The 277,819-nt window shown below is 46.7% G+C and overlaps 3 protein-coding genes and 5 long non-coding RNA genes across 16 annotated transcripts; 5 read left to right on the top strand and 3 right to left on the bottom strand.

Annotated features, from left to right (window-relative positions):
- Window positions 1-25,564: 25,564 nt before the first annotated feature.
- NSMCE1 (NSE1 homolog, SMC5-SMC6 complex component) lies at window positions 25,565-57,441 on the top strand. Of its 3 annotated transcripts, none has more exons than XM_006201224.4 (8): window positions 25,565-25,628; window positions 32,090-32,236; window positions 49,376-49,497; window positions 50,472-50,549; window positions 51,732-51,878; window positions 55,631-55,747; window positions 56,605-56,725; window positions 57,223-57,441. In XM_006201224.4, the coding sequence occupies exons 2-8, from the start codon at window positions 32,101-32,103 to the stop codon at window positions 57,300-57,302; spliced, it is 801 nt and encodes a 266-aa protein (XP_006201286.1). In that variant the 5' UTR covers window positions 25,565-25,628; window positions 32,090-32,100; the 3' UTR covers window positions 57,303-57,441. The 3 variants fall into 3 exon arrangements, with proteins under 3 accessions (XP_006201286.1, XP_015092315.1, XP_072798914.1); XM_015236829.3 differs by having other exon boundaries at window positions 25,577-25,715; XM_072942813.1 differs by lacking the exon at window positions 25,565-25,628 and adding an exon at window positions 26,043-26,128.
- A 3,002-nt stretch (window positions 57,442-60,443) lies between these two features.
- KDM8 (lysine demethylase 8) lies at window positions 60,444-80,297 on the bottom strand. Its single transcript, XM_006201223.4, has 8 exons — window positions 80,166-80,297; window positions 71,595-72,074; window positions 68,869-69,035; window positions 67,565-67,697; window positions 64,785-64,829; window positions 62,908-63,057; window positions 61,940-62,032; window positions 60,444-61,850 (listed from the first exon to the last, which is right to left on the bottom strand). The coding sequence occupies exons 2-8, from the start codon at window positions 72,060-72,062 to the stop codon at window positions 61,686-61,688; spliced, it is 1,221 nt and encodes a 406-aa protein (XP_006201285.2). The 5' UTR covers window positions 72,063-72,074; window positions 80,166-80,297; the 3' UTR covers window positions 60,444-61,685.
- On the top strand, window positions 80,280-86,996 carry LOC116284219 (uncharacterized). Of its 5 annotated transcripts, XR_012061187.1 has the most exons (8): window positions 80,280-80,543; window positions 81,370-81,490; window positions 82,440-82,492; window positions 82,868-82,935; window positions 83,162-83,323; window positions 83,797-83,919; window positions 84,341-84,957; window positions 86,394-86,996. It is a non-coding gene; the product is annotated as an uncharacterized lncRNA (long non-coding RNA). The 5 variants fall into 5 exon arrangements; XR_012061190.1 differs by lacking the exon at window positions 82,868-82,935 and having other exon boundaries at window positions 86,398-86,996; XR_012061186.1 differs by lacking the exon at window positions 82,868-82,935.
- Window positions 86,997-112,273: 25,277 nt separating this feature from the next.
- LOC140686953 (uncharacterized) lies at window positions 112,274-113,454 on the top strand. Its single transcript, XR_012060958.1, has 2 exons — window positions 112,274-112,565; window positions 113,183-113,454. It is a non-coding gene; the product is annotated as an uncharacterized lncRNA (long non-coding RNA).
- An 11,396-nt stretch (window positions 113,455-124,850) lies between these two features.
- LOC140686952 (uncharacterized) lies at window positions 124,851-126,760 on the bottom strand. Of its 2 annotated transcripts, none has more exons than XR_012060957.1 (3): window positions 126,643-126,760; window positions 125,894-126,010; window positions 124,851-125,194 (listed from the first exon to the last, which is right to left on the bottom strand). It is a non-coding gene; the product is annotated as an uncharacterized lncRNA (long non-coding RNA). The 2 variants fall into 2 exon arrangements; XR_012060956.1 differs by having other exon boundaries at window positions 126,680-126,760.
- Window positions 126,761-132,880: 6,120 nt separating this feature from the next.
- LOC140687097 (uncharacterized) lies at window positions 132,881-181,764 on the top strand. Of its 2 annotated transcripts, none has more exons than XR_012061192.1 (3): window positions 132,881-132,980; window positions 175,948-176,072; window positions 181,640-181,764. It is a non-coding gene; the product is annotated as an uncharacterized lncRNA (long non-coding RNA). The 2 variants fall into 2 exon arrangements; XR_012061191.1 differs by lacking the exon at window positions 132,881-132,980 and adding an exon at window positions 158,525-158,670.
- Window positions 154,228-156,398, bottom strand: C18H16orf82 (chromosome 18 C16orf82 homolog). The gene is given in 2 exon segments (XM_072942814.1): window positions 154,228-156,358; window positions 156,360-156,398. Coding segments are annotated over 2 exon segments (648 nt in total). The 3' UTR covers window positions 154,228-155,749.
- A 20,978-nt stretch (window positions 181,765-202,742) lies between the features above and the next one.
- On the top strand, window positions 202,743-256,796 carry LOC116284220 (uncharacterized). The gene is made up of 4 exons (XR_012061193.1): window positions 202,743-202,782; window positions 203,593-203,705; window positions 210,522-210,626; window positions 256,614-256,796. It is a non-coding gene; the product is annotated as an uncharacterized lncRNA (long non-coding RNA).
- Window positions 256,797-277,819: the final 21,023 nt, after the last annotated feature.

The following is a 277,819-nucleotide window of genomic DNA, read 5'->3' as shown; positions in this document are numbered from 1 at the left end:
CTGTTCCCTCCACCTATTAGCTTGGTTGTGAAGTGGTGGTGAAAACACACTGAAAAGACAGGAAAAGGTTGGAGCAGATGTGGTTGGATGTGAAGACACTTGGGAAACCTGGGGGATCGGAATACGGGAATTCTTTGTACTCTACTGCCACTTTTCTGTAAGTCTGAAATTATGTTAGAATAGAGAGTTAACGAAAATAGGGCATTGTCCTGAAGCCCTAGAGAGATAATAACTGTAAAGTTTGCCATCCTGCATACAGTTCCATTATTCAGGTTTCTGCCCCAGTTGTCCAAACTTTTACCAGTGGCTACTCCGTGTCAGGCCTTCCTTGGAGAGGGGCTGGAGGCCCCAAAGTAATAAAAACTCAGATCCTTAACCCAGGGGGTTCCCAAGTATTGCCTCAGTACAAGCTCAGCTCACATTACATCAACACATCACTTGTGTTCAAGCCTATCTTTCAAGCTTTCAGGTAAAAAAATTTTCTTTTTAATTTTAGGTTGTAGGTTCACTGAAAAATTGATAGTCCAGAGTTCCCATATACCACCTCCCCAAGCGCATAATTTCCCCAATTATTAACATTTTGCATTAATGTGCTACATTTGTTAAAATTAATGAACTGATCTTTATACATTACTATTAACTACAGTCTGCTGTTCACATTAAAGTTCGTGCTTTCTCTTGATCAGTTCTGTGGGTTTTGACCCATAATGACTTTAATCCACCAGTACGGCGACATAAGAATACTTTCACTTTCCTGAAAGTCTCCTTCACCTGTTCATCATCCTCCTCCCGACTCAGCCTTGGGAGCCACTGATCTTTTTACTGGCTCTATAGTTTTGCTTTTTTCAGAATGGCATATAGTTGGCATCTAACAGTATATAGCCTCCTAAGACTGGCTTCTTTCACTTAGTAATATGCATTTAAAATTCCTCCGTGTCTTTTTGTGGCTTGATAGCTCATTTCTTTTTAGCACTGAATACTATCCCATTGTCTGGATGTAGCACTGCTCATTTACCCATTTCCCTACTGAAGGACTCCTTGGTTGCTTTCAGTCTTTGACAACTATGAATGAAGCTCCTCTAAACACTTGTATGCAGGTTTTTTGTGTGGTTTTCTGTGTTTTCAACTTCTTTGGGTAAATAATGAGTGTGATCGCTAGATCATATGGTAAGAATACATTTAATTTTATAAGGAATTGCCAAACTGTCTTCCAACGTGGCTGTACCATTTTGCATTCCCACCAGCAATGAATGGGAGCTCCCGTTGCTCTACATTCTTGTCAGCATTTGGTGCTGCCAGTTTTTTGGATCTTAGTCTAGTAGTTGTGTAATTCTATCTCACTGTCGTTTTAATTTCAAGTGCCTTGAAGACATATTACTTTGAGTATCTTTTCATATGCTTATTTGTCATCTGTGTATCTTTTTTGTCTGTTGAGATCTTTTGGCTATTTTTAAATTAGGTTGTCTTCCGGTAGTTGAGTTTTTTTTAAAAAATCATTGTATATTTTGGAGATAAGTCCTTTATTGGACATGTGTTTTACACAGATTTTGTCCAAGCCTGTGGCTTATCTTTTCATTCTCTTAACAGTGTTTTTTGTGAAGTGAAAGTTTTTGCTTTTAGTGAAGTCCAAGTTATCATTTTTCTTTCCTAGATCATGCTTTTGGTATTATATCTAAACACTCATCGCCAAACCTAGATTCTAGATTTTCTCATATGTCACCTTCTAGAAGTTTTACACTGTATATTTAGGTTTGTGATCCATTTCAGGTTTGTGTGTGTTTGTGTGTATGTGAAAGGTAGAAGGTCTGTATATAGAATCTTCCTTCTTTCATTCCTTCCTTCCCTCCCTTCCTTCTTCCCTTCCTCCCTCCCTCCTTTCTTACTCTCTTCCTTCCTTCCTTCCTTTTTCTTTCTTTCTTTCTTTCTTTCTTTCTTTCTTTCTTTCTTTCTTTCTTTCTTTCTTTCTTTCTTTCTTTCTTTCTTTCTTTTTCTTTCTTTCTTCCTTCCTTCCTTCCTTTCTTTCTTTTTTCTTTTCTTTCCTTTCTTTTCTTTCTTTCCTCACTCTCTTCCTTCTTTCTTTTTCTTCCTTTCTGCCTCTCTTTTTCTGTCTGCCTGTCTCTCTCTCTTTCTCAGCTCACACTTTGGGATTCCTTGAGCTGACATGTGAGAAGTCCAGCTACCCTGAAGCCACTATGCTGGTGAGAGCACATGGAGAGACCACAGAGAAATAAAGAGAAAGGCCTGAGGAGCCCCAGCTGTTTGGGACTTCCCAGCCCATGCCTAGATGTGAGTGAGTAAGCCTTCAGATGTTTCCAGCTCCCTACTCCACAGCTATCCCAGCTGACACCAAGCGGGGTCACTGACCCTGGTCTGAACCCTGACCAAATTGCAAAATAACAAGTAAAATAAATGTTGCTATTGTTTTAACTTGATACCAAGTAGCATAGAGACAAACTACACCCACGGAGCCCTGCCAGATTGCAGAGGCATGAGCGAAATAAACGTCACTAAATTTGGGGATAGTTTGTTTTGCAGCCATAGTTCCTTGACCTGCTGCAGACCCACAAGACTCACCTCCCGGGTTCTTCCTCACCAAAACAACCCAGACTTCATCGGGGCGACAGCATACCCTTCCTGAGGCAATGGGGCATGATTTGTTTCAGCCAATCATGACAATCCTACTCCAGCTTTCCTAGCCCCCTTTGTCCTAGGGGTTCTGCCAATGAAGCACAAATAGAAGTCTGTACTGGGGAGGGGGGTGCTTCAGGGCAATGTATGCCTGATAGAACAGGCCTTCCTGCTGTGAACACAGACCACCTCGCATTAACGAAGGCCAAGACAACCGCAGTGTGGGAGCCCTGACGTCTAAGAACTACGAAAGCAACTCCAGCCACAGCCAGTTATCTGGGATTCCTGTAAGGTGAGAAGGCTTTTCCAGACAATGGGAGCCCTGATGTCTTTGAACAGCTGCGTCATATCAGCTGCAACCAACCTCCAGACTCTCTTTCTCCACAGCAGAAATTTTGACCTCTGTTTGGACATCTGTGACTTGGCTTTTTGTCATTTTGCAGTTTAACAGAAGAGATTCAGTGGACTCATTCCAAGAGTTGGAGCCATCTGGGACCTTCAGGCTGGCTTGACTCACTTGGTTTTGATGGGTGGAGACAGAGGGATTGGTAACAACCCTACACAAATGTCTGTGGACGCAGCCAAGAGACTGTGTCAAAGGGGCTGAGGGTCGATCCCTTTTGCTGCCACCCTTGGGGCAGAATGACATCCAATCAAACCTCAGGTAAGACAGGTTCAGTAAACAGGCTTTCCCTAAAAGAAATGATGATGATTATGATGATGATGATGATGTGATGGTTCTGGTGGTGATGATAATTGTGTAAGGGGGGGAGACAGGTTCAATAAACAGGCTTTCCCTAAAAGAAATGATGAAGATGATGGTGATGATGATGATATGATGGTTCTGGTGGAGATGATAATGGTGGTGATGGGGATGATGATGTTAATGGTGATGGTGGTGATGCTGATGATAGCAGTGGGGATGCTGACATCAATGATGTTGATGATAGCGGTGGGGATGCTGAAGTCGATGACGATAATAGTGGTGGGGATGATAAAGTCAATGATGACGAAAATGATGGTAGGGATGATGATGATGATGATAAGGATGGTGGTGGTGGTGGCGGTGGATGAGAGGATGATAAGAGCTGACACTTACGTAGCAGTGTGGCCCTATGTGCCAGACCCTGTTATAGGCCCATTCCATATATTAATCAATCCTTACGAAAACTCTAGGAATTAAGTACTACTCTTAGGCCCATTTCACAGATGAGGAAAAGGCACAGAGAAAGTAAGACACTTGCTCAAGAGCACATAGCCAGTAAGTGCTGAGTGAGCACACTTTCTCAGGAGAGAGAAACTTCTCTCAAGAACCTCGTAGGTGTTACGGACTCACTGTGCTTTGCACGATTTGCCATCTGGGAGGAATGAAGCCAGAGCTTAGTGCTTCTGGCTGAGGATCAGTAGACTCCTGCCTGCTTACCTCACAGATTTCCCAGGAGAACAGGAAAAAAAGTCCTGAATTACACTGTCTCCAGGCCACCACTGACTCAGCTGTCAGAATTCCCAACGTTGAATCTCTCTCTTTTGGTTGAGAATCACCCTGTAGCTCCCCACTTTCTGAAAGAGTTTCTCAACCTTGGCGCTACTGACGTTTTGAGCTGGAGAATTCTTTGTCATTATAGGGACCGTCCTGTGCATTGTGGGGTGATTAGCAGCATCCTCGACCTCTACCCACTAGATTCTAGAAGCAATCCCCACCCCCACCCCCCACCGTAGCAAACAGAATGTTTCCAGGCTTTGCCAAATGCCCTCTGGGGTGGGAGATGGGGTGGCCACTGGTTTATAACTACTGGGTTTGAAGGAAGCAGGTTTCCGGTCTTTAGAAGGTAATTTGATCACAGGGCTCTCAGAAGACCCTCCCACCAGGCAGTGGGCTCCCCACCTTCCTGGAGTGCATTTCCTAAATGGAGTGGCCTCCTGTTTGCAGACTTTTCCATTAGGTCTCTTGCAGCCTCTGCACAATCAGTGCTATTTGTTCTTGGTGGCATCCTTTGCTGGTCCTTTAGTGCCTCCCAGGTCTTCGGTCTTTAACTCAGCTTACCCCTTGTTAGGTCTTCCCTCTTCTTCTTTGGGACACTAGGACGTACCTCTTGGGAAATGTCATTTCTCTAGAATGGACTCATTTGTTTTTCTTGGAAAACAAGTGCCCAGTGCCATATTATCAATTGCCTCATTTAATCTTCAAAAACCCCCGTAGAGTCCCATCTTCTAGATGAGGAAATTGAGGCTCAGAGAGGTTAAGTAACTTGCAGCAAGCAAGTGGTAAATACTGACCACACCCCATATGCCCCTTACTCCACAGCCTGTGCCCTTAACCACTCTGCTATACTTCTTCTCTGGGATCTATTTGGAGGCTGTATCTATGGGCTTCCTTGCCTTGAGGGCAGGACCCAGACCAAAATGAGCCCATGTCCTGACAACTGGTTAGCACCGTGACTTGTTCTTCCCACTGTAGTAGACAACGTCGATGCCACACGCATATCCTCTCACTTACCAGTCCCATCTTCTCACTGCAAGCACCTGTGACTCTGCCCCAGGACGTTCTCTGGACACAGGAGTCAATCTGACCCGTGCGGAAGGCAGGCAGATGTGACAGAGAGTTAACATCCACAGGGGCAGGTCTCAGCCAGTGATGACTGGAATTGTTGGATAAATACCCCAGTTCCCTCACTTCTCAGGGTATGTGGCTGGTGGGGGAACAGCCCTGAAGCAGGTTCCGCACAGTCTCCCAGAGGTCCCAGAGAGACTGAGTGCCCCACCCCCAGCATTAATCTGCTCATGAATGCTCCTGCAGTGGCTTCCTGCCCCTCCTCTCACTCGCAGCGCCCTCTGCGATCACCTCACCTGTACATGAATTGCACTCCAGCCAGCCCCCCAGTCTCAGGGACTTTTGTGACAATCTAATCGGACTCAGCCACCTCCTGTAGCATCCCTGATATTCCTCTAATGAACCATTCTCCCCAGCTCTCATTACATGTAAATCAGGTAGAAGTGGTCACTGAGGAGTGGCCAATCAGAACACTGTGGTCCCTTAGCCTTAGTGATTTGGTCAGAGATGGACATGTGACCCATCAGAGCCAAAGAGACTCTCTGAGATTTTTCTGGGTTGCTGAAATACTCACCTGCCCTCTTCATAGGTGTCTCTAACCTGTACCTCCTGGAGGATGTAGGACTGAAGCTCTGGCAGCCATCTTGCTTGAAACCAGCTTTACTATTTTTTCTAATTACAAAGATAGGACATTGCAATGATGGAGATTTTGTAGGAGATTGCCACGATGGTCCCGGCTCTTTACGCCTCCCTGTACCCACCCTTCTTGCCCTGTACCTTGTAAGTGTCTCCCACTTGGATGCTGAGCTCAGCCACATGACTTGTTTTGGCCAACAGGATGTTAACAGATGTGATGGGGGCTGAAGCTTGAAATTCACTTCCAAGATTGGGCTTACTTGCACTTCTGCCCTCATCATGCAGGCGTCTCGGGGCTGGGCTCGACCCCTAAGGGTAAGAGATAATGCAGAGCAGAGATGCCTCAATGGTCCTGGCTGAGGTCAGTCTAGATCAGACACCAGCCAGCCTGAAAGAGCCCAGCCAAGATCAGCAGAGCCCTGTGGCCGACCACTGAGTGTGACAGTAAACGCTTAGAGCTGCAGGCCACTGAGAGCTCCGGCAGTATTATCACAGCAGTAGGTAATTAACATTGTTCTCAACTAGCAAGCTGAAGCCATGCAGAAAAAGTATAAAAAATTAAGTGAAAATCATCTGAAATCTCAGAGGCAGTCACTGATGACATTTGGGTGACCATCTCTCCAGGTACGTGTGCATTCACACCATACTTACCTGCTCCCATAGCCACAGTCACAGAATTAATATCACTTGGCCAAGATGGGGGCAGGAGGAGCAGTTCTGGGACAAAGGCCATAAAGATAAGAATACAGTATCATCCTCATATAACAATTGTTTGCCTCTGCATGTCTGGGAGGAAGTCACAGTGATGAAACAGTCGCACTGGGCGTGGAGGGAGGAAAGTAAAAAGACTAAGGTCTCAGGGTGATTGAGGGAGGTTATAAAACATGATGGTCAAGAAATCAGAGACATATAGGACAAAAAATACGCAGGAATGGGGGCTTGGGAAAAATGTAGCTGGTTTATTTAAAACCCTGTCACCCAGAACCCTGGGGTTCATTCATTCATTCAATGAATATGTATTGATGCCTGTTATGTGTCATCACATCCCCAGAGCTAGGGACTGCAAAGGTGACTAAGATATGGTCCCTGTCCCCACGGATCTGGTGGTCAGCTAGAGGAAAGAGTAACCAAGTAATTAGGGTACAACATAATATCAGTTCTGAGAGGGAAGCATGCAAACAGAAAATGTCTTCTAGAGGAAGGGCCAACCATCTTGCATCTGATGGGTGAATAGGAGTTCTCCAGTTTGCGCATCAGTGGGACGAGGTGGGGAGAGTGACTGAAGGGGAGGAACAGAATCTGTAAAGGTATGAAGGTGAGACCAGTCACTGGGGTAACTGATATGCGATCAAGGAAGCTGAGGGAGCAGAAAAGTGACAAGACAGGTAGAAAAGAAACCCAGGGGCCTGATCCAGAGAACAGTAGCTTTTAAATCTTTTTGATTACAACCCATAGTAAGAAATGCATTTTCCATTTTGGCCCGATACAATCACACACACACACACACACACACACACACGTGCATGAGCATTTTTTCTTTTGTTATTCTGATATTTTCTATTCTGTTCTATTTTGTTTTTCGAATGTTGGTCAGGGACAAAATAAGCTGATCACAAAATACTCCACATCGGGTGATTTAATTTACATGAAATTCTGTAACAGGCAAAACTAATCTACAGTGGTATAAATGAGATCAGTGGCTGTCTAGGGTACGGATGGGGTGGGGCAAGGTTAAAAGCAAAGAAGTGAAAGAGAACTTTCTTAGGAGATGGAAACATTCTATATCTTGATTAGGGTGGTGGTTACATGGGCATATGCATTTGTCAAAAATAAGTACATAAAAATAAATGCAAGGGAGGGAACTTTCTGGGGTGGTGTTGATGTTCTATATCTTGAGAGGGAATTTGCATCGTACAGGTGAATGCATTTGTCAAAACTCATCAAATGGTACACTTAAAATGTGTGTGTTTCATTGTACATAAATGTTACATCAAACAGAAAAAAAAATGTGGACAAACACTGAACTATAGTTAATGATATGTGTGCAATGAGTATTAGGAGAAAGTATTCTGCTGTCTGCAACTCACTTTTTGAAATGCATCAAAAGATACAATAGATCAGTGGATGGATAGAGAAGTGGAAATATTTACAGATATGCAATAAAGCAAATATAATAAACTGTTAATGCGTGTCAAGACCATTCAATGAGGAAAGAGCAGGCTTTGTAGCACATGGTGCTAGCATAACTGGATAGTCTCATACAAAAGAATGAAGTGGGAGCCTTAGCTCACATCATATATGAAAATTAACTCAAAATGGATCTAGGACCTAAATGTAAGAACTAAACTATAGAACTTTTAGAAGAATACCCAGATGTAAATCTTCCTGACCTTGAATTAAGCAACGGTTTCTGAGCTATAACACACAAAAAAGCACAATCAACAAAAGAAATAAGAACATTTGAAATCATCAAACTTAAAAGCTCTCATGCTTTAAAGGGTACCATTAAGAAAGTGAAGAGACGATCCACAGAACTGAAAATTATTGCATATCCCATATTTGATAAGAGACATGTATCTAGAATAAGTAAACAACTATTACAATTCAGTAAGAAGGATACAAATGACCCAATTTAAAAACGGGCAAAAGACAGTTCTCCAAAGAAGATACACAAGTAGCCAAGAGCACATGAAAAGATGTTGAACATCATCAGGGAGATGCAAATCAAAACCACAATGAGATACTGCTTCACACCCACTGGGATGGCTACTAGCAAAAAGGCAGACAGAAGCAAGTGTCTGCGAAGATGCAGAGAAATCGGAACCCTCATACACTTGCTGGTGGGGATGTAAAATGGTGCAGCCTCCTTGGAAAACTGGCGGTTTAGGATCCAGCAATTCCACTCCTAGGTATATAATCAGGAGAATGAAGACATGTGTCTATATAAAAACTTGTACACGGCAGCGTTCTTCACAATTGCCAAAAGGTGAAAACAACACAAATGTTCTTCAGCTGATACTGGGTAGTTAAAATGTGGCAATCCATAGACCTGAATATTATTTGGGAATAAAAAGAAATGAAGTACTGATACATGCTACCACATGGACAAACCTTGAAAATATTGTACCAAGTGAAGGAAGTGGCTGTGAAGGATCATATGTTGTGTGATTCTGTTTAGTATATGTAGGTTGTCCAAAACAGACAAATCTAGAGACAGAAAGTAGGGTTGCCCAGGGGTGGAGATGGGAATGAGAGAGCAGGAGACTGATGGTTAAGGAGCACAGGGTTTCTGCTCGGGGTAATGAAGATGTTCTAAAATTGACTGCGGTGAAGATTGCACAAATCTGTGAATATACTAAAGCGCTTAAACTGTACACTTCAAAAGGCTGAATTGAATGGTTTATAGCTCAATAAAGTGGTTAAAAATGTTAACGTAAGACAAAAAGGAAACAACTGATGAATCGTGCTTCATTATAATTAAAACACTTCTGCTCCTCAGAAGATACTACTAAGGAAATAGAGGCAAGCCACAGACTGTGAGAAAATACTTGCCAATCACATACCTAATTAAGGACTTGTAGCTATCATACATAAAGAACTCTAAAAACTCAATAAAAACAGCCCAGTTTTTAAAAATGAGCAAAAAACTCGCACAGCTATTTTACCAGTAAATGTCGACATTGAGCAAATAAGCATATGAAGAGTTTCAGCATCATTAGTCATTAGGGAATTGCAAATTAAAATTACAATGAGATACCTCAACACACACATTAGAATGGCTCAAATTTTTAAAATATAAAATTTTATATTAAAAAATTGTAACTCTATCACAATACCAAATTGGAAACACCTGGAATTCTCATCCATTGCTGGTGGGGATGCAAAACGATACAGTCATTTGGAAAATAGTTTGGCAGTTTCTGATAAAGTAAAACATGTTTACTATACGACTCAGTTTTCTACTTTGAGTTATTCATCCTAGAGAAATGAAAATTCAGGTTTACACAAAAATCTGTGCAAATGTTTACAGCAACTCTATATTTGTAATTGCCCCACAACTGCAACAACCCAGATGTCCCCCAGCTGGCGCATGGATAAATGAACCTCAGTACAGCCATATGGTGGAATGCTATTCTACCATAAAACTAAAGAATCTTCTGATACACAAAACATTACGGGAAAATCTCCACAGCATTATGCATTATGAAAGAAGCCAGACTCAATATGCAACCTACTGGATGACTCTGTTTATAGGACAAACTCTAGGGAGAGAAAATAGACCAGTGGTTGCCGGGGGCCAGGGGTAGGAAGAAGGGTCACTGCAAAGGGACAGGAGAGAATATTTTTGGATTGAAGGCATTACTCTGATTCATGATTGTGGTGGTGGCTTCTCAACTGTGTTTGTCAAAACTCATAGAACTGTACACAAGTCAGTGAATCTCACTGTAAGTAAATTATACTACAAAATTTGTTTTGTTTGTTTTTGTCTCTTTTTCTCAGTAAATTATCTTTTAATCTAAAAAAATTTCTTAAATATCTATTAACTGTAGGGAGAGGTTATAGCTCAAGTGGTAGAGCACATGCTTAGCATGTAGAAGGTCCTGGGTTCAATCCCCAGTACTTTCTCTAAAAATAAAGAAATAAACCTCATTACCTGCCCCCCAAAAGACTAAATACATAATTATTAAAAATATTTATCTATTAATGGTAGAACCTAGATGGTAGGAATATGTGTATCCACAGTACAACTCTTTCAGCTTTCGTTTGAACTATGCTGTACACCAGAAACTAGCACAACATTGTCAGTCAATTACAATAAAAAAAAATCAGATGTTCGGCCAAAAAACATCAAAAAGATTTAGGTGGTTGATAAAAATAAATAAATGTATGCATGACCGAAACAAACAATTAACTGGAAACTAGTGAGTCATTTCACCCTTCATATCTTAGATAATAATAAATAATAAATGTAATCATTAAAGCATTAGAGGTCATGACCCACAAAATTGATTTTATAAGCTATTGATGGGCCATGACCTTCAGTTTGAAAAACACTGCTTTAGACCAGGTGAAGGCACTTGAACTTTAACCTGAGAGGGCCAGAGGTACTGGGGCCTCCAGAAGTGGGCCGAATTGGGCCAATTCCCCACTCTGGGACCAGGGCTCACCGGAGGTCCTGGAGAGTTAGCTGGGGCCTGTGTCCGGTTCAGAGGGAAATGGCTGCCTTGGGTCCCCAAGGGAAGCTGGATCAGGGAAAAGATCCTGTGTCCTGCATCAGGGAGCCAGCTTGGGGTGACAGCAGAGGGCAGTGAACATTCTGGAAGCCGTCCGTGTGGGTGAAAACCACAAGACCCTCAACAACCATCTGGGCTGGATCTTGGACCTTGGATCTTCATTTAACTCTGGATAGGAAGGGGTTCTCGCATTAAAACAGAAATTAGCTTTCTCACCAGCCTGGTCACTGGGCACACAGGGTCGGGCTTAATTCATTAGTAAAATCGTGATTCTTACCTTCAAGACAATTGCAGTCAAGGAAAAATTTATCCCTATCATATCTGATTTGTGTATTGGAGTTACAGTTCATTTCAACGTATAGAAAAAAATGTTCTGTTACTTAAAGAACAAGTTTGGAAGCCTCTCATTCAAACTCATTTCTGCAATTTTAAGAGCTGGGCTTTCCTACCCATGGTCTTGGAGCTCAGGATAAAACCCCAGTGTCTTCTTTCCCAGGTCCATTCCCTGACATCTGTGCCATTTGCCTACTGCTCAAAATACTCACAGTTCCAAGGAGGAGCAATGTCTTTCATACCTCTTTGCCTTTGCATAGATCTTTTCCCTCTCTTGCCCCCCAGGTAAACTCCTATTCACCCTGCAGTACCCCTGCTTAACCTGTGCCTCCTCTGTGGAGATTTTCTTGGATTCCTCCTCTTATGGCAGCAGTGGTGATTCCTTTTTCTGCCTTTCCCTCTGCACATGCAGCTGTAAAGTCAGGCTGGCTTTCTCTTTGGATGTACGAAATGCCTCAGAAATTTGCTATTCCAAATAAAATTGTCTGTTGCCAAGCTCTTATGCTTTAGGGTCTAATAAATCACTCTAAGTAGTTGCTGAAGACTCTCCCTGCCTCCAGGGTAAAACAGCGGGTGGATATTTTGTATGAAGTGCAGACACAGGGAGACACCTTTGGGTACTGATCTAAAAGGCACCACCAGGAGGCTATTGTCCAGTTCTGGCATCCCTTGGAAGGTGGGTAGCCTCTCTGCTCCTTCCCAGCTTGAGCATGAGTGTCTGGCAGTGGCTGCGTGAAGCTTCCCCTCAGAGCATCACATAGTCATCCCTGCTGGGGTCCTGTCTCCTCCCTGAGCACCGTGAGACAGCATGGCATTGTCACACAACCCCACAATGCCCAGATTCCCTCTTCTATTCCCAGTTTGAGGAACTCCCTGCTCCTGCCCATCTCCCCCAGTTTCTTCCCTCTGATCCCTTCCTCCCTGGGAGTTTTCACTGGAATCACAGAGCGGTCTTGCTTGCTGAGGGTGGGGAGGGGGGATGCTGAGGCCAGACAGTTTCTTACTAACTCACACCCTGTTATACATCTATCAGCACTTACCTCACCATGTTGCAGTGATTTGTTGCCTGGACTGAACCTTTCTCTCTGAGTCTTCTGAGATCAAGAACTGTCTCATTGACCTTGGTCTCCAAAAGCCCAAGAGTGGGCTTTCTAATTGTGTGACAAGGGCAAGTTTTTTAAACCTCTTTGAGCCTCAGTAAAATGGGATCAATCTCATGGCAATTTCATTGGGATAAACAAAGATAATTCATTTGAACTCCTTAGAACCGTGCCTGTCATGTACCAATAGATCAATTAATATAAGCTGCTATTATCACTTGTTATTCTCATTATTGTTACTTGTTATGGATGTGTGGTTGCCTACCCAACAGTGATTCCCAGCTCCTTTTTTTTAGCACTATACTGAAAATACAAAGTACTCACTTTCTCAGCCCTGCTTGCACCTGGGGCACAGACATGTGCCCCAGTCTTGGGCAACTGGACTTGAACAGAAGGGTGCAAGAGGCTTCCGGGAAAGATTTTCCTCTCTGACTGAAAAACAGAGAGACGAGACCATGGACACTGTCATGGAGGGAGGTGATGCTTGGAGCTGTCGCAGCCATCTTATGACCAGGAGGCAGAGCTAAGGGTAAAAGTCAACGTGCTGAAAATATCAGAGCAGAAAGATACAAGGGTCAGGGGCCTTGATGACATTGTTGAGTTGCTGCCCCAACCTTGGAAACTCATATCTTAGACACTTTATTAAGTTAGATCCAAAATGTCCTTTTTATGAAGGCTTCGGTATTTAGTATTAGCATCTGAAAGTATTCTGTTGAATACATTACTACAGAAATTTACACTTAGTAACTGTTGAAAGGAAGTGGCAGTGCCAGGGTGGAAATCCTGGACTCCTGAGGCCAGGTTAAGTGGGCTTTCAATGGGTACTCCTGGCCCTCCAGTCCCCATTCCCCGACCTGGATTCACATTAGCACAAGAGCTGGCTGCCAACCGAGGTCACAGATAGGTAATGCTTCTTGGTCCACCAATACGTGTGTTAGCCTCATGGGCAGTTCTGCAGTATGTCCATGAGATAGCAGGTAAACACACAGCAAAAGGAAATACAAAAGGATGGGAGAGAGAAATCAATTACAAGAGAATAATCCAAATTCCTCGGGCTTGGTATTCGCTCAGTCTTATCACACAGCCTCGTTCATTTAATCCAGGGCATCTCATAATCTAAATGGCAACAGTGGGTTCAGCTGGCCATTGACTGGCACAGAACCCATTACCTACCACCCCTTGTTTTGCTGGTATTTCTAAATTAGTTTTGGTACGTTATTCATTCTCTGGTATCGGAGACTCTGTCTCTCGGTTGCTGAGAAAAGGTGGGGGCAGGGGTTATGCTTCTCTTGTTTCTGGTTAATTTTGTGGCTAGAGAAAATTTCGTGGGAAAGACAAATGCACGACGTATTTTGACCACAACAACCGGTCCCATGGTAATGCAGGATGTCGCAGGAATAACTGGCGTGTGCCTTGCACTGGTTCATGTAACACTGAACACTCCTTGGAGGGGGTCGGTCCTACGGCAGGCCAAAAATTAGCTCAAAAGCGAGGAGTGGTGGGGCAGTGCATTTTAAGGATATGATTGATCTCCTGCAGCCCAGAAAGATCATTTCTCTGCCCCAGTGCTCTCTTGAGCTGTTGTGTTTCTCCATATGTCACCACGGTTCTGTGTATTTGACTGTATTTCATCTCCACGCTCACAGAACTCTCTAGGGTCAACAATGGCAGCTTCATTAAACAGAAAAGTCTCCTTTTTCTGGTTCCCATCCAGCCTCATCCACCTTTGCAGCTGCCCATCCTTCCTGAAATGTTCTCCTGCGTTGATTTACAAGACTCGGTACGACCCTCTAATCACCTTTTTCTCTTTCTTTCCATCCTGCCCTCTAAGTGGGATCATTCACCATATCCTCTTCATTTTCCTGTAGCATTCTCCTTCCTGTTCAGCTCATTTATAAGCTTATTTTTCCCGTATTGGATTCCTGCCCGTTATCAAAGTTTCAACGGCGCAAAAGCAGGTGAGGTCAGTGAATGTTTTCTCTTGTTCCTACCTGCTGGCCGCCCAATCCCTCCTCTCAGAAGGAACCTCTATGACTATTATACATATTTTTAAAAATTTTTAGTTGAAGTATAGTCAGTTTACAATGTTGTGTCAAATTTCTGATGTACAGCATAATGTTTCAGTCATACATCTACATACATATATTCTTTTTCATTATAGGTTACTACAGGATATTGAATACAGTTTCCTGTGCTGTACAGTATAAACTTGCTGTTCATTCATTTTATAAACAGTAGTTAGTATCTGCAAATCTCAAACTCCCAATTTGTCCCTTCCCACCCTCTTTCCCCGCTGGTAGCCGTAAGTTTGTTTCCTAAGTCTGTGAGTCTGTTTCTGTTCTGTAATTAAGTTCATTTAGGTCTTGTTTTTTTAGATGCCACATATAAGTGATATCATATGCCATTTTTCTTTCTCTTTCTGGCTTACTTCACTTAGAATGACGATCTCCAGGTCCATCCATGTTACTGCAAATGGCATTATTTTATTTTTTTATCCCTCAGTAGTATTCCATTGTATACATATATATATATATATATACATTTACCACATCTTCTTTATCCAGTCATTTGTCTATGGACATTTAGGTGGCTTCCATGTCTTGGCTATTGTAAATAGTGCTGCTGTGAACATTGGGGTGCATGTATCTTTTTGAGTAAGAGTTCTCTCTGGATATATTCCCGGGAGTGGGATTGCTGGATCATAGGGTAAGTCTATTTTTAGTTTTTTAAGGTATGAGTATTAAGATGGCATTCTTTTAGACCTTGTGCAAACAGAGACATAATTTGATAGTGTGGTTTTGAGCACAGCTCTCTGTTGATCATGGCCCTGCTGGTCCTCCCATGTCTTAGTGGTTCACGACCCACACCTTGTACGCATCTCCCCCTTGCTGTCTCCCAAACTCCAAATGCCCAAGAGCAAACTCAGCGTCTTTCTCCAGATTTACTGCTCCTTCTGTGTTCTCAGACTCAATTAACGGTGTCACCATCCATTTAAGCAAGCTGGAAATGATGTCACCATCTTTAACTTTCCTCCGTCTGCCTGTCTCTTCCCCCTTCTCTCTCATGAATGACAGCTTTAGCCGCCACAGTCTGTCCACTCCTGTATTCATCCTCACATCTGGCCTATTTCCCCCTCCCTGCGGCTTCTGCCCTGGTCCAGGCCCTAACGCCCTCTCATCGGAACTAAAGCAACACCCTTCTGTGCTTTTTGCTGCTGGCGGCAGCCCCTGTAGCACAGCCTACGCAGCACCATGGTGGCCCTTCTGCCCTCCCACTTCATTCAGGCTGCCATGGCTCATGCCCAGAGAATGAATCGTGACTGACCAAAGCCCAAGCAGACATCCTCATCCTCTTAAACAGATTCTCCATGCCATAGGCTCCTTAGCAGCAAGGGGTTCAGTTCTGGCCAGCAAGACATACGGGGGAAACCTGGAGCAAGGCTCATGAAGAGATAGACCTCAGGACCAGTTTAAATTCTTTTTAAAAATGTTTTACTTATTTAATTATTGTATTATCTATTTTTAAAAAAATTTTTGCAGTGGGGGGAGATAATTAGGTTTCTTTATTTTTAAAGGAGATACCAGGGATTGAACCCAGGACCTTGTGCATGCTAAGCATTGGCTATACCCTCCCCCTCTAGAAGTTTAAATTCTTTAGGCTGGCATTCGATGCCTCTCCAGGCTAGCTCCCCCTTGATCCTTCTTGCAACGTTCCCCACTTCTCACCACAGATCTCATGCTGGAGGCTGGGAATCAGAAACCCTAGAGTAAGTCTGTCTTCCATGGGGACTGGTATCCAAAGATGGCCCCAAGGAATCCCATCTCCCCGGAGCCATATCCTGTACAGTCCTCTCCCACTCTGAGTCTGCACTGGTCCTGTGAACTACTTTAACTCTTAGATGGCAGAGGGCCTGATGCTATGCCAAGACGACCCAGAAGATTCTGCTGTTATACCCTGAGGCGCCCTGAGCCACAGGATGAACAGTCCAACCGCATTGAGACCACTGTGCCTGAGGAAGTGTAAGCTAACCACAGGAGAGGCCACGTGGAGGAGGAGTGAGCGTCTCAGCCAACAACGAGGACCAAGGCCCTAAACTCGTGATGGGGGGTGAGCCATTCTCACCAGCCCCCACCTGCTTGTGACCCCTGAGCTGGTGCCAAGCACAGTAAAGACAAAACGGGTAAGTTGGGGTGAAAAAGTAACTGAAAATCACTCTTCTAGTTAAACTCAGCTTGTCTGTGTCTTGCAGAGGATGCATTTGTACTTTGCCTAGATTTGGTTTCCTCCTCAGCAAATTTATCCCATCCTCAAGGCCCATCTTGAATGTCACCTCTTCCTATGAAACCTTCTGTATTATGTCAACCCTGAATCCTCAGGCATTTGGATCAGCTTTGGAGAGAGAGGTGTTTTTGCTCGCATTCACCCTCCCTTTCCATTGTAACAGTGCACCAATTCTGTTTGGATGGATGAGTCCTCCTTCCTTTTTGGTGGAACTGTCAATCAGGTTGTCCACTTACCTTGGTTTTGGGTGGGACATGAAATCTGATGGGGACAATCAGCTGCTCTCTCCCTCCAGTGTGAATCCTGACAAACGTGACAAGAAGCTGCAAATAATGACAGCCTGACCGCACCTCCATAGCTCCTGCTGCCTGGGTCCTCCAAGCTGCTCTGATCCCCATTCAATGTAAGAGCTGATTCTTCAGCTTTTCCTTTGAGACTCTGAAACTTCCTATAGCAGAGACAGTAAGATCACCAATTATTCCATTTTCCCCTTACATTTTCCAGTCCCCAGCAGTTAGGGCAGACGATGTGACTAGTTCTGACCGATGACAATAGAGTAGAAATGACACCTGTCACTTTCAGGCTGAGGCAGTCAAAAAACCCCTGTGCAAATCTCTAGTCTCCAGATACCCTCTGCGCGGTCACGGAGGAGGCTACGTGTTCCAGGTGATGTGGCTACGAGTTTGTGGTGCCTCCGTTGGCCTGAGTCCCTGAGTGAGTGCAGAGTAGAACCTCTACTGACCCACGTGGGCTATGCAGCATGACCTAGAAATAACAATTTGGGGGATAGTTGTTACAGCACCATAATCTAGCCTATCCGAAATAATGTATACCCAACATCCTTCCAATAATTTTTTTTAATTTAAATTATCCAGAGTCAGTTTCTTAACCTAAAATAGCTTAACTAATAAACACTAAAGCACTTAGCAGTTTCTTCATTGATTACACTTACTAATGTGCATCTCTTTCATTTATTTATTTATTATTATTTTTAATGGAGGTACTGGGGATAGAACCAGGACCTCGTGCATGCTAAGCATGCACTCTACCACTGAGCCATTACCTTCCCCCTTCTCTTATTTTCTTTTTTAAATCAACCTGACTGTAGGAACTACTCAGATTTCATCTTTGCATCCTACCAGACTGCTTAACACATATAAGGATCTCAATAACTATTAAGATGAATGCAAAAGTTGAATGAAAATGAAAAATTTGATGAGTCAACTAGACACTTTCTTTTCAACCTTGATTCCCAAATCCATTGTCAAGTGAGTTTTAATTAAGAGATTTAAAATATGATTATACCTCTATTTCTATGTTGATGGTGGCTACAAATACATGTTTTCAATCATATTATAATTGGTTGTTAAAACTTCAAAAAATTTTATTAAATGCCAAAGAATAAGACACTTCTGAAACACTGGAACAAAAATAATGTTCTCTAAGCTCCTAACTCGTGATGGATGCTATATGTAGGGTTCTTAGTTTTTCATCTCCCCATCCCCACCCTCCCTCTGTCCTGATGTTCAACATCATACTGCAGACAAAGAGAGAAGCAGCAATTTGGAACTATTCATACTTTTCAAATCTGAAAAAATTAAAAAGTTGGGGAAGCTGCTGAACCAATGAAGAAGAACCATGGAGAGTAGGGAATTCTCTGCTTCTGTTCATTCTAAAAGAAACACATGTAAAGTGAAAGCGATTTACAACCTGCTACCAATAACATATGTTATATTGGTAAAAAAAAATGTGTGTGTAAACTTATAAGTATATGTAGTCCAATGTGGATGTCCAGGTATTATAAACTTATGAAACAGCTAAAAGCCCAAATTGGCTGACAGATGTAATGGAACCCCTGCCAAAGTTCTGATGGCCACCAGAGATTTACTGTTTGAACCATGTATGCTGTGCCTTTCTGAGAAGGCTAAGACTATACCATTCTGCCATTAGCATTGGAAAAATAAAAGAGCAAGAGAGAAAAGAGAGAAAATGCTTTTGTTAGAATAATCTTAAAGAACGTGGGACATGGGACATGTGAATAAATTTAAATCAGTCCTTCTCAAACTTTGACATGTGATTGATTCAGCTGGGGATCTTGCCAAAATGCAGACTCTGCTCCAGTAGGTCAGGGCCGGGCTCAGTCTTATCCTGTGGGATGTCTCACAAGCTCCCAGGTGATGCCCACGCTGCTAGGCCATGGACCATCCTTGGACAAGCGAGTGTAGAATGCCCCTTACATGAGCAGAACAGTCACTGTAATTCAGGAGCTCTTAAATGGCCCACTTGGGTCCGCACTAAATTTGAGGTTGTGATCAGCTTGCCCTGAATTCAACCTCTGATAAGTTTTCTTTTTAAGTCAGATAGGAAATCACTGTGACCTTGCATCTTATCTGGAAATCACTTCTCTGGTAATTTCACTCTTTAGAAAACAGTTGAGAACACAGAAGGAGGCAGAACAGAGGCTGGAGAAGTGAAAATAGGTGTAACAAACCCTATACACTAAAATGTGTGCTCTTGATTCATATTTAGCTTTATGATTTCTTTTTGCCACTTTTCTAATGAGACTGGTCATTTATTTGCTTAGGCCAGGGGACACTAAAAGAAGACAATTATAAGAAGAGATTAGGACTGCTGGAAGCTTGAGAGAGGGAAGTGGAAATACCATAAAAAAAAAACTGATGTTACAATTAAAAACTCAGGGTATTCCATGCAAAGGCAAAAAGCTCAAAGAGTAGTAATTGTCCACAAAGACCTCCTTATACTCACCAAGAAAAGTCATTGTTTGCTTAAGAGAGCAATTAAGTGTTTTAGAACTGTTGATACAGAAATAGAAAAACTTTAAAAAATGTTATTGCTTAAAGGGATAATCTAGTTGTAATGAAAATTCCCTTCTGTATAATAATCCTCTGATGATTCTGGATAAATATGACTGCAACTGTATCCAATTATTTTTTACGGTGTCAATTTCATTATATCTAAAATCTTTATGATCACATGGACTCAATTTATTTTGAAAAATAATAGTTCTTCTGAATATAAAATAAGACATGCTTTTGGAGAAAAGTTGGAAAATATGAGAAAGTGACAAGAAAAAAACTTGACCTATAATCCCCCCCCATCAAGGGTATCCATCAATAATATGTGAGTATATATTCTTCTAGCTTTCTAGTTTTAGTCTCTGTCTCCTAAAATATTTTGCGTTATGTTTTTTTGTCTGACTGAAAGTATTCTTTGCAAACATGATTTTCAGGCTACATAATGTTCTGCTGGATTTTAACTTATGCCAACCATTCTCCTTTTTAAGTAGACATTTAAATCGTTGCCATGTTCCCCTAATGGAATTAAGGCTATGATGCACGTCTTTGTACATTAACTTTTGTGTGTGTCTCTGATTATTTCCTCAGAGAGATTCCCAGAAGTGAAATTACAAGGTCAAAGAATATGGTATGTCTAGGCTCTGGGTGGCAACGCCCAAATGGCCCTTTACAAAGATGGAACAGTCTACCCTGCTTCTAGTGGCGTGTGTATTTCTCAGTTGAGTGTCCAAGTCTTCCTCGGACTCTAAACAGGGATCGTTTTTAAAACTGACTTTCAGGGCCTGTCTTCATCCCTCTAAGATGAGGGATGAGTACAGGGAAATCACTTTCTCTTTCTGCTCCACCAGTTCATACCCATCACTTCCACCGGATCAAACTAAACATAATGAACCCCAAATTATGTGAGAACATGGAAGCTAAACAAGACAATCATGAAAAAAATGAAAAGGATTGGACCTTTCTTTTCTCTTCTGTTTATTGCTATGTGTTTTTTTTAAAATAAGAAATATGATTTTCATTCTTTTTCATATTTTCATTCTTCCTACTGGAAGTTAAAAAAAAAACAGAAAAGTGAAAGTGAAAAAAAAGGACAGCCATCTATTGTCCCACCATCCAACATTAACTCACTGTTAACATTTTGGCACATTTATCTTTATCCCCCCTTTTAAAGTTAATGTTTGGAAAGTTTTACAAACATTATATGAATATATGGTTTTATGATTTTTTAAAAATATTTTTATTGAAGTATAGTCAGTTTACAATATTGTGCCAATTTTTGGTGTGCAGCATAATGCTTCAGTCATACACGCACATACATATATTTGTTTTCATATACTTTTTCACTATAAGGTTTTATGATTTCATTTTAAAATTAGTATATTGCAGATAAACCTCAAGGTTTCTTTATTTCTACCCTTATTCCAATCCCCTTCCCCTCTTTCTCAAGGTCGTCTAGTCTTTTGTGACAAGATTTCCAACCCTTAAATAGAAAATATTTTTATATGCATTTATTTATCTATTGAAAATATAAAATACTCCCATGATGCATTTCACCAATTTTGCATATGTGGTTAACCTGCATTATCGTTTGTTTATCTTGCTTTTCCCCTAACTCCATTCTATCAAGATTCATCCACAGAGATTCTCGTGAGTTAATTTATCCCTTTTAATATTACACAATTATCTGTTGTACATGAATATTTTGTTTTTTCATTTCCCTATTAAAGATGTTTCCAGTTTTCCCTCTCTTGCCAACCCTGTGACAGTAAACCTTCTCAAGAGAACAAGGACAGTTTTCCCCACTTAAACTCCTAAAAGTGGAGTTGCTAGATGAACTTTTTCAATTTCAATAACACCAGATTGTTCTCCAGAGAGGCTGTAATATTTACAACTCCACCATAGACGTATGGCAATACCAGTCTCCTCTCACCCTTGGCAACATTTTGTCATTTTTATGGGAGAAAAATGGTATCTTTTTGCTTTTATTTTCAACTAATACTAAAGTTGAACATCTTTCTACACCTTTTTCAGCCACTTGAATTTCCTCTTCTGGAAGATACACCGGGAGATTCAGTTTTTGCATTCATGTTTGTAATATAGCCGGAGCTGAAATTCTCTTTAATCCTGCTGTTCTTGTTTTGGTGTCAAGATTAGACCAGCCTCATGGAACGTGTTGGATAAACTACTCATCTTGTCCACATTCTGGTGTAGTTTGCATAATAGTTTTGTTTTTTTGCATTCTTTGTATATGCATCAAGCAGGAAAACTCTTTCGGTCCAAGCATTTTGGAAGTTGGAGTCGATCTGACTGACCACGTTTACAATTTTATTGGTGATTATTGGTTTACTTCTCTTCTTTTGGGGCCAAGATTTATGATTTGTATTTTTGTCAAAAATTGCCCCTTTTATCTAGATTTTCAAATGTATTGGCATAAAGTTGTTCACAGTATACTCTTATATTTTCTATCGTTTTTAACTCTAACTGGTATGTCTTTTTTGCTGTTTATAATATTGCTATCTGTGTCATTTTCTTGATCAATCTTATAAGAAGGTTGTTTATTTTATTTGTCTTTAACAGAACACAGACTTTTGGTTTCCACAATCAACTTCTTTTTGTTTTGTTTTTCATTTTACTCTTCTTTTTGCTTTTTTTCATTATTTCCTTCCTTCTATTTTCTCTTATTTTTCTACCTTTTAAATTGAACACTTAAATTTTGTTTCCTTGCTTTGTAATAAGTACACTTCTTAAGACTATAAATCCCCCTCTAATTATTGTTTGAGTTGGATCCCACAAGTTTTATGTCAGGCTTTTATTGTCATTAATTTCTAAATATTATGTAATTTCTGTGTTGGTTTTCTTTTCAAGCTGTGTGTATTTTGCAGTTTCCAAAAGTATGTTCTTTAGCTTTTAAAGATATAAAGTCTTTCAACATACAGAGGTATAAAAATTAATATATTGAATGCCCAACTTACAAAATAAAGCTCAAAGGTAGGCTGATTAATTTTCCATTTTATTTTTCATAAGTAATAAATATACAGGATAAAAACCAAATTCTCCTATCTTCCCGGCCCCCTCCTCAGAAGAAAGTGCAGTTACTAATGTAAGGTATATTCTATGAGTTGTATGGGTATCTTTCTGGCCCTCTTTTTGTTGATTTTTAATTGTACTTCATTGTGGTTTGTGAATGCAGTCTACAGATTCTTTGGAATTTACTGAGGCTTCCTTTGTGGCCGGTATGTAGTCAGTTTCTATGAACGTTTCAACTGTTTGAAAAAAAAAACAGATGTGCCAACGTTCTTTGTCTAAAATACAAACCTGATCTTTCTGATAGCCGCTACCGTCTTCAGGTTAAAGACTGACCACCTTAGCCTATGACTTGGCCTCAGTTCTTCCTCTTTAGCCATGACCTTAGCCACCTCCCTTATGTACAACACATTTATGTACATGTAGCTCTTGTACCTTTTAGGGTCAACTTTTAGAAGAACACTTGAACTGTCAGAGTTGTCCTGTGGCATCCAGTCTGGCACCTCAAAGGTCCTGATAGATACTCACGGTGACAACTAGAGAATGGGCTGTCTTCTAGGGGGGTGGAATCATGCTGAGAGGGGACAGACACCCTGTGGTGGGTCACTTCTTCATCATGAACTCTAATCCTTAATCACTGCTTACTCCTACTGAACCCAATCCACCTCCCTGAGACCTCTGGATGTGGTACCCTCCATGACAATTTATCAGCATCTCCCCTCCTTCCTACCTCTGCCCTGCCCACCCCATGGTGGATCATTTCAAAGGCCCTCCCACCCACACCCTCCAGCTGCTTTGGTTTTTAGAGTCAGCTGCATATCCCCAACCAAGATCCACCCCAGGATGAATCCACACTGAGCTTCTGTTCTGAGGCCCCTGACATGGGGATGGGAGGTGGTTGGGTGGTGACGGGAATCAGATGAGTGACTGTCTTCTCTACACACTCATTGTTTCAACCTTAGCTGGAACCTCACTCTTGCATTCCCTTTGGCATGTGTTCTAAACCTTTCGATGCTCCTCAAATCCCCGAGCATCTCCCCAGCCCCTTTACTCAGCAGAATGATTTGCTAATTTATGAAGAAAGTAGAAAACATCAGGGTGAGCCTTTAACTAGCCACCTTCACCTCCTTTCCTCCTGTTTCAGAGTTCATGGGTTTCTCCTCCTCTCTAGGGTAAGAGTAATCCTACCTCCATATCCTTGACCCTATCCTCTCCAGTCTCCCCTGTTTTTATTCTATTTTTTTCCCTCTGCTCTCAAGTCTCCCCTTCCCAAAGCACCCTGCCTAAAAGTAGTCAGCACTCCCTCAGCTTCCATGCATCCACTCCGCTTAGAGGTCGATTTAGCCTCCTTCTCTCTCTATGGCTCCTGTTGGCCATCAAATTCTAAATTGGTGTCACATCTTTCTTGACCTCTCCAGAGCACTGACAATCCCGATCATGGCCTGCTTCCCAAACCCTCTCCTACCCTATTTGCCCCTGATACCACTCAGTATTGAATCACTTCTCTACCTTTTTTCTTGGCCCTTTGATCCTGAAATGTCCCCAGTGTTTTCTAGGTTTGTGGTTCTCCGTATTTCTCCACACACCAGGAAAGCAAATGATTCATTACAAAGTGGTGGAGTCTCTACCAAGCTCTGAACATGCACTGCCATAGGAGAATGCTGGCTTATTGTCACCACATTGCCCCATTTTTCAAGAGCTGTCAGATATCCTGGGGTTTTCTGTGAAATACCTCAACTTTAAATATAGATTATGAGTTGAAACTTTGCCAAAACTGTACAGAGGCTGTTCTTTTCTTATTCGATTGCCCCAAGGCAATTTATAAAATACTTTATTAATGATGGAATTTCACATTTATTGAGGGTTTACTATGTGCCAGACACTCTTCTAAGTGGTTCACATGTATTACCTCATTTAATCTTCACAACAATCCTATCAACAAAGTGCTAATATAATCCCTGCTTTCTAGACAGGCAAACTGAGGTGGAGAGCTTCAGTACTTTGTCCTGGGTCTCAGAGATTGAGTTTAAGAACCAGGATTCAAATCCAGATGGTTCAGCTATGGAACTCAAGCTATTAACCACTACACTCTGCTTTCTCCCCCCTCCCCCTTCAGCAGATGAGGAAACTGAAGTCCAGAGAGATTGAGAAGTTGTCCAAGATCACAGGAGTGGCAACCTGCCAAGTAGGGGCATGAAGCTGTCATCACACAGATAGATTCTCGCACTCCTACTGGTCTATAATTAGTTATCTGTTACCTGTTGACCCTGCTAGACTGCATGACCAGCTCTCAGACTGGGGACAGGAGTACGTTTTTAAAATGAGTGCCCCGGAGACTGAAGACAGTCCATTCACTCTTGTTAAAAACTTCATTTACTTCTCACAACAATGCCCAGGTAAGGCAGGAGCTAACATTTAATCAGCCCTTCCTCGTGCGTTCTCTCTCTTAAACCTCACAAACACATTATTTCATAAAGACTATATACCCATTTGACAGAAGAAAAAACAGGCTGGGCGCAGCTAAGTGACTTGCCCAAGATCTGGCAACTAGTTAAACGGTAGAGCCATGATTCTAGCTCAGGCTAGGCTCAAGTTCTTGACCTTGACGCCACACAATCAGTTCTACAGGTGGGGAAATTGAGGCCCGGGACAGGACACTAATCTGTGCCCACAGAATCGCGGCCATTGAGAGGGGCACGCTGCACTCCTGCTCTTCCTCCTCTTGGGTCGCGGGGTGTCACCTGTGGGGAGAGAGGCGGAGGACGAAAAGTGGAAGCCCTTTCCCGTAAAACACCCAGAGCCGCGTGGGATGCACTAACTTGGGAACTAACTGAAGGATCCTACGGCACCATGGCAACGGCGCGGGCGGGCGGGCGAGCAGGAAGTGCGTCACTCCGTGGGAGGGACGAATCTGCAATTTCCACCAATGGAGCGCCGTGTCCGGGTTCGCCCCGCCCTAAAGGTGAGGCCGAGCCCGCCTTTCTGCCATCGCCGTCGGCAGTGTGGGCTACGCTTGGGCGCCGTGGTGGGTAATCCGGGCCGCGGGGGAGCGAGGCTGACGGGGAAGGCAGAGGGCCGTCCAGGAAGGCGAGGGGCGGACGGAGGTGGAGGGGTAAGGCCCCGGGGATAGCCCGCCTGGTGTGTCGCAGTGTGGCGCCAGGGGCTCGGGGGCTGGGGCTTCTCAATTCCTGATGGGGAAACTGAGGCCCCTAGAGGGGCAGCAGAGGCATGCAGACCGGATCCTGGCCCCTCGCACACAGACAGACGTTTTAAAATCGTAATAGTGGGTGAAAAATACTTTAGTTGAAAAATCATAATATTAGTTGAAAAATCAAAATAACAAAATTCTGCCTAAACTGAATACGTAAAATACGGCCTTCTTTGACCACCCTCTCAGTCCTTGCCGTTCTCTCTGCTTTCCCCTCTGTTTTGGGTACAGAACTTTTGTACAAGTCCGCAGCCCCTTATTTTAAAGCCCTGAGGCTAGATGTATTCAGAATACCGAATTTCTCGGATTTTCGAAAGGTAATATGGTCCATATATTCAGTGTTCTGTAGAACCTTCTGGGGGGGTCTGGGGCAGCGTCCTGTAATCACATACTATTTCCACAGCTAAATATATGCATGTTGACACCAAACGGGTAGGCAGCAACCATAAATAGTCTCACCTTAGGTCAGATCAGGTGTTCAAACTTAAAATATTTGACTTTGAGAACTTTTTACATTTGAGAATTGCAAATGAGGGACCTGGATCATAATTTTATTGTTAACGCATATGTCTCGCTTATTTGGACTAAGGTTGCCACAGTTCCTGAAATACGCTTTTGGACCCTTAGTCCCTGTCTTCATCACTAACTCTGCCACCTTGTGCCCTCTCACCCTCAGTTTCCTTATCTGTAAAATGGGGTCAGTAATGCTTTCCTCATAAGGTTCAGGTACACATCTAGCACTTGGCACAGATGGTGATGTTTAAAATTTGCTTATTCCACAAACATTTCTATTTTTAAATTACTTGGGTAGGTGATACATGTCCATGGTTAATTTCCCCCCCTTCACAGAGACAACTAACTTCTGTGCATAAACAGTCCTATATATCTTTCACCCTCATTTTCCCACCCCTTTTCTTTAATCCATAGCAGTCTATACTATTCTGTTCCTGGTTCTTTTCATTAGCATTTATTTTGGCTGTTACCTAACATATTTACATTATTTTTTTCTTTTTTTAAAATTAAGTAACACACCTGTTAAAAATGTGTGATGTAAATTTAAAGGACCAAAATACAATGGATACCCATCTACCCACCACCAAGTTAAGAAATAGAACATTATTGTATTCTCAAAGCCTCCATTGAATCCCTTCAGACCTTCCCAAAAGATAACCCCTGCTCTGAATGTTGTGTTACTCATTCCCTTGTTTTTCTTTGTACTTTTTACTATCTTTGTATCTCATGAATGCAGTGCACAGTTTTGCTAGTTTTTGGATTTTATACAAGTGGGACTCTGAACATACATTTTGTGTGACTTGATTTTCGCACGTAACATTACACTTAGGAGATGCATCCATGTTTCTGTGAGTAGTCTACTTCATTACTGATTTGAATTCTGTGATATGATTAGAAATTCTTTACGTAGGTGATCTTCAGTTGGTTGGTACTTAAACTGTTGCCAGATTTTTGCTATTACATCGTGCGTTGTAAACACATTTCTTGGGGGTAAATGTGGAAGTTTCTGTGAGGTGTATACCTAATAGTGGATTTCTGGGGATATCCAGAGTTGCTAGTAATATCAAACCGTTGTCTGAAGTGATTATAAGGGCTTATGCTCTACCAGCAGTTGGTGAGTTTCAGCCTCAGCCATTCTTAAGAATTTATGCCTCTCTGACGATGGGTGAGACATTAATCACTATGGTTTTAATACTTATTTGCTTAATGACATTGAGATTGAGCATCTCTTTATGTACTTATTAATCATTTGTGCATTCTCTTGGTAAAATTTCTCTTGCTCTTTTATCTCTTACAGTGGTCTTCCCCTTAACCGATTTACGTAAGAGTTCTTTATATGTTCTGAATATGAATCTTTTGTGGCTTAAATGTGTTTCAAATACCTTCCAGTTTGAGCTTGTCCTCTCTCTCTGTCTCTCTGTCTCTGTCTCTCTCCCCCACATTCTGTGTTTTTGGTGAGCGGAGGTTCTTAATTTTAACAAAGTCGAATTTGCCAGTGTATTCTTCTGTGATTTATACTTTTCATATCTTTTGAAAAAATCCTTCCCTACCTTTGGGTCATAAAGATAGACTCCTATATTGTTTTCTTTAAGTTTTATGTTTCTTTTCTTATGACCCTAATCCTCAAGAATTGATTTTTGTGCATAGTGTGAAGTAAGGGTCTAGTTTTATTTTTATTATTTTAATTTTTTCACATATGGATAAGCGGTTGTTCTGGCACCTTAAACTGGAAAGTCTGCTTTGATCTGGAGTTCCATTTCTCCAGCATATCAGGTGTCCATATATGCAGACGTATCTATTTCTTAGTTGCCTGTTCTGTTCGGTTGGTCTTATGTGTCCATTTCTGCACCATTATCACATTTTATTTGTTACTCTAGCTGTATAAGTCTTGGTACCTGATAGGACAGTCCTGCCTTTATCATCTCCAAAAATGTTTTTGCCATTTTGCCTTTACGTTTTCCATGTGAATTTTAGAACCGTCTTGTCAGATCACACACGGACATGTGCACAGAGCCTGTTAGGATTTTGCTTGGGATTACATTGATTCAGTTGCATTGGATCCGTTTGGATTTTAAAGTGATTACTTTTTAACATTTCATCCTTAAGTATTTGCTGTGGGGTTTTGTAGATGTCATTTAGTAGAAAAAGGGGGTTTCCTTTGATTCCAAGTTAATTAAAAAGTTTTTAGTATGAACAAATGTTGAATTTTATCAGTTATATTTTCTGCATTTGGTCAAGATGATTATATGCCTTTTCTCCTTTTTTCTATTAAAATGTGGTGGCTCTGTCAGTGTGGTGGCTCAGCATTGTTTGGTTTTCTTTTTTTGCCCCCAGCTTTACTGAGATATTACTGACATACGATATTTGATTGATTTTCAGATGTTAAACCATTGCTGGGATAAACCCAACTAGATCACAATATATTGTCCGTTTTACACTGCTAGATTTGATTTGTTAACATTTTGCTTAGGACTGTTGCAGCTATGGTCATGAAAGATATGAGATTTTCATGTTCCTTTGTTTGGTTTCAGTGCCCAACTTATGTCAGCCTTATCAGATGATTTGGGGATGGTTTGCTCTTTTTCTGGCTTTGGGATAGTTTGTGTAACATTTGAAACAATTTCTAGAATGCTTGGTAGAACTTCTTGATAAATCCATTGGTACTTGAAATTTTCTTCAGGGAAAGATAAATTCCTCATAAAAAGTCTTTAATAACTGTTACAAAATTGTTCAGGTTTTTAAATAATTTTTTGTCAGTTTTTAATGAATTTCCTGTGACTTCGTACATATGTAAAATGTCAGATAATTTTAAGTGGTCTGTCTTTTTAAAATGTTTGTATCTTCAATTTGTTTCCCTTTTTCATTTCAAATATTGGTTATATATAAGCTTTCTCGGAAAATCTTCCAGAGGCTCATCACTTATATTAAGTTTTTTCAAAGAATTATTTTGGTTTCACTGATCTTTTCAGATATACACTTATTTTCTATTTCATTGGTTTCTGGTCTTTATTATTTTCTTTCTTTAACTTTCTTTGGACTTAATTTGCTGTTATTATTTTTATAGCTTCTTTAGATAGATGTCTAACTCATTAATTTTCATGCCCCCCAATATATAAACATTTAAGTCTGTTTCTCTCTACTGCTTTAGTTGCCTCCCACTAGTTTCTATGGGTAATATTTTGCTATTTTCAGTTCAAAATATTTTCTAATTTCCATTAATAATTCCTCTTTGATAATGTGTTACTTAGGAGTGTGTTTCTTAAATTCTAAGCAGTTTGTCTAGTTTTCTTTTTGTTTCTGGTTTCCACCTTTACTGTATTGCAGTCAGAGAACATGTTCTGTATGAGACCAGTCCTTCACAGTTTGCTAAGACTTGCTTTGTGGCCCACACATGGCAATTTGAAAGATTATTTTGGGTATGCTTGAAGTTTTCTAGATTCTGTAGCTGTTGGCTGCAATGTTTAATGCATGTCCATTGGATTAAACTTTTTGCTGTGTTTTACATGTCTTCTCTAAACTTACAGATTTTTTGGGTTCATTTTACCAGTTAATGAGAGGGCTGTGTTAAAATCTCCCACTGTGGTTATGGGTTTGTATGTTTGTTTTTGTAGTTCTGATGGTTTTTGCCTTAACTGTTTTGAGGCCCTGTTATTGGATGCCCAAAACACTTAAAATGATCATATCTTCTTTGGAATTGAACCTTTTTATCCTTTTATAGGGACCTTCTTTATCTCTAGTAATGCTTCTGCCTGAAAGTCTACTTTGTGTCATATTAAAATAGCCACACCAGATTGCTTTTGGTTAGTTAGCAGAGTATATATTTTTCTGTCCTTTGAATTTTTTGGCATTCTTATGTTTCAGTGGTAACTTCTATATCATATAGCTAGATTTTATTCATTAGTCATTTGACAAGTTTTTGATCTGGTTTAACAGCCTGTCTGTATCACCTCTTTAAAGAACCTTAGTTTGGTGAGCCTGAGTCTCCAAAGTTTCTGGGATAAAAGTCCAAATTCCTTGGCCCAGCACATTCTGTTCTTGTGCCCAGAACAACCACTGGCAAATACCCAACAAAGTTACCAAATACCCAAAAAGGGTACCAAGTACCCAAAAAGAGGTACTTGGTACATTAAAATAGAATGGATGAATGAAGATCCCTGATCCTAGTGACAGGAAAAACACTTGGCGGGACTTGCGGACTGGCTGGATCTGAGGCTGAGGTAGAGGAGGACCAGAGTTTGATGCTCAGGTCTATGGTGTCTCTATGACTGGTGGTGTCTGTATCACCCAAACCACATGATTCTCGAAGAGGACTTGGGAGGAAAAGAGTTGAGGATGTTGGAAGAGAAGATGAGTCCAGTTTGAGGTTGAGATGCGGGGAGATGTTCTTGAGGATATCTTAGCAGGCAGAGAAGCTGGTCATGAGGCAGTGCAGCTTCCCAGCTCTGAGGCTCAGATGGTGATGCCGTCTAGAAAGAAAAGTAACCAGCCTTTTTGTGTATCTCCTAATTCCAGGTTCTTGGCAAACCCTTGGTAGTCATTTCTCATTTAAACTGCATTCTTTTGCTTTAAAGACAGTTATTATTATCCCTGTTTTATAGATGAAAAGACTGAGGCTTCGGGATGAAGCAGGTTAGCTAAAAATGTTTCTGTGTTATATTTACCTAAGGTAACAGTGAATTTCTTGTAAAATCATGACATCACCTGAAGTGAACGTTAAAACCTCAGAATTCCATGCCCCTCCACAGTCAGAACGTCCAGAAAAGGCCTGGGGATCTGCATTTTTTATACACAGGTTAGCTGATTCTTAAGATCAAGAGGGTCTGGCAAGCACTGGTCTCAAAGCCACCTGCCTAGTTCTAAAGCCATGGTCTTTACCCCTGCACTGTGCCACCTCTCTGTGGCAGGAGCAGGCTTTTTGATCAGGGCTGGTACAATCCTTTTGTCAGCTCTGACCTTTGTGGCTTGTGGAAAGATAGCATTTTAGTAGAGAGCAGGAGATTTTAAAAACACCCCGCAGTCCTATCATGACAGTTGTTTTATTAGTGGTTTGGGAGAGGAGAAGGAAACTTAGCATTTATTAAATGTTTACCACCAGCAGTTCTCTAAGCAGTGAACGTTATTCTAATTTTGTAGTAAGAAAAGGGGCCTCAGCTAAATTTATCCTAGGCCATAGATCTGGTAGGAGGCTGAGTCAAGTTTCAGACCCAGAATTGTCTCCTGGTAAAAATAGCTAACACTTTTTCAGTGATTAGTCTGTTACTAGGCTCTTATATATGTGTTTGTATGTGTGTATTTATTTATTGAGGAATTGTTGATTTGCAATATTATTTAAGTTTCAGGTGTACAGCATAGTGATTCACAATTTTTAAGGGTTATACTCCATTTAGAGTTATTATAGGCTTTTATGTGTATTAACTCATTTAATCCTCGTAGTAACCCTAGGGAGGATGTTTCTGTCATCTCTGACCAGAGACTGAAGCGCTTGGAGGTTAAGTTTCCCAATTTCACACACCTGAGTGGTGGAGCCGGCTGTGATTCCAGGCATCCCGGCTGCCTCCAGAGTCCACCCTTCTCACTACTGCCCAGGACTAAATCACCTAGCCCCTGACTTGTGTCCTTTTCATTTTTTGTGCTAAATCAGCATGATGAACTTGATTATAAAAACCATAACAAATTTCTGTTTGTTCATGTCAGTTGGTACGGAGCATGGAACATTGCTTTTGGTGTGCCCGGAGGTGACTGGGTTTCTTTGACTTCATTTTCAGCTCCCCCAGGCATGCAGGGCAGCACGAGAAGAATGGGCGTCATGACCGACGTCCACCGGCGCTTTCTCCAGTTGCTGATGACTCACGGAGTGCTGGAGGAGTGGGACGTTAAGCGCCTGCAGAAGCACTGCTATAAGGTCCATGACCGTAAGTGCTGCTTCCTGTTCCCGGGGTGCGCTGGTACCGTGTGACCAGGGACTATGACGTTGGAGTAATACCATGTAACCAGTCAACCCATACTCCTGATCTGGGCTTCAAGTCTCTCACGATCTTATACCAGCCCATCTTTCTCATCTCATTTCCAACTTTTAATTTTTTAAAAATAAATCTGACAGTTCACTCTGAAGCTGGATAGTCATGGTTCACACCAAGGCTCTAGTGCCTTCTCCAGTTCGAGTTTCTTCATCTCTAGAATGAAGATAATTATTTGTAGTTGACTGGTTCAGAGGATTAAGAGACGTGATACATACAAAACACCTGGCACAGGGATGGGACTCTGTCAGCTGTAGAAAGTAAGAGGGCAGCTTAAGCACAGGGGTGAAGGGCACAGCTTTGGACTTGGCCAAACCAGTAAAGTGCCACCTCTGCCCTGTGCCATCCAGGGCACTGGGCATGTCTTCTCAGTGGCTTGTTGGGAGGGGTAAATAGGGTGATAAGCGTGAAGCACTTAGAGACAGGACCTGGTTTCAGTAACTGGAGGTGGCAGTAGAAACAATTAGGATCAACTTTGAAAGATCAGTAAAATCAATATTGGTAGATCTTGTTGAGTGTCAGTATGCGTAGATCTTACTGAGTGAAAAAGAGAGTTGATAAATTATACCTATCGTACGATGCCATTTTGTTAAGTTTTTTGTAAAACTTAGTGCCCTTTATTGTTCATGAATAAATACATCTGCATGTAAAGATATGAAAATGGATTCTAGAAGGATGTGCGATACACTGTTAGCTGCTTGCCTTTGGGGAGAGGTGGAGTGGGGCTGTTTTCTTACTAGAAATCAAAGGACACTTACTTGTTACCCTATTTTGTTCTTTAAAGAAAAATAAGACTTGAAGCAAACATGGCGTTATTAGCATAGTCTAATGGTTGTCCTTCGATTAACAGGAATGTTAAGCGTTCATTCTTTATTCTATGTTTTAGTCTTTCTGTATTTTTAATTTTCAAAAGAAGAGTGGAAGGAACATACAGGGGAACCAAGGCAAGAGGGGTGGCGAAAGGTACGGGGGTGCCAGTGAACGGACAGGAGACAGGGTACCACGTTGAGAGCTGCAGTTCATGGCGTGACAGAGGCAGAGACCTGCTCCTAGGGAGCTGAGGGGGGAAGGGGAAGGGGGGAGACAGCGAGTATGGAAACAGCATCCTTCCATGACATGCAGAGGACAAGGAAGGAGGGTGGCATATAGAGAAGAGGCAGGTTTGAGGTGGCTGGTGCAGTGAAATTCTGGAGCTGGATGGGGCACGTCAACAAATTAAAAGTCCTACAGTAAGGAATCCTTTTTAACTTCATTTGATGCCATGTGTCTAAACTTAATTGACCTACAAATAACGTAGCTTGGGAAACTTTGGACAAGAAAATAAGATGTGTGGGAAGAGAATAAATTCCTTTGGTGTGTAGGTTTACAGATGATGAAGAAGCCATAATTGTACACCATAGTCATTTTTTTTTTAAACTTAATTCTGTGGACATTACAGACTTCTAGAAGGATTTGAGGCAGGAGAGTGACATGATTATTGCTGGTGAAAATATATCTGCTCTGATTGCGTGTACTGGGGTGGATAGGGGTCTTTGGTGAGACCCTCCTTTATGAAAAGGGAATATTATTCCTGTCAAGCTACATTTTCTTGCTCTTCGAAAAGCACAGCAAGACTTTGAACTTGGCCCTCAGTGTCCTCCAGTGATGGGCAGTCATGCTTTTCTTAATCTGATCTATGTCACAGTTCCGTCTCCATTTTAGTTTCTCATCTGAGTCCTGAAGGTGAGCTTTACTGTTGATGGGGAAGTTTCAGAGCTCACTGTAAGAAGCTCCGTGATGCCTGAGTACTAAAAGTGAAAGTGTTTTTGCCTTTATTTGACCTTTAAAGTTGTCATGACCTAATTTAGGAAAGTCCTGTAGAAGGTGTCTAGGAATTGACTTATTCTTCACACTTTATGTACCGTTTCTGTGCATCAAGATATGGTGATGGCTGTGGTCGTCAGGATTAGACTGTAGTTTTTCTCTCATCCTTCATTAAAAAGAAGAGAGAAAAGCTTGTTTCCAAGCATTAATGTTATTTGAGAGATTTTAAAACAAGGAACGATGGAGTGAAATGATCTGAAATTAAGTCAAAACTTCTAAGACCAATATTATTAATTACCTATCTTTTGAAGAGATTCCCAGGAAATTCCCCTTTTACCAACTGGAAAAATAATTAAGAAACAAAGGAGTGATTGAAACTGGAAGTTTTTCTGATTGCAGGTTCCCACGTTTGTCCTGTTTATCAGAGCACTTCCTATTCTGGGTTCTTGTTTGGGCTCTCTTCTTACTGTCATTAGGGGAAAGCAAATTCCCCACATCTCCTGGCCAGTAAAGAATTTAGATTTTTTTTTTTTCTGATGTTCTGGTATAAAGCCTTAGCCTTTCTTCGTGGCCCTGGGAACCTGTGTTCCTAGAGCACCTTAGGTTTTGGTCCAGGGCTTGCATATGTGTGTGGCCACCTGGCACCACTTCCTAAGATTCCTCTATGCAAGGACTTGTGATACAGAGATGAACTTTTGCTTCGCCTTGGGTCTTGTGAGTCATACAGACACGGAGTCAGATGATTCCAGTGTAAGCCCCCTTGATGGAAGTTGGTACAGGAGGCCTAGGGAGTAGTGGTTAAGAAGACTTGGATTTGAGGATTTCCACTTTTTTCCTGGGGGGGAGGGTAATTGTGTATATTTATTTAGGCTTAGGGGAGGTACTGGGGATTGAACCCGGGACCTCATGCATGCTAAGCTTGTGCTCTACCGCTTGAGCTATACCCTCCCCTCTGAGGATTTCACATTTGATCATGATAGAGTAACAGGGACTAATTTACCTTCCTGTCTAAAACAGTCAAAAAGTGGACAAAATAAACGCAACATTGGACATTAGTCAGTGGAGGACAGTGATCTCTTGAGAGGTGGGCACTGAGGGTTTTTTTTTTTCCCTCTTGACACCAAATACATGTTTTCTTTTTCAGCGCTACCTTTCCAGTTCTCTGGACACAGCTGGGTGTCCAATAACTCAGTTCAGTTCTGCACTGTCTACCTGGAGTTAGCGTCAGATCCCACCAGTTAAAGGGGCTCAGTCCCAAAAGACTGCCCCTACTTCAAGATGCTGGTCGCAAGTCCCCGGCCACCCTGTCTTCTGACTGACCGGCCATAAATCAGGGGTTCTCATGACCCCCTCCTCAGGTTCAATAATTTGGTAGAATAGCTCATGGAACCCAGGAAAACGCTTTACTTGCATTTCTGGTTTATTACAAAGGATACAACTCGAGAAGAGCCATATGGATAAGACGCACAGGGCAGGGCCTGGGGGCAAGGGTGGTTTGGAGCTTCCACGCCCTCTCTGGGTGCTCTGCCCTCCTAGCACTTTGATGTGTTCACCATCCTGGAAGCTCTCCAGATCTCATCACTTGGGGATTTTTTAAATGGAGGTTTTATTACACAGGCATGATTGACTGAAGCATTGGTGATCAGCTCAGTCTCCTCTCTGCGTACTTGTGGGATAAAGCTGTAAGTTCCAAGCAGCTAATCAAGGCTTGGTCCTTCTGGCAACCAGTCCCCATCCTGAAGTTATTAGTCACTAGAACAAAAGACGCTCCTGCCACTTTATCATTCAGGAAATTCCAAGGGTTTTAGGAGGTCTGTGCCAGGAACCAGGGACAAAGATAAAGTCTCTTACACCACAGGAAGGAATGGGGTGAGCACTACAATTGCCTCAGCTCACTGCCATGAGAGAGTTTTCCAGCCACGGCACGGGAGAAACCCAGGCAGAGCTAGACAGACTCTCTGAGTTGGGGAGATGGAGATGAGCGTTCAAAGAGACAAAAGCAGCGAGGGTTTGCAGGACAGAGTAGGGGGGGAAAGAGATGCACAGAGAGAAAAGCAAAGATCTGTAGAGGACCCCTCCAACCCATCAAGGATCCAGCCGACAGCTGATCAGCAAGGGAACTCCCGGAGGCGAGGGCAAGAACCAGCTGGAAGAATCAGGGAAACAATGTGGGATATTCCCACAGGGCTGGGTGTTGTGCCTGTTCCAGGCCCCATGGCTTCCCTGGTGAATTCTACCAAGCATTCAAGGGAGAAGTAATACCAGTTCCACCCAAACCCTTCCAGAAAATTGAAGAGAAGGAAACACTTCCCAACTCATTCTGTGAAGCTTGCGTTATCCTGCTACCAAAGCCAGATGAAGACATTGCAAGGAAAGAAAACTGAAGACCAAGATCCCCATGAACATAGATGCGAAAATTCTAAACACAATGTTAGCCAATCTAATCCAGCAATTAAAGAGATATTAAAAGAATCGAACAAAAGAAAGAATAAAAAAGAAGATATAGTATGACCAAGTGGGGTTTATCCCAAGAGTGCAGGATTTATTTAGCATTTGAAAATCAATCAATGTAATTCACCATTTTAACAGACTGAGAAAGAAAAACCATATGATCATCTCAGTAGGTGCAGAAGAAGCAATAAACAAAATCCAGTATCTACCCTGGCACGATGCAGCAGAAGTTTCTTACGGAAAACTAAAGAGATCCTCAGTGCATACTGTAGTGACAGAAAGTGGGCCAGTGGTTGCCTGGGGATCGCCTAGGGGAGAGTTGTGAGGGGTGGGAGACAGGGATTACAAAGAGCCGAGAGGAGACTTTTAGGGAGTGATGGTTATTTTTATTATCTTGACTATGGTGATGATTTCAAGAGTGTGTATGTATGTCATAACTTACTAAATTGTACACTTTACAATTGTCAATTATATCTCAACAAAGCTGTTTGAAGAAAATCTGCATCTACTTTGCTACTTGGTAGCTGTGTAACTTTAGTCAATCACTAAACCCCAGAGCTTTAGTTTTCATGGCTGTGAAGTGGGACTGGAGATACCTGCCACTCAGGGCTGTTTGTAAAAATTATGTATGTGATCTGTGATAGGTGCTTTGTGGCCTGTAAGTGTCCAATAAATGGAAACAGGTCTCCAAAATGTAGGAAATTCTCTTGGTCTCATAAGGCCCTGCATCATCTGTGTGGGACCCTAAGAAAATAGATGCAGCATCCAGGAGAAGCATCCTTTCTATCCTGTATCCAGGGCTTACCTGGAGAGGCACCTTCCTTGGGGTCTGACTCACAAGAGAGTTGGCAAGTAGTTGTAGTATGTTTCCTAAACTATTAGTTCAGTTTCCTAGAAACAAAGCAAGCACGGTAGCCTGAATTCTGAAGCCTTCGCAAGAGGTCCAAGGCCTCTTGGGAGGAAGTGCTTGGTCCTGATGATGTTGTCGGAAAGTGGTACTGCCCAGTGCAGAGCTTGAGGGGGCCCTGAACCCGAGACTGACTCTTGGTTGGAATGTGTGTCATCGATCACGCGGCTTTACTGGGCAGAAGCAGAAGGTGGCCACAGCCCACAGTTTCATGGCAACAATTGTCTCAAAGTTATTTGCCTTACTAAAATGTTTTGGGGCTGATATTTCTGATTTTCTTTTTTTTTTTTTTGGTTGACCAAGTTGGATTTTAGAGGATCACTAGGTCCAGCCTCCTCATCTGGCAAAGCAGGAGGCAGAGGCCCCTAAACGCCTGTGCGCTGTGTAGCTGCTTCTCACGCTGGCTCCAGGCCCCCCACTGCTGAATGCCGCCTTCCAAGTAGGTGCCAGATTCACTGAGGGCCTTCCTTGCCTGAAGCTGCTAGGGTTGCTTTTTAAATTTATTTTTTATTTTGAAAGAGTTCCAAACTCACAGGAGAGTTGTAAGAATAGTACAGAGAACCTTTCCCTCCTGAATCATTTGAGAACAGGTTAGCAGTTTGAAGTTCCATCACCCCTACATTTTTTAGGGTGTGTTTCCTTCTGGCAAAGACATTCTCCTAAATAACCACAGGCTAACCATTAACATCGGTGTTAACATCGGTTCATCACTGTCATCTAGTCCACAGACCCCACTGGAGTTTCTTCAGTTGTCTCAGTGTTGTCTTTTTTAGCAAAGGATCCACCCTAGGGTCATGTGTCACATTTAGTTGTCATATACGCCTCTTTAGGCTCCTTCAATTGGGAATAATTCCTCAGTCTCTCCTGGAGTTTTATGACCTTGGTATTTTTGAAGATTACAGGCTAATTACTTTGTAGAACAGCACTGTCTGAGAGAAATACGATGCCATATGTCATTAAAGTTTCCTGATAGCCACATTAAAAAAAGCAGAAAGAAACAGGTGAAATTAACATCTGAAATGCTATCATTTGAACGTGTGATCAATATAAAATAAATTATTAATGGGGTATTTTACATTTTTTAATGCTACGTCTTTGCAGTCCAGTGTCTGTTTTACATGGACAGCAGACCTTAATTTGGACTAGCCTCACTGCCAGCGCTCAGTCCCCCTGTGCGCCAGGGGCTGCCGTACTGGGTAGCATAGTTGTAGAATGTTCCTCAGTTTAAGTTTGTCTGGTGCTTCCTGCTGATTCAATTCAGTTTATACATTTTATTTTTGTGGAAATAATACGGAAATGGTGTTGTGTTTTTGCATCCTGTCTGGTGGTATACAGTGTGGATTCGGATGGTATCTGCAGGTTTCTCCACTGTAAAGTTACTCTTTTTCCTGTCATTAATAAGTATTTTGCAGGGAGGGACTTTGAGATAAGGTAAAAATCGCTTTGACCCACTAGTTTTACCATTCATTGGTGTATCGTCCCTAAATTTGTTCATTCTTAAATGGTTACCAGAATGATGTGAGGTCCTGTTCTATACTCTCCAGCAGTAACATTTTATAATTAATTATGCTATATTGTTATGCTTTAAATTTTAGTGACTTTTAAAATTATCTGTTGTTCTCAGGATAAATTAAATAAAGTATCTAAAGTTTAGGTTAAAAAATTAAGACGACATTATTTCAGTGAGCAGAATAAATAATACGATGTTAAGGCAAAAAAAGAAATAGTAAACTGAAATGCATGTACCAAAAATAGATGAGAGACACAGTGTCAGAGTGTCAGAGGAGCACTGGGGATGACAGATATTTTCCGTTTTTGTCAAACCTTGCATCAGCCCTCATCTTAGCTGTGTTTTTCTCACTCAGATTTGCACGGCTGTATCTGCTGCATTGTCTTGGGGCCTGTCTCAGGGCTCAGGCACATCGCTGGGTGGTGTGCGTTAGTGGCGAGTCAGTGATGCTGTTGACTTTTTGGTTTAGTATTCCATCTTGTATCTGCAGTCACTTCTGTACGCACCTCCTCTTTCCAAGGAGGACTTAGCGATGATTAGAGGCTGGTTCCAAATAAGTTTTCCTCCTGCTTGTAATGATTTCATCGTACACTTCTCCCCTTTCGCCATGATGAACAGTTAATAAGCTTGCTAACGACAGCCCACTTGCCTTTCCAGTTAATCAAGGGGCATTAGGCTTGTGATCATAACTGAAAAGAGGCATAAAGTTAGCATGAAAAGGAACATCTCAAATGTGGCTTGATGAAGTCTTCAGCTGTTTCACAGCAAGCAGTCTTACTTGGGCAGGGGTCTTTGGGTTCTGGAAGCTCTGCAACCACAAGGATGTGAGTGTTGTTGCTTTCAGGTCTCTGGCTCTTGAAGAGCTCGCTGTGTCCGAATCGCAGCCAGCCCTTGATGGCTTCATGCAGCACAGCAACGCGGGGCAGGGCGGGGCGGTCCCCAGCAGTCCTTTCAGGCCCGTACAGGCTTGCTGAGCCGGGACTTGTGTGTGCTGCACACTCTCCTGGCGCGGGCCTCCTTTGGTTTGGAACGCATCTTGTGTTGGAACCCCGCCGCGAGGGGAGGGGCTGTGAGGGGCTGTGGGAGGACTGCGGACGGATTCCTCTGGAGGGTCAGTACATGCACCACTGGCAGGAAGAGTGAAGCCATTTTTTGAAGACACAGATTCAATCAGGGACTTGGGAAAGGTCTTTTTTTTCCCCACTTTCTGAGTCCCAGCTTCCTGTTTTATAAAGGAAATCTTATCTACCCCAAGGAAAAGTTGTGAGGATTAAACAGGGAACTTATGTGCAGTGCCTGGCACAGAGCGCTTCCTGGTATGTGTTCAGTGTGTGCTGCCTGCTGCCCCTTCCTTCCTCGTGTGTCCCTTTGAGTCATCTGATCTCAGATCCCCGCAGTTGGGGGTGGGAGGTGAGGTACTGGCACTCAGAAGATCCCTAATGTTGGTAAATGGTGTGATAGCAATTATTATGTAGGCCATAAGGCTGAATTTCTGATGCTCGGATTTTCTCTGAAAATCTAGGAAGTATAGTCACTATTTCCTTGTGGAAGGAAATTATGAATGTAAGTGCTGGGATGGAGTGTGAGTGACAGAAGGAAGGCCAGTGTGATGGGAGTGTAGACTGAGGGGGTGCACAGGAGTGTGACTAAGGGTGAGGGGAACCACTGGTAGCTTCTGGGCTGTAGGTGATAGTGCCAGGACCTGGCTCCACCCTAGCTGCATGTGGAGGACAGGTGTCGAGGGCTAGAGTGGATGCCAGGAGATCATAGGAGGCCTGTTTCATACTCAGAGGCAAGGTGGTGGGGACCCAGAGGAAGGATGTCATGAACTGGACGAATGTGGCCAGAGTCATCTCTCTGGTGGCACCACCGGCCTGCACACGCCATTCAGCCACCGTCCTAACCCCTGCCAGGGACAGGGCACAGAGCCAAGTCCTGCAGGACAAAGTGTGGACACAAGCGAAGCCCACTCAAATGAGAACAGGCAAGGGCTGTCTATTCCCAGCTCGCCCCAGCAAGGGAGTCAGCCACCTTCGTGTGTGTTTTGGCAGAGACTGGATGGCAGGCAGAGGAGGGGAAAGCTGGACAGTGGAGAGGAGGGACGGCTCCAGCTGTGCCCTGACTGGAGGCTGCCGGCTCAGGGAAGCTGGGGGTGGGCTGACTAGGGGCAGGACATCCTGTGATTGGTTCGGGGAGCATACTTGACTTTTCTCTGGCTGGTCCTAAGTTGGAAGCAAGGACAAATTTAAGGAAGCTGTCAGTTATTCATCAAGCCTTGGTCATTTTGAGTCAGAGGTTATTGTTTGGCTTCCTGAACTGGTTGCTAGAGATAGTGGTCTGACTCCCTGCAAGTCTGACTTACAGGAAGCTGGCTGGCTTCCTGGGCTGGTCCCTCCAGATGACGGGCTGGCTCCCTGGGCTGGTTGCTGCAGTCTGTGGGTCAGAGCCCTGTCTTCACGTCTGGTCTGCCCACTGTCCATTTGTATATCCGGTCACTCGGAAGAACTTATGTGACACAGTCTGTTCCTTTGTGTTGCTCACTGTCCAGCTTCTGTGAGAGACCATAGCCACCTGTCTGTTGGGTCACGGGACAGAGTGGGTTGCGCTGTCACTGGGCCTCTGTTACAGCAGGGTTCCAGCCCGCATCAGAATTTGAAAACTGGTAGAATGTCACTGGGATTGAGCTCACAGGCACGGTTTGTTTGCCCCACAGTATTTCCAATTTAAAAAAATTAATTACCATGTTAAAAACAACAACTAGGAGATTTCTCATAAAAATCCGTATATTGGGCATGTGGCCAGAGCAGAAGAGCCCTACCTCTTCTGATGGGACTCGTGCTCTCCACTTCACCCTGTGTCCGCTCGAGCCCACATCTGTGCTTCTTGCGTGGCCTCTGTCGGCATCTGGTTTGTCAGTGTCCACAGGCTCTGCTCCGGTGAAGCCTGGGGGAGATAAAGCGGAGCTGCTGTTACTCAGCAGGGGCGGCGGCTGTGCCCCAAAGGCCCCTCCTCAGCTCCCTGAGTCTCCCTGGGGTGGGCGGGGGTGGCGCTGCCGTGCGTCTCGGTGACAGATGGACCACCTGTTTTCAGGGGGCGAGTTGGAAGTGACATGCACATTAACATCATCAGCAGTAAAGTGCTGCTGAAGGAGGTTTGGTTTTCTGTGACTGTTTACAGCATCATTTGGACTTTGCCCTGCCTGGGCACCACCACGATGAAGAGTCGGTGCCGCTCTGTTGCCAGAAGTACCGACCAGTAGACCTCTGGCCAGGGGACTGGCCGATGGGTAAGTTTATGGTGCTTATAGGGACAGTAGGCGTCAGCCCCTGTTGTCACTTCAACGTTTTCATGGATTTTAGGGCACCTGATGCATGTGACTGAGATGCAGGAGCTGTGCCACGTGCTGTAAAGTAAGTTTTATGCCCTGTCATTTGAAATAAGGCCAAAGAGGAGACTTTCTAGCTGAAATAATCTCTTGACTTTGGAAAAAAAGGTCTCTGTATACTTGGAGACAGATCTCTCAACAGTAGATTTAAAAACAGCCCATTATTAAAAAAGCCTGTTCCCCCGGTACCATCAGAGCCCTGAGCGAATCTCCCTTGTTCCGGGACACTGTCATTTTTCTCTTTGTTGTTTCAGACTCCTGAGGGTTAAGGCATCCAGCTATGTTGCTGAGCACTGACATATTTTTTTAACCTTTTATTATGGAAAAAGTCACAAAAGTAGAGAGAATAATACAACGAAGCCTCATGTACTCATCACCCAGTAAAAATGATAACTCATGACTAATGTTTTATCTGTACTCCTAACTACTTACCCCAGTCCCACTCTGATGTAATTCTCAGACCTCATGGCCTATCAGAGTAAGAATTTTTTTTTTTTAATGGATGTTCAAGTCCTTTTGTCACTGTGCCAGACTGAAGGTCAGACCTTTGATTTCTGGTCCAGACTTTGTCACTTGCTGGCCTTGTGATCTTGGGTAAGTCCTTAACGTCTCTGACAGTTGGCGTTCTCTTGGAAAACAGTGACTGTCCCGCATCCCGGCCCACCTTGGCCATTGTTCGTGAGGGTCTGATGAGACCCTGGGGGAGCAGAGCTGCAGTGCTTGGCGAGTTGACGCAGGGTGTAGAGAACTGCTTGTCTAATGTATCTGCCACATACAGCTGCGCTCCTTCCATCCCCACCCTCCTCAGCCTTGTTCACCAGCCACACTGTGGAGGTGCCACTGTGAGTGCCCATCTTTCCACTCACATATCTGAGTGCTGAGAGGCTCATCCTCCTCAAGCAGTTGAAGTGAAAGCCATGGGCTGAGACGTGATGCTCACACACACTCTGGCCCAGTGTCCCTGCCGCCTAGCCTCTCCCAGCCTGGGGTCTGCTCTCGGGCCCAGTGTGCCCTAGAGCCCACGTCTGGTCCAGGGCCCGGGCTGCGCCATCCTCAGCGCCGTGCTCAGGAGGACCACACAGTGGGCCCCATTGGATGAGAGGGCTGTCATGGGGCAAGTTGGCCTATAAGTGGTTTGGTCCCCTGGGGTCTTATTTTTTACTGTTATTTCCTCTGCCTAAAATAGCATTTCCTCTGCCTAAAAATTTCCTATCTGTGGTGCCTAGTTTGTTGCCCAGTCATTAGGGCAGCAGACTTCCTGCTGTCCAAGTACACCCTCGGTCTCCACAGGCTTCTGGGAAGGAGGGACTCCAATTAACAAGAAGAGGTTTGTTGGTTAAATTAAAGTTTAATTTTAAAAGAAAAGGAGATGATATATATATAGTTGTGGCCAGAAAAAACAATCTCTCAGAATGAATTGGACCAGCTCCCGCCCCTCAGAAAGTGTCCCCTCTGTTCAGTGCTGCCCCAGCCTGTCCATCGCCCCAAGTCCCATTTTTCAGTTGCCCCAAATGAAAGGCATTTCCTGCTAAAGAGAGAGCTTGTCTGTCCTCTCCTGAGTCCTTGGCCTCTAGTTGAGCTCCTCCCACAGCAGTGTGTGCTGACTAGTCAGGGCTGGACCACCTTTCTTTGCCAAGGGATGATGAGGGTTGGCCGGGCCCAGCTCCCCGTAGTACCCCATGGGCACAGCCCTCTGTCATCAGCACTGCCTCTGGAGTCCTGACCAGGCACTGGCCAGGCTCTTTCCATCTTTCTATGTTGGCTGAATCCCTCTTTGTGCCCTTGAAGGCACAGTGCTAGGTTCTGGAGAAAGGTCGATGGGACCTCGGTGGGGTCTGGGATCGAGAATGTTCTCCGAGGACATTGCTCTGCTCTACAGAGTCTGAGTGGCTTCGTGCACAGGAGTGTGGGCTCTGGAGTTGGCCAGGCCTGGGGTCCATTTCCATGACGGGGAGCTCTGGGCAAGATACCTCTCCAAGCCTCTGGTATGGAAAGATGGCAATTATAGCTCACCTCATGGAGTTAGCGTTCTCACAGTGATGAAGCGAGCCAGGCTAATGAGCAGTGCCAAGCACGTACTAAGGTGATGACAGCCCCACATATGCAGGCCCGTTATTCTCAGTCCAACAAGGGCAGCTTCACCCTAGCCCATAAGAGAGGCACAGGTACACCCTGCTTACAAGTAGAGGGAACAGCTGGCCCCAAAGATCTGCAGACCCTTTCCTGGTCCAGACACGGTGCTCACTGCCCTGGTTAGGGTGTCTCCTTGCTCTCTGAGAAGAGGCAGTCATAGTAGGTCCAGGGGCTTGTTCTTACTTCTCGTAGCTGGTCTTCCTGTGTCGATGACTGCCGGTCATTGGTGTGGACGGACCCAGCCTCTGATCCAGCTCTACCTGCAAAAAACCGATCTTTTTTTCTCAGTTGGCTCAGGATTCTGAAGGGAGGAGCACAGTTACTCATTAGTTGTCTGAAGTCCCTCAGAGTGGTAGACCCAAGACTGGAGACAGCTGCCTCAGAGTCACGGCATGTGGTCTGTATCACATATAGTTTATCATGACCATGAACTCATAGGATACTGGGGCCAAATGTATTCTTGGACACTCCTTCAGTCCAGTTAGTTCCTACAGATTTGCACACTGTAGCTTTTTCATCATGGGCTCCAGGAACAAGGGAGGGAGAGGGGCAGAACAGTGAAAATTAGCTGGTTTGAAGACTTGGTTTGGGGAAGCACTGATCTGGTGTTACCTTGACACTTAATGGGCATGTCAGGGATCTTGGTGGCCAACAAGAGTTCCCAATTCTGGACAACTTAAAAAGAAATGTATTGGGAGGCTCTTGGGAAAGGGACACACAGGACTGATTATGTTTAGGGGCCAGGCTGGGGAACAGGCAGGAGCCAGAGGGCACAGGAAGTATGGCAGCACCTCACGGCCAAAGCCACCTTCCCTCTGTAGCGGCTGGGCTGGAACCGCCTTCAGCCATCCCTTGGTCCCTTGCTTAGATTGAGAACGTGTCTGACAGGCTGAGTGTAGGTTCTGGGCCCACTCCTGGCTGACCTGAGATCTGGCCCCCTCAGCTTCCTGCCCTCTGCTTCTCTGGATGTGGGTTTATTCTCCCACCAAAATCACACTTATGGGGAAAGTAGGGCACCGGACTTGGTAAGTGGAACGCAGTATGATGGGGAGGAAGTGCTTGAGGGCTGTAGGCGGACGGAGCCAGAGCCCAGGAGCCTCATCTGGTGTGGTCAGGGCAGGCCTGCTGGCCAGGGTGCCAGAGGGTCAGGAGCCTGGCTGGCTGGAGCAGGGGCTGGTGGTTGACAGGGGGTTGGAGGAAGTATTCCAGACATGTGCGAGGTTGGACATGAGGTGGTGGGTAGCCTTCAGGGATGAGAGAAAGGGAGAGACTTGCCTGGGGTCCCACCGAGGGGCAAGGTGGGACTGCGCTGGCCCTGCTTGGTCCTGTGGCCCCGGCTGCCTGTGTTGCCCCTGAAAGGTCAAGTGGTGGGGAGTGTTGCTGAACATACGAGAAGCTTCTTCCCTGCTTGTGATTAAGACAGAGATGGTCCAGTGCAGGCGTCTGTGGGGAACCGTGCAGTGGCAGTGGTGGAAAGGGACGTGGCCGGGCCCCTGAGTGGGACACTGACATGGCGGGAGGAGAGGACCAGCACCTGAGCACATGGCGGGTTTCCACCATAAGGACAGTGGTAGAAAGTGGGTTGTTGGCTTTTTTTCTTATGAAAATACATTGAAAACATTCATGTTTCTGAAAAGTGAGGCTGGACAACAAACCAGAGGTGGTGGGAGAGGGGAGAGCTCAGGGCGGCTATTAGGCTCACCTCCATGCGGACGAGGTTTCTGGAAAGTCCAATGTAGTAGGATGCTTTTGATCTGCCCACAGAGTACATTTTTCTGAACGACACCCAGGAGAGGCCTTTTCGGTGGAAAATGTGAATTCTCACTTTCAGAGGGAGGTGGGACTTGCCACTGTGTGTGGGGTTGGGGGACGGGGTGGTTCCTGCCCGTGAAGCGTCCTGTCAGTTGGCGGGAGGTGGTTCCTGAAGGCCTCGTCACCACGCTCCCATCTCCCGGGGTTGAGTTGGTGGCCATGCAGGGAGGAAAGGGTTCCCGGCAAGCCAGGGGCACAGGCTCAGGCCTCACAGCCAGGCCCACGCGCCCTGAAGGGATGTTTCGCATGGCGTGGAAGAGGAAGAAGGGACAAGAGCGCTTTGTGCCGGGGCAGCAGAGAACATCTCAAGAGAAAAGGGCCGTTTGAGTTGGCTTTCGCAACTAGTAGACAGAAGTGGGAGTGAGAGGAGGGAGGGCATTTCAAAAAGAAGGGTGCGTAAGCAAAGGCACGGGGGCAGAAAGTATCACTGTCTCACTCTGGTCGGTTTTTCAGCAGCTGTGGCCTTTTTTTTTTTTTTTAAATTGCAGTATTGGCCTTGTTGCAATGGTCTGAAACTGAACCCACAGTATCTCCAAGTTATGCCTGTAATGGCTCCCCAGGATCTGTGAAGATGTTCCTTACTTGGGAAAAGAGACTTTGCAAACATGATGTAGTTAAGGATTGTGAGATGAGGGGATTAGCTCGGAGCATCCAGGGGAGCCCAGTGTGAGCAGGGAGATCCGGATAGGAAGGAGGCAGGTGGGACAGGGGTGAGAAGGGGCTATGAAGGCGAGGCTGAGGTCAGTGTGAGGCGGGGCCACAAGCTGCAGAATGCGGGGGCCTCCAGAACCTGAAAAAGGCCTGGGGAGCAGGTCTCTGAAACTTCCAGCAAAGATGCCACCCTGCTGACCCTCTGTAGTCCTCTGGCCTTCAGAACTATAAGATGATGTGTTATTTTAAGTCACTAAGTTTGTGGTACTTCATTCCAGAGGCAATAGGAAGCCAGTGCACTTACAAAGGTAGAAATCTAGTTTTTAAAATTGTTTGCCCCAGATGTTTAGAAAGAAGGACGTAGTAGGGAGTGATATAAAGTGGAAAAGAATATTTGGTTCAGAGACTTAAACATAAATAACAATTTTCATTTTTAGCAAAATTATACAGACACAATTTTAGAACTAAAAGCAGAAGATTATGATAAAACATGGTGGTGTGGAGCAGGATTGCTAGGGAGAAACGAACCGGAAGGGGGTAGATACATTTGTTTGACAGATGCACACGGTGCTTACTGTGCTGTGCATCATTTCAGAGCCTCTGTGCTCATCTAAGGGTCTCTGTGACAGTCCTCCTTAGCCGCCGAGGTGGACCAGAACATTTCTAAGGTATCTTTCAGCTCTAAAGTCCTAGATTAAAAACACTGTGGCCAGATTTCATCATAATACTCCTGTCAGGATTTTTGCCATATCCACATACCAGCTGTTTGATACTAACTTTTTACTTTACTTTTTTTTTAACTTAAACAACTTTACTTATAATGGAAGATTAGACCCCTGCTGTGCTTTGCATATTAGTATTACTGTCCTGGTCTTTGTCATTAGCTTTTCTGGGTCCCCTCAGTAGACACCATGCCTGTGTCATGTCCGTGACCTCCACTGCCACCAGCGTGATTTTTTTTTTAATTTGATAATATTTAGGTGTAAGGGAGCTTGCAACTACCTTTCTCTGTAAGCAGCCAAACAGATAAATGTCAGGGGTCCTGGGATGACCCTCTCATCTTAGTCCCCTTCCTACCTATGGCCTTGGTCATCAGCATGGTGGGTAGCCTTCCAGGCCTTTTCCCTGCAGTATTGTTTTGATGGTTTTCTTATTTTTTTTTTAACATAAATGTCATATTGTCTGTTTTTCAGCTGCTTTTTCTTTCTTAGAGTGACTTTTTTAAGGCATAGATCTTTTGAAATTACTTATTTTAATAAATGAAAACAGTAATACATACTCTTGGTTTAAAAAGTATCACAGAACAAAAGGGTAATTTCCAGACACAAGGCTGCCCATTCCTCCTCTGCTTCTGACTCCGCTGTCCACAAGAGAAAGGTCACGCTCCCCTTGCCCGCAGATCACTTGTGTGATCTGGCTCCCACTTCCTGCTGCAGCCTCATCAACCCTCCTGCTAGTCCGCTGTCCTTCGCCCCGGGCCCCTGCAGTGCTGGATGGGCCGCCCCTCCCTGGGCCCTGTCCACACCCCGTCTTCTGACAGACTGATGGCCCTAGAGAGTGGTGCTGGCTTCCTGGTGTGTCTCCAGGCTGTGTGCCTCCCATGGAGACAGAGGCAGGGTGGCGTACAGGCCAGAGCAGAGGGGCTGTGGCCGTGCTATTGGGGCTCACCACTGCTCACCGTGCCTGGTGAAGTAAGGCCACACTGGGCCAGGTGAGTTGGCCCCTCTCCGCATCACGCATCACGGCCTCCTCACCTGAACTAGGAGGCTGCCAGTGCTTGCCTCGGGGGCTGCTGGCAGGATGGGTTCAGTACTGTGTGAACAGCGCTCAGACAGGGCCTTCCCTGGGGCAGGTGCTCAGCGTGGGCTGCTGGTAGTTATTCTTCACTGTTGCGCCCTCAGATCAGCACACTGGGCCTGGCGTGTAAATGTCCAGCGTACATCTGGATGTCGAATAAAGGGAGGAAGGAACCGAGGTAGACCTGACACGTGTGTTAGGACGTGCAGGGGCAGCGGCTGCAGTGGGAGCACACTGCAGGTTCTGAGCACACGAGCGGTGCACCGAAGTACCGTGTGGGGGACAGTGACCAGGCAGCAGGGAACGGTGGCAGCAGAGGAGGCTGGGGGCTGCCGGCCAAGACAGGAAGACCACGGCAGGCTCAGCTGCCTTTTCCTGGGCCTCTCTGCTTTGCCGCACCCTCCGTCTCTTTGAATGCTCCAGGAAGAAAGAAGCCACAGGCACTGGCACGCGCCCAAGGCCGGGGCCTTGGGCCATTTCTGGCTTTGCTGTCTTGTGTTTAGGTTGATGGGAGGATTGAAACAAGCTACACTTTTTTGATGAAGCACCACCCCCCGCCTTTTTTTTTGGCCTGTTTATTTCTAGGTAATGCTACTGTAGAGAAGTTGGAGGACTTTATCAACAACATTAACAGTGTCTTGGAGTCCTTGTACATTGAGATAAAGAAAGGAGTCACGGAAGATGACGGGAGACCCATTTATGCGCTGGTAAGTGCAGAGCCCCCTGGTGGACGTGTGAGGGCCTGTGGCTGACACAGCGCATCGTGCCAGGTGCGTCCTTAGTGGGTGAAGGCGCACCTGCCTCATCAAGGGCCCGGCCCGCCTCCCTAACTCTGCCCCACCTCCATCCCCGTGCTCGCTGCCCGCCCCGTGGTCTGCAGCGTCCTCTGTAGTCATCAGGGCTGGGGGTGACAGAACCTCAGCGCTCACTTCACTGCCCACATGGAGCCCTCACCCAAGACTTGGCAGCATGCATTTATTTTGGTTGTTGCCAGTTCTCTGCAAGAAGTTATTCCACATGAATGGAATATTAGGATTCCAAAGGAATAAAATGCCATTTCATTTGGAATAAGACATAGAAGCTCTGAAAAGAAAAATGCGTGGAACCCCTAAGGATTGAGACCCATTTGGAGCCTCTTGTTGTTTTCAAATTTTCCCTCCTAGCTAGGGAACGAGGTGAAATAGAGGGGAGGTGACAAGCCCTTGTCCTTGGCTAGGGGACCGCCGGAGGCCATCAAAGGAGATCAGACTTCTACCAACCAGGCCCACACAGAGAGGGGCTCTAGCCCAGGGTTTCCCAAACTCTGTCCCATGGCAGGAAGGGTTATGGAGTCAAACAACATGGAAATGCTGGGTTAAATCGGTAAATCAGATTTCCTTACCGCCAGACTTTTCAGTGCCTTTTGTGTTTGAAGCTCTGTTAGCATGCAGAGAAGTCTCCCAGAGTCACCTGAGTTTGGGGAGATGCTGTACAACCCAGGGATTTCTGAAATCTCTGAGAATTAGATACACTGACTGAGCTAAAGATTTAAGCCTGTAATACAAGACTGGTTACAAATTTACCCCTGTGGCCCACAGTGCCCGGACAGGTGCTCGGTGACTGGTGAGGCAGGGTGGCAGGGAGAGCCAACAAGTGAACTGACAAGTGACTGGCCTGAACCTCATGCTGACTTATTTTTTAGGTGAATCTTGCAACGACTTCAATTTCCAAAATGGCCTCAGATTTTGCAGAAAATGAACTGGATCTGTTTAGAAAGGCTGTGAGTACAGTAACTCCCATTCCCCATCGGGTGGGCTTCTTACGGGAAACTTCTGTCTTTCATCAGAAATCAAAACTGCAGTCCTAGAGGGTTAGCACTGCTGCCTGAGAAAGTCCTTTGCAGGGGATGGCACCAAGCGCCTGAGCCAGGTGCTGTCATAGCCACCAGGTGTTTGCTGGGGATGTTGCCACAGCTGCCTGGGAAAGAAGGGCTGGTCCAGGTCTGACCCCGACTGACTGAGCAGCAGTGGGCCCCGTGGGTGTGTGACGCGAGTGAACAAGCGTTACTGCCTGGTACTCCCAGTGCGGCCAGGACCAGCAGCAGCACCACCCAGGAGCTTGCTAGAAAGGCTGAAGCCCAGGCCTCACACAGGCTGTTGGATCTGAACCTGCATTTTAACAGTGCTCCATTTACGGGTCACACTTGAGAGGTGCTGCTTGGCCTACTCCGCTTTGGAGCTGTTCATCTTGTCACCTGGCTGAACATCTGGCTAAGACAGTGGTTCTCAGCCCTGGATGCACAGTATAACTGGAAAGGTAAAATTAATGCAGACATTCTGGCCTCACTCCAGGTCTGTGTAATACATCTATGAGGACCAAGTTTTAGAACCATTCCTTTCTAAGCAGCCAAGGTTGAGAACCAGGTTCTAAGACGCCAGACACACCTGTGTGTGCAAGACACCTGTCTTCCCAGGGGCTCCGCCCTGCTGTGTGTGGGTAGAAGTGTTAGGGCAGCTTGCCTGCTGGCCTCTCCCCTCCCCTGGTCCATGTGCCTCTGCAGCTCCCCAGCGTCCTCTCCTGCTGGCCCGCCCTGGCTCTGCAGTCCTGCGCTTGTGGCTCCAGCCTGCCCCTCCTCCGGCCAGCCTTGCCGGCCTGCCCACCTTGAATAGGAGGGGCGCCGTGTCATGTTCCTATTCATTCCTCAGCTTCTCCATCAGTAGGACATGGATTCCCCCTTCTTGATTTGAGGGCGTCAGGCTCATTCATTTAGGATGGTTAAAGGTCAAAACTGAACATGTCTATGGCTTTTTGTGCATATTATTAAGTTGTTTTCGTAAAAGAGCTTGCGCTTCTGCCTGTGACAGGAGCTGTTTCCCTGCAGCCCTGTCAGAATTGGTATTATTGCTTAAAAGTTGTCTTTGCTGATTTAATAGATGGACGTGGTGCCTGCTGTTTCTTTCAGTTGGAACTGATTATTGATTCAGAAACTGGCTTTGCGTCTTCCACGAATATTTTGAACCTGGTTGATCAGCTTAAAGGCAAGAAGATGAGGAAGAAGGAAGCGGAGCATGTGCTGCAGAAGTTTGTCCAAAACAAGTGGCTGATTGAGGTACTTTGTCCTGTGACTTCTCCAGCCTGGCTCACTCTTTAGAATGAATTACAGTTTTTCCACCAGAACCGTGTTGTATACAATGGATGTCTACTGAGCCAGGCTCTTTCAGGCCCCTTATCTGCTCCGATGCCCACACATGACCTGTCCCAGGAGCCCCAGGCAAAAGCAGCAGAGCCCGGGGCTGTGTGGGCGTGTGGGCCCCGGGGCTCCGGTCTGTGGGCCCAAGGCAGTGTAATGCAGTGGTTAGGAGCGGTGCTCTAGCATCAGCCCTGGGCCTGAATCCCAGTGCAGGTACCCTTGAGTTCCCCATCTGTAAGAGAGGAGTAATGGCAACCACCTCTGGGGGTGTAGGGAGTGTGATGAGGCCGGGGGTGTCAGGTGCGGCTGCTGGGCCCCCACGGGAACCGCTGTGGTGATTATCGTCAGTGGCACGCTGTTCAGGACCCACGCTTCTCACTTTTAAGGCTCTTTCACTTAGATGGTGGCCCTTAAAGAACAGAGGATGCACAGCAAAGCATCTAGAGAGGAGCTGTGCAATCTGTGAAAGGTGCAAGTTTCTAGATGCCCCGTTTCTAGTTCTACTGACAAGCAGCCAGAAGTTTCAGTTCTTTTTCCACAAATGCACCAGTTTCCAGGAAACCCGAGCCGGACAGGCTCAGTGCTGTCCAGTTTACCACAGCTCTGCCCCTCTGTTGTCTGGTCGGGGCAGGATGTGCTCACGTCGGCCCCCAACTTCCTCACTTGGTGGTCAGACCCGTGGCTGGAGGCTGCTGCTGTGGCAACATGATGCTTCACTTCCTTTTTGGGGAGAGCTCGCCTCTGGAGTCGAGGTGACAAGTTCTGAGTTACTGATCTCTTGTGGGGGGGTGGCCCTGGCAGTTTGACCAGAAACACAGTTCCTGAGGTACTTTCCTGACGGGAGGAAGTGTCTGGAGAGGCCACAGTGCCGAGGGCAGGGGTGGCAGGAGCTCCTGGTGGGCTCCAGGATCTCTGGGCGTGTCTGCACGTCACGTGCTGGGACGACAGGGAGCCCCTTAGCTCTGTGTTGTAGCTGATCCACTGCAGCTCTGGGATCTGGACAAAGTCAACACCTGGGAACTAGCAGGGCCATATTCAGGCCCCAGCATGGGTGACTGCAGGTCCCCATCAGTTGCTTTGTCAGAGTTTTTCTTCCTCTCTGGGGTGGATTTGGCAATATGGAACATTCTTGGGCAGCTTGGGTCATAACTGACTGTGCTCTGTCCTCGGGCAAGCTCTCAGGGCTAAGACTGTGACTTCATCCTTGTACCTTGTCACATACCTGGAGGCGCTCAATAACTGCTTCCTGAATGGTGACTGGGCAAGCAGATAAAGTTCCAGAGGGACAGAATTTACATGAAATTTACTGGAAAAAATGATGCAAAAAAGCCTCGTAGATAAGGCAGTATCTGTATTCACATGGGACTATGCCGGTCTGCACACCTCTTCCCCTCTGAGCTCACCCTCTGCACCCAGGTGCACCCTTTGCACCCAGCTTTGGGCCCGAGAGTGGCCGTGCACATCAAGCACAGGCCGCCGCTGTCCTGTCACAGTGCAGGGATGTGAGCCCATCTCTGTCGAAGACTGTGCTTTACTGCCCAGGGCAGGGGCGACAGAAGGAAGGCACATGCTCCTGGGGTCTGCAGGGCGTGCACTGGGCCCAGGCTCCCGTCATCTCTGCCTCTTCCTCAGTAAAGTGGGGGCGGCCCTGAGCTCTGGTAGGATGGCAGCCCTGGGGTTCTGTGAGCTGCCGAGCCAGCGAGCAAGCTCTGCGTGAACAGTGGCCTCCTTGGCCCCATGGTCCTTGTGGGAGCCCCTGGCTGGCTGACACCTCAGGCCTTGTGTGGACAAAGGAACAAACCCAAGGCATGCTGGTGAGAGGCACCCCCAGGGCCTCCTCTGGCCTTGCCACTACCTCTGGCAAGTGGCGTCTTGGTTCTGAGCCCGTTTCCCATCTGAAGAGCTAGGATATTGATGGCTCTCAGGGGTTTATTTTGGGAGGGTCAAGTGCTTTCTGAACTGGTTGGCACGGGGCAGGGTGGGGACTGGGTTGCTGGGAGTTCTGTGGCCCTTTGCAGGAACAGCTGCAGGTCCAGCCGGTCCCCCTGACCAGCCTTCTGGGGACAGCACCTTGGTGGGAGGGACCACATCTTGAGTCTGTGCCTCGGCTTCTCAGAAGCGGGACTTTGCCCGGGAGCTGCACTGTGCAGCCCTTGCCCCAGCGGCACTGTTCACTACGGCGGGGCCTCCCCAGTGCATGGGGAGCCCTGCCTCTGCGCCCGTGGGAAGCCCTGCCTGGCGCGGAGCTGCAGCCCATCAGGAGGCCTTGGAGTGGAGAGTGGTCGGGGTCAGCGGGGGAGGCCCCAAGATGGAGGAGGCTGCAGAGAAACTGCGGGTCCTCAGAGCAGGGGTGTGACTGCCAGCTGCATGTCTGCACCTCCAGGACCACTCCCACTGCAAGATCCCAGCTCCGGGGATCTTTAATGAGGCCTGGGAGATCACTCGGGTTTTGATCTGCTTTGGAGTCGCCAGGGTACCCCGCCTGCCCCTCCCTGGGATAGCACCCTGAGGACTGAGGGGGATCATGAACAGTAAGCACTGGGCAGAGTTCCAGGCATCTGGTGGATGCTTAGTGACTGCAGCTGGATCCTGACTCTGAACTGGAACTTGCTCACCCCAGGCCTGGGTATTCCTTGAGATGAGGTCCACTTAGTCTTCCCATAGACGTTTCTCATGGCACTGCCAGGCGCTGGGCCTCACGCACATCAGGTGCTGCGGACAGAGTGAGCAGAACCAGACCTGGTCACTGCCCTCATGGGGCTCAGGGTTGGAGAGGTCAGTCCCACATCTCAGTGCAGTGGTGTTTCAGATAGAAGGGCAGTGGGGTTGTATGACAGCTTTAACAGAGGAACGTCCCCTTGACGGAGGAAGGGCCACTCAGTTGAAGGCTGTGGAGTTGGCAGCGGGGGTTGTTGGGCGGGGACAGTGGTCCAGGCGGAAGGAACAGCCTGCGCTCCAGCGGCCATGATGGGCTCAAGGAGCTAAGGCCGGGCCTCTGGGGAGATGGGGGCAGGGGGAGCCTGGAGGTGGGAAGTAAGAGATTCGATTCTTCAGTCTGAGAATGGTGGAGAGTCTGAGGGCTGGGCCTCACAGAGGTCAGGCCACTGGAGAGGCATACAGAGGGGCCAGGGTGGGCTCAGAGAGCAGCTGCAGGGTGAGGATGGATGAGGTGGTGGCCGTGGAGGTGGGGCATCGTTACGGACTTGGGGGCTTTTGAGAAGGTACCAGCCACAGGGCCAAGGACGGCCTGGGAGCCAGGAGCTGCTCTCTGGGGGTGGGGTGGGGTGGGCGGGCTGTGGGAAGGAAGGAAGGAGTGGGCACCTGGGTATGGGCAGTGCAGTTCACCCCGCAGGGACACTGCCTCCCTCTCCTGGCCTCAGTGTGCTCATGGCAGTGGGGCTGGGCAGGGCTCGCTCGGGTGACTGCCGTGCGAGGTCGGTGATCCCGCCTGTGAAGATTCAAGGTGCTAATAAAGAAATTCGGGGGTGGCGGTCCTCACCTCGACTTCCTTTGGGTCTTGCCTGAGTTTTCCCCACTTGAGGCTCTGCAGGGGGCCGGCGTGGACGCCTGCTGCGCTGGGGTGGGTGTGCAAACTTCTGCTCCTTTCTGGGCCTTGGGCCGTGGGGGTGCCAGTGTCATCCAAGAGCGCCTCTCCCGCCCGGCCCCTGCAGAAGGAAGGGGAGTTCACGCTGCACGGCCGGGCCATCCTGGAGATGGAGCAGTACATCCGGGAGACGTACCCCGACGCTGTGAAGGTCTGCAACATCTGCCACAGCCTGCTCATCCAGGTACCGCGGGGCAGGGCGGCGGGCGCCTTCTACAGCTCTCCTTCTGGGCCCAGGCCTCTGGCACTGCCCTGGCCTCCTCCGACACAAGCAGATGTGGGGCGTCTCCTCAGATGTGTCCGAGGATGAGCACGCAAATGCCTGCGTCTCCTCCCTGGTCCCTCTGTTCTAGCTCCAGGGCTCTTTTTATTAATTTTTCTCCAGGAAGGCTCTCAGAAATCTTTGGTGTAGCCTGTGCTATCTTGGCGGCTGTGTGGCGAATCTCTTCCTACGTCAGCTGTGGTTTTCCCGTCATGTTTTACCCTGTGAACTTCGTAGGGCTTCAGAGCAGCTGGGCCAGTGCTGGACATTTATGTTTTCCTCCTTTTCTCTCAGTGCAGTCGCCACCTGCACTGGGGTGGGCCTCTCTGCGCATCCATCCTTGGGCCCCCAGTGGTGGTTTCCTTGGGTTGAATTCCTAGGAGTGGAACTTCTGGAACAGAGCGTGCACACAGCTTTTTAAAGCTTCTGACCCACATTGCTGAACAGCCTTCTGAAATGTGGCAGCCATCCTCAGGCCCACTTGCAGGGCCCACGTGTGCGGGGGATTTGGGGCCGCCTTGCTGCTCTGCTGGGCCTGGCCTGCCACCCCCGCCGCCGTCCTCTGGCCATTGGAGTCTTGAGCTTTTCCCCTCTGTGCTCATTTGTCAGAATTCTTTACTAAAACCCACTGCACTGAAGACTTTGGGGTTGTTCTGATTAGCCTGGGGCCTGGAAGACAAAAAGTCAGAGCCTGCAGGACGTTTTCCTTGCAGCTCCCTGAAGGTTTATGGACACGGGATGTGTGCCAGGCGCCCTGGCCATCGCCTTTCTTGTTTCAGGGTCAAAGCTGCGACACCTGTGGGATCAGGATGCACTTACCTTGTGTGGCCAAGTACTTCCAGTCCAATTCGGAGCCGCACTGCCCCCACTGTAATGACTACTGGCCCCATGAGATACCAGGTTCGTGTCCCTGAGCCCTCCCTCTCCTGCTGGCCTCCAGCGGGAGCTGGGCTGGCAGGGTAGAGCGCGTGCCCGCGTGCTGGCTGAGCAGGGACGGGGGAAGGAGAGGACAGGGCACTCTCAAAAGGGCTCCACACATGTGCGGGACCCGAGCCCCACGCGGTGAAGCAGCTTCTGCAGTCAGGGGAGGCAGGCTTGCTTCCTCAGTTCCACAGGGCTGTCTGGAACCCAGTAGAAATCCAAGGCCTGTGAGGGAGGGTCAGGTGTAGACAAGACTGTCCCTGGCAGCTGTCTTGGGGGTGGGGGAGGAGGGAGCAATGAAAGGGGCCTCCCCAGCTCCCTCAGTTCATTCATCTGTCAGCTGGGGCTACTCCTGCCTCCCTGGAGTGTTAGCAGTGAAGGATGTCCCACAGGACAGAGTCCTTGGCACACGAGTGTGGCTGTGGATGTCAGCCAGCCCTGCCATTCACGGTACTTTGTGGCTTTTTTGTGTACAGAAGTCTTCGACCCCGAGAAGGAGAGAGATGCTGGCATCTCCAAGTCCAGCAAAAAGTCCTCGCGATCCAGGCAGCACTAGCTGGCGCTGCCATCAGGGGAGTGACTGCGTGGCCTGGTGGGACGAGGCATCGTTTTCCTGTTGCACATGAATCACCTCCTTTGTTTTTTACGTTCCCTTGTTAACAGGTTTGGAATAAACTTACTAAGTAGCTGCTGCATCCTCCATCTGTGGATATACCTGTGTAGGGTTCATGTCGTGGCCTTCCCCTCCTTCCTGGTGCTCCCCAAGAGCTGGGAAACCCTTGCTCCATTATGAGGCTGGCAGAGCCCCTCCTGCCCAGCACGCCTGGGAGGCCACTGGCTCAGGACAGCTTTGCCTTTGGCCACTTGTCCCATCCTCACTGGCTGGCCCGACTTGGACTTGTGGGAGCCTTGGCCCCCTGCCTCCATGCCCCATGGGCCACACTCTCTTCTGGTCCAGGGTGGACTGGCCTGGCTGGCCTGAACGGCCTGAGACCGATGGGCAGGACTGGGGGGTATGCTGTCCTCACTGGGCCCTCTGCCCCACGTGGTGACCAGCAGCCCCGCCCTGCAGTTGCCCCAGTCAGGAGTTGGCCTGGATCCCCCGCTCCTTGGTCCTCCTGCATCAAGCCTGTCATCACGTCTTAGGCAACCCACCTGCCAGATGGCCCTCAGTCCCACAGCCGCTGCCCTAGGCCAGGTCACCTCCCCATCCCTCGGCACAGCTCACCTCTGCTCCCGGCTCCAGCCTCCTCCACCAGTGACCCTCCCACAGTGCCTGATGCGCTCCTGCTGAGATCCTGCGTATCTCACCGCCTCTCCCCTCCCACTTCTCAGGGTAGAGCATTTCTTCCCGTTCCTGAATGAACCTGTTCCTCACCTCGAGCCTTTGCGCACACAGTTCCCCCTGCCTGCCTACTCTCCCCTCTCCTTGTGTCCTGCCCTTGCCGGCTAACCCCTGTCTGCCAGTTAGGTCTTGGCTAGGCTGTCACCACCTCCAGCTCCCAGTCCCCCACTGCCCTGCACTCCCCTGACCATCACACTTAACACACTTTTAAGTCCCTCTCTCACCTCCTTTCCAATTCCAGGATCAATCAAGACCCCTTCAGTCATGATGGAAAACCCAACGCAGACTGACTTAAATGAGGAAGGACTTCCCAGAGAGGGTCCTGCAGGAGAGGCTTGAGTTATTGGTTCCAGCGATGTCACCAAGCATCTGTAATTTCTGTCGCTGCCCTGTTGTCACTGAGTTCTCATGTTGGGGCCTACAACACGGTCTCCCAGCACATCCAGCCTCTTTCTTCATGGTAGCAAAATGGCTGCCATGCTTCCAGGCCTCACCAGGCCCCATCATCAGGAGGAGGAAGGCGGGTCTCATTTAGTGGCTCCCCCATCCCAGCAAACATCCAATCTGGGCACTCATGGAGGTGGGGATGGGAGAGTCCAACTGGCATTGGCAACCTGGGGCTCACCTCTGAGCTGAGGGTGGGGCAGCCCCTCCCAAGCCACATGGCTGAGTGACGAGGGTGATACGACCAGGCAGAGGGGAGATGAGCTGTGGGCGCCAAAAGGGTGGGGTATCCCCCACCTGTGCGGCCAGGGATGCTCTGCTGGTTCACTTCCGTCAGCCCAATGTGGCGCAGGGTCCAGGTCTGGCCCGAGCCCTCAGGCCCCCCTCCCCTGGCAGTGAAAGGCATTTAGCTGGATCACCAGGAGCCAGCCCAGACCCCAGCCCAGCGTCCTGAGGGCAAATAACAAAACTTGGTGCAGCTCCGTGGGAGCCCTGACCAGGAGGGGAGTTCAGCTGTGTGTCAGAAACCATCCCCAGCACCCCTCCACCCCTCCTGAGAAGAGATTTCTCAGAGGGGTAGGAGGAAGCTTGCAGAGAGACGGCAGGGCAGGAGAACTGATCTAGGAAGACGGACCTTGGACTTGGGGGTTCTGGCTGGACAGACCCATTCCTGTCACCAGGGCACTGCTGCTGCCATAAATCGACTCCAGCTGTTCCATTCTTCCTCCAGACACACCTCCGAGATGCAGGTGCAGGAAGGACCGGGCTGACACGCCCTCCGACTGCACTCACAGGGGCAGGGGAGGATGGAGGCCAAGGGGCCAAGAGCAAACCAGCACACCACCACCAGGAGGGCAGGACACTTCCCACAGCCGGCTTCCTGCCTGTCCCAGCGAGTGGTGGGGTGCTCAGGGCGAGGCAGGGTCTTACTGCGCAGGCTCGAGCACCTTGCCGCTGGGACACTGGCCTCCTGCTACCAGTCTCCCCTGTGCTGATACCACCGTGAACTTCCTGCGGACCCCTTCACACGGCCCAACCAAAACCCTTACCTGAAATTCCAGGCTTGCCCAGCACTCAAGGCCCCTGTGATCCAGCCCTGCCCACCTCCCAGCACAGCTGTCTTCCAGGGCTCTGCTCTCCCCTGGTGCCCCTGACTGTCCCTCCAGGAATGACTGGATCAGGGACACTCACTGCTCTTCCCATTTCCAGTCTCCTCGTTCTGGGCCCTTTGCACACAGCAGCACAATCGGACCGTGTCCCTCTATCTCCTCTCCAGACTCCCCAAGAGTGTGAAACATGAGGTGGGCAGGGCCCTCATCCAGCTCGAAGCCACGCTGTATCTGACACAGGACTCTGGGTGCCGAACAGGCATCTCAGTGGGTGCATCTCCGACAGGTGGGAGGTGGGGTCCTCGTGCCTGCATCGCTCCTTGGCTCTGTGAACAGGTTGGCCTTTTGATTTCTAGAACCTTTGGTCCACATCCCTCAGCACTGAGCCAGCCCTCCAGCCAGGACACCAGCAACACTGGAGCCTTGCCTGCCTGACAGCATATGAACGTTTCCTCTTCTACTGTCTTCCCATCTGACAAGGGGCGTTTGCTCGTGGCAGCCTGGCCCTGAATGTTTTCAAGAACGGTTCCTCTGGTCCCTGACTTCAGCACTACTACATCACAGAGGAACTGCCTTTCATCTGCAGCGGCTCAGCCGGAGTGGGACTGGCTACTGGGATGGATGGGATGGCAGAGGCTGGGCCACTGGTAGGAGCTGAGCCAGGGATGGTGTGAGCTACGCAGGCCACCCCTTAGGTATGGCTTGTCTGTTTGTCATCAATGACACGGTCGCATTCCTATTTCATGCCTCACCACCTTCAGCGGTGTTGAGAGTTGGAATAAATTCGTCATATGAAAAATTAGGTAAATAACTATTTATAATGCCAGAGAGGGGAATAAACGACCTCACAAGCAACTGCTCTCAGAGCCCCGGATTCCACCTTCTAAATGGCCCGTCCTACGTGTGCACTGCCCAGGCTGGGGCTCACTCCCGGCCTCAGTCTCAGCCTCCCTGAAGCTCTGTGATCAGACCATCCTCCTCCCCCAGCTGAGAGCCAGCTTTCTTATGCACGTATGCTGATGGTCTGTCTGCTCAAAACTCTGAAGCCCCAAGACCTACATGGTCAGGTTCAAATTCCCTGGCCTGGTTACAGAGGACACGAGAAGCCAGTTCCAGCTGCCCATCAGGGCTTCCCACGCCCTCTTCTAGTAACCCAGGAGGGGCCTGTGGGCCAGGCTCCACCACAGAGCAGCCCCCCACCCAGCACTGCCCCTCCTGGGGGACAGGTCCCAGGCCTGCCGGTCAGAATCGTCCCTCAGGTTTCCACGCCTGTGAGTCGTGGTATTAGGATATGGAGCTGACCTGCTGGGGCTGTCTTCTCCCCGTGGGGAGAAGGCTATCTCAAGAGGAGAATGAAACCAAGGCCAGACCAGCAGAAGCGAGGTGGCCGGGGAGGCAGAGAAGCCTGCTGGGTAGGGGCCTGGCTCTGGGCTTCTTCCTGCAGGTCTCACAGCCCTGCCCGCGGCTCCTTACACGCTATGGAGCTGACAGATCCAGCTGGCTGTTGCGTTTTCACTTAAACTAGCTTGGGCTGGGTTTCTCTCCCAGCCAGGTGGCCCATCAGGCCCGCACAATCTAGACTCTTGCCACACCTTGAATTTCACCCTGCGAGATGCTGGAAGTGGTTCTGTTTCTCGATTTGGGAACTGGTTGCTGGGAGGATGCAGAGTAGAAAATTTCCCAAGCTTGAAGGTCTATGCACTGCTCTGAAGACAGGTTCTAATTTGGTAACCAGAGCAGAAACCAGATGGAGACCCACACACAGTGGGTCTCTTGCCCCAAATCACACAGCACCTGAGAGCAGGGCAGGGCTAAATCCACGCCGTCAACCTCAGAGCCCAGGAGCTTCCATGTGGATCGTGAGCCTGCAAAGTCCTTCTGGGGCCTCACCCGCCTGCCTCTAACGCACTCAGCAGCCTGGCGCTCCTGGGCCCGGGAGGGCGTCCTCAGGCGCAGGCTCGGGCAGCCCGTCTCCAGACTCCGGGCCAGGAGAAGCGACTCCATGGTCACCCCTGCATCGCAGATCTGCCCTCCTCTCCGGCTATGACCACCAGAAGCTGACCGAGAAGCTCAAGTCCAGCGCCCGCACATAGTGCCAGTACTTCACTGGGATAAACAGGATCTCTCCGGGAGACAGGATGCAGGACAGGAATGGGGCCTCGGCAAACCTGGGGAACTTCTCCAAGTCGGGATTCTCCACGTCAACCTGCAGAAAGTGAAAGAAGTCATCTGCTTGGTCTCAGGGATGGCACAAGTGGGAGAATCCGTGAGCCCCACGGGTCCCCGAGTGCCCACCTGGCTTGTGTTATGAAGAAGGTGCGTGTCATGAGGATATAAGGCCTCCGACTCCTGCGGGGAGTACAGCCGGATGTACTTCCTCCCCATCACCTGCGAGGGAAGAGCAACCCACAGCCGTCAGCAGGTGCTGGCCTCCACCGCTGCCTCCACGTCCTCCTCACCTCCTTGCGCCATTCCTAATGCTGTTCCCTGCGCCCCGTCTGCCCTGTGCCCAGCACACCAGCTAGGTTATGAGTCACTGCCTTCGTTACTGCAGTGAACAGTCAACAGGCACTTGACTGGTAACCGCTGTTTAAATGCTTTATGTGTATTAACTCTAATCCTCACGACAACCCCTGGAGGTGGTTTATCATCACCCCCATTTTACAGATGAGAAAACTGAGGCACAAAGAGGTTAAGTGAGTTGCCCACGTTCACAAAGCTGAGAGGTGGCAGAGCTATGTTCACACTAGGCAGCCTGGTCCTGGGCCCCAGCTCCCGGCCTCCCGGCTGCCTCTGTGGACTGTCCCTGGGCTGGAGGAATGCTCTCCTTTGTCAAACCTCTCTGTCTATGACAGAGAAGGTGCTTTTATGACAGATGCCCCTCCTCCTACAACAAACACACGCTCCTCTGTCTGGGTCTCAGGAAAACTTATCCAGTGGCTGACAGGCCTCTTGTATTTCGAGAGAGGGTTCTGACCGGAGAAGCTGGCCTGCTTCTGGTGAACAGCAGAGGAGAGGCAGCTGTTGAGGGTACTTGCTCTGTCCACGTGAGGCATCTAGGATCCCAGAACCACATCTGGAAGCAGCCCCCACCGGGCAGAGGGCCCCACCCTGAGGCCTGCCACCGTTTCTCTTTCTCCTTTTGTCTGCATTGCTGTCAGTGGTCCATCTCTTTGGTGTCTAGGGTAAACACCGATAATTTGGCCAGGCCATAGGTGGCTGGGCCAGGAGCGGGGAGGCCGATGTTCTGGAGCAACTCCAACCTGGGCTAGGAAGTTCTGCTGCGGGTCCTGGTGGAGTGGGGAGACTGTTCCCTGGGGGCCGAACCAGGCGTTGACGGTGATCTCCTCTTCCTCCCCGTCACCCAGGCAGCAGTAATCGGGGATGCTGATGTCCTGCTTCAGCTCTGGGATCTGTGGGTAGCAGGGCAGACGTGGAGGGTCAAGACCAGGCCTTCGGGACACAGCAGCCTAGAAGTCAACTGGCTATCACACAGAAGCGCCAAATACACACTCTCTTCTTGTGTAATAATACAACTGTATCCACATCTTACTGTATAGGAATTTAAAAGTCAATTTAAAAAAGCAAATATATAACTACTAGGGAAGGGTCCTAATTTTACTTTCAAGTTTGTTTCCACGTCGTACGCATTTTATCTGTTTCCTTTTCTTAAAAATCTGATGCCACTACTTTGTACTTACAAATAAACTAGCTTATAATTTTCTAAAGCTTTATAATACTTTAGAAAATCAAATTAAAGAAAAACAAAAACAAAATGAGATGGAGTATTTATCAAATCTCTGGAGGGGAAGATTTTCCAAAATTTACTAACATAACAGTAAAGCAATTGCAATTGGTACATTTAAGATAAGTTAACTAATATAAAGACCAATAAAGTAGGAAACTTATTCGAACTGTGGTAAATGAAGGTTAATAGAGAGACTTCATACAAGGTAATAAGGAAAAATAATAAGGACCCCAATACATAAAGTACACAAGTGAACCAAGGACAAAAACCAGATGATACATAAAAATGAATTAGACATCAGGAAGGGCTTCAGTCCTATTGGCAAAGAACCCAAATTAAACGTTGTCATCATCTCCCACTAATCAAACCAGCGAAGACTGAAAAAGTGATAAAATCCAGTGCTGGTGAGGATGTGGCAGAGGGGGCACCCTCCTGCCGGGCTGCTGGTGGCATCAAGTGGTAAAACTATTTAAATAGTGACGTAGTCACAAGTGGAAGTCTTAAAACTGTCCACAGACTTTGACCTGGTGGGAAATGAACTTGTGCTGCTAGTTTGTGTAGAGGTGTTGGGGGCCTCAGGGTGGCTCAGTGAGGCTAGGGCCCCCAGGGTCGGATGAGGGCTGTGTGAGAAGGAGGGCATGTCGGCTCACTGGCCCAGGTACCATCAGTGAACATGCCTGACAAGGTGCACAGACTCTCCCTCCACTTACGAGGGGGTTGTGTCTGGATAAACCCAGACGCCCTCTTTGCCTTCCCGCTCTGCTCTTCTGGACCGAACCCTCCCAGGCTGGAGGATGCATCCAGTATGTGGGGCTCGTCCTGCCCTGAGCCCTATTCCTCATCTCAGCTCCTGCCTGCATCCCCTCCTCTTTCAGTCTTTGCCCGGTCTGTCCTGAGGGTCTTCCATCCAGCCAGGGGTACCCAGGAGAAGGGAACCAGGCCCCTGCCAGAGCGCCCAGGCCCAGCGTGGGGACCCCGCCTTGTAAGCAGATCATTGAGGGCCTCTGGGACCTGCCCAGGGAACTCTGAGTCAAAGTCGCCAGCAGCTCGCTCCTTCTGGGTCAGGTCAGAGCCACTACCGTCGCCTGGCTCCCCAGGACCTGTTCCTCAGTCCTGACCATACCTGGGCTTCTGACTCCATCCACTGGGGGCCACCCTGACTCTTGGGGCCTCCTCATCCCCCGTTCTGGTCCAGGGGCCTGGCCTGCTCTCCTGCTGCTTGCTGGTGAGGAGGGCACAGGGCGCCTCCCTGCTCCCTGCAGGGGGGCAGCACCTGTGGGGAGTAAATGAGGCTGCTACCTACTGCTTCCTGCCCTCTGGGGCCAGTGCCCTGGATGGGAGGTGGGAGGAGATGAGGGGGTGAAGGATGGAGGGGTGTGGTCTCAGACTTACCTGGTCAAAGAGCTGGTGCTGAGCAAGGTACCCGACGTCCCTCGGCTAATCCACGGGAAAAAAACCAGAGGCGACAGAAAGCCCTGTTAGTAGTGATGGAGGACCCCCACCCCTGGGAGCTGCCACTGATTGGCTGGCTCTCAGCACCCGACGTGCTCCCGCCCCTGCCCAGGCAGCCACTCGTGTTGGGGGGACCCTCCTCTCTGTCCCCCTCAGGATCCATCCTCCAACCCAGGGGCAAATTGTGATCAGCAGGCCTGCCTCTGCTACTGACGTTGCCCTGAGCAAGTCACCCTGAGCCCCAGGCTCAGTCACCTCAAATGAAACACGAAGGGGCTACACCCACAGAAGGATTTCTTTTTAACTGAAGCATAGTCAGTTTATAATGTTGTATCAATTTCTAGTGCACAGCATAAGGATTTATTTTTTAATAATAATGGACCTCTGTATGTATTACTTTGAAATCTGCTGTTATCATTTAACGATACATCATGAATATCTCCTCAGGTCAACATGTGCACATCTGACTCTCTTTGGCCGGAGGCACGTTTTATAGGCAGGTGTTATTAGTAATTCAACCTTCGCCCGCTGGTGGACGTCTGCCTTGCTCTGCCACAGTGTTTCAATGAACGGCCCAATACTCTGGTCCTCACATTCATGTGCTTCCAAAAGCAGAACAACACAGTCAAGGGGCATGCACATTTTAAACTGTAGTTGCTTCTGCCAGGTTGTTTTCCCAAACACTGACCATCTACACTATTCCCAGCACTAACGAACACAACCGCCCACTTTCCTACATCTTTGCCTGCCCCGGAAATGATTTTGTGAAAATTTCTGCCAATCAGATGGGTGAAAAGACCAGTGCTCTTTACAAGCTGGGCTCCCCCCTGCTCAGCAGTTCTCTGAAGACGCCCGAGGGCCCTGTAAGGGTCAGACAGGGGAAGAGCAGGTGGGACTCCGACCCCACCTGAGGCCAGAGTGGAGCTGGCTTTGGTCTGACAGGCTCTGAGGCTACAACACTGTTGAAGTAGATGAAAGGTCCTCACTAGGGTCTGTCCATCATTCCATCCCCTCCTTCACTCTCTCTTCTTCCTGACACCCGGGATCTGATGAGCTCTCTGCCCTCACAGGTACCCTGACCCAGAGGACACTGGAGCTTATGTTAAATGGGCACCGATCATGCTGTGCTTGGACCTTTACGGGTTTTAGGCCTTAGTAACCTCTAACTAACCCCAACTAACCCTCAGTAACCAGAAGTCAGGGCACCGACGATCCGGGAGGGTAGGTGACCAGCCCAGGCCACACAGCCAGCGAGGGCCGGGGCTGGACTCAACGCTGCCCTGCTTGGCTGCAAAGCCCCCTCTCGCCCACCCCACGGCCCGCACTTCTGGTTCTCTCTGCTTCAGGGCCCGGGCCGCCTCCTGCAGAGGCCACGCGAGGCTTCTCCAGCTGGCTTTACTCTCCCAAGCACAAGTGGACATGGCCATGAGGTACGTCTCGAAGCCACAGTTCCCTTTTCCAGGTGACAGTGAGCTGAGCAGGGCTGGGTGAGGGGAGAAGTGCAGGAGAAGGGAGAACAGAAAAGCGCCCGAGGGCACTGAGGGAGGGGCCTCCGCCTGCAGAACTGTGCGGAGTGCCTGGGAGCAGGCGGGCTGCACACTCAGCGGGGGAAGAGATGGGGCAGGAAGGGTGAAGGTGGGGGGTGGCCTGGGGGGGCCCTCGGGCATTCACAGCTACCATGCTGGGAAGGGCAAGGAAGGCAACTGCCGGCCAGCGTCATCACCGACCTGGACTCTGACTGAGCAGATCCACCAGCAAACCCGAGCAGAACTTGACAGCGGCTGGGCCTGGGGCTGCCTTGGCCTGTGGGTCGCTGGAGAGTGAGGGGAGCAACTGCAGCCCACGGATGCTGAACTCTCACCCCGTGTGAAGAACTCTGCTCTCCGGGCCCCCTTTAAGGCTCCCCTCATTCTCGGCCCAGAGGAATGGTTCAGGCCCAGGGCAGACAACCTGCAGCCTCTGCTACCCGGGTGTCAGGAAGAGGAGGACACCCACTGTCAAGAATCCGAAACAACAAAATGCTTTGGAAAATAGCCTCCTCAAAAAGTTAAACCTAGAGCCACCATCTGACCTGAGCAATTCCACTCCTAGTCTACACCTAAGAGAAATGAACTCATTTACCCGCACAAAAACCTGTGCGTCACTGTTCACAGCAGCACTTTCCATACTGGCCAAAAAGTAGACACAACCCAGATGGCCATCAGCTGATGGACGGATAAACAAGATGTGGTCTACCCATACGAAGGAACATTATTCAGCCATAAAAGGGGATTAAGGACTGACACAGGCTACAACAGAGATGAACCTTGAAAACATGATGCTAAATGAAAGAAGCCAGACACAGGAGGTCGCATACTGTATGATTCCATTTATGTGAAATGTCTAGAATTGGCAAATCCATAGAAACAGAAAGCAGATTAGTGCTTGCCTGGGGATGAGGGCAGGGGATACGGGTCTCTCTGGGAGTGATGAAAACGTCCCAGAATTAGATAGTGACGATGGCCACCCAATCCGTGAATATACGAATAACCACTAAATTGTACCAACTGCCCCCCAAAAAAGTGTCTGAAATGGGTCCCGTATGTCCTGTCCTGCCTGTCTTCCTTAAAGAATGGCTTTGACTCCTCCAAAACCTCTCCCGGCAATGCGTGGAGGTAATTTGCCCACATCTAATGTGTTCCCCGCCCTGCAAGTATCAGGGGAGGAGTCAGACGACATACCTCGTTCACGATGTATTTGCTGATGAACTCACTGACCGTCATGAGTGTCTGGGACCATTCCTCGTCCGTGTACCTGGAACCGACCTCCACCGGGACAGTGCGGCAGCCAGCAACCTCTTGGATATACTCCAGGCTGTTAGGAAAACAGCATCAGCGTTGCCATCATCAGGCTAACACTTGCCGGGCACCCTGCCAATGCGCTTGCCCTGGTCTCCTTCCATCCTTACAAGAGCTCACCAGTTGGAGACCCCACTTCACTGAGGAGGAAATGCAGGTGCAGAGAGGTGAGGTCACTGGCTCACCTGGCGCCAGGCAGCTTGGCAGATAAAAGCAGTGAATCTGGTTTTTGCTGGGCGGCTCTGTTTCCCTGTTTGCCAAGAGCCTTCCAACTTCTCTCTTCACTGGCCCCATCACAAGCTGAGGCCTTCTCTGAACAAGTGGCAGGCAGTACAGGGTGGTGAGGTGCCTGGGTCCCCCAAGCCGGTAGCCTGACAGAGTCCAGGCCCTGTCACCCACCAGGGGACCTATGGCAAGTTCCTTGACCTCTCTGAGCCCTTGTTCCCTATTAGTAAAATGTGGGTGACGGCAGTGCCTGTCCCATGGGAACCGGGGAGGGGAAAAGGAGGTAAGATGTGGCTAGTGCCTGTCGTGGCGCACGGTACATAGTTGAGCACATAATGAGTGTTTGCCAGGACAATGGCCCTGCAGTCAGACCTCTGCCTCACACAGGTCTCAGTGGGGACCACTGAGCCACCACAAGACAGGCTGGCTCCCTCCACCTGCCTTAGATACATCTTCTCATTTCAAAATCACACACAGCAACATCACAGCCACTGTCCAGCTGCCTGATCTGACCCCTCCACTGTGAATCTTCCGAGGGACCAGACGCAGACGGGAGGTGGGCGCCAACACTGGAGCCCTGGGAGCCCCGTGGAGAGGGGGCAGGGCTGTCTCTTAGGTTCTCATTTCTACTCTTAAGCCTCAGGGACTCCTGAGAAAGTCTACAAATTCCTGAGATCCTGAAAAATTGCATGTAATAGACTTAACATCAGACCTCCATACGCACTTATTAAAAACGGCTTAGGGCAGGCAAGCTGGTAAGACTTTGATAACCTCCAGCATCAGTTCACAGCCCTGGACTTCTGATGTGTGTCTCACTCCTTGGCGGTCCACCCCACCGCTGGCTGTGAAGTGTCTGTGGGGCTGTGTTCACCTGGGGGTGCTGGGAGGAGGAATTCGGGGGCATGGTCTCTGGGGATGCTAAATTGGGATGAGGAACCACACAGCCGTCAGCAGACACCCACCTCCACTTCTTCATGCATGGCCAGTGGTCAGCCACGCCTTCCAAGATCACAGGCCTCCCTGGAACCAAAAAATGCTTCTGGAAATACTGGAGGGATGGACAGTGAAGCCGGGGCACTGCTCTTTCTGACCCCACATCTGGAATCGAAATGTGGTCATTCCTTGCTTTCTGTTTAAAATCAAAAGAGAACAAGATGGATACTAACTACTACATATAAAATAGATAAACAATAAGGTCCTACTATTAAATTATATTTAATATCTTATAATAAACTAATGAAAAAAGAATACGAAAAGGAATATATATGTATATATATATATCTGAAACACTTTACTGTACACAAGAAACCAACAAAACATTGTAAATCAACTATATTTCAGTTAAAAAAAGAACTGAATAAAAGAAAAAAATAAAACCCTAAAACCAAGATGGTAACAACTGCAGCAAGTCCAAATTCGAGGAATTCCACTATGAATCTGAATCAGTGGCAGGAGTGGCAAAGGTCTGACTGCAGGGCCATCATCCCGGCAAATGTTCATTTGTCATTGGTAACAATAATAATATTATCAGTGTTACTGCTGCCACTACTACCACTGACGTCTCATGAGATTAAGATGTTTTTCCCTCCACCAGTTCATTTAAAATGTCTGTTCAATTATAAAAGTAATACATTGCTTTCACAGAGGAAAATTAATTATCCCAAACCCCACTGTCTAACATAAAAGTAGTCTCCTGGTGACAAAGTATGTTCCTTTCCCATTTTTGTCCCGTACACATCTGATCTACTGGTAGGAAGATTCATGAAGAAGAAGCAACTCTGCCTCTTGAAGCCAGTAATCCACCTGAAACAGTCTCCAGTGTGCGCAATGTCTTGAGTGGCTGCACCACCCTTTACTTAACCATCTCCTGGCCGAGGGACCTGGACAAGTCACCATCTCTGATTCTCAGTTTCCTCATGTGTTAAACTGCCAGGAGATGAGCTCTCATGTAAAGTTCCCAGGACGGCCGCCGGGCACGTGCCAGTCCCCTGTGCTGCCCCTGCTGGACCCCAGACCAGCTCTCAACATCCACAGCAGTGGCGCTAACATTCTCACCCGCGGGCTTATACAGGCCTTTTCCTCTCTCACTGTCACAGCTCTCTGCGGGAGGCTTTCATTTCCCCAGATTCCCTCGTCAAACAGGACTTCCCTGGTCTCCCTGCGTGAAGCAACCTCCCCCACCTGTCTCAGCACCTGGGAGAAGACATTCTTTTACAGCCTCATCAGAAAGGAAGCTCCAGGAGGACAGAGTCTAGGCCGCACCCTTGGTGCCTGGCACATCTGGGCCACCACTGGAGTTCAATAAAACTGCTGAGCAAATCCACTCCTCCAGGCAGAAGGAGAGCAGCCAAGATGCTGGTGGGTGGCAGTGCAGGAACCTGAACCCTGGCAGCGGACTCCAGAGCCGAGTCCTCACCCCCTTAACTACATACATCACCCCAGACCATGGGTACCACCTTGGCCCTGAAGCCACCGCCATATTCCCTCGGGAGACCCTTGGTCTGGGAAAGGGCAGGTGTAATCCCCGGGTCAAAGGGGACAAGTATCTGTCTGCCCTGCCCTCTGAAAGGTCCACCCACGCCCCGTGCCCTTGGCCCCAGGGCACCCTTGGCAACACTGGGTGCCGTATAAAACCGCATTCGATAGTTTCAGAGCCAAGAACCGCTGCCTCACCATTGCTGCATTTCTTTTTTTTTTTTTTAACCAGAGGTGAGGCTGAACATTTCCCACAGGTTTTTTAGCAGATCTGTTTCTTCCTTGGGAACAGTCTGTTCGTGTGTCTGGTCTGTACCTCCTGGGGCCCAGTTTTTTTCCCTGTTGATTTGTTGATTTGTATAATTCTTACACAACAGAGAAATGTGCTCTCTGACAGCTTTGCTGCAAATTTCTCTTCCCTGTTTGTAGGATCACCTTTTATTCTGGTTACATGCATGGTGTGTTTAATGACATCCATTTGTGTTACTCTCATAGAAAAATAATACTCATTGTCAGGAATTCTGAAAATGAGAAAATATCTAGAAAAATGTCAAAAACACCCCATAACCCCACTACCCAGGACAGTCCTGGCCCTTTCCTTCTAGGGGTCAGCACTCTAAGTGCTATTTCACAGATGAGGAAACTGAGGCTCAGAGGTGGTAACTGGCTTGCCCAGAGGTATTTTGGGTGAGGTCTGCGCTGGGATCTGAAGCCTGAATAAACCACCTTGGCTCAGTGTCTGCGGGGTATTCCTTGGGCACATGCACTTAAATACCAGTGAGGACACAGGCAAGGATCTGAAGGGCGGGGCCGCTCAGTCAGGTGGACGGAAGGCAGGCAGCTGCAGCATCTCCTGCACACTCAGCGCTGAGGCAGAGGCAGCAAGCAAAGTGGGTGACACTTCAGCCAAGGGACCAGGAAAAAGCTGAAAGAGAAAGGCTGCCCCCACTGCCTGCAGCCCTGCCCACACAGGCCCCCTGAGCTATTTCGCTCAGGAACCACAAAGCTTCCACCCTCCCGCTCTCAAGAGTCACTGCTTTTGCGGAAACTAGGGGAAAAAAATTGAGCTGCTCCATTTCCAAATCAATGGAAATGCCATTTTCACCCAGAGGGGCTGGTGTGCCAGGGGCCCGTGAGAGCTGATCTGTTTCACTTTAGAAAACCTGGGCTGATGGACTGTTAGGTGTGGTCAGTGACAGCCCCACGCAGGTACCTTGGTGCTGGGTGGCTCCTGGCTCGGGCTGGGGGCCGGCCTCTTTCTGGAGATGAGGTGCGCCTGGAGGACGGCAGCAACTTTGAGGAGGATGTCCCCCAGGATGGCCGCCCCCATCAGCAGGCCCAGGTCACAGACTCTCAGGGCGGCGGCCACGGCGGTGGCGTCGGCCGGTGGGGCACACAGACACACAGCTTTTAAGAGGCAGCCACAGGTGTACACCCGCCGCCAGTCCTTGTGCACCTGCTGCCAGGGCCCTGCGTTGAGTTTCTCCCAGGAGTAGTCGAGGAGCACCTCGCAGGTCTGCAGACACGCGCTCATCTGGCCCCCATAGAAGAGCTGGGCGGCCTGCTGCAGCAGCAGCACCACGCTGCCCTCCACCTCCTCCCCGAGCTCCAGCTTCAGCTCTTCCTTGGTACCGGGCAGGAGTGCCCGGAGAGCCTCCCAGAGCACGTCCGGCTCTGCCATCGGTCCTAAGTGCTGGGTTGGGGCGGGGGAGGAACATCAGTTAGAGCAAAACACTGTTGTACGTCTAAATAGCTACAATTCTTCATTTTTATAAAATAAAACTGGGGGACAAAAAGCTAGATCTGATGACAGTGACCAAAATGCCTGCTACTGAGATCTGAAAAAAATCTGAAGTATCTTCATTACAATTAGAAATAAAATTTTTTAAAAAGAGAGAGTGACCACCTACAGGCTTGGTCCCCTCTAGGTTTCCACAGCTTCCGGACCTGTCCTGTGTAACACACATCTCATCTGTACTGGCTCTTCAACAATGGTGTTCTCTGCTGGGCATAATAAGCTCTGTGTGCGCAGGGCTCCCATCTGTCTGGGTCATGGCCGTATCTTCGGGGCCACCGGCATAATACTAGGCACACGGTGGGCACCAGAGACATATTTGTTCAGAGGGGAACATGTATTGTCCTTGACTGGAATGCCTCCAACCCTCCCCCAGCAAACTCTTATCCAGTCCTTAAGGCCCACCTTAAATGATCCCCAGTGTGAAGCCTGCTTAATCTCTCCAACAGTGTTTTGTGTTTTGATCAGCCCTTGAACTTCTTTTACAGCACTTGTCACAATGTACTACAAACACCTGCTTACACGTCTGTCTATTCAATCCTAGCTTATGAACTCCTCCAGGGCAAGAATATGTCCCATTTCTCTATGTTTCCCTAGAGACGATAAGCAGAATCTAGCTCATTGTAGGCATTCCATTAAGACTATTGAAAGAATGAGATCTTAACTTCCCAGGAAGGAACCTGGAAATACGTAAAACATATACAGGAAGGATAAACATCATGGTTGGTGCCTTTGGTGACGTCAGCCTGGACATTCCATACGGTTGGCAGGCCAGTCCTTAGGAATGAGCACTAATATGGGAACAGGTGCTACTGCTCACAATTACAATTATTTATTTGTACTACACTATTCCAGCTATTACAGCTGTTACACCCCTATCTCATCTGATGCTAAGGAATATGGACCCTCACGGTTTTTGCAGAGACTGCTCTATGCTGGGGGTCAGAAAACTCTTCCTGCAAAGGGCCAGATAGTAAATATCTCAAGCTTTGCAGGCTAGTCACTGTTGCTACCCTTCTGCCACTGCAGCGTGAAAGCAGCTGTACGCAGCATGTAAACGAATGGGCGTGGTGTGTCCCAATAAAACTGTATTTACAAAAACAAACTCTCGCTTTACACTCACCAAAGTCCATTCCATCTTGCACACAGTGAGACTCCATTTCTGAGTCTCACTTGCAATTAGATGTGACCATGCCACTGTGTTCTCGCTGATGCACGGAAGTGATGTACCTCACTTCCAGGCCTGGGCCCTAAGCACCTCCAATGTGATTCTCCACACTCCCCCTCTCCACTGGCTGGAAGGGAAGGACTCTGAGGCCGTAGGGGATGGCAGAGCCACAAGATAGGTCCCCAGCCAGGAATATCCATGCTGCAATGCTTCAAGAGCAAAAAATAAACTTATAGTGCATTTAGCCTCTACAGTCTTAATGATGCTTGTTACCAGTTATCCTGACTTGACTGACCCAGTAACTTCCAATTATTGAGAAAGCAGATGCAGAGTGTAGAGGGTAGTGCAGAGTGTTGAGTCTTGTTGGCTCAGAATAGTTTTCTCTTTCTTAACAACACACCTCCACATCCTTCTGAGAAATTCCACACACCCACTGAGATCAGTCTGGTGGGATGCTGCCAGGGGGCGGGTATGTGATACCTGCTCTCCCATCAGTTGCCTCCCTTGAATTTGAACTTTAAGGAGATCAGAGACCAGCGACAGCTGACATCTTTTGCTGACATTTCATTCTGCCCTGGTGGCAGCTTCTGGACCGGACTGTTGCTGCTAGAGCCTTACACTCATTGTCCCTAATTCCCAGGCTGCAGAACCACTTTAGTGCTTGTTCTTTTCCAAGTCCAGTTCTCCAGATTTCCATTGATTCTGTGGGCCCCAAATGGCCTTCCCAGAAATTCCCTCTTGCTTACATCAGCCAGGATTGGTTTCTGTGGTTTATGATGAACCCTCCTTGACCCATAAAAGTAACCGACACTCAAGATCCCTGGTGGATGGGGAAGGTGAGAATGAAGACTTGCCTGTGATAAAGCCCCATCAGATGCCTCATTTCTTGTGACAGAAGAAAGCCAGTCTTCCTACAGCAGAAGAAAGCCCAATGGTCCCTGTTACAACACTCTTATCTAATCTACTTCTTTTGAATTTGGGCAGGATCGGCAATTTGCATGGTAGGCAGAATAATGTCCCCCAAAGATATTCATACCCTAATCCCCAGAACCTGTTACCTAACATGGCAAAAGGGACTTTGCAGATGTGACTAAGAACAAGGACTGGGAGATGGGAAGTTATGCTGGATCATCTGGGTGGGCCCAACCTAACACAGACTTCTTGAAAGGATCTTTCCTGGCTAAAGTCAGAGCCAGAGGGAGATGTGATTACAGAATTGTCAGAGAGATGCATTGTTGCTGGCTTTGAAGATGGAGGAGGGGGTCTCAAGCCAAAGACTGTGGGCAGTCTCTAAAAGCTAGAAAAGGCAAAGAAATGGATTTTCCCCTAGAGCTTCCAGAAGGGAAGGCAGCCCTGCTGAGACCTTGATTTTAGTTCCATGTTGAACTCCTAACCTACAAAACTGTAAGCTAATACATTTTTATTGTTTTGAGTCACTAAGCTTGTGGTAATCTGTTACATCAGCAATAGAAAAACTATTATTACTTGCCTCTAGCAACAGGCTTGTAGGTTTGGTATGTGTAGCTGTTTACTTTCTGGCCTAAGATGGAGAAAGTGATGAGATGCCACTTCTGGGATCAGGTTCCACAGGTTTCATCTTGCCAACAGACTCTCTCTACTGCCTTCTTGGATGGCATGCACTGATGAAGCAAGTGGAGAGGCCCATATAGCAAAGACCTGAGGGTGGCTTAGAGCCAACAGTAAGCTGGGAGCTGAGGGCCTCGGCCCAACAGCCCTCTAGGAACTGAATTTTGCCAACAATCTCAGGTCAGCTGCTTAGATCTTTGTCCAGATCAGCCTTAAGATGAGAACTCGGCCCTGACACCATGACTGGAGCCCTTTGAGAGCTCCTGATGCCGATGACCCAGCTAAACCATGCCCAGACTCCCAACCCACAGAAACTGGGACAATAAATGTCTGTTGTTTTAAGCCACTAAATGTATGATTTGTAATGCAGCAATAGATAACTAATAAACACCCAAACTTCCTGGACATCCTGGGGCTCAATCTGCAACTCACACTAAAGAACAGGTGGAGAAAGGGCTTCCTTTAGCTCTGATGTGTATGAAGAAGTCAGCAGTAGACTGAGAAGAAAAGACATACGAAGGATGCTAGAGATATGGTTCCTGAGGGCTCGCTAGACAACCTTATCCTACCCCTGGACTCCCTTCCAGCTCATTTCCCCACCAGCTCAGGAGTAACAGTAACAGCAGGGAGAATACTTAAGAGCGTCAGGTGGATTGCCTCATATAATCCCCACAATGCCCTACAAAGCTGAAAACGCATTCATAAAGCATTTACTGTAAGCCAGGAATGCACCAAGCTCTTGATACATACTCTTAATTCTAAAAGAAAAGTATTATCATACCCATTTTACAGATAAGGAAGCTAAAGCAGAAAAGTTAAATGACTTCCCAGAGCAATTCAACCAATTAAGAGGTGGAGCAGAGATTAAAAAACTCAGGCAGCCTAGCCCCAAATCCAGTACATTACAGATGAGGGAACGGGGCCAAAAGATCACGAGCCAGCAGGTGATGAAGCTGGACATCTAGGTTGTTTCACTCAGGACAACTCTGAGGAAGGAATGATGATCACCCCCGTTCTGCAGGTGAGGAAATCCCGTCACTTCGCACACGGAAAGGGCGTATCTTTCCCACTGGTTATGATTTTTGAGGTCCCTCTTCCTGGACTTGTCCTAAAGTGAGAGCAATCACTTAGAGTTTTCTCAGTTCTACAGTCTACCACGGTTTCCACGGTAACCGTGCCTTTCTCATTTCGTTTGTTCCTCACAATCCTGGGAAGTGGACGGGGATGAATGTGATCATTTTTCCTACAACCCCACCTTCCTATTTTGCTGTTGAGGAAACTAACGTCCAGGAAAAAAAAAAATGAAGTGACTTGACCAAAACACCAATCATCTGTGCAGAAACAGGACTTAAATCCTGGCCAACCTCAGTGCCCTTTCCTAAGTGCCATGTCCAGGCTCCATGTTTAGTGTACGTCACCTAACACATCCCTCACAATCCTACGGTGCGAGGTTTTACAGACGAATGAAATGGGATTTGGGAGATGAAGCAATCTGCACAGAACTACGCAGTGGGTGGCGACGTCCACTTACAGACTCTTCGGGTTCAGGCACGAGGGCTGCATCAGCTTTTGGACCTCCAGACCCTAGCTCAGGCCTTGGTCACAATGGGTGTCCTGCCCAGTTGGCTTGCTGTGTGATGGGACTCAAGGGAGCTTAAGTGGCCTGGCCCAAGCCTGCCAGGATGACTTCTACCTCCAGCCTTCCAGAAGACTCCTAAATGTCCTGTGCTGGCCTCATTAACAGCCTTCTTGGAGAGCATCACAGTTCAGCCTTCCAGTGTGGTCACACACAAAACAGCATGTGGACCATCAACTGGCCTCCCTGGGTGGCCTTGGGGCTCATCCCTGAGTTGTCTTACATGAGTCTTATAAACCCATTTTGAAAAGCCTCATCCTGAGCATTCAAAAGACCTCAGAGGCCTCATATTCTGGCTTCTCACAAAGGTCTATAAAAAGGCCTCCCAGAAGACCACTTATTTGCCTTAATATAAAAATGACTTCCACTGGGGCCTATGTGCCAGCTTTGTAAATTGGCTTTTAGTGGCCTTATAAAATGGCCTCCCAGAGGGTTTCAAATGGCCTAGAAACTAGTTCCACGGGATGCAGATTTTGGACTTTGTAAACTGGCCTCTGAGGGTGACTTTACAAAGCCAGCCTCTAAATTAGCCTCATGTGCTGCTGTGCAAACCAGCTTCCCAAGGTGACCTCATGCACTGCTCTAACCTGGGTTCCCCAAATGGCCTCCCAAGGCAGCCATGTGCTGCTCTGCAAAATGCCCAAGGAGAGGGTTTCATACTGATGGCCATGTGAGGCAGCCTTCTGGGAAAGAGGGCCACAAGCTGGCTGTACAAATGTCTCCTCTTGGCCACATAAGAATCTTAGTAACTTATTTTGAATCCAGAGTTCCTCAGCGAATGGCCTTACAACAGAGCCTTCAGAGGTACTTAAGCTGGCACTACATAACACAGCGTTCCAGAGGCAGGGGCTTTACGATTTTCAAAATGGTTTTTCAGATTGCGTCTGTATTAGCCACGTGAAATGGCCCCACAGAAAGCCTCATGATTGATCTTAAAATCCTAGCCTCCCAGAGAGCCTTACTTTGGCAGCATGAAGCAACTTCCCAGGGTGAAGCAGCATGCTGGCCTTTATCCATCTGAGGAGTGTTATGGCTTGGGGCCATAGGCCTCCCAGAATCTTTCATGATCTGGCCTTTTAAGTAGTTGCTGTATCAAATAGCTTTGAGGGGAAAAGTCACCTCCTAGTATATAAAAGGCTTCCAAAGTGGCCTCATGACCTGTGTCTTTACATATTGGGCCTTGTCTAAGGGCCAGGACTTTGCCTTAGTTTTGCAAACCTATCTCCCATGTTTCCTGTCAGCCATCTTAAATGGCCTCATTGGAGAAAGGTCCTGCGCTGGCCGGAACACCTTCTTGTTGGCTGTATGAAAGCCTTCCAGGGGAGCTGGCCTCGTGCGGTCTGAAAGCTGCAGCCTTCTCACAACCATCTGATACGGCCTTCCAGTAAAGGTGACGTTTAGGCTGCATCCAACAGCCTGTCTCAGTGGCCTCATGTCTTGGCTTTACAAACCAGGCTTCCAGCATTCCCCAAGTATTGGTCTAAGAAAAAGGTTTCTTGATAATTGTACCAAGCAGTTTTCCGGAGGAAGGTATCAGCTTGAGTAGCCTTGGGGCTGGGCTTTCCTGATTTCTTTCCCAGAGTTCCTCATTGAATTGCCTTTTATGAAAGGTTGTATTAAATGAACAAAACTTCCAGAGGGAGTTAAGGACAGACTGTGTTGAGTCCCTCAGAGTGGGACTGTAGACTGGCCTTTAAATTGGCCTCTTACAGCTCCGCATAAAAGTGCAGAAGCAGGCAGTATAAACAGCCTTGCGGTGGTCAGGTATAGGGGAGTTAACTACAGAATGTATCATACAAACCGGGATGCTATAAATAGGCCTTTTATTTATTTATTGAGCTCGGTAAAGAATATTTATTTTTCTTTTGTAAAACTTCTTATTCTCATCATTTTCTCCAATGTTTGTTTTTCACTGTTTGGAACTTTCATTTCTGCACAGAGAAATTTCATCTTACACCAGTCAAATACTGGGAGACCTGATAGCAGCTTTTAGGGAACTATGCATGTATTTCAATATTTATGACTGGACAAATCATAAACTGGCATTACTCTAGTTAAATTGAGACCTCTGGTCACCCTAAATATAGGCTATATAAAAAGCCTGAGTGCCCTTGTATCTTCTCTTTAGTCAGTCCCCTTAAAAGACCCCTGTTGGTCACAGAAGACTTTTTTTTGAAAGGGATGAGGGTGGAGGTGTCAGGTATAGAAACAGCCTGAGTGGTTATAAAGCTTGTGTCTTGGCTTTGTAAACTGGTCTTCCACAGGGCCGCATGTATTGGCCTCACAACATGGGATGGCTCTTGGGGGAAGGTCAGGCACAGGTTGCACAAAATAAGACTTTCTCAGTGGACTGTGTCTTGGCTTCTTACATAAAGGGCTGTCGTTTGTACATGAAATAATCTTGAAAAGTGGGTCTGACAATGGTCACAGGAGCTAACCTCTCAGAGTGGTTTTTGTCTTGGCTTTATAAATCAACCTAATGTAAACTTTCTAAAATGCTTCTTGTTGGTCACTTAAACAGAAGAGCCAAGTATAGGCTATACACAACAGTCCAAGGTCCTCACTTCATAAATCACCATCCAAATGGAATGTATTATGTAAGCTGAGCTCTGGCTGGCTGTTAGTCAAGAGCCCAAGTGGGTTCCTGTCAGTTCTAAAATAGTCTCCTAGGAAGAAGCCACCGCAGTCATCCCAGAATTCTCTTACATTATCTTTAAAACCCTAAAACTCCTCCCAGAATATATGGGTCTCTAACTGGCCTTCTGGGAACAGCCTGTCCAGTTTTGTTATGTGCAGACTGGCTCGGGCCGTCGATGTGGGCCCAACACCTGCCCACCTCCTGCCCTTGGACTTGCTCTAATCCTACTGAGCACGGTGATTTACCCTGACCGGATCTCGTGGGGCAGAACGCGATACCGATGCTCAGAGTTAACTCCTATCGAGTTAGACACCCCTTTCCATCCGGCGGCCACACGCACAAGGCGCACAGGGTCCCCTGGGACGCGAGGGTTGGGCGGGGTCTATGTACCGGGTCCACCCCAAGGCCTCACACCATTTCCCTCTCCAGCGCTTTCCCCGAGGTTTCATTTCCCGCGTCCTACATTCGGGACCCGATGGTTCAAGTGTGACCTGTAGGTCTACCTCCAGGCCAAAAACACAGGGCGACTGGCCCGGGAGACACAGGCGGCATGCACCTGCAGGTACAAACACTTATGAAAACCAGACGCCGCGCAGGCGCACTGGAGTGGCACGAACGGCACCAAGACCCACGCAGGCGCACAACAGCCTAGGCGCACGCATGCACAAAAGGAAATGACTGGCCTAAGAAGAGTACCAGGCACGCGCGGGACTTCCGATCCGGAAAGCGCAGGAGAGTTGAACTACTACACTGTGTTCTCAGAGCGCATGCGCCGGCCCTGCTCCCCCTCCTCAACACCACCTCTCAGTTACGCGGCTTTCAGGGGCCGCCCCCGGGCTTTCCGAGGCGCTCGCGCGAGACCTCTTCACACGACGCCTGCGCAGTCCTCCGCTGCCAGCTCGGTCCCTTCCGCTTCTAAGTAGCCAGAGCTGCCCACCCTCTTGAGTTGTTCAAAGTCACCTGTCTCGAGTGTGGACGCCGTGGAGTCGCCCGGGGGGCCGGCGACGAGCTGTCCCTTTGGACCGCATACCCCGGCTTTCTCCAAGTAGTCAGAGGCTTGCGCGAGGAGTATCGATCACTCACAGCTCGTCTGATCACCAAGGAGTGCCTAGAGGAGCGCCGAGTGATCGATGTCACAGCCCCGCCCTACCCCGCCCCATTTAAAAGCCCGGAGGGTGGAGCGCCCTCCTAGGGTTGGGCTTTTCCCTGGGTTTCTGCTTCCACGTAGGTAACGCCTGCGATTTCCTCTACATCGATACCTTCTTGTGCAAAGCAGCTTCCCGTCCACCATTTTGTCTAATCCTACCACTAGGATTACTCTTCCTCTTTTACGGAGAGGTAAATCGAGGCTCAGTGAAATAAAGTATCTTAGAACTTCTGTAAAGTCGTAGGTATCGAGTTTGAACCCTCAAGGGCTGCATCCTGTGGGAGTGAGAAGGACCTGAGTTTCAGGAAGGAGTGTCAGGCAAGGGATCAGAGACTTCACCACTGTTACCTTAATGCTGAGTGGTGTGGGTGTCACTGGGGTTTCTTTTGAAGCACTGAACAGAGGCGATAGAAAGTTATGGTCAGATTAGGTTTGGAGTCGGAGGGGAAAAGGGAAGGGAATTCACTTACGAGTGTTAAAGAAAACGTTATTTGTGACACTTGTTAAAGGCAGTAAGGCAGACTTTATTATGCTACAATGAGGGAGTTGTGATGGGGAACAGAGATGGGGCACAACTCGGAATACACCAAGGACAAGTGGAGATTTATAGCCAAGGAGCAGGATCTGGGTCAGTAGATGGAAAATTATTAGGAAACTTCAGGGGTAAGGGGAATTCTGGCTAAACGAACGTCACAGGATTTTTTGCAGAAGGCGGTCCAGGATATCAAGGGTGGAGGATAAAGAGTTTAATCAGATATGAAGGGTGGGGGATTTTTGCTAAATTGACCCAGCAAAATTCTTGCTAAAACTAGACTAAACAGGCCAAGGGCAAACCCAAGGGCAAGATCTAGTCACAGAGAGGACTCAGAAGAGTCTGACTAGAGTTAAGTTGATGAAAAAGTCTTTGTCACTGATCACAAGGGACGTATCAGCATTGTCTGGGCCCCTTAGACTCTTCAAAAATACTTAATTCTCTCAACAACCCTGTGAGTGGAGATTATTACATCTTACTTACAGACAAGGAGACGAAGACTCACTCATTCAGTGGAATTCAGCCCAATTCAATCAGATCAGTGAATTTGGGTACTGTACTAGCACCAAAGAAAACACGCTGAATAAACTCACCCCTCTCCTCAAGGTAAGTGAGATGCACAAATATTTATTGAGCATTTACTATGTACCCAGCTCTTCCAAGGCTCTTTAAAAATATTAAAATCATAGATAACTCATAATTATCACCCCCAGCTGAGTGATGACAGCTTTGGGTTGTACCTGAGCCCTGTGCTCCTGGGAAACAGTGAAGGTTAAAGGAAGTCCTTTCACCCTTTTGTGTTCTGGAAAACTACTTGCTGCAAAGAAGCACCCTTCCCTTTGTGACTTGGGGAAGACTCATGGATGCCTGCTTTGTTTACCTTGACAAGACCAGTCATAGAGCCTCCAAATCCCCGTTTTTTGCCTCATAAATGATTAGCTGAATTGCTTGTTTCCACCAATCAATCTGAGTAAAATTGTGTGGACAAAAAAATATTGTCCGACATCAAGCCGTCAGCCACTGCAGCTGCCCATGGGTCAGCCCCGAGGGGAATTCAGGAAGGAGAAAAACAAAGATACTGGTCCTAGAGAGTTAAGGTGCATTATCAAAGGAAAAATTTCAGTAAGTCCAGACTCTTTCATCTTCCCAAAGATAGAAAAGCATTACAATCACTGACTTGAGATGTGTGTTTTTTTGTGGTTAGCAGTAATATTTTGATGTTCTGCTACATGTTTTATTTGTTTGTTTTCAGCAAAAACTCCTGTATGTCCTGTCTCCTCCCTTACCTCTTTGGAACAGCTCCTCAGAGCTGCCTTATTACCGAGTCTAAACTCGTCCTTCTCACTGCATGACAGGCCAGTAAATTGGGAGATGAGGTGTTGGGGCAAGGAATAACAACTTTATTCGGAAAGCCAGCAGACCAAGAAGATGGGGGCCTAATGTCCTAGAGAACTATCTTCCCCAAGTCAGAATTCAGGCTCCTTTTATGCTAAAAAGGGAGGGGTGTGGTTGGTTGTTGCAAACTTCTTGGTGACAGAATCCTTTGTTCTTGCAGCTACCCATATAGGTCAGGTCATGATATTCCTGTAAACCTCCAACAAGACAAATGTTAGTCTCTGTTCTGCAACTTTTTATCTCTATATGAATGAAAAAGTATTATACCCTTAAAGGTCAGAGCCTTAAGAATGGGCTCTCCTGTATATTTCAGGCTACGGGCAACATTCTTTTGCAGAAGGTGCAGAACCAGCATGACTTAGCACAGGAAACACAGCACAGGGTTAGAGCTAAAGGAACAGATCTAATATGGAGTTAGGTTTGTTATTTCCTACTACAATCTGAGAGGCTGCCTCCCAGGCTATAGTCCTCAGTAGCTCAGTAATGTCCCTGAGTAAAACATAGCTCTCAACTTTTGGGTTGCGCTTTTTTTTTTTTTCAGTAGACACTTGTGAACGAAACTTTGGTTCAATTCCCTCCTTCTTCCAGGCCCCTGAACTTTGGCCCATTCTCAACCTTAGCCAGCAGACAGCTCCTCCTGAGAATAAAACATTGGGGTAAAATGTTCCCTGACCTACCCTTTCATCCCACCTCCCAGTTCTTCCTTGCCTTGCTTTCCCCTCCCTGCAAAAGAAAAATTCTTTTTGCCCCACCATTAAGACACTTGTAGACCCGATGGTCCTAGGGTTCTCTCTGTTGGAATAGCCTCCTTCCCCACTTCCAATCATCCTTTCAAATCAAAGTCTCCCCTCACTAAGTTTGATTTTGTTTTTTATTTCACAGTGGATGGACAGACTACAGTAAGGGGGGCACTCGGCCCCTAGGAGCCCACACAGGCCCCCCAGCAAAGGGCCAAAGGAGATTCGAACTCAGCACCCCCTGGTTCTAGCAGGACACCCGATTCTCTTCTACAATGATCAAGAAAGGGGTTCTGGCCTTTTAACAGTAAGTGCAGGGTGCTGCCAGCCAGGCAGAGACAAACACCCCTTTGCCAGCTTGTTTGTGTTTTCAGAACTGGCTGGTTGAGATGAATTATGGGCGCAGATGACATGTTTTCAGAAAAGAAGAGAACCACAATCTTTCACCACAGGGTTCCACTTTCTGTGGTCCCGTTGCCAATCCCCCACCCCCACCTCCCCACATTCCCCGCAGCCTTGGAATTGGCTGTCAAGGTGACAGACCCATTTGAGTGCTGCAAAAGGCACAGAACGAACAAAAGACATCATTTATGTCCGTGTTTGTGATTTTTCTCCGTTTGATCAGCAGCCTGTAATTTTAATATATCCAAGTGTGCTGGGAACGTTTGTGGCTTAATTATCACATTTATTTAAAATACACACGTTCAAGCAAAACTCCAAACTGAAAAACATTTAGCTTGACAATGGAAGAGATGTTTAATTTACTTCAATTGTTTAAAGGTGGTGTGAAAACCTCCTAGACACTGGCTCTCCCATCGATTGACTGCGTGACCCAGGGCTGGTCACTTACCAATTCTGTGCCTTTATTCCACATTGGTTCATCACTGCCTCAGCAAGGAGCAAGTGAGTCTAAAATGATCTTAAAAGACTAGGAAGGGAAAATCATGGAGTTCTGTTGAGTGGTCTCCACTGGGATGGAGGCAAAAAGTCCTTGAAGCCGAACAGACTGGAACACTTACTGCCTTTCTGAGCCTTAGTGTTCGCCTCCATGAAATGGGTATGAGAACCTGTGTCCCAAGGTGGTGGTATTAATAAGACCCCTGTACATCTCAAACTATAGTTCTCATTCTCCTGCCTGTCCTAAAATCCGTATATTCCAACCTCCCATTCGCCTACTGGTCCAGGTCCCGCTTCCTGTCCCTTGTTTCTGATAGGCTTGTGACTACTTTTATCAATAGAATATGGCAGGGGTGATGTCGTGGGCCTTCTGGGGCTGGGTCTTAGAAAGTGATGTAGCTTCTGCTTTGTTCGCTGGAACTCTCAGAAGCCTGGAACGACCATAGACGACATCTGACCACCCTGAAGCCCAGGTACCGGGCACCTGAGTGAATGAGCCTTTAGAAGATTCCTGCCCCAGCCATCCACGTCTTCCCAGCTGAACCCTGGAAATGTTGGAGCAGAGACAACTGTCTGCTATGCCGTTTCCCATGCCACAGAACCTGCCAGCACGTTATCACGGTTATCGGATGCTACTGAGCTTTAGGCTAGCTCAGCATCGGATAACCGGAAAAGGAGTAACTCAGATAACTTCCGTGGGGAGGGGGGTGTTCCAGGCGGAGAAAACAGCCTGTCTTCAGGGAGCAGGGAGTGGGGAGACCACAGGGGTGACTCATAGCCAAGATTCTCAAAGTGTGGGTGCTCCCACCGGTAGTACAAGGGGTGCCTGGGGAGGCGTTTTCTTCCATGCCGGGGAACACTGCAGCGTCGCTGACGCTTTCATTCTGACCTGTGTTGCCACCCAGTTTGCACATGTGTAGGCAGTAACATCTTTGTCACAACGGCCACCTGGTCTACGGCGATTACGTGATGACAGTGTCTGCAAGATGCATCCTGACCAGATGTTTCAGTGTGGAAAGAATATGTGTCTTGGAATAAAGAGGGGTAAGAAAATAGTACGAATATTAGGGGTTGGCAGAATATGGGAAAACTGGCAAGGGGGGTTCATGAATAAAGGCCGCTTGGGAAGAACTCGCAGATGCTTGGCTCCGGAGAGGGTACGTGGCAAGAGGCCAGGAGCGGTGGCATTTTCTGGCCATTTTGCAAATGGCTCCGTGGCCAGTAAGCACCCAAACTAGGTCTTGCCGCCTCCAGGCTTAGCCCTGTGCCTTTTCCATCTCCAGGGCTCATGGGGCTCCTCCAGAAAACCTGAACAGGCCTGGGGTCTAGGAGGTTCTGCTGCTCTGTCTTCCTCTAGGAATTTCGGTGCAGACTGCAAGCGGGGGAGGGAGGGAGCTTGAGACTCTGGGCTGTCTTGATGAGGAACAGCCTGGGCTCTGCTCCCCACAGAACACTCTAGTCCCCGTTGCCAAGACATCTGGGCCTGGCTGCCTCTTAGCCCTGCTGTCCCCCAGCTGCAGGAGGTTTCCGGGAGCTGTACCCCACCTGGTGTGTTAACGCTTCTGAGGATAACAGAGGAGAGGACAGGATGGCCTGTCCTCACCCTGTGTCCATCAGGAGAAGCCACCAGTGAGCAGTGAGGGAGTGAATATGGACAAAGACCTTGGCTGAATTTCCACGGGGGGACTGGTGGGGCCATTTGGCCTCATCGTCATTGGAGTTATGATTACCATTGTTTTCAACAGTGGAAATAGTTACCATTTCTTGAATGTTTACCATTTTTTGAGTGTGCTTTGTATACACATTGTCATATTTTATCTTTGCTTGTGGTTCTGGAGACACTGATACTAAAATTCCATTTTAAAAATGAAAAGGGGAGGCTCAGGCAGTAACCTGCCCAAGGTCACACAGTTGTTGCAGCACAGTTGTGCCCCAATTCTCTAGTCCTGGCTGCTTGCAGAAACTGCAGGAAGACATTTTAATTGCTCAGAGCCTTGTCTTCCTGAAGGAATCAAACCAAAGCTCAGGTACCCCCAGACCTTCAGAGGGCTTACATCTATTGAAGGAGCTGGAGAAACTTGGGGTGCGAGTGATTAGTGGTGCCCATCAGTGCAATTCTACAAATATTTTTCTGAGTCCTCTGATGTGCCAGGCACAGTTAGATACTGGTGGGGGTGGTGGAGATGAAGCTGCAAAGATGAAAAAGGCATATTTTATGTCCCTGGAGAGCTTAACATTAATAGGGAAAATAAAAATGAGGACAAACTCCAGCCCATATCATCATCCTTGATTTGTAGTAGACATATTTTGGTTGTAAGTTACAGAAATCCAACTCAAATGATCACATTTATTGAATGACATGACAGATAATCCCAGGGATTGATTTAGCTTCAGGCAGGGCTGGACCTAGGTGCTCAGATGATGTTGCATCCTCTCTTGGCCTCTCTTTTTCCCTCTAAACTGGTTGGTTTTATTCCCAGGCAGACTCTCTTCTCATGATGGCCCTTGGCAGCTCCAAGTTTGCATCTTCTGCTTAACAACTCCCGTGGAGATAGAATGCCTCTTTCCTAAGAGTTCCAGCAAAAGGTCCCTGAGAGGACTCCATTGGCCTGTCTTGAGCTCCCATGTCTGTGCCTGAGCCGATTGCTTTATAAGGTGTTTGCGATACTGTGATTGACCAAGAAGGGGTATTTGCTCCCTGTTAATTGAGAATGGAGGTTGGGTAGTTCTGCTCACAAAACCTGGGGAGCTGTTACTAGAAGAAGGGGAATAGATGCTGGCCAGGCAAACCCCACACGTAACAGCCTCAGAGGCAGGAATGGCCTTGGTGTGCATTATCCAATATCCCCATTTTATAGATGGGAAAACTGGGAGAACCTTCAAATCCCACCTCTGCCACTTGGCAGGCCCTAACCAGCCTCTTCACTTCTCTGTTCCTCAATTTCCTCATCTCTAGAGTGGTTATAATAACGACATCATAGGGTTAATTGGAAAAAATAATTCATATAAATGTTGTGACACATTTAAAACAATGTAACATTTGGTGCTCAATAAATACTTGTTCTTTATTCTCTTTTCTCACATCCCTGGGGTCCCCCAGCATCATTTCATCTCTTCTCTGTGTCTCTAAAATGCTGCATCTATTCTTTGCCCAAAAGTACTGTCATCACTTGTTCTTAACTCTCTTGGGGTTCAGTTTCTTCCTCTGGAATGTGAGTTCTTCAAGAACAGGGACCAGGTCTTGTGAATCTCTGTTCCCACTGTCTAGCATGTAGCAAAGGTCAGCTCCTATGCACAGAAGAAGCCAATCAGTCAATCACTCAAGTTGGTTTTGCAGACCAGTGGTTCCACTTATCTGATGCTGCAAACAAACCACCACAGTGTGTGGTGACTTAAGATGACCTTTACGTTGTGCATGAATCTCCAGTTTGGGCTGGGCATGGTGGGGACAGCTTGCCTTTGTTCCACTTGGTGTCAGCGAGGACAGCTAGAAGGCCAGGGGCTGGAGGCTATCTGGAAGGCTGATCACCCACATATCTGGCCCCTGGGCTGGGAAGGTTCAGGCAGCCTCTCTGCAGTCTCTGCACCAGGATGGTGTCTGAGCTCTGGACTTCCACATAATGCAGGGTGTCTTAAGTTATATGCCCCCAAGAAAAAGGGTACCAGAAGGAAGCTGTATCACTTAAAAAAAATTAAACCTTAATTTTACAATAGCCCTAGATTTACAGAAAAATTGCCAAGATAATACAGAAGTTTCCCATGTAGCCCACACCCACTTTCCCCTATTCTCTTAGGTTAGCATTGCACATTTATCACAATTAATGAACTGATACTGATACGTTTTTATAACTAAGCTCATACTTTTCTCAGACTTCCTTAGTTTTTACCGAATATCCCTTTTCTGTCTGAGGATTCCATCTAGGATACCTAGATTTAGTCTTCTTAGTCCCTGGAGCTGTTTCTCATACTTTCCTTGTGTTTGATGGCCTTGACAGTTTTGAGCACTAGTGAGTACTGGTGAGGCAGTATGTAGAATGCCCCTCCATGGGGACCTCTCTGATGTTTTTGTCATGATTCGGCTGGGGTTACAGGTTTGGGGGAAGAAAACCACCTTGGTGAAGTGCCTTTCTTACCACATCATACCCAGCGTACATACCAGTGATCACCGTTGATGATAATCTTGATCACGTGGCTGAGGTGGTAATTGTTAGTTTTCTCCACTGTGAAATTATCCGCACCCCCTTTTTCATACTGTAGTTTTGAGAAGAAAGTCACTAAATATGCATAGCCCTCAAGGAGTGAGGAGTTACACTCTGCCTTCTTGAGGGCAGAGTATCTGACACACATTATTTAAAAGTCTTCTGTGTGGGAGATTTGTCTGTTCTTCCCCACTTATTTCTGTATGCAATCATTGATTTCTATCAGAATTAACTCATGCTTATTTATTTGTACTCTGGGTTATATAATCCGATAGTATGTTCTTTTGTTGTTATCTGAATTGTTCCAGCTCTGGCTATTGGGAACTCTTTCAGGCTGACTCCTGTGTGCCTTTCATTCCCCACATTGTGTGTTTGTGACTGTGTGCGTGTGTTTGTGTGTATGCACTTCCTTACCTTTTGGCACTGCGAGGTGCACTAGATCATGTTTATTTCCTACCTCTATCTAGAATTAGCCATTTCTTCAAGGAGCCCTGGTTCCCTTTATTGGGGAATGGTATTAGAAACCAAGATCTGGGTGTTAGGTGTGCTCATTGCTGCTGGGGTGTATCACCTTTTTGAACATAGCCTCGGAAGTCATGGAGTTCACTTCTGTCGTAATCACAGACCCTCTCAGAATCAAGGGGAGAGAACGCAGATTCCCCACCTCCTGGGTGGAGGTCTGCCATTGTCACCTCATAAGAGCTGTGTGATGGGATATATTGGTATCATCTGTAGAAAATGCCATCTGTCACATCAGCAATGCTGTGCACACTCAGGGATTCTTACTGCATTTAAAACATCGTTCATCTGTGTCTGGTTTCTGTTTTGCTTCAAAGAAACTCTTTCCATGGTTTTTCTTAAAGATGGTTTTAGCTGATACAGGGACATGCATTAAATTACACTGAGCCACCTTGGGAGGCAATCATTGCCTTCCCAGTGCTCTCCTAGTTCTTTTGTTGGAGTCGAGGAGAAGGTCTCAGTTGGGTGCTACAGGTGCCTTGAATGCATTTCTAACACTCGCTAATCTCTTTCCTTTTTTAATGTTCTGATTTGGAGCATCCTTACAGCACAGCCTTATGGGTAGAATTTAATCATATTGTATTTGTTTGTTTATTTAACTTTGGCGGTTACCCTTTGCAGCACAGACATTCACTACTTAACCAGGACGCACACACAGCCCCCCAACGTGTCCCAGTCCCCTGCACTTAGGCAGAGCCATGTGATTATCCATGGCCAACGGATTGTGCCTGAAAGATTTAAAAGCCTATTTAAAGAAAGCAACCCTCCTGTTCTTGCATTGCCTGTTCTAAGACGACATTCCTTCCCTCTGCCTGAGACTCACTGACTGAATGAAGTGGACCCTCTGCCGGCCCACCTGGGAGATGTACCATGTGTTGTGGGAAACCTTTGAACTTTGGGGATCAACTGTTCCTGCTGCATCATCTAGCCTTTCCTAACTCATACACCTTGCATAGGGCAAGTGATACTGGATTTTCAGTTACATAATGATGCAAAATTTACTCCCCCAAAAGTGAGTTAGTTCAAAGAAAAATAGGTGAATCGTTTGCTAGGTGATACTCAGACATGGTGGAAATCAGGGCAAGGACACTCAGATGAGTAGCATTTGGGAAAATACCACCACTGTGTTCTCATCTTGCTCTCTGCATGGGAACGCTGGCCTTTATTGGAGTTGGCCAGAAAATAAATCTCTGTTAATTCCCATTTGTTCCCTGTGTGTCCTGTAGCTTGAACAACAATCACTAGAAGCTCTTCATTAAAGCTGATGAGTCAGAGATGACATGAAAAGATCTGAATTTTCTATTTGATTTTAAAGTCAAATAACTTGCCTGTGCACACTGTGTTCCCCAGACACTAATCAAGGGTATAAACCTGGTGAGAGGGAGCTTTTCAAGTCTTTCTGTTCATGGGGTGCTCTTTAGAGGCAGAAGCAAATGCAGACTGACCCCGCATGAGAGACCACCCAAACACCGCAGCCGGGAGGGGGAGGATGGAACTCATCCGTTCCAACTCAACCACCAACAGCCGGCCATGTGCCGATTAGCGAGTAATTGGGTCTTGGCACGGTGATTTGCATGCTAGAAACTGCTAAAATATTCATGTACTTGACTATGTCTCTTCCAATTAGGTGTAATAAATGCAGATTTGGGTGGCCATATGTTTTATTTTGATGTAATGGTTTTAACCTTTATGGAGTGTGTGTGTGTGTGTTTCTAGTTCTCTAGGGCTGGCCTGATTTGAGGTAAGCTGGTATTTTAAGATGCAAAGCGATTAGCGTTTTAGAAACTTCTTGGGATTGCAAGAACAGGCAGTATTAGCTTGTTCAGCCTAGAAAGTCTGAATCCTACTGCTTTTGTTTATTCCTTCCTTCCTTCTTTCTTCCTTCTTTTCCTCCTTCTGTTCTCCCTCCCTCTCTTCTTCAAGCACATTGATTAATCTCTCTAAGCCTGTTTCCTCATCTGTAAAATAAGAATAATAACAATACCTATGAGAATTTTTCTGAGGACCAGAGAAGAAACTGCATATGAGGCATTTAGCACAATGTTTGGCACATACAAAGTGTTCCCTAAGTGATTGCTGTTGTTACGATTATTATCAGCTGTGTGTCTTTTAGCAGGTTACTTAACCTTTCTGAACTGTAGGTTTCTCCATCAGAAAAGTAAGCTCACATCATTCATTGCACCAGACTGTTCTGGTGTCTGAAGGAGATAATTAGATATTATTTTTATTTGTGCTCAGTGAATGAATAAGTGAATGAATGAATTCTGAGACTCGTGTCTTAGTCAGGGTAGGATCCCTGCAGTAACAAACTACCCCCAAGTTTTGGCTGGACACAAGTTTATTTCTCCCTCTCACTGCATCACAGTGTAGATGGACAGGAGGCTCTGCTCCACGCTGTCATTCAGGGACCCACTGCTTCCAGCCGAGGCTCCACCCCCTGCAGGGCCCTCAGAGTCCTCACCCTTCAGTCCACGGATGGGAAAGATGGTGATGGATCTCATGTGGGAGATTTTTATGGGCCAGACCTGACCAAAATCACTTCTGTTCTGGTTCCTGTGGCCTCTCAGTACAAACCTGGTTGCAAGAAAGGATGGGAGATGGTCTAGCTGTTTGCCCAGGACAGCAAAGAGGATGACACCTCACCCTGGACTGAGGGTCCTAGAAACCTCAAAACTGAGGACCACCAGATGTGTCTGAGACTCACAAATAATAACAAATGAATGTGACTTGATAATCACAACAGGTTAAAGAGGCAGGGGAAGGTTGGAAGAGGAAAGAAGGGAAGCATGTTCAGAAGAGCATGGAGCCCTGTGGCTCTGGGTCCCGCCTGTTGGAGCCACAAAGTGGGTCCATACCTCCTCCTCCCTCCCTCCGTCCTTGGCTGTTTGCTCCTTGGGAATCCATTAGCGAGCTCCGCCATTGTTTTTCTGATTTCATTATAAATGCCACCAAGACACATGCTCTGCAGTCTGCCACTGCAGTCCTAAGTGGGGCATTTTTGCTAGATGGATCGATTTTTTAAATGACAGCATCTGTTTGCTTGTACACATTTATTTATAATTCTTCCCTTGGCAATTAGAGCGGAGGAATCGGTGAGCGGTAACCAGCTGTTTGAATTAGCGGAAAGGCGGACAGTGATTTGATCTGTGAAGGAGTACCAAAGCCCTGGCCAGAAGCAATAAAAACATAACAGATGCCCCCAGATACACCATCCCCGGGGGAGGGATTGTAAATCACATATGATGCTGGCCCTAGAGATGGCAGCTAAGCTAGAAAAGCCAGGAAGGTTAGGGGGCTGTGTCTAGCCCTCCCTGGGACTCAAGGAGGTTGGTGGGTATAAGGGGGAGGCAGCAGAGTAGCTGAAGGGAGTGGACCTCGGCGAGTTGGACCTTCGGCTGAGTCCCCATTTCACTCAGAGTGAAGCCCGAAGTCCTTACCATGGTCCACAGGGCCCTGCCCATGTGGTCCTACTCTGTGCTCTTAGTCCTGCCTGTCTCACTCGGTCTGCTCCAGACACTCCAGCTCCTTGCTGCTTCTAGAATGAGCATGTGTGTGTTGGGGGGACAGTCCGGTGTCCTCAGAGTCACTGAGGCTCTGGCTTCTCCTACCTGGAGCTCTCCTCCTCCATCTCTGATTTCCCATGCTCACTGCTTTCACCTCTGGGCCCCTAAGTCCTTTCTCGGAACCTACTAGTTAACACGGCAGCTCTAGCCTTCCTCTCCCCTGTCCGCTGGTTTGGTTTTCTCCCTAGCACTCACACCTTTCTCACGTAACATGCACTGTCAATCGGTGTTTATTTTCTGTCTGTTCATAGAAGCTTTCTGATGGCAGGGACCTCGCTCGTCTTGTTCTCTGCTAAACTGTGCTTGGCACATAGTAGGTGCTCAGTAAATATTTGTGACTCAGTGAGAGGATTTTCACTTGTGGGAACATATGGCTGTTTTTCTCACTCCCTCGCTGCAATCGGCAGGGAGGGGATCATAGAAAACCCAGGTCACTTAGGGTGGCTCCCTGGGGACACCAACCCTGTAGCTCTCCAGGGCATAGCGCACAGCCTGGCACACAGTAGGTGTCCAGTAAAGTTGCTGAATAAAGAAATGACTGAATGGCCCAAATCAACAGTTAACAATGCTCAGGGCAAAAAATAAGGCGTCATCCAGATTCCTTCATTTATTTTATTCTTTTATTCTTGTTATTATTGTTTTCTTCCTTTGTCCTACACCAGTGAGTCTGACAGGCAGCACCTCTGAAATACACCTTGCGTGCAAGCACCAGTCCCCAGATCCTCTATTAGTGCCCTGGCCTGGGCCACCTTCCCCTCCTGACAATGGCTGCAGCTTTTAACCTGGCTCCGCTGCTACTCTTGCGCCCCCTACTGTTTGTTCTCCAAACGGCAGCCAGAATGAACTCAGAAAAAGGCCAATGAGATGCTGCTGCCCTTTGCTGTCTCACCGCCCTCCAAAAGGACCTTATAAGAAAATCCAAGCGACCCTCTGTGGCCACCTGGGGTCCTGTACACGTGTCTGGCTCTTCTGCCCTCCCTCACTGCTGAGCTGGTCCTCTTTTGAATTCTGTTGGAGTCTTTGTATTTGCTGTTCCCTCTTCCTGGAAGGACTTTGCTCTGGTTGGTTCCACACTGGCTCCTTTATCAGTCAGATTTCAGCTCAAATGTCACCTCTTCGGAGAAGCCTTCCCTGACTACCCCATCTAAACCAGTAATCCAGCCCATCCCTTTGCCCCACGGAGAGGAATGGACTGAATCCCAGTCGGGTCCCAGTGACTTAACTCCTCTTGGCCCCACCCTCCCCCACCTCCTCCCATCTGCTTTTGTACCCAAAGTAGCATCATATTTTGATATATTACTTTATCTCCTTTATTGTTCCTCCTGCCTCCAGTTCCAGTTTTCACTTCTCATCAAAGCAGACAGCTGTTGCCTCAGGGGAGGGATGTAACAGAAGCAGAGGAAGAAATAGCCTTTAAGTCTTCCCTGGCTTTTCTTCTCTTTCAGCAGAACTTAGAGTGTTCTCAGAAGAACTAAGAGGCTGCAGGGGATTTGTGGCATCATGGAAAGTCCTGGAATAGCAGTGGGGAGAATGGACCCCCTCCCCAGACTGCAGAGAGACTTTCCTGGCTGGGGCAGGGGATAGATGAGAGGGGGAAGGCTGGGGCCTGAGCAGTTGGTGCTGGGCTCTACTCCTCGGCATTTCCTGGGCAAGGTCCCAGAGAAGAGGCTGCCTCTAAGGCCAGAGACCCCAACTCAACCCTGCCTTGGGTTGAATCCTGCCCACAACTGTGCTTGGTTTTAAATGCATTGTCTTAATTTTTTTTTTTAGTTATTTGTCAACATTTAAGAGATTGGATACTTCAAAATTCTCTTGAAAATTCAGGTCCAGATTTGCAGTTTGTCTAGCAAAAGAGATCTGGCCCTGTGCTCCCATGAGGCTGCCCCACCCTCATCCTTGTGGGCCTGACATGAACTTGCTACTTTGCACTTGGCTCCTTTCCCACCCTAGTCTGACCCCTGTGGACATCTGAATTCTCCAGCTCCGGATGATGGTGCCAGAGACAGCTTGAGCGAAGCTTCTGGGGATCCAAAGCATGTTTTGAAAGCAACAGAGAGCTGCTGCTTCTGAAGGGGTCGTGCAGACAGGAAGGAAGCAAATCTCTGTGGTAACCCATGTGGACAGTGACCCACAGCCCGTAGAAACTGACTGTAACATCACGGCACCGTGTGAAGCCTGAGAGCTGGAACCCCGTCCCAGAAGGGAGTGGGACAGTCAGGAAGGACTGATGTTCACTCTTATGCTGTTAAATGGAGCAAAAAGGAGGGCAGGAGTCAGAGATCCAGTAGGTTACAGAAAGTTAAAAAAAAAAAAGGATCTATTTCTTGAGCAACCCAATTTGTGGATGAGATGCAAGGTTGCTGTCACCCTTCTCCAGGGTCCGGTTGTTTGCCCCCAGAGACGAAAATCCCATTCTTCGGAGGGCTTTCTCACATAATGGGCATGGAAGTGAGCCCTTCATTTCAGCCCTCCATATTCTCAAACTTGAATGTGCATCAGAATCATCTGGAAAGCCTATGAAAACACAGCCACAGAGTTTCTGATTCAACAGGTCTAGAGTGGGGCCCAGGAATTTGTCTAACACGTTCCCTGGCGATGCTGATGCTTCTGGTCTGGGGACCCTTCCTTGAGAGGCACACCTTTAGGGAATCATCTCAATTCGTTCTCACAGTGTTACCGGGTAGGGTCTATCATCTTCTTTTTTATTTATTTTTATTTTATCAGTGTGGACAGTCTTTATTGGCAGGTGTTAAGAGTGCAGAATAGTAACAAATCCAGAGGGAGGGGAAAGGAAGTGGAGCATGGCTTTCCTCCCTGCCGTGAGGACCCTATAAACAGGCCAGTGGGGTAGGAGCACTTGACTGTTTCCACTTTGGACCCAGCACCCTTTGGAGAACAAGCTCCCAGGCAGGAGGGCTCCTCACGACATGGGGGAAGGGAGCAGCACCCCGGAATATCTTCTTTTTTAAAGAAAAACAACAACAAAAAAGGTTAATTTGCTCAGGGTCACAAGAGTTTGGGCCCAAGTCTGCCTACCTAAGCCCTTAACCACTGCACACTCCTGTAAAGCCAAGTCCGGCCACAAGCAGACCTACGCCTGACCTTGGAGGGGTGATATATTTGAGGGGGGAGGGGTGGAAGGGAGTGTCTACGCCTGCCTCCTCCCTCGGGGGTAGAGAATAATAATAATAGTGTACAGTGTTCACCATGTGCTGTGCGTCATTCCAAACGCTTTACATGTATTAACTCCACCAGTCCTCATGGCAGCCCTCTGAAGTACATACTGAGACCCTCATGCTCCCCATTTTACAGATGGGGAAGCTGGCTCCATTCCTTCCAGTCAGCAGGCTGGGGAAGCAGGTGTGCTGACTTAGGAGGTTGTGATGGGTGGGGCCTGGAAGTAATGACATCACTTCTGCTTGCTTTCATTGGCCAGAACTCAGTCATATGATCACACCTGACTGCAAGGAAGGCTGGGAGATGTAGTCTATTTCTGCACCCGTGGGAAATGGGAAATGGGAAATGGGATTTGCTGACTTCTAGGCAGGGCTCTGCCTCGGCTCTTTGATGCATTAATATTATTTAAACCTCAGAAGGAGACATTATTAGCAGAGATGCACAGTGGCTGGACTGAAGGTCACTCCCAGGCTTCCTGGCTCCTAAGCACAGTGGTCCCCAGCCTCCCATTGAAACTGAGTCCCCATGCAACTGAGTTCCTCTATGAGTTTATGATTAACTTCTCTATCCAAAACTTTATTCCCTTTCTTCTCTGGTACCTGTTCCCCTCGGGATTGACACAAAGCAGGACCCTGTGGGGCCGCTCTTCATGTCTCCCATTCCTTGTTTGTAGAAAAAAGGCTTTAGTCTCCCAGGCCTTCCCTGAGCACCAAAGAACAGACTCAAGCAGTTAATGATTAGGACAATAGAGTCACAGGACTCCTAGTCCTCCTGAAGGGCTGTACATAATAATATGATGCATATCTTTTGAGTTATTCTACAGAAATTAAGACTCCCACCTGGTGGAGGGTAGTGACTCCAGGCTGACCACAAGCAGGTGAATCCCAGACTGGTTGGAACCAAAAGGTTGATGATGGAGATCCCAAAACATCACCCTGTTACCTCAGCATCAGCCAATCAGAAGAAGGCCCATGCGTGGATCACGCAACCTAAGACCCTCTTCCTTAACTGTCTTTAAAAACCCTTGCCTGAAAGCCATTGGGGACTTTGGGTCTTCTGAGCATGAGCTGCATATTTTCCTTGCTTGGTGCCCTGCAAATAAACCCTTACTTTGCTGAAAAGACCTGCCATCAGATTCTAGCTTTCTGTGCTGTGGGAACATGAGCCCTTACTCATTACACTACTAAAGGAGAGGGAAAGGCAGAATGTGGAAGCTGGGGACAGTGAAATGAACATTGTCAGCCAGGCCCCATAATCCAGGCACCAGAAGCTACATTAGAGGGACAGTAGCTTCTGGAATGGTAGAGATGGGGCCTGGAACCTGAAGATGGGGTGTCAAGACCTTTGCTGCCATTTTTAGCTGTGGGCTTTGGGCAACTCACTTCTCTTTGAGCCTTGGTTTATTGTAATACCAGGATTATTTACCAGGTTATTTGTGAGGGTGAAAACAATAAACAGCTAGCCTGGGAAGGGACTCAGTACATATTAATTCAATCTGAATTAAAAATGTGCATCTGGGCATCAAATTTACTGCACATTTGAATCATCTAGGGAGTTTTATTTTATTTACGTATTTTTAAAAATAAGATATTTTTCAAGTTTGGTAATATCAAGAACATATAGTAATGTGGGAAACAGGCACTCTCAACTTTTTTTTAAATGGAGGTACTGAGGATTGAACCCAGGACCTTGTGCATGCTAAGCTCTACTCGTGCATGCTCAGCATGCACTCTACCACTGAGCTATCTTCCTCCCCCATTCATCTAAGGAGTTTTGAAAAATGTCCAGTGCCAGGTTCCTACCTTAAGAGGTTCTGATTCCTTTGTACGAGGTGAGATCAGGGCATAGGTATTTTCTAAAACTCTCCCAGGTCATTTTAATATGCAGCCAGGTTGAGAACACCCTTCTATGATGCTGACTTTTATTCAGAAAGGACCAAACTCATACCTTCTCCTTAAATAAGGAGGGAGGGGGTCCAAAGTCTCTGGTTGGGTGAAAGCCTTTAGGATTGGGCTGGGGCTGACCTTGAGACCCTGTGAAGGAGCCATCAGCCGGGTGGGCGGGCCCAGAGCAGGAAAGGCCTGGTACATTTCATGCTTCATTTGGCTAGAAGGCCGCACAGAAAAACGTCTGTGCTTCAATACACCTGCTCCCGGCCCTGGATTTTTCTCTTCATCAGCTCTGCCGAGACCGGCAGGAGCCCAAACTGATAAATAGCCCGGCCTGACTTCCAAGTAGAACAGCAAAGCATCATCATTTCTGGGCTATCACCAAGTGGAACAACTTTCCGCCAGCTAAGGTGACACGTGGAGGTTGGCATTTGAACAAGCTGGTTCGCAGGACCAGCAACAGACAGTAAGTGCCACCTTGGGGCTATCACTCAGAGAGAGTACTCGCTACAAGCTCATGACTTTGGTTGTTCAATTGGTGTTTCCCTCGAGGTGAGGGGAAAGGTGGGTTATTTATTCAACAGGACATTTGCTACACAATAGGCACACTGTCCTTTACGTACTGCTTTACATAGTGCTTTGCAAATGTTAACTCAATTAAATCCCCACCGCCACCCTGTACAGTTGGAACTATTATTATCCCCATTTTACAAATGGGGAAACCGAGGCACAGAGCACTAAGTAAATTGCTCCAAGTCCCATAGCTGGTGTGACCTGGTGAGTGGCAGAGCTGGGATTCAGTGGATGCCGTGGCCTGGCTTCAGCATCTGGGCTCCTAACTGCTGTCCTGTGCTTAGTGTGACCATCTGTTTTGGTTTTCCTGGGACTGAGGTCTATCCCAAGATAGATGTGGGACTTTCAGTGCTAAACCTGGGACAATCCTGGATGAATTGGGACCATCTGTCATCCTAAGGGGGATGCTTCTTGAAGTTTTGTAGTAGATGAAAGATGGTGGTGAGGATGGAAGCCCCCTACTCACCAACATGCCTTCCACCTATATTTCTAGATTTTCCCCAGTCCTGTAAATAAAATATGTCCGGCGCCGTGTTGGAGGGTAGAAAAGACAACCGTGGCCCTGCATTCCTGGAGCCGACATGCCCCTGGAAGAATAAAGATGACAAGCAAGTAGATACATAAATATATTGGATACTTTCAGATTGTGATGGTGCTTTGAAGTGAAAGACATTTTTAGAAACGGGAGTTAAGGAGGGCATCTCTGAGCAGGTGGAATTTGAAGTTTGCTTTACGGCACTTTTACGCCCCTACTTTCCAGAAGTTTGCTTTACGCCACTTCACTTCTACGAAGGACCGACGTGAGTACCTGTTTTTACTAATGGACAGAAGTCCGAAGAGGATTTACTTTTACCGAAAAAAAAAAAGGCGAAAAATGAAAGTGTTATTCAACATCTGTTTTGCAACGAGCTGAGCTGTTACAGAGGCGTGGAGCGGCCCCAGCAGCCAGAGCGGCACCGCCACGCTCCTTCCCCGGGAACCACGCTCCGCACCTCGGCATCCAGCCGCCACAGCTTCGAACTGTGTCTGCGAGTATCTGTGCGTTATCACCATGTCCTAAGGTAAGTGCTGCTTTGCTTTATGCCATTTCGGCCTACGGAAGCTTTTGTAGGAACGCTCCGCTTTCTGATAGCTGGGGACGTGGATATTCCAGGGGAAGAATGATCCAGGCAGAGGGGATAGCAAGTGCAAACGGCCTGAGGTAGGAACCGGCTTGGCTTGCTGAAGGAATGACAAAAAAAAAATGAGCAAGAGATGAACATGAGTCGAGGCTGTGACAAGAAATCTGGATAACAGACTAAGAACAATGGGCAGCCACTGGAGGATGTTGAGCAGATAAGTAACTAGATTTGAGTTGCATTTTGCAGTAGTGGTTCTGGCTGCTGTGGGGAGAAAGGATGATGAGGGGTTGGGGAGGAAGCAGGGAAGCCCATTAGGAGGTCCAGGCAGAGGTGAAGATGGCATGGAAATGGAGGGAGGAAGGACATCTGTGCATTTATGAAACCTAATGTGGATCAGTCTTCCCCCTAGGAAGGGAATTCCAGGGCAGATATCATGGTTGTGCGTTCCAGCTGAAGTGGTAGTGTGGGGTGGGGGAGGGGTCCCTATCCTGGAGGACAGTGAGCTTTTTGACCTCCAGTCACCAAAGGGAATGGAACCAAGCTCCTGTCAACGAGGCTGATGATATCGATGCTCTGGGATTCTTCTTTCCTCTTCTCCATCCTCCTGTATCTTCTGTCGCTGACGATTGTCACCACCTCCAACACCACTACCATCCTAGTATAACCAGCTCCGTTCACCAGGCTCTACCATTCACATCACTGGCCTACTGTCCTTGTTACATTGTGACCATAGCGATGACCATCACCCATGATATCACTACCATCACCATATATCACCATCACCAAACCACTGCCACATCACTAAACTATCAGCACCACCATGTCTGCCATCAGTATGACACCGTCATTACCATTCCTGTCTCCGTTATCCATCCCTCCAACACTGCCCCCATCACCATCACAATGCTGTGAGCCTAGCTGCCATTATCACAATCCTCCACTGTCACCAGCACTTGACTATCCTTGTCGCCATATCACTGCTGTCACCACCACCTCTATCTCTGCCACCACTGCTTTCATTGCCGCCATCACCCATATTTTCATCACCACCAAAACAACTCAGTACAAGTTACAGTTACTTTACAAATCTCCCCTGTATTTTAAGCTTGTGTTAAATGCCAAGGTGTGAGCATGACTAAGAAGGGGACTGTGATTCGTGCTCACCATCATTACTGTCACCAGTTACTAGCGGAACCCCATTGATGCCATATTAATCATTATCCCTGGCTAAACAGTTGCTTTGAACAGAATAGCATCTTGTAAAGTTTGTGTGCTCGCCTGATACCAGAACATGTCCTGGCTCCAGCTTTTCCTCCTGCTGTCCCCCAGCCCAGTCTAACCCAAAGATTCATGTTGGCTTTGCCTGGGGGTCCCCAGATAGCCAGATAGGACGCTTCTCTCTCTCCCGTCCTTCTCCAGGCCTCTTCATGCCTGTCTGACCAACTTGCTACTGGACATTAATGCTTCCTAGCCCCAGTAGGGTGATACAATTACTACCATGTTAGGTGAGTTTTATAAGCCTTAATTTAATGTCGCTTGGCTGAAAGCAGAAGGTAGGAGAAATCTGGTTCCCATCACCAAGGTTATGCCTCTGGAAGGCTGTTGTCTTTTGGAGACAGTGTGGGGATTCTGAGGAAAATGATCTTTTGATGAGGTGAAATGAGAAGGAAGAGGTACCTGGGGGCCTTATTTTGGCTCCAAAAGACCAGTCAAAAGGAGATTTCAATCCATTTGAATAGTCTCTGGTTGAAGAACTGGCATGCTTCACAGGCTTCTCTTGGCTGTCTGCACCCTCACCCAGGCCCCTGGCCCTCCACCCTCATCGTGCTCTGATGTGTGACTTCCCAGCTGTGTGATTGTGGGCAACTAACTTGACTCTTGGGTGCCTCAGTTTCCCCAGCTGTAAAATTGGGATAATAACGCCTCTTCTGCTTATAGTGAGGGTTGCATGCGATCACTCACCTAACCCAACACAAAGTGACTGCTCCGCAGTCATGGTTGTGGTCATAGTAATCGTACTAGCACCCAGATTCATGCTGCTAATTATAGTGATGACTAATGGATTTAGGGGCTGATGACTCAGTAGTCCCAGGGCCATTCTAAACACCTTGAGTGAGTTAAAAGTGATCATTTCCACTGTTCTGTGGCTCTTACAGCCAGGCTACTGCTGGAAGGGGGCTTGGAAGAGGCAGTGCAGAGATTTGGGTCCAGTTCCTGTTCTGCTACTTCATAGCTGTGTGACCTCAGGCAAGTCCCTTTACCTTTCTGAGCCTCAGAATTTGTAAAGTGAGGATAATCACAGGGACAGCCTCATAGAACCGTGGTGCTGGTTAAATACCCAAGTGTTTGGCACAAGGTCAGTGTGTGGTGTTTTTTGGTTGTCATGGTTAATTAATCGGTCCACCAAACAAATGTGTCAGTGATTCTGGTGGATTCTAAGTGGATTCAGACATGTCGAAATGTGCCAGGAATGCCGGTGTAGGCGGGGCACCCAGCTTTGTTTACAGGAAGATAGACATCTGGAGAGCAAATCTCTCAGGCTGAACAAGAAGCAGGGCCTGGACGAGGGTGGCAAAGGAGGTACCATGACACCCAATTTAAGGAGACCTTCATGCCCAGGTGCCGACCCTGCACTTCCACATGCCTGAGAGTGAGCGCCTCCTTAACTTTTATCCTGAACCCTACGCTTGCCTCACCCCTCCTGACCCTGGAAAGAAGCCAGGCTGGTCCCAGTTGCTCCAGTGGTAAAAGGGGTCCAGGATCCTGAGTCCAGAGTGTCATCATGACCTTGTAGAAGCCACCAACAGGAGCCAAAAAAAAAAAAAGATATTACTACAATGATGTAGCAGACACCTGTCTTGCTCTGTGATTTCTTTTGATCACCTTTGGGAAACTGTCTTCCTTCGTAGCTCTGCCTCCTGAAGACAGAAGCCAGGGGTGCTTCCTGGCAGCCCCCCACCCCTTGCAACTGAGGTGCAGACTCCACTCTCAGGACAGGGAGAGGAAGGTTCCTGGCAGGAGTGCCGCGGGCCCAGCCCCGCCGCGGGAGGAGGCGCTGCAGGGTCTTTGCTGTCGTATACTTGCAGGGGCTTCTGGGGACTCTTCCTGGCTCTGTGGGCTCCAAGCTCAATTCTCCTCCAGCTCTTCTGGAGACTCAGTGACTGTTGCCTGATAAATGCCTTTATTTCCCCAGCCAGCTAGAGTGGAGCCTTTGCAGGCACCCAAGAGCCCTGGTGAGCGTAGAGGATACGGAGGCCTCTGGAAATCCTGACCTCATGGAAAGGGCAGGAAAGGCCTGGAGCTGGGAAGTGGACCTGCGTCAATCTGCCTCTCATCTCTGTTTCTCTCTGTCCGGTGTACTGATGCGGTTTCTCAGATTTTTGGTTCACGTGGGAGCCGTAGTTATAAGTTCCAGCCCTCCGGGAAGTAGACCCCATGTCTCTTGGCCCCAGCATCCAATTCTTGTGCGGGATACATCTGATGGCCCAGTGCGGGTCAGCTGCACATGCACCGGCCCCCTGGCTGTGGCCCAGGGAGGAGTCACATGGTACACACGCCCTTGCCAGGGCCCTGCCCTTCAGGAGCTCTCGGGAAGGGGAATTCACTGGGAGGTGTACAGAGATTCCCCAGGATCTCTCGTAGTCAAGAAAGTGTCTACGGCGGGATTGAAGGAGGCCACTCAGATCTTTTTGGTGGCTCTACCTGTGGGAGCCTGTCTCTGTGCAGGGTTGGAGATGGCTGTAACTGAAAACAGAAAGAACTCTTTTCTTCTGGAACACACTAGGCCCAGGTGGCTTGGACAGGAGGCTGCTGTAACAGTGAATTTAAAAAAAAAAATTCTATTTTCCTCCATGGCTTCTCCCTCTCCATCACAGTGCGCACAGCAGTGATGTTTGGAGGTCTGGGGAGATGGGGACATTGGTGCCTGGTGGGGCAGCAGCTACTTCTGATGGGCTCAGATTTTTTGTGAGTATATGTGAGGACCTTAGGAGAATCCATAAATACTGCTGATGGAAAAACAAGACTCTTGAGGCAAAAAGTTCTTGTCAAACCAGGTAAACCCAAGTCACTGCTGCTTATTAGGCAGATGGGCCTGGGGACCCCCAGGTTAGCTGATCATTAGCTCAGCACCTGTTGCATACCAGCCATGAAAGGGGGATGCCTGCCGTCTTTCTTTATCCATGGGAGCGTACTGGGCTCTGAATAGATGCAGAATTCAGAGCGAGAGGACCGAGAGCCTTTGGGTCTGTTTTATAGAAGCAAAGTGAATGTAACATTTCATAGAATCTAGACTTTCTGAGGGAGAAAATACCATGCTCTTATGAAGAGGAAGCTTGACTCAGAGAAGCTCCAAACACACCCACGTGGGGATGGCCTGTCCCTGTGTGAATCCAGACAGGTGTGAAGAGGAGCACAGGCCCCTTTCCCTTCCCACCCAGGGCCCCACCTGCCGGGGATGGGAGAGTCTGGGGACGTCTCCTCACTGTGGCTGCCCCAGCCTTGTCTTCAGGCTGGTTCTCTGTCCCCAGGCCCCCTCTTCCGTATCTGGGTCTCCAAGTTAATAACTGACTTCTCCTGCCTCTGAATGTTTAACTTTGCTGAGCCTTTTGCCTTTTTCCCTGCCTTTGTCCAACTGGAACTTCCCTTTCATTCTTCCAGACCTTTACTGAAGCTTCCTTTCGCAGGAGACACTGTGGGTTGCCTCCCCAACATCCACTCCTTCTTCTGATAACAGAAGTCCCACATGTAGCTGTATCTTTCTATATCTATATCTACATATGTATGAGATGGGAGGGGCCAACAGGGTACTCACTAAATGCCTTCCCGACCTCCCTTGCAGTGGGGTGGCTGTGTCACACAGGCATTGCTCCTGTCTCCAGCGCTGACCACAGAAGTCTGATCACAGGACCCATGACCTCCCCTATAGACTCGTAGTTGAGATGAGATGGGGTTTGGCCAGGATCTGGGATCCCCAAATACCCTCCTCCTCAACCAGCAGACGGAATGATTATTTTGGAATCAGACAACCTGCGTTCATATGTGGCTTCTGCACAACTTACTCGTTGGGTGACCTCAGGCAGAGCCTTGGTTTCCTCATCTTGAACCGGGAGCAATAATAATAATGCTGGCATCTCAGGCTGTTGGGAGGGCTGGTCCAGAGTGTCAGCTCCACAAAGATGATGCGACCACATTGCCAGAAGGGCACACAGTAGGGGGCTTAAATGATCTAGACTGAGTGAATGAGAGCACAGGTCTCAGCAGAGTGACTGGTGCAGGACGTCTTAGCTCAAAAGCTGAACGGACACCCTAGCAGTGCCCAGGCCCCAGCTTCCCATGGGAGACAAAGGGGAGGGAAAGAAAGGGTTAAGTGGTGGGATTCACCCCCCCATCCAAGCAGATAGACTTGCATCAGATTTATGCAAGAGATTCATTCCTGAAGCCATGCATTATTCAAGACTGAATTTCCCACAGGGATGAATGTAAAGCAAGATCTGCATTATTTCAAAATCTTAGCATACGGCGAGTCTTTATTAATATTTTTAAATCGCCTGATTTCCAAGTCACATAATGAAAATTTGCATGAAATGTGACTCACTGTTTCAGGGTTCTGGACAGGGTTTGGTGGGCAGAAAGTTTGCTGAGGGATAAAAAGTTGACACCATAGATAAACAACAAGGACGTACTGTATAGCCCAGGGAACTATACTCAACAGCTTGTAATATCCTATAACGAAAAGGAATACACACACACACACACACACGTGTAACTGAATCATTATGCTGTACACCAGAAATTAACATAACATTGTAAAGAGACTATACTTCAATACAAACAAATAAAAACATACAAAGAAACAAAGTTTGTACCCTACTACTGGCCTCCCAAATTTGTGATGAGGGGCTGATGTTGGTTCTAATCATTTGATATTAAAAGCAGTTTAAGTACCAGCGTCGAGAAATGATTTACTTCAGCAAAATTCAAGCTGGCTCAGTTATGCCTAGCAAGCAGTGTGAATTATTGAAAAATTAATTGGGAATCTATTTTCCCTTTTCTTCTCATTGCTTGAGGCTCATCAGAAAGGAATGAAAGGGATCTTTCCTCCGTTTCCCCAGGGCCTGCTGCACATTCAGAGGTTTCACAGCCCTGACGAGCGGAAGTGCTGAGTGCAGGGTGCTAGCAGCTCTGAGGTGGGCCCCGGACTCTGCATTTTTAACAGGTACTTCCGGAGACTGTGATGTGGGTGATGAGAATGCTGGGTGTTTGAAACTCCCTGCAGGGGAATTTAGCTGACTCATCCGGAAGGCAGAGCTGCAAGGGTCTGGTGCTTGGAGGGGAAAGAGGTTTTTTAGCTTCTGAGATTGGGTGAGGATATGCTGAATTTCTGAAGGTGGTGGCCATGTGGGTGAGTCCCCCTGCTCAGGGCCCTCCAAGTGGCAGGTCCTCGGTGGGGTGACTCCGTGAGGGCTGTGGATGCTGGTCTGTCAGTCCTGCAGCCTTGGGAAGTGTGATCCATGGTGCCTGAAACAGGCCTGCATCAGTGGAGAGGACCCTTGATGGATATCTGTCACCCACCCCAAAGGGCAGTTATTGATGGGACATTGTGCGTGATGGTGACAGTGTCAGTAGCAAACAGTTATCAAATGCTCACTAGTGCCAGGCACTGGTCTCATTGTATTTAATACACTAAGTCATAGGTCTCATTATGACTCCCACTTTACAGATGAGGATGCTGAGTCACAGAGAAGTTTAGCCATTTGCCCAAGGTCACACAGCCAGTGAAGGGGAGAGCTGGGATTGAAATATAGGCAGTAAGCTATAGTGTCAATTCTTGGTTCCTCTGCTCTACAGTCACAAGCAGCAACTGTGAGAATGATGATTGCAAGAGCTGAAAACTGAATTGTTTCTAATTACTTTGGACCAAACCCTGGGGTCCTTGTATGATCCACAGAAGGGAGAAGACTCCGGAAATTGATTAGTATTGAATTTACTGTCTAATGGGGGTATGACTTGATGTAGAAACCTAAAGAAATGGGACATATACTTCAGGAGTTATGGAACAGTTCATACCCGTGACCCCAATAAGAATGTCACAATCACTTGCTTGCCTTCTCTATATGTTTTCTTTCTTACTTTAAGTTTTTGAATAGATGCTGTGTTGTGTTTACATAGTTCAAAAATCGAAGTAACATGAAAAGATATTTACAAAAAACATCACTCTTTTTCTTGTCTCTGTGCATTGTATTCTCTGTCTCTTCATAGCACATTTGTTACTTTTGTGTCTTTTTCTAGAACTTCTTTATGCAAACGCAAGCAACTGTGTGTATGTGTGTGTGTGTGTGTATTTGTACCTCCCTCCTTTGTTACACAAAAGGTAGCAAACTATATATACTATTCTGTCTCTTGCTTTTTCCACTTACCGGTATATTCTAGCGTTCTTTCCGTATCATACAGAGAGAGCTTCCTTGCTATTATAAACATATATATATTTTACAGCTGCATAGCAGGGTGTGCTGGAATCAAAAGAACTGACTGCTAAACTGTCAGAAATTTGTGAGCTGGTTGACGCCATGTTGGTAGCTTGAAACTGGCCCTGGAGGAAGGGTTTGCGCAACAGAAGTGGGCAAACTCTACCAATCAGGGCTTCCCCTCTCAGAGGGCTGGATGTTATAAGCATTCATGGTACTCCACCCGTTGTATGCTATACTAAGGTTTGGTTAACTGGTCTCCTAGACATGGCTACTTGAGTTATTTCAAATATATATGTGTTTTAAATAAATGATGCTTTCTGTCCAGAGAGAGACAGAGAGTACAGGGATGCTGCGGCAGTTACGAGGAAGAAAGTTGCACGTAAGCCCCCACCCTTTCCACTCAGTGTGGTCTTGGACCAGCTGCATCAGCGCATCCAGGAGCTGGTTAGAAATGCTGACCCTCAGGCCCCTCCCCGGAACTCCTGGGTCAGAGTCTGCAGTTTCACAAGACACCCAGGTGGTTCATATGCACCAAAGTGTTTGGGAAGCTTCCCTGGATAATCTTTTCTATGTCACAGCCTAAGGGGGGTGTGGGACCATGGGAGGAGTCTCACCTGCTCCATCTCCATCTTAAAAGTAGGAAGAATCAGCTGCCCTTTCTTTAAGGTGAGGAGGGACCACATTAGGGCATAGTAGTGGAAAAAGGAAGCCCCAAAAAGGAAGACTGAAAATTGGTCTGTATGACCCAGTAGACCCTCCCAGGGTGAACATCCTTCAAAAGTCAGAGGAGACGCCAGGTTACCTCTTACCATGCCAGCCCTGGGGCCAAGACTTTTCAAGAGTAAGAATGGAGATGAAGATGGAGGAGGAGGTGTGTGTGTGTGTTGGTGGGATGTGGGACCTTGTCTGATCCATTAACGGGAGAAGGGAGGGAAAAGGAGCATTGAGAGCCCCCTGGTGGCCAACTCAGGTAGTGACTGGAATAGGGTGCCCAGGCTGGGTAGTTAACAAGTAAAGGAAGAGTAAATAATTGCAGCATTGCAGGTGGACTACAGATTTGGCGGTAGAGACCACTGCCTGTGCACGCGAAGGCTGAGAGGGCAGCAGAATACTTTCTGTGATGCAGACCTTCCATGCTTGGACCGACAGCCGGGGAGAAACCCCCAGCCACCTGGGCACTCCATTAAAGGGCTTCAACGGTTTTGGCACCAGGCTCACTGGTAGTGAGGTTGCGTCCTTCCCCGGGGGCAGAAAGCAGAGCTGGGACCCAGGCTCTCTGGAGCAGTGTGTCCACCCCCACCTGCCCAGGATGCAGGGGAGTCCACCTCTCTGCAGTGATGGTGGTTCACAGGTATGGAGAGCTTAGTGGGTGCCAGGAACTGCCCTCACTTTATCTGACTTAATTCTCACAGCAAACCTGTCTGGTGTGTGTATTAATTACTCAGGAAATACCGGTTGAATGAATGGATTAGCTCTTCAAATTGGATCTTTTTATTCCCTGGTTAGCACTCTGACTTCATCTCTGGACACATCAGCCTCCTTCCTGCCTCAGGGACTTTGCATTTCTTGTCTCTCTGGCTGGATGCTCTTCACCTGATATCCATGTGGCTGGCTCCCTACTCTCCTTCGGGCTCTACTCCAATAGCCCCTTCTCAGTGGAGCCTTCCCTGAACACCTTATTTAAAATTACAACCCCCTCCTTCCACTACCTTATTTTCCTCAAAACACGAATTGCCTTCTCCCAGTCTATACCTACTGCTTCCTGATTGTTTTCATTGTCTGTTCCTTCAGGCAGAGATTTCTGTTCGACTGGTTCACTGCTGTGTCCTGGGTACCTGTGAACGGGCCCAGCTCAGGCTAGTTGCTCAGTACATATTTATTGACTCTGTGAAAGAATGAGTTTCCTTTTTACAGAGGAGGTACTTGAGGCTTTGAGAAATGAGCCCCAGGTCACATGGCAAATAGGTGGCAGAGGTGGGATTCAAGTCCAGACTGACTCCAAATTTGGAATGTAGGGTTCAATCCTGGAGGAAGTGCTGGACTGGTCTTTTTATGTGGGTCACACAGCAAGTTGCCTTGAGGTGTAGGGGAGGAAGAAAGTGCTTTCTCCTTCCACCCATCTTAGATTCACCGGGTGTGAATTAGACCCACAAGAGCCAGATTCACAAGTGAAAAACAAACAAGTTCATTGATGTGTACATCTAGCATACGCATGGGAGTATCCAGGGCTGACTAACTCGAGGGGGTGGTTATAACTCGGGCATACATAGCACCTTAAAAAGGCACGGTGTAGTGTTAGAGAAGTGTCATGAAAAGGAAAAGGACTTTGAGTTTCTAAGGCAGCAAATGATGGGAAGATAACTAAATGGGGAAACCAATGGAAGATGAGAGCCACTGAGTACAAGTTATTATGTCAGTTCCTCTGATGCCATCTCTACCCTGATGAGAGACTAGAGTGGTGTCCAGTGATTAACTTCTGTCCATCCTGAGAGAGAGGAGGCACATCTTTAAAAATTTAGGTTCTGCTTTTAGGCAAACAAAGGGAGGATGGAGAGCTTTTCTTGAATCTTTTTTTTTTTCCAATTGCCTTCAGCTCAAAAGAATCTTTATGCCAAAGTGGCATATTTTAGGGTGGCATATTCTGTTACCCTTCAGAGGCAAAGGGTTTTAGTGGCTGTTTTTTGCAGCTTGCATACAAGCGAGTTTGAAGATGCTCCAGCCATCCTTCCAGGTAAGGCAGGCAGTTGCACTGGCAGGTCACAGCAGGTGACCTCAGGTAGCTGCGGGTAATGGGAAGACGCTTTGAGATGGCAGCCTGCCTTGTCCATTATCTCTGCTGTTACTGAGCCTGTGTGCATATATAGCCCCCTGTCTGATAACCCCTTTGCACACAGACCTGTGGACTATACAGCGGAACCCTGGGAATGAGCTTGGGGCTTCGTCCACACCAGGGCAATAATGTGGTTAATTGTGCCTGTGTGCCCATTAGCTGACATAATCAGGGAGTGAATTAACTTCTGCTTTTCTGGCTGTATTTTCAAGGCATTATTTAAATGCTCTTTTTTTTTTTGAGCCTATGCACTCTGAAGAAATTAAATTTAGACTGTGATTTTATTACCCTTTTTATTTAATTTATCCTAACGGTTGCATTCAAGCTGTGAACCAGCTGTTGACTTTGAAAAAACATTGTTCAATTTGAAGGGAGCACTTTAAAACTTAATGTAATGGCTGTAAGTAATCACTATGGCAATTACACTCCCCAGCGCCATGTGTCACAAGGGGCATGGGGGGATGTGGAAGGTGGCTCAGGTGGGCAGAGGGATGGCTGGGACAAGAGGCAGCCATGCAGATTTGGGCGAGGGGGCGGGAGGAGGGTGGTGCACAGGGACCTGCTGACCACACAAGCACATCTCTCCTCCCTGGGGCTAGCTGGGGACCTGCGGGAGGAATGTTCGCCAGAGTCCAGGCTCTGCCAGCACGTGGACCTGCTCAGCTCCTCGCTCCTGCTGGCCTCTCCCCAGCCACTTCATCTCATCTGAGGGCCATGTGCGCTCTCTGTCCCCTGCTCCTTGCTATGGACAGAGAAATAAAAGAGGTTCTGAGGTCAGACAGAGTCCAGGGGCTCCGCCTGGACAGAACCTTTTTGTTAGTTCCTCTCAGCTTTCTATTTATTCATTGATTTGTTTGCTCAATCCCTGTGGGAGGTTGTGACAAAAATGGGCCCCAGTTCTTCCTATCCCTGTACCCAGTCCCTTTGTAAAGCACTTTTTCCACTAAGAAGTGAAGTCTACTTCTCCAAATCTCAGACTTGAGCATGGTTATGTGATGGCCTTTGGCCAATGGGATGTTAGCAAACGCAGTACCAGCAGACGTTAGTCCCCTGCTGCTGCCCTCGGACTCCACGTGGGCAAGCTGGGGCTGGCCTGCTGGGTGAGCAGAGACTGCGGGGGACACAATGGAGCCCCCCAGCTGATGGTACCCAGCCTGCTAACATGTGGGTGAACCACCTTCGACCATCCAGCTCCACTGAGCCAGCCCAGCAAACCTACTACATGCATGAGCTAAACACGCTGACTTGTTTTGAGCCACTACGTTTAGAGCTGGTTCTCCATGCAGTAAAAGTAAACTAAAACAATCACTCAACAAGTATTTTGCGGGTCCCTAAATCTATGCCAGCGACTGCGCTCAGCCCTGGGGATGTGTAGCCCGGTGATGGACATGAGATCTGGCCAATATCAGACCACTCCATCCCTCTGATCACAGCTTCCCATTGGCCAGTTGCCTCTTGCCTGGGGTGGACCATCCTGCTCTCTTGCCTTCCCCTGCTCTGCAGACTGCAAGATCTCTGCATCGGAGACCCAGCTCCAGGTCTCTCCTTAGCATCACCTTCAGGTGGGCAGTGGGCACTGCCAGTACAGCTTGGTGATTGAGGGCAGCAGACTAACCGGGGGTTCAAATCCGAACTTCTCTATTTACCATTTACCATCATGAGCTGGATGTTAGAGTCAGACCATCTGGATCCCAGTCCTGCCTCTGTGTCCTTAGGTCACAGACACAGTGTCACTGAGCCCCGAGTTCTCTATCTGCCAAATGGGGTGCGAAACTACCCAACTCGTAGGGCTGTTGTGAGGATCAAAAGACATAGAACCTGCCGCTCCAGGAGAGACGTAGTGCTGTTGCTCCCTGAGTTTCAGTGTCTGTATCTTTGAACTGGACAGAGCCCATGGTACCTATTGCTAACAACCATCTGAGGATGGTGTAAGGATGGGAAATGATAAATGCATTACAAGTAGTTACCACTGGGCCCCACACATGGGATGTGCCCTGAAAATGGCAAATATCATTGTTTTTTGCTATTAGTTATTAGCTACCAAGCAAGGTGGATTACTGGGGAAAGCTCTGGGCTGAGGCTGGCTTTCCACTTCCTAGCAGTGAGCACTCTGGGTGCCTTAGGAAGACTGTCCTCTGTCATCCCAGGACACATGTCTTTGCTGCAGTGACAGTGCCAGACTGACTGACCATGTGTGTGGTTTATGAACTTTTCTTCTCTGGCCTCTGTTTCCTTATATTTAAAACGGAGGATTTCAGAATGGCAAATGGTTTTAAATTATGCGTGTCCTCTGATTGATTGGTAACACCTGTTTGGAGCCATGACTGGCGATCTCAGCACATCCAAGCTTATCAGGAAGAAGTGTCAGGATCGATTAGTGATGTCTGCAACGTATGTGAGGTAGGAGGATGGAGTGTATTTGCCGACCTAGACTTGTGGTCTCTTAGGGGTCTCTTGGGGATACTAAGATTCATCCATGTGTGGATTTCTGACCTGACAAGTCTGTGTATCAGCTTTCATGTTGTGGATGCTTCAGAGTGGAGCTCAGGGTGGGGAATGAATATTACTCATCTTCACAGTCTCAGGACTTAGCAAGAAGATTCAATCCTCATACAGCCTGGAGGAAAGACTATAGTTTCTCTGTGGTCAGAGAAACCTGGAGTTCCATCTCAGAGCTGCAATTTTCTAGTCATGTGCCTGCAGTGGTAATCCCCAGTGCTGTTTGCCAGGTGTTCTGGAGCTCCCATTTTGGGGAACGATATAGGATAGTTGGGTAGGAACATGTGATTAGCTCTGACCAATGGCTTATGAGCAGAAGTGAGTCCCTTCAGAAATATCTCTTTTCTTCCATGATGACCAACAAAAATGTTCCAGGTGGTGCTGCTCCCTCAGCCTGGACCCTAGAGTGAAGGCTGGGCTCCCTGGAAAGCAGACTCTGAGATAGAATTTAGAGTACCTGAAGTTTACCAGGCCGTGCTCTTGGGCGAAGGGAAGAAAGCAGGGTTGGGCACATGGAGAATTTGGCTCTGCAAAGAGCTCTGAAGCTGGGGATTCAGTCAGAGGTATCCCAAGTTGGGGCAATGGTCTGACATTTTATACCCCCATGTCAATCATTCATTGGATGTAAGTTACTCCCAGGAAGGGGATGTGAGCTTGGATGAGACGCAGCTGTTCAGCTGAGAGCAATTCCTGGAGCGGAGTGACAGCTGCGGGCTGAGGGCTGCATTCCCAGCAGCTGGAGAGTAGCAGACGTGAGCTGGAGCTGGCTTCTATCAGCCTGTGAGAACTGATGATTAAATGTTCTCGAATTTGGTGAGCCTGTTTTAAATATAGTCATCATTAAAGATTAAATTATATAAACTTACAGTTAAATGCATTTTATTAAAAACAAAGGTAATAAATACTTGAAACTCATCACTTCCTAATTATTTTGCTGCATTTTACTTTACCTAAGCGCTTGAGCTGATTTGCATCCATTGTACAGTGGAAATGCTACATAACGGTGTGCTGTCACACATCCAGCTCTGCGTTCAGTGGCCTTGCTGGCTTGAAATACGTCATACTGGGAGTATTTATACCACAGAAATTTGGCAAATGCTACAAATCAGGGCTTTATCATTGGTTGATCGTCTAGACTTGAGAAAGTGATGGGAAAAAGGCAAACCAAAGTAAAAAGTGTCATTGGTAGCTGTTACATTGTGAATAGTAAGAAAATATATCAAGTCATAGTGAAATTGCCACTATAGGTGGGCTGTGGATGTATGAGTTCAATAAAAATCAATAAAAGCATTCTGTGAGAATTATTGGGCTATATGGAATTTACAATAAAGGGTATTACATATTTTATTATCTTATATAAACTGCATACTATACATTCTTTATATCAGCAAAATTTGTAATAAATGTGTATCCTTATTTTCTTCTCCCAGAGAACTGTTATTAAACATTTACCAGCATGTTGCTGGGGACCAGGTCCTTCATCCTCTATGGGCTATCTTAGGGATGGAATACAGAGTCCACAGAGGAAGGTAACATGAAGCAGAGTCACTGCCATGCCTTGATGGATGTGCAGCATGAGCAAGAGTCAATCTCCTTCTCTCTGCTGTTTTACGCCACTGGGATTTTGGGGATTGTTTGTTACCACAGCATAACCTAGCCTACACTGACTGATAAATTTGAATAAAAGCACTTAATTCTCTGACTGTGGTTTAGGTTCTTCCCAATAATACCTCCTTGTATAGTTTCAGAGAGAGTTGATGTCTCTGTTACCTTTGGTATCCTGCAGGCACTGTGGATAATGCTTTTTGGTGATAGCAGTGTCTCTTTTAAAAAATATTTTTATTGAAGCGTAGTTGATGGACAGTGTTAGTTTCAGGTGTACAGCAAAGTGATTCAGTTATACATACACATATATATATTTTTTCTTTTCAGATTCTTTTTCACTATATGTTATTACAAGAAATTGAACATAGTTCCCTGTGCTATACAGTAGGACCTTGTTTATCTATTTTATATATAGTAACATGTGTCTGTTAATCCCCAACCCCTAATTTATCCTTCCCTGCCCTTTCCCCTTTGGTAACTGTAGTTTGTTTTCTGTGTCTGTCAGTCTGTTTTTGGTTTGTAAATAAAATTTGTGTCTTTTAAAAAGATTAATAAAATGAATAAATGATATCATGATATTTAAAATTAATAATAATTAATTTAGAATTAATAAATGATATCATATGATATTTGTCTTTCTCTGTCTGACTTACTTTGCTTAATATGATAATCTCAGGTCCATCCATGTTGCTGCAAATGGCATTGTTTCATTCTTTTTTCATGACTGAGTAGCATTCCGTCTTCTTTATCCAGTTGTCTGTTGATGGATATTTAGGTTGTTTCAATGTCTTGGCTATTGTAAATAGTGCTGCTATGAACACTGAGGTGCATGTGTCTTTTCAAATTATAGTTTTTTCCAGGTATCTGCCCAGGAGTGGGATTGCTGGATCACATGGTAAGTCTATTTCAGTTTTTTAAGGAACCTCCATACTGTCCTCCATAGTGGCTGCACCAGGTTACATCCTCACCAGCAGTGTAAGAGGGTTCCCTTTTCTCCACACCCTCTGCAGCATTTATTGTTTGTAGACTTTTGAATGATGGCCATTCTGACTGGTGTGAGGTGATACCTCATTATAGTTTTGATTTGCATTTCTCTAATAATTAGCAGTATTGAACACCTTTTCATGTGCCTATTGGCCATCTGGATGTCTTCTTTGGAGGAATGTTTATTTAGGTCTTCAATGACAATGTCTTAATAAATGATTATTTATTTGATTTAAAATGCACTTGAGCCAGTTCATGCATGCCACCTTTGTGTGGCTGGGATGAGAGCACAGTCCTCCATTTCTCTGCCTCTCGGTGTCTGTCTCCACTCTCTACCCCACGTGGTGTCTTTCTCTGCATTTGTGTCCAGCTCAATCATAATCTAGGGGCCTGAACCAAAGGCCACCAGTCCCAGCTGGGAGGGGCAGCCCTTCAGGGGTCCTGGAGTGTTAACTGCCCAGTTACTGTAGCTGCAGCTGCTTTGTCCCCAGGTCTCCTGGATGGAATAAAATGCCACCCCAAGAAACACTGACAGAAGAGGACCAGCCGTAAAAGTTAATGTCCTGAGAAATAGCCAAGAGGTAGCGGTGGCTGGTAGGAATAGCAACTTTAATACAACATAAAAATGGATGGACTGATCAGCGCAAAGCCTGGCTGGGCCTTACACAGGCTCCAGCAGCTGAGGCCAGGGAGGAAGTGGAGTGTAGGCTCTTTGGACCAGAACCTCTGAGGGGCAGCCTGTCTCTCCAGGTAATTCTACGGTGTGGACAGGGTTGAGGATTTAAGATTCTGATGCCAATTCCAACGTGTGTGGTTTTTCCCCACACCAAGCAGTTATGTGACATCAGCTGGATGTCCTCCGATTCAACTCAGTTCTGACTATCTACCTGGAGACAGCATCAGACCCCACAGGTTAGGGGCTTAGTCCCACAAGACTGCCCCACTTCAGATACCAGTCACAACCCAGGTTGTCACCTGGGCTTCTGACTGACTGGCTATAGGTCAGACGCTCCCGAGACCCCTCCTTAGGTCCCGCTGCCTGCGGCTCACAGAGCTCAGAGAAGCATTCTGCCTGCTAGGGCGTAGCTCAGGAGTAGCCACGTGGAAGGGATGCCCAGAGCGGGGCGTGGGGAAAGGGGGCGGGGCTTCCATACATTCTGAGCGTGCCCCTCTCCCCAAATCTCCTTGTGTTCACCAAACCGGAAGCTCTCTGAATTCCATCCTTTTTGGTTTTTATGGCGGCTTCATTACATAAGCATAATTGACTAAATCATCGGCCATTGGAGATTGATTTGACTTTCAACCCCTCCCTCCTCCCTGAAGGTCAGGGGGTGAGACTAAAAGTTCCAACCCTCCAGTCATATGGTTGGTTGCCTTCCCAACCAGCCCCCATCCTTCGGTGCTTTCCAGAAGTTACTTCATAAACATAAACTCAGGTGTGGTTGAAAGGGGTTTGTCATAAATATCAAGACATCTTATTGCTCTCACTACTTAGGAAACTCCAAGAATTTTAGGAGCTCTGTGCCAGAAATGGGGAGAAAGACCAAATGTGTATACTTCTTACTATAAATCACAGTGTCACAGGACTCCTAATCCTTTCAGGTAGTACGAGATGGCCTCTGAATTGCACTGAAATGTTCAACAGAAGTAATGTGAATATTCAATACCGTAATAGCCTACAATGAAAAAGAATGTGAAAAGGAATATATATGTGTAGAACTGAATCACTATGCTGTACACCAGAAACTAACCCAACATTGTAAATCAACTAGACTTCAATAAAAAAGGGAAGTAACATGTATGTCTCAGAGGTAGTTGTGAAGATTAAACGTGATGTGTTTAATAACTTATTAAAGACCCATCTGAGAGGGACCCATGAACAAATTATCCATAGCTGTTTAAAATTATGAGACAGATTTACACATATGGCATATTCTCCAATAAATATTAAGTGGAAAAAGCAAGTTAGTGAGAATCTTGGTGGTGGGTTACCATTGGGAGGGGGGAGTCGGGGGGTGTACCCGTGTCTGCTTGGATACGCGTGGCTCTCTCTAGAAGGGACGCCCCTACAGTTGTTACAGTGGTCACCTCCGGGGACTGGGAGTGGGGGCAGGTGACTGAATTAGGTGGGAAAACTCCCTTTTGACTGTGTGCCCTCTGAGGCGGCTTCGGTTTCTTACCATTTACATCTCTTACTTATCCCTGTTTTGTTAATGGCAGAGAAAAAAATATCCTTGGGAGATTTGGATGCCACTGCCATCATCCAAGACACCAACCCGCTCAAGTGCAGGGCCAGCATTGAGTCTGTCAAGATCCCAGGTGACCTCGAAGTTGTTTATAAGGCTTGGAGCTGGGTTCCCATAAGGGAACTCTGAAACCCTATGCGGCAGGAATGACGCGGGGAAATGCCAGAGGTTGAGTCTTTCAGAGAGATGAGTTGCACACCAGGAGGACACAGGGAACCTACCAACGCAAGTGTTGGATTTTTCGGGCTCATTCTTCATGGAGAGGATGGTGGTGCGTGTGTGTGGGGTCCTGCCTTGTTCTGCCTTATTTCTTCCGATTCTGTTAGCTCTTGGCCTCCCCACGATTATCACCGGGTCCCTGAAACCCGGATGTGTCAAAACTCCTCCTCACAGAGCCTGCAGCTGTGTGGATGCTGACCCACGTGGGTTCCCTGGTGCCGGGAGGTCCATGGTAGTTGGGCGTCCTGACCTTAGGTCTGCTGGGGTGGAGTTGGGATGGCTTGAGGCTTGAAGGCTTAGGGGCAGTCATGTCTTTGCGACCCCTTTCTGGGCCATGCTCTGCTCTTCCTGACTCCCTTGTCCCAACTTCGGATGTCAGTCTTTCTGTCTTCCTGTCCTGACCCACCCGAGGGTCCTTCTGAAAGTTCCTCTCCCCATTCTCCAAGGGAGTTTCATCTGAGAATTTCTAGGTTGCCTCATTCAAAGCAGCCTCCTGGGCCTCTGGGAGAAACGTGCAGAGGATTTGAGGACTGGCCATCAGACCCCAGGACCCTGGGCCTGAGGTTGCCCTCAGGCATTAGGGAAGTATTCTGGGGGAGAGTGGAACTGTCTGGCCCTGTCTTGTTGTGCACGAGGCTGGCCACAGGGTGGGGCCTTGTGGCCTGTGCTGGGGAGTTTGCCTGTCTTGTCAAAGGCACCTGGTGCAGTTGGTGTCCTCAAGGCATGTCTGACTCCATCTCCTCATCTGGAAAACTCGAGTGAAACTTACAGGGGCTAAATGTGAAAACACACAACAGAGCACCTGGCCTGCCCTGGGTGTGGGGAAGTGTTAGTTGCATCTGGACGTGGGTGGGTCCTGGTAGGAGAGGGCGTGTCTCTGAGGTTCCGCTCTCCCTGGGACTTCCATCCAGGCACGCTCAGTCTTTTTCTTCTCAGGACAGTCCAGCCCCGGGAGGTGTGTGGGCTGAGGTGGGCACTTCTGGGGCTGGGAGAAACAAAGACCAGGTTTGTGGGGGCTGCAGGGAGAATAGCCCTTGCTGAGGACAGTGTACCAGGGGAGTCTGGGCACCTGGATGTGTTCTTGGATAACTGAAACCCTCATGGGCCCACTGTGGCACCAATTGCCTAGAGAGGGTCTTTGGGTTAGCCAGGTGGGTCTTTGGAGGCTTAAAAAGACAGAGACAACGGATAGACCTTTGGATGCTGGACATCACTGCAACATAACTCAGCCCGGCCCCTCCATCTTCCTTTGCCCCTTTCTTCAGGCCACAAGTTCTGGGCTGGCTTCCTTTGGGTATGCAATTCAGGGTCTTGCTGAACTCATGAAAATCCTGTAAGAATTTAGGGTGGCATACAGAAAGCCCTAGAGAAGAGTCAGCGTAACTTGAAGCTAGTCTTGGCCCTTTCCTGGACTCGGCGGTCAGAGTGGACCACTGATAGCTGATTTTCTCCCTTCTAGTTCCTTCAAACTCCATGACTTCAGGCCCTTTCCAGGACTCATGGGTAGGAATAAATTCCCAAACAGGGAAACCAGCATTCAAACTTATCCCCTTGACTGTATAGACCAGACATAGAAGGATGAACCTGGAAAAGCTCAGGGCACAGCTGCACTTGAGATGGACTCTATGGTATTACTTTTCCGAAAGTTTCTGGAGTAGGAGATGAATTGGGTAACTTCTCCCCAATTGCCTCCCCCGGCAGTCGCAGAGAGTGAAGCCTCGGTCTCACCCAGCAGGAACCACCTCATTTACATGCATCAGAAACAATTTTTGTGAATTTAATTAATCACAGTTTACATGCTTATAACCCTTGAAATATTTTTATGGGTAAATAATAGATATTCCCTGCTGTGGGGGGAATCCTTTGGTTCCAGTGCTCACTTACAATTTATTTCCCATCGAGTGATTAGAGAATGAGAGTGATACCTACCATCATGATGGGAGAAGAGAGGTGTGGTTTTCGTTTCATGGGTGAGGCTAGGAGGAGGGGGGATCTTCCCACCTTCTTGGTGTCAAGATGCGGCAGCTGAAGGGGCCAGTCCCCAACGTGGCCCCTTTTACCTGTAGACCTCCAGGTTAAAGCATCCTGATTATAATTCTGTTGTAGTCATCACCAGCGTCAGTGCTGACACCACCACTACCACTGCTGCCATTATCATTTTTTTGGGGGGTGGGAGGGGAGGTAATGAGGTTTACTCATTTATTTATTTTTAGAGGAGGTACTGGAGATTGAACCTATGACCTCGTACATGCTAAGCATGCGCTCTACCACTTGAGCTATACCTCCCCCCCATTATCACTTCTTACCCCAGGTTTTTCACCATGACGCCATCACCACTGCCACCATCACCTCCACCAGCATCATCACCACCACCACCATCACTGTCACCACAGCCCTCACCGTCAGGATCGCCATCAGTACTGCTACAACCACACCGTCTCAACCTTTGTTACCTTTCCATGCCCTGGGGATGCTAACCCTCCCATCCTTTGGTCCTGCTTCTCCCTCTTTCCCTCTCCTCACATCCTCACCCTCCACATGTAATCAATCACTAAATCCGATCCATTCTGCCTCCTGGATATCTCCAAGTTACATCCTCATCGTCCCTTACATTTCTTCAGTCTAGTTCCTCATACTTTCTCAGTTGATCTGCAAAATTGCTCTGTTTCTATCCAACATAGTGTTGAAGTATCTTTCTAATATGGAACTTTGACTTCTGTGATTAAAACTTTTTCTCATTGCCCCATTTGTTATCAGTGATAGCCCAACTCAACTACCATATAAACTGTTTTTATGGAAAACAGCCTGTGGACCTCATGTTGACTTAAACATTCTAATTTTAATGTTACTTAGCTGTTTACAAACACAACCAAGTATCAGCCCCTTCTGCAAATGCTGTGTTTCATTGAATCTAAAGAGCATTGAAGACACATTATTATTTTATGTAGCAGTAAGAGGGGAAAATGCTGTCAGTTGTCATTGTAAGAGGCTATAAATTTTAAGATGCATCCCATTTTTATAATTGTCTTAGAATGAATGACAAAGTTTATAAACAGCTAGAAGATAAAAAGCAAATTAGAAACTAAGTACAAATAAAAGTGATAAAATTCAAATGAATATTATTTACTTAATACGATACATGATGTTGTTTTGCTGGAACAGAACTGCCACTTACTAAGGATGAATTGCTGTCCTAGCACTGGTTCTTTTGAGCTCGACTGCCTTTATTATTGGGCGTGGGTGGTGGAGACTCAATTCTACCCTTTTCTCTCTAAGAACTTTAAATTGTCATGGAAAGCCATCAGTTGGGCTTTATCCAGCACAAACACATCATTTTTGTATCAAGTCTACCCCTTTTATTTTCCTCTTGTCCTGGGGCAACTACAATATTATTAGACCCCCAAAGTGATCACAGACAGGAAACATCGCCTGGTCATCAACATCCCATCTGGTTGTCATGGAGATGATCCAGAGGCTGCTGGTGTTTGGTGAACACACCAAAAATTTTACAAGTTCTTGCTGAGCACTCATATATCCCTAGGTGTAAACCAGAAGATTCTCAAGGACCCTCTAATGAAAATTTTAGACACTGGTGCTCCAGATAAAAATCTCAGTTTCCAACACGAGCTAGCCCTACCTCATTTCTGGCCCCTGTCCCACTCTCCGCTGCAGCCTTACCTCGCTCTGTGCCATTCCTGGACTCCACGCACTCTCTTAACATTCCTGGGTCTTTACTTATGCTGTTCCCTTTGTCTGGAATGCTTTTTGTCCCCTTGTCCACGTGAAGAATCGCTCTGCGCTCTTGGCATCCCCACCGGCAGCTCAGTGAAGCCTCACCTGACGTCCCCAGGGGAGTCTGGTCCCTCCATGTCGGAGCACTGACTGTGCATCATTTTACACTGTTCTTTCACATGCTTGAAAGTGAGGACTTTATCTTTGCAATGCTTAATAAGGAGATGGGTACCGATTAGGAACTGAATCTATTTAACAAAGAACTTGACTTTTTCCTTTATTACTAAGCTTATCTGTGTTGACACCCAGATTCTTCCTCCTCTTTCCCCTCAGCCTCTGCCACTCCTCTGCCATTCCTCGCTCTCCCTTCTCACTTCCTCTTCCTTCCTGTCTTCTATTTGCCCCACTTTCTCTCCTCTCCCTCCAGGTTCTCTGTCAGTTCTCTCAGTCTCTGACTGTCTGTCTCTTTGTCTCTCTCTTTACCTCAGTAAAGACGAGGAGGGACCAGATTCCCCTGGAGACATCAGGAGAGGCTTCACTGAGTTGCCAGTGGGGATGCCAAGAATGTGGAACAATTCTTCATGTGCATAAGGGGAGGAAAAGCATTCCAGACAAAGGGAAAAGCATAAGTGAAGAGTATGGGGATTGGAAACAGACAGAAATCATTTGTATCTGTGATGGAAATCAGTTATCCTTACCTGCCCACTGTCCCATGGCTTCTTCAACTCTCACAGAACCTCCGTTTTCTTTTTGGGAATCACCCTTCCCCTACTCTCAGTCATGTAGTTTGGGAAAGAGGTGGGTGGAAACTGGACTCAGGCCTGGCCGATCAGAGAACTGAAACTCCATGGCTACAGTGATTGATTCAGTGATTGGCACTTGACCCAGGTAGAACCAATGAAAGCCTGACCTAAGATTTTTGCTAGAACTGTGGGAAGAGAAGCACCCGCTTTCTGTTCAGGGTACTAAGGTGGGAGGATGTAAGCTTGAAGCTTCTGGGGCACTGTCTTAGCCACTAGGTGGAGAAAGCTTGACTGAGAATGAAGTCAACTCTGCAGGGAGCAGAGCTGAGAGATAGAGATGGAGAAATTCTTGAAGATTTTTGAGCACCTAGATCCAGCTGTACCTGAAGTTAACACTACTGATGGTCTTTCATTAGCCAGAACATACCCATTTTCTAGTTAAGTCAGTTTGATTTGGGCTGAGTTTGGGTCATTTATCACAATATAGTTTACTAACTCATCTCCTGAGTACCAGTGTAAGAGGGTTCTCACTAAAGAAACACATTAAGAGAAAAGACAGACAGGCAAACAGGCAGACAGGTGATCTCTGATGATTAGAAACTTCTTTCCACCTCTTCACAGGGCACAGCCACTCCATCCCTCCTTGTTGGATGCAGCCAGGGCAGGGCGCCAGTACCAGGCAGGCTGCAGATATTACAAAACGTCTGGGGAAAACGGCATTGTTCCCAATTTATGTTTTTTCTTCCCCTCCTGTCTCCTGCATTTTCGCTTTTATTTAAGGCTGTGTTCAATGTTGTAATTACTTTTTAAATTGGTAACGTCTGTGTCTCAGGCACGTGGCTTCTCTCTGTTGCTGGGCCTGGCCCTGTAAACAAACCCTGGCACTTTGACTGGGAGGCACCTACTGAAATATTGCCCTAAATAAATAAAAGGCAAATTAGATATTGGAAAATAACTTTAAATTACATTTGAATTCTGGGGGAATTACATCTTACATCTGCGTTCGGGACAAATGAATTCACCATGAATAATACGTCTGGAGTGAGTGCCAAGGGAAGATAAGAAATGTTGGGCTTTGGGAGGAGGGAGAATAGGACTAGGTCCTTCTGAGGGTACTGAGGTTTAAGACTGGTGGGGCTTCTTAAGGGATGGCCAGGGCAATGGGGGTGTGTGTGTATAAATCCTAGGAAGCCTTGGTATGCCTGCTGGGTCTCCCAGGGAGATACGGCTCCTCCAAAGGAAAGTCACCTGGTCAATTAGCTAGATTAATTTCCCTGTGGCTGGCAGAGGGTGCTGGCATCACCACGTCCTCACAATGTCCTGGGTGCTTCACAAACATGGAGGCAATGTAGTCACCAGCTTTGGTGACAGAGACCTGGGTACAAGTGCTGCTTTTGTCACTACCTCTGCTGACCAGCAGGTAGGCGCTTGACGTCAGGGAAATTCCGTCTCCTGACTTGTTACTGAGGAATTTTAGAGCAGGGAGCATCATGGTGGTTGTCACACACCTCTAAGTTTTGGGGTGCTACATCACGTAACAGCATATAACCAGAATAATTGGCTGTGCATCTGTCTCCCCCGCTCCCCGCCGCACTAGATTGTGAACTCCTTAATGTGGAGATGGACTGAAATTCATCTTCCTCTCCCCAGTTCCCAGCACAGCACCTGGCTCAGAATAGGTACTTAGTGTTTGTTAAGTAAACTAAGGAAATTGTGTCTGGTCCAAATGGCCCTGAGCTGGGGCTTTGTGAAGAACCTGTCCCACTAACATGGCAGCTGTGTACCAAACTGGGTTACAAAAATTATAAATGCACATACCTGAAACTCCAGAATTTTCATTTCTAGGATTTTTATCATTTGGGTACCAGTATGCATGTCGAATGGAGTCTACATGGCGTTTTTCATCACAGTGTTGCTTGAAAGAGCAAAAGTCTGGAAACAATCTAAATGTCTTCAACAGCGAAATGGCCACATCAATGGTGGGAAGAGTATATGCAGCTAAAAGAAGAATGTAAGGGTACTGAATGATTTCCAAGATGCACTGTTTAATGAAAAAGGCGAGCGATCACAGTGGGAACGGTATCTATACTGTACCCCCCAGTAGGAGGGTCCCTACTGGACATTCCTAGATGAGCTCCCTCTTCTTGGGGGAACATGGAAGGATTACACTTCCCTATCTCTTTTTCAGTTAGAGAGTCATGGGAGCATGTCAGCCAGCGGGTTGTGAGTGGGTGTGGTGTGTATCACTGGATCCATGGTGCAGGAGATGCCAGGGCTCTCGTCTCTGCCACGTTGACCAAAGGACTCTTGTGTTGCAAATGGTGTGGCTGCAGGATGATGGAGCCTCCAATGGGTCATTGGGTCACTGCCACAGATGGCAGTTGCCTGGAAAGCTTCTTGAACACACAGCAAGCTTTGTGTGAGCAAATGTATGAGTTAAACCACTAAGATCTGCTTGTTTCTGCAAGGTATATCTTGATGCAGTGGCCACTTGTGTAAAGGGAATCAGAGTGGGGCAGGGAATACATCCAAGCATTAGCTTGTATGTCTCAGATTTCTTTGGAAGGATTCATAAAAATTATTGACACGTGTTTCGTCCAGGAAGGGGGGCTGTGTGGCTGGGGAATGGAGTCGAGGGGAAGAATTTTCACTATATATACTTCAGTACTTTTTGAATTTTTAGGTATGTACCACTTCTTCTAAAATAAACATTAATATATGTGCGGCAGGGTTTGACTTGGAACAGAATTTCCCAGACTTCCATCATTCACACTCCATCTTTGACATTTTTCACCATATTCGTGTACTGCCTGTACTGTCATTAACTTAATATTTTTCTTTAAATAGCCTCAGTTAAAAAATAGATTTTTTGAAGAGGAAACTTTATTTTGCCATCCTAAATGGAAAATTGGTATCATTTGCTATATATAGGTAATATGCATGAAAATAAGTGTGATGGGGAAAAATTAACTTTGTAAACTTAGTAGAATATCTTTTAATTTTTCTCTCTTACTGTCTCTGAATCTGAGGCCAGCCCTTTATTTATCGGTAAAGGAGATTAGCAGCGTCAGAGAGGCGCGAAAGGCATATTATCACCAAACTGAGACTTTCTCATAATTACAGGGCTGTTGAGACAGTTCAACAGGGAACAATTTCTTCATTATGCAGTTCAGTGTTACCTAATGCTCTATCTATCTTCACCAAAAATCATCTCGTGTAGCATGTAAAATTATCTTGTGTTCTGTCACAGGCCTGTGTCTGCGGAGGAGAAAATTAGTGATCCCCGAATAGCTCTAACTTTCCTGGCGGGCTTTGTAGATGATGGGGATCACGTGACTTGCTCTGGCCAATGACCTGTGAGTGGAAGGGTCAGGTGTCACTTTTGGGCTGTGGCAGTTAAGTGTTGGTGTTCTTCCTCCGTCACCCTTCTGCTTCGAGGCCATATGTTCATATATCATAGCCATAGGGACATGCAGACTTCTCAGGCGTGAGGAAGAAACTTACTTTTATGATTCTAGTTAAGGAACAAGGAAGGGAACAAACACTTATAAGCTCATTCGTTTGTTTGTTTATTCTTTAGTTCCAAAACCTATTCTTGAATCCCAGGCTTCTTGCTGGACAGTTTCTTGCATTATCTCATTGAATCCCCTAATTGGACAACCCAGCCAAGGTAGGCTCACTGCTTCACCCCTGTTTCGCAGACCTGAGGACACAGAGGCTCAGAGAGGGGATGTGACTTGCTCAAGGGAACACCCCCACCCCTTCTCTCTTCCCTAAAGCATTTCCCACGGAGTGTGAGGCCCACTGGGTGGCAGACGGTAGGGAGCAGTGGTTAGAGTCATGGTGCTGAAACTGGGCTGTATTCATTTCAGTCTTGGCTCTCCTTCTATAGGTGTGACCTCAGTTTCCACATCTGTAAAATGGGGTTAGTAATGATATCTATCTGAAAGGCTGTTGCAAGGATTCATGGGGAGAAGTGCAAATGACAGAGCAGAGCAAAGGCTTGGAGCACTTTGTCACTGGGATCTCCCTTCCTGAAACCAGTATCAAGTTCAGTGCCATGAGGTAGGCTCCTCAGCTGCCCCTGGGCTCCCTCACACAGCAAGTACCATATCAGCTCTGCTCCCTTCCCTGAGATGCTCCTCAGCACCAGGGCCCTGGGGTGGGGGCGTATCGGGATGGGAGGACTGGCTGTGCCTTCAAGCTGTCACACTTGATGGGGGACAGGTGCAGCCATATGCACCTCAGAATCCAGTAGGTCCCATTGTGTTCAGCTGGGTTCAGACAAGGGTGATGTTAGCAGTGGTCCCCACTCCAGCCTCTTTCTGGTGCATCCCTTGTTTCATTCATTTCTCAGCACTTAGTATCCCCAGTCATCCTGTGCATTCATTGGTCACTTCGTTTGCCTGCCTGTCTTCATCACGAAGTGCCCAGTCCGCTGCTGCCTGCTCCCTGTCCAGTGCAGTGCCTGGCGTTGGCAGATGCTCAGGAATTACTGGTTGATTGAATGAGTTGTTGAGTGACAGGAAGCCTCACGTGTCAGTGCTCTGCCTCTGGACACGGGGTGGGGAAGTGGGGAGGAATTTGTGGCTCAGCTCCTGAGCGCTCCTACCTGCTGCACACAATCTGTGTCATCAGGGACCCGGGCAGGAACTGCAGCCGCGGGCCACCTTGGATGCTGGCTCCCAACATTCCCCTACCAGCCCTGCAGGCTGTTGGAGTTCAGCTCCTGGAATTTAAGGGGGAATTTCAGGTGTAAGGGTGAGAGGGAGGGTCTGGGCAGCAGACTGTACACAAGTGGCCTTAAATAAACCTCTGGAGGTCTTGGTGTCTTTATTGTCTGGTGTCAAGGGTGATAGTTTCCACTTTTAGCAGTTATGTGGGACTTCACGGCTTAAAACCCAGACGTTGCCACTAACTGGCTATGTGCCCTTAACTCTTCTGGGCCTCAGTTTCCTAGCTGCGAAGTGGGAATAAATATTATCAACCTCCTGGCTCCCTGCGTTTAAAATAACCCCACATGAAAAATGCCTGGCAAAGAGGAAGCCCTCAGTCAACAGAAGTCACGCCCTTTCAAAGGTCCTGGGCCAGTGCTGGCCATTCCCTCGCCCTGGCCACCGCCAAGCTTCGGTGCTGTTCGTCCCTCGGACCCTCTCTAAGTAAGCAGGTTCTCTGCCAAGGCTTTCCAAGGTCTAGCAGTGGCCACTGGGCTGCAGCAAAGAGCTTCCCTCAATGCTTCAAACGTGACTCAAAAAAAAAAAAAAAAAAAAAAAAAAAAAAAGGGAAAAACCTTTCCTGGATTGTTGCCTGCGGCAGACACAGTTTAAATTAACTTAAACCATTTCCTTTTCCCACCCCCACCTCGTTATCCTTTTTCACGGAGGAGAGAAGAGAAAACCTTTTCAAGAAAAAGCTACGGGAGACGCGTCTCTCTTCCCTCCAGCAGCTTCCAGGCCTGGAGATGTTTAAGTTTGCAGCTGGCGGCAGCGCGCCGGAGCGAGGGACGTAGCATTTAGGGCCGGTTGCTAGGGAACGCGGGCAGCGCGGAGGGTCCCCAGGGAGGGTGGCCCGCGGCGGGTGGCCCGCGGCGGGTCCAGCCGCCGCCCCTGCTGCAGTGCCGCGCGCCGCCGCTAGGGTGCAGCAGGGCCCTGTGGATGCGCGGCCGCCCGCCTGGCGTCGCGTATGCCGACCACGTCCAGGCCAGGGCGATGGGATGCAGAAAGTCGGTGCTGGGGCGGCGACCCCAACTGGGCTCCAGCTGCAGGAGCTGGAAGTCGTTGCCCTGGGACTCACTTCTCGCGGCATTCTGATCCGGAGGCTTCTGGTACCTTAGAACCAAAGCTGGCCCAAGGCAGCATCGCACAGCCTGTTCGTCCCTTTATCTCTCCCATATAATCCGCCTTTGGTATCCGCAGGAGATTGGTCCCAGGATCGCCCTCCCCGAAACCAACCCCCTCCCCTCACCCAATACCAATATCTGAGTATGCTCAAGTCCCTTGTAACAGTGAGGTACTATAGCCGTCCCTCGGTATCCGCTGGCTCAACCAAAATTTGATCCGTGTTTGGTAGAATCTGGGAATGCAGAACCCACCGATATAGGAGTGCGGACTGCACTTTACTCATTGCCCCGTCCTTCCTTCATTCCTTCAACCCCTGCATACTACTTCCCCCCCTCGTCTCTCCCTGTTCTTGGCCTTCTTTTCTTCCCTTCCTCCCTTCTTCCTTCATTCCCCTCTTCCTCCTTCCCTCTCGTTCTTTCACCGTCCACCCACCCACCCCCATTCATTCTTCTCTCCATCCATTCCTCCATTCTTCCATCTCTCCAGCTTCCTCCCTTCTCATCTTTCTCACTCCCTTCCTTCTTTCTGGATTCTGGAGTTGGACTACAAATTCAACTGCTAGCCCAAAGTTTCTGGGCAAGTTGTTAAATTTTCTGCAATGTCCCTTCCACATCTGTGCAATGCAGACACCAGGACCAGCGTCACGGGGCTGCAGTGAGGATGGAGTGACGATCCACAGAGGAATCTTGCACAAGGCTTGGCACCGACTGAGCTCCGATGCTCCCAGAGGCCCCTCCCACTCCCTCAATCTTCACTCCACCTGCTCAGTACAATCACCTGGGGGACCTTTTGAACCAATTACCTGAGCTTCTCTAGAGATGTTGGTGGGGCCCAGGCACTGGTAATTTTTGATAGCTCTGTAGGCGATTCTAATGGTCAGCTGGGGTGGTGACCTGCTAGGAATACTTTTTGACTGATGCCAATTATTGCCAGGCTCTGTGTCAGGAGAAGCTGGGGGAGCTGGGGCTGGGGCGGGGACTTAACTTGCCCTCATCCCACTTGCCTGTCTCTCCTCACCCCATTTACCGAGTGTCCCAGAGACTCCAGACCCCCTCCCATGTTCCCTTTTTCTTCAAGGAATGAGCACATTCACACCTCTAGGCCTTTGCACACACATCCCCCCACCCCCCACACCTGGTGCCTGGAAACACCTTAGCACCTGGGTGGATGTCCCCTTCCCTGGGCCTCAGGTGCATTTGAGGTAGGGAGCTGTGCTACCACTCTTTATTTTATGGATGAAGAAGGTCCAGAGATGGCTGTATACTTGGCAAGGGTCCCACAGCAAGTGGAGGCACCAGGCAGGACTGAGGGCTGTCAGATACTGGAGACACAGAGAAGGAGTGATTAGTGATTGTGAGGGCCTCTTCTGGGGAGAAAATCATGAGAAGGAGCTGGAGAAGGGTGGGGCTGGCACTGTGTCACCTGAGAGAGGAGATGCCTCGGGAGTGATGTGGGGGAAAGCACAGTTGTTTCCAGGTGGGAAGGGTGTTCTGTTGACTTTAGGAGGTCATGATAACATTGCAGCTGGTATTCACTGAGTGCTTACCCTGTATCAGGCATGATGCAGTACATGTCCCATGCATCACCCTTCACACAGCCCAAAGGGATAGGCACATTCATAACCCTCCTTTTGACAAGAAACAAAGGCTCAGAGAGGCTTAGTAAATTGCCCAGCATCACTGTGCTCGACTTTACTATCAGCATGAATATATATTGGTCTTTTCTCCTTTGTGCCAACAGGGACAAAAACATTTTACATCAGGCAGGGCCATGTGACTAGTTCTGGCCATTGAGATGTGGGTGGAAGTGATGAGTGTCACTTCCTTGCTGAAGCAGGGAAAAGCCCTTCTGTAATTATGGAGTCTCTCCTTTCCCATCCCCCACCCCCGACGGTGGACTCCCCTGTTTTAGGAAACTAGCGCATGGAGGACAGTTGCCCTGACCTTGAGTAGATTTGCATGAACACAAACTTTAATCCTGTTAAGACACTGAGATTTTGGGATTGTTTGTTACTGCAGCAGATCCCAGCCTACCCTGATTAACATAGGAAGACCTCAAAGATATTGCAGGTTTGGTTCCAGACCACCACAATAAAGTGGATATTGCAATAAAGCAAGTCACACAAATTTTTTGTTTCCCAGTGGATGCAGAAGTTATGTTTATACTCTACTGTAGTCTACTAAGTGTGCAAAAGCATTATGTCTAAAAAAGGTACATATTTTAGTTAAAAATACTGTACTGCTTAAAAAAATGCTAGCCAATCATCTGAGCCTTCAGGGAATTGTAGTAGTAACATCAAAGATCACTGGTAACAGATCTTCATAACATATAATAATAATGAAAATTTTGAAATAGCAGGAGAATTACCAAAATGTGACAGACATGCAACGAGCAAACGCTGTTGGAAAAATGGTGCTGTTAGACTTGCTCAGGGTTGCCACAAACCTTCAGTTTGTAAAAAAGCACAGTATCTTCGAAGCACAATAAAATGAGGTGTGCCTGTATGTCACACAGCTAAGAAGTGGAGTGGCTGGGATTTGAACCCATATCTCTCTGACCAAAAACTCTATACCTATTACATTAGAAGCAAAATCAGAGAAGGCAGTTGCAAGTTCCACTGACTCAAAGATACACATTTCCTTCCCTCCATGAAACCAGGTTTCATCTTATAATCGAGGGCATTTCACAATTGTTGGCCTGGTGGCAGTGTGACACTGTTGTCATTGCCTGAAACCTTTGGGCAAGACTTTAAACAAAGTGCCAGCATCCGAGCTTGCAGAATGAGTGTCTACTTGAAATAAAATCTCAGGGACACTGGTGGATCACTCTTTTAAGAAATTGTCGTATTTCCTATGCCCTTGATGCTTCAGAGGATGACAGTGTGTGAAAAACACAAACATCAATGACTCTGAGTTGAAAAGAGGCTCCCAGAAGTCAAATTCTGAATGCAAAGATGTTGAAGGATAACTTGACCAATTTATTTTGCTGATATTTTCCATTTTACACAGGCACAATAGTGATATATGATAAAAATCTACGTTTAAATAAGTCTAAGAGAGCCCTTTCAATACATATAAAATAAAAATTCTAAGTGATAATAAAGCATCGTGTCTTGGTTTAATTGGCAGTGTTTTTTCTTTCTTAGTGGTACATAAAGATGCACCGTGCAATCAATGGCATCTTAGCTTTGTTGAAATATGGTCCCTGTGGATCCCAGGAGGCAGAGTTTGCTACCACCATTAGCTGCCTTTGGGGGGCTGGACCCCCTGCAGAGTCTGCTAGAATTGGGGGAGCTGGCATCATCCTGCAGGCTGCAATCTCAGAGGCCCCTTCTGTGCCCGAGGAACCTGGCTTTGACTTTGTTTTCGGCAGATTCTCTTTCCAACAGCTCCTGTTTATGGCTGCCCAGTGGAGCTGATAGAGTTCAGGATAAACGCAGGCTCCACAGAGGGGATGACGAATCCTCCGAATGTAATAAAGAGAAAGAGCGAGAGCTCCCCAGGTCCTGTCCAGGGAAATCGAGTGAAATTTCTGGAATGAAGATGAAGACAGCTGGCTGTACTCAGAGAACAACACTATCTTTGGGGCCAGACTCGGGAGAGTGAAAAGAGAGAGGCAGGACCTACTAATCCAGTCCTCCTGGATCCCTGCTCAGTGCTGTCCTGCTCTCATCCCCTCCCTGACCACATCAGTCAGGGCAGACCGTGTACTGCTGCAGTAACAAGCATCTCCTGTTATCTCGGTCTCAGTGGCCTGGAACCATAAAAGGTTTCTTTCTCCCTCTTGCTTTGTGTCCCTCATGGGTTTCTCCTCACTTGAGGACCCTGATGGACAGAGCCTCCACCATCTGGGGCGTCCTGAGTTGCCCATTCAGAAGAGACATATATCCCTTCTGCTCACATATCATGGCCAAAGCAAGTCATGCAGCCACAGCTAATGTCAAAGGAAGTGCAACCCCACCACATAACATAAGGCAGAGAAACCGAACATCTCCAAACAGTCCTGGGTACTTTCCTGTTGACCACATTCCCATCCCTGACCACATCTTAATTTCCAGCCATGTTGTGTGTAACCACTCTCATCGCTGGTCATACCCAATTCCTGAGTCTCCACATCACTGATCACATCCCCATGAGTGAGGCTGTATTTGTGAGACTGTGAGTCCTGGCATTTGCTTCTGAAAATGTAGGCTGTGTCTGTCCTCCTCTGACACCTACCACATCTTACAGTACTGCTCACGTCCATGGCTGAGAGCCCTTCTGGGCTGGGAGCTCTCGTTCCAGCAGATGATAGTCATTCATTCTGTGCCCCTCATGCCCAGCACAGAGCCTGGCATGGAGGAAGTGCGCATTTGGAAGAAGAATGGGTAATTAACTGAATGACAGAATGAATCTTTGGAAGAATGAAGTGCTCCTTATCCCAGGGAGTCCAGGCAGCCTGATCCAGGACCTCAGTCTTTGCCCTCTGGTGCAGTCAGAAATGCCCAGGGAATGCACATGCTTGTGTGTGCGTATGGGGTGCGTGGAGATCCCTGTACTTCACAATACCCTCAGAGGCTGGGCTGTGACCTGGCTGACGGGGGCAGGTTTGGGTTGGTGGACCTCCATGTGTCATCAGCATAGCTGTTCAGGCTAAACCAATGGTCCTCAACCTCCCTGGCCCCCTCCATGACCCACAGGGCAGATGACATCCACAGGAGAAGCTCCTTACAGGCATACCTAGCCTGTGATCAGAAGCATGGTTAAGAGAACCTCTGGGTTATGTCCAATGCCCAGTGACTGGTTGTGAATCCACTGCTTTCTTCCTCTGTGCAAGGAAGCTGATCTGAAAGCAAATGAGTGAGAATAAATTTTTAGTGTTTTTTTCAGGACATTTTTTTGGCTGTAAGTGATATAGAACCAGTTAAAACAGGATTGTGCAAACAGAAAGGAGTTTATTGGCTTATTTATCCTCAAGGTCCAGGGTAATGACTTCAAGCACACCTGCATCTAGGTGCTCAAATGATGTGGCCAGGTGACCATGGATGTGGGCTCACCGTTCAGAAGAACAAACTGACATTTATTGAGCATATACTTTGTTCTAGGTACCGTGCTAACACTTTGCATCATGTACCATCATGCTTAATCCTCATAACTCTGTGAAGTAGGTTCTAGTATTTATGCAGCTGAGAAAACAAAGGCTCAGAGACATTTAGTAACTTGCTCAAGGACACACAGCCAGTAAGCAGCAGATCCAGGATTAGATTGCTGACTGGCTAACTCTGCAGCCTGTGCTCTTAATTCTTGTCATAGTCATCTTTCCAGCTTGAGATAAGTATTCTAAAAGACACTCTTGCCAGCCACCACATCCCTAACCCTCTTGCTTAGATCCCAGGAGGTAGGTTCCCTGAAGGGTAACATTTCTGTCCTCAAGAACCCCAGGTTAAAAAGACTAGAGAAGCTAATTTTCTCCTGCATTCACCCTGATTCTGCAAGAAACTTCCCTCCTCACAGCCCTGGCTACCTTAAACTGCCATCATCTGTAATAGGTGACTCCACCCCTTTTCTTCTCAGTCACTGCTGATTGGACCAACAACAGCCATGTGACCCAAGGACAGCCAATCGATAGGTTGAACCACCACCTATCACTTGTGTGGCCTGAATGGGCTTGGCCAATCAGATTCTCTCCTGGAATTTGAACTAAGACTCGGCGGGAAATTCCCAATTGGTGGTGGCAGTTGAACTTAAATGCCAAGTGGGCTTGAGGTTGGAGCAGCCATATTGGGTACCTGAGTCACAGAGGCAGCCAGATGGGAGAGAGAGGAGCTCACTGCAGCTGTGTAAGGAAGAGCAGAGATGCCAAAAGAGTGACTTTCCAAATGTGAGTACCTTCCAGATGGGCCGTGGCTGCCCCTCAGTTCTGCTTTCCCGCTTCATCCACAGCACCAGCACTTTCCAGAACTCTGGTATATTTTCCACACCCCCCCCCATGGATTTAAGCATTCCTTTTTCTTCTTCTGTTTAAAGGTGCAGAGAGTTTAGTTGAAATAAGTTAGATGGCATAAAAATTAATCCGACAAATATTTATTGAGCTTCAGCTCTATGTCAGGAGCTGTGCCAGGTTCTATGGACAAGATGGAGTCCAGCAGGAGACACGGACCCATTCCTGACTAAGGTTTCTTGGGAGGATTGTGCATAACCCAGAGTCCGTCTTGTCTGTGCTTTCATCATAGGCTGGTTATTTCCCTGACAAGACACTCCTGTGGATGTCATGTGCCCCGTGGCAGGAAGGGAGGTGGAGAACCATTGGTCTAGACTGAACAGCTGTGTTGATTTGGTGACACCCTCTCTCAGGTCTTGGTGAGGCAAAGAGGTTGGACCAGATGCGTTTGAAGGCCTTCTAGAGCAATGACTTGGGTAAGAGAGCGGGCTTCTTTCTTTACTCTAAACCCACAATGGCTAAGGTTTTCGAAGAGAAGGAGACCAGAGGGTTCAGACGGTCCTCAGGGCTCCCCGCCGGCCTGTCCTGTGCTTGTTCCTGCTGCCAGCATGATGCTGGCTCTTGCGGGGGGTTCAGTCAACCCGAGCACTTCTCTCTGTGGATCCAGAAGTAAGAAAAGTCCGTGGTCTCTCCTAGGTGGAGGGAAGAAGATGGTGGTACCCAGCTGAAGAGTCTGTCTTCTCCTTCTTTCCTTCCTGACTTTTCCTTGTTTTCAATTACACAAGTTAAAGTAATGTATAAAGCACACACAGAGTTCAAAAAGAATTAACCATAAAATAAACAGCCGGGTTGAGGAATAGAGCATTTATTAGTACCTCAGAACTTCGTAGATGCTCCTGCCCAATGGCAGTTTCCCCCCTTTTCCAAAAGTTAGCACCCTCTTGAATTTTGTGCTAATATTTTATTCATTTTTACTGCCGTCCACTGTACTGTTGCGTGGATGACTGCAGATTACTAATCCATTCTGTTGGTGAGGGACACATGACTTGTTTCCAGTTTGGGGGGACCATGGGCATTCTTGTTTATGTCTCCTGGCACACTTGTCCAAGGGTTTATCTGTGTATGTGCTGGGTCATGGGGTTTTCTTATCCAAAACTTGAGAGGTAAATCCAACCTGTTTTCAAACGTGGTTCTACCAATGTACACCCACCAAGATTTGCTAACGTTTACTTCAACAATTTTGCCCATCTGTTGGTGGAAATTGATATTTCGTTGTGGTTTTATTTTGCACCTTTATGATTTGCATCTTCTAAATTATTAATTACTTAACTACTGAGGTAGTTTGTAACATTATGTAAGTTTCACGTGTACGACGTTATATTTCTGCTTCTGTATACGCTAGAGTGTGTTCACTGCCAAAGTTTTGTTTCCATCTGTCATCGTATAGTTGATTCCCTTCACCCATTTCATCTTACTTACCCCTCCCCATTCTCTTCTGGTAACCACTACTCCGTTCTCTGTATCTGTGTGTTTGTTTGGGTTTGGTTTGTTTGTTTATTTATTTGTTTATTTAAATATTATTAGTTGTTTGAATTTCCTCTTCTGGGAAATTCCTGTTCATGTCCTTTTTTCCATTTTTTCAGTGGGTTTTGTCTTTTTCTTAATGATTTATAGTGATTTTTAATATAATTTGAAGAACAATCTTTTGCTGATTTGTTTTATATGCTGTAAATATTTTCTGTTACATGCATACATTCTTGAAAAAAATTTCAAATATGGCTAATATTAAAGTTCCACATGAAGCCCCCCCAATCCCCCAGAAAGGGGGGGAGAAAGCCCCCCTTCTCCCCAGAAGTAACAACTGTTATCATTTAACTGTGCTTTCTTTCAACCTTTTTCTGTGTATTTGTGCACACACACATGCACATTCACACATCCATGTGCACATGGACACAAACACATACACACACATTCCTATAGGAATTCATTGTTTTCTTCTGTTTGTTCCAATACAGGTGGGATCATACTGTACACATTATTCTATTCCACTCTCATTTCACTTACTATGTCCTGGACATTGTCTGTCTGTGGTCATTTGTCTGGATTTATCTCATTCTTTTTATCTGCTCCATAGTATTCCACAATATGGTTGTATTATTTTAATTTGGTCATTCCCGTATCTATAGACATTTAGGTCATTTCCAACTTTTCACTCTTACAAATGGTGGTGCTTGCAGGGACCATCCCTATTTTACGCCTCCTTGGGCCCATATATGAGTACTTCTCTAGGACACTCACTTAGCAGTTGCTGAAATAATCTCCTCACTTCAGATTTTAACAGACACTGTCAGATTGCTCTCCCCAAAGCTACCATTTTTCATTTCTAGCAACAGTGCATGAAAGTGCCCATTTCTCACACTCTCACCAGCCCTGGACACTTGTGATCTAAATTTTTTGTCCATTTGATAGGTATGAAAGGGTTTCTCTTCAGTTTCTGTAGTACCTTGCTGGTTCGAGGATCTTTCCCTATGTTAGCTGGTCCTTACTCTTTGTTGGATCTGAGTTGCCTGTTTATATACTTTGTCCATTTTGCATTTGGGCTGTCCTGCTTTTTCTTGTTGATGGATAGATATGCATTTTTTTTTGCCAGTTAAACATGCCAAAAACCATTTCTCTGCCCACTGGAATTTCAGTCGAAAATTTCTACTTACTTTAGTTCAATCTAGCAGTTTTCCGAGGAGTCTGGTTCCCAGACCAGATAAGTCTGACAGTGTTGAGCGAACTGAGCTGCCCTGACCCAGATAACCAGTGGCTGCCTGGTGAGCATGAGCTGTTGACAGCTGTGAGCCCTGACCCATGCAGGCCCAGGTGGCTTCCCAGTCTCCCCCTAGAGATGGTGGTTTAGTGTCAGATGCCTGGAGCTCAGTCACCTGGGAGGGCGTGCTTGGCATCTGGATAATCACCATGTATTGTGGGCCGACTCTGTCTGACTCACTATACATACAACTCCCCAGTCCCTGCAGCTGAGGAAACTGGGGCTTAGGGAAATGAGTTTCAGTTGTTTCAAGGCAACCATGTGGCTGGGCCAGGATCTGAGTGTGGCTCCACCTGACTCCAAATCTCACATTCTCTCCATCGCAACATGGCGCCCCCGTTGAGAGGGTCAGCAGTACCACCGCAGTATTACTGTGACTACTTGCAATTATTCTTCTTATTGCTACCACCAGTACCATTGCTATTGTAAATGTATTAATTTGGTAAACTCTCTTTAATTTTATTTTATTGTGATAAGAACACTTAACGTGAGAACTCTCCTCTTAACAAATTTTAAGTGCACAAGACATTATTGTTAGCTCTAGGTAGAATCCTTGACAAATGTCCTTCAGAAATGAAGGAGAGATAAAAACTTTACCAGCAACACAATAGCATAAGAAAAAAGAAAACGTGTTAATTGAGTCAGTTCTGCATATGCCAGGCGCAATTCTGGCAAACAGCACAGACCTGCTCCTAACTACAAAGAAGCTTATGTTTTAGTGACTGAGGATAAAACCAGTACTTTTTTGAGCTCTGCCTATGTGCTACCATGCTTGGCGCTTCATTTAGTTCTCACACACACTCTGGGAGTTAGGCACTTTTATTTATCTGCTGATCTTGGCTCAAATGTCACCTCCTCAGAGAAGCCTTCCCTGACACCCTGTATAAATGGACCCTCCCACATCTGGTTCTCTCCATCCTGTCGCCCTGGGTGTTTCCATTATTGTTCTGATCACATGTTATCAATATCTGTGTGTTGATTGTCTGTCTTCCCTGCTTGACTGAGAGCAACCTGTGACTGTTGGGTTTACCAACTGTGTCCCAGGCACCCAGCACCGTATCTGTCACACAGTAGGCAGCCAATCAACGTTTGTGGAATAAATCCCCATTTTGCAGATGGGGAAACTGAGACTCAGAGAGCTGAGCAACTTTCCCAAGGTCGCACTGCCAGAAGAGGCAGAGATAGGACTCCAATTCTGGTCTTTCTGACTCTTGTGCCCCAATTTTTCATCCACTGTACTAGATAGGGACTTCCTGACTTGGGGGCTGTATCCTGGAGATCTGGGATGCCACTGAAGATGTGGGCAGATCAAAGTGCTGCCTCTTACCTGGCTTTGTCAAAGCCAGTCACCTTTTGGAGTCACTATAGGTCTCAAGAAGCCACCACCCCAGGTTCAGACTAGCAAAAGCATGTCTGGAAAGACTCCACCAACCTCCTTGATGTGAGAGGACACCGATCACCTTTGTTGTCTTTGCCTCTCAAGACAAGAGAGAATTTTGGCAAGTAAAACCTGAACCTTGGCCAGTGAATAACTTAGCAACATCCAGCATCCGACCCATGAGGGTGGGTGCCCTGGTGCTCTTGTGGGCTGGGGAGGAAGGAGCTTGCTCTAGACACACTGACCTTTCTGTTCTTCCGATGAGCCATACTCTCTTACCTCCAGGTCTTTACATAGGCTTTATCCCCACTGCCTGGGACACCCCTCCACTGCCATCCCCACTTTCTTCACCTGGAAAAATGGTCCGTAATTATTTACTGGGTCTCAGCTTAAATGTTGCTTCCTTGGAGAAGCCTGCTAGAACCCTCCAGGTCAGGACTAGGGTGCTCTGATGTATTCTTATGGTGTCCTGCACTTTCTCTTACAGAATTGGAATTTCTCTAAATTCCAAGAGCAGGAAACACTTCTTGCTTATCAGTGTAGCTGCAGCACCAACTCAATGTCTGGCATACAGTAGGTGCTAAGTAAACACTGGTTATGTGAGCATGGGATGTTTCTAACTGCCAGACCTACCCGGGGCCAGTCCTGTTGGGATGCATCCTTCTAAGGAGAGGTGACCGAGAGCCTGTTTGCTTTTTGCTTGTTCTAACTGGAGGCATCTCTGAACCATTTGTCTTCAACCACCCTGTTATGAGCTGAATTGTGGCCTCCCCACTCAATTCATACGTTGAATCCCTAATGCCCAATGTGACTATGTTTGAAGATACAGTCCTGATGGAGATAACTCAATTAAATGAGGTCATAGGGTGGGGCCCTAATCCCATAGGACTGATGTCCTTATATGAAGAGGAAGAGGCATCAGAACTCCGCCTCCCTTTCTCTGTGTGCCGTAAGAGGCCATGTGAGGAATGGGAAGAAGGCAGCCATCTACAAGCCAGGAAGAGAGCTCTCACTGAAAACCAAGTTTTCTGACACCTTGATCTTGAACTTCTGGCCTCCAGGACTGTGAGAAAATGCATTTCTGTGTTCCAGCCACCCAGTCCCAGTCCATGTTTTTTTGTTATGGCAGCTGGAGCAGACTCAAGACCAGTGATTCCTGTTGGGGAAACTGAGGCAGCCCCCAAGTCCTTGCTCTAGGCTCTTTCTCAGGGATGGATGGCCCGGGGCCAGTGGCTGTGGCCAAGGAGGGCCAAGCCACCAGCAATTCCCACCTTTGGAGCTCTTGCGGTCTGGGAAACGCATTTCCTGTAAACCTCATTAGGGCCAAATCCACAGCAATGTGCACTAATATATTTAGCTAACTATTTAATTGGACTATTGGCAACAGTTTCAGAGGAGTCAGATTGAATAACAACAGAGTATGTCTAACTATCAAGACAAAATTATAATGTGTTGGCACGTAGGCACTGCAAGAGCCCTGCCAAGTCTATTACCAACACGGTTCTAACCGAATCACTTTCTTTAGGTGGGGACCTTGTTTTGCTTTTCTGAAAGAAATGCTGCTTTTAATTATGTTCATTTTTAGAACACCACAAAATATCAACGAGAGACCCAAAATACAGTAATATTTCTCCCCTTAAACTGCCTCCTTGACCACTGCTCTGCCACTTGTAATGGAGGCTTAGTCTTGGTTGGAAGAGCAGTGAGAGGACCATTTATCGATCCCCAAAGTGTGCCCATGGTACCGGTTAGCTGAGCCCCTGGAAACATCACCTGCACAACCTTTGGCCAACTGTAGCACACCCTACTTGGAGCCACCAGCACCGCTCCCCACTCCATATGCCATTAAATTCCAAGTCCTGTTGATTTTCCTTCTCTTTGTCAGACGCATACAGCCCACCTGATTCAGAACTGCTGTGGTGGACAGCTCCCTGCTCTGGCCAGCACCCTGTATCCTAATTGTTCTGTGAGGTCTCTGCTTTGCATTCTCCAGAGCTGTGCTATGCAGTATGGCAGCCACTCCCATATATGAATATGTAAATTTAAGCTCATTGAAATTAAGTAGAATTCAATGTTCAGTTCCTCAGTCACACCGGCCACACTTCAAGTGCTGAGTGGCCACAGGTGTCTGGCCAGTGGCTACCATATTGGACAGCACAAATGTAAAACATTTCCCTTGTCACAGGAAGTTCTCTAAAGCCTCCACAGGTCACTAGGCTGTGTGTACATACTACTTAGATGTGTTGGGGAATCAAGACCTCTGGGGGTCACTTCTAGTCAATGGGAGATGAGAGTTAATGGATAAATTCCTCAGGTTCCCTGTCCTCCACTGGGCCAATTCTGACTCCTCTGTCAGCTCTACTTGATTCTTCAGATGGTCCCCAGTGGGACTGAGCTCCAGGTGCCCAATGGGGTAATTTGCTCTTGGCGTACGTACCCTTTATAAGTCCATCTCCCTTTCTTGCCTCACTCTCCCTTCTTCCTCATGGTACTTCCTGAGTTCACCTCCCAAATAACCTGCCTGCATCCAGCTCCTTGTCTGTAGTCTGCTTTTAGGGGAGCCCTAACTAAGGCACCTTGGATTTGTAAACTTCTCCCCATGTCCAGTGCTTCTACCTAAGTGAACACCCTTGTCTTCTTTTACCTTGATGGTGGTGACAGCTGCCTGACCAGACTTCCTGTCTTCCTCTTGTTCTATCCGTTTTCCACACTGAAGCCAGAGGGCAGCACAAATAACACAGTGTGAACCACCTCACCAACCCTGTGTTTTAGCCGTTCAATAACTCCTGGTTGTGGGCTGAATTACATTCCTTTCTCCCGAATGCATAAGCTGAGTTTCTAATCCCCAGTAGCTCAGAATGGGACTGTACTGGGGAATACCCTCTTTGAAGGGGGAAAGTTAAAATGAGGTCACTGGAAGGGGGCCCTGATCCGATATGACTGGTATCTCTAATCAGAAGAGATTAGGACACAGACACACACAGAGGAAGGACCATGTGAGAACACAAGGAGAAGACAGCCATTTACGAGCCAAAGAGAGAGGACTCCGAAGAAACCAACTCTGCTGACACCTTGATTTCAGACTTCAAGCCTCGAGAACATAAATTTCTGTTGTTTAAGCCCGCTTGAGCTGACTAATACATGCCTCATTGTCCCGAGGACAGTGTCCAGATTCCTCTAAATGGCTTCTGAAGCCTGGTATTATCCAGTCCTAATTTATATCCCCAGCCCCTTTCCTCCTACCCCTGAGTAACTGGAGTATAGTTCAGTTCATTCAAAGCCAAGTCATCAAAAACAGTTTACCAAAAATCAGCCATCCTTCTAATGGCCAATTTGCCAAAATTATGAGAAAGAGATCTTAAACTGAGTCTAGTAAAGTTCATGCCAGGGCCAGACCTTGGGTGAGGTAGGGGAGTTTAGAGGGTTTTTGTTTCCTGTGATTAAAAAAGTTAAATTAACCTTTCATTTGGAGATAATTGTAGATTCACACACAAGTATGAGAAATAATACAGAGGGCCCAGGTTCCCCCAGTGGCAATAACTTCCTTAACCACAGTACAAATCACAACTGGAGCACTGGCACTAATTTGGTCCAGATATAGAACATTTCAGTTACCACGAGGATCTCTTGTATTGCTCTTTTGCTGGCTACCACTAATCTGTTCTTTGTTTCTATAATTTTATCATTTCAAGAATGTTATATAAATGGAACCACACAGTATGTAACCTTTTGAGCTTTTTTTTTCACTCAACGTAATACTCAAGATTCCACCTGAATTGTTACATGTATCAATAGTTTATTCCTTTTTGTTGCCGAGTAGTATTCCACTGTATGGATGTACCACAGTTTGTTTATGCATTTACTGGTTGAAGGACATCTGGACTGTTTCACTACTATGAACAAAGCTGCTCTGAACATTTGTGTACAGAGTTTCATGAGACCACACATTTTCAGTTTTCTAGGATAAATGCCCAGGAGTACAACTGCTGGGTCATCTGGTAGTCGCATGTTTATTTTTATAAATAACTATCAAACTTTTTCAGGGTGGCTGTACCATTTTGTTTCCACCCACAATGTATGATTGGTCCAAATTCTCCACATCCTTGCCAGTATTTGGTTTTGTCACTAATTTCTATTTTAGCCAATCAGACAGGTATGTAGTCTTCTGATTTTAATATGCATTTCTCTAATGGCCAATGATGTTGAAACATCTTTTCATGGTTTATTTGCCATCTGTACATCCTCTCTGGTAGAATTTCTGTTTATGTCTTTTACCCTTTTCCTAATTGGATTATTTATTTTTTTATTATTGGGTTTGATAATCTTTTATATATTTCAGATACTAGTCCTCTGTTGCATATGTGGTTTGCAGAAGTTTTCTCCCAATTTGTAGCTTACCTTTTCATTGTTTAACAGAATCTTTCACAGAGGAAAAATTTTTAATTTTTATGAAGTTCAATTTGTCACTTTTTTCTTCTTACAGATTCTGTTATCTTTCCTCTATTAATATCACAGGATCTTGACTACTCTCCCTATATAATAAAGCATGAGATTAGGTAGACTTATTCCTCCCACTTCATTCTTATTTTTCAAAATTGTTTGAGCTATTCTATTTCCTTTGTTCTTCCATTTCAATTTTAGCCTAATCTTGTCTACATCTCCAAAAAACTTCTTCTGAGATTTTGATATCATTTCTTCTACATTGAGTTCTTCCAATTCATGAAAATGGTATTTCTCTCCATTTATTTATATCTTCGATTTCTTTCATCAGCATTTTGTTGTTTTCAGCATAAAAGTCCTATATGTATTTTATAAGATTTAAGTATTTCATTTTGGGGGGAGAGGCAATTGTAAATGGTAATGTATTTTTTAATTTCAGTGTCTGTATGTTCATTATTAGTGTACAGAAGTGCGATAGATTTTTGTATGTTTATCTTGTGTCCTGCAAACTAGCTAACCTTACCTATTGGTTTAGGATTTTTTTCTTTTTCCTTTTTTTTTTTTTAAGATTTCTTGGTATTTTCCATGTGGACAATCATGTCATCTGCAAATAGGAGCTGTTTTATTTCTTCTTTCTGATCTAAATGCATTTTATTTCCTTTTCTTGCCTAACTGCACTTGCTAGGAATTTTAGCACTATGTTGAGTAAGAGTGGTGAAAGTGTACATCCTTGACGTTTTCCAGACCTTATACATCATTAAATATAGTGTTAGCTATAATTTTTTTTGTAGATGCTCTTTATCAAGTTAAGGAAATTCCTCTTTATTTCTAGTTTTATGAGAATTTTTTTTAAACAAATCATGAATGAGTGTTGGATTTTGTCAAATCCTTTTTCTTTATCATTTGATATGGCCATGTGATTTCTCTGTTAGCCTGTTAATATGAATTATGTTGACTGATTTTCAGATGTTGAATATGCCCTGCATACCTGGAATAAACTATACTTGGTCAAGATGTGCCCTTTTTATATATTGCTGAATTCTGTATTGTTGAATTCTATTTGCTAATATTTTACTAAGGATTTTTTCTCTCTTTTCATGAGGAATATCGATCTGTAGTGCTCTTTTTCTTGTACTCTCTTTGTATGATATTGGTGTCGGTGAAATAATAGCTTTATAAAATGAACTGGAAGTGCCTTCTCTTATATTTTCTGGAAGAGATTGTGTAGAATCTCTTATACTTTTTCTTTAAATATTTGATAAAATTCTCCAGTGAAACCATTTGGGCCTGGAGACTTCTTTAGAGGAATTTAAAAATTATAAATTCACTTTTCTTAATAATTCCAGGTCTATTCAATTTACCTATTTCATTTTAGGGAAATAGTATTTTTCAAGGAATTTTATTTTAAGTTATTATTTTATTTAAGTTACCAAATGTGTGTGTGTAGATTGTGTGTATTGTTTGTGGTATTCCTTTATTATTGTCCTTTTGATGTTTGGAGGGTCTATAGTGATATCTCTGTTTCATTCCTGATATTAGCAACTTGTATCCTCTCTCTTTTTGTTTTTGTCAGTATACCTGGAAGTTTGTTCATTTTATTGGTTTTTTTTAAAAACCAGCTTTTTGTTTTTATTGATTTTCTCTATTGTTTTTCTGTTTTCAACTTTGTTGATTTTTGTTTTTATATTTCTTCTGCTTTCTTTGGGTTTATGTTGCTCTTTCTTTCCTAGGTTCTTGAGATGGTAGTTTAGATTAGTTTTTGAGAATTTTATTCTTTTTTCATGTAAGCATTTAGTGCTATAAATTCTCTCAACATTTTTTATTTGTGTCCAAAAATTTTGTTATATTGTGTTTTTATTTTCATTCAGTTCAATATATTTTAAAATTTTCCTTGAGACTTCCCCTTTGACTCATGGGTTATTTAATAGTATGTTGATTTGTTTCTAAAAGCTTGGGAATTTTGCTGTTTTCTGTTACTGATTTCTAATTTGCTTACATTACAGTCAGAGAACATACTCTGGATGATTTAAATTCTTTTAAATTTATTGAGGTTTGTTTGAGAGCCTAGGATATGATTTATTTGGGCATATATTTGATGAATGCTTGAAAATAATGTGTATTATCTTGATGTTGGGTGAAGTGTTTTGTAAATGTCAACTAAATTCTGCTGGTCGATGGTATTGTTGAATTCCTCTATCTCTCTGTTGATTTTATGGCTAGTTGTTTTATCAGTTGTTGAGAGGGGCTATTGATGCCTACAACTGTGTCTGTATATGTGTATTTCTCTTTTCAGTTCTATCAGTTTTTGCTGCATATATTTTGTAACTCTGCTGTTTGGTGCATACACATCTAGGATTGTTATGTCTTCATGGTAGATTGACTCTTTTATCTTTGTGTGGTATTCCTGTCTCTGGTAATTATTTTTGCTCTAAAGTATACTTTATCTGACATTGATGTATCTTGCTTTTTTGGTTAAGGTTTTCAGGATACATGTCTTCCCATTCTTTTACTTTTAACCTACCTGTATTGTTATATTTGAAGGGAGTTGCTCATAGAGAGCATGTATGTAGTTAGGTCACCCTTCCAAACTCTGCCTTTTAATTGATGTATTTAGGCTACTTATATTTAATGTAATTACTGATACTTTAAGGCTGAAGTTTGCCTTTTTATTTCTTGTTTTCTGTTTGTTCTCTCTGTTTTTTTAATTTCTCTGTTTTCTTTTTCCTGCCTTCCCATAGGTTACTTGAACAATTTTTAGAAGTCCATCTTGATTAATCTATATTTTTGAGTGTATTTTTTTAGTGGTTTCTCTGGGTATATATTATATATATGTCATTTTTTACAGTCTACTGTTGTCAATATTCTATCAGTTCAAGTGAAGGATAGAAAATATATATGTATATATGTGTATATATATCCCATGCTTATCTCTATTTCAGACAAAGTTGACTGTGTATTTGATGCGGTGGTTATGTAGTTGATTCTATATTTCTATGTGTTATAGAAATACGCATTTTTCTTCTTTTTTATTGAGGACTTACTTACATATAGTAAAGGGCACTAATCTTAAGTGTTTAGCCTCATGGTATTTTAAAATATAACCATCACAAGAAAAAGATATAGAGCATTTATAACATCCCAGAAGTTTCCCTTATGCCCTCTCCCAGTTAATACTCCCCAAAGATAACCCATACTATATTCTCTATCACCATGGGTAAGATTTTTGGTAAACAGAGTCCTGTATTTTGTACTCTTGTGTGTATGGCTTCTTTTGCTAAATGTTATACCTGTGAGATTCATCGATGTTGTTATGTGTACCAATAGTTCTTTTCTTTTTTCACTGCTACCACAATTTATTTTACTGTTTGTGGATATATGTTTTTTTTCCCCCAGTTTGGAGTTATGAACATTTTCCAGCTGGAACTATGATATTTTTGTATGTTCCTTATGGTGGTTGTAGCAATCATTTCTCTTGGGTATATACCGAGGAGTGGAATTGCTGGGTCAAAGGGTAGAGATATATTTAGCTTTGGCAGATACTACTGAACAGTTTTCCAAAGTGAATGTGTCATTTCCCACTCCCACTAGCAGCATATGAGAGTTCCCAGTTGCTGCAGAGTCTTGCCACCATTTGGTATTGTCAGGCTATTAATTTCAGCCATTCTGGTAGGTATAGTGGATTCTTAGTGTGCTTTTAAGTTATGTTCCCCTGATGACAGAAGCCTCAGTCTCAGTGTTTCTACTAAGCCACTCCCTTCCCTCCCGACCATATCTGATTGGCCCAGGATGGATATCTGACATTATGCAGGGCCAGTTAGAATTTGGAGCTGAGACTTAAGTGATGCCCATGAGGTGTCCGTCTTGATCCACAGAAAAGCCAAGAAACCAGTTTTGAGAGAGAGGAGAGGGAAACAAATGCAGGAAGGGACAGGAACAGGAGACACTGGAGTTCTGGAGAAGAAGCAGTGCTTCTGGCCCGTGAGGCTCTGCTGGACCTGGCTCTGTGTCCTGTGTCTGTGAGAGACCGCTCTGTCATCAGTAAGCAGCTCCTTTTCTCCATCACCTTCCCCTTTTGCCTCAACCCTTCTGAGTGGATTTTTCCCCTTGCAACTAAAAAGCCTTGAAAAAGAGATATTTTCCCTACTTCCTTTATGTCTTTCTCTCTTACTTGAGCAAGTCTTTTTGAAAATGTCAGCCTCTTGCTGAGCCGAGCAGAAGGGAAGGGAGGCTGGCCTTCGTTGGTCTCTCGCTGTGTGCCAGGCTCATCAAGGGCATTATCTCAGATGTGGCACACATGACCCTGTAGGGGAGAGGCTGGCATTATCCCATTTCACAGATGTGGCAAAGTGAGGTGCAGAGAGGATAAAGAGTGGTTCAGCTGGGGCTATGCTCCCAGACTGGTCTGGTTCTGAAGCCTGGGTCCTCTATCTGGCCAAGCTCCAGCACCATCACCATACCCTCTGTCTGTGACTGAGTCTGAGTGTTCAAGGTGGCACACAGGCACCTTTTGTGACTGATTATGGAGTTTGTCTCCTACCCTCCTCCCACCTGCCACCAATGTCGTGGGTGCTAGATTGTATTACATGAAGGAGAGCAGTCCTTATGGGGACTCCAGTGATATCCCCCCAGTTCTACTGCCTACCTCCAGAATTTCATCGTATCCATATCTCCCTTCCATCAGTGTCTTATTCCAAACACTCTTTGAGAGTAACGTAATTTGCTTCCAGAAAGTTCTTTGTTGTACATAATAGAAATCCCAGCTGGCATCATTGGGTCAGGATGGAGAATGTACTGGCCATGGAGTCATATCCACTTGAGTCCAAATCCCATTCTCCTGAGCTGTGAGCTGTAGAACCACGGGCCTCGCTGAGCCTCAGTTTCCTCATCTGTAAAATGGGAATGAGAAACATTACCCTGTGGAGTGTTTGTAAGACTTAAGTAAAATTAAAGTGTTCAGCTTTGCTCTTGGCACATGAGACCAATACATAGTAATTGTTTTTGCTTTTATTATAGTTTCTTTTGTCCTGGGAGTTACTGATAACAGGGAAATCTTTAAGTACCTGTTCTCTGCATGGGCTTAATGGTCTCCGTCTGGCTGTTGCTGCCGCCAGACACACCCCTGACCCCTTAGAAATGCCTCACCAGCAAGTCCAGCCTCTCTCTGGGAATTTCAGGGCAGGATCACTAGCTACGAGGCCTTGGCTTGTTGCTTGATGCAGAGAAAACAAATATTGTTTTAGAAACATTAATAATTGAGAGGTTTTCAGCAGAGAATTGGCTGGCATTAGGGGAATTGAAAATTAAGACTAAGACAGTACCTCAAGCAGATTTCCTGATGAATAATTCATGAGGCCAGTGCCCACAAAGACCTAGAAAAGAAAATACCTTCTGTGTCTGTCCTCCCCACGACAGCCCCCAGCCCTATCACCTTGACTTTTTCCTGACCCCTCGGTGAGGGGAGGGGCATCTGGGAAAGTAAATACGAGCCAAAAACAAAGAAGAATTTTGATTTGGTTTGGTCATCACACTTGTGCCTACACATTGCTGTGTGACCATTGATAAATTCTGTCCCTCTCTGAATAGCAGTCCTACCATCTTTGAACTGACTAGGATGCTTTGAAATCCAAGGAATGGAGGGAACTTCAAGCATACACTGAGGCCTCTGTTCCCAGGAAGATCTATACCCCAGAGTGTACCTCTGGAGTAAACTAAAGCCAGGGAAGGCAACTGACCTAGCCGGTTGTCACTGCGTGGTCCGAGTGGAAATAGCCTGTCCCCTTTTAGCTGCCTCCCCGTCCTCCCAGACTGAGGGAGGGCCTCCTGCCACCTCCAGCTCCATCATCTGTTTTGCTGCACTGTTCACCCATCTACCTCTCCTTCTAACCCAGGGACTCAAAGGCCTATGCCAAGTGAAAAATAAGTTTGGAGCAGGGCGACCTCAGCTCCAGTTGCTTGTTGCCAGGTGAGAATGGGGCCTAGTGTGACCAGATCTCAGGCAGCTGGCAACTTGGATCTTTAAGTGAAATCTAAGGGATGATGCCTTCTGACTTCTGGCCAGGCTGTGAGCACCCCAAAGGCATAAGTGGTCTCCCTCTGATTGGATTCTCTGCCATCTAGCCCAGGGCTCGGCACCCAGTGAAGGCTGAATGAGTTGAATTCCCGCTTTCCTCTTCAAGTTCTCATTTCTTCATTCAACAAACATTTACCACCATCTGCTTTGTGCCAGGCCCTGAGCTAAGGGCTGGGGCTGGAGCTGGGGCAGTAGGGGTGGGGTGGGCAGAAAGACAGGTAAACTAGTCGGACACACCCTGAGCTGGGAGCTGTCTGAATCCACTGCAACGATGGTTGCCTTCTATTGAAGGCCTACTGTGTTCACTGAGCCAGATGCGCTTGGCACAAATGACCCTGGAGGTACTGCTTCCTCCCGTTTTACAGATGAGGACACACAGGGGTTAGAGAGGTTAGGGTGCACGTTCAAGGCATAGAGCAAGTGTGTGGCAGAGCTGAGCTCAGGCATGCAGAGCCAGTCCACTCTCTAGGTCACTGTGGCTTCCAGGATTAGAATGAGGCCACCCCCTGCTCATGCTGCTTAATGTGATATGGAAGTGAAGGATTTCCATCAGAAAGAAAGGGATTCCAGGCAAGTTTTCATAAACCACAGCTGACAATCCATTGAGGAGAGCAAGTGACCTTAGGGACTCCCATGAGCCCAAGAGGTAAGTCTGTCAATGGTCACTGTCATGACCTTGCCAGACCTGGTGTGTGCGTGTGTGCACGTGCATGCGTGTGCAACACTTTCAAGTGTTAAAACACGCCTTTCGTGTTTTAAAAACTAATATCACAGTCAAGGTCTGATGAGTTTCTATTGGCTGGCCTTGCCACGCTCGGATTGAAGTCATTCATTCAAAAGTATGTATGGAGCATCTACTGTGTGCAGGCATGGCTCTGGGTGCTGGGGACCCAAGGACGTACCAACTGTGAAAAGGCTATTCTGGGCTCTGGGGACACAACAGTGAGCACAAAAGACCCAGTCCCTGCCCTCGTGGAATCCAAGGCAGATTTTAATCAAAGAATCACGCCAAGAAGTGTAGAGTTATGACTGTAATGAAGTGCTATGGGGGGAGGGGCACGGCGGCTTGAGAGTGTGTACCAGGAGCATCGGATCTGGGCAGGGGGGCTCAGGGAGCCTCCCCCAGCGGAGGGGCACGTGAGCTGACTCAGAAGAAAGAGTGGGTGGGAACCGAGTAGCGGGGCAGAGAATAGTCTGGATGCAGGACGCACGGGTGCTGGGGCTCAGGGCAGGGGGTCTCAGGAAGTGAAGGCACCACAGAGAAGAACGCAGTTTGCACTGAGGCTAGAGTGGTCAGCAGGGGCCAGGCCTGTGGTGGCCGTGGGGGGAATTCGGTTCTTTGTCCTGAGAGCAAGGGGAGGAGATTAGAGCATTAGCAATTAGCGTTAGCTGTGTAACAAACTATCCCCAACCTCTTGTTAAGCTTGGGAGCCTGAAGGTAAGCAGTTTGGGCTCGGCTCAGTGGGTGGGAGTTCTGGTCTCGGTCAGGCTCAGCTGATCTGGGCTGGACTTGTTCCTGCATCCGTGGTCAGCTGGTGGGTCGTGTGGGGCAGAGTGGTTTATGATGGCCTTGACGGGAATGGCTGGGGGGCTTGGAGACTCTTTCCTCACGTGACAGGCTGGACCAGCGTGTTTGTGTGATGGCTGCGGAGAGTGGAGTGTGGGTGAGCAGAAGCTGCACGGCCCCTGAAGGCCTAGACTTGGAGCCGCAGAGCATCCCTTTCTGTTGGTCAAAGCAGATCACATGATCATCCCAGATTCAGGCGCTGGGGAGAAAGACTTCTCCTCTTCTGGGAGAATTTGCTAAGTATTGGGGCATTTTTGGTAGCCACCACAAAGATCTTAAGTGAAAGGGTGATTTTAGAAGGTCAAAATTTCCCTTTGGTTTCTGTGCGGAGAATGGATTAGGGGCAGTATCTACCTCAGTCTCCATTCCGTCCTCCCTTATTAGTAACAGAAAGTCAGTTTTATTTCTACAGCTTGCAGCCGAGAATAAAGACCAAATTTCCTCACCTCCTTTCTAGCTAGGTACAACCTGTTGTATAGGATTTTTCAGAAGCCTTTAAAAAAAAGAAGGGCCAAGCTTTTCTTCCCTCCTTCCTCCCCCTGCTGTTCTTGTTGTGTTGAATGGAGATGTGTTGATGGAGCTTGGGCAGCCATCTTGGACCATGAGCACGAGCATCTCATCCTAAGGATGGTAGAATGGAGATCTGGGAGGAGCTGTGCTCCTGACCACTGTCTGGAGCCACAGCAGCCTGACTACCTGCCTGGTGTTGCCACTAGTGACTCCCAGATGCCCCTTCTCTGGAGAATTGCTCTTACTTGGATGGGAGCTATTCCACCCAGTGGGTTATGTTCCCTCACCCAGGGCATGGGGATGTGGAGGGCCCTCTCCCTTTGAAGGTGAGACCAGGTCTGAGTTGCCATGGACAACCTGTCCCCAAAGCCTTCCACTGCCATGGGACCAGCCTGAGACCAGTTTCTAGAGCCTTCCCTTCCTCAGCCTGCTTCCCTCTCCCCTTCTCCTTGGAACACCTCTAACATGACTCTCACAGGAACCCCCATCCCAGGCTCTGCTTCTAGGGGACCCAGCCTCTGACACCCTACTCCCCCTCCCTGCCCATGATGAGCCGTGGACTGAGAGTTGGGCTCACCCAGCAAGCTCATGGCTCAGAATCATAATCACCAGACTCCGTCCACTTTACCCACTGGTTTTGGAGTGGGCAGCCGAGGAGAGGTCAGGAGCTTGAATCCAACAGAACAGGCAGTATGGTGTGAAGAAAGAATGAAAGATGACCTCCTTCTGGGCGGAGCCAGTGGCTGGAGGCCAAGGGAGCATTGGGGAAGAGAGGTCCCTGACTTGGTCAGCATGTGAGGCCCACCAGCCTTTCTTGCCTGCCCGCTCCAGGCCTGTTTGAAGTCTGAGGGCTGCCGCGGTCTGCCGGACAGACAGCATTTGTAAGCAACTCTCTCCCCAGCCCAGTTAATAATTCAGGAGCCAGCGCCTGCAGCCAACCCATCATTCCAACCCCGTGGCACCCCAAACGCTGGGCCCGTGGACAGGGAAGGAAAAATCACCATGCCCGCTTGAAAAATGGTCCTCACTTCAAGTGCTGGCTGCGTCCCCAGTGCCGGGGTGGGCTGAGACGTTCCCACCGTGCAGACAGTAGGAGAAGGATGGAGCTGTCCTGGGGGCTGGGGCGCACACACCGAGCAGTATTTAACGTTTGATGCTGAGCTACATTTGTTTTTGGACAGTGGGCTGTAGTCGCTGGAGAACAGGCTGTGGAGGACCCAGCTCTCTTCCTCTGGTTCAGCCCTGCGTCCTTTGCTTGCTTGCCCACTCATTCATTCATTCAGCAGTCATCGATGCCTCTGACACAGACGGGGCCTCGAGGATACAGAGCGGGGTGGGGGGGGAGTGGCACCTCCCCTCAGGGAGACACAAGTGGGAGGCATTATATTCAGGGGCCTGTGACAAGAAACAGCTGGCTGGGGGCTCTGTGTTTGGGTGTGGCCTGTTGCATGGGTATGCTGGGGGCCCAGTGAGTCCAAAACAGAGAGAAGGAGGTAGAGATCCTGGTTAAGAGCCTGGATCTGGGGCCAGATGGCCTGGGTTCAAATCCTAGCCCTGGAGATTGTCCTTCTAAGTGAAGTAAGCCGGGAAGAGAAAGAAGAATATGACATGATATCACTTATATGTGGACTCTAAAAAAAAAAAGGACAAACAAACTTATTTACAAAACAGAAACAGACTCACAGACATAGAAAACAGACTTAAGGTTACCAGGAGGGAAGGAGGTGCGAATGGATTAATTGGGAGTTCGAGATTTGCAGATACTAATATATATAAAGCAGATGAGCAACAAGTTCATACTGTATAGCACAGGGAACTATATTCAATATCTTGTAGTAACTTATGGTGAAAAAGAATATGAAGACAAATACATGTATGTTCATGTATGACTGAAGCATTATGCCGTGTAGCAGAAATTGACACATTGTAAACTGATTATACTTCAATTAAAAATATATGTAATTAAAAAATCCCAGCCCTGCCACTAATTTGCACAGTGTTAGCCTTTCTGTGCCTCAGTTTCCCCATACATAAAATGGAGTTCGTAGTGAGAGACTGATACCAACTACACCATATTGTTAAGATAATGAACTGGGAGCTAGATCACGAAAATGAAAACGAAAACCCCACACTGACACATACAAAGTTCTGGCGACTGTAAGGTAATGCTGCCTTTGGAAAACGTCTTGGCAGTTTCTTATAAAGTGAAGCACACTTACATGTCGCTTGATAGTCCCCACCTAGGTACTCACCCCCGTGAAATGATAAACTTGTGTTCGCACAAAATCCTGTACATAAATGTTTATTAGCTGCTTCATAGTCACAGAAACAACCCGAATGCCTCTCAACGAGAGGGTGGATAAACCAGGGATGCTACTCAGGACAAACAGAAACATCAGTGGGTCACAGATGCATTAGCTAAGTGAAAGCAGCCAGGCTCAAGCTGTGTGATTCCATGTCTATGACATTCTGGAAAACTGTCGGCACAGGAATCTGGTCAGTGATTGTAGGGGAGGGAGGAGGGACTGATATAAAAAGGGATAATGGGATTTTGGGGGTGATGGTACTATTTGCTGTTCTAAGGGTGGTGGTGTATACATGACTGCATGTGAGTGTTTGTCAAAAATCGTAGAACTGCATACTAGCACAGGGTGAATTCCATTGCATGTAAATTATACTGCATGCAAATTATGCCAGGCAGAGGGAACAGCATGTGCAAAGGCCCAGAGGCTTGAATTCAGGTTTGGGACAGTATGTAGAGGTCGAGGAGGAAGGAGCAGGAGCTGAGGGAGGGAAAACATGTTTAGGGCAGTTTGTGACGAGCTTGAATGTCATGGCAAATCCTTTGGATGGTGGGAAAATTTGAACGTTTTTAGGCAGTCAAGGAATAGAAGCACATTTTTGTTTCTGAGAGATTGCTCTCTGTTTAGAAGCAAAAGCCATTGGGTATATAGGCCTGATCCTGCCTCCAGAAATGTTTTCATTTGCCTCGTGCTTTTAGAATTTTTTTGAATTTGTGGCCCATGTTAAAAAAAAATTGGGACATTCTATGTAGAATTCTACATGTCTGGCTTCTTTTAGAGGGGACACATGCCAAGGTCCCAGCTGACTCCCTCTCCTTCCTGGTCCTGGCAGGTGTCTGTTTTTGACCCCAGGGGTTGACAGTGGATCAGAGGGGGAAGAGACCAAGGACAGCGACATTCCCCAGTCCTGGATGAACAGTAGTGTCACCTGGGGGACCTTAAGCACTGATGGTGCCTAGGCTAAGTCGGGGATGCCTGGGCATCTGGTTTTTGAAAATGTCCTCCAGGTGGTTCTAGGGTGCAGCCGAGGCTGGGAGGAAGATGACAGCCTGGGTTAGGGGGTCAGCGGTGCAGGTGGGTGGTGTTCAGGGACTGATGGGACGTGTGGCTAGGGCAGGGGCAGACCAGTGTGATGCATGGGCCCAGCTTGGACAATTGAGAGCGATGATGTGTGCTGAGAAGGGACAAGGGAGGAGGGTGTGGTCAGGGGAAGGCGCCGAGCTGAGCTTTGGCCATACTGTGTCCAAGGAGTCTGTGGCCTGCAGGCTGAGGGCCCCAGGGTGCAGTTGTCTGGTCCTGCTGTGCCGGCAGCTTGGCCTCTGTGGCCCTTCATTGACCTCTGAGATGGGAAAGTGGGGGAGTGCCGTCAGTTGAGGCAAGATGGGGGTGGGGGGGTGATGAGGCAGCCAAGCTCTCCTGCAGCCACCTGCAGACGGGGGGTTCCTTGGACAGGGGCAGGGTCCTTCTCTTGTCCTATGAGAGATAGGACAAGAGAAGGAGCTCGGGTCCTGCTGAACAACTTTGCCTGCAGGAAAGTGGGGGACATTGTACTCCAAAGGGGCGCTCATGCTTGAAGAGAAGGAACCCACCTGTCCAGAGACGGGGTGTCCTCAACCCCTCACCCCTCTTCAACTTATCAAAACCATCTGTGGAACAGTTTTGACTCCTAAGCAGATGCCATGACTCCAGACTCCATTTGTGCATCTGTTTTTTTTTTTTTTCATGTCAAGGACCCTCTTCTCCTTACTAGCAATCGCTGTCCTTTCTGTGCCTGCGAGTGAAACCAGGCAGAAACCACAGTGCCCATTTTACAGATGAGTGAGAAGAGGGAAGGCAGCAAACGCTGAGTGCCTGTTACTTGCCAGGTACTCAATATACATTTTTGTGTAATCCACATAACCATTCTATCTATGTATGAAATGGGGATTGGGGTCCCATTTTCCACGTGAGGAAACTGAGGTGCAGAAAGTTAAGGGATTTTGCCTAGAAGTAGCAGAGTTGGTAGTTAAGCCCTCCTCTCTCCTCAGTTCTTCAGTGTGATCGTGGCCCCCCGTCTCGGCAGCCTCACCAGGAACGCGCACACAGGCACACAGACTCACACATGTGCAGCCTCTCCAGACACCTTTTATTGTCTTTGGTGCCCCCTCAGCTTTCCTTCTGGTTCCTAGTGGATGTCTTCATGACTGTTCTCGCCTCTGCCCCTCCGTGGACACACTCACTCCCCCAAGTCTCTGTGGTCAGCCCAGGGAAGGGCAACGTTGTCCTGAGACGGGGTAGGGCAGAGGTCTCAGCCCTCTCACCCACCTAGGGGTCATTCACTAAATGGCCCAGAGCTCTCCCATCGCAGCCATTCTTGGCTGGGTTGGTCTCTGTCACCATTAAGCATTTGTTGTGGCATTGTCCTGCCACAGGAAACACTGTCCCAACAGTCCTCGACAAAGGACAATTTCTGGCCTCGTCTCTTATCTCTCTGCCTCCTCTGAGGTCCAACAGAGACACGGGTGTGCATCAGGGAGCATTTGCTCCTGGGAAGATCCTGGGCTGAAGCTGCCTGGAAACAGTGTTCAAAATGAAAGTGTAAAGCTTTGGATGATGCTCGTCAGGGATGCGGCTCCCTTGATGCAGTTACCATGAGCGTCCTCTCCAGATGCTCCCAGCTCCTGTGGGCAGCGTGTGTTACAGAGTGTGCCTGGGACTGGGCTCCCCAGGGACAAGGCTCCCCTTGACAGTGCTCGCTTCAGTTGGCTCTCGACACGGACAATCCCAGCTGTGGTTGGTGGTTGTTTCTTCTGAGCTCATCATGGTTGGTGTTGGTTGTAGCTGGTGTCACTTAGGGTGGTCTCTTCGTGGAAGGTTCTTCTAACTTCAGATGGTTCTTAATACAGCTGGCCCTTGCCTTGAAAACAGTAGTCCCCCCTGATGAGTTTTGGCACAGTTGATCTCACAGCGACGGTTCTCAGTACAGATGGTTTTGCCATTGACGGATCCTGTTAGGGATGGCTCGTCACCGGGGTTCACAGGACTGATGTTAGTGCCACTGGTGGTCTTAACACATGTGGACCCAGCATGGATGGGACTTGACCTTGTTCTTCCCAACAGTGGTTCTCAGAGATGGTCTCAGCGTTGACTGCTGATTCTTGTTGTGGTTGGTTATGGATGACCCTTCTGCTGATGGTGGTTGCTACAGATGGGGCCATCCATTGAAGATTTTGACACAGTGTGTACTTTTTAAAGGTCTTTCCTACTTTTTTGGGCAGTCACGACGTTGAGTGAGGTCTGGGTTTGTTGGGTCCTCACGCCTACATTTTCCAGTGGTCGGCCAGTCCCCTCCTCAAGGCACATGCACCTGGGCAGGCTGCTCACCCTTGGCAACCTGGTCACTAACATTCACGCTGTCCCCAGCCTTGTCTGCTGGGAGACTGGAATTGCTCTGCAGCCCACTTTGTACGTTGGCGTCCACGTTGATGCTCTGGTAGCTGCTGGCCTGGCTGGAGGGAAGGCTGCCCGTGGAACTGGCCGGCCCGCTGCTCACCTGGTAGTTCAGGGCGCTGCTGCCCAGGCTGATGAAACTGAGGCTGGTCAGACTGCTGGCCTGGCTGTCCACGCTGCCCCCAGGCAGGCTGCTCTCAGTTTTCCCCTCCAGTCTGCACGGTGCTGTCGGCTTGGCTGGCCAGCCGGCTCTTCAGCTGTTTGGGGGAGTAGGTGGCGCACACCTGGCTGGTCTGGGCGCCGCCTGCCTGGATGTGGAGCCTTCGGTTCAACTGCACGATTCGACGGCTGCCCAACAAGCTGACCTCGCTGCTCTCCTCATCCCCCGCGTACCCACTGCTCAGCCGGCTGACGTCACTGCATTCCTCCTGGCTGGAGTGTCGCAGGCTTAGCACGTCGCTCCCGCTGCTCCAGGTGTTCCCCAGGTGACCACCGGAACCTCTCAAGGGCTCCTGAGTGGCCCCTGTGACATGGCAGGTGGAATGGGGCTCTAAGCTGGATGACTGGAGGCCTGGACCTGGGCCCCTAGCATTCCAGGCGGGAGACTCCTCTTTTCTATCCTGGAGGAAAGTGGGGGGCAACTGAACTGGTTTCTCCAGGAGGAGGGGGCCTGGAGGCCTCTGAATGTGGAGTGTGGCGCTTCGGGGCAGTGGAGGCTCAATTTATAAGGCTCCCTTTTAAAAGGGAGTGTTCTGATTGGCTGGCTCGGTTCCCATGGTGATGGTGCCTGTGAGGCGGGCAGGGCGGGTGGGGAGGGAGACAATGCTGTCCTGGCACCAGATGCATCAGTAGCCGGGGCTGCCATTGGGCACAAAAGGGGCTCGTGGCCAGAAGGGTGAGAACCAGTTTTGGGGGGCCCGTGGCCTCTGCTTTGCCATGACCTGGCCGTGCGTCCCAGTGGAGACCCTCTTGAGCTGTGTTTCTTTATAGTTATCACTTCATCTTCTGAGCCTCCTGCTCCTTGCTGAGTCCTCGTAAGGACTGCAGAGATGATCCCAGTCAGGAGTTTAACCTCAGTTCCTCCACGGCCCTGCCTGGTCTGGCTCCTGCTCTCTCTCAGCCTCATCCCACCTCACACCTACCCCTTCCTCACCTCGGATGCCCCGTCACACTGGCCACTTTCTTACTCTGAGCTCTTACCCACCGCAGGGCTTTTGCACTGGCAGTTTCTACCCCCTGGAATGCTTTTCCCCTCGGTCTTGTCAGACTTCAGCTCCTGTGTCCCTCAGGAAGTCTTCCCTGTCCCCTCCTGCCCCAAGATGGTCCCTCTGTTATTCTTTGTGTCACATCCTAATTTATGGGCCTTGGGGCATTAATTATGATTTGTGATTGTTTTTATGTATTGGTTATTTATTGCTGTTGGTTCTCTCTGCTACAGTGTCAACTTTGTGAGGACAGAGATTTAGATTTCTTAGTCTCTGCTCTGCCTCCGATACCCAGCATAGTATCTGACACATAATAGATGCTCATTAAGCATTTACCAGATGAGTGAATCAATGAACTGCCCCAGGGTGTGTATTGTAACCACGTAGGGAGCTTTTTTTTTTTTTTTAAATCAGAAACAAAAAAACAAAAAACCACAGACATTTATTTTCTCACAGTTCTGGAGGCCGTAGGGAGCTTTTTATAAACGTATGTTTGGATTTTCGAGGACAGTGGCTGTCTCCCTTGGCTGCCCATGGGAATCACCCGGGGATGCCTGGGTCCCACTTGCAGAGGTGCTGAGTTAATTGGTTGAGAGTGAGGCTCTGGCATCAGAATTTTGAAAAGCTCTCCAGGTGGCTCCAGTGTGCAGTCAGCACTGAGAAGTGCTGTGCTGGGGGGAGAGGCTTGGTTATGTGTGCCTTTTCGTAGGTAATTCTGTGTGCAGTTCTGATCAAGCAGTATTGTGGGCGAGAACACCAAGCATGACACTTATTAGTAGATGCTTAACAGATGTTCATTGAATGACTGAATTAAGAAATTCATCGACTCCCTGAACGGTTCATGGGTGGGTTTCAAGGACTCAGAGCTTAAATGGATGGTCTCTTGGGGTGACCTGGGTGCCTGGCAGCAGGACCTGGGACTCTATACTTTCTTCCAAGGACAAGACAAAGAGAACCAGCTCAGCCATGGCCCGGAGGGGTGCTCTGTCCAGAGACAAAGGTCGTTCTTCCTCTAGGTGGCCACATGGTTGAGTTCCTCCCTACTTTTAAAATTACTTAAGGCATAAAAAAAAAAAGAAACAATAAAGTGAATATTCATGTGCTCATCACTCATTCAAGAAATAAGACATTGCTGACATAGCCTAAAACCCATTTACCCCTCCCCGTCGTGTCTCCCCATGGCAATCCTGAATCTGATGCACATCTTTATACTTGAAGTATCCCTAAACCAGCATGGAATTGTTCTGTGTGCTATTAATCTTGATATAAGTGGCATTCTTTATACAGCCTTCTACAACTTGCTTATGTTCAACATTATATTTGTGAGATTCTTCTGTCGTTACATGTGTAGCTCAAGTTCATTTTCACTACGCTAGAGTATTCCATTGATGAATGTCATAATTCATCCATTCTATTGATGAACATTTAGGTTATGTTCCTTTTTTTTTCCCCTGCAGTAAACATTCGTTTAAGTGTCTCTTTCCCATGACATTTCCCTGGAGGAGTTCTGAGAAGGCTCCTCCCAAACAGACTATGAAATCTTCTATTTGTTTTAATTGCACATAACGTACAGAGCAGCTGCTTCTCGGCATCCTTTGGGCCTCGTCTTCTATTGGCATGTTTCCATGAGGTTCAGCTTAGGGCTGGAGTAAGGGTTATCTGTTGCCTACATTATTTGGTCATAAAACACGGCCATTCCAGAATGTTCAGCTTCAGCTGAAGATGTGGGCACAGAGTGGAGCCACTTGGGTGGGACAGGGACCGGAAGGAGGCTGGGGTGGCTGAAAAGGAGTGAGCCTCTCGGGGAGCTGAATGTCACCAGGATGCACTCACTCTCTACTCAGAGCACGTCACCCAGCTTCCTGTGATCTGGGGCAAAAGAATTGTCTCGGAAGTTCTTCATTGTGGACTTGGTGTGTGGAGGGTGGGGAGGGGAAGGGAGGAGGGAGGAGAAGCTGCCTGAAAAGTGGGGAGGGGGATGAGGATTCCCAGATCAAGCATGGGACCTGTGCAACAGAGTCATCGACCAATTCATTCGGTGTAGGAAGCAGGATGTCTGAGTTCAAATCCAGGATCTGCCGCTGCTTACCAGCTGTGTGATCTCGGGCAAGTTACCTAACCTTTCTGTCTCAGTTTGGGTTCCCCACAAAGTAGACCTTAAGGCATGACTTGGGTACTAGTAGTTTGTTTGGGAGGTGGTTCCAAGAAACCCAGGGAAGAGATGGGTGGGAAGACAGGGAGGGAAGGAAAGCTGATGAAGGGGTGTTTATTGAGAGTGTAGCCAGCTGGCTTGGGGTTCGGGGCTGCTGGGGCCTCTCAGAGGCTGGGGGTTAGCCGCTTGCTCCTGTCCCCTCTGGGGCGCACTTCCTATTTCTCCTGAGCAGGTTGAGCAACTTCTGTGATGCTAGTGAAAGCCTGGAGGTGGAGGAGGGAGGAGGGGAGGGGATGGAGAGGGAGGAGAGTTGGGGAAGCAGTTGGGTGAGAAGCCATCAGTCAGCTCCCATCTGTACCCTGGGGGTCAAAAGACGGGTTGGGGCATCAGTGGAGTCTGCTCGCCTTGCCTCATCTGCAAATGGTGATGCGGCTTGTTCTAGGTTGCAGTGAGGATTCCAGGAGGCCAGCCTGGCATACAGTCGGCACTCCATAGATGCTTAGTATTAGGTACTTGTCTTGTGTTACCCCGGAGTTGTAGGGAAGAAGTGGAAATGGATTGATAAACTAGAAGCCCCGAGAGATGATGTAAAATGGACCTTGGCCATAAAACTCCCAGATCCGGACCCGAAAGCTGTCTGAGAGAATGCCAGGTCTCACACTCCTGGGGGCTTCAGGCCGCTGGGCCCAGAGAGGTTAAACCCCCCAGAGTGGATGTCAGACCCGTTTGCCTTGTCGGCCTCAGTCAGGGTGTGGGTCTCAGGAGAGGAGCAGGGGAGACCCTGCTGGGAGAGGGTGCTGAGCACGAAACAGGCAGGGCAGGAGCCCCACGTGGGTGTTAAAGTCTCAATTCAGCGTGTGACTGAGGGGGCTTCGGGCAGATGGAACTTTCAGTTTTAGAGAGGAACAGTGCTGAGCAAACTGGGGTGAGTCCGTCGTCTTAACCAGAGGTGAAGTCAGCTATGGGCTAAATGACCCCTGAAAGCCCGCTTCATCCGTCAGACATCCTTAAGAACACTCAAGCTTGCGAGCCGTCGGCTAGACCGCAGGACGTGGGAAGTGCACTCTCAGAAGCCCCAGTGTGCCAGTCTTTCGGCTCTAAACACTCGCAAGTCCTGGGTGCTGGGTCCCAGGCTCTGCCCCTGCAGCTCTGCACCTGGGCAGGTTATCCACACCCTCTCAGCCCAGTCTCCTCCCCTGAGAAACAGGGCCAGGAGACGTCGGCTCTCACCATCCTTGAGGTCAGGGGGCGTGTGCCTTGCCGCTGCTGCATCTCCAGTGCCTGGAAGAGGCTCAAGCGTTCCATAAAGTTCTACTGAATGAGTAGATGCGAAACACTTAGAGCCACGACTGACACTTGGAAAGCTGAGTAGGTTTAATTACTATTGTTATTCAGTTTTGGTATAAAGCCTCTTTATCGTCAACATAGGGCACACCGGAGTGGATTAAATGAGAAAGCAGAATTACCTCGTGCCCCCAGGTGCTGAGCTCTAAAGCCAGGAGGATGTTAACTGCATGTTGGATGGGGTTCTGGTTGGGGGCAGGGTAGGATGTCAGAGCAGAGGAGCTTTGGAGATCAGCCTTTAGTTATTAAGTCCCAAGCTACAGATGCGAAAACTGAGGCTCAGTGAGCAGAACAAGATTTCCTAAAACTGCACGGCTTGTTAGCGGCTGAGCTGGGATTCAGCCTGGTCTTCTGGCTCCCAGTCCAGTCTACCTGTGAGGGGCACCGGGGAATTACAGGTTTGCAGATGGGGACAGAGGTTCTCAGAGAGGGAAATGGTGCCCGGGCCATGAAGCATGGGGTGGCAGAGCTTGAGGGAGAGGCCACTTGTGCTGTGGAAGGGGGGGTGCACAGTGGGAGACAGGGAGCAGAAGCACGACCCAGGGGCCTTCCCTCCCAGTCATGCTGGGTTCAGTGATGTGACCCCAAGCGCTCTGGGTTCTGGCGCCTTGGTTTCCCCATCTGTAAAGGGAAGCAATGCTGTCAACTTGCCTCCCTCCCTGGGCTTTTGGGGTGCAGGCGGGGAGCTCCCCAGAAATCAGAGGAGAAAACATTGCTGGGGGCAGTTGATCATTACTTGGTCCGCAGACCAGCCCTGGCTGCCGGCCCTGTGGCTCCCTGGTGCTTCCCAGAGCACCCTCCATGCCAGGCTGCCCCGCTCCCAGGAGCCCAGGGGAGGGAGCCCCAATGAGGGCAGGGCTGGCCCTGAGTTAGCATAGCAGGGCTGCCCGTGGAAAGTGGCCACTGCCGATGGGTGCCGGCCTTTTGCACACTTTATTCCTCCCTGTTTGCAGAGAGGAGGAATTACTGGCAGAAAATGAGAATATAAAACCCTGTGGGAGCCAGGCACTTTTTTAGGGGGTGCTGAGCACTGAGCACTTGGAAGCCGTCCAGCAGATTGGTTCATTTTTAATAGTCTAGGACTGTAGTTCATCTGTTTAATTCAAATGAGGTGACATAATATCTTTCATTTGGACTTATTACTGCATGGCACTGATGCGGCTCCCAGCATCCTCTGGGCAGGACATTCTGTCATTACCGACTGCACAGTCCCCCTCTCTGTCCAAATTGAAAGTCCACGGGAAGGGCTGGAGCCTCGGAAAGGAGAGATCAACAGAGAATAGGTCACATCGGGTATTAAGGAATGAAAATGAATTCATTCTCTCCTCTGTTGAATAAGCAGCTGTACTTGGGTCTCTGTGATCCATGAAATAGGCTGTCAGGAAAATAGGAAATGGGATGCATTTGAACTTCACTGGTTGATTCTGCCCCGTTGCCTTGGAGACGGGTATCACTGCCCAGGGCAGGGCCGAGGGGGAGGCGGGGTGTCCACATTTACAGGGCCCTCACAGTATACCAGACGCCTGGCTTCATTGGTCCTGACAGGTGGGAAGTGTTGTTATGCCCATTCTGCAGATGAAGACAGTAAGGCTCAGAAAGAAACCCAGGGATTTGCTCCAGGCCACTTAGGCGCAGAACCCTGCTTCTGTTTGAGGTGTGCAGCGTTATGGCTGGGAACTTGGCCTGAAGAACTTGAAAGCCTTGCTCTCCCCTGGGTTCAACGTCAGGTGTCAGCTTTCCACGCCATAGAAATAGCCACTGTCACTGGATTGCAGCAAGGGTTAAATGAGGAAATGAACTTAATGAGCTTAGCACAGGGCTGCAGGCAGAGTGCGCACAGAAGTTGTCTTTGTTATGAACTTCCACCTTTCCATTCCTAGGCTGCAGAATGCAAGAATAAAGCCTGGGAAGCAAGTGACTGCAGCGCCCTGAGACCTAGCGTGGGTGGCTGGTGGGGCTGGGATCTGTCCCTCCGACTGACCTGGCAGTCCCTGTCCTTTCTCCTACACCAGGAAGTGGAAAGTCTGAATCGGGGAGGTGGTTTTGAGATGTTTACTGTGGACGGTCCCCTTCTCTCCTTTATTTCTTGCCATATACTTGCTGTGGTTATTTTGTTCATTGTCTGTCTCCCACCCACCTGAGCATTTATGTGAGGGAGGGGTTCTGCCCAGTTACTGATGTATCCCCAGTGCCTAGAACCAGGGCTGGGGCTGCAGTGAAGCAGGAGAGGCAGGTCCTGCAAGGACTTAAGTCCTTACTTAGATCTTGTCCTTGGTTAAAATTTTGCTGTTTGTTCACTATATATATTTGCATTAATTCTTGTTTTTAATAATATTGTATTGAAAAATAGATGATCTTGATGCCTGAGTTTTTTTGCTCTCTTCAATTTTTCCTCACTTGCCTCACCCTAGTCCCAGCTCTACCCAGACAGGGCCTGATACGCAGTTACGCTCCACAAAGATTTGTAGAATGAGTGATGCCCTATTATGTATCAAGACTCATTTCCTGAGTCGCCAGAGAACAGACGGACTTCCAATGGGTATTCAAGGGTCTCTGTATCCGAAGGAAGCTAGAACCGAAACTGAGCTGTTTTTATTTGGCTCCATAATTTGGCGACAGCTGAGTGTTTCCAACAGCAGTGAGCTAAAGAAGAAGGGCGTGTCCCGTCCAGGATCTGATTGTGGAACCAGTTAGAACTCAGGTCTCTAAAACTGCCTAATGGGGGAATGGAATGCAAGAAATCTGTGGGTCTCTGAAAACCTATGCAGAATTTCATGCCGTCATTAGAGACCGACCGCTGGCACCTTTCCCTCTCCTGGATGTTTCTTGCAATTAAAAGCCACCTTGGGTTGTACTGACAATTGTTAGTGTAATGAGATCTGGCTGTGCAGTGCCACTGGTCCCCTTGCCCTGCATCCAGCACACCTGGGCTGAGTCCCTTGAGCTCGGCTGTGATCCTCTGATGCTCCGTTTCAGTGAAGTATCAGATCTTGCCTCTACCTTGGCCTTATTTCCCTCCAAAGCTGAGGTTTCATCGAGTTGCGTTCTTACAATTAAGGCAGGAGTGAGAAATAACCTCCTATATAATTTAAAATGGTAAAATTATCGATAGCTTTTCCAGCCTCAGCTTTAAATCTTAGCCACCAATGATTCCCCTATTAACGGGCCTAATTAAATCCATTTCTCAGGACGTCTTTGGCAAATTCCATTTTAGCACAACTGTAGGAAGTTTAATTTGATTTGTCTCTGCTCCCCAGAGCTCTCCTGTAAAGATGAGGACAGCATGGAGGCTCATCTCTCGTGTCTGAGATTTATTAATCTGCGCGACAAGCATTTCTTGAGCACCTGCTATGTGCATTGGCATTGACTAGGGGAGGAGGGGGTAGCAGTGAAAAGACAATCAAGTTCCTGTTTTCGCTCATGAATTCATCCATTCAAGGAGCCTGTGTTGAGTCATCTAATGAAGGAGACACTGAAGGCCCTGCCATTGGAGGAAGGAAGGTTCCCCAGGAAGGCCACCACCTATCTGAGGTGGTGCAGACAGTTAATATCAGTGTGGTGAATGCCTGATGGGATTAAGCTGAGGGGACTGTGGGAACTCAGAGGAACACTTCTAGCTCAGACTGGGAAGCTGGGGTCAGGGAGGTTCCCTGGAAATGGGTTTTAAGGGATAAGGAGGTGTCACCCTACACTGAAACCAAGAAAGAGGAAGGTGTTGCAGGAGCAGGGATGGGGAAGCACAGAGTGGGACAATGTGGAGTTGTGTGGACCTCCCAGCCATTCTGATGGGTTCAGGCAGTGCCCCTCAGCTCCAGCTGCACCTGAGGGCTTTGAAAAAATACCAGTGCCTGCACCTCATCCCCGACCATGTAAATCGTTATTTCTGGGGGTGGGGTCATGCTAGTATTCAGCCAGGGTAGAGTCACTAGGCTAAAGCTTGCAGAGTGGTGAGGTGTGGCTGGAGAGGTGAACAGGAACCAGGTCACGAAGGGTCCACGAAACCTGTTAAGGGATTTGAACCGTATCTGAGGGCCATGAGATTATTGAAGTGTTTTAAGCAGGAGAAAGAGAGGCTCATATTTGTGTTTCAGAAGGAATTACTCTGCCAGCAGTGTAGAGGATGGGCTGGACTGGGGTCACTAGAGCCAGAGAAACTGGTAAGGAGGCTCTTGCAGAAACGTGGACAAGACGTGATGGTGGCCTGGGCCCGTGATCATGTCCATGGGGATGGAGAGCATGGAGATCTTATATATATATATAATGGACTACTACTCAGCCATAAAAAGAAGAAAATAATGCCATTTTCAACAACATGGATAGACCTAGGGTCTATCACACTAAGTGAAGTAAGTCAGACAAAGACAAACATTATATGATATCACTTATATGTGGAATCTAAAAAATAGTACCAATTAGCTCATTTACAAAACAGAAAGAGACTCCCAGACATAGAAAACAGACTTATGGTTACCAAAGTGGAAGAGCAGAGGAGGGGGAAAAAATAATTAGGAGTATGGGATTAACAGATGCACACTACTATATATCAAATAGATGAACAACAAGGATTTACCTTATAGCACAGGGAACTACATTCAGTATCTTCTGATAAACAGTAATGGACAAGAATAAAAAAAGAATATCGATAGATACATACATATATGTATAACTGAATCACTTTGCTGTACACCTGGAACTAACACAATATTGTAAATCAATATTTAGCACTGTAGCTCACTCCCAAATATTGCTGAAACATGAGGCAAAGGAAGGAATAAAATTTTTATGGTGCTCTTATTTTCCTGATGAGGAATTTGATGACCAGACAGAGTGAATGGTTTTATTAGTCATACAGCAAGTTGGTGGCATGGCTTCTTGTATCAGTTAGCTATTGCTGTGTAAGAAAGAACTCCAAAAGGAAGCGACTCAAAATCAGTAAGATTTCCTATTTCTTAGTAAGAATACAACAGTTTGCTTGTGTTGTCCTGCTGATCTGGATCAGGCTTGGCTGAGCTTGACTGGACTTGTTCATGGGGCTGACTGGTCTAGGATGGCCTCACCTGGGAGGTGAGAGCAAGCTTGGATGTTTGAGGAGGAGCAAGGAGGCCAGTGTGGCTGAGAGGGTGTGCATGGGGAGGAGCAGCAGTAGAGGAGATCAGAGAGGTAGTGTGGGTGGGAGGTGAGGGAGACTACCACGAGCATCTTGCAGACCACTGTAAGGACTTTTGCTTGTACTTGTATTATTATTAGACTTATTTTCTGCCTGCCTGATTCTAGTTTGGCTTCCACTGCATGGAAGAGGTTTTGTGTTTTATCTGGCCACGTTGATGTGAACTTTGCTTCTCCCCTCCCTGTGCTGACATTTCCTGCATCCTGGAGGTCAGCATCACAGGTCTAGAAATCACAAACACTTGCTCCTAAAGCCCAGTCCTCCAGGACAGGAGGTTATGGCCTGCAGGGCAAATCTGGTCCACTGCCTGTTTTTGTAAATAAACTTTTACTGGAATGCAGCGATGCCCATTCATCTGCCTACTGTCTGTGGCCACTTCATGCTACAACAGCAGAGTTGAGTGTTGTGACAGAGACAGTACGGCCCACAAAGCCTTGGATATTTATTATCTGATCCTTGAGAGATAAAGTTAAACCTTGTGGAACTTAAGAAGAAATACTTTCCATTCTCTCCTGCTTTGAAGGATGGGGAAGTTCAGGTTTGTGGTTTCACCTGTGGGCAAATCCACACTGTGCTCTGATTTCCAGCATCTTGCCCTCCTCTTCTCTGCTGCCCTGGGCTGCCCTGCAGCCCTGCTCTGGGGTATAGTGCTACCTGTGATGTCTTAATCTGCTCGGGCTGCTATAACTAAATACTGTAGACTGGATGGCTGAAACAACAGATTTTTTTTTTCACCGTTTTGGAAACTGGGAAGTCCTAGATCAGGGGGCCAGCATGGTCAGGTTCCGGATGAGGGCTCTCTTCCTGGTTTGCAGATGGCCACCTTCTCACCGTGTGTTCCATGGTGGAGAGAGAGAAAGTGTGGACATGCTGGTCTCTTCCTTTTCTTTTAGGGACACTAATCTCATCTGGGGGCCCCATCTGAACCTACTAACCCCCAAAGGTCCCTCTTCCTAGTGCCATCACACTAGAGGTTAGGGATTCAACCTATGAACTTTGGGGCACACTATATTCAGTCTATAACACCTAATATCTGTTATCTTTCTGCCTGTGCCCCTCTTGGTGCTAATGAGGGTGGGTAGCAGAGAACCCACTGTCTGAAGTTAGGCATACCTGAGTTCAAGTTCCCTGAAATCAGGGGGAAAGCTCAGAAAATCAGTTTTCCCAGCAAAAGAACTAGTAATACTTCCCACCCCTTTGGGTTGCTGGGAAGCCCTAGGGAGTATCACTTGAGCGATGCTTAGCAGTGGTTGGCGGATAGTTAAGTGCCTCATTTTAAATTGTGACTACCAGATGAATGTGAGGAAACCTTTCTAGGAAAGCAAGAAAGCCCTGTGGCAAATGGAGCCAGTAAAATCAGCAAGTCCATATTCAGCCCCCCTCTCTATCATTTCTGCAACTCTGGGCAGGATACCTGATTTCAGAAAAGCAGAAGGAAAAAAAAATCAATACTTCCAAGCTTGCAGCCAATAAAATCTCAGAAGTGGCGATTTCATCTTGAGACTGTGTCCGCCTGCATCACTAGCAGTGAGCTCAACACGAGGGTGTGACGAGTTTGGGGTGCAGGAGGCTGGTAAGAATGACTGATGCAGATATTAATGATTTAATCTGCTGATGTAGCGTGGCTGCCTCCAAGACTCCTATTCGTCAGCATCCAGGAACCCAGTAGGAGGAGGCTGGGTGAAGAGCACCCAGGATAGCGCAGGGATGTAGGGGGAATGAAGATGAATCCTGGAGCATGATATTGATTTGCCTTGCCTGGAATGGCCATGTTCTGTTTGGAAATATGGAAAACAAGTTAATGAATAAATGAACCAGCTCGATGAACTGCGCCCCACTGGGAGCCCTGGTGTTTAAGCCACATATGCCAACAGGCTCTGAGCAAATATGGGGAGAGGGGAGGGTTTGCTGAGAGAGGCGGTGTGGCTCACCTGCCAGTCTGAGGACTTGTGGCCAGGAAGGCTTCGGGAAGCAGTGGCAGGTGTCCTGGGGTCAGGCAGATTCTTGATCGAATTACGGCTCTGCCTCCTGCTAGCTGTGGGGCCTGAAAAATTCACGCAGTCTCTCTGAACTTGAGTTTTTTCATTGACAGAAAGTAGGCAGAGAGGGGTTGATGGCATGTGTGTCTGATATTGGCTCTCCTTCCTCTGCTGTGAGATACTGGGCGTGTTTCCTGACCTCTCTGTGCTCAGATTTCCCATCTGTCACAGGGAGATAATAACACCCAGCCCTGGGACACAGTGCTAAAAAAAATGGTATCGTTTATAACTATGCAACATTCCACAAATATTGATTAAAGACCAGGTGCCAACTGCTATTTTAGGTGCCTTGGGTAGAGCTGTGAAGGAAACAGAGTAACATCTCTTCACTCATAGAATTTGTTATTACAGTTTTTCCTATGGGTGTCCAGGTGCTCTACCACCATTTTTAAAAGCCTGTACTCTTCCTGCACTGATTTGCCGTTGCACCTCTGTCAGAAGTCAGGCGGCCGTACCTGCGTGTGGACGGGGGAGCTTGGGTTCTCTTGTCTGTTTCACTGATCTCTGCGTCTGTCCCTCTGCCAGGAACACGCTGTCTTGATTCCTGCACCTCTAGAGTGAGTCTTCAAAGTCAGTCATGTGATTCCTCCCACTTTATTCTTCTCTTCCAAAGTTTTCAAATTCCAGTTCCTTTGCCTTTACATATAATTTTAAAGACAAGCTTGCTTATATCTACAAAAAAAAAAAAACAAACCCAAACTTGCTGAGATCCCAATGGGCATCTCATTAAACCGGTATGTCAATCTGGGAAGAATTGACGCCTTTACTATGTCGAGTCCTCTAATCCGTGAACATGGTACATTTCTCCATTTACTTAGATCTTCTTTGATTTCTTTCATCAACATTTTGTAGTTTTCAGCATACAATCCCTATCACAGTTCGCTGGATTGATTCCTAAGCATATAATTTTTCTGAGCAACTGTAAATGGTATGTAATTCCAGTTTCTGTTTATTGTTAATATACAGACATTGAGTTTTGTGTGTTGGTCCTGCATCCTTGTTGAACTCACTTCTGAGTTCTAGGAGTTTGAGTGTATGTGTGTGTGTGTGTGTGTGTGTATAGATTCCTTGGAATTTTCTATACAGATAATCATGCCATCTGCAAATGGGGGCAGTTTCATTTCTTCTTTTCTAATCTGAATGTATTGTTATCACCTCAGAAGTCCTGCATCCAAATGCCTGAAGGGGCCAGGCGGGTGGAGACTATGGCAAATGGGCGCGCATGCCCGTCAGAAGGGGCTGCCACCACTGGCTCCGTGCATCCAGGTCCTCAGGTTGTTCACCAATTTTGGTGTAAGATTTTTTTGATATTTAAATGTTAGCAAGTTACTCAAATATTTAGACGCTTTTCAGGCCAAACAAAACACACCTGTCGGCTAGACTGCATTTGCACCAGTTTGCAACCTGATGTAACAGGCGTTCCTTCAACAGAAGCATCTGTTCCTACTGCCAGCCGTCTCAGGGGGCAGGTTGGAGGGCTGTGCTGGGAAGCACATGCCCCAGGTTTCCGGGCAGGATGAGAAGGCTTCTGGGGATGAAGGTGAAACTGCATCGGAGAGGTTATCCCCGAGATTCCCGTGGCTTGGGACCATCACAAGGGTACTTCATTTTCTCTTTGGCAGCAATACAGCTGTACCTCTGGGAGGTGAGCCAGGGTGCGTGGCTGCAGAGTAATTGGGCTGATGGCGAGGAGGGTGGAGTCTGGACTGGACAAGTCAAACCCCGGGAAAACTACAGAAGTGGCTGGGTTGTCTGGGTGCAAAATGGGCGACGCGGTAGGAGGGCATGAGAGAGTACCCAGAGAGCATCTGTAATATGCTGCGTGTTGTGCTGGGCGCTTCCCTCCCTGCCCCCTCCTTCCTTCCTTGCCTCTCACTTATTCCTGACGTACTCCTGTCAGCCAGGCATTGTTCCCGCCACTTCACAAAGGAGGGAACTCAGTTTCAGAAAGGTTAAGTGACTTGCCTGTGGCCCCAGATCTGACTTCAAAGACTGTGTGCTCTTTGCAGCACATGCACCCCAATATCTCCTAACAGGTACAACACACACACACACCTCTGGTGTATTCTGGCAATCTTTGGTTCCAAGAGCTCCAGTTGGGTGGGAGGAGTGTAGCAGGAGCAGAATGCTGATGACTGCTGATTCCATGAATCAGGCAGAACATGACCCATGTTGTCCGTTTAGTGGCATGAGGGGTCAGCAGGAGGATGACCAGCGACCAGTATCCCTCTATGACTCACCTGCAAGGAGACAAGAAGAATCAGGCAGTGCCCTAGCATCTCAACAGTATTTATTCTCATTCGTGGTGTGAGTGTTAGTGAAGGAAGCCTGGGTATAGATGCTAAAGAGAGACTTTGTCCCTGATCCTGGAAGAGATTTAACTCCACGAGCCACCACTTGGCCTGGGAAGAGCTGCTGGGTCATGTTGCACCTTAGACTTGACGGGAACAGGGAAGGCTGGATCTCGGGGATAGCTGGCGGCATTTGGGGCCTGGTACTGAGGATCTCTGGGGAGAGACAATCTTCTCAGGATCCTACTCAGGAGGGTCTTTCGAACAGTCTTCTGATTTCACTCTGCTTCTGCACGGTGACTAAGCAAACCGTGGGCACTGAAGGGAGGAAAATGGCTCCGGAAAGAGTCTGTTAGTCAGGACTCTTTGGACTACAAGTGACAGAAACTCTTGACTTTGACTTACTTAAGCAAAAAAGGGTACTTATGCTTTGCACAGCCCAAAGCCCCAGGGAGTAGAGTCTGCCTTCAGGCACAGCTGGATCTAGAAACTCACACAGTGTCTTCAGAAGATGCCTCCATCGGTCTCTGCTTCCCTCTGCATTGGCCTCTTCCTCAGGCTGTCATGGCTTTCAGCAACCCTGGGGTCATATCAGTTTTAATTTCAGTGGTCCGTGGAGAGAGATGGCCTTCCTTCCTGAGTTTCCAACAAAGGCCCAAGAAATCCAGTCTCATTGGCTTTGTTCATATGCTTGTCTCTGAACCGATCACTAGTCAGGACAAGGATGGAATGAGCTGATTGGCTGGACCTGGATCACGTGGCTTCCACTGGATTTAGGGGGAGGGTCAGTCTCAATGCATTGGGAGAGGAGGACACGGTTCCATAAAAGGAGATGGGGATGTTGCTTCCTGGGGAAAACACACGCTGGACACAATCTCTCCTCTCCTGGAGTTAACGGGAAGGTTGTCAAAGTCTGGCCTCACAAGGGACTGGGAGTTGAGAGTGTGCTGTGATCCAGGGAGAACTCTGTTGCTTGCCGCTTTCTTCTGTCCATTCTATTTTATTTTTCATGCTTTCTGCAGACAGGCCTTCTCTGCCTCTGCACACATCATGGTCTTACAGATCCCTATCCTGTATTTCCAGCCATGGGATGAGCCCACGTTGACAAGCACTGAGTCCCGATTCCCAAGAGAATTGCAGAATGTCTGTTGGGGTTGGTCCAGCATCTGTCCACCCTCTTCTCGTAGCTGTGCCTTGATTTTCCTCTGGAGACACCTCGTCCTTCCCCTGCCACCGAATCCATGTGGTGGAGGCAGGAACCTGCCCCTCCCCCCACCTCCAGCTCCAGAAATGAACCTGTGATCTAGGCAGGATCAACCAGCATATGCTAGCTCCTGGCCACTGTGGGTTTTTTTTTAAGGGATGGTCAGTGAGCTAGGTAAGGTCCTTACCTTGGGCTTTTGCCGGAACTTTTGGGAGAGACGCCTTCTCTTTGTGCTGAGTTGCAAGGGTGGTAGGATATTAGCCTAGACCTGCTAGAGGTCATTCGTGCCATCAAAGGATAAAGCCAACACAGACAGAAGCAGAGTCAAGACAGACAGTAACATTTCTCTGAGAATCTGGATCCTGCTAAGCCTGGGGCTCTTCGCTCCTGGGGTTTTTGTTTACATAAGCTGATGCACTGCCGTTTTGCTTGGGCCAGTTTGAATTGCAGGTCTGTCTTTTGCAATCAGGAGTCCATGTGGGACACATGGACAGAGAGGGTCCGATGGAGCTGCGCTAGGTGGCTCATGGGTGCACATATCAGGGTCACGTGGTACAACATGACTGTGGGTGGAGGGGCAATCCTCAGGGTGGAAGTTTGTCACCTGGGCCAGGCTTGCTGGTTTTGGGGACCTCAGCAGCTACTCAGAGAGAAGCACAGCTGGGTGGACCAGGCCAGGGCTTGGAGAGGTGGGGGCCCTGTGGGTATAAGCTATTAATCACCCTCCAGGCACGTGTGACACTCAGCCCAGGGCAGCGAGACTCACTCTAGCTCTGTCTACTGGTGAGACGACTCTGTCAGTATGGTCAGGGCTGGCTCAGGGCCGTGATTGGAAATATGCCTGCAGCTTGAAGACCTGAGGCTTGGAGAGGCATGCCATAGCCCTAGAATCTGACACCTCCTGGGACGTGGCTCAGAGAATACCTGGCAGGTGAGCCGCTGCATCCTGCCGCCACTGCACTGCGGTGGGCACACTCATGCCTGGGAGGAGCCCTGGGGCGTTTCCTCAGCCTGAGTGACAAGTGGGTGGACCCTAGTCTGGCTACCAGTGCAGTGACTGGACAGCTTTGAGCCCACCTTTGGAACATCCCATCACTGGCAAAGAAGTACCATTAACAGGCTTTTCATTCTGTCCCCTACTCCTTCTGCCTGGGTGTCCATATGGACAATTAGGAAAAGACAATTTAATGCTGAGGAAATTAATTGCATTTGCCAAATGGGCTTGAAACACTCTACAGGCTGTTTCTCTGTCAATATAACAGATGGCAGTACTCAGAAAACGGACACTGTTGACTGTTGACATAATCATCCCTGGCTGTGGATCAGCTGGGGTTTTTTTTGGAGAGAAAGGGGGTGGAGAGCAGGGTGTGGCATTGACAACCATGGCAAGGGTCCTGGAGAAAGCCCTTTGCCTCTTTGGTGCATGCTCTGTGTGAGTCACTGTCTCCTAGTTCTGTCTTTACTAATACCAGCTACTCTCTGTTGAGAGCTTACCGTGTGCCAGGTGTGCACAATGCACCATCTTTAATCTTCACACAGTTTGTGTCAGGAAAGTGTTAGCATCTCCATTTCACAGATGAGAAAATTGAGGTGCGGAGATAGGATGCACTCAGCTGAAACCTGTACTCTTTCCTGGCTTCTCATTCTGGAGTATGTGGACTCTCAGTCCTTAGAGGTGAGTCCTATGTCCCCAAATTGTGGGTTAAGTCTGGGGAGGCAAAAAAGTGCAGCTAGTTAAGATCTCAGACCCTGGAGCTGGGTTCTCAGGGTTCAAATCCTGGCTCTGATACTCCCTGGATTATCCTGGATGAACACTGTCACCTCTCTGAACCTCAGTTTCCTCATCTATAAAATGGAGAAAAACAAGTGTACTTTCCTGCTCAAATTGTTGTCAGGATAAGGGAGATAATGTATGTGAAGCACTTAACATATGGCAACCCTGTGGCAAGTGTTAACTTTTATTACCTTGATGAGGAGGGATCGGTTCAGAAAGGGACCACCTGGGGCAGGAGAAGGGTGAGGATTCCCCGTGGGCTACGGTGGATTCGACTGTTGTTCAGAAAATACTCACACCCCATGCCTTGATGTCAGGCTTGGTCATGAACTTGTTTTGGCCAATGGAATGTAGGCTGAAGGGGCAACATGGGAGTTCCGAGCCCAAGACTTAAAGAGGCTTCATATATTTCTTGCTACTCTGGGGGCTTCTACGCCACGGGAAAAGCTTTCCCCGGACAGTCACTGCCTCTTAAGGCTGACTTCACCATGAGACTCCTGGAGCAGAGCTGCCCTGGCCAACTTGCAGCCTTGCGAGTGAGAGAAGAAGTGATTGTTGTTTTGAGCCACTGATGTAGGTTACATTGTGACTCTTAACTAAACAAAATATTTGGAGCCAATCTGCATGAGATTCAGTTTCTCCTTACCACCTGTTGGCTGTGTGACCTTGGCCAACTTACTTAACATCTCTGTGCCTCTATTTCCTTACCTGTGAAAGGGCAGTGGTAAGAATACCACCAGCCCCATGGGGTTGCTGAGAGGAATAAAGGGGATTTACATGCATACGGCACATAGCACAATGCCCAGCATATAGTAAGTGCTTGAAAATCACATGATCATTTAGATATGACAGTCTAGGGCCTGGAAGCTGCTCTCAGTTTGCTCTAGGACCCTTTCCGCTTCTCTCTTCCTATCTCAAGCCTTGATGGGGATCTGTTTGTCTCTCTTTCTCTCTTCTTGATTCTAGGATGGGGCCTGGTAGGAACAATTCCCCGTCCTGCCTCTGCCTCCAGGCAGGCGCCCCTGCTGCTCCCACAGATGCTGGGAGACAAGGTGAGCGGGTGCCCTGCCTCTGTCCCTCGTGCTTCTCCTCCTGTTTCGCTCTTCTCGTCTCTGCCTGCTGCCCGTGGTCTCTGTCTCTACATCTGGTCTCAGCCACACTCTCCCTCTCTCCGCCTCCATCCAGTAATCATCGGAGCTGACAGGTGGAGGGCCCGCTGCATGCTGGGCCCTGTGCTGTGTGTTCTGTATCGTTTATCCTTTAAATCCTCATAGCAGCTTTATGAAGTAAGTACTGTTTTTCATTCATTCAATAAATCTTTATTAGGCACCTGGTATGATTCCAGACTCTCATAAGGGCTGGTGTTACAGTGGTGAACATGACACACAAAATCCATGGGAGCTGGTCTTCCAGCCTCCGGATGAGGAAACTGAGGTTTAGAAAAGTTGGATGACATGTCACTGGTAAGAGGCTGTGTCAAGCCTTGTGTACAAATCTCTCTATATTAGACTCTGGGCAAAATCTAAGTCACTCCATTGGATGGCTCCACGTTGGGCTCACAGCCTGGTCAGGAACGGAGATAATTTCAAATGTAAAATACGGGAGGATCAGTGCTGGCAAAGCGGCGTGGTGGACAGAACGATGCCTGCCCCCCACCAGACATCCACGGTCTAATCCTGGGACCAGCGAATGTGTTACCTTACAGGCAAGATGGCAGATGTGGTTAAACTAACGATCTTGAGATGGGAGATGACCCCGGATTATCTGGAGTGGGGGGGCAGGGTCATCACAGAGGTCCTGATAAGAGGGTGGCAGGAGGTCCGAGCAGAGTTAGGGAAGGAGGTGTGACAACAGAAGCAGGGGTTGCAGGCACACTGGGGATGCTACGCGGCTGACTTTAAAGATGGAGGAATGGAACACGACCAACCAATGCAGGTGGCTTCTGGAAGCCGAAAAAGGCAAAGCATTGGAGAAAACAGTCTCCCCTCGGAGTTTCTAGAAGAATGTAGGCCTGCTGGTACCTTGATATCAGCCCATTGAAACCCATGTCAAACTTTTTAAACTCCAGAACTGAAGATAATACATTTGCGTTGTGTTAAACCACTCAGTTTGTGGTCAGTTTTTCCGTCAGCAGCAGGGCATTCACAGAAGTGATTGGCCCGTCATGTCAGGCGGCACAAACCAGAGGGCCCACTGACATCTTACTGGAAGCAGCAAGAGGAAGCGGGGGCCACTTCCAACACCACCCACCGCCCACCAGGTTCCTGGGCACACTTCCCACTTTGCGAGTTACCGAGGCAAGAATGTCACCAAGGTTTCTGTCACTATAAAACGAGATCCCTTCTCAGTGCAGTTTCCCCATTTCCTTTTGATTCTCACCCCTCGATGTCCTTACGGTCCAGACTTCAGTAACAGTCTGTCCAGAGCAGTTTAAGCTCTCTCCAGCACACCGCTTCACATCCGTCCAGCCCCTGTGTTGCACCTGCTCTCAAAGCCTCTCCCTCATTTTTCTTTTTCTTTCATTGAGGTAAAATTGGCATATAACATATTAGTTTCAGGTGTACCAGGTACTGACCCAGTATTTGCACGTATTGTGAAATGATCACCACAGTCAGTCTAGTTCACATCTGTCACCATACATTGTTAACAAAAAATGTTTTTCTTGTGATGAGAACTTTTTTCTTCTTGTGATGAGAACTGGTGAGATCTGTTCTTTAAGCAACATTCAGATATGCAGTGTGGTGTAATTAACTGTCATCACCGTGCTGTACATTACACCCCTAAGACTTACTTGTTTGTACCTTTCACCCCCTTCACTCATTTTGCCCACCGCCATCCCCTGCCTCTGGCAGTGCCCAATCTGTTCTTTGTATCTATGAGCTTAATTTGTTGTTTTAGATTCCGTGTATCAGTGAGATCATACGGTATTTGTCTTTCTCGCTCTGACTTATCTTCCAGGAATCAAAATCTGTTTCAGGTATTAATTCCTTCATAACAAATTACCCTCAAACATGGAGGCTTAAAACAACCAACATTATCTTAGTTTATGGGGCAGGAATCTGGGTTTGGCTTCTCTAGATCCTCTAGCTGAGGGTCTCTCCTGAGGCCACACCTCAAGGATCCCCTTCTGAGCTCACTCCTGGGGCTGTTGGCAGCCTCAGGTTTTCACAGGCTGTTGGCTGGAGGCCTCAGTCCCTTACCATGTGAACCTCTCCACAGGACAACCCACAATGTGGCTGCATCCTCTCCCCAGAGTCAGAGCTCCAGAGATGGCAAGAGTCCAGCAATGGAAGTCACAGGCGCTGGCAACCTAATCTCAGAAGTGACATCTCACTACCTCTTCAGTATCCTATTTATTAGAAGCTGGTCACTAGGTCTGGTCCACACTCAGGGTATCCCATGGGGGCATGACATGGTGGGGAGCCATCCCAGGGGCTTTTTATCACTGGAGGCATGCCAGGGTGCCAGGGACCACAAACAAGTTGCTGAGCAGGAGCTGTGTCTCTGCCCCACGTTATAGATGGGGAAACTGAGGCACAGAAAGTCTAAGTAACATGCCTGAGATCACTCAGCTCCTGGCCAAGGGGCAGAACCAGGCTTGGGACCGGGTCATCTGGCTCCTAAGCCCCCACTTAAACCCCCCGACTCGCTCCTCTCTGTTCCCCTAGTGAACTCCCCTGCCTGCCGGCCTGGTTTGGTTTCATTTTGTTTCCTCTCCCTCCTCTTCCTCCACCTCCTCCTCTTCAACGTCTGCCTTGCAGCCTGCCTTCCTCACTGTGTTCCCTTTTGCCTGTGATGTTGGCCTCTGGTCTGTCGTCCTGCCTGTGTGTCCTCCTCTGCCGGTCCCTCGGGCCTCTCCTGCTCCTCTTCCGTCTGCCTGTGTCTCTGGCTGTCTGTCTGTCTGGTATTTCTGTCCCTGTCTATCAGCTTTGGCCTTCGTCCATGGCACTCTCTTTCCCTGTCTCCTTATTTCTAGTACTCTTCATCTCTGTCTCCCTGTCTCTTTTTGAGCCCATTGCTTCAGTTCCCCCTTCTGCCTAGATCCCTCTCTGTCTGTCCCTCTGTGCGTATCTGTGTTTTTCTATCCGTATTCTGGACTCTGCCCGTCTCCCTACCTCTCAGGCCACAAGGAGCTCCTTCTGGTTTTATCCAGTTGAGGGGAGCAGTTTTGATTATTTATAATGCTATCACTCATTAATCATTATCTTTACAATAACATTAAAACGACAGGCTTTGAGCCCCTACCCACCGGCGGACAGTGCCCACCAGCCTCGTCCTCCTGCCCCGTGGACCAACGGAACCTCCTGCTTCTGTTCATCAGCCCTTGATACTCATCTCCTTTGGAGACTGTCGGCTCCAATGTTACAATCACAGCAATATTAGAATAACAACTTAAAACCAATCATTTTTATGGGGACACACAGTATAAAAAGACCTGCCTATCTGAGGACACATATAACATCAGCAGCTAGTGCCCCATAAAGCTGTCAGTTAGAGAAACATCTCGGGGAGTCCTTGAACAGCATTGCCCAAGTTTAACCAGAGAGAGAGAGAGAGAGAGAGAGAGAGGAAGAGAGAGAGGGAGAGAGAGAAAGGACTTTGTAAATCATTTTTCATGGAGGTCGGGGAAAAAATGTGAGAGATGGATTCCACAGGGAGCCAGTGGATTGAGTTAAATGACTGAGGCTCGGCCCCGAGTGGCACTCGGCATATGTCTCCTGAAATTACGGAGGAGGCTTAGAGAGGGGCATGGGCGAGGGAGCCCAGCGGGCATGGCCTGGCCAGCTTCCTCTGGTTCCCGTTCTAGGTTCGGTTTCTCTGAATCAGGCCCTTAGATGAAGTTTTGCGTGTGAGGTTTTTACTGGGAAGCACTCCCCAGGGAAGATCAGTAGGGGAGCAAGGGAGTGAGACGGGAGCAAAGATGGAAGGCAAGGATGGAATCAGATAAGGTCCATGGAGTGAACCTGGGACACAGCCTGGAATGGAGCGACCCTGGAGACAGTGTGAGTGACACCTCCTCATGGGACCAGGCCTGGGGAAAGGCAGCCAGAGACGTCCAGGGGGCAGGAGGGAAATAAGTCCCCAGCCACATCTGGCTCTTCGCGCACACGACCAAGTGGGCTCCAGCAGGCTGGAGGCAGTCCGCCAGCAAAGACGTTCAGGTGCTGGCTGTCGGGAGGGAAGCTCACTGGGAGCTGGTGTGTTTGAGGCTGGTTACGGGGATGGAAGGGGTACATATGGAGGGCTGACAGCTCCTGCCGCGGGTCCTGGGCAATGCTTGCCTCTAGCATCAACACCGAGTCTCTGCTGCTTCAACTCTGTTGGGGGTTGGGGTGGAGGTTGACAGAACTGGGATTCCCTGGGTTAATGGACCCTTGACTCAAGTGAAGAGCTGCTGGAGGATTTTGAGCAGGAAAATCACATGATCTATTTTTAAAATAGATCTCCTTTTAAAAGGCCACTCTGGCTGCGTGGAGAACGAGTTACCTGCCTCTGCACCCATTCTTCTACCCTTTCTTTCTCTCACTGTGACCTGTCCCAAGCCCTTCCCCACCCCCCGGGCTCTGGATCCGTCCCCTCCCGCCTCCCAGGACCCTGCTCCTGGGGGCCCTCTTCTTGGAGACGTTCAGTCTTTCCCTCCCTGTCTGTTGGTGCCCCCTCACTGGATTTGAGTGTGCATGCGTGTATACATTTGCCTGTGTATTATCTTTTTACATTTAAATAATGTGGATTTTTAGACAATATCCTCCTGGGGTGGGTTTCATTATTGGCCCTGAGTCTCCACCTCTTCCCGCATTCCTGCCTCTGTCAGGTGCCTTTGAAGCACCTGACACTCGGGGTGGAGCGTGTGTCTCTGACCTTTGACTTTGGGACTGGCTTTGGCAGAAGTGACAGCACGCCTAATCAGAGCACAGGTCTCGAGAGTAACTCCCTGTTCTGCTTATTCCTTTTGCTCTTTGGGCGTCATCATGCCCCAGGAGGCACGGAGACAGAGACGTGGAGCAGACCCCGCCAACCACGCAGATCCCAACATGCAGCCTGTGCCCAAGCCCAGCTGAACCCAGCCTGAAATTTCATAGTTTGTTTTGATTGATACAGTGATATAATCAAAAAATTCTTAAGGGTGGTCTCCCCGTTACCCTTGTCATTCCAACCCAGTTTCCCTCCAGGAGATTACCCAACTTGCTAGTTCCTGTGGATCATTCCCGAGATTCTTAATGCACACGAGCAATTCCATGGGTATGTGGTTGCACTACACACTGTTGGCTGCCTTCCTTTTCTTCACCTAGTATATCTTGGAGGTCATTTCATATCAACACACAAAGATCTTTCTCAGCCTTTTTATTGCTATATGGCATTCTGTTGGGCAGCTTGACCCCCTACCAATGACATTTGGACTTGTCCAGTCTTTTACCATGCCTACCCTGGCGCATACACATTGTTTCTCACACATACGAGGATATCTGTGGCATAAATTCTCAGAAGCAGAATTACTTGGCACTGGGCACGTGCACTTCTCATGTTACCAGTTGGGGCCACATTGGTCTTCACAGAGGTTGGCCAGTCCTTTCTTGGGCATGCTCAAGTCTCTCTATCTTAAAAAAAAAATCCACCAAGAATCAAACAGCAATAACAGGAGACCTCATACTGCCCCATCGTCACTTCCTCCTTCGCTTTGTCCTTCCTTCCACTTTGCCCTGTCACATGGGCTGTGCAGCCACAGTGTTTACCAGCTGCGTCTCCTTGGGCAAGTTACTCCTCATCCCACCTTGTTTTCAATTCTGTTTTAGCACAACAATGGTACATGCCTCCCAGGCTTGCTGTGAGTCAATTAGCTGAATAAATGAACTAACACAGAACCGCACCTGACACCTAGTATTAGCAAATATATGATAATAATAATAATAAAGATGCTGGTGACAATTCACAGTCCCCCTTCTCCACATTCACTACATCTGTGTCCCCTTACATGTGCAGCCAATCCCCAAATCCCACCAAGTCTACCTAGTAAATTTTAATCAATCATTCCACATGTTTCCAATTCTTAAAACACCACCCTTATTCCTGGAGAATGCTCTTTTTGCTCAGTATTTTGTTCTCTGAGCCCAGTGCAGGGCCTGGTCCACGGGAGGTGCTCAGTGAGTACTAGGAGAACGAATGAATGAATGAATGAATAAACCAAAGATCTGCTTTTCAATCCTGCACCTGCTTCCTGCTAGCTGTGTGACCTCTGGCCAGTGAATAAACCTCTCTGATCCTTCCTAACAGCACGGTGAAGATTAAATGTGATAACAGACACAGAAACCCCTGCCTTGTCACAGTCAGCATTTACTTAATACTGACGATAGGGTGTGTATGTCCACAGGTTTCTGTCCTGGTTGCTCAGAACAGAAATATTTATCGAGTGCCCTTTGGGTTTCCAGGTACTGTGCAAGGCGCTGGGGACAGGGCAGATAAAATTCTGCCTCCTTGGCACCTGCTGTTTAGGGTGTGAGCTCTAATTAAACCTGGGGCTACAAGCCTCCGGGTAACCGCACACAAGTTCTCTTTCCGAGGGTGGAGAGAGGGAAGCGTCCAGTGATCTGGACCGGCTTTCATGAAAACCTTTCTCTAAACACTTCCAGCTTTATCTGCTTTCCCTTCCTGACTCGCTCCCTTTGTTTTCATTTTCTGAAATGACAAAGCAGGCCGCCTTTTATCTGTTTATCCTGCCAAATCTCCTGTAGGTACTGGGAGGCTAGCCTTTGTAGGGGAGGTGGGAGGGCTGGGGACAGCTTGATCCACTTTTCCAGCTAAGCTGGAAGCTCTGGAAACAGTCCTCAGGAGGGAAGTACCAGGCTTCCAGAGGAAACCTGGGCATGAGCCTGAGTTGGAAAGGGGTGCTTAAAAGGGAAAAACCAGGCAGGATAGAAAATGAAGTTTGCCTTTGGAAGCTGGGAGACACCTGTTGCTCTGGGAAGGGTGCAGGCAGGTGCCCCTGGGGACGGTCCGGGAGGTGGGGGAGGAGGGTCAGGCTGGAGTTAGTTGACAGTAATGGAAGCCGGTGCCTTGCGTGGTGCCCATCTCTGAGTGGGTGCACACCTGGGCATATCTGATGTGCATTTCCACGTCTTTCGTGTGTGTTTTGTGCATGGCTCTGTGACGCATTTTCTGAGTGTGTGTGTGGTGTGATTTGCACGATATGAGCCTGTGTGACTCCCTTGCACGCATGTTTGTGGCTCTGATGATGGGTTTCTCGTGAATGTTTTCACTCGCTCCTCTGTGCCGTCAGCAATCTGCAGAGTGCCCGAAACTGCATCCAGTGTCAGGATGTAAGGGAGGGAGGAAAGAGGCTGGGAGGAGGAGGAGGAAGAGGAGGGGGAGGACAGAGAAATAGAGAAAATGTATTTACTGCCCTCCCAGAACCAGAGTAGAGTTGGGGAGACAGATACGGACCCAGAAGTGACAGAGATAACTGTGAAATTGCACTTGGGACGGGTGAGGTGAATCAGCGGAGGTCCTTGGCACTGGAGGGCGCATAATGGGGGTTCTGTCTGAGCCAGGGAGGTCATACACTGAGATACGAAGGATAAGTGGGAGTTATTTAGGCAAAGAGAAGATGGATTTGAATTATCATTCTTTAATTTTTGGACCTCAGCTGCACAGAGCTGACTTAACCACACTTCTCTGTTTGTGACACACGGACATCCATGGTCCAGGCAGTTGATTTATCACAGATATGGCCCCTTTACTTCCCATTGCTCCTCCCATTTAATTGCTCCCCTAGAGGCAGTCACTCTAATATATTTGAAATGCATTCTTAAATCTGTATGCATTTTGGAGAAATATATGTTGATTTTTAAGCGTGTGTGTTTTCTTTTTTAATTACAAAAGCAGCATCATGCTGTTTCTCCTCAACACTATGTCTCAGAAATCTTCTGATGCCGCTTTTTCCTCATTTGTTTGACTACATCTGACTCCTTCCTGGTATCCAGTCCCCTAGTGTTGGGCACCCAAGTTAGCTCTCACCTCGTGTTACCAGAGCAAAGCAGTGACGAACATTTCCATGCATGTCCTTGTGTGGTTCTGGGTAAGAGTCATCTTAATTTAAGTTCCCGTTTAAGGTCACTTAAGACTGTAAAAGTGCTATGATAAAAATAAGACACGGTAGCAAACTAAAGGGGTCTGGGTTTTGCAGTTCAGATTTGGCAATCAGGGGCAATCTAGCCTCTCTGAGGAGGTGACCTCTGGGCTGAGATGAGAAGGAACTAGTTATGGAAAGGTTTGGAGGAGGAACAGTAAGTGCAAAGGCCCCGAGGTTGGAACATGCTTGTTCTATTTAAGAAATGAACAGAAGAAGAGGGAGTGTGCGGGAGAGTGGGGCGAGAAGTCAGGTCGCGTAGGATATTGTCCACAGTAAGGACCTACCAGACAGCACCTTACCTGCCTGGATAAACCAATGATCGTTGGGCTGACATATCCTTCTGGGAGGTTCTGGCATTCATCCTAGATATTGTAACAACTAGTCCTAAAACTGCACCAAGAACATCATGGAAGTTTATCCTTAAGAACAAGAAAACTCTGTAGAGGGACCTTGTTGTCCAACCTCCTGTTAATGCTCGAATCCTGCCATTGCCTGCAACACAGGTGGCCATTCCACCCCTGCTTGTGCACCTACAGTGAGAGAGGAGCTTATACCACACCCATTTCTCTCATTTAGGATGTTTTTGGTTGCCGGGGGCAGAAACTACCCCAAAGCAGCTTCAGTATAAAGGGAGCTGGTCAGTTTGAGTAACAGAAGAGACCAGAAGTAACTTGAGGTGTGGCTTGATCCAGCTCCCAAATGATGTGATTCAGATTCCAGCTCCCTCCATCACAAAGGAAGAAACAAAGAGGAAGAGACACAGGATCTCCCTCTGCTCTCTGCCATGTGAGGATACAGTGAAAAGATGGCCATTAAAGAAGCAGTCAGAGAGTTTGCACCAGACACCAGATCTGCCGGTACCTTGATCTTAGACTTCCCAGCCTCCTAAACTGTAAGAAATTAACGTCGGTCATTTAAGCCACTCAGTCTGTGGGACTTTGTTACAGCAGCCTGAATGGACTAAGACATCGCTGGATATACCATGTACTTACTAGTTTGCATATTTCTTGTCTGTGTGCCCTCACTCATTTAAGAGGGCAGGATCTGAATGCAATTTTCTCATTGAATTATGCTAAATCCTTCGGGGAAAGAGGCGAAATTATTTAAAAGCTGTAAAAACTAAAGCAACATTCTGGCTCTATATTTTGTTGACAGTGCCTAAAACAGTGCCTGTGGGGCACAAAGTAAACACCCCATCAGCTTTGCTGGGAGGATGAGTACTTCCTACCAGGCACTGTGCACATCAAGGAGAGAGACCCAGTCCCTGCAATCGTAAAAACCCACAGGGCTGGAGTGGAAGTTGCATGTGAAACGGTTAATCACATGGATAATTAATTGCATTGAAATGCCATGAGGGAAAAATACAGGGTGCTGCTATAAGAGCATCAAATATGGGGCGTCCGACCAATTTGGGGGTTTCAGGAGAGCCTGCTGTGGAAAAATGAGAAATCGGAATTAGGCTGGTGCATTGATAAGGTTATTGATACAACTTGCTTATACAAATTATGTGTATTTGCTTATAAATAACAAATTTATACAAATGACTTATCCAGCATTTATTGAGTACCTACTATATAACAAGCACTGTCTTGAGAAGATAATGGTAATTTTACTTAATCTGCAGACCAATCCAGCCTCTCAAGCCACCAGCCAGAAATCTGACCTTAGCTTTGCCATTCTGCTGCAGGGACAAGTCACTGGGACTTCTCTGTGCCTTGTTTTCTCCACTTAAGACATAACAGTAAATAATAGTACCTACCTCCTAATTGGATGAGTTATTTAGTATTATTTTCATTTTATATATGGGGGGGTTGAGACTCAGAGGGTATAAATAATTTCCTGAGCTCCCAGGCACAGGATTCAATCCCACGTCTGCCTGATGCATGAATTCTCATCCCCATTCAGTGCATTATCCTGCAGAAACACAACTCACCCCTAATCTACGGCTCTAATATTTATAACAACACTGCTACAATTCATTTTTCTGCTGCTTCAATGAATCACCTCCTGATACTTTTGATTTCTAAGAGCAAAATGCCACCTGGCTTTCTATTATCTACCGGAGCCCGAGGAGCAATCCCCAGGTCTGCTCTTTGCCTGGGTGGTTTTCTCTTTTCTCCTGCCTTATGGCCCGTGCCGCCTGATATACAGCAAAATGGGTTTGTGATTTAGCGGCAGAAAAGGTTAACTCTAAATAATGATCAGAAAGTTAAAATATAGAGCCAGAATGTTGCTTTAGTTTTTATAGGTTTTAAATAATTTCGCCTCCTTCCCTGAAGGATTTAGCATAATTCAATGAGAAAATTGCATTCGGATCCTGTGGGCTGCTCTGACGTGACTGAATTGCAATGAGCAGAAGAGATGCAAAGTGTCTTTCTGGCAGTGAACCTGATGGAGCCACGAGCTCAGGGAGGAATGGCTCTGGGGAGTGTCCCGGCTCCCTCAGACTGCTGGGTCTAGTCTGGGGGGCAGGCCAGCTGGCGCAGCTGGTGCAAGAGATGGTAGTGACAGATGCTCGTGCTGGGCCAGGAGGAGGTCAGAGATTGCATCCCTGCGCAAGACTACACTGGACCAAATGCAGCCCAGAAAGTCTGATCTTCTCAAATCTCCTACTTTGGCTCTGCACTGCCACCTCTGCAGAAGTGGTTAGATCCTATCCTTGCCATTTATAAATCATATGAATTAGGATTGCGTTTGGCTGCAATGAACAGGAAACCTCACTAACATTGGCTTCAAGAAATTGGGGTTGGTTTATTTATTTGTAACAAGAAATGTACAGGTCTTCCCAGGTGAGTGAACAGATCAAAGATGCCATCAGGGTCCCAGACTCTGCTCATCACTTGTCAGCGTGATCATCATGCAAGTTCTGAGTCACGGGGTTGGTGTGAGCATTAAATTGAGCTAATATATTTGAAGTCCTTGGTACAGTTCTTGTACATGGTAAATGCTCTCTAAATACTTTTGAAATCAAGAAGCTTATTTCAGCCTGATTTTCCTCTAAATGCTGGATCAGGGATGTTTTTCTGTGTCAATAAGTAGAGCTCTGCACTGTCATTTTTAATGGGTGCCTAATACTATGAGTGATCCATTGTTGCTGAATGGATGCCCCGTGGTTGGATATCTAGGTTGTTTCCATCTTTATAAATATCCCTGTTCGTAAATATTTATACACCAATCCAATGATTGCCTGTAGAAAAATTCCCAGAAGTGCAATGGCTGTAGTAGTGTGTGTGTGTGTGTGTGTGTGTGTGTGTGTCCCTGCATGCCGGCCTGTGTGGTCAGAAGAGGCTGGAGCAGGTGAATAAGTTACTCCTAGTTCTTCTCCTGTTTGACCTATTGGGGTCCTTAAGGGCATTGTCCCTGCCCTGTCCTCACACAAAGGCTAGCGCTGACTTCACTTCAATCAGGACTGCCACCTCCCACTGCTAGGTGTTTAGAATCCTTGGACTACGTTGTAGCCAGTCCCCTCTGCTCCTTGGCCTTTCTCATTCCAGGACCTCAAAATGAAGTCTCCCAGTGCTCCCGAAAGCTGTATCCTTTAACACAGCCAACGTGTTCTGAAGGCAGGCTACATAAATCAATAGATGGGACTTTTTTGTAAGGTGAACTCTTAATAATAACAGTAGCTGATATTTACTGAATGCCCGCTACAGGCCAGGCACTGTGCTAACAAGCACTTTACAGTCCCTGCATAATCACACCACTCTTAGGAAGTAGGTGATACTGTTATTCCAATTTTTCAGCCTGGTTGAGTAATGAGTTTGAAGTCACAGCCTGAAGAAGGGGTGGATCTGGGAACTCAGAGCTTGACTTGGCTTCTTAACTCCCATATCTTCCTGCTGCTGTCCAAGGTGACCATCGATACCAAAGACCTCCATCTCCACTGCCTTCCATGTTTCAGAAAGGCCCCTGGGATACTTGGCACTGTGTGATGATTCACGTGGATACACTCTTGCTTCATTCCCCAGTGAGTCCGTGTAAATTATACAATCAATATGCTGCTTTTTTACTAAATTTTTTAAGGGAGAGATGGGCTTGGGGAGTTTTAATCTCTATTTGAAAGGGATGTTTTGGACACTCACTTAGGTCAAATGAAGCCTGTGTGTGCCATGTAAACTAAATCCCTTTTGACCCAGCTTCACTGCGAGAATCCTTTCCTGTGGATGTGCCTCCGGATCCAACTACTCAGAACCCCAGGGGATTCAGCCAATTGGAATTTGGCAGTGGCTTGATTTGCTGCAGGCTACACGTTGTCAGTTAACACAGTGATCATAACTGGGGAACTGAAAGGTGGATGTTAATACATGGAAACTCTGCACAACATAAATCAGTTTAAAAAGCAATTTACCTGTGGTTAGTGACTAATGATAAAATGATAAGATTATGTGGTGGCACAGATAGCCAGTTACCTTGCAGAAATGTGCGTTCTTTCCACCTTTGTGTCGTGTAGGGCTGTCACTGGGAGCAGCTGCTTCATCTTCCCAGAGCCCTTGCTCCCAGGTGTGGTCATGGGACTAGACTGACCAATGGGATATGAGCAGAGCTGATGGCAGTCCCTTCTGGGCTGGGGCCTCTAAAGAAGGAGGTTGGGGTTTCTGTTTTACTTTTCTTCGTGTCTGGAGAGATGTGGAAGACTCTGAGGACCTAGGGGATGGCGGGGCCACACAATAGAGAGAGCCATGAGGTGAAAGCAGCCAGGTTGCTCCTGACGGAGTATCACCAGTGGCCAGGAACACCCACATCAGGCTGTTCATGTGGGAGGGAAAAAAGCTGTGTTAGGGTGAGCTGCTGAAGTCTGGGGGTTTATTTGTTGCATCAGCTAGCATTACACTAACGAATACATAAACCCGAAATGGAAAATGACAAAAGTAATGACTTGGCGCTGGCTCTTTGGAAGGCTGTTTGCTGGAGTCTCAGAACTAATTCTGGTCATCAGGGACTAAGTAGGTTCTGAGCACCCAGTTTCAATGTGAGGAGGGGGGTTTCCCCACACCTCCAACAAGAAATTCTCCAGCTGGGTGTCGTACAGTTCAACTTGGTTCTGACACGGTCCACCTGGAGGCAGCATCAGAGTCCACAGGTTAAGGGTTTCGTCCTGCAACACTCCCACTCGCCTTCCCTGCCCGAACGTGACCCACTTCAGATGCCCGAGCCCACACTGTTATCAGTCGGCTAACAGACTGGAAGTTCCAGCAACCTCCTTGGACTTCAGATGCCAATCACAAGTCCATGTTGTTACCTGTACTTCTGACCCACCGGATATAAAGCAGAGATCCCACGACCCCCTTCTCGAGTTAGATCAACTTACAAGAGTGGCTCATAGAACTCAGAGAAACATTTTCCATACTAGATTACCAGTTTATTATAAAAGGATACAACTCAGGAACAGACAGATGGGAGAGATGCCCAGGACACGTCCTGGGGAGAGGGGGTGGGGCTTCCACGCGCAATGAGTGTGCTGATCTTCCCAAACCTCCACGTGTTCAGCAACCTGTACGCTCTCCAAACTCTGACCTTTTGAGTTTTTATGGAGGCTTCATCAGGTAGTCACGACTGATTAAATCACTGGCCATTAGGGACTGATTCCCCCGCAGGCCCTCTTCCCTCCCTGCAGGTCTGGGGGTGGGACTGAAAGTTCCAACCCTCTAGTCACATGGTTGGTTCTCCTGGCAACCAGCGCCCATTTTTAGGAAAGGTCTAAAAGTCAACTTATTAACATAACAAAAGACACCTTTATAGCTCTCATCACTTAGGAAATCCCAAGTATTTTAAGAGCTCTTTGCCAGGAACCAGGGGCAGGTGTATGTATATATATATATATATATATATATATATATATATATATATATATTTTTTTTTTTTTTTTCCTAACAGGAGCTGATCCTTCTTTGGGGGGTGGGTGGGGGAGTGCTGTATCCAGTAGCTGTGGGGTCTCAGTGTGTGCTTGGGAGAAAAAATTTCAGGAACGATTTAGAGAGTGCTGAGGTCGACCACTATCAGATCCTAGGAACCAGCCTGGGTCTGAAGTGGAGGACAAAGGCAAGAAGAGCTTCAGAGAAATACAACCCCAGAGCTGAGCAGCACAAAGCCAGAAAATTAACAGGGACTGAGTGACAAGCATTGAATTAATTTACATTGGCCCCCAGCTGTCTGGTGGGTGACGGTGGGTTTGTCTTCATGGCCCGGAGTGGGAGGGCGATCAGCATCTCCCCCACACCTGGATAGGAAATGGGGGAGAGGCTTGGGTCCTTCAGGTCAGGACCCGATATCGTATGGAGCTGGGGGATGAAATGAAAGCAGGTAGCGGTACCTGAGTCAGGGCCAGGCAAACCCTCCATGCTGCAGCCGGGGGCTTCCGAGCCTTCTGAGGTGCCTCTCTGCCGCCGTTGTCTGCTCATGACCTCTCTCATTCTAAATCCTATTGGTTCAGGTGGAACTGACACTACCTTCTTGTCCCAGGAGTTGGTGAATGACCCATACTTGACCAGTTGGCACATGCCACCCACGTGGGCTGCAGTGGTTGGTTCGGGGGTGGGCACGTGACCTAAGGCAGGCCACTGGAAGCCAGTGCTGGGACTTGCAGGACCTATTGGAAGAGAGGTTCTCTTTCCATCGGGGTTGCTGAGCAGGGAGAAGGAAAGCATGGAGATGCTGCCAGGGCGCATTTAGCGAGGAGATGTTGCCTGACGGCGAAGGCAACACAGAGACAGACACAGGCTCTTGACACCATCCTTTGGTATCTGGATACAGCCAGCCAGACTTAAAATTACCTCAGTTGAATACAATCCCCTTAATCAATTAAACCACTTCAAGTTGGTTTTTTTCAAGTATAACTGAAAGAATCCTGGCTGACTTCTGGGTTTCTCCTTCTGTCCTCTGCCCTCTCTTGGGGGTTACTTTTGACCTCCCAACCTAAAAAAAAATTACAAATTAACCTTTATGTTAAAGACTTCCCTCCATCCATTTTCAAGTTGAGTAAGTCTCCTTGGGTATGCCCTAAATTCCCCTCCTTTACTTATTCCTTCTCACTCTCTTCTTGATGAAAGATGGTAGCCTTCATACCTTTGAGAACCAGTTAATCCCTGCTGACATCATATATTAGTGACCATACCCATTATAAGGCAAATTCTGTGTTTCCACACTCCATGTAATGTGTCTCATCTACTTTTCACAGCAGTCCTGGGAGGGAGGTTTTCTTATGCCCATTTTACAGATGACAGGAAGAGACCTGCCCAAGATCCTAGAGTGAGCAGAGGCAGTGGGTACCAGGGCTCAAGCAGATCATACAAGTAGAGGGGCCTTGCACTCAACTGGGGTCCCGCATTCAGTGCAGTTATTTGCAAATGGTGAACAAGGAGAGTGGGCGGAGACGGTCCTTCGGCATGGAGCTTTCCTCTCCCGGCACCCTAGGAGGGGAGCCGGGAGGCCACTCCCACCCCCACCCCGAGCTCTAAGTCTTCCCAGATGCAAACAGGGAGTTCCCGCTATGAGGAAGGAAGCCAAGGGCAGTCAGCATGATTCACCACTGGTCTCCCAGGCTTTCAGGATTGTCCTCTTTAAAAGAAGCCAATTTATTTTTTATTCAAAATCCATACGAAACAATTGAACAATAAAACTGTCAGCTTCACTGTCTCTTTCAGTGGGGAAACATGATCACCTCTGAAATTAAGCCTCCTCCCTCCTCTCTCCCTGCCTCCCTGCCACCCTTCCTTCTGTACATATTTTTTTGAGCACCTGCTATGTGCCAGGACTTGTGCTAAGTTCAGGTTTTCCCTTCACATATAACTCCCTCCTGAGATTTATGTTTAAAGCATTTTCTGATTTCCAGGCTTGGCTCTCATCCACGACAGTGGATTCAAGTCAGTAAGCTTTAAAAGGTGAAGAGTTTAGAGGGCAAACTTGGTTTTGAGACCAGCTCTGTGATTCATAACCTGTGTGACCTTAAACAGGAACACCCCATCTCTGCCCCGAAATGTCTGCTTCTAGAAGTTATCATGAAGATCCTCGTGCTGTGTAGCCCCCACCTCTGGAATGATCTCTATGAGAAGATCTTTACCTTGGTTACCACTCATCGCCAGTGCCTAGAGCAGGGTCTGGCACCAAGTCTGTGCTCAATGTGTTTTTGGTGAATGAATGAATGAATGAATAAGTGAATGAATAATGGTAGGTCTGGGTTAGGATTCTCATTCTGTAAGTCCAGAGACTGTAATCCTAACCCTTCAGCGACCCTCAAATCCAGAGCCACAGGGCTCCATCCGAGGGGCTGAAGCTTCCATCAGCAGAGATTTAAATCACTGGGGATGGGGGTGTAGGACCTGGAATGGGAAACTGATATGAGACAGAGCTGGGCTTGGCTGAGCTTGGGTGGCAGGAGGAAATGGTGAGGATGCTGCTTGCCTGTTCCCAGCCCCATCAGCTGGGGCGGGGGCTCTCTCTGGAGAGAAATGTAACCTTAGCTGGTCACATCTTTATGCTGGCCCAAGGCAAGGCAGGAATCGCCTTCATCTGAGCTGGGAAACATAAAACTCCCATGCACCATTGATGAGCTTCTGCCAGCAGCGTTTACGGATGCGCTTTCTCTCTTGGATGTCATGCATTATTGACGCTGTCTCCCCCTCCCCTGGACCACTGCTGAAGGGCAAAGCGGGCCCCGGTGTTGGGCGGGAGGCTGATGGCTCTACACATCTGCCAGGCTGAGGGGTTTATATTAATCCTTGGCAATCCACCTGGTCGCAGGGGGCTCTGGTGGTAACTGCCTGGATGTTAAAGTCCCAGGGCTCGATTTCAGCTTTATCCCTTACTTCATCCCTCTGGTCCTCTTATTTCATCACTACTAAGGAAGGGAATCCCAGTATCCCGGATTGTGGGGAAGATCAGGTGAAACAATGCACTCAAAGAACTGAGCAGCCCAGCACATGACGAGCCCCCCAATACTCGAAAACTGCGTTATTACAAGAAGGGACTCGTGAAAATAGATACTGTATGCAGGTGAGAGTTGATACCTGTATGAGGGTCCAGCTCCAAGGCAGAGAGGTTCAAATCTGGGCCTGGGTTCAAATCCCAGTTCCACCACTTACCAGGTGGGGTGAGCAAGTTCCTTGGTTACTTTGTGCCTCAGTTTCCTCATCTGTAAGATGGGATGACAACAGGACCTACCTGACAGAGTTCTTAGGACAGTTCAATGAGTAACTGCAGAGAGAGCTCAGAACAGGGCACACACTCCATAAGGGCCCCTGGCATTAGTAAGATTCCTCCTCTGGCCCCGTATCAGGACTTTATCTGACCCTTTCTTTGGCCTGGATACCTTGTAAAAATATTGTAGGACCAACATTGACATTTAGCCATGTCTTGCCTTCCCTCTGTGATGGGAATTGGGGTGATTGGATCTTCAAAGTCATTGTGACAGACAGATGATAGTCTTTGGAAGATGTGCACATTCTGACGCGGGGAACCAGGGCACATTCTGACCCGGGGAACCACGATTATGTTAGCTTACATGGCAGAAAGGATGTGGGTGAGATTAAGTTAAGGGCCTTGAGATGGGAGGTGACCCTGGGCTTTCCAGGGGGCCTGATGTGATTACGAGGGTCCTTGCAAGAGGGAGGCAGGAGAGAAGGAGCCAGAGAAGGTGAGATGGTGACAGAAGCAGAGGAGAGAGAGACGTGAAGCTATGACATTGCTGCCCTTAACAATGAAGGAAGAGGCCACGAGCCAAGGAAAGCAGGCAGCCTGTCGAAGCTGAAAAAGGCAGAGAAACAGACAGTCTTCTAGAACCTCCTGTGGAAACACAGGCACTGTCATTTCAGAGCTTCTGACCTCCAGAGCTATAAAATAACAAAATCGTGTTGTTTCCAGCCACTGAGTCCATGGTAATCGTTAGAGCAGGGATAGGGTATGAATACCATCGTGTTGCAAGAAAGGAGGTGTACCCACACCTTCCCACCCCCCACCCCGATCCTGCAGCATCAGCGTGATGAAGTTTTGGGGAACGGGATGGGCCTGAGTCCCTTCCCCCCTTTCACTGTGTGAATTGGATGAATTATGAGGCTTCTCTGAGCTTGCTTTTCCCATCTGTTGGTGGTCATAATTGTTACAGGGATGAAAACCCAAGATGCTCAAGGCGCAGATTTCTCAGGAGGGGTCTGGCACACAGTAGGTGTTCAGGGGCGAGACATTCCCTCCCCCACCGCTTTCCCTGGCAGCTTGTCCCTTCCCGCTGCTCTGTGATGAACTCCGAGAGCGAGCACACGGACAGAAGTCCAGCCTGGGTAGCTCGAGGAGGAAGTGTGTGAGGCACCAGGAGCCCAGGACCTAGGCTGTTATTTGGTGGGAAAGGAGCAAACAAAAAGGTTCATTGTGACTGCTTTCTCACGGTCTGACTACTTACCGTTCATTCCCCAGTTAAACAGACCTGACTCTGGTCTCCATACTGATGGTTCAAGGTCTTTTCAGCACAGTCTTCACAATACGTAGTGTCAACATGGGAACTTAAAACTTGTTGGGTAGTTGGATTTTTTTTTTGGAAAACGGGAATAACCATCCCCAGAAAATTTCCCCAGACATGTTGGTGATGCTGGGACCTCACCATTCATTCATTCATTCGACAAATATTTATTGAAGACCTACTATGTGCCAGCCACTAGGTGCTAGGGATGTAGCATTTTGGGGGGAACTTAAGTTCTGATGGACAGAGACACACAGTAAATATGCAAAGAGGTAATTCAGTAGATTGGGAAATTTTAGATTTCAGTAAATGTTCTGAAGAAAATAGAAGAGAGTGATGTGATAAGCATAGCTGGGGGAGAAGGAGCTCCCCCAGGAGGGCATTTGAGCAGATAGCTGCAGGACGTGAGTGGAGACCCCCTGGGCGGGTCCGAGCCGGGGCTGTCACAGCCCTAATTCGTTCCTGTCAGTGCAGTTGTCAAAGGGCCCCTCCAGTGGGTGAACAGGAATGTGTAGTCTGGGCTCAGCACGATGGGTCCAATCCAGCAGAAAAGGCAGGCGCTCTTAGGAGGTGGGGGTAGCCTGAAAGCCACCTCCCCCGGGAGCAGCCTGGGATGCGCTCCTGCAGGGTTAGGGACCGGGCGGTGCTCAGCCTGGGCGGGGAAGCCGTGTTTCAGGTTCTCCTGCTGATGCGGATGCCAAAAGGATGTAGCCATTCTTTGGGGGAATATTCTTCACCTATAGGACCTATGTCTGATTTTTGGTGGAGTGGGGAGATCAGGAGATCCAGGTGACCTAGACCTCACCCTCCCAGAAAACTTGGACGCACCTGCCATGGGGGTTACAAACATGCGCCCTATAGCCAGATGTCCTGAGCTCAAATCCCAGCTCTGCCATTCCGTGGCTGTATGACCTTGGGCGAGACCTTCAGCCGCTTTCTGTCTCGGTTTTGTCGTCTGGAAAGTGGGGGTGACGACAGCACCTACTTCTAAGATTGTTATGAGATTTAAATGCCTTACTATTTACAAAGATCTATCGTGTGCTCTTCCCAACACATAGTAAATGCTGATGCTTATGTGTGTAGACACACACATCATACTCTCACATAATTTTGTTAAAATAAATAGAATTTAAATTTCTGACATCACGTCCAAAGAAGACATACACCGGTATATTCAGAGATCCACCAACGAGTTTGGAAGAAGTCATTTATTCTCCAGCTTTCCATTTATGTCCCATACCTGGACCTCACTGCCCATGGGGAGCACGGGACTGATAATATTTTAGAACTCCTATAATTACCTTATGGAAAGTGTAATTATATTACTTTGCCTTTTGTTCCCCCTGAGGGTGTTAAAATGTTAATATGCACTGGAGATATGCCATGACTCTTGTGATATTTTTAGGGGGCATCCTTGTGTTTTTTAGTATGTCGAGAGCCTCAAAAGATGGCAGGGGCTCAAGCCCCTCCAAGCGTTAGGAGGTGAGGGGTAGCTGTGGGTGGTGGGGCGGGAAGCAGCGATGCCTCAGCCTGTCCCAGCTCCAGCACGTGGGCACGACTCCCCTTCCTACTCCCACGGGAGGAGGTTACTACTGCAGAACACTGCCGCTTTCTCACCCGTGCTTTTCAATCGTAAACAATTTCCCCACTTGCCATGCCACCTGCAGCCCTGTTAGTCATGTCGTGGCCCGGAACGCAGTGCGGCGGAAACAATTACTGTTGACGTTCTCACGCTGTCACGGTGTGTGTTTCCCCACCTGTCGCCAGGGGCCCACACCTCACACGTGGCCGCCTGCTGTTTCCCACCCACCTCCCCTCCCCTTGCTCCCTCCCACCTGGTCCCAGGAGCTTGGAGAAGTGGCACCCAGTCTCCAGGTGCCAGGACAGACACCAGGGGCATCAGCCCCACCTTGCCCGGCCCCGCCCAACTGTCTGCCTGCCTGCCGCCCACACCCTGAACCAGACTAGCCCAGCCTGAGGCGACTCGGGGATTTTATGGGAAGCAGCTTGGGTCTGGAAGTTAGAGAGACTTCCATTCCCATCTCGGCGCCTCCACTCGACCTTGAACACCTTACGCCTTATGCCGTGTCCCTGAGTTTCCGTGTCGGTAAAATGGGCTTCAATTTACAGTGTTTTGGCAAGAAAGGGCTGAGATGTGGCTGAGTTATGTGTGAGTGCAGAGCAGCTCCATACAGGGTCATCACGAGGCAGGGCTGGCACATACGTGTAGCCCCGACTCTGAGCCTCCGGGGTCGGAGGAACTCTGGCTGCCTTCCCCCAAGCATCGCTGAGTTTGCACTCCCTCATCTGTGTCCCCATCCCTGGACACAGTCTCAGTTTTTCTAGCAGTGTTCCCGATTCTGGCTTGACCTCAGTCTCCCAAGTCCAAGTCCAGCCCTGTGACTCTCAGGGCTGGTCATCATTTATTTGTTTATTAAGCTTTTACAGAGAGCTGCAAAAATGGTAGAGAGTTTCCTAATAACCTTCATGCAGCTTCTTCCAGTGTTACTACCTTGCCTAACTGAGGTGCATTTATCAAAACTAAGAAATTAACAGGAGTGCAATACCATCAATTAAACTGTGGACTTTTTATGTTTCACCAGTTTTCCCACTATTTTTTTTTCTATTCCAGGATCTAAATTCAGAATCCTACTTTGCATTTGTCCTTTCATGTGCTAGATTTCAAACTGAGGTGCAGAGGGGAAGGGCCCAGCTCAGGTTCCCTTGCCAAGGCAGATCTAGAACCCTGCCTCTCTGTTTCCCTCCCAGGGCTGCAAGTTAGAATTCCCTGGGGGCTTTTGCAAAAGCTCTCCAAAATGCTTGGAGGGTTTGATGAGTTGTATATGCAGAACAGATGGCAGGAAACAGTGCTTGCTAAGCAATCCTTACCTGCACACTGGGACACCTCTGGGACTTAAACTCTGATGCTTGGGTCCCACTTCTGGAGATTCTGATTTTATTGACTGGGGCTGCAGCCTATGTACAGGGACTTAAAAAGCCCCCTGGGTGATTCTAACGTGCAATCAGTGTTGAGAATCACTAGTTTAAATATCTCCTCCCAACCCCACCTTCCAAGCTTCAGCGAAGAGGCAAGAATCAGAATTATAATGATCTGATAGGAGAGAGGGCTGGGTGAGGGATAAAGCCTCAATACTCTTCTAAAGATGACACTGTTAGAACTTACGGGCACAGGGCAAAGTGCTTTCTGTGCATTTTTCTCACAGTGACCCTGTGACCCAGGTTCTATTATCATCGCCATAATCCTGACGAGGAAACTGAGGCTCAGAGAGTTTAAGTTACTGGCCTAAAGTGGCACAGCTATTCCCTGTCAGAGCTGGGCTGTAACGCAGGGTGTTTTGATGCTGGAGCCTGTGTTCTCAACCCCAGCGCTGTGCTCCTCAGAGCAGTGAGGTGGCCTCAGGATGGAAACCTACGGCTCAGTGGCTTTAAGTATGACAAATACTAACAGATACCATTCATTACCCTCCTGCCACGTGCCAGGGCTACCTTGTTCCTCCCCAAAAGCCTTGAGAAGTAGGGCCATTTGCTCCGATCTCCCAGGGGAGAAACAGGTCCCCAGGGAGCTGTCTGAGGTCCAGGCCGGTGTTTGTTTTATTTACAGCTGTATCCCAGCAGCCAGTACAGTGCCGGGTGCCGTGCATGGCTTGGTAATATTTGTGGGAAGAATGTCTTATTTCAAATTTGCTCATCCTGCATCCTGGGCAGAAGGTTCACAGGTGTTAAAGGTACAGCTGAGTGTCATTTAGAGTTTTGGCAGGAAACACAAGGCACACTGAAAAGACAATTGAGGAGAGTTTATTAAAGGGACCGTGCACAGTGAGAAGCCGTAACCTCCTCTAGACCTGGAAGGTTTACCAGAATCCGGAGGGAGCTGTAGGCAAGGGGGAGGCTCACCCAACGGGATGTGTGATTTTCATTAGGAGAAGTGCAGACACTCCAATCCCTGTCCTCACAGGGAGAATAAATACTTGGACCTCCCTCTCCTGCCCTCTGATCTCCTCTTAGCACCTCCATCAACCAAACCCAGGCTGAACTAGAGAGCAAGGGAGCTAACTGATGATGCAAACCATAGAAGTTGGACTCCTGGGACACAGGGAAGGTAGAGAAGGGTGGAGTGACTCTGGAGAGACAAACCCTGCGACAGTGACCTGCAAAACCCCCTCCCCCCGCATGTGCTTGTGCTACAGGTGCTGATTTGAGCACAGCCCTGGCAAGTGTCATTCTATGGAGGGACAGACCGGGAGGGCAGCCTGCACCTCAGAGATGCCAGGCATGGGAGAAGCACCCCCATTAGTAATACAGGCAAACACTGCTGACTCCTACTCACGTGCCCGGGTCCCAGTGACCTGCCCCCCAGCCGCCCCCCACCCCAGGGTGAGAGCAACGATCAGACATGCTTTATCACTTGTCACTAGTTTAACCTCCCCGACGCCAGCTTGCCAGGGACAAGGGAGTGGCATTTATAACACAGTGGATAATTATTCTTCAGATGAATCAAGCTATCAGGGGGCACCCTGGCTGAATAAATCAAAGCAGAGTCGGGGCAGATTTCATAGAACCGAGCGGCCATGGTTGCCCTGTGTGATAGATTCCCGTGAGAGGTCTCTTCTGTCACCACCCAGCATTTATAAGCGGTGCCTCCCCTCCATGTTTTTCAGCAATTTCCCATGCCAAATGAAGACAAATGTCAGATGAGCCAAACAGCCTTCAAATTGCTATTGAAAATATTTTGAAAAAGCCACGAAATGCCAGGCCTTTTTTCCTACCATAGGCATTCTATTTATCTCCTGAGAAATGTTCCCCCACCCGCAGAAGCTGGATACCACTCAGGGAGGTGGGGAGTTAGCACCCAATTGCTATTTCCACGGAGTTGGCAATGCCTAAGTGATACTCCCTCCAGCCGGGTGAATTTCCATCCAGTTAACGTCAGCTGACCAGGCTCACGAAAAGATGCTGCCATTCAATGTCTGTGGAGCACCTCCTGGGTGCCAGCCACTGTGTTCAGCCCTGGGAGTGCAGCAGTGGACCAGATAGACCATATTCTTATTCTCGTAGAGTTTACTTTTTAGTGTGGGGTATGTGGGGAGGCAGATTAATCAGGAATAGATGTTTTGCTAGATGGCGCTAAGTGCTATGAAAAATGTGCTGCAGAGCAAGAGGGATGGTGAGGCATAGGGGTTGGGGGGCTACTTTAGACAGGGCGGTCAGGGAAGGCCTCCTTGTAACATTTAGGCAAAGACAAGAAAGGCAGGAGGGAACACATCAAGCAGCTATTTGAGGAAGAGAGTGACAGGCAGAAGAAATAGCATGTGCATTTGACACAACATTGTAAAATGATTATAAATCAATAAAAATGTTTTAAAAAAAAAAGAAACAGCATGTGCAAAGGCCCTGAGCACAGATGGACCCGGGTGTTGAAGGGCAGCAAGAAAGCCAGCGTGGCCATAGCAGAGTGAGTGAATGGGAGAGCGGTAGGGGACGAGATCAGAGAGAGAACTGGGGGCTCCTGTGCAGGAAGTGTTAGGCTGGGGTAGGACTTCAGGTTTTGATTTGATTGAGATTGGGATCCGTTGGAGAGTTCTGAGCAGAGGAATTTCAGGTCTTATTCACGTTGTCTGGTAGGATTTCTCTGGTTCCTGTGCTGTCATGGGCTGTTGAGGGACAAGAGTGGAGACAGAAATACCACACTCTTTTGGATGAGAGATGACGGTGGTTTGGGCCACTCTGTGATGGGAGAGGTAGAGGTGATTGGATCCTGGACACGGCTTGCAGGTAGAGCTGATGTGATTTGCTCGTGAATTGGATGTAGCGTGTGAGAACCAGAGGAGGTAAGGGTGACTTCAAGATGTTTGGTTTGAAAAACTGCTAGAGCGAAGGATTGAGAAGTCAAGTTGGGAGGAGGAAATAAGGTTTAGTTTGGGTCCTGTTTGGTTTGGAATGGACAGTCACCCATCTTGATGCCGAGAAGCCAGCTGGGTGCTGGAGTCTGAGTTCAGTGGGGAGGCTGGGGATGTCAGGTGAACAGACAGAAAGCCATGGGTCTGGCTGAGATCATCCAAGGAGATCATCCAATTGTTCAGCCAATTTTGTTTTTGAGAATTACTCTACACCCAGCCTTGTTCCACGTGTGGGGACCTAGCTCATGGTCTAGTGCAGAAGATGGACAAGTAACTGGACAATTTCAATGTTGTGTGATGAGTGTTGCTGCGGAGGAAGCCCAGGGTGGGAGAAATGCATAAGAGGCACCTACCTGGTCTTGGCACTCAGGCTTCAGGAAGTGAAATGTGTGCTGTTACTTCAAACACTCAAGTAGCCAGTACTTGCCTCGTGCTTTCTAAGTGCCAGGTACTGTTTCAAGCACTTGGCACTAATGGTTCTCAAACTTTGCTGCGTATTAGTATCACCTGGAGAGAATTAAAAAATCCCAGTACCTGGACCTATCCCCAGGTCACCTAAATCAGAATCTCTGAGGATGGGGCTCAGGCATCGGTATATTTTTAAAAGATTCCCAGTGTTTCCAACATGTGGCCAAGTGTGAGGACCAGTGCTATTCCCACATTTATTCACGGAATTCTCAGATTCACAGCTTCATGGGGAAGGTACTACTATTAGTATTATCATCCCCATTTTACAGATGGGGAAACTAAGGCACAGTGAAGTCATACATAGACTCAAGGTCATAGATTGAGAAAGTGATAGATCTGGGTAGGAGGTCTGGATCTTCCACATTTTTAAAATCTTTTTTTAAAAATTTTTTGTAGTTTTTTTTTTTTTTGGTGGGGGGAGATAATTAGGTTTATTTATTTATTTATACTTTTTGAGGGAGGTATTGGGGATTGAATCCAGGACTTCATGCATGTGAGGCACGTGCTTTACCACTGAGCTATACTCTCTCCCCACTTTTTTGGGGGGGATGGGAATTAGGTTTATTTATTTATTTTCTTAGTGGAGGGACTGAGGATTGAACCCAGAACCTCATGCATGCTATGCAGGTGCTCTACCACTTGAGCTACACCCTCCCTCTGGATCCTCCACATTTTTAAACACTATTCCCTGAAGCTTCCAGTGAGGGGCCTGGGTTGACATTAGTCAGGAGAAGGGCAAGTGAGGAAGGAGTGTGTTCTATGTGGTGGGGTTAGTTGGACATTGATGAAACCGTTAGTAGATTAATGTGAGTATAGTATATTCATATTCATTCATTCATTCATTCATTCATCCAACAAGTATTCATTAAACACCTGCCATATGCCAGGCACCAGACAGACACAGAGGAGGCTGTCCACGAGCAAAGACATAAATTCTGCAGTCCAGTGTGGGGAAGGCAGAGGTTAAATAAAAAAATGCATGAAGAAATGTAAAATTGCCATCATTTTGAAAAACTGGTACCTGGTGCTGTGAGAGACTTTATTTGTTGTAGACAGAGAGGTCAAGGAGGAGTTACCCAGGATGTGGATATGACCCTCATATACAGATGAGGAAACTGAGGCTCAGGAGATTAAGCCACATGCCCAGAGTCTCACTGCCGATAATTAGAACAAGCTGGAATTTGAACCCAGGAGAGCGGTTGAGTTACAGTGTGTTCCTTTGACAGTAAAGATCCTCAAACATCAGCATGCCTGAGAGTCTCTGGAAAAGCTTGTTAAAGTGCAGATTGCTCGCCCCTCTGATTCAGGAGAATGTGTGTTCCTCTCAAGGTCCTGGGTGGTGCTGGTGCCGCTGGTCTGGGGGCTGTGCTTGGGAACCGCTTTCTACAACATGAAAGCGTTGGCTGTTCCCCAGAGGAGAGGACTCTGTGCTGGGTCTAGAAATTGTGGGTAGAAGTTTCCCAGGTGGAGATGAGGAGAAAAGCGGAAGGATTGACAGAGGCTGGAGGGCTGAAAGGGCCCCTTATCACTGAAGTATTTACCATAGAAAAAGAGCCAAGTCCATGGTCAATTCCTAGGCTTTGGCCATCTGTTCCTGCCCATCCATGGCAACTGCTGGTGAGGACCTGAATTGCCTTTCCATTCATTGTCCCGGTTGATAGTTTATCCGCCCCCTGGAACAAGACTCGCTCGCTGGTCCCTGTGTCCAGGTTGGCTTATCTGAGCAGTCCTGGACAGCTCTCTGATTTTAGCTTGAGAAAAAGGAATCTTGTTCTCTCTTGGGACTGGTAAGAAAACATTTGCTACTCTAAATGTGTGCTCTGGGAACTGTCACATTTGTTTATTCAACAAATATTTGTTGATGGTAACGGACAAGACCAAACTATTCCTGCCTCTGCAGAACCTCCGTGTAGGTTTGGCAAGAGCTAGGCAATGAACACGCCCACTTTAGACAGTGATTGGTGCTTTGAGGATACTAATGCAGAGAGCTTTGAGGCCTTGTGTGTGGGTGCTACTTTACGTAATGTGATCAGGGAAGGCCTCTTGGAGGAGGTGACATTGTAGCTGGAACCAGTGTAACGAGGAATAAGCCAGGAGATTCTTGTTAGCATACAATTCTAGGCAAGTGCAAAAGCTCAGAGGCATGGCCTTGCTTGGCCTGTACTGTAGTTATCTACTGCTGTGTAACACACCACCCCAAAACTTTGTGGTTTAAAACAATAATAATTTGTCATTTCCCATGATTTGTGGATCATTAACTTGGGTGGGACTCAGCTGAATTACTCTTTTACTCCATGTGGTGTTGTCTGAGGCCACTGGCAGAGTTACAGTCACCTGGGAGCTTGGGCAAGGCTGGATCATCCAAGAAGGCTTGTTCACGTGGTTGGAGGTTGATGCTGGCTGTTGGCATCAGTTCTTACACCCAGGTCCTCTCTTTCTCCAGGAATCTCTACTGGCTTAATAACATGGCAAACAACATCCAAAATTGAATATTTCCATGAGGTCAAGCCCCGTGTGCCAGCAATTATTAAACTTTAGCTTTGCTGAAATTCCATTGTCCCATTGGCCAAAGCAAGTCACATGGCAGAAAGTCAATGTAGGGAGGGACTGCCCAAGGGCTTGTATTCCAGGAGGTGTGGTGCACTGGGAGCTGCCCATGTTATAGTCTACCATGGCTTGTTGCAGCATCAAAGATCGATGTAGCTAGAGCTTGGGGAGCTCATGGAAACGTGGGAGAAGGTGAGGACAGAGGACAGGCTGGGACCAGCTCACATAAGGTTCTGCAGTCCATAGCAAAAAATTTAAGTTTTATCCTAAGTGTAGTTGAATTCACTGGAGGATTTTAAACAGGAGAGTGACATGATCTGAGTAAGACCCTTCTGGGTGCTGTGCAGAAAACTGATTGCAGGAAGAGAAGTTAGACCATTAGGAGACCACTGCAATTGTCCGTGGAGAGATGACAATGGCCTGAATTAGGATGCCGGTAGCAGAGAGGGGGCTAAGTGGATGGCTTAAGGAGGTACTTGGAGGTAGACTCAAGAGGGTTTGTTGATGGGCAGAGGGGAAAAGGGAGGGATCGAAGATTCTTCCAAGGGTTTTCAATTGAGCATCTTGGTGGAAGAGGGTTGCCTTTACTGATATGTGGTAGGAGTGGTTTTGGTAGAGGTTGTGAATAAGAACTTCATTTTGGACATATTGTACTGTAGATGCCTCTGAGAAATCCAAGAAATTCTAATAGGTTACTGGATAGGCAAATCTGGAGCTTGGACGTCTATATGCCAGTGAAGCTAACGGTGTTATCCCTGTTCTCATATCCCTTGCAGACGTTTGGCTCCCACATCAGGGCGGTGTTGCCCCAATCTGTGGCATCAGAAGTGAGGTCAGGCATACCTAATAGCATTAACATCTGACCCATTCCTTAAATTTCAAGGTTCACCTACCTCATTTTACAGCTGTGGAAACTTGGGGAGGAAGGGGCTTGCTTGAGATCACACAGCATGTTAGTCGGCAGAACCCTTTCTCTGTGTTTAGGTGATTTCATGGGTCTCTGTGGCCGTGGGAGAAGGCACCAGATCCTAGGCATAGGGGTGGCTCTATCAGATGTACCTTGCTGCTTAAAATCAGACCCTTAGGTAGGGGGGTATATATGTTCCCACATAGCCCTCTGTATTTTCTGTGGGAACTCTGTATTTTCTGCTCAATTCTGCTGTAAACCTGAAACTGCTCAAAAAATAAGGTCTATTAAAAAAAACCAAACAGACCCTTAGTTTGCTGTTTCTCTGCTCCTGCATCTTTACCCTTTGTCCCACTGGTGAGTTTCATAAGCACCTAGATTTTCAGAAGCAGAAGTCCTTGGGAAGTTAACTTGACGAGGGAGACATCACTGCCCATGCCAGACATTGCCAGTCTATCTCAGAACTCCTCGTCACTGAGTCTTAACATCACCCTCCACCTAACATTCCAGGCAGTTGACATTCCAGAGTAGGCAGGTGAGTGAAACCCGGACAACTGCTTTGTACGTGGAGCTTAGGTTCCAAAGCCAGAACGTAAGGAGGAAATAATGGAGAGCCAAAATTTTGGAAGAGTGTATCAAATTGCTGGTGAAGTACAGAGCCTGTTATTTTGTGTACACTGTGCTTTTCCTCAATGAGTGCAAGACAGCCGAGTTTTCTCCTAGCTTTGGTTCAGATGGCTGTTTCTCTGTTGAGTACTGGGTGAAAGAGATGACTGGTGATGAGAACCCGTTCTGTGGTATTTACCTTGACTCACAGAGGAAAAGGCACAGGAATGGCCCTCCTCAGTGCTGGCCATCTCTGTTCCAGAACAATCCTCCTCCTTTCTCATTGTTTTCAGTAACATGAGCTAATGTTAGTAATGCTAGTACTGTTAGTAATGCTTACCATGCAACGGGGACTCTTCTAAAAGCTTTACGTGAATTGATTTTACTTAAAGCTTGCTCAGTCCAATGATGTGAATACTATTTTTTGTTTTGTTTTGTTTTGTACTCTTTAAAAAAATCTTTTTAAAGTTTTTTTTTAATTTAAAAATTAAAAAAAATTTTTTTCTTTTTTAGTTGGGGGAGGTAATTAGGTTTACTTATTTATTTATTTTTAACTGGAGGTTCTGGGGATTGAACCCAGGAGTGTATGCTAAGCAGGCACTCTACCACTGAGCTATACCCTCCCCTGTGAGTGCTAGTGTTAACCCCACTTTTCAGATGAGGAAATTGAAAATCAGAAAGGCTGAGTCATTTTCCCAGTGTCACACTACTGGTGAGGAGTAGAGCCAGGGTTTGAACCTGAAACTTTGGTCCCAGAGCCAGACTTCTTTATGCTGCCCAGAGAGCAGCTCGTATGGCGAATTAGTGGTGGCCTCAGACTGGAACCCGGGACTTTCTTCTCCCACTCTAGATCTTTCTTTGGAGTCTGGCTTCCCCGCCCTCTCACTGGGGGCTGCCATGCATGCTGACTGAGGCACTCACCACCTATTATCCATCGCCTTCTCCAGGGCCTCGGCTAAGCAGGTACTCCAAAGCTCAAACCTCATTTCTCCAATCCATTCAGAGCTTTATTGATCTGGCCTGGCATTTGCGTCTCTCAGATTCTCAGCCCCATGCAGCCGGACGAATGGCCTTTGCATCTCTGAGTCTCACAGGGGCCGCAGCTGTTTAACCAACTCAGGGCTCTGGGTTAATGGAGAAGGCACGGGGTAGGAGAGGGCATCGCCACGGCAGATGGGAAAGGGGCACTGACCTCCTGGGGACCCAGAATACTCTCCCTAGGGAATCCTAAAAGGCATTGATCTCAGCACTTTAGATTTTCAGGGCAGCTATCTCTGAAGTTCTAGAAGGCTCATGAAGTGTATCTGTCATTCAAGGGCTGCAGCAGAGGGATCAGGACGGGACCCTCAGGGCTGTTGGGATGAAGACAGGGAAGTCGATTCCTGGGTGCCAGGAAAATTGAGATGTTTGTCTAGACTGCCCAGGAGTTGACCTTTTTGGACTGGTTTCTCAGTGTTTCTCCTACTTTCTCTGATGACTGTGTCCTTGGCTCCCAAAAGCAGGGGATGTGGTGGAAGTTGAAGCCATTTGTGGCACCTGAAGAGTTGTCCTCATTTAGATTTTATGAAGTCAGAGCTTTGATAAATCTTCTTGATTGCTGGGATTCAGGAAATGGATTTGGTTTCTGAGAGCTACGGCTTGAAGTAATGTTGGGTGATTCCCTGGCATAAGGGTTATTCAATAATGATGGCAGAAAACGCTTCCGTAAAATTTCTTCTGAGCCAGGTACCGTTCTAAACAACTAACTCACATTTAACATTAACTCGCCTAATCCTTATGGTGACATCATGAGGTAAACGCTGTTATTCCTCCACTTTACAAATGAGGAATGAAAGACTGGATCGGAACGTACCCTCACTTAGGATTCACACTCAAGCATCTGGTTACCGAATTCACGGTCCTACCCAGACTTACCCCAACACTTTCCTGCCTGTTATTGTTCTGATGGTTGTCACAGCTGCTAACCTGTCACCCACATCCATCCGATTTGATGGATTCCTTTCATTTCGTTAGACCCCCCTTAACTGAGACCACCTAGATATGGCCAAGGAGCAAAGACGTTCTTGAAGCTGTTTGGGGGGGCCAATGGCTCTGTCTGGCATTGGAGACACCTTCCGCCCAGCTCAAGTGCAAGTTTACGGAGGAGAAAAGACAAATTACGGATCCCGTACGCAGATCCTTTGTTCACTTATTCATTTATTTTCTCTTTTTCCAATAGTAAAAATTCTTTTCCGTAAGTATCTGTTGAGCACCTACTATGTGCTTATGCTTATTAGCTTAGCCACTCAAAAATATTTGCTTACTCAAGGACAGAGCAGAGTGGAGAGGCAGGAACTCCACAGGAGGGTCATTGTAGCCCCTGACAGCGTCAGCTGGGGCCTTGATCTCCTCGTCTGATGCAGCCTTGAACTTGTCCAGAGCTGAGACTTCTGCTCATGGTCTTTGGCGTTATCTGTCTGATCAAAGCCCTCATCCAAATCTTATTTCTCAGGCGTCGGAAAACTTTGACTTGTGCTCCATGATTGGAAAGCTTGAAGGAAAATAGGACATTTCCTTGTCCTGGGGTAGGGGATGCCACATCCATCTGGGGGCTCATTGGGCATCCCTGTCGTGTGTGGTCACGTATGCTGGTAGACCTCCAAAGCAAACACGACAAACCTTACGAGCAGTTGATCCTACTGTAGCGACCAGGGCAGGAATGCTGGGCCAGGCTGTGTGGGTTGATCCCACCTCTGCCTCTTACAGGTGTTTGATTCTGAGCAAGCTCTGCACCTGCATCAGACTGACATGAAGAAGATACAAATGTTTGATTGTGTCACGCCCCCGCCGATATTTTAGGGTTGTCATGGCAGTTAGCAAGTAGTCCTGTGATGAGTGGCATAAAGGTGGAACGTTGGAGGTTTGAGGTACGCTGTGTGGGGCCGAGCAAGGGGTGGGGGCAGGTGCTTTGTGATGGCCAGGACTTGAGAGGGATTCCAGAGGTGGAGGCGGTTCTAACCGGAGTTCTTGCTGTGGTGCAATTCCGGCTGACGGTGCACTGCTATTTCCTGCGCATCCCTCTTAGGTAGAAGGTTTATTCTTTGCTTCCCTCCCCAGCAGAGGACAGCAGCTCCTCACCTGAGCCTGGAGAACAGCCGGGTTTTCTCCATATGAGAGGAGGATCTGAACACGGATGGTGGGGAGCGTGGGGGTGGGTTTCCAGCGTTTCTCGTAGGGGCACCGGGTCCCTTCACCAGGCCTGCACTGCTGAGAACAAGGCTGCCCTTTCTGGCTGCTTTCCTGCTGTCCTTCCTGTGAGCCCGTGAAGGCTGGTAGGGAAGAGCCCACCAGTGAGGCTGGACTCTTGAGTGGGGCTCCCAGGGAGTCCTGAGGGTCTCGAGGCTGCATTTGACCTTGAGTGGGCCTCTAAACTTGAGCTGAGTTTTTCTGTCTCATCAGAATGGGGTCTGCCCTGTCCTCTTGAGCCAGATTTCCTGTCCTGACTTCCTGTCCTGACTTGCTTTGGAGTGGCCTCTCTCCCCTTAGATTTCAAGCTGTGTGGATGCTGGGTAACCTCAGCTCTCTGATGGGTTTGGGAAAAATGACTTTGTAGGTTATTTGCAGTCTTCTCCTTTGTAGGGTGACAGACTCTCTGTGTGGGCTGACTACACTGAAATAGAACCCTGAAAAGTAAATTTTAACATGGAATTTTCTAATTTCTAAGAGTTGGCAATTAATTAAAATGATTTAAAAATACTGCAGGCTGCATAAAGTTTGTCCATTGGCCAAATCTGTCAATGCTACCAAGGGTCGGAGAAATTACAGTGAAATTGGGTTTTAAGTGTGTAAACAGCAATGCTAATGAGGGCTGGAGACCATCCTGAGACCCAGAAATGCGGAGAGAGACCCAGAGGGCGATTATAAGTGAAAGTAACAGCTAGAGCCCTTTGTGTGTGTGGGGGGATTCTTTGGGGTCCACGATTGGACCTGCATGTGCTTCAGTGCCCCACAAGCCACAAGAACACCATTTATTGGTGGTTGGGCGAAGCTCAGCAGAAGTTGCTGAAGAGAAGAGATGTGTGGTCTTGATATGAGCAGACCTAAGAGAGGCCCCTGAGCCCACACTCCCTCTCCTCCAGCCCCAGCCCTGGGTCAGGGCTTCCTGCCTCCCCAGGTCTGCGCTTCTTGTCCTCACCGCCAGCCGCTGAGACGCAGTGAGACAGGTCTCTTCCGGCAGAGAGTGGCAGGGGGAATTTACAGCCCTTCTGCAGAGAAATCAAACACTGCCTTCTGCTCGGGCTGCTCGTCCTGCTGGCCTCGGCCCCCCTCACTCCCCCAGAGATGGGATTGTGAGTGATGAGGGAGGGAGGGAGAGTGGGTGGGGGTGGGGCAGGGATCTAGAGAAATAACGATATTCAAAGTGACATGGAGAGAAGGACAAGAGGGAGACAGGTTTGGGAGAACTAAGAGCTAGAGAGAGAGAGATAAAGAGGGAGAGACAGAGGCAGAGAGAAAGCCAGGGACAGAGAAATAGAGAGAGGCTGTATAGCGAAGTCCCGGGGCTGGGCTGGGCAGGGGGTGGGATGTTTTCCGGAGTACTTACAAGCAGGTAAGGGGAGCAGTGAAGTACTGAGGAATAAGACTGAAAGTCAGGCCTGAGGGGTAAGGTGATGCCACCATTGGCCATTTTTCCCTGAGGACAGAATCTGAGTAGGGACCAACAGAAGTTATTATGGAGTCCCTTCCCAAGGGCACAGATAGGTTGGGAGAGGCGTGGAGTTTGAGATGGGCTGGGGCAATTAGTACCGGATGGGAGCTCCACAGCATGGGGCAGGGTTGATGGACTGAGGATGTAGCACCGTCCTCCCATCCACTGGATTTACATTCCAGGACATTCCCTGGACGGCACTCCCCTCATCTTTGGAATGACAGCCTGGGCTGTCTTTGCTTTCTCTCTGGGCCACCATCAACAACCATAGTCCTTCTAGCTTCCCTCTCATTCTGCTCCCCCATGAGGCACTGCCCAGAGAGCTGATCTGCATGTAAGAAGGGAGGGGCGGTCACATTGGATTGGGATGATGACACGGGTAGTGCAGAGGGCAGACTTCCCTGGCTGGGCATTTCCAGCTCTTTGGAAACCATCCCTTTGGCCACAGTTCTGAGCCCCTCAGGGTGGGGCTCGGTGGGGAGGACCATTGGCCATCTGCCCTGAAGGGAGCTCACCCAAGGGATTTCCACAGAAGGAGATGAAGTGGCTCATCCAAGTTTGAAGCATCCACCCTTGGGTCAGTACTGATGCTCATGAAAAGTGCACCTGAGCGTAGTTATTTCCCTGGGAGTGACAAGGCTGGGAAAAGTCAGCTATGCGCACAGGGAGGAGCCCAGATTGTCAGCGGGGCTCCAGCTGATCATGGGGTCCATAGCAGAGCTGCTGGTTTTGCTCCGTTCTTGTGAGATTTGGTGGTGATTCCCTCCTTGGCTGAAGGAGGAATGGGGTCACGGTCAAGAACTAGGACCCAAAGGAGGGAGCCTCAGGGCAGCCTTTGGGTTAGAGATGGGATCAGGACTCTGCAGTATGAGGCTGAGAGAAGCAGGGTCAGAATTTCTGCCTCCCTCCCAGGGCCCTGACCAGAGTTGGCCAGGACTGGACCCACTAGAAAGGCTGACCCGAGGCGAATGCTTCTGGCTTGGAAGAGAGCTTCATCCCTCCTTTTGGTGGGCCCTTGGGGGAGCCCTATTCAAGGGGCGGACAGAGGATGGCTTCCCCACCCTAGGAGCCTGCACCAGTGGGAATCAGCATTAGGACTAATGGGAAGGTCTTCAAAACACTGTCTACCTTCCTGGCTTTTGGTAAGAGAGATAAATGGGTATGTTCAACAGGATAGGCTGATTGTGGTAACAGGCAATCCCCAAATGTCAGTGGCTTTAATGCGACAAAAATTTCTTACTCACATAGCGGTCCAGTATGGGCCGGCGCAGGGGCTCTGCTTCATGGAGTCTTTTGGGGACCCATGTTCTGTCTCCTCTATGGCTCTGTACTCCTCTGGGTTCTCAATTTTGATAGACAAAAAGAGTGAGAGGATTGCATGGAAGTTTCTGGATCAGGCTGGGAAGTTGGGCCAAGGGTTTTTCCTAGGAAGACACTGCCTGCCGGGGAAGGAAGGCTCTCTCTAGGGATTCGTGCTTAGAACCCATTGGTCGGAACTGGGCCATGTTGGTACTTTTATGTGCAAAGGAGGTGGTGAGATTAATGTTTTAGCTGAACACATTGCTATCCTGGACAAAATCTGGGCTTGGGATGTGTGTGTGTGTGTGTGTGTGTGTGTATGTGTGTGTATGCGTGTGTGTGTAGACATGAGGTAGGCACCTAGCTACGCTCACTCCAGCTGCCCAGACAGTAGATCAGTGGTGGTTAAGGGCACTGTGTTTTGAGCCAGACACTCATGGCTTTGAGTCTAGACTGTATACCAACCAGTGTTCTCTACCCTACTTGGTTTGGGGGTCAAGGGAAGAGAGGCTCCAGGGTGTGGCTGCACATGGGTGGCCTGGTCCAGCTGGCCAGTGTCCCAGAAGTCTGAGCAGTGGTCCCCTCTACCTGTTCCTTTGCTAACATCTCTGCCTGTGGCATTTGTGCAGTGTTTGAGCATCATCCTTGAGGTGGCCCAGTGCAAGACTGGTCAGAGCATGTCAGAGTTGCAAACTTAAATACCTGTGGGGCCTGGGCTGATCTTTAAATAATCACTCTGGTACAGTGGATAGCTGTGACTTAGTCTCCACTGAGGGTGGCTCTGGGGGAAAGCTGGGTGTTACCAGATTTTCAGAAGTGTCAGAGAAGCTGCAAGTGAAAACTTTTATGTGCATTCTCTTCTTAAAGCTAGCAACAAATCACCTAAAACTTATTCAGCAATAATGTGGCCCAAACCAAATATCTCTGCGGGAGGGCTATTTCCCGAGGGCTGGGTCCCTCTCTGTATGAGGGAGGGGTCTGGCTGACACAATGACACACTTCTGGGTGTGCAGGAAAACATAACTGAATGTTAAATAAACACCCGCTAATTACCCTGAGAATATTTATTGAGATTTCTCCACGTTGTAATAAGAAATTATTGAAACATACATCACCTACCAAGCTGTTAATCATTGGTAAATATATTTTAAATACAGCAGTCCATTAGTATTTTAATTTAGCCTGTCTCCAGGAGAATATGTGCTGGATCAGACAAATGTGCCAAGCTTCAGAGCCAAGGGAGAAATTCCTCACCTAGTTAATCTTTGTGTTCTCCTCTCAGGAAGGAAATTCTGGTACACCAGCAAGAGAAATGTCCCCCCCTCCCCGGGTCTGGTATTGATGGTGAGCGTCCTTGAGGAGCTGGTGGGCGAGATAGGGAGGCCACAGCTCTGAAGAGGAGGGGGAGTAGGTGGGGGGCCCAGGTAGGGCTGGGTAGAGGATTGCTGGCTGTTGGCAACTCCCCTGCTGTTCACTGAAATGCAAAATTGTATGGCTGAGAAAAATTACAACAGGTATGTTGAACCTCAAAGATCCAACAGACTTTTTTTTCCAACTTGGATGGTCTACATAAAATTGTTTACTTCCTGTAGCCTTCCTCCTTGTCCAGGGGGTGGGTTTGTGCATAATGCTTCATGTATGCCACATATATTTGGGGCCAGCTTGAAGGGGACAGACACGGTGATGGTGAACTGACCTTTGCCTTGATGAAACCAGATGAGCCTTTGGACTCCCTTCCCCATGAGCTACCTCTTCACTCAGCAGACACTTACCTAGTGACAATCTCTTACCAGATACCGTCCTGGGCACTGGAGATACAGGGGTGAACCAGGAAGAGAAGGTCTTACTTTCTGGAGCTTACATCCCAGGCATGGAAGCAGATGACAGACACATCAGCAGTGAGTAAGCAAGCACATTTGGAAGCATGGTGGTGCTGTGAGAAAACACAGCAGGGTAATGGGGGAGGGTGACTGTTGGAGTGGTGGTGATGGTGGTCGGGGAATATTCTGGCTCTGACTCAGAGTCCATGTTTTGATTTGAAAGGTAGGGGAAAGGGAGAAATGGATGATACCTCTGAAGTGTCAAAGTGGAGTAGGTGGTGGGCCATTCCCTGAGCTTAGAAATTTGGGGCAAAGAGCAGGGTTTTGGAGAGGGGATGATGACCTAGCCTGGAATGTGTTGAGTCTGAGGCATGAGTGGTTGGCCTCTGCTGAAATGCCCCCTCCTCTCTCCCAGCTGTAGCAGACAAGTTTGCTGCACCGAGCCATATCCCCTCTGCACGTCTGATTTCAGCACTGGGAGGGTGGACAGCGTCCTACGTCAGGCTTCGGATGCTTTTTTGTATCTCTTTTGTATCTGCCTCAGTGGAAGGCCCCTCAGTTCAGGGCAGGTGCCACCAAGAAGTGGTGGAAGGGAGTTCACATCACTGGGGAGACCCTCAGTCAAAGGAGGATGACGGGTGGTGGATAAATGCCTCTCATTCTCTGGGGGCGGCAGTTCCAGGGAAGGTTCTATGGGGTTCCTCAGAGGCTCCTCAATGTGACTGAGCCCCAGGTGCCCACAGCATCACCTGCTCTCCAGGTACATTTCACTTGGCCTTCCTTCTCACTCTCCCCTCTGACTCCCTCACTCCTGCTTTCCCAAAGAAACCTCTCAAACACCCCGAGTTGAGTCCTTGTCTCAGGCTCTTGTCTTTGGGGACACTCATGTTGGGACAGATTCTTACCAGTCCCCAAGGGCACACATACGAGGATGCACGTCGCGGTGCTGGCTCTGATCGGAGTGGCGGCAGGCTTCTCATGGAAACAGAAGGGGGCGCGCTGACGCTTCCAGGGCAGGCAGACGCACAGATGGACAAACCGCGCGAGAGCGAACACCAAACGACCAAGTACTTAGAGGGAAAAACAAGCCTCTTGAGCTTTCTCTTCTTTTTCCTTCTTTCTTATCCTTTATGGGCTGTGAGGTCGTAAGCAGTTTTCAGAGGTGTTTCCCATCCCTGGCATAGCCTTCTCTGGGATATTTTCTTCTCAGACCCCATTGGTTCGCAACCCACAGTGCCTTGGATATGGTGTGAGTGTTGCGAAGTCCACCTGCAATGCCACCCTGATCAGGAAATATCCCTAATTGATTTCCAGTCAAAATCACCTCTTCTTCTTGTCAGTTTCTGTCTTAATCAGCTCTGGTCACATTCATGATGCATAATAAACAGCCCCTACACTCAGCAACACATAAAAATAAGCATTTGTTTCTTGCCCATGTCCCTGCAGGTTAGCAGGGGCAGCCCTGCATGCTTCAGGCTGGAAGGGGAATGGCTGGCTGAGACATGCTTTTCCCAAGAAAGAATTTGAATGCTCCCACAGGACCAGCTGCAATGTGCAATGTTTCTTAAAGCCTTGACTCTGAATTCACAAACTGTCACTTCTGCTCACATCTTATTGGACAAAGCAAACCACACGTCCGAGCCCCTAATATCAGTGTGCAAAGAGGCACGTTCTTCTTATGAGGATGTGTGTGTATGTGTGTAAACAAGTATTTGCTGGACATTAGTCTAATGAACCACAGGTCCCACAGCGCGTGGTCTCTGCATCTCTTGCAGAGTTTACAGTGTTCTACCCTCCACCATGTACATGTCAATTACATGCGTGTTCCATCTCTCATCCGCATTGTAAATGTCTTTGGGGCACTATCCACGTGCAACCCCTCTCGGTACCTCCCTACCCAACAACTAAGAAGAGGGTTACTGCAAGTAGTAATATGTGGTCAGATCCTAGGTGTATTTTGCAGGCAGAGCAAAGAGGATTCGCTGACAGATTTGCTATGTACTAGGTAAGAGAATGAGGGAGATGATGATATTGCTTTTGACCTAAGCAATTGAGAAAATTGAGTTGCCCTAGATAGACGGGGGGAAATTGTGGGAGGAACTGATGCTCAGAAAATGGAAGGTCATTAATATCTATTTCATTGCTTCCAGAAGTGTGGGATGCTCAATATTTACGGATGGTAGGGGGATGATACACAGACCCACGAACAGTTAACATTGAATCAAAGAGTTGGAAAGCTATTTATCTTTCAATTCTTTATTGACTCTTTTGATTAGTCAAATAACAGTCTCAGTTTGGTGCTAGTCTGTCTTTAAACACTTGCTGATCTCCCTTTTTAGAAAAGAGAGATTATGCTGCAGGCTTAGAGATGGGCTGGCAACAATATCTAGCTAGATTTAATAACAGCATTTTCTTTTCATTGTATTTCTTTTTCTGGATAACTTCTCTGTATGACTATTGATTCTGGTTCATTTGCAGTCTAGATATACATTTCCTTTAAAAATGAATTTACTCTTGTTAAATAGGGAATCAGTTTACCCAAAAAGCGTTGAAGTGAATTTATTCATCCATTTATTTGGGAAATACTTATTGAGTGTCAGTTATTTACCAGAGACTGTTTTGAGTGTTGGGGATATGGCAGCGAGTAAACATAGACAAAACTTTGGGGCTTCGTGGACCTTTCAGTCTAGTTGGAGAGGCAGAAAACCGAGTAAATAGGTAAAATGGAAGTATTTGAGGTGATGACAAGCGTTAAGGAATAAATAAAGCAGAAAAGCGGACTTGCAGGTGAGGGGCTGGTGGTGGTGCAGTTTAAGTAGGATGGGAAGGGAATGCTTCATGGAGGAGGTGGCATTTGGGGAAAGATCCAAGGGAGCTAGCTACACTGGCCTCTGATAAAGGTGTTCCTGGCAGAGGGGACAGGAGGGCCAAAAGCTGTGAGTCCAGAGCATGCCTGCCATGGTCAGGGAAGGGCACGGAGTCCAGTGTATGTGGAGTGGAGGGAGGGAGGGGGAGAGAGTAGTACAGGGTAAGTTCAGAGAACTAATGAGGGCTGGGATCATGCAAACTGGTCCTGGGGAACACTGCTGGGGGTCCAGCTTTTACTCTGAGTGAGATGGGAAGGACTTTGGAAAGAGGAGTGACACGATCCGACTCACAGTTCAAAAGCATTCCTGTGGCCGTTGTGTTGGAAGCAGACCCAAGGGAGCGGGGCAGTCACGGGGAGAACTGAGGGAGGCTGCTGCAGGAATCCCGGTGAGGGAGGATGGTGGTTTGGGCTAGCAAGATGGAGTCAGGTGCTTGGAATATTTTGAAGGGAGATCCAGCAGAATTTGCTGAGAGATTAGATATGTGCTGTGCAAGAGAATGAGGGAGATGGTGTTTTTGACCTGAGCAATTGAGAAAATTGTGTTGCGCTATATACAGATGGGGAAATTGTGGGAGGAGCACAGGTGGGGTGGGGGGACATCGGGAGTTCCACTTGGTTGTGTTGATTGTGAGATGCCTGTTAGACAGCCGAGTGGAGTTGTGAATAGACTCTTGGGTATTTGAGCTTGGCGATCATCGGAGGGGTCCTAACCAGGGCTTAGATACAGAAGTCGTCAGTGTATAGATGATGTTTGATGAACAGACAGGAGACAGTGGGGAGCATACAGCTGGGGTCTCTCTTCTTGCCTGCCTGTGGCTAGCCCTATATTTGCAGCTCTTTGTTTTCCAAAGTCTGGACCCCAGATACGATAGTTGAAGATGACACAAGGCTATTTTCCTAATGACTCTGGGAAAATACCCCTGTTTCCTGTGACCCTATAAAGGGCAAAGAAAATCTTTGAAAAACTGTCATCTTGGCACAATCATTCTGCATACAGAGCTTTGCACGTTAAGCTTTTCAAATTGATCTATCCTGTCATTTCGACTCTCTAAACCTTGCCTTTTTCTTTACATAGTTCCTGTTTCCACTGGGAAGCAGTTGTCTGAAGCCTGAACTATATATGTCAAAACATCCTGTTAAGGTTTTCTGAAGTTTCTGATGTTGGGCAATTCAGGGCATTTGGTTTCCAGATCAGAGAAGGGAAATTTTCTTCCTGCCATTAGGTTATCACCGCAGACCGGGTCTTTACTGCTTCAGGTCTTAGAGCCCAAAACAGATGCCTAAGATGTGTAATGGTTTCTGCTATAAAACGTGAAACTGGCTCAGCCTGAAACTTGTGAGGACAATTTAAAATAATAATGATAACTACCATCACACGAACACTTAGATTTGCCAGGCTCTGTTTTGTGGGGGATGCTGTTGGTGCCTTGTAGAACGTGTACACTGCACATCCACCGTCCAGCTGCTAACAGCTGTCCCCTTGGCTGAGTAGCAGCCACTGCTCCTTCCCTGGCCAGCAGCAGTTACTAACTAACCCAGGCCGGCCACCTTGCCTTGATTTGGGACTGGCTCTGTGCTCCAGAGCTCCCTGCTCCCTGCGGGATCAGGCTGAAGGAAGCTTTGGGCCGAGACCACATCCTTCATCCTTGCTGCTTTTTCTTCCTCATCCAATGCTGCTTCCCTCACGCCCCTTCTCTGGAGAGCTCTCCTCATCTCAGGCTCTGTTTCTGGGGAGCTCAGCCTAAGACGAGTGTCTGATATATTTTATATCATCGAATCCTCTCAACAGCCCTCTGACATAGTACTATTATTTCTTACTTATAGATGTGGCTGTGAAGGCTCAGAGAGGTTAGTAACTAGCCCAGAGTCACACAGATGAACAGGTACAAGAACCAGGAGTCCAATCTAGCATTTGTTCTAAAGCTCACGCTGCTAACAATTATGGTGGTGTGTCACCTTTCCGAATGGTTGGTGTCAGATATTTTGAACTTTAAATGTTTTTTTTTCCCTTTCTCTTCTTTGGGGGTCAAAGGTGTTAAGCAGTGTTGATTGGAAGGCTAGGGACCAGTTGCCTGCACTGACAATGGGCAAAGGGATAGTAGAACCCTTAGGGGAGGCAAAGAAAGGTGACTGATGAGTGCAGGCAGATGTGTTGTATGGATTCTGGCCCAGATGTGTAGATGTTCTTGGACAAGCCAGGAACCACGCCTATTTGGTTTTGGAATATAGTCAGAGATTCCAAGCCATTTGTAAGTCACTCACATACTCACTACTGCCTCTCCTAGACTTGACGTCAGATGCCGTCTGTGCAGAGGTCCGGGGTAGTGAAGAGAACAACAACTTATTATTCAGGAGACATAGATATCCATCTTAAGTTCTGCCACTAATTAGCAGGGTCTCTTTTTTTTTTTTTTTTACCGATGTTCTAACCATGCTACATGAGGCAGTTTTTTCATCTGTAAAACAGGGGAAATGAGTTCTCTTCCCTCTTTTATAAAATTGTCAGTGTGTGACAAACTACAAGTCATTTGCTTGCTGAAAGAGAGGAGTTATGATTGTTGGGTTTTCTGGGTGAGGAGAGAGTCCAGGTTCCCTTGTATAATTCCCAAAGTGTACGCTGAGGGCTTCTGCTGCCTAGGGGACCAGCCTGTGTTTCAAAATAGAACGTGGCGCTAAAACCATCGAGATGAGATATGGCTGGTATAAACGTAAGGGCACCCGTTTAAGTTCAAAACATCGGCGAGTCACCTGCTGACTGCGAGAGGGCTGGAGAAAGAACGAAGCATGCTCAAAAAGGATTTAAGAGATTCTGACTGAGGGCAAGGTCAATATCGGCCGATAATGATGATGTCACTGTGCTTGTAAGAATGTAAATACGATCCTCACTGGCTTTAAGAGCAGTAGGGGGTACGTGGTCTCACTCTGCTCTAGACTGGTGAGATTATAGCTAGGGAATAAAATGACAGTGACAGAGAACTTATATTGATTGACTGTGTATCATTCCAGGCCTTGTGTGTGCTAAGTGTTCCATGTACATTAGCACCTTTAATTCTCACAACAGCACGTGGATCCCCAAGCTGTATTTTTTAAACTCTACATATGAGGGAATGGGGGCTTACGTAAGTCCCTTACTCAGCTCCCAACGATGAGTAAGTTAACGTCCTTACCCCAGACGAAATGTTTTTCAGTCTGAGGGCAGTGGTCCACTGTGAGTCAGGAAATCATGTTCACAAGTCATGGTTAGATATCAGAAAAAAAAACAGAGTTCATGGCAAGTAGTAAAGAATTGCTCTGCAAAACTTTTGTTCCAGGAGTGCATGTTGTGGGTCTGTATGTGCACACATCTAGACACATATGTGTGTGTTGGCTTGTGATGAAAAGTGCATTTCTTACAAATTACAGTTTTAAGAGTTTGAACTACACCAGGCTTACATTCTACTTTTTGCTTTGGGTTTCTCACTTTAAGAGGGACAAGAACAACACAAAGCACGTCCAGAGGAGGGTGACAAGGATGATGGGAGATGAGGATAGATGACCAGCCCAGGTTCCCACCCTACTCCCTACAAGACTGGAGCTTCCCCTTAAGCTTCCATTTCCCAGGCCTGAAAATCATACTCAGTCTCCTTTTTTTCCCCCTAAACTTACTTAGTTTTTTCTTTTTACTCTGCAGGGAAAGCTGCAGATACATTGCTCAAAACTTCAAGGGAGTCAACAGTGACTTTCTAATTTAGAGCTCAGCCAAGGAAAGTGGGATAGGCAGGGGTGCAGAGAGGCCTGGGTGAAACTCTGCACTATGGCTCTGGGGCAGGCAGTCTGGGGTGTAGCCTGACAGACTGTTCGTGACCCATCAGGACATTATTTAAGTCAAGGGGAGGAGATGAGCAGGGGAAGGATGAAGGCAGAAACAGCCAGGATGTCAGAGCCACCCAGAGGTCAAGCGTAGCAGCCTGGTGTGTCACCATGGACAGCTCCCGTGGGGCGTCCTTCTGGAGTCTGTGGGATTTTATTTTCTGAGCACCACCATGTATGAAACCTCGTTGACAATGTGACTTTCTCTTCATATTTGCCAGGAATTTATCCTCAACTTTCCAAGAGCCTTTGCCTTGGAAGGCTATGTTTTCTGTCCTGATGTATATAAGACACTGTACAGTCCTACCTGGGACTGTTTCAGAGGTGAGAAATGGAAACGCCTCTCTCAACACAGGGGAAGTAGATCTCCAAGGATTTGTCCTTAGACAACATAAACTCTAACCAGGTGGTGCTATAGGAATACAGTTCAGCTTTGGAGCTAGCCGAATGTGAGTTCTCTGCGGTCAGGGACCTTGTCTTTTTGTTATTCCTATAAACTCTGTCCCTGGCATGTTGAAGGACTTCAACAAATATTTGTTGAGCGACTAGGTTTCAACATCTGCTTTCTTTCATCCTAGCCAAATGGCCTTCAGCAAATTGCTTAACCTTCCTGAACCTCAGTTTCCTCATCTGTGAAATGGAGATGTTAGTATCCAGTCAGAGGGTTGTCAGGGGGATCAGGTGTGATGTTGTATTTAAGAGGATTAGACACAAATCAGATATTTAAGAAGTCATTGCTTCCTTCTAAGGAAGTGACGTTTTTGGTCCTCCTCCTCCTCCATGGTCCTGAAGCCCACTGCTGACTGGAGTTCCTCCCGCAAGGCTGGCATTGCTTCTGAGACTGGAGATCTACCTTTTAGGAGTACATCCTCTGGCAGGGAATAGAAGCAGGGACGGATGCAGGCTCGTGACTTTTTCTCAAGATAGTAAGGGGAGGTGTGGGAGGCAGTGACTCTCCTTTCTCACTTGGCCCTTTGGAGAGAGCAGGCTGCAAGGCTGGGGCTCTGGCAGACACCCCAGGGCGGATGCATGCAGACTAGGGGTGGCCCTTTCGAAGCATACCCTCTGGAAGGCTGCCTGCAACTTCCACCAAAGATGATACCACCAGGAGGTTTCCAACTTTGTGCCACTTTGGATTTTTATAAGAATAAAATAAATACTCTAAATACAAATAATCCAACAATTCATTAATGCAAGACATTAATGAATCTCCCAATCCTGCATGCTAAGGGGAATGATACTTAATATTGTGGTATATGTACTGTCAAGCATTTTTAAATGAGTACACCTATATTTAATACACATTTTAAGTATATAAATTTAAATATGATCATTATCTTCTGACCTGTCATCTGCTGCTTTCATTGAACATTTTCATGTCAAAGTAAATGGTCTCCATTCTTTTTAACATCTGCATAGCATTCCATTATACCTTGTGTCCTTAATTTGATTAACCAATTGCCTTCTTGATGATCATTTGGGTTATTTCCAATTATTTTGCTAACGATGAACCTCTTTTTCTAGTTAAGACAGACACACTTTGAATTTCCCATACAAGATAGGTTAAAAAATTTTTTTTCACAAGATAGGTTTTTATCTCTTTAAAAATTATTTGTATTTTGGAAACAGCTGAGAGTGATTTGTCAACAGGTTTGGTGTGATTGTTGTCAGAAACATTTATTTGGCACTGAATGTTCCAGACCCCGTGCTGGGTTCTGAGGTGGTAGAGATGTTCAGGTCCGTCCGCACGCCATTGTAATGTAGGTTTCAGGTGATGACCGTAAGAGTGGGACGAAAAACTCTGCTCTGGACATTTGATCTGAAATTTAAGTAATTAGAAGTTGTCCAGGTGAAAAAGAAAGAGAAGCCCATTTCAGATAACATGAAACAGAGCTCCTAAGCCAGGGAGAGAAGAGACAGCACGCCATGGCTCAGAATTTTCAAACCAGAGCTTGAGTCAGAAACAGGGTGAGGGGGGCTCTGTGCGTGGAGAAGGGAGGATCCAGGCAGGAAGCTGCCCAGGGCAGCCAGGACTAGATGGCAGGCTCCATGCTGAGAAGTCTGAACGTGGAGGGAGCGGAGGGAAGTGTGAATTGAGGTTGTGGGCTTTGAAGTCCAGCTATACTTTGATCCTCGCCCACTGCTGCAGCACCTTCGCAGTAGTGCCTTCGGTCCTGGCAAAGAGGACAGTAGAGGACTCGCTCTGGTTCTCTGGCCATGCCTTCTGTGCGGTGAGGAGGTAGGGGGTTGAGGGGACATGCCTGCCCAGAACACACTTTCCCTTGTTCTAGACCATGCAACCTTATGATTCCTGTTCAAAGATCCCTGAACCTACTTTAAGGGGTTGCATGAACCTCTTAGCTGAGTCCATCCGTCTGAGGGTGCACCCTGCTACTGGTGTGAACATTCCCACTTTGAGCCATGCCCACGCTGCGGCACATGGATGAAGTTTTGCTGTGCAGGCGGGGGTGTCCACACACATGTGTGATGAAGCCTCTCGATGGATGGGATAGAGGCAATATGGAAAAAGAAGGACTGTAAATTGTAGGCTCAAGGCCTCCTCTTGCCTGGGACCCCATTACATCAACTGCCTGCTTCTTAGTTACTGTTCCTGTAAGATGGGACTAAAAGGAGACCTATGTCACCAGGATTTTGTGAAGATTAAATAGAGTATCAGATGTAAAGTGCTCAGAGTAGTGCCTGCCTAGCATTCAGCAAGTGCCCAATAAAGGCTTATTGAAAGCAGAGGGTTCTCAGGGAGGCTGTGCAGCTGTGCAGCCATGCCGGACGTGGGATGTGGTGTGGAATGGGACTGGGGTGGGGAACTAAAGACAGGGAGACCAGTTAGGAGCCTGGCTGGTGGTGACATGGAGAGTTGAGGGGGAGCCAGACGTGATCTCGGCAGAGGGGCTGAGGAGAGTCGAGGGACGTTTTCAGATCATCAGCAGTTCCTGGAGTTGGGAGGGTCCAGGGCCTCTCTGACGGAGCATTAGAATCAACGTTTTTTCCATCTGTCGCACCGACTTCCAGCACCAGGGTGACCTGGGTGGTTTTGCTGAAATGCAGGTGCCCAGGCACCGGCTCAGGCAGGCTGTGTCAGGATCTCTGGGGCTGGGACCCAGGGCTCAAGTTTGTGAATCACTGGCACAGAGAGAGATAAAGATGAACTGGTGACTAAGGATTGTGGGTTAAAACCTGGAATGACATTGAAAAAAAGAAGATATTACCTGCCTGGAAGAAAGGAACTATTACTTAATAGATACCAATTGTTCTGGAGAAAATGTCTTTCCAAACATGAGTCTGAAGGAGAAAAAGAATAAGAAGGGGTTGGCGACACAGAGGTCGGGAGCCACTGCTTTGAAGGAGGCTGTGTGTGTGTGTGTGTGTGTATCTAAGAGATTGCAAATCGATATCCCATTTCCCTCGGAGTTTACACAGCTGCCCACAGGGCGATTCCTGACTCAAGGATGAATCGGGCCACTCGCTGGGCTGGAGAATCATGAATTTTCCAGATGGACCACACATCCCCACGGCGGGCCTTTCAGGAGACAACATTTGGGGGAGAGCTTGTTCTTTCCTTCAGAGAAGTACACGCACGTACTCATGTCCCCTCCAGCCGGTTTTGGGGCCGTGTGTGTCACAGGAGTGAGCACCTTTGTGTAGCAGGAGAGCATCGTGATGGAGACAGAGCCTCTGAAATCAGGTCGGGGTTACTGATATTTGTGGACTGATTTTGCTATCCACTGGACTGTGATTCCCTTGAGGGCAGGGCCATCTCGTATTTGTCTCACCACATCCCCCGTAGCCATCAGGACAGTCTAAGTGGTGCTGCAGTCATGAGCCACCCCAGACTCTCAGTGGCTTAAGGCGACAAGGGCTAATTTCTTGCTCATACAACGTGTCCATCCCGGGTGGAGCTGGGGCTGGGCTCCTGCCCTTTGCACGCTGGCATCCAGGCTGACTGATGGAGATTCTGCACCTGGCCTGTTGCCAGTCACCAGAGCAGGGGGGTGGGAACACAGCGGATTTCACACTGGGTCTTAAGGCTTCTGCCTGGAAGTTGCAAGTCACTTCTGCTCACGTTTCACTGGACAAAGGCAGTCACGTGGCTGAGTAGCTGATCACCAGGCGTTACTTCTCCTGATCCCTCAACCCACCCACTGGATGATCTCAGGCAGGTCACTTTATCAGTCTGTGCCTCAGTTTCCACATCTGTGAAGCAGGCATCGATATACGTGTAGTCAAGGATTCTGAACCTCTGCTTTTAAGTGTGCCCTAGCCCCTTCCCCAGGATTCCTGACCATGGAAGAAGATTTACAAGGGAATATTTCTTCAAGATTCAAAGCTGCCAGAACCCGAGAAATATTGCTAAGGCCTGAAAGCCAGTCAGCAGCTCCAGCTCCTCGTTAATCAGTCCTTCTCACCTCTGCCTGGAAGTCAACCCAGCATGCTGCCTGCCTTCCCTGCCTCCAGCCTCCCTCCTTCCAGTTTCTTCGCACCACAGACCGAGTGATCTTTCTAAGACGTACACCTGACCAGGTCATGGCCCTGCTCAAACCCCCGCAACAGCTCCCCTTGCCCTCGAGGTAAGAGCTGGGTTGTGTAGGATGCTACACAAAGCCCTTCGCGCACGGCCCCTGCGGGGTCTCCCCTCCACGCCCTTCAGGCAGCTCTGCTCCTGCCCACCTGCACCTTGTCATTCTAGCCAGACTGTGTTAGTCCGGGTTCTCCAGGGAAACATACCCTATTGGCTCTGCCTCTCTCTCGCTCTCTCTGCAAGGTGGACCCCCGGGAAAGCTATGTTCATGTATAACATTGCGATGCTGTGGGCCCAGCCAGGGCTTCTTGACAATATAGGTGACCGAGAGCAAGAGTTAGGCAGAGGGTCATTCTCTTCCACTCTCCCTGCAGCATAGCTCTGGGGCCCTGAGGGCTCAGGGTGACCACCCTGTAGTGCTCAGAATAGGGTCTGAGGCGGGTAGTATTGGGATGGAGAAGGCTGGCCTTGGCCAGCGGACTACCTGGAGGGATGCTGGGCAGGTGACTTCCATCCAGAAAATAGGAGAACATAAACAGGCTTGAACCTGGCACCACTGCTGGGCCGACAGCTCACTAAATAATGGGAGCAAACTTTCAGAAGGGCCTGATTGTTCCTGCAGCACCGGGTGGCTAGTGGCCATCTTTACCTAGATGTTGCTGCTAGTCACGGCCCCTTCTTGGGAAAGTGTGTGTGTGTGTGTGTGTGTGTGTGTGTGGTGAAAGAATCACTCTGTTTATAGCTGACCTGGATGCTCTCAATTTGGACAATTTGTGTAAGACCCCTGGCTAGGTTTGATGGTAGAGAGTGGGCTCCCCTCAGCTTTTACATCCACCTTCACTAGGTTGACTTCATCGTAAGTTGCACAAAAGTCATATGTTCCAGGAGATTGGTTGGAAGCCTCCATGGGTGAAGTGGCTGCTGGGGCTTTGATTGTGAGGTCTTGGTAATGGCATCACTGGTGAGCGATGGCGGTGTCCTTCTCCACCACGAAGGCAGGAGAGAGCCTCCTTGGGCTGTCCCAGGGCCAGAGATCGCAGAATCTGGGTGCCAGGGCTTATCCTATTCCTTCAGGTGTCAGAATCTTTGGTAATTTTAAGGGGTATTTTGAGAGGAGGAAATCAGGGGAAAGACCAAACTCATGTCTAGACAAACAGATAAGAACTCAGAGCACCAAGAGTTATGTTCTCTGGGCGGCCTAACTGGCACGTACAGGCTGGTTAGGGGAAAAGCAGCATGAGAGGGATCTCATTCCCGGGGCTGCACCATTCTCTGGGAGGCCAGCTGGCGTGTGGCGAGCTGCGTAACAGGCTTTGTCTAGAAGAGGCAGAAGAGGTCTGTGCCACTCAAAGGGATAATTTGGGGTCTAGTGATATGATTCCTCTTTGCTCCTTTAGCATTAACCTGCTCAGAAGAGAGATCTGATTGGCTCAGGATGCCAGCATGTATCATGAAGTGCCCCTGGACAGAATTCTTTCCCAGACACCTGCCCAGCCCACGTGTGACAGCCACTGCCTTGCGCATGGCCCGGTCCAACCAAGGCGCAGCCACGACGGCTGGTCTTGCTTGAAAGCACACAGTCCAGAGAGGCTTTAAGAGCAAAATGATTGCAGCATGTTGAAGAAAAAAAGCAGCTAGATAAGTGATAGGCAATTATGGCTTTTTCTACTCCATGTTAGCCAATTTAAATTTTACACATGAATCCTATCCATGGCCTCATGGAAGATTTATTTCCGAAATGTCAGTGGACCTAACTGTGTCATGTTCTTGCACCTGAAACTGATGACTGGCATGACATAAAGGCAACAATGAAACCACATGGACTTGTGCAGTGTGGTTGTTTGTTGAATCTCTTGATGATAAACACAGGAAAGGATGCAAGTGAAACCTGCAGTAACAAGACATTAAGATTACCTGGAGACAACTGGAAACTTGACAGTTTCCTGCTTGGGTATAAGGGACCGCATGGCACAAAATGACAAAATGCCAAGATTCCACAATAAAGTGGTAAGATTTCTGGTGAGCAGTGAGGATGGCACCTCTGAATCGATGGTTGGGGGCGATCATGACAGCCTGATCCTTCCGTCTCCCCAGATAACATGCGTAGTCCCCTGGGCCCCACAGCAGGGGTGCCTGTGCCCCAAGTCTCACTATCCAGTGACTTTCTTCTCCTGGTCTTTCTATCTCAGCAGTTCAAAACCAGCCCAGAAAATGGGGGCCACTAGGGTGACACATGAGGCTGAAATTGGGGTAGGATTATAACATGTTGCAATGGGAATAAAAAATAAAGATTTATTTTATTTTATTTTACTTTTTTAAAGCTAGGCTTGGGGCATTGCTTGTCCTGGTCCCATAAAGCCAGACGTTGTCACACATTCATCTCCGTCTTTTCTATCTTGTGTTGGGACAACATGTGATCATAGATACTGAGGAGAGATCTTGCAAGTGGTGACAACTTGATGACATGCGAAATATCAGAGTCTGCACATTCAGATGCGTAGGGGGTCCAGACAGATAAATCAATGAATTGGGCCGGGCAGGGACTAAAAGGCATTATTAGAAGGTACTTTCCCTTTGCTACCTAAAGGGGGCAGCACTCCTCAGTTCCTGCCTGCTAGGGCCATGAGGAAATGCAGGTGTGATGTAGTCAAATCTGTTATTTCAAGGAAATCCAGATTTGTATGTGAAATTTATCAATTCTTATTTTCCAGTAACAGTGATTGTACCAAACAGAACGCATCTGTGGGCCAAACGTGGCCCAGGGTGGCAGGTCTTTGGTACTGGATGTTTGTGATTGTAACCCGCTCAACACCTGGCATGGGGCTAGCCTTCAGCATCCTTGAGCCCTCTGCCTCTCCTCCTTCTCCAGAAAGGCTTTGTATCATGAGGAAGGAAAATAAGATTAAGCCCAAGATGGGTGGAGGTTGTCTGTCTGTTGTCTTAACGGGTTAAGTCTCATCATTAACTTTTCCTGAGCTGATGGCTTTCCGTGGAAGAAATACCAGCCAAGCCTGCACACCCTGAAAGCTCTATTAATCCTCCTGTAACCCCATTAACACTCACTGCATATTTCCTGCAAAAAAGGATTGAGAATGACCACAGCCCGCAGCATGGAGATATCTGTCATGTACCCAGCAGCCGGGGAAAGGCCGCATCGGCACACAATGGGAGGGCTGTCGGCATGTGCTTCCTTTGGAATTGCTAAAGGAGTTGGGGGCGGAGGGCGGGAGAAAGAGTCACTCGACCCTGGGAATCTTATAGCTTGACAGTCATTACAATAGAGTCACCTGTACTTTGCCATCTAGAAATATCTATTACCATGAACCTGGGGTGAGATGCCTGCTCCCCAGGGGAACTCTGGAAACAGATTTATTTGTGCAGCAATAATTGAAGAGTTCATTTGATTCCAGTGTGGATCTTTCAACCGCAATCAATTTCACGCCCCGTCATAAATAATGGAGGTCGCCGAGGCAGCCAGGCGGGGCGGGGCATCGGGCTGGGACTGTTGACAGCGTTCAGATAGCGTCAGCAGAGAGAGGGACAGAGCCCCTGTGACAGCATGTTTGGAGGAGCTTTGAGTGGCAGGGTGTTTTTTTTTTTCTAACAGAACCTTTTTTCCTCCCCCCATAAAAGGGAGAGACATTCAGACATTGCAGTATTAACTACTTGGGGAGCAGCAAGATGGCATCAGTGAACTCAGTGCCTGGGCAGCACCTGGACAGTGCTGTAACGGGGCAGCTTCTCCTCCAGTTCCCTTAGGCACCAGGCCTGCTTCTTAGGGAAGCCCTGGCGGAGGAAGAATTAATAAGTGGACTGCTGTAATTGGCAGAGTTTCAGGATGCTTCAGGTTAGGTGCCCTGAGGCGGTGTGAGGAATGGCTGTTTGAAATCTGAATTGTCTGAGAATAAGGAAGAAAGGGTAAAAGAAAAAAAATCAGTCTTGGCTGCTTTACAGAGATTATCCATTTCTAATGAAATGAGATGTAGAAATTTTAAAACTTCACATCTCTGGAAGACACTGACTTAAATATACCTCCCAGTCTGGCCCTCTTCCCCTGGCTCACAGGGCTGCTGATTCTCCGTCATCTCTCTCCAGCCTCAGGGCCTTTGCACGTGCTGTTTCTTTTGCCTCATCCCTTTTCCCTTGCTTCACCTGGCTAAGTCTTACTCAACATTATGTTTCCAGCTTAAATACAGTTTCCTCCAAGAGATCTTCCAGACCCAATTATATGTTCTCATAACAACCTGTTCAAATCTTTTAGAGTACTAGTCACTGTTGAACTAAAACAATCATTTGCATAATTGTTTGGTAAATATCCACTTCTCACTATAACCTGAAAACTTCTTGGGAAGTAGGGTTAGTGTCAGTCTTGTTCAGCGTTGTATTTCCAGCCCTTAGCACAGCCATTAGCACACAGGAGGCACTCAAGACACGTTGTTGGATGAATGGTTGCTTGCCAAGAGAAAGCGAGGATGTCCCATTGGATCTGCAGCTTTTGTGTGCTACTATGTATTCTTGTAGCTTGCTGGCTCAGCTGGTCAGGAGAAGGAGGCACTAGGAATCAGTGGGGCTTATTTAGGACAAATAAGTCTGCTTTTGATTGGCTTCCAGATGGTAGCCACCACTCAATAACCAATGTCCAAAGGTCAGCTGGGCTGGGCATTGGGGTAAATCCAGAAAGTGGTACCCAAATCAGCTGGTGGCAGTACCATCATTCTGGGTGATTGGTCTACTCTGGGCAGACAGATATTCAGACGTGGGAGATCAGAGTAAGCCACTGTGAGATGGGGATAGCATGCAGGTGGACCTGAAACTCCTAGCAGGATTTAAACACCACGGAAATTTGGAGGAGGGCGTAAGATTCTGGGAGCTCACGCTGTATGTGGGAGTTGTCCTCAACCTGGGGGGTGGATTTAGAGCAGCAAGGTTAATCCCAGAACTGCTGATGGAGATGCCATTTCTATTTTCTATCTCCTGACTTGGTAGAGCTCAGGGACCAGAGTGAAGGTGTAGAGACTTGGAGGTCTACCTGGTGTCCGCTTCCTGCACCAACAGATTCTGATTTTTGTTTGAGGAGCCATACCGCAGTCTCTTCCTCTGGCAGCTTGGTGGTTCTCCACTCCAAGTCTCGGGGGGATCACATGACCAAAACCTACGCCGGTCCCATTGTCTCAGTGATTGATTCAGGGATGGGCGCCAGAGCCAACAAGAGCTACTGAGGAGGCGGATCACTCTCTCCCACTGATGTACACAAAGGAGGGTATGAGGCTAGAGCTTAGGCTGCCATCTTGCCCTAGAAAAGAGAGAACCTGACTAAGAATTTAAGGGATGGAGAGACTAGTGTCTTAGCCACGTCATTTGAGCCTCTGCACTTAGTTCTGCCTTAAACCAGCCCGGAAGTCTTGGACTTTCATGTTCCATGAGTTTATAACTCCCCTTTTTGTTAAGGGTCCTGTTTGAAAGAGATAAGCTAGGTATCCCTGTTTTCTCCCCTTCCTCTCCCACCTGACTCACCAGAGCTTATAAAAAATCTATTTTGAACCCTTTCCAATGGCTCTATCAAGCCAGTGAAAGTTCTTGGAGTCATAGGATGTCAGAGCTGTTATCATAGACTCTGCTTTCCTAGCTTAACAGATGAGGACATTGGGGTGCACACAAAGATGTTGTTTGTTTTACTCAGTTATACCTTCACCAAGTATTTGCAAGAGTCCATTTGATGCTGGGCCCTGTGCTGGACACTAGGGGTGCAAGAATGAAAAGAATGTTATTCTTTTACTCAAAAAAACTTGTAACAGAGTGATGGAGACGGCTAAGTCAACAATCACAATGTATATGATATGACAATGATGTTAATGTTGCAGGAACATCAAGGCAGGGGCCCTAATTCATCCTGGGTTATGAGTTGGTCTCGTGTGTGAGCTCATTTTCAGAGGATGGTAGGAATTCTTAGGCTGGCCTCAGCGTGTAGGGCATTCCAGGCAAAGGGAAGAACACACACAAAGGGATGGAAATAAGAGAGAGCATGACAGGGTCCTCTGGGGAATGCAGGTAGTTTAGTACAGCTGGCAGGTGTGTTGACTGTTGGGGGTGGTGGGACACGAGGCTTGGAGGAAATAGAAATCAGACCACTGAGGGACATTTAAGATGGCTAAGAGTAAGACATGGAAGCAACCTAAATGTCCCTGGACAAATGACTAGGTAGAGAAGTTGCAGTATATGTATATAGTGAAATACTACTCAGCCATAAAAAAGAATAAAATAATGCCATTTGCAGCAACATGGATGGACCTGGAGATTGTCAAACTAAGTAAGCCAGAAAGAGAAAGAAAAATACCATGTGATATCACTTATATGTGGAATCTAAAAAAAAGACACAAATGAACTTATTTACAAAACAGAAACAGACTCACAGATACAGACAACAGACTTGTAGTTATCAGAGGAAGGGAGTAGGGTGGAGGAATAAATTGAGAGTGTGGGATTTGCAGATACTAACTACTATATATAAAAATAACCAAACAGCAAGGTCCTACTGAATAGCACTGGGAACTATATTCAATACCTTACTGATAATAGCATATAATGAAAAAGAATACAAAAAGGAATATATATATATATATATATATATATAAATATATATATATACACGTACATACATACATACACATATGTATAGCTGAATTACTATGCTGTACACCAGAAATTAACACAACATTGTAAACTGCCTACACTTCAATTTTAAAGAAAGATGTCTAAGAGATTTGATGTTCTGGGGCAATGGGAAGCCATAGGAGGAATCTGATTACACAGCAGGTATGAATGTCAACCCAAATTCAAATGTGCAGGAAAAAAATATAACTTCTTTGTATAACTCAGCTTAATTTCTGAATTTGAGCCCTCTCATTTCAACATTAGTCCCAACCATTTGAGGGGGATCCTCTAAAGGAGGTCCCTGAGATTATCTCACATTCTGGGATCTTGGTGTCAAGGTTCTGGTGTCAAGGAACTTGGGGATGTCCACTGATCTTCAAGGATCCTGTCCGCTACCTGACCAATCATGAGGATGATTGGTGATGAGGTGTCCACCATCTTTGCGTGTGTGACCCTGTGGTCTGGCAGCTATCTGTGGCCACACGAGGCATGGGAATCTTTTGCAAGCTGTGATTCTGGCTTCCTCCAGACATACCACGCACCTGCTCTTTCCTCCATGCCTCTGCCTGGAGAGATCCCTGCAGCCTGGAAAGGGGCAGGGGCACTTTAAGAAACTGGCCCTCACGCTTCAGTGCTGCATCAAAGAAATGTCAGAGGCTGAGTCTGCTCCAGAATGTAATGTGTCCTGTCAATCAGCCCTCGGACTGCAGACCTGCGAGGCCCACTGACAGAGGCCCGAGAAGATTTATTTTGTCTCATTTAATTGCCCTTTTTGCTTGGTAAACATAAAGGTTGCAGCTTATGGTCTGACAGCTAGAGTAGCCTTTTTCTTCTTAGATAAAAAAGATGACATTTGGGCTCTTAAAAACATTTCCTTCAGTCCTGTCTAATGCCCCCCCAGCCCTCCTTGCCTTGTGCAAGGACTCTGAGGTTTCTTCAGAAAGACCCCAGCACCGGTGTCAGACAGACCCCCTGTGAACTCGGTGAGTGGCTGTTCCTCGCTGGCCTCAGTTTCTTCTTCTGTGAAATGGGCATGGTAGTAAGTGTTGGGAAAATTCACAGGGGCAGTGCAGTGGAGTGACTGAGAGCCAGCACTAGGACCCAGAGCTCTTGGGTTCAAATCCCATCTCTGCCCCTTGCTCGCTTTGTGGCTGAACCTCCCCATCCCTCAGTTTCCCGCTCTGTCAAAGGGGAATGCCAATAATCGTGCCTTTTGCTTAAGGTAATTAGGGGGATTGAGTGAGTTGATATGCTTGAAGCACTTAGAAGCAGGCCTGGTACCTTTTAAGGGCTGCACAGTGGGAGTTATTTAAATTAGCAGGTGCTACATGCTTCGCTCATGCCCAGCATATAGTTGGGAACTATTATTATTTTCTTCCAGATCAAAGATACTCCCCAAAGATACTTTGTTTGTTAGCATTTAGCAATTTGGGGATTTCATATACAATGCAGATTTCCGGCTTCTCTGGAGAAGCTGGAGGGAGGCTGGCATCCCTGGACCTCATTTCTGCACGGCAGCAATTGCTGGGCTGAGGAGTGGCTCCTGCCATCACCGTCAGGGTCTGTGGGCGTGTGGGTCTCCCATCCTCCAGCCACAGGCCCTGGGAGGTGCTCGTACTCTCAGAGGCTTTATGGCCCCAGAGGCACTTCCGTTTTCCCAGGATGTTCATTCAGGAAATCCATCATTTTGCCATGACGTGATTTTGTTTTTGGCCTTGACTGAGAGAGGAGCATGCCATGAGTGCAGTTTCCTGACCAACCCCCCCCTTCTTGGGGCCGCACAGGGCCTGTTGATTTCCCCAAAGGGCTCAGTACCAGTTTTCAGAGTGAAAGGTTGTCGAGAATTCTCACGATGCTGCTTTTCAGTGTACCCAAGTGTTAGCCATGTTTCCTTCATTTCATTTTGTTTTTTTAGGGGAGGAGGTGATTAGGTTTATCTATTTATTACTTTTGGTGGAGGTATAGGGGATTGAACCCAGGACGTCATGCATGCTAAGCACATGCTCTACCACTGAGCTAAACTCTCCCCACACCATTTTTTCTTCCTTTTAATCACTAGACGACCTGAGTCCTTAGAACATCTCTACACTGACATGAGACTTAATTATATGCTTTTAATGTTGAATGCAGGAAAAATTGTAAGCCACAGATATGTATGTGTATACACGCTTATTATCCACCTAAGTTGTTCCTCTCCTCACCGCTGCTCTGCCTCTCTGGTCTGTACTGCCTGTTTTGTTGGAAACGTTGGCCTGACCACAGAATAGTCTGTAAGCAGATGCCCAACAATATGAACCTATGGAAATCATTTCTAAGATTCCCCTCCTTCCTGGAAAAAAACAGATTTCCTCAGCAAAAAAGGATCTAAAAAGTTGGGCAGGTGTCGGATCAGTAACATAAATGAGTAAAGAGAGCTGAGTGTATGATAATTGGGGTGGTGAGGAGTGTGGCAAATGGGGGTACACGTGCACCATCTAGAAAAGGCAACTGAAATGGCTCCAGCCAATAGGTACCAACCAGGAATGTGAGCTCAGGGTCACCAGAGAATTCAATTTTTAAAGAAAGATTGAGACTTTTGATTTTTATAAGTGATCTTCCAATTTACAAATACTGGCCATTCATGAAAAGTTAAAAAAACAAACCACTTTGTGAGCCAAACGACACGCATCGGTGGGATCCGTTTGGGCTCAGATCAGCCATCTCTGCAGTGCAGAACATTAATGATGTGCTGAGAATGCAGAGTCACCTTGCCGAGGGCTTGGCTCCTGATTTTGTCACTCACCAGCTGATTGGCTCTAAATGCCAGTGTCATTGAACCTTCTGAACTCCAGGTTCTTTATCAGTGAAATGGAGACATGACTACTTGCCTAAAAGAGTGATCGTTGAGGATAAATGAGAAAATTCTTGTGCAAAGCTTGGGGCACTGCCAGCAAATAGCCAATGTGCAGGGAGTAAACGGTGGCCGTCAGGGGCATCAAACAGGCTTTTGCCATGGCCACACTACTGGATGATGGCCAGTCCAAACATGGACATGGTTTGAGCTCGGTCCTTTCCAGGTACTTTTCTGATACCACCTCCCTTTTCCTCTCCTAGAGCTGGTTTCTCCAGGGCTGAGTACACTGGTCTGACCAGGGGTAACCCCACCTTCCCTTTTCCCACCACCCACTCAGCAGGGAAAGGCAAACATTGCTGTTTGCTGTGCACGCATCTCGGCTGCAGATTTATTCAGCGGCGACCAAATTGGGGGGAGGGCAGTGTCGGCCACGTACCAAGTCAAAGTGGCGCTGGGCAGGGGCTGCTGGTTGTCAGGTCCTTTCTTGGCAGGGAATGAGCAGTCAGCAGAAGGTGTTTTATCCAGTGCTCAGAATCCCTGTGAATTAGCCTGCCATTAGCGTGAAAAATATTAAGCAATAAACAGTTGCAATATTTAACACTCTCTACAGAGGCCCGTTGCCACAGGCGTAACCAGTGAAGACTGCATTAATGAGCAGAGGGGACCCAGGCAGCAGGAAAGGGTGGGGATAAGGCAGGCTCTGGGCACCTCACCAAGAAAACGCGCCAGGTCGAAAATGGGCTCACCACATGTGGAGACCCGCACATATAGGCACGCCTCCACGTGGGCACATGCACACGCGAGCATAAATGTATACATACACGTGCATGCCCACAAGCCATCGGACCTGTGCTAAACATCCGTGCACAAGCACACACACATTCAAAAGGGCAACACACCCAGGCAAATGCAAATTTGTATGCATATGCACTCAGACACCCCAAACCCATTCTTGGACTCACACCCAGACCCAAGTACACAGTCACATGCGTACATAAATGCATTCACACACAAGCACACGCCTCTCCTAATGCTGAGGACTGTGATCTGGTCTGATCTGATAGCACAACCCATATCCTGTCCATCTGGAGGAGAAAGTTGGCCAAATGATGATCCACTTTGTGATCACCAACCTTGGTGACAGCTTCATGTGGTGGATTTTTGTTTGTTTTGGGGGGGGTGTAATTAGGTTGTTTGTTTATTTATTTATTTATTTATTTATTTATTTATTTATTTATTTATGTATTTATTTATGTATTTATTTATGTATTTACTTATTTATTTTAGTAGAGGTACTGGGAATTGAACCCAGGACCTCATGCATGCTAGGCGTGTACTCTACCACAGAGCTACATCCCATCACGTGGTGGATTCTTAAGGATACAAGATTGAGCATCATCAGAACCGTGCCTACATATAATTAGGGGACAGCTATTTTGGCTAAAAGATCATGAACAACCATTGGAGCTTTCAAGAGTCATTGATATGACTGGAGACTGGTATCTTGCTTCCCTGGGTTCCTACCCAGTGGCAGAGCTCAAAACCTTCCCACGGCTCCATCTTGCCTTAAGATCCAGTCCAGATCCATACCTTGTATTCACTTTCCTTCACTATTGGTTTTAACCCATCTCAGCTATTCTTCATTATGCGTGCGATTCTCCAGATATTCTGTGCAATTTTCTTTTTCCTTAAAACGCCTTATTCTTTCATTTCCCCATGTCTTTGACATACTCTGACATCTGCCTGGCAAGCTCTTTTTCTCCTTTCTCATTTTTCAAAGCTCAGCAGAAATGTCACTTCTGGAAATACTTCCGCTTGACTTACCGGGCACAATCCATTCATTTACTACCAGCCTACTGTGTGTTAGGCACTGGGCTAGGGATTTAAAGATGGAGATGAACTAGTTCAGGTCCACGTGGAATCTCCAGAGTTAGCCCGAGGGACACTTGAACCATTGTATTGAAATAATTGGCATGTCTGCACTCTTCCCCCAAACAGTGAGCTTTTCCGAAGTTTAGAGCTGTGCCTCTACCACCATATTGCCCATGTCTAGCACAGTGCCTGGCTAGTGTAGATAGCTGATCAGCTCTCCTTGAGTGAAGGAGGAATCTATAATAAAATACAAATGACAGTAAGCTGGAATGACCTGTAAGTAGACTCTTTGGTGTTAAGTCTCGGAAGGAAGGAGGGTGGAGGTCATCTCGTGGGCATGATCTTGTGGCTGATTTAAGGGCTCTGTTGTGATTGCGCTGGTTAGCAAGATGAGAAAGAGGGGTCTGCAGAATATTTACATTGCTGTGACCATCAGGCTTCAATAAGCCAGGAAAACGTTTGGGGCCAGCTGGAAGGAGGCAGTGGGAGCAGGGATGGAGGAAAGTGGGTGAAAACTGGTGGTGGTCAAGACAAGGGGGCCTGATGGGTGGGGTTAGATAGAGAAGGAGGGTAGGGTGGCTCTGGTCTCTGCTTGGATCACTGAATATGCAGAGGTATTGAGACAGGAGCGAAGAGGGCAGGGCACAACCATTAAAAAAATAACACAGCAATTAGCACCAAGTTGCTGGAAGATTCAACTCCCAGTAGACCTTGAACTTCCATATAGGCTCATTGAAATACAATAGCTACTGAATGGCACTCCCGTAGGCACCATGACAGTTCCCAGCCTGACCACAAAAGGTCAAAAAGTGGGTGGTGGCCCAGCTCCTGGGAATCCCGGCCCCTTTCCCAGAGTAGCTGCAATGATCCTCCCACTTGTTAGCACGTGAGGTTACCGAGCCCATAAAAACTTAAAGCCCCTACGCTCCCTGGCCATCTCACTTTTCCTAGCAGACCTCATGCTCTGAAGCCACCACTCTCCCTTCTGAGTGCGAAGGCCCACAGTCTCCCTGTGGAATGTGTATCTCCTAGGCCTCTGTCTGGCCTTCTGAGATGGCCTGCACTCTGTCTATGGAGTGTATGTCTCTCTGAATAAATCTACTTTTACTCAACTATGGCTCGCTCTTGAATTCCTTCCTGAGTGAAGCCAAGGACTCTCACTTGGCGGGCGCATCCTGGGGACTCGATTGAGACCTGGGACACGACCATCCTATCATGCCCCACGTTTTCCTGTATCAGTATCATCCCTGAGGTGGGGAGACAGGAGGATCAGGTTTGGGAAGCAGAGGCTGCTTCTGGGAGGAAGAGTCATGCAAAGTGTTTTATTAGGAAGTGATCCTGGGGAAAAATTGGTAGGGAAGTGGGAACGCAGGACAGGGAAGGGAAGGAGACCAAGCAGTAGTGTGATAAGAGCAAAGTGCAGGGTAATAGTGGCTCAGACCTACCGTGTGGCTCACTCTCAGAGGGTCCCTGCCATGGGCGCGGGACTTGGAGTATTTATACCCCTGCACCCGTCAATCACTGGTTAAAGAATGCCCCCGGTGGGGACATCAACCCTTGCGCATTTCTGGCCCTGCGCACATACAGGAAAAGTCTCTTCTGCAGCCTGTGTGCGGCCCTCCGACCAAGCAGTGCAGGTGCTGGCTGTTGGGAGTGGATGCCGCAGGAGGGTGGCACGCCCAGAACAACCGGGAAGGGACCTGGGGGATGTGGGCAGAGCACTGATGTGGTGGACTGAAGGGCTTATTTTGGGACACACTAGGTCTGGGTTACATGTGGGATAGGTGTTCTAAGGGTAAGGATTCTTAGTTGTAAGTTGGATATTCATGCGTTCATTCATTTATTTAATCAGTGTTGTAGAACGTGTGCCGTGTGCCCGGTCTGTTGTAGGTAACAAGGCTTCCGTTAGACAGAGTCTCTGCCTCACGGAACGCCCACTCCAGCGGCAGAGACAGAGAATAAACCAGTGAATTTGAACACAATGTCAGGTGGTAATAAGTGCTAGGAAGAAAACTAAGGCAGAGACTGAGGGGGTGGGCTGGGGCTGGCTACGCTGCCTTTAAGGGGGTGACGTTTGAGTTGAGGCTTTAATGTAGGGAGGGAGCCAGACCTGCCAGCATCTGGGGAAGGAGCATCCCAGGCAAAGAAACTGAGGTGGAAATGGCTTGGCGTGCTTGGGGGACAGCAGGAAGGCCCTCGTGGCAGAGTGGGAGTGAGGTGGGCGGGGGCTGTAGGGGTGGGCAGAGACCAGGACACGGAGCGAGCGCCTTGGCCATGGGCTTTGTTCTTTAGTGGGATGAGCAGTCATGGATGGTTTTGAGTGAAAGGTGATAGGATTAGTATCTCTTACCTCTTTAGAAGGTTGCTCTGGCTGCTGGCTGGAGACCTCACAGTAGGGAGTGGATGGAGGGATTCTGATTAGGAAGCTGTTGCCGACAATTTGGAAGCAGCCATGGAGGTGATGGGAGGCAGGCAGATTCAGAATGAAATTTACCTGTGGAGCCAACAGGACTTGCACATGGGATATGGAAAAAAGAGCGAGGTCAAGGCTGGGTCTTGGCTTTTTTGCCTGAACCACAGAGTGAAGGGGCCATTTGCTGAGATGAGGCAACCTGCCAGAGGAGCAGGAGTGTGTTTGGGGAATCAAAATCAAGTTCCCCTTTGGTTATGTTAAGAGTGAAGCATCCGCGGAGATAAGCAGGCAATTGTATGCAGATGTCTGGACCTCACCATAAAAGTTAGAATCACCAGCTTGTAGATAAAATGTAAAGACTGAGGGCTTGGTGAGGTCACCTTGGGAGTGAGGGTAGCTGGAGGAGCAGTCTGAAAAGCAAACCCTGGACTTACTAGTAGGTACCGTTAGGAAGGAGGAGGCAAAGCCAGCAAGGGAGATAAAGATGGGGAGGCTTTGAGAAGCAGGAGGAGAAGCAGGAGATTGATGTCCTGGATGCTTATGAAAGGAGTATTTTAAGAAGGTGGGAGTGTCCAATGGAGTCAAATCTTGCTCAACAGTGTTCAGAAGATATGGCAAGATGGACAGGTGGGAGAAGCTTGAGATGACTGGACCGGAAGTAGATGAGAATGAACTTGGAGGTAGAGACAATGAGCACAGACATCACTTTTAAGGAGTTTTCCTGCGGGAAGCTGAGAACTGCACTCTAGGTAGTTTCTGTTAACACAGGAGCTATTTCAACCTGTTTTATGCTGATGGGAATGATCCAATATGGAGAGTCTGGAACTCAGGGGACAGTTCTGAGCCAGAGATAGAAATTTGAGAAGTATCAGTAAGATGCTTCAGCTCCAAGTAATGGAAAAAATGATCCAAGTTGGCACAAACATTGATGAGATTTCTCATCTCTTGAAATAGTAATTCCAGAGATAGACGTGGATAAACCACTTACTGTGTGGCTATGCATCGATGACATGGCATTTCTCAGTTACAGTTTCCTCATCACTAAAGTGGGCATCATGTCAAATGTTATCATAGGGATGTTGGGAGGATTAAATGAGATAATGCATGTAAAACTTTCAGCAAGTTTCAAGCATCAAGTAAGCGCTCAATAAACTAGCTGCTACTATGGGGAGGACAGCTCAGTTCTCAAAGCCTTAAAGACACTCAGCAATCTCCTCCACAGGGCTCGGTAGAAGCCTGCTGGATGGAACAAACAGGATGGTACTTTTCCATGGCATTGCTGATAATTCCGACAGATCCCTGTGCCTTGGTGGATGTTGAGGAAAATGGGAGCAAGGCTCTTGCAAACACAAGGACGGCCATTTACTTACTAAAAGGGAGGACTGAGATCGCATCAATGGCCACATCTTGGCCAAACCTCCATACTTGGGAGGCTGATGAAAATAGGGCAGGAAAATGGTCAAGGGGACCTACTTTCTTTGCTCATCTTGGCAGAGGCAGTGAATGGCATCTCAGTGTACCCGGTTCTTCCAACTTCATTACTGTTCCAGGTGGCACGCTTGTGGTCTGATCATGCTACACCCCTTATTTGCACGTCATCATAGGCAGGAGAAGTACCAAATCCTTAATCTGACGTGAAAATTTCTTCATGACCTAGCATTCTACTTCCCTTTCCAGTGTCTTCCCTTGACACTTAAGCTTTGTTCACTCTGCTCTGGCTATGTTGCTCTTCTTCCATTTAGTCCGTATGGAGCCATGATCTTTCACGCTTCTGGACTTGTGCACCTGGCAGCTCTTCAGCCTGAACTAGTCTTGCCTAAAAATTCCCACCTGACATCCCCAGCACGTCAGCTGGTCCCCCTTTCCCAGGCCAGCTGCTAGTTGTACTTTAGATCTTGGCTTACTGACATAGCCTTAGGGAGGTCTTACCTGATTTCCCAGCTACTGTGTGTCCCCCTTGCACCTTGAAGTTCCTTTAGCACTTATATAGTTGAAATTAATTATGTATTGGGATAATTTTTTATTTCATCTCTCTCTCTCTATTTCTTGCTGGTTTATAAACTCCATAGGATAGATTGTATTTCTTAGAAGTAAAAAAAGGTACACTATGCCAGACATCTTAATGAGTAAAACAATGGCCAAGGATTGTTGTCTTTCATCTGTCCATAGATATCCATCCATCTCTCCACCCTGCTACTTATCCATCCATCCATCCTTCCATTTATCCATCTTTCCATTCCATCCATCCACCCACTCTATCTAGTAGTCATTCAAGATGACAAACACTCTGCAGATTTACTATGTATCAGGCCTCTGGTAAACACCATGGAGGTTCATTTACACATTCATTGATTCTGCCACTCTTTCAAAATTTATAGGAGATGCACTTATTTGCCATCACAGGACAAGTGGGCAAATATCTAAGGCCTATCTGAAGGAGAATATTGAAGTGTCAAAATGGGAGTTTAAAATATGTTTTCAGTCAAGGGGTAGGGGGCAGGGTGGGACACAAAGCTACATGGATTGGTATGATACACCTGTGAAACTTTAATCAAGAAGAAGCTGCTGGCAAAGGGCAGGCAGCCTGGTCAGCATCCGAGCTGGGTGTGTGGGGCTCCCTGCAGTGGCCAGGCCAGTCCACCCTGGGGCTGAGCCAGGACAGCAGCACTTAACCTTACCCATGGCCCTGTGGTAGCAGTGGCTAAGGTCACGTTAGTCCCAGACCTTCGACTACACATCTGCTTTTGTTTCTTTAACTTGGGCTCAAGCCCAAGTCATGTAGATGAGAGCGCTGGTCTTCTCCAAGGGCTCCGTTTCCTGTACTCCTAAACTCCTCGTGGCGGGGTGGGCGGGGAGGGTGTTCTGATTCCCAAAAGGTGATCCCAAGTCTCTAATAGAGTTGTGAGACTCCGGTCACCTGAACAGCAGCATCACCCTTAGGTCTCCTTCCTTCAAAGACCCCCAGAACATCACATCCTGAATCGAGCATGAATTTACCCCTAGACCTTTATCCCAGCTTGGTCTTTCAGATAGGAAGCTGAGGGATGGTTCAGCCATTTCAAATGGTTGGAAGTGTTCCCCCAATTCCTTACCTCTCTATAGGACTCTTTGTCCTACCTTGTGGAGTACTTCCATGAATTAACATAGATAAAGGGCTGATATGGTGCCTGGCACATTATACTCTTGTTATTGTTGTGATGATCAGTCTTCCAGGACACAGTGCTGTAAGGCAAAAAGCACTTACCCCAGAGTCACGAGACCTGAATCTTTCCAGGCCCTGCGACTAACTTACCTGTGATTTGGGTTAAACCCCTTAGCACCCCTGGATCTCAGTTTCCCCATCTGAAGTCATTCCAAGGGCCGTCTTTACCTATAATGTGCTCTGTTCTCTACAGGCTTAACTCCCCAAATGCTGGAATGGTGTATCAGTTCACTAATACTCTTACAGCAGTAAGTAATTAAAAAACAATCAAACCAATTGAAGCAAAAGGGAATTTTTTTGGTTCACAAAGTGACGTCACTAGGGCTCCCTCTCTGTCCCCTTCTTGGCTTTCTTTTTCTCTGTATGAGCTTCCTTCTCAGGCAGGCTCTTCCCAGGTGCTGGCAAACTTTGGGTTTTCAATTTATCAGTCTTGTAACCACAGTTGAAAGACAGTGTCTTTTTTCTTTCATTTTGGAATTTTAAATTTTGTATTTTGAAACAATATTCCAGTTTTATTGAGATATAATTAACAGTGCCTTTCCCTCAAGTCATCTATTAAAAATCCCAAGATTCACTTCTCCAGGACTGAACTGGGCCATGTGCCCATCCCTGAAACTATCACTGTGACCAGGATGAGGGTGGCCCACATGGTACCTATCAACCCTTGAAGCTGATGATGGAAGTGGGTACCGTTAGCCTCAGCAGATTGGGAGATGGAAGGGGTGGAGCCCCACAGGCAAACTGGAACACTGTATGGGGAGAAGGAGGGATGGCAGGTGAATCAACAGATGTCCATAAAAAGAGCACATGAATGAAGCCTGCTCTGCCCTGGCCCTGGCCCACCTCTCTGGAACCTTCCCTCCTCCCACTCTTGAATGTGATTTTTCTCAGCTTCCCGTCTTTTGCCGGAACATCTCGTACCCTTATCTGCTTGCTGAGCAATCTTTCACCCTGAAGAATGATGGGGAACTGATTCTTATCTCTCTGGGGAGAGTTCGTTGTTCTTCCTCTGTGCGCCCATAATGCCGTGCTTTGATCTACAACTCAGAGCCTTTGATGATGTAATTCTATTCCTTATTTCTGTGGCAGCCGCCTCCACTAAATTGTGAGCCATGGAGGGCAGTGACTGTGAGATTTATCTTTGTAACTCTAATGCCTGGAGTAGTTGTGGTGCATAGTAGGTACTTAACAAATGTTTCTTGCATTAAAAGGATTCAGTCAAGATGCAATTTATCTAAGCCTTGCCGGTGTCCCCAGTTGCACATCATTTCTCTGTGTTCTAGAGGATGCTGGGAAGATCAGTGTGACAGTATTACAGAGCCCTGGGAGGGCAAGGCAGCCAGCGAATACGAGGTTTTGTCATTAGTGGCATATTATTGCTTGTTAAGAGACCCTGGCACATTGCTTGGGGCTAGACAAGAGAATCGGAAAGTCGCGATCAGAATGCCAAAGTGGAAGAAAGTTCTGTTGGCAAATGCCAAAGACATAGGTAAAAAGCCCATAATTTACATTGGATTAGCAAGTGAAAGATCATGTGACCACTGCAGCAATTCCTTCTCGGCGTATGAACCTCTCATTTATAAAAATATTGATTCCACTTCTTTGGACAAAATTGATTAATTGTGTTTTGGGAGAGGAAAATCGTTTCCAGGTCTCTGCAGGGGTTGCCTCGTCTCATTTTACAGTGTCCCTTTCCCTGAATGCTGAATAGCCTTATTTTTCAAAGTGGCAACTTCTCCCTCTCTGGAAGTGTGGGGCCACAGAGTCTACAAGAAAATGGGAAGACTATGTCTCTGAGAATTTCTTAGGTGGGCTGTAAAAAAGAAATAGTCTAAGCATAGAGTATCAAAGTCTTAAGAATAGAAAGCATAGTAGAAATTGTCTAACTCAGGGGTCCTTGACTTTCGAAGCTTACAACCCATCAATCATTGCACTTTGGAGGAGGATGGGCCAGGAAAGTGGAAAATCCAAACACATTAAAATTCTACTTTCCCTGTCATTAAAAGCCCTGTACATGTTCTCTATGGAAAATAAGAACACTAGAGAAGAAAGAGGAAAATAAAAAATGGCCTTCCATTATCCTGTCACATTAAGAAAATCACTGTTAATATTTTAAAGTATGTATTTTCAGTAATGCTTTTTAAAAACAATATTAGAATGATTCTCTACATATTATTTTGTAGCCTAGTCTTTCATTTATTATGAAATAGTGTGATGATTTCTTCTTGCTATTTGCCTTTTACAACGTGACTTTTAATGGATGGATAATATTTTTTTTCATATATTTGTATAATAATGTCTTTATTCCTCCATTGCTGAATATTTAAAATGCCTTTAGTTTCCTTCTTTTGCTATGAAAAAAAAAACAATGTAATTAGCATTGTGATATATAAAGCTTGCATATATCTCTAGGTATTTTCTGAGGCTCTATTTCCTTCACAGGGAATTACTGGAGCAAATCCATTCATATTTTCAGGATTTTGATCTATGTTTAGAACCATTTTCCAGAAAATATGCATCAATTTATACTTCCATTAGTGCATATTTTCTCGCTCCCTTGCTAAGGCATATTATTAGCATCATTTGTTAAAAAAAAAAGGTTGCCACCTTGATAGCCAATGAAGTCTCATTTTTCATTGCTTCTTTTTATAAATAGTTTTATTGGAGGTATAATTCACCCATTTAACAAGTACAATTCAATGTTTTCAGTATATTTACAAGGTTGTGAGGCCATCACTATAATCTCATCCTTGGACATTTTCACTCCCCTCAGAGGAAACCCTATACCCATTATGGTCATTCCTCATTTCTTCTCCTCCCAAGACCAGCACTAATTCATTTTCAGTAACTATTTGCCTATTTTGAACATTTCATATAAATTTCATCTCATATATATCCTGGAATTATACAATATGTGGTCTTTTGTGACTGGATTTTTTTTTTTATTTAGCATATTTTCAGTGTTTATCCACATTGTACCCATCCTTTTAATGGCTGAATTATATTCCACTGAATGGATATACCACATTTTATTTATCTGTTCATTAGTTGATGAATATTTGGGTTATTTCCACTTTTTGGTTATTATGAATAATGCTGCTATGAACATTCATATACAAATTTTTCTGTGGATATGTATTTTCATTTCTCTTGCGTATGAACCTAGGAGAGGGCCATCTGGAAACTCGACAGATTTAACTTTTTGAAGAACTATTAGACTATTTTCCAAAGCAGCTGCACTATTTTACATTTCTACCAGCAATAAATGAGGGTTCCAATTTCTCCATAGCCTTGCCAACACTTATTGTTTCTTTTTTTTTCAGATTTATTTTTTATTGAAGTAATATTGGCTTATAACATCATGTAAGTTTCATGTCTGTCTTTTTGATTGCAGTCATCCTTGTGAGTGTGGAATGATATCTCATTATGGTTTTAATTTGTGTTTACCTGACAGGTAATGACACTGAGCATTTTTTCATGCATGCCTTGGCTGTTTCTCTATCTTCTTTGGAGAATGTATATTCAGGTTCTTTGCCCATTTTTAAATTGGGTTATTTGTCTTTTTATTTTGAATTGTAAGAGTTTGCATGTTTTGGGTACAAATTTATTATCAGTTGTGTAATTTGTAAATATTTTTTCTCTCAAATTGTGAATTGTCTTTTCACTTCCCTGATGATACTCTTTATAGCTCACAGTTTTAAATTTTATGAAGTCCAATTTAGCTATTTTTTTCTTTTGCCTCTTGTGCTTTTTTAGCTAAGAAATCATTGCCTAACCCAACGTCAGAAAGATTTACTTCTGTGTTTTCTTCTAGGAGTTCAATAGAGGTAGATCTTACATTTAGGTCTACTGCATTTAAAAAAGTAGCACTGAGATTGCACAGTCATATTTTTTCTTTTGTGAATTTTCTGCATATCTGCTTTTGTTCTTTTTCCCATTAGGCTGGTTTTTATCTGATTGATTTTTATGAGTAATCTATATATCGAATGTTGACACTTTGTCTTATTTGTTGCAATTTTATTTTCTGGTTTGCATTTTGCCTATTAATTTTGCTTGTTGTATAAAATTACTTTTTAAAAATTATTATTTTTAACCATAAAATGAGCAAAGAGACCAGATTCCTTGGTGTAGGGATTAAAAAGGAAAAGGATTTCCTGCATGGGCCACATCTGTGTCTGAGCTTGTGTCTACATTATAGAATTGTAACTCTTACACTATTTCCTGGTAAGAAGGTAAAGAATGGGTAATCTTGGATTAAAAACAACCAATAAGAGATGGAAATTTGGAGTTGTGGATAGGAACACAGACTTTGCCTCAAGGCACACTCTGGTTCAAACCCTGGTTCCCATGTTTACCACCTGCATGCCCTTTTGTAAAGTATTGACCCCTTTGAGTTCATTGTCCTCATCCGTACACTTGGGATGATAATCCTTTATTGCAAAGTGGTTATAAAGAGTACTTGTGGTACTGCCAATGTGACTGATCACAAACTTAAAAACATTCCCATGGAAACTTCTAGAAATGCTGAAAATATTTATACTTTTAAATGAATAGATGACTTTGCCAAAAAGAAAGGGGATCCCTGAAAACTGAAGAGTAAGCATGTAAGTGGGCAGTGTGCCCATCATGGGTGGAGTGTCAGTCTTAGCAACTTGGGGAAGTGGGTGTTAATAGCCAGTGAGGATAAGAGGTAAGATTTTTAGCCACACAAAACCTTGGGGGTAGGGTATTAAAACTGAGATGCCACTTCCAGTAAAACAGAACCCTCAAAGAGGCTGCATGCAATGAGAAAGAGAAGACAGGAAAAAAATCCACTTGCCAATAAAGGGACAGGACAGGAAGTTTGTCTATTTCCATCCAATGTCTGGGTAGAGAACGTCCCTGCACGTCTTCAAAACCACCGGCCTGTGTTCCTCACATACAATTGAGATTCAATTATGCTGAGCATCCTCAAGCTGAGAAAATAAAACAGCAGTCTCAGATTTTTATTTTCTGGAAATTTTTACTGACTATGGAAGAGGAGGGCACATTCCCCACTCGTTTATGAGATGAAACATTGACGCCAAACACTGAAAAGGACAGCATACAAAAGTAAAATTTCAAGCCAGTCTCATTGGTGCACTTAGATAGAAAAAGCCCAAACAAAGTTTTATCAAAAAAGAGTTCAGCAAATACATTAAGAAGGTAACACATAATGTCCAATTTGGGTTTATTCCAGAGACGTGAATTTGGATCACATTAGAAAGTGAATTATTGTAACTCATCCCATTATAATAGATTAAAGGAGAAGTATCTTGTAGTATTTCAATATACGTAGAAAGAACTGGTAACATTTCTTAGCAAAAGAAGAGTAGAAGGGAGTTTCTCTTAGACTAATATAAAAATACTCCCAAAAAGTTTGCATTTAATAGAAAAATTGAAGAAAGCGTTCCCTTTAAGATCAGGAACAGGAAAGTGATTTCTATTGTCATTAGTTTTATTCGACATTGTACTGGAAGTCCTAGACAGCACAGTAATGTGAGAAAGGAAATAAAAACTATAAAGAGAGAGATGAAGAAAAACTTAATGTTTCCAAATGGTATGATTATGTAGAAAACACAAAAGAGTCTACAGATCAATTCTTAGAATTAAGAGAATTTAGCGCAACTCTTGCACAAAAATTTAACATATAAAAATGAATGGCATCTGTCGTCGCCAGCCATCAGCAGGTAGAAAGTGTAATAAAATATAGACCATTTATAATAGTATGTATAAAGAAATCTAAATCTAAAGATTTGTAAGAAAACTTTAAGGAGAAAATTAGAAAGTGTTATTGAAAGACGTTAAGGGGGACATAAAGGGATATTTTATGCTTATGGAGAAGAAGGCTCAATTTCACAAAGCTGCCAGTTTTTCCCAAGTTGATCTGAAGAGTCAGTGCTGTTCTCATTAAGATTCCAGCAGGATTTCTTTTTCTTTGGAGCATTTGATGCTAATACTAAATTTTATGGAAGAATAAAGGGCTAAGAATAAGACACTCATACAGAGGAAAAATAAGGGGAAACCTTCCTTACCGCATGTTAAGAACTAATATAAGGTTATATTGCTTAAAATCAAAATAAAGCTATACTAAGTAAGACAGTGTAACACAGAGATGGACAAGCAGTCGTATGCTTCCCTCACACAATACACAAAAGTAAATTCCAGGTGGATTCAAGATTTAAATGTGGAAGGCAAACATATCATCTTTTAGAAGATAATCTTGGAGAATGTATTTGTGACTATGTACCAGGGAACAATATTTTAAGAAGAATCTGCAGGAAGTACAAATCATAAAGGGAAACAGTGAATGAATTTGACTACATAAAAAATTCTTGTTAAAAAACCAAAAAAACAAAAATGAGAGTTAAAACAAGAGCCAAAATCAGGGAGAAGGTATTTGCCGCAACAAGACTGGTAAAAGAGTCATACCAAGCAAAATAAAGAAAGTACAAGTCAATGTGACCAAGACAAATAATCAAATTGAAAAATGGACAGTCAGCTTATAAAGGCTATCACAGATGTGGAAATATAAATGTTATGAAACACTGGAGAAGACGGTCAACTTCATTAGTATCCTGAAAAATAAAAATTAAAACAGCCAAAAGATTTCATATCATACTGCCTAATTGGCCAAAAAGAAAAAAAAAAGGCCAAGGTTAATTGTTTGTGAGGTGGTGATGGCAAATCTTTTACATTTCTGGTGGGAGGATACATTTATAACCACTTTGAAAAGCAATTTGGCTTTCTCTGGTAAAGGTGACGATACCCATACCTATGTCCAGGTAATTTCTCAACACTCTAGATACACATCCTGGAGAAACGCTTGTCCATAAGCAGCATGAGATACATGTAGGAATGTTTGTAGCAACACTTTTTAATAATAGCAGAAGGACTGGAAATACTTATCAGCATTCCTTTTGGTACATACAATGGAATTCTAAAAATAGTAAAAATAGACCACAGGCTACATGTGACAACAATCTCAAAAACACAATAAATTGAGTGAGAAAAAGCAGTTGTCAATGAATAATACACTATGGTTCTACTTATTTAAAGTTCAAAACCCATGAAACGTTAAACAATATATTGTTTATGGATGCGAACATGGTAGAGGTAAAAAGAAAAACCATGGTGTGATAAGCACAAATGCTAAGCAGGAGACAGCTGAATCTGAGAGCAGCCCAGCTAAGGACAGGGAGGGAGCTACTGCTTCAGAGATGCTGGTGATGTTCTATTTCTTAAACTGGGTGTCGGGAACCCAGGTGTCCATTGCTTTGCCCATATGTTATAAATATTCATTTGGGTCTATTCAATATTGTATCACAGTGGTCAAGACACTTTTTCTGTAAAGAGCCTCAGTGAATATTTTAGGGCTTTGCTAGCCGTAAAGTCTCTGGTGCAACTACTCAACTCTGTTACTGTCACCTGAAAGCAGCCATAGACAATACAAAAATGAATGAATGTGTCTGTGTTCCAATAAAACTTTATTTAAAAAAAGCAGGTGTGGCAGGATTTGGCCCTCAGGCTGTAGTTTGTGGATCCCCGCCCCCGGCCCCATTTTGGAACATTAACTTAAAAAGCACTAAACAAAGGAAATCTTACGTGTCTGTATTTATACAAGACAAAATATTTTGGAGAGACATTTATTATTAATGATAAAAAGTATTGATACAGAATGACAATAGGTGAGATTCATCAGGAGGACATAATACTTCTGTACTTGTATAGCTTAAATAGATTCAAAACATAGAAAGTAGGTATTGACAAAATTACCAGGGTGAGTATAATACACCTCTCTAACTGATATGTGAAATGACAAAACATTGTAAGGCTAGAAAAAACTCAAATAACAAAACTAGCAAGTTTTAAGCTAATTGACATATGTGGGATTTTGCAGCTGATACTTGGAGGATATAAAAATTCTTTTCCAAAACTCATGGAGTGTTCATAAAAACTATGGTCCAGCCACTTAGTAAATGTAAATGCCCACTACATCCTTTGACCATAAAATTAGGACTCAAGAAAATCTATGCATTTTAGAATTCAACAAAGTAGATGTAGATAATTTGTGTATCAAAGAAAAAAATCATAATGGAAACTAGAAAATATGTATAGCTGAATGACAAATAGTACCTTTCATATCAAAACTCATGAGATACAGCTGAGCAGGGAGGGATAAAATTGTGTCTTAAATTCATCTCTTAGAAAAGAAGACTCCGAAACCTGATTGTGTTTTACCAAACATTTAAGGAAGAGACAATCTCTACTGAATGCAAAAAAAGAAAAAAAGGACAACTTCACAATCCCTTTTCTGAGGCTAGAAGAATCTTGAAACCAATACCATACAAGGATTGTGTGGTAAGGAAAAATAATTTTCAAATTCTACTAATGAACAAAAATCTTAAATGAAGTATCAGGAAACAAACCCCAGTGATTTGTGTTAAAAATACATCATGACCAAGTAGGGATTTTTCCAGCAATCTAAGAACGATTTACCAATTAAAAATCTAATTAATATGGCTCACTATAGTAAGAGGTTAAAGACAGAAAATCATATCATCCTTCTAATAAATTTGGCAAATGTATTGAATAAAATTCAAGAAATACTCATGATTGAAAAACAAACCAAAAAACTTCTGGCAAATGAGACCAGAAGGGATGTTCTTAACTTGAGACATGAGTACTGTTACTTTAATGAGAAAAGACTCTGAAATGCTTAGACTGAATTAGCAAATCAACAGTCATGGTATTTATTATTCTCCTATGCTTCGTGTGCTTGAAGAAGAAAATTCTGAAGCCCTTCTGTTGCTTCACATGGAAACTTCCTAAGATTTGAACCTTACAGTAAACAGAGATGCCAATTTAAATTTTACTACTAGGGTCACAAATTATTAAGCAGGAGCAGTTGCTCAGAGTTGGAGATATTTTAGTGTTATAGGTTCTATTTCATGGGCACGGCAGTGTTATCTAATGACTAGGTGACTTAATAGATTCCTTTGTGTGACTGTTCTCATGTACGGCTTTATAGTCACAGGAAACAGAGCAGGATTATTTATTTACCCACTGTTTTCCACACTCAACGGGAGTGTAAGACTGATGAATTTGTTAATATTCTCACCATCTCACTTCTGAAATATTTTATGATGCAGGAATACTGCCTGTTCTCTTCTGCAGCTCTTTGGGGGATTGAAGACACATTTCCTTCTTCTTCCTGAAATTTCTTTCAATAGTGGTTAACAAGGGTTTTTGGTTTCAAGGTTAAGCATGGGAAATTCCTTAGTTTGTCCTGAGAGAAAGGAGTAGACCAGAAGTACTTAAAATATCCAATAAGAAAAAAAATGACGAGTAGAAGGAATTGTAGCAAGAAGGTCATGACATAGCCATCACCTCCCAAATTTCCTCCCACCTTCTTTATTATTAGCATTGCTATTTTGTGGTAAAAACACCTAACATAAGATCTACTGTCTTAGCAAATTTTAACTATATACTAATACAGTATTGTTAGGTGGTGATAGTTTCATGGGTGTGTGCTTAAACTTACTGAGTTGTATACATTAAATAGGTACGATTTTTTACATGTCAGTCATACTTCAATAAAGTGTTTTTTTTTTCAAAGAAGAGCATGGCGTGTAATATTTTTCCTCCAAAAGCATCAAGTACCAAAATCAAAGAGCGAACATACATAATGGTGAAATTTAAGCAGGATTTTCTTTAGAGTTGGCCACAGGATAAGCATAACTCCATTTCTGTTTCTATCCCATATTTTTGCTACTTTAAAAAACACTTCGTCAAAGATAAATTGCACATAGATTTTGACATATGTATACACCCATGAAACCACAGTCACAATCAAGATGATGAACACGTTTATTACCCCCTAAACATTTACTTGTGTTCTTTGTACGTCTCCCTCCTGCCCCTCCTTGTCTGCCATAGCCTCCTGTCCCCAGGCAAGCACTGATCAGCTTTCTGATTTTGCTACAGATTGCTGCTCATTTTTAAAGAATTTAATACTAATGAAATAATACGGTATGTGTCTTTTGCATTTGCCTTCTTTGACTCAAATAACTGCCTTAAGATTTATCCATGTTGTATCCCGTAGAAGTAGTTCACTCCTTTTTATTGCTGGGAAGTATTGTATGGGTACACCACAGTTTGTTTATCTATTCATCTGTTGAACATTTGCAGTGTTTCCAGCTTTTGACTATCTCAGATAAAGCTGCTGGGAACATTTGTATACAAGCCTTGTGTAGACATGTGCTTTATTTCTCTTTCATAATGCCTAGCAGTGGAACGGTGGGATCGTAGGTAAGGTGTATGTTTCACTCTTTAGGAACTATTAGACGGTGTTGTAAAGTTCATGTAGCCATCACATTCCTGCGTTCCCAGCAGTGTATGAGGTTTCCAGTTGTACCGTATCCTTGTCAACACTTGAAATGGTCAATTTTTTAAAAATTTGGGCATTCTAATAGGTGTGTACTGGTGTCTCAGTGGGGTTTTATTTTGTGTTTCTCTAATGACTAATGACGCCGAACATCTTTTCATGCTTATCTGCCATCTGTATCTTCTTGGGTAAAGTATCTGTTCAAATTTTTCATCCAATACTACTTTCTTTTTGTTTTCTTGCTATATATTATGGATACAAGTCTTAAAAAAAATCAGCTATGTGATTTGCAAATATTTCCTCTGTATCTTGTCTTTTATTCTTTTAATGGTTTAAAAGAATTGCTTAATTCTCTACTTATTCAGAGATTTGGTGGTTTCTCTTTATGCCACATGTCTAATTAACATCTTCAACATTTTCTCTAGCTTCTATTTACTAATTTTATCAGTTATATCTCTTCTGTGTCACTTTTGATTAATTGATTATTTTTCCTCATTATGGGTTGTATCTTCTTGCATATTTGTATGTTCAGTAATTTTTGATTGAGTGCAAATTTTGATTTTGAATTTCACCTGTGTGCTAGGTATTTTTTATTCCTGTGGACTACTCTTGAGCTTTGTTCTTACATGCAATTATTACCTTACTTGGAACCTGTTTGATTCTTTTGCTTCTTGCATTTAAGCTTTGTTAGGTGGGGCCAGAGCAGCATTTAGTCTAGGGCTAATGTTTTTTGAAGTATAGTCAGTTGCAATGTGTCAATTTTTGGTGTTACAGCATAATGTCCAGGTCATGCATATATATATATATATAAACAAAAAATACTTGTTTTCATATTCTTTTTCATTAAAGGTTATTACAAGATACTGCATATAGTTCCCTGTGCTATGCAGAAGAATCTTTTTAAAATCTGTTTTTATATATAGCAGTTAAGCTTTGGAAATCTCAAACCCCCAAATTTATCCCTTCCCACCTCCTTTCCCCAGTAATCATACAATTGTTTACTGTGTCTGCAAGTCTGTTTCTGTTTTGTAGATGAATTCATTAGTGCTATTTTCTTTAATTTTTAAAATCATATGATATTTTTCTTTATCTTTCTGACTTACTTCACTTAGAATGATAATCTCCAGATCCATCCGTGTTGCTGCAAATGGCATTATTTTATTCTTTTTTATCACTGAGTAGTATTCCATTGGGTAAATATACCACAACTACTGAGGCAAAAATCCTTCTAATGCTCTACCCAGTGCTCTGTGAATTGCAAGGTTTTGCACTGTGACTGGTGAGGTTAGGCATTATTTCCTGGTCTTGACTACCCCTTAATCCTTTATGGTGGTTCTTTACCTAACTTTGAGATAGGAGGTGGTAGTTTGTCACATTCATGAGCTGATCAGTACTCGGCTGAAGACTCAGTAGGGACCTTCTGCAGATCTCTGAAGATCTCTGAATAGCCCTGTGAACTCCAACCACCTTGGCCTTCCTGGTCTCTCAGCTCCATCTCCTTACCTCGGGTGGACCTCACTCTGCCTGGGGTCGCCTCCCTCATGCTGCAGCCTGCAAACGTTCTCTGGGCAGTGCCTGGGGCAGTCGCTGAGTTCACCTTGTTTGTTTCCCATCTCTCATAGGTCACTCATCTTCTTTGCTTGATTCCAATATCTTGAGAACCATTGTGCCATAAATTTTTAAACGATTTTTTTAGATGTTTCAGGTGAAAGGGTAAATCCACTTCCTGAAACTCCTTCTTGGCCAGAAAAGGAAGGAAGTGCTTCTATTCAATACTGAACTGAAGGCACAGTGATAGTGTAACAAGATGCATACACCCGTATCTGCACATGTCACCCAAAGAAATAAAAGTATGACCGTTGCAAAGAAAGGAATGAGGCTTTCATTATTCACAGTTAATATGATTACACAAAGAAATTCTACAGAGTATGCAATCATATTAATAACAAACCCAAGAGTTCAGTGAGTTGTTCAGTATACAGAAAAGATCAGTATACTGAAAAAAAAATCAATTGTGTTCTTAAAAACCAACCAGAAACAATTAAAAGCAATAATTAAAAATGATTCAACGTACCGTAACAACAAACCCGTAGTATTTAATCAGGAATATATCTAGCAGAAAACATACGTAAACTATGTGGAGAAAAATATAATATCCTCCTGTAAAACATGTGAGACCTAAAGAAATGGGAAAATCATGCTGTGTTCACGGATCAGAGGAACCTCAGTTAAGATGTCAGTTCTTCACACATTTAACTATAAATTTATGCAATTGCTATTTAAAAATCCAAATGCTTAATATTAAGATTTATTATTTTGGTGGAACTTCCCGAGACGGACTATACAATGTGGGAAAGTAAGGGCCAAGAAGACCCAAGGCAATTTCGAAAGAAAAAGAGAAAGAGAGAACGTTTCCTTCTTTGCAGTCAAGGTTTGCTGTACAGGTGCTAAGTCAGTAAGGATCCAGTCAAGGGATAGAAACTACACCAGTTGTTTTAACAGAGAGAGTTGAGTATAAAGAACTATACACTGAGCTCAGTGGCAGAGCTCCTGCTTAACATGTACAACGTCCTGGGTTCAATCCCCGGCACCTCCATTAAGAAAGGAAGAATATGGCTGAATAGTATTCCATTGTATAAATATACCACATGTTCTTTATCCAGTCATCTGTTGATGGTCATTTAGGCTGTTTCCATGTCTTGGCTATTGTAAATAGTGCTGCTATGAACATTGGCGTGCAGGTGTCTTTTTGAAGTAGGGTTCCTTCTGGATACATAACACCATTTGCAGCAACATGGATGTCCCTGGAGAATGTCATTCTAAGTAAGCCAGAAAGAGAAAAAAATATACCATATGAGATCGCTCATATGTGGAATCTTAAAAAAAAAAAAAAGAACATAAATACAAAACAGAAACAGACTCATATACATAGAATACAAACTTGTGGTTGCCAAGGTGGCGGGGGGTGGGAAGGGACAGACAGGGATTTCAAAATGTAGACTAGATAAACAAGATTATCCTGTATAGCACAGGGAAATATATACAAGATCTTGTGGTAGCTCACAGCGAAAAAAAATGTGACAATGAATATGTGTATGTTCATGTATAACTGAAAAGTTGTGCTGTACACTGGAATTTGACACAACATTGTAAAATGATTATAACTCAATAAAAAAATGTTAAAAAAAAGAAAGAAAGAAAGAAACCTAATTACCTCCCCTGCAATAACAACAACAAAAAGAACTGTAAACTGGGTGTAAAATGGTTGGTTACATAAACAAAAGGCTATAAAGGACAGAAAAGTACTGCAAGGACAGCAACTGCAGGAAATACCTACTAACTCTGGGATTAAGGGGCAAAAGGAAATAGTCAGAATTATTGAAATTTAATGCCAAGAGGAGGACCCCACATGACTTTCAACTGAATGTCTGTTGGGAAATGGTAAATAAATTGTGGCTTATTCACAGCAGGATATATGACAGTTTAAATGAATGAATGAGATCCACATGTATAAATATAGATAAATTAAGAAAAATATTTCTGAAGGAAGAGCAAGTTTTAAAAGGGTACTAGATGTAAAATTTTAAAACACAAAAATTTTAATATATATATATACACATATATGTATATTACACACATATAGGTATATAATTTAGTTTATGCACATACACAAAAATTAAACAAACATGAACATATTTGTGGCTCATTCACACCAATTCATTATTAAGGTTACCTCTAGGATTGGATAGAAAAAGAGAAGAGAATAAAGGGTATTGAGGAGAAGTTTACCAGTATCTGTAACACTTTGCTTCCTTAAAAAGAATTTTAAAGCAATATGGTGAAATGTTAACATCTGTTTAATCTTAGAGTACATATGTGTCTGACACATTATTTTCTGTATGTTTGAAGTGTTACATAACTAGAAAAAAGGAAAAGATGAAATGAGATCATGTACCCAAAGCACTGAGGTCACATGGGGTTATTGTCATTGTGATGGCATCATGGCCATTGGACCCAGGGGAAGCTGCACGTCACACTTGGGGCTGGTCATGCTGGCCGAAAGGGACCAATCCTATAGGTTTTCTGAAAACTGTCACCCCTGGATCCCTCTGCCACCTGTTAACACTACTAATTTAGGGCAGTGTTGTCATTTTATACCTAAAATGTCACTTCATAGTGGAAACTAAAGCTCAGAAGAAAACAGTAAAATCACTGCACAGGAACCTAACCAAACAGTCTTTATTCTGGAGCTGAGACAGATATTAATTTTACTTCCCAGTTGTCTTTCTGGCCAAGACACAGCATGAAAGATGGAGCTCTTATAAGAATCAGCCAGGTATGAATTTGAACCTGAGCCCATGTTGCATGCATCGAACCATTCTCCCTCTTGGAGTCCCAGTTTCCTTAACCACAAAAATATTGGGAAGATGAGAGCTAGTTCATGGGGATGCTGTGGCACTCTGCGGGTTAGCACACCGCATGACTCCTGGCTTAGGGAGCTACCCAGTCACTTCTGGCCCTCCACTTTGCCTTCCTCAGTGGAGTGGATGACCCAGTGGATCATCTGTTCTTTCTTCACCAGAAGAATCCCAGTTTTCTCACTCATTTTCTGTTATTCAGTCAGCAAACTTCGCTCTGGTTCCAGAACTGAGCCTGAGACCCAAAGCCAAGTCTCAGCACTCCAACCTGTACCAGTGAGTTGGCCCTGGAATTTTGCAGGAGCTGTTGGGAAAGAGAACTACTCTTTCCTTTATAGTTGCTGAGCTGATAGCTGTGAATCTGGATCTTTTGTTAGCTACCTGGCCATACTGACGGTAGAGTCTGCTAGGGAGGGAAGATAACACAAGAGAAAAAGATGCAAGAGACTGGAAGATAGGGTTCTGATGACATTGTTAAGGATCCTGGATCTAGCCGCACCTGAAACCTGATTGGACCTTCCAGTTACATGAACTAGTAGGTGCCCCCCACCCCTACCTTCTCCCTTGCTTCTTTCTTTCCTTTGTTTTATTTTGGCCTGTTCAAGTTGGGTTTCCACAACTTACAATCAAGAGAATTAAAATCCTTGGTGTCCCAAGGTTTCAGTCGTATCATCAACATTAAAATGGTGGAGGGGATGCCGCCACAATTTTACAACCTGGTTTATTTTCTTCTAGGTTAACATCACTCCCCGTCCAGCTGTTCCCTATAGAACAGCGATCTGACATCTTCAAGTTCTATCTCTAGAAAATGCCTCCTGGATAATCTGTTCAGCACCTAACTCTCCAGCTATGACTTAAGTCTCTTTCATGCAAAGTATTTAGGAAGATGTGGAACAAATTCCATTCTGGAATTCTTTATGCAGTTGAAAGCCAGGTGGTGATGCAGCCGCATTAACCCCCAGCGCAGGCTGGCACCTGCAGTCTCCCAGCTGCCTAGATGAGACGGCCTGATGGATAGTGGTGCTCCTGGTGTTCTGTTACACGTCTTGGCAGCTGGAACACACGGGTAAAGAAGAACGACTTGTTCCCAGATCCTTTTAGCTATATGCACAGATTCCTACGGTTTTCAGGGCCAGCTTTATTCCATCCCATCACCTGGCCAGTTCAGGGAAGAGGCAGCGTTTCTACCAGTAGGATACAGAATTATTTTGCTGTCACAGCCAGGTGACTCATTTCTGAGATGAACCCTAGGTACCCACGATTGCAGCCTTTCTATGGCATGTACTGGTTAAAGTATGGCCTTTGGAGTCAGAAAAACCCAGGGCCCAGTCATACCCTTTTCACCACATATGAGCCATGTGATCCTGCCTCTCAGACCCTCAGTCTCTTTATGTATAAATTGTGGCCAGTAAGAGTGTCTACCTCTCAGGGCTGTAGTGAAGGTTTAAGAAAACCTCAGCGGTAAAGCTCTTACTTAGCACGGCGGCCGGGCACCCCTCCAGCACCCCTCCCGTTAATCATCAGTGCGATGCTTATAGTAACCGGGTCTGCCTTTGCTCCGCCGTGACTTTAGTGCTTCCTGTCTGTCTGTCCCCAAGGGTCACAGGGAGAGCCCTGAAATTAGAGAAAGGGCCAGTGAGCTTGTTCTTAGAGGCAGCAGGAGGAGAGAAGGGGGGAATATAAGCCCCACTTGGAGCCAAGCTGAGACGGGGGGCACAGCAGATCCCCCAGGTGAAGGTGAGGGCTGAATCTATGGAAGCAGAGAAGGGATCCCAGGGACCTAGCCAGGGACAGAAGTGACCACTCAGGACTGGCATTCTGCCCCTCATCTCGGTCACAGAGGCTCAGGGGGCTGGTGGCATCTCTTCTGCATCAGGCCCTTCTGCCAGGACCCTCCAGGGCACTCTCCCTCCACAACCTACTCCGACAGAACCATATATTCTTGTCACGAGCAGACAAATAACCCCGGGGCTGGAGGCAGTGAGAGCCGGGCGGCAGCATCAGCTTCCCCAGAAATCCCCTCCCTGTTCAGCCTGGCATCACTTGAGGGGAGGTGGAAGCTGAGCCCTGGGGGTTCAGGGAGCAAAATGGGAGAGCCTGCTTACGTGGTGGGTACAAATCTCATCCCATCATCTCAGGAATATAAGAAATAGAATCTAAAAAATGATGTGGCTGAATTTGACTCAGATGGCAGGACCCTTCTCCCAGGGTCTTGCCTAAGTCTGGACATGCCCGGACCTCAGCAGGGGTCAGGGGGAGGGGGAGGAGGGAGCATCTGGACTTGTCACCGCCATCTGGCTCTGTCGCGTTCCCTTGCTATGTGTGGTCCCCTCTGGTCTGGTCTTCGGTCCCTACAGGTCATGGCTGGGTCTTTTTTCACTCCTGGACTCAAGTCTTCAAGTTCACACGTTTCCATGCCGCCCTTCTCTCTGTCTGGGGTGCGTGAGCCCTTGCCGTGGTCCTCCTTCTGGGCAAGGTCACGGCTCCTCCTTCACAGGCTGCCTGCGGGGTATCTTTCTGCTCTCACTCTGGGTTGCTGCAGGGAGCGCTAGGGGGCCTGCCTTACTTTGGGACTTTGCTCTTGGAACCGAGAGCCCTGTTCCTCTCTCCTTTGGGGTCCCCACAGGTGTCTTGGGGCTCTGCAATTCTCCCAACCGTTACTCTGAATGTGGCCTTGCTGGGGAGAGCCTCTTCTCATTCACTCACCAAAGTCAAACCCTCTTACCCTCTAATTCCCCTCCCTCCCACGAGCCTGGCAAATGCTTGTCTGGTCTGGGAGTGTGTCTTTGGGGGCTTTTGAGATGCTCGCCTTACTATACATTCATCTCGGGCCTTTGGACTCTTCTGTCTTTGTGCTCAGAGCTGTCAGAGCCTGATATCCCTCCTCTGAGGCAGGATGCTGGCCACCCTTGATGCTGTGTGAATGGAGAAAACCTCCCAGGGCAGCAGGCATTTCTAGGAATGGGGTGGGGGGGAAGTGCACAGTGATTAACATATCAAAGCATTATTCCCCCAGAGCCTGAAAAAGGCCTTGGCGCAGCACAGAAGGAACGCCTTACTTCAGCTCCACGCAGCTGATTTTCTTTGGAGGTCAGTTCCTGGACCACAGCTTGGATTTCTGGGAAAGGAGGATGGACATTTTCTCTTAAAATGATGTCATCATCATGTTACACCCCTTAAGTCACCTCATGCTCTACCAGAGGGATGGGCAATACATTAAAGATTTTCTTTTTATTAGTCGGAATTAATTAATTATTATTATTAAAAAAAATTGAGCAGCACATTTTTGGAAACACTGTTATGGCAGGAAGTCCACCGATGTAGGAAGCCAGAGACCCACATCCAAAGTGTGTCGCTAATTTGCCGGGTCACTGGGGTGCGTCTCTCTGTCTCTGGGCTTTACTTTCACCGTGAACAAGGGAAGGAGAGTGATGACCACCGGCCCTTAGGGTTGTGGTGTGGATGAGGTGAGACGTGCTGTGAGCCCACCACGAAAAATGTGAAAGAACAACGAACAGGAACCACGTCTGGGGGGGCAAGTATCAAAGCTGACAGGTAGAAATTACTGCAAGGAAAGAAAACACATGCTACTTCCAGTCGTTTTCCTGGATAAGGTCACAGGGCAGAGTTGTTATGAAGTCAGACTCGCTGGATTTGAATGCCAGACGCCACACTTGTGACCTTGGGCATATTGGTAAGTTACTGTTAATATATCATTTCTCCCACCTCTAGAGTGGCATTTATCATAGGGCCTGCTTTGTGGAGTTACCGTGGAAAATAAATGAGATAACTGCATGTCAGTGCTTAGACTCATGCCTGGAACATAGTAGGTGCTCATAAATGCTAATTATAATCAATGCTAATTATTACTAACAGGCAGGCAATGCCTCTTTGGCATTTCTCTGCCTCCCTTGTGGGTGGCCATGCGACTGAGTTCTGTCCAATGAGATGTGAGCAGAGGGGTGTGAGCCACTTCCAGAACCGGTCCAGCCCACCCTCTCCTTTCTGCCCGTCCAGTCTCTCTCCCCTTTGATGCAGATGAGCACACTGACCAGGGAGGGCAGAATTGGAGGCGGCAGAGCTGCATCAGGGAAGGAGTCTGAGTTCCTGGGCACTCAGGGGGGACTGACAAACAGCCATAAACAACTGCCCTGGGCTGAGCATAAATGTTCGTTGTGCCAAGTAAGCCACAGATGTCTACAGGGGTGGTAGCGCCATCACCCTTAGTGTAAATAATCCACTTGCCCTTCCCGAGGTCCAGCAGTAATCCACTTTTTCTTCAGTAGCCCATTTCATGGTCTTCCCCCGCCCAGATCTTATTCCATGTGGCTTCCAAAACAGTAATCCAGGTCAGAAAGGCTGACCACACTCTCTCACTCCTCTGCTTGAAGAACCCTCACCGATGCCTACTGGATAAAGTTCTCAAGTCTTTTACTCGCTGGCCCTTCCTGCGCCTTCTGTTTTATCTGTTATTTGTCTCTTCATTGAACCCTGCAAAGCCTTTTAAAAAACAAACAAACAGCGCACACTGAAATACAATTTCCATGCAACAGAGAACTTGGCTATTACTTATTGCATAAAGAATTGAAGATAGGCAATTTCAATGACACAAGCAGGTGAGTTGGGATTTCATTGAGGTTAAGGAACATTGGGTTTGTAGAGGTCAGCCCACTCGTACACCCAGCCCCCAGCTGCCTTTACGCCCACCTATTTATAGCATTTTCTATTAACAAATCTTACGAAAGACAGCATGTGGAACACAGGTAACCATGGCCACACATAAAGACATCCACCTGAGTGGTATGGAGTGGGTTAGCCCACTGAGTGATTACTGCTTTTGAAAATAACTTCAGGCATCCCCCTGCTGTTTTCCCATTCCACGCCCTCTGCTACAGCCATTGCAAACATCCTTCTGTTTGTCAAATGAACCAGTCCTTTTCCGGCCTCTGTGCCTCTACGTGGGAGACGTTCCCTGCCTTATCCTCCAGGAAGTGCCCTCGTCATCCTTCAGGGCTCACTTAGGGCTGACTCTTTCTAGCTAAGCTGCTTCAGCCTTCCACCCCCTTTCTCATAAGGCGGGTTAGCCACAGACTCCTCCAACCTAAAGCCCTCCGTGCGAGCTCTCCGGTTAGCACGTTGTGCTGCAGCGATCTGGCTGGCTGTCTGTCTCTCTCACTAGACAAGGAGCTTGGAAATGAAGAATGTCAGAATTCAAACAGCATCTTTACATGTACGGATATATACAGATGAATCCGTGTGTGCATAGCAGGTGCTCTGCGTGTACCTGCAGGTCCCTCTACAGAGGGACTCAGTAAGTAGTGGGGAAAGGGAGTCTGTGTGTCCAGATGCCGGTTCAGCCAAAGTGTTGGCCTCAAGTCTACTGGTGAAGTCACTTGGCATATTTCCCCTGCCTAGGAAGACCAGGAATGTGGCCTAGAAGAGGAAGAAAATTTATGTCAGGTGACCCCAGAGAGGTCAGAACTAGGACCAGTCACTGGAATGATATGGAGGCCTCATATCAGTTCAGTTAAAGATGACACTTTCCCCTTTTCATGAAAATACATTAAAAAAAGAGATTGTTTCAAATATCAGAGAAGTTAAAAAATTATATATTATATACCTATCACCAAGATGCATCAGATGTTGCCATTTTGACATACTTGCTTCAGGCTTCTTTTTTAAAGAAACGAATGTCACAGATGGAATTAGAGTCCCCTCCCTCACCCCTCCCTCCCTCCAGAGGCCCCGCTGCTCTGAGGTTGGGATGTATCCTTCCCATGCATGTTTTTGTACTTGACACAGCATAACATTATTTTCAGATGACTATTTACATATATGAAATACATAAATGAATATATATGTGTGTATTGTATCATTGCATGCATCGGTATTCTGGTTTTTTTTCCGAGACACCCATTCAATTGCATTTAGATCTAATGAATTCCTTTGAATTCCTGCAAACCACCACTACTGTAGAGATAAACCAGTTTTCTGTCTGTTTGCCTACTTAGAGATATCAGTTTACACTTTTCACTCTGATTGTGTACACTTCGTCATGGACACAGAATAACACGTTCTAACCATAGGACTGGCTGCTTCCGGAGGGAAAGGGCTTCCGGTCCCTGGAGCTGATAATGGGGTAAGGTTAGCAAGGAATGCTATAAAGGGGTTCCCTTCACTGATTTTTAAGTTGAATCTGATGATGTGTAAATTCCCTGCCAACCCGGAAGCTCGAGGTTTTCTTGAGTTTGGGGATAAAGTATTAAATAAGCAAGCCACGGGGTTTTCTTTGAATTCTGGGGTCACAAGGCAAGTGCAACAGAAGCTGATCATGGGACCAATGATGAGAAGGGCCTTCAGAGATGATCTCCAGCAGCTCACCTCTTGGTGGTTGTCTTCATGCCGGAACTAGGATATGTTGGAACTGTCATTATTCTGAGCAGTGCTCATTAAGTCATTTGACAAACGTTTACTGAGCACCTATTATGTGCCAGGCACTGTTTTAAGTGTTAGGCATATGTAGTGAAGAAAACAAGGTCTCTCATGGAGTTTAGGATTGCAGATAAACGTATAATATAATGTCAGGTGCTGTTATCGACTAAATTGGATCCCCCCCCGCCCAAATTTATATGTTGAAGCACTAACCCCCAGTATCTCAAAATGAGACTACATTTAGAGATAGAGCCTTTAAAGAGGAGATGAAGTCCAAATGAGGCCGCTGGGGTGGGCCTTAATCCAATCTGACTGGTGTCCTCGGAAGAAGAGGACATTTGAGCCCTTGAGGAGAGACCAGGGCACAGGTGCACAGAGAAAAGGCCATGTGAGGACACAGTAAGGCGGCCAGGAGAGAGGCCTCAGGAGAAACCAAATCTGCTGACACCTTGATCTTGAACTTCCAGCCTCCAGAACTGTCAGAAAACAAATTTCTGTTGCTTAAGCCACCCAGTCTATGGGCTTTTGCTCCGCAGCCCAAGCAGACTAGCACAGGAGCTATGGAGAGAAATAAAACCAGAGAAAAGGGATAGAGAATGAGGAGGCTGGTATTCTATTGGGGTGGTCAGGAAAACGCTGCCCTCTGAAATATCTCATTAGATCCTGTGGTAATCTGCGCTTTTAGGATGAGACGACATGAGATGAGAGAGGTTAACTGGCATCCACCAAGCCACACAGCTGGGAAGCAGCAGAGAGTCAGACTTATCTTTTGATTCCACATCCCTCTTGCATTACACAGGGCCGTGCTGCTCCTGTTTTTTATTGAAAGGGAAAAACCGGCATGAAGACGATGCTTTACTGTTTATAAATTATTTTCATTTGTACTCTCACGTTGGAGCCTCACGGCAAATTTATTTATGTAGGGAGAAGATCTCTCCCCTCCTTCCCCCGCCCATGCTCTCTCCTCCTCCTCCTCCAGCTCCTTCTTATCATCTTTGTTTACCGAGGCTCAAAGAAGTTAAAACGATTGGTCCAGTCTCAACAGCCCGCAGAGTAAAAGAGCCGGAGCCGGAACTGAGTTCTACTCCATTGATCTTTCCATTTCCGTAGGAGAAAGTGTTTCCTCTTCAGACAAAGCCTTGATCAGCTCCTGAAATTCACCCTGAGCTCCAGCCTCGGATTTACTCTTCTGAGAGAGAAATCCCACCGGGACCGGGGTGATCAGCGGGCCGTCGGCATGAGCGCGTTAAGCCCATTTCTCGGAGGCACCGGCTCCCCCAGCCCCCGCCCACCACAATGAGACCCGGCTCGGCCCATCAAGCCTCCTGCCGCCGGATGAATCAGCCTAACTGTGGAGAGTTAATTCGTCTGACTATAAAGTGTATTCAATAAGTGTAAAACAAAACTAATTGGTTCTCTTCCGTACAAATTTAATCATACCATGAAACGTGATCAATGCAAATAAAAAGCGTTGAGTAGGTTTAAGTGTCGAGGATCCATACCGGGGGGGACATGGTCCACGTGCATCATGCTAGGAATTGAAATCTGGACGTGTGGTCACACATGCATTAATCATCTCGCCCGCCAGAGTTGACAATAGCTGGGCTGTGTTGGAGGGACGCCGATGATTTCCTTCTTTTGTGCCAGTCGTGTGGAGGAGATGATTTCCTCACTGATTTTGGGGCGCATGTGTTATCAGCTAATACATTCTGATATATTCATATTAGCTTCACTGAATGAGCTTCATTCATATATACAATATATTCATCGGGCGTAGGGTCTGTGTGTCTGCAGCCTACGCGTTGCCAGCAGGTGCTGCTGCCTGACCTGTTCTGGCACCAGCTGTCCTCGCAGATCAAGAGTCTGGGGTTTGTGGCATGTACGTCCCAAAGGGTTAAATAATGCAGAGGGAGAGGGACGTGGAAGCCTCTTTTGTGCACAGTTTATTCAGGGAAGAAAGAGCTGGGTAGCATCTGGTGATTTCTAAAACATCAAATCTAATGTCCTGTTTTGTTGTTACCCCTTATCAGAGGGGCAAATGAAGGCATTTAAGACCACTTACTTTTATCTGTCTATCAGCTGGACTGGGGTTCCTTTCCACTCCAGCTGGAATCACTGGAGTTACCTGGAAGCCGAGCCCTGTTCAGACACTGAGCGGGACCTACCGGGAAGCGTACCCCTGCAGCCAGTCCTACTGCCATCCAGGATGTGCTTGGGGGAGTCTCTTCTCCAAACTCCTTCCCTGGGGAAATGCCTGTCTTTCTATTTTGCATTCTGACCAAAGCCCTTGCGAAGCTCACACCAAAGCAGACATTCCACTGGAACCAGGGTATTGGCACCTGTGAACTCAGAGCATCACCATGGCCTGGAAAGCACTGAGGCCACATGCCACGTATCTGGACCTCTTTGATGTAGACCTTACACTTGTTGCTGTGGTTGTCTGCTGAAATCAACCTCCTCTTTCTCTTCTTTACTCCCCCTTCCTGCTTTGACTCCCCACTCCCCAAGACGGCATAAACTGTAAATTGCTAATAAAATCTAATTCTCCTCTTCTTCCAAAGCAGCAGAATCACAGATGGACATATGGATGCCCAGCCAGGGACTGCAATTCCAAACCTTTCTGGTAATTGTGTGTGGCCGTGACTAAGTTCTTCTTCAAGGGAATGTAAGCAGGTTTCACGTGAGCCGCTCAGTCTGGACCCACAGAACCCTCAGTGAGCACGCCTCCGTGCTCCTTCTCACTTCCTGTGCCACGGGATGGCAGTGATCAGAGACCTTGGAAGTATTTGAGGAGGAAGAGTCACCATCAGCCTGGGTCCCTGAATGTCAGTGTGGAGCTGAGCCCCTGCCCATTTAAACTGCTTTGTTATGGAACCAGACTTGGGTCTGCTGGCCTGCACTCAGTAAAGCCAACCTACGGACACTGGGTAGTGGTGAAGGAAAGTGCAGTGTTTATTGCAGGCGCCAAGCAGAGAGGCCAGGGGAGCTAGTGCTTAAAAGACCCAAATTCCCCGATGGCTTTTAGGGAAGAGTTTTTGAAGACAGGGTGAGGGAGAAGAGTTGTGGGGTGTGTGATCAGCTCGTGGACATTCTTCTGATTGGTGGGTGGTGAGGTAGTTAGGAGTCAACATCATCAGCCTTCTGGTTCCAGATGGTTTGGGGTCTCCATGCTTGCGGGCAGCATACAGCTAACTCTTCCATCCGGTGGGTGTTTTGGTCTTTGCAAAACAGCTCAAAGGACATGGCTCAGAATATTATCAATAGCCCTTGAGGAGGAACTAAAGGTCCTTGACTTTGATGGCTGAACTATTATCATTTTGTCTTGCTTGACTGTTTTCCTTTCTTTCTGCATTTTCTCACTTCTCTGATTAAATGTACTCTTTGGAACTTGGGGAAGCCTAGGAGACTGGTTTTTCTACACACAAGAGGCAGGCAGAGGACATGGGTAGGGGACCTGTCCTGGGAAGTCCCCATACGGTCCTGCTCGGTTACAATACCTTCCCTAGACTGCGAGTGTCAGGGAGAAACTTCTATTGTATTTGAGTTATTATATATTTGGGTCTATTTGTTACAGCACTTTTACCACTCCTAACCAATACATTCCACCATGCCTTGTCTCTGTAGGCACATCTAGTGTATATCTTCTGGCCCTCTGCAAACTAACTAATTTTACTAGCTATTGAAATTCTAGTTCTTTGGTCTCATCCATTCTTCATTTTCCCACTGCCAATGGAATTAGTTTTCTTTTTTACTGACTACAAAAGCAATACACAATTATTGTAAAAAGTCAGACAGTAAAGACTTGCACAAAGATAAAGTTTAAATCACTATTAATTACACCATCCAGAGATAACCACCCTAAATCTTTTTCTTTAAATACATACATCTGCAAAAAAATATTTTTACTGAAGTATATATACTATGCATGAAGTTCACATATCATGAATGGACAGCTTAATGAATTTTCATAAGGTAAATGTACCCTTGTTCTAGTAAGCATATCAAGAAACAGAACATCTTTGACTCAAGAAACCCTCCTATTCCCCATTCCAACTGTTACCCCCAAAGGTTAATATACTTAAAAAAAATCCCAAAATTTGACTAAACTTATTTTTGCAAACTGGTTTTATAAAGCTTTTAACATGTCATAAATTTCTTTCCATGTCAGTAGGTGTAGACGTCCATCATAATCATTAAAAATTGATAATATGCCCTTTAAGTAATGTATCATAATTTATTTAATGTTTAGTTTATGTTGTACAGTTTGGTTATTTCTTCTTCATTACTGAAAATGATGCTACAATGAGAATTCTTGTACACACATCTTTCTACATTTTCTCCTCCCCCAAAATATAGTCATGGAAATTGGCTTCCTGGATCTAAGGTATAAACACTTTAGGTGATTTGAAAACAGATTAAAATTTTTTTTCAATAGAAATATTGGGGGGATGATATAGCTCAACTGGTAGAGTGCATGCTTAGCATACACCAGGTCCTGGGTTCAATCCCCAGTACCTCCTCTAAAAAAAATGACTAAATAAACCCAACTGCCTTACCCCACAAAAAAAGTTTTTTTCAATAGAAATATTGCACCAGTTAATATTCCTATTTTCCCACACCCTGAAACTCATACTACATTTATATATCTTCCTCCTCATGTAGCAACAACACTTGTTGGGCTGGAGATCTATTTATTTTTGGCTTCCCAGAACATTTCCACCCTCATTTCTCTTCTTCTGGTCATAGTTCCTAAGCCTCCTGGCAACTAGGGTGGTCATGTGACCCAGACCTGACCAACCACAGTACCATTTGGAATGGACACATGATCCAAGCAGAGCCAATCAGAGTTCTTCCCTGGGATTTATATACAAACAATGGCTAGTTCAGGTGTGTTGGGAGGACGTGAATTTGGGGCTGTCTATGGTCATCTTCCCTACAATACAGAGAGGTTTTTGTTTGTTTTGTGTTTTGGTTTGTGTTTAAAATGAAACTAGAAATGAGCAGAAGTAAGACACAGGATTTCAGGAAGTAGGGAAAGAGAGTTTGGATAAGGCTGAACTCCTAAAGCTCTGGTTTTGTGGGTCTTTGATCACAGGAGCTACCTTGGAATCCTTCCCAGTTTTGTGAGGCAATGAATTACTTTTTTGCTTAAGCCAGTTTGGATTTTGTTTCTGTTACAGCAGGAGTTGTGGCTATTACACACTTCTGTAGAAAGATCAGACACAAAACAGGGAGAAGTAATTTCTGACATGGCGATCATTCTACTACACAGAAAACAATTTGGGAAGAAAGATTAACTTAGTCACATCCAGTCTTAAAAAACCAAGGTTAGTCATTAACGACCCTTCAAGTGAGAGAAGGGGGTCTCTGCCTGCTGGTGACATTTGAATTTTTTTGGTAAATTGATATCCAAATGTAAAGGTCTGTAAAGTATTTACAACTTTGTCAGTAGGCAGGATGTGTCAGAATTATGCCAATTTTATGGGAGAGAACACTGGCTCCAAGCAGTATTGTTGTCTAGTTCAAATGACTCTGAGAATGAATGAATAAGAGCCCCAGCCATTTCTTCTAAGTCTCAAGCAGAATGTCTTTGGAAGGGTCATCCCAACCAAATGAGGACTCACATCTGGTTTTACCTTCTGGCACCTCAGGAGATAAAGCTGTGGAGGCAGACGCACCTACAGAGGTTGACATCAGGGGGTCGGGAGGGAGGGAAGACCCAGTCTCCATGGAGGGCCAGAAGACGTCTAGGCAAACGGTCTGTGTGTGATGTTCCTGGTGATGGTGTGTGTGTGTGTGTATGTGTGTGTAGTGATAGCTGGACATCCAGGGATGCATTAGGGAAGCATCCTGTCACTGGGAACCCACTCAGCTGGAATCCAGGAAAGTTCTGATCCCTGCTGGGAATCTGGCAGGACAGGGAAGCATCCTTTCCCAGAAGTATTCTGAATAATTAGGTTTGTTAGGCTGAGGCTGAAGAGTGAGAAAGGGAAAAAGGCAGGTTCTGAGTGTTTGGAGGCGCAAATCTAAAACAGAAGCACCATCTATGACCACACAGGCGACAGCCAGCCCATGCCAGTTCTGGGACTCAGTGTCCTCATCTCTAAAATGCACATCAGAAAACCCACCTCAGTAAATGAAACATGGGAGTCAGAACTTCTCCTGTGGGGAGGGTACTAAGGGGGCAGGAGTTGTCACACAGCATTGGTGTAGGAGCTGAGGCCTCAGGATTTCTTGCAACACAACTCCTACACCCCAGGGCCTTTGCACTTGCTGTTCCTGTTGCCTGAAATACGCTTCCCCCAATTCCTATTTATCTTTTAGATCCCAGGTTAAGTGCTATTTCCCCTGTGAAGCCTTCCCCTCCCCACACTCACCCCGAACCAGATTAAACTTCTACAAACTCCCAAAACTTCTGTTTCCAGTCTGTACCATTTTTTGATCATCTGCCTCCACAAACATCTTTGGTTAGATTGAAAGTTTGCTGAACCTTATTTTTGGTACAGAGTTAATGTTTGTTGAACAAGTGAGTGAATAAGTGAATGAATGAAGAGTTTGGGATACCTTCCTCAAGTCTATCGGGGATGATGACTGTAGGTCAAGTTCAAGGTATGGCATCCACGAATGATTCGAATTCTTCCAGCCTCAAGATTGGGGTTGGGGGCTGGGTGAGCTTATAAAGGAGTTTGGTATCTGGAGTCCTGCCCCCCTCCACAGCTGGGTACTCAGAAACAATGAGGTGGACTAATACATTTCCTGGACTCTCTTTCTTCTGGAAGAGTTGAGAAACGTCACACAGGAGGTCCTTATTGGTCCCCAGAGGGAAACCCATCTTGCACATCACTTGGCTCCCCAGCCACTCCCTCATTGCTGCCTCTTTCCGGCCCTCAGTCCCCGCCTCTGATTCTCTCTTCCCCTTGCTGCAATCTGCTTCCCCCGAGCTGCTGGGTCCCTGCCTCCTTCCCTGTGATTTATCACCCCAGCACCTCTTGCCGTTCTACTCTTTCATTTGTCTGCTTTCAGTAATTATTTAAGCTTTATTAGGTATTTATCAAGTAAACTGTCAGCTTCTGAAGTTTGCTTATTGTAGCCAGAGGTTGTGAAGGGCAATTTGTATGCATCTCAGAGCCCACACGGCAAATCCTCTCTCTGGATTGAAATTATGATATGAACATGATGTTTTATGAGATAATAGAAGGAAGGTTCCAAATCCTGGGGTTGGATATATCTTTTTTTTTTCCCCTCTGAGCTTTCCTGAGAAAGAGATATGTAAGCAGTTCAGATGGCTGGGTACTGGCAAGGAGGGCGTGGAAATGCACTCACTACGGGGAGTGGAGGGGGAACAGATGACTGGTCCAGCTCCGATGGCCTTGAGATTCACGAGGTGGAGTGCGAGACAAGTTCAGCACGGCTGGGCTCTCCAGCTCCCTGAACTTGGCTGAAGTGGAAGATTAATCGGGCTGTCAGGCACCGAAGGGGTGCCTCCAGCCAGGGGAGAGCCAGGAAGGCTGAAAGTCCGATTTGCAACCGTGTAGGTGAGCAATCACGTCCAAAACCAGAGCAGAGCCAGTGGAGTGGGTTCGGAGAGCAGAGTCTTTGAAGAGGGTGAAAACCACAGGGCTGTAGTCACGTGGTAGGAGTTGTACAGTCCTTTCAAATTCTATTTCCAATTGATACCACAATGAGGGAGAGGTATTTTTATACTCTAGTTTTCATGGGTAGAAACCGAGGCTCCAAGAAGTCACGGATGAGGACCTCACTTGTTAGATTTTCTTTTGGGGAAATCACCCATCCTCGAGGCTCAGTTCATGAAGCTGGGGGAAGACTGACGAATCCTCCAGCTCCAGAAGTGGGCATATGACCCAGGCTTGGCTGGTGGGTGTAGATCAGTCTGCTCACCAGAGCCACTTTTCAGGCATGAAATGGCTTCCGACCCAGGTCAGCACGATGCCACTAAGTTCTGGGGCTTCGTTTAGGAAGATTGGGGAAGAGAAGCTCCTTCTCTGATGGGGCTTGAGACAAGAAGGGCTGTAATGTGGGTAAGTCTAGGGCTGTTGGGCGCCTCTATGAGGCAGGGCGGGTAGGGGTTAACTGAGACCAGTGGAGAGAATCGAGAAGGGACTGAGGTCCAATGACATCGTCTACGCCGGACCTAACCGTTCCTCCAGAGCCCTCATCTGTACATTTCAGTTATACGAAACAGAAAGAGCTTATACTATTGCTTTTATTATTATTACTGTTATTATTTTTGTATGTCATTTTGAGTAGTGTTTTCTATCACTTACAATCAAGAGTCTTGATCAATACAGTCATTCAGCTAGAGCAGTGGGAAGGGGGGTGATGATGACGGTGACGATTTGGGGGAGTCTTCAGAACTGAAAGTCTGCACTGTTCCCACGTGTATGTTGAGGGGAAAGTCTGGAGAAAATGATGCACCCAAGGACCAAATTCTGATCACCTGGAAGTCACCTGGAAACCAGGGCTCAAGGCAAGTGTCCTGGGACCATATTCTGGCTCAGCAGCTCATCTCAGGAGTGACCTTGACCGAGTCCTTAGAGCCTTACTTAGGACACTGATTTATGGTTCTTGTGTGTGTGTGTGTGTGTGTGTGTGTACGAGAATCAGAAATTACAACCATGCTTTATAAATGAAAAGATCTGTAAACGTGCTGTGGTGACTGTTACTATTTTTATTACAACTCTCTTGCTAGGTGTCTTGGAACAGCCAAATGCCCACCTGTCCCAGGTTTCAAATTCAAGCAGCAAATAGGTCATAGGTTAGATGGTCTTCAGGTCAAATTCAAGCAGCAGATCGATCATAGGTTAGATGGTCTTCAGGAATCTTGATGAAGGGAATGTATATCTCAGAAGCAGTGACGCCTGGGGCGTGAATGTGTGTTAACCCACTAGGCCCCACTACAGCTTTGTGGGGTTATTTACTGTCTGCATTTTACTACTTGGAGCTGCAGATTCCTTGTTCAAGAGCATACAAGGGGCCTGGGGCAGACCTGTGTCTACAATCCATTCCACTGGACTCCACAGATCCTACCTCTCCACTCAGGTGTCTTGTCCCGAGATTCAGAAAAGTAGTAGAGGGAGAAACTCAGGAAGTTGACAGAAAGAAGGAAAAAAATCTGGAATAAGTGATTGTCCTAAATCTGCCCTTCATAGGAAGGCATCCTCAGGAGCTTCCTAAGACATGCTATGAGATCCTCAAGTGGGTAGCAGGCCTGGTTTGATCAGGTGGCTTGAGCTCCTAGAATCTTGACTTGATTAAGTTTCATTCATTTGTTCATAAAACATGTATTGAACATCCACTATATGCAAGACCTTGGACTAAGCTTGTGAAGATGAGTTAGCACTCTCTCTTCCCTCAAGGAACGCCATCTACTAGGGGATATATTCCTGCAAGTAACTCACTCTAGTACAATGTCATAAGTTCTAAATAGGGCTGTGATCAAGATCTATTTCATAGGGACTGACTAATAGAAACTAATCTGAAATGAGGAAATCTTGGAAAGGTTTTACACAGGAGGAAGGGCATCTGAGCTGGGTTTTGAAGAGTACATAGGAGTTCATCATATGCACGAGGTGAGGGATGTGCATACCCGGCAGAGGGAATGGCCTGAGGAAAGGTAGAGAGATACTCATGATTGGAGAATAAGTAGCTGTTGGATCTGGTTGGATATGGGAGGTGGAGTATGTAGGAGATGAGCTTGGAGAATTCAGCAGGCCCAAAAGACAAATAAATGCTAAGCTAGGGTCTGGATATTATCCTGGGTGCAATGTATAGCCTTTGAAGGAATTTAGTCCTGGGAGTGACAAAGACAAATCCAAAATTTGCAAAGCTGCCACTTGATCCTATTGGAGATGGATCAGAGGGGCCACACCTGAGGTAGAGAGGTCACAGGGGGCTGCTGAACTCATCAAGGGCAGTAACCATATGGACTTGAGTTAGGACAGTGCTTGAGAAGCCGCAGAACCCAAGATCTGAGGTCCAAGGGGCCTTACACAGCAGTCCTCTCTGCTTGTACACTTCCAAGGATGGGGGGCTCACTACCTAATGGGACAACTAAGCCCTTCCTCAGCTTCCCAATATCTCTGAATTTCCCAGAGGTCATTCTGAAAGGAGTGCGCCCCCCTCCCTCACTCTTATGGGCTCTCAGAAGGAAGAGATAGGATATCTAACTGAAGGAAGCTGAGAAGACGGGCCAGAGAGAGCTCCCGCCTGCAAGAAGGCTGTGAAGATGGGGGCAGTTTCTGTGGACCCCCAACTCAAGTCGAGGAAAGGAAATCAAAGATGCTGTTATCCTTATGCATGGAGATGGACAGAAGAGAGCAAAGGCTGGATTCCTTTTGCCTTGGAATCCTCTTTAGATTTTTGCATCCTTCAGAACAGACCAAGCAACATCCAGGTAGGAGGGGACCTTGGACCATTTAGACCAAAAGTCAGAACATTTTTTTCTTACAGGGCCCGTGAGTAAATATCTTAGGTGTTGCTGGCCATGAAGGCTCTGTTGCAACTCCTCAGCACTGCTCCTGTAGTGTGAAAGCAGCTGCAGAGGCAGCCGTATTGTCTGGATCCTCCTGAAATCGTGCCTCATCTGAGCAGACCCTGTGACAGCATCATGTGCCCAAACTCTCTATGAGCTCTGGTCCCCGCTTTCCCTAGGCGAGTCAGTGACCCCAGCCCGGATCCTGCTCCCTTCTCTGCTAAGGGAGATCTCTCTCCCTCCTGTTGGAGGCCAGGCTGCCAGTCTGGGGGAGGGCTGGGAGTCACTGGTCTGCTCGCAGGCTGGGGGCAGGAGAAAGAGCAGATGCGAGGAGAAATCAGGAACGCCTGGTCCGACCGAGGCGTATAAATCGCCTGGCTGCTGTGAAGCCTGTTAAATGTTTTGACAATCCCCAATCCATCAGAGCCTTTAATTGGGTTTTGACTGAGTTGTTCTATATGTAAATACCAGTTACTGGTGAGGTTGTTTATAGCCAAACTGTCTGTTTATGCAAATTGTGTTCCAAGATCACAGCGTTTTCATTGCAGGATAAAAACATTCCTTTTATTTAATGCCAAAATCGCTGCCTCCTTGGGCTGGGGTTTATTTTCCTCTTTGGCTTTTAAATACAGCACAGCAATTTGGTGAGCTGGAGGAGAGGGGGTTCCCGTCCAGCTGAGGCCATGAGGCGTCCAAAAGAGGCAGGCAGTGAAGGTGGCTGTTTGGGTTTCACAGATCCATGGAGAGTGCCCTCGGCCCTTGGCGCCCAGCGTGCCCCCGGAGTAGATGAGGTCCCTTGCTGCCGCTCAAAGCAGCCATGTTTGGGCAGTTCCTACAATGGTAAAGCCATCCCTTAGGGTGATTTGGAATTTGCCTTCTTGAAACTGACCCTCTGCTTTCACCAGTCTCCCAGGACTGCCTACCTCATCGCTCACCTGGATGATAGTAATGCCTCTCACCCACCTCAAATGATCCCTCAAAGCCCAGAGTAGATTTTTGGCAACACTGATCTCTTCTGTCTCTCTGCCTTTTGCCCTCAAGATAAAACCCACAGTCTTTTGGTTGGTCTATCTGATGCTCCATGGTCAGGACCCATCTTTCATGCCTCTCCAGGTTATCCTTGAACACTAAACTCCAGCCTTATTGAATTGCTTCAAGGTTTTTTTTTTTTTTTAAAATCCCTGGCCTCCCAAATGATGCTGAGGAAATAAAGTGTCACAGATCGGTGCCACAACGCATTGGTTCATCTTGGTATTTCCCCAGTGTACTGAATTTAACCCTGCTGATACAGCAATGACCAACACAGAGAACAGCTCTGCCCTCGTGGAATTTATCTTCCATTGGAGCTTACATACAGATTCCTGGCTTCAGCCTTAGATGGGGATGCCTCCTCCTGCAGGTCCACATGCAGCACAAGTTCAAGTTTTTCTTCTTATCTAGCTCCCTGCTACCATTTCCCCACCCTCTTAGCAAACTAACCATTCTTCTGTTTTACAAAGACAATTACAGTCAGGAGGAAAAATTCCCTCATCTTCCTTTTTTTCTCCATCTGAAACCCACACCTTCTTCCCCCTCCCTCCACCCTCATTTCAGAGGAAAACTGTGTAATGCGAATGCACCTGTATCCCTAAGATCAAATCCTCCTGCCCACTCAGGGATTCTGCTCTGGTGATGGTTGTTCATTTCTCTAGCATGTTTATCCCTGCCTCTTTACTGTTTGCCATCACCACTGCAACCTGCTCAGGAAGCTCTCCCGCTTTGGAATAACAGCTTTGTAACAGCCCTCCTTCAATGCCACACAGTCCTCCTACTCAGAGGTTCTCAAACTCAAATAGCATGAGATTGTGAAAGCAGATGCCTGGGGCCGCGCCCCAGAACAATTAACACCATCTGAGGTGGTGGTGGCGAGCCCCGGAATCCAGACATTTTGAAACTGCCCCAGGTGATTCTATAATCAGCCAGAGTTGAAAAATCACTGCTATTGTCTTATCGCTTTTCTTATCGCTTCTATTTAAAATCAGGCCAAGATACTGTCTCTGTTTTCTCCGACTGACTACTCAGTCCAATGCCATCCAGCTTTGTTCCCTCGATTCACTAAAACCACTTCAAACATTTCACCAGTAACCCTCTGTATCGAAGTCCAGCTGACACTCCACTTGACTCCTGGAGCATCTGATAGCATTGGCTGTGCCGTCCTCTTGCAGTGGCTTCTCTGGCCCCCATAATACCGACTTTTGTTGCTTCTCCTGCATTTATTCCTTCTCAGCCTCTCTTACTAGCTTCCCTTCCTTCAGTCACTTTTTGGATATTGATATTCCCAGCATTTCATTCTCTCTTCTCCCTGGCTGAGTTAATCTATTATTTCCATCTCCATAACGTCCATTTCTAGCCCAGCCTTCTTCAAGCTCCAGCTCCTTCTCTCCCAGTGCCTGTTGAATATCTCATATGCCTTTTCTATAAAGAGATACCCCTCTTTCACTCTGCATCTCCTTATATGACACCATCAGGATACCCAGTCCTGAAACCCGGGAGTCATTCTAGTCTCTTTCTATCTCTCTTTCACATGCAGTTGGTCATTGGGTCCTGAAAATTCCACAGTCTAGATACTTGCTGAGTCTCTCTGCTCCTCTCCAACTTCCAGATTTTAGTCACTGTCTGGGTTCAGTCCTTCATGACTTCTCTCTTAGACTGCTTTCTTAATCTCATCTCCTTTAAGCCATTCTCCACACTATCATCATAGTGATTTCTCTATAAAATCTGATCATAACTTTTCTCCTTAAAGTCCACCTTTCAAAGACTCTCTGTGGCACAAATGTTAAAATCCATGGTCCTTGAGATGTGTGTGGTTGTTACAATTGGATAGAAATATGACTTACAGAAAAATGCCAAAAGGTACAGGTAAGGGATGAGTGCGCCTGTCATGCAGGCAAAGACAAGATTTTCTACACAGAGATGAATAACCAGAGAAGGAGGCAGCATTGCTGCTGGGTGGAGGGACCAATTTCCCTGAACTTCAAGCCCTGTGACTTGACCTACTAGTTCCAAGAAGGCACCCCACTGCTCCAACAGGTCCTTGAGATGATCCCTTTTGCAGTTTTGGTTTGCTTTAATTTCCCTCCCAAGTGAAGTAAAGATGCTGGTTATGTGCATGTCTGCCCACCAGGTGCCAATAAAGGATGATGACGCCAGCACATTTTGGGGTACTTCCCTCAAGGATGGCAGAATCCAAAGTCAAGTTCGCAGATGTTTACCTTCTTACCCCATCCCCTACCAAGTAGGTCCAATCTTAATGCCTGTTCAGTCTATTCCTGAAGCCTGGCTTTTGCTTCTGTCTCTCTCCAGCCTCATTTTCTGCCATCCCTGCCTCACACCATACACTCCAGCCACACTGAAGTATCTGCAGATACATGAATGTGTCATGATCTCTTTTGTCTCATTGAATTTGCCCACATGGCCCCTCGTGCCTGGAGCTTGGGTATTTCCTTCTTATCCTTCAAGATTCACTCAGCATATGTGCAAATTAACAACATTAATTTAAACATGACAGATAATGTTGAGTTGCTGAAATAGTTTTTCATTGGCAATGTGAATATGGTATGGACAGTTTCAGAGAAAGATCCCTTGAGTGTCTTGTGTCTCTTTTATGATGGAAAAGCTTCCTTTTCAAATTCTAACAACTGCAAGATTTCCTTATTGGCATCATGATAGTCTATGGACTTTAGAAGCCAACGTGTTTGGGTTGGAATCCTGTTCCTACCATTTGTTAGCTGGGTACTCAGGCAAGTTATTAATATCTCTGTGCGCCAGCTTCCTTATTTACAAAATGGGATGATAATAGAGACATCACAGTGCTGCTATTATGTTAAATTACCTTCTAAAAGTCAACCTTTGTGTTTGATGTTATTACTGCTATTATCCATGAGCGGAAACATCACTTGGCACAAAATGTTTTTTTATTAATCCATCTCTGTACATTTTTCATTAGCCAGGACCAGTTAAGGACATTCAGCTTTGAGCCATATTGATCCTTATACAAGCATACATGCAGGCATTAAAATTTTATGACAGCACCTCTAGATGAGATGGGCTCATGTCTCAGGGGAACTTGTGTCTGCAATTCTGCCTTGTCTTCAGTAGATGGAACTACTATTAGTTGAACTGGGTGGACTTAAAGAGTCAAGAAGTTGAGAAAGCCAAGGTTAATTGAATTTTTCCAAGAATAATAACCCATGGGCAAGTTTGCTTTTTCTATCATGAAATACACTCCTTACTTAAAACTTCGCCTGAAAAAAAAGATTCTTTCAGTTGTTAGTTGTCTACTAATACATCTTCATTCATCACCAGACCAGGAAGTCCACTAAATGCAGCAATCATGTCTTTTGATTTCTGTTTCCTTATTGCTCAGTAAAGAGCTTGGCAAATCTTTGGCCTCATTAGATCCTTGTGGAATGAACGATTGAATGAATGAATGGATGGATGGATGGATGAGTGTAAAATGAGCTCTCAGCTAAAGCATTCAGAGCTTCCACCTTTGGTCAAGGCAAATTAATTCCAAATGCTCTAGTTAGAGGTGTAGCAGGAATGCTCTTTCTGGAATGGTCACCCCTAATTTGGTCTCATCACCTTGGTAGAATTCACTGCTTTCTGACATTGTTTTGTTTATTTATGTGCTTATGTCCTGTCATCCATCTGCTGTACTCAAATGGAAACTCCAGAGTCAGAGATCTTGTTCACACCCGAATCCCAAAGATCCAGCGCAGTGTCTAACACACTACTGATGCCAGATGCATGCTTGTTGAATGAATAAACAATCTTGCTTTGACGGTGGGCAGCCTGCAGAGGGCCTTCAACACTGAGCTGACTCTACCAAACAAAGTACAGGGGAAAAAGGAATGTTTAGGACAAACAGCATGGCTGAGGCTGGGTCAGGGCAGGCTGAGCTATCTTAAGGGGAGAAGACTTGCAAAAAGAAACTCTCTACGGATCTTTTTGTGCCCATTCGTTGTCTGAAAATTTTAGAGGAGAGGAGCTGGTCAGCCTGTTGTAAAAAGTCTAATGTGTGGGTTGGCCCCCAGCAGGTGTGCATGACCTTTGTAGTGCTAGTGAAAAAAGAAGGCAAATAATAACACTCACAACAATTATTGAGGCTTACTTTGGTTTTGACACTCTTCGAAGTGCCTTGATGTATTAATTGTTGCTTCTTTGTATTGACCTTCTAAGGTGTATACCATTATTAAATCCATTTTACTATTAAGAAAGAGAGGTACATATGCATGAAGTAACTTGTCTAAGGTCACAGAGAGAATAAGGCAGGCTTGGACTCTAGTCCCAGTTCTTGTAACCACCGTGTTCACCAACAAATGCCACTTCATTCGGCCTCCTCTTCTCAGTAGCCAACACCCCTACTGCCCCCTTCTGGGCTTGTTCTGCTTTCTCTGTTATACATAACACTGCAGCCACCTTATTCGCTTTTTGTGTTTTGAACTCAAGTTTATTCTAGCTTCAAGGCTTTTGAAATTGTCATTATATCTGGCTTTAAACTGTGTGATGTTTGACCTGATGATGTTTCCATCATTAAGAGATTCCATGTAGAAATTGGAACATCCAGGTTAACTTAAAAAAAAATCACAAGACATGGCAACACAGGCCCTGCATTTCCATATGGTAATAGTTAACTGATGCTGAGTTGTGGCTGGACCACTTAAGATGAAACAAGCACTTAACCACAGTCCCCACCCTTCCCTATTGCTTCACCCAGGCTCCTTTGCTAGGTTATGTTACTTGCCTGACCTCTGTAGGCATTCAATGTTATGAGTCCTACTTTATATCTAGTTCATCTCCTGTGGCAGAGTGGCCTGAAGATGTAGAGAAGACCCTTTCCTAAAGTTTCCAGTTTTATCTAAGATCTCTGGTGCATTTTTATGTCCCTTAGGGACTCAGAGGAAAAAAAGACACCTTAGAATCTTGTTAGAATTCAGATTCTGATTCAGTAGGTCTGGGATGAGGCCTGAGATTCTGCATTTTAAATGAGCTCCCTGGTGGTGCTAATGCTGCCAGGAAAACAAGGATTAAAAGAAATGTGATTTTTCTCCTTTTCTTTAAACCCATTTTTTAAAGTTGAAAAAAATCCTTCTTTTCCCTTTTTTATTGTGAAATATATTTTGACAACTGATTATAATTGTAGACACTCAGAAGTCTCAAGCTAAATGCCACAAGCATCTGAGAGATGACCTAATGCAACAGAGTAAGGCCCAGAGGCCCAGAGAGGGGATGTGATGTGCCCAAGGCCACAGAGGAAATCAGTGGCAGAGTCAGGCTTCAGACCAGGTTCTTTGATTCTCTGCCCACAGATCTCTAAATAGCAGGCTACAACCTGCAGGATTAGAGAGGAAGCTGGGAGCAGCACATCTGTCCCTGGAGTGGGTGCAAAGCCCCTGAGATGCTTTCATTAACAATATGCAGTAACTCCTGTGAACCCACCCTCACATTCACCAAGGGACCCACAGTTATCTCTAAGTTCCGCCTGGGGGCGAGCTATCCGTTTTGCCTCATTAAGAAGTTATTTTTAAAAGCCAGACTAAAACTTTAGGTCACTTATAATCTGCTAAATATTTAAGAGTGTATGTCTTAAGGCATCGTAAAATTACAAGGATATTTCATAGTCTCATCTTAGGGCATCCACATGGTGTGAGCTCTGGGTTGATCCATTTGGCTTGGGAAAAGTCAGGAATCAAGAAAAGGCTGGAGAATCCAATTATTGAGATGCTGAGTGGTGGAGGGCAGTGTTGGATGTGAAAGTACCTAATATGCATGCATTGGTGGTCCGGTAGGAAAGCAAAGCTGAGCCAGTCAGTGGATTTGAGGTTAGATCTGAGATTGGAGGCCAGGGAGACAAAATGATGGGAGGAACCAGGACAGACCCAGGGTATATGGGGGCACAGGAATTGAAGGGTCTGAGTCAAGTTCCAGGGAAAATGAATTGGACCCAGGATGCTGGTCTTTTTCTTTGCTTTAAAAAAAAATAATGATTTACATAATACCCATATGGTAAAAAAAAAAAAAAGAAAAGAAAAAAACTCAGACAATAAAAGAGGTAATACAGTGAAAATAATTCTCCCCCCGGGTCTAACCTCTCGTCTCCCAGCCTGCCAGCCCCTGTTCCCAGAGGCAACAGCTATGTTCTGTTTTTTATGCACCTTTCAAGATATATTACATGTGCACATTTATTTTTACACTGATGGAAGGATATTATAAACTCTGTTCTACACCTTTTTTCCCTGTGTATCAATATATCATAT

The sequence above is a fragment of the Vicugna pacos genome, chromosome 18, assembly GCF_048564905.1.
Source record: "Vicugna pacos chromosome 18, VicPac4, whole genome shotgun sequence".
In the NCBI taxonomy this organism is placed as follows: domain Eukaryota; kingdom Metazoa; phylum Chordata; class Mammalia; order Artiodactyla; family Camelidae; genus Vicugna; species Vicugna pacos.
Note: the sequence above shows the minus strand (reverse complement) of the source record. Positions and strands in the feature narration are given on the sequence as shown.

Coding starts and splice junctions, on each gene's coding strand:
- NSMCE1 (XM_006201224.4), top strand. CDS start 32,101: ATGCAGGGCAGCACGAGAAGAATGGGCGTCATGACCGACGTCCACCGG. Junction 50,550..51,731: donor TGGATCTGTTTAGAAAGGCT/GTGAGTACAGTA, acceptor TGTTTCTTTCAG/TTGGAACTGATTATTGATTC. Junction 55,748..56,604: donor GCCACAGCCTGCTCATCCAG/GTACCGCGGGGC, acceptor TTCTTGTTTCAG/GGTCAAAGCTGCGACACCTG.
- KDM8 (XM_006201223.4), bottom strand. CDS start 72,062: ATGGCAGAGCCGGACGTGCTCTGGGAGGCTCTCCGGGCACTCCTGCCC. Junction 69,036..71,594: donor AGGAGCCACCCAGCACCAAG/GTACCTGCGTGG, acceptor GATTTTAAACAG/AAAGCAAGGAATGACCACAT. Junction 63,058..64,784: donor AGCACCAGCTCTTTGACCAG/GTAAGTCTGAGA, acceptor TGCTACCCACAG/ATCCCAGAGCTGAAGCAGGA.